The sequence below is a fragment of the Lacerta agilis genome, chromosome 1 (genome assembly GCF_009819535.1).
Source record: "Lacerta agilis isolate rLacAgi1 chromosome 1, rLacAgi1.pri, whole genome shotgun sequence".
In the NCBI taxonomy this organism is placed as follows: domain Eukaryota; kingdom Metazoa; phylum Chordata; class Lepidosauria; order Squamata; family Lacertidae; genus Lacerta; species Lacerta agilis.
In genome coordinates this window covers 81,930,695-82,140,550 of record NC_046312.1, presented here as the reverse complement: position 1 = coordinate 82,140,550, position 209,856 = coordinate 81,930,695, and the positions used below count along the sequence as shown (strand labels likewise).

The 209,856-nt window shown below is 44.3% G+C and overlaps 5 protein-coding genes and 1 non-coding gene across 15 annotated transcripts; 3 read left to right on the top strand and 3 right to left on the bottom strand.

Annotated features, from left to right (window-relative positions):
• The first annotated feature begins 6,330 nt into the window (after positions 1 to 6,330).
• PLEKHG3 (pleckstrin homology and RhoGEF domain containing G3) lies at positions 6,331 to 54,850 on the top strand. 7 transcript variants are annotated; one of them, XM_033159535.1, is made up of 19 exons: positions 6,331 to 6,576; positions 29,029 to 29,393; positions 30,075 to 30,175; positions 31,584 to 31,653; positions 31,917 to 31,963; positions 33,007 to 33,157; positions 34,843 to 34,974; positions 38,516 to 38,698; positions 40,084 to 40,176; positions 40,848 to 40,934; positions 41,580 to 41,613; positions 42,072 to 42,176; positions 44,760 to 44,831; positions 46,720 to 46,758; positions 47,410 to 47,417; positions 47,810 to 48,112; positions 49,007 to 49,108; positions 49,703 to 51,152; positions 52,679 to 54,850. In XM_033159535.1, the coding sequence occupies exons 2-19, from the start codon at positions 29,100 to 29,102 to the stop codon at positions 53,488 to 53,490; spliced, it is 4,083 nt and encodes a 1,360-aa protein (XP_033015426.1). In that variant the 5' UTR covers positions 6,331 to 6,576; positions 29,029 to 29,099; the 3' UTR covers positions 53,491 to 54,850. The 7 variants fall into 7 exon arrangements, with proteins under 7 accessions (XP_033015426.1, XP_033015404.1, XP_033015402.1 ...); XM_033159513.1 differs by lacking the exon at positions 6,331 to 6,576 and adding an exon at positions 27,679 to 27,791 and having other exon boundaries at positions 47,810 to 48,010; XM_033159511.1 differs by lacking the exon at positions 6,331 to 6,576 and adding an exon at positions 27,679 to 27,791.
• A 4,634-nt stretch (positions 54,851 to 59,484) lies between these two features.
• On the bottom strand, positions 59,485 to 153,233 carry SPTB (spectrin beta, erythrocytic). 4 transcript variants are annotated; one of them, XM_033159498.1, is made up of 36 exons: positions 153,040 to 153,233; positions 117,227 to 117,425; positions 112,122 to 112,273; positions 111,167 to 111,340; positions 108,318 to 108,409; positions 106,382 to 106,462; positions 105,638 to 105,753; positions 102,023 to 102,135; positions 100,903 to 101,090; positions 99,914 to 100,031; positions 98,928 to 99,086; positions 98,376 to 98,678; positions 97,858 to 98,008; positions 94,957 to 95,827; positions 94,196 to 94,333; positions 93,323 to 94,079; positions 92,581 to 92,783; positions 90,945 to 91,035; positions 90,135 to 90,281; positions 89,559 to 89,822; positions 88,507 to 88,722; positions 87,935 to 88,024; positions 87,077 to 87,361; positions 86,782 to 86,912; positions 86,348 to 86,552; positions 84,480 to 84,854; positions 83,558 to 83,802; positions 83,046 to 83,184; positions 81,845 to 81,929; positions 81,478 to 81,674; positions 80,550 to 80,659; positions 79,272 to 79,350; positions 67,960 to 68,222; positions 63,685 to 63,858; positions 61,894 to 61,936; positions 59,485 to 60,523 (listed from the first exon to the last, which is right to left on the bottom strand). In XM_033159498.1, exons 2-36 carry the CDS (start codon positions 117,372 to 117,374, stop codon positions 60,356 to 60,358), a joined length of 7,071 nt encoding a protein of 2,356 aa, XP_033015389.1. In that variant the 5' UTR covers positions 117,375 to 117,425; positions 153,040 to 153,233; the 3' UTR covers positions 59,485 to 60,355. The 4 variants fall into 4 exon arrangements, with proteins under 4 accessions (XP_033015389.1, XP_033015399.1, XP_033015398.1 ...); XM_033159508.1 differs by lacking the exon at positions 153,040 to 153,233 and adding an exon at positions 152,565 to 152,669; XM_033159507.1 differs by lacking the exon at positions 153,040 to 153,233 and adding an exon at positions 126,705 to 126,849.
• Positions 153,234 to 171,373: 18,140 nt separating this feature from the next.
• Positions 171,374 to 178,577, top strand: CHURC1 (churchill domain containing 1). Its single transcript, XM_033159487.1, has 4 exons — positions 171,374 to 171,469; positions 172,632 to 172,767; positions 175,258 to 175,328; positions 177,318 to 178,577. The coding sequence occupies exons 1-4, from the start codon at positions 171,431 to 171,433 to the stop codon at positions 177,408 to 177,410; spliced, it is 339 nt and encodes a 112-aa protein (XP_033015378.1). The 5' UTR covers positions 171,374 to 171,430; the 3' UTR covers positions 177,411 to 178,577.
• Positions 178,578 to 181,915: 3,338 nt separating this feature from the next.
• Positions 181,916 to 185,511, bottom strand: GPX2 (glutathione peroxidase 2). The gene is made up of 2 exons (XM_033159473.1): positions 184,940 to 185,511; positions 181,916 to 182,361 (listed from the first exon to the last, which is right to left on the bottom strand). Exons 1-2 carry the CDS (start codon positions 185,159 to 185,161, stop codon positions 182,011 to 182,013), a joined length of 573 nt encoding a protein of 190 aa, XP_033015364.1. The 5' UTR covers positions 185,162 to 185,511; the 3' UTR covers positions 181,916 to 182,010.
• On the top strand, positions 184,704 to 184,775 carry TRNAA-UGC. The gene has a single exon. It is a non-coding gene; the product is annotated as a tRNA-Ala (tRNA).
• Positions 185,512 to 194,109: 8,598 nt separating the features above from the next.
• RAB15 (RAB15, member RAS oncogene family) lies at positions 194,110 to 209,263 on the bottom strand. The gene is made up of 7 exons (XM_033159462.1): positions 209,015 to 209,263; positions 201,778 to 201,838; positions 200,037 to 200,097; positions 198,100 to 198,177; positions 196,789 to 196,878; positions 195,637 to 195,702; positions 194,110 to 194,911 (listed from the first exon to the last, which is right to left on the bottom strand). Exons 1-7 carry the CDS (start codon positions 209,136 to 209,138, stop codon positions 194,753 to 194,755), a joined length of 639 nt encoding a protein of 212 aa, XP_033015353.1. The 5' UTR covers positions 209,139 to 209,263; the 3' UTR covers positions 194,110 to 194,752.
• Between the last annotated feature and the right edge of the window lie 593 nt (positions 209,264 to 209,856).

Sequence of the window (209,856 nt, the reverse complement as noted above, 5' to 3'; positions counted from 1 at the left end):
AGGACCATTCATTTCCTATCTAAAGTTTGCTATAGTTTGTTTAGGTCACAAAATGGTAGGGCACAATCCAGCCAAAGTTAAGCAGTTTTTTATTATTAAAAAATTCAAATATATTTTAGAATTCAAAGAGAGAGTTTTGATTGAGGAAGGGTATCTTTGCAGGGTGGGTAAGAAGCAGTAGGGCTGGACCTGCAGTGGTGCTGCCCACCATAGCCATCTGTGCCAGGCATGGGGCAACACAAAGCTGAGGGCCTGAACAGTTGCCCCTATCCACCCCAACAACCATCCAACCTCTCCATGTTTGCTGTGACTGTGCATTAAGGACAGTGCCTGTTGCTAAATACGGTATGTTCAGCAGGATATATTGGCTTTCTAATACATCTTAGGTGTGACCTCTGTATCCTTGGTAATCCTATGTTTTTAGGTACAGGTAGGTAGCCGTGTTGGTCTGCCATAGTCAAAACAAAATAATAATAATAAATCCTTCCACACCCATCAGCCAATCACCCATTCCCACCACCCTTCTGAGTAATAGCCCTCCTTACTCTCTCACTATATATAAGGGTCTGGTGACTTCTGTTTCAGGGTATCTGAAGAAGTGTGCATGCACACGAAAGCTCATACCAAGAATAAACTTAGTTGGTCTCTAAGGTGCTACTGGAAGGATTTTGACTATGTTTTTAGGGACATTTCTGAGAAATCTACATGGCAGTGGTGTAAATCAGGAAATATTATGATAGAACCAGCCAGTTGGTGTTAGAAAGGCAGAAATTTAGATTCCCATTCATTCTGCTGTTCTACTAGTGTTCTAGAGCACTTCTTCCAATACTGTTTTCTGCCGAAGTTTCTGTCAACCTGCTGTTTGCTCTGTTCACAGGAACAGCAGCCAGCCTGCGATATGTTCATCTGCAACATAGCTCCCATTGGCATGGTTATTGCCAAAAGTTATCCTGCTTAACAGCATGTAATGGGCATGACAGATGGTATTAAGAAGGTGTGGAAGAATTATTTGAGTAGAGTCTGAAGACAGTGAATCAGAGAGTGTGTGGACTAACTCCCCCTCCCAGTTTATACACTATCTTTGTGAGAAGCCAGGAAGCCACCATTTAGGATTCCTCTCAAACTGTCCTACATAGCAAATAATGTGTTACCATCATACAGGTGGGGATGTGCTGAGGGAAGATCACTATTCTACATGTGGTGGAGCTGTCCTTTTGCGAACAAGTTTTCAGAGGGTGCGTTCTTAGAGCTGGTTAAGATTACTAGCAAAAAAACTTCAGTTGGACCAGTGTTGGCACTCTAGTCAATCAATGAGCCAGTGCAATCCCTCAGTCCTGACAAGAAAAATCTCTGGCTGGAACTGGGCACAGAAACAGCAGCTAGCGCTTAGATTATTTCATCCTCCTTCCTTCTGCTGTGTGTTCCATGGCTGAAGGTGCAGCTTTCAGTGGCAAGGTCCAGCCTGCCCTGCCTCCCTAAGTCCTTGTTGTTCTAGGGCCTCACAGCACCAAGAGAGGGCAGGGCCACCAGCAGCTGCTGTGGGATGGAGATGTGGAGGACTCTGAATGGCGCTGTTCTGTCTGCTGGGAGCAGCTCTGCCTCCCTGGTGTTGGGGAGAGGTTGAAGGGCTGGGTCATCTCAAACAATACTTCCTTTCAGGCAGAAGAGCTGCATGAACAGCTCTTAGGCGGCTGTGGCTGTACAATGCACCCTGTCTTCCTATGCAGAATGGCAGCATTATTGTGCCAGTCAGGTGGCTGACGAAGGCCTGCTTCTGGGAACGTAGGCACTAGCTAGAACAGGCCCTGGGCTGGAACAGAGACACAATGGTGGACCAGGACAGCTTCTAAGTGGACCCACCTGTATTTCACATACTGTATCCTCAGGGAGAGGCAAAGGCAACCTTCCCACTGCCTATCTCTGTACCTGACCAACCCTTTATAGTTCCATGCTCCTCAAGGCCTGACTATCCATTGGACTAATGGGATATTTAGGAAATCAGGTCTACAAGGGAAGCTGAGCTGCCAATGGCACACAGAGTTTGCCCTACAGCATTTCAGCCTTATCTCTCAGACAACCGTTCTGCTGGTCCTGATGAATGGGCAGAAGCAGATAGGGTTAGAAACTGAGATATGGAAGCTAGGAGCTAAATGGCACATTAAACTTAGGTTATGGGCGCAACAGTGGAATGTCTAGGCTCACTTTTTTATAACAAGAATACAAATCTGGAAATGAATGAACTGCAGCTAAAATATTACGTTCATTTTTCATATGGCCTAGTCCTTCCCCTGTCCAACCCCCTAAAGTTCTTAAGAGGGTCTCTTCCCCAGTCTTCAGAGTTGCTGGAAGTGGGGAGGCAGAAAAAGGTCCTTGTTTCCTTCCACTCTGCAGTTTTAATCTGAAATCTTAGATGCAGTACTAAGAAATTCCCTGCTGCAAAATGTACCTAGAACAATGGGAGTTTAGAACACTGCATGCATGATGGCTGCAGGAGATACCTTCCAACTGAAAGTTACCTTCAGAGATGCAGAATCTGAAACAGCAGGGGTTTGCATTGCCTCTTTAACTTCAAGTCCTCCCCCCCCAGTCTCTCCCCCCCCCCGCTGTTTCCTTCTGGGTGGTATTGGGTGGATGGGGGAGATTATGGTGTATCTGGGGCTGTCTCCTCCTGCCCCCCCCCTGCCTAGTGAGAGGGGATGCTCGCTTATGAATCAGGGTTCCCACTCTTGAAAGTTCCCTGTCACTGCCCAGTCCTATGCATGTGTATTCAAGGAGGCTTATACTCAGGTAACGGGGTACCCTCGCCTACTAACTTTTTGCTTGTTATGTACCTATTTATGTGAGCTTTTAGCTTTCCTCTAAGGAGCTCATGGTTCTTCCACTCCCCAATTTATCCTCACAACAACTCTGTGAGGGAGGCTAGGCTGAGCAACAGTGACTGGCCTGGGGATCTTCATGGCTGAGTGAAGATTTTAATCTTTTTCTCACAGGTCCTACCTAATATCTTTCCATCTTAGTCCACAACTCCATATTCTCAAAAAGAAGCTGTAGAAATGAACAAGCTAGTGGGGTGGGTGGGGCAGATATACTATTTCCCCCGAGGGGCATATTTCATTTTTTGCTGTGTAATTAGAATCTTATACGCCTGTTAACACATTGTTAAACACCACCCCCAAACTTCACAGCAGTGTGAGATTCCAGGGAGTTCCAGGCACGTTTTACCCTGGGTTTGTGTTTCCTTTTTGGACAATGAGGCACAGAAGAGACTGTGGTGTCTTTATGATATACAACCTGAGCCTATGATGGAAGGGTGCACAGTATTACACCCCCAGAGGTTATTGCTTCTATCCTAGGTGCAGCCCTGGATTCTAAAGGATGCCAGCCATCAGGTTCTCTGTCTCTAATCTCTTGCTTTACTCCTACATTTTATCACTCCTAACCCTGCACTAGGCAGCCGTCTATATAGTGGGGTGGGAGAGCCCCCCTCCATATCATAGAACGGTAGAGTTGGAAGGGACCCCAAGGGTCATATAGGCCACCTCCTGCAAAGTTGACCATAAAAATATACAGTGGTGCCTCGCTAGACGAAAATAATTCGTTCTGCGAGTGCTGTCGTATAGCGAATTTTTCGTCTTGCGAAGCACCAACGAGAGAATAGCGGTTTGACGAAAAAAAGAAAAAAAAATCGGAAATTTTTTCGTCTTGCGAGGCAAGCCCATTGAAAAATTCGTCTTGCGAGACAGCCTTCCGCTAGCGAATGCCTTTCGTCTAGCGAGTTTTTCGTCTAGCGAGGCATTCGTCTAGCGGGGTACCACTGTATTGACATTATTCTCAGCTCTCCCACCCCACTAATATTGCTTCTCTGTTGCATTGCTGTATAAAGATTGTAACGATTTCCCTCCAACTCACATCAAGCAAAAACTGATAATCTGAACTATGCTACTGGCATTTTTTTTCTAGTTAACCCAGAGCTTTGCTTATGGCTTTCTTGATGGGTCATCACCCTGTCTTTGTTTGTTTAATGACTCAGCCATTATCAGACTGGCCTGGACAAGGGAAGATGAGTCCAGCTATTAAGAGTGTGTCTACCAGTTTAACTCTCCAAACACTGATTGCATTCTAACACTTACTAAATCCAGAAATTATGGGTGTCTGACACCCACAATGCTGCAACTTGCACCTGGTTGGTTGTATTTTGGGTCATGTTTTGGGTATCTGGAAGATATATCTGCCATCCTGGCATATTTGCCATTACATTTAGGTAGTTTGCAGCTCTGTAGATTACAGCTTGTTGCATGCGCATGAAAACTCAGTCAAGCTTTAAAAAAGGCATCAAGCATCCTATTTTGGCTCAAATAATTCCACATGCAATCATATAGTGTCATTGTGCATACCCAGGCTTCTTTTTATTTCCTAAAATATTGCACGTATATATTGTACTACATGAATTATTTTCACATTTTTATTCTCCTACTTTTGTATACACATCCTAGCATGCTTGATCAGATCATTGCACATCTAAATAAGCATTATTTGTCCAACAGCAACCAACCAAATGCCTCTGGAAGTCGACCAGCAGGGCATAAAATTGATGGGCATCCCCATGCAGTATGAAGAGATATACTGTCTCTATGCATGGTTCTATTTAGCTATAATGACTAATATCTGTGGATACACAGTTACAGGTGGGTAGCCGTGTTGGTCTGCCATAGTCGAAACAAAATAGAAAATTCTTTCCAGTAGCACCTTACAGACCAACTAAGTTTGTTCTTGGTATGAGCTTTCGTGTGCATTATAAGTCCATTATCCATTATAAGCATTGGTTATAGGTTTAGTTTTCTGTTTCTTCCATAGTTGTGGAGTTCATTGTTTGACAGACATTGCATCTATGAGTTTTGTGCCAAACACAACAAAAGATGGATGTGAATGAGTGAAGTGGCAACTGGCAGCTGTAATTAAAATAAATACAGTACTACAAGATGAAACAAAATTTAAAAAAATCCTTCCAGTAGCACCTTAGAGACCAACTAAGTTTGTTATTGGTATGAGCTTTTGTGAATTTTGTTTCGACTTTTTGAGAATTTTGTTTCGACTACGGCAGACCAACATGGCTACCTACCTGTAACTACTACAAGATGAATAGTCTGGTCTTCTATTGAAGTGGTTAACTCAGCACTCTCAGCTGAAATTGTATAAATGGTCAAATAATAAGTGACAGACTTTCCAAAGCAGTTTCCTTTGTCTATGTGACATTAGTGTGTTGAAACATAATATTTTCCAGCCCAATCCTAAGCATGCTTGGCTGGAAAAAGTCCCACTGATTCTAATGGGATTTACTTTATAATCCTGTTTCCTTTTTATTTTTAAATGAAGAATTATTTAAAAACATACTTTATTCAAGTGAATGTACAGACAGAGTCTATATCCAGCCACAGACCTAGAACATAACATACAGATCAGGCATAAGGTCAAGCACATTATTATCCTTACTCCAAGTCCTGCCCATCTACTGTGTTGCCATTATTGACAGCAACGAATCTTGTAGCACAGTGAAGTCTGACAAATTTCTTTTAGCACCAGCTTTTACAGACAATTGTTCATTGGACGAAGTCTCTTGCAGCAAAAACAAGGATTTTTCTAGCCACCTAAAAGGCTAAGAAATTTATTACAGCATATGCTTTCAAAGACTCCCACCCATTGAACCAGATACAGTACATGAAATGCTATATATGTACAACATGATTTGAAGGGGGGGTAATTATACACCGTGAGTTTAGAGTGAAAGCAAATGCAGAAGAGTGCAATCATGTAATTAGCTGTGGTAACTCACAAAACAATTGTTGACAACACAGGCCTCTTGTAATTGGTAAGCCAATTACCTACCTGTAACTACCTACCTGTAACTCCAATTAACCCATATAATGGTTAAAAATTCGTAGTCTGGATTCAGTCCACAAATTATAACATTTGATATATGGTTCGTTACGGTAGTTCACTACATCCCGGCAGTTTCTGTACTACAGTTATACTAACGGAAGCATGGCCCAATATAAAAACATCACCACTTTGTTCCCCTTTTTTGGTGTGATCTCCAAGTCCGATACCGGCAGGGTCAGACCAGGGGAATGTCTCCCCACCACCACCTTGTCCTAAATCTGGCATGGGGAGGAGGGCAAGGGAAAGGCAGGCGGGAGTTTCGGGGCGGTGCCATTGCCCCGAGCTATAGCTCGGCAACTGCGACTTGCTCCGCCCGGCCTAGTGGCGCGCCCTCCCCGGCAGAGGAGAAACTGCGCGTGGCGGCAGCAGCCCAGGTAGCTCTGGGTTAATAATTACTAGGAAGAGGGAAGAGCCGCTTCGCTTCCTCCGACCGCGGCCCCTCCTTGCGGCTCCGGAGTCTCCACCTACCGGGAGCGTTGGTGACCCGCCCGCTCTTTCTTTCCCCCTTCCCTAAAAGCGTCCTTCGGCGAGGAGCTTCCTGCCTAGCCAGCTCTAATCTCAGCGTAGTCTTTCGTCGCGTGGATCTCGAACTGCTGAGCGCCGGATTCGGAGCGGTTTGCACGGCTTTACGGAACCCAGGTCAGTTAATATATATATATAAAATCGGGTGGCTAAACTATTTGAGGATTTTTTTTGGAGTATGTGTGTGTGTGTGGGGGGGGAGAATCGCTGTCTGCATTAAGTGGTTCTGGATCCAAACCCCTATGAGACGGGGGTTCTCGAGTCTCTCTCTTGCACTGGAGACAGGATTAAGGACCATGTGCATGCTCCGGACTGGGATTTGGCGACTCTCCTTCAGTCCCTTGTCTCTCGCTCCCCGTTTCCCTTGACACAGCCCCGTCCCCGGACGGGTGGGCTCATCCGGGCGCAGGTGCCTCCCTGCCGTCGGGGTTCCCACCTCGCCGGGGATTATTCGGAATCGCTTATCCTCTAAAAAGCTTTGCCCGCCCACGCGGAAATTGTCTTGTGCTGCTACATATAATCGCGCGCTTCCCGAGTTGTTAAGGGAGGCGTGGACCTACATTTGCTGCTCTCGCACGGCCGTCTGTAAATAAGAGTTATTTCTTTCTCTCACACACCCACACCCGGGAATTTTGTAGACGGCTCTTGGGATCCTGCTGAGCCCAGGAAACGCGCGCGCGGGCGCAGTTGCGCCTTTCTTGATGCGCCTTTTGAGTTAGGCAAGTGCGTATCCATCCTCCTCCCTAAAGTACCACTGAAGGAAATCGCGGATGTTTGCTTTTTCCCTTAAGATCCCTTGAGGCACGATAGTTTTCCATCCCATACGTGCCTGGCTCAGAAGTAAGACCTGTTGAGCTCCGACAGTTTACTTACAGGAAAGCAGTTAGGGAAAGATTGCCGTTTAAATCGCTTTTAGTTACTCTTCGGTTGCACAACTGAGGTGAATTTTCCGACCCCTCCAAGCGAATTCTCATGGGTGGAATAGTGAACTGGAAAGGCGGGATTGGAGAATCTGAGGAATTTTGGAGCAATTCGCCAGAAATAATGTGGCCTAATGGTGTGTATGTGTGTGTCCTCAGCCACCGGGAGTGGTGAGTTTTTAACCGCAAATGGGAAATAATTGGGTTTGAGGCTTAAACTGTGTGTGTGCCCCTCTCTAGGGGAAACCTGATGGCCTGTGTGAGCCTGAAGATAGCGGGTAATGGGAATAGCTTGGGAATAGGAGGGAATTCGAGGCTGCCAGTGACCCCAGGGGGCTATTAGAGCGAAAACTGTAGCTCTCCATCTCCTGCTGTTCAGGAATGTTGTTATGTCAGGAGATCAGTGCAGACATGTGCATATAATCGTTTCCCTAAAACACACTGGCCTGTTGTCTCACCCCTCACCTGACTCCCTCCTGCCCCTCCTCTGTGGGGTGTGTGTGTATGTTTGTGTCTGTGTGTCTGCTTGCTTAGGTTGGGCAACTCCCATTGTAAATTATTTAAGTCAGGCTTTTCAGAAATTTTTAAGCATGATTGTGTAGTAGCAGGTGGGGAGCCTGTAGCCCAGCAGCATATATAGGGCCATAACTCTCACCAGTTGTCACCAGCATGGCTTGATGGTGAGGGATGATGGGAGCTGGAGTCCAACAGGATATGGAGGGCTGCAGGTTCCCTACCCCTGTTGTATAATAGAGGTGGGGGGACAGCCTCTCAGTACTGGGAGATTTTTGAGGACCTATACATAGGGAAAGCAGTATCTATCACTGAACCAATAGAGCAGTGTTTTTCAACCACTGTTCCACGGCACACTAGTGTGCCGTGAGATGTTGCCTGGTGTGCTGTGGGAAAAATTGAAAAATTACTTTATATATAGTCAATATAGGCACAGAGTTAAATTTTTTAACATTTTCTAATGGTGGTGCGCCTCGTGATTTTTTTCATTAAACAAGTGTGCCTTTGCCCAAAAAAGGTTGAAAAACACTGCAATAGAGGTCTGTGTGGTTTTTGAGTTCTTCCTTACACATAGTCTAATAAGAGAAGTCCTTTTTGCCTTTATTCTCTGAGACTGACATCTCAAATACTGTGGGGTTTTTTATAGTGTTTCATTGAAATAATTTGGGTGCCTGATTGTGCCCTTGTGGGTAGTAGTACACTGGTACCTCTGGTTACGTACTTAATTCGTTCGGAGGTCCGTTCTTAAGCTGAAACTGTTCTTAACCTGAAGCACCACTTTAGCTAATGGGACCTCCCACTGCCTCTGCGCTGCCAGAGCACAATTTCTGTTCTTATCCTGTCCTGAAGCAAAGTTCTTAACCTGAAGCGTTATTTCTGGGTTGGCGGAGTATGTAACCTGAAGCGTATGTAACCCGAGGTACCACTGTATGCAGATTCTTCCTTTAGGTTCTGTTCATGTGGGCTTCTCTTCCTGCTTTGCCCTTGTTATCATTATCGTTATTGCTCCTTTTATACCCTGCCCTTCCTCCTGAAGCAGCCATGTTGGCTGAGGCAGCAATGATAAAAAAAATTCTAAAAATAGTTTAAAATATTATCTCAATTGGTTGTCTCATTGTTGCAACAAAACATTATTTCAAAATGTGAGAAAGTATTAAGAAAACCCTCCATGTGTTTTTTTTTAACCACTTGTGGTCTACGGGACTGAGAGGTCCTGCTTTTAGGTGCAGTTGTTTTAAAATGTGTTGATTGTCAACCAACCCATTAACATCATGTACTCAATGTGTGAATTTCAACCTTGGAGGTTTTTGAGTTGCGTAAATGCACTGAGAATGCTAAAACTGGGGGGAGGGAAGTAATGCAATGAATGTAAACACATGCATGTGGAAGTAAGTCCTACTTCAAAGGCTCAAAGGAAAACTATGTATTCTGAAATATCACATGGTACATCACTATTTGGGCCATGTCATTTCAGGCTGCAGATAAGGGGATAATTTGTTTAAATGCTCTCCCATTGAAAGCACCTTCCTGTGTGTCTAAAGCTAGCATAATGTGGATTCTCAACTGGCAGGGCATTCTTGGACATTTATAGCTTGGCTCTTAACTTCAAGCTTCCATCCAGTATGTTTAGTCATAGGAATTGGTTATTATTATCCAAATAATAAGAGGCAACCCAAAATTCTTGTTTCACTGGTATTATTGCAACGCTGTGGCCCAGGCCTACTTTACACTTGCCTTTTCACAGATATGCTGTTGTAACAGATAAGGAGCCGGTAAATTCATGTTTAGTAGATGTGTCTCCAGCAGGGAAGGCCTTTCCCAGCTTGTGGTGCTTATTGAAGTGCATATTATTGACATGCACTGTGCAAACTGTCACACAGCCACAGAGGCATTCTGCCACACAGTACAGCTTCAGTCAGGTTTATGTCAAGCACTGAAAATTCAAAGTATCCCAGGCTCCTTTTGCACATTCCTGGAGAGATGTGGTTGCCTTGGTTGTTCACAATAATGATAAAAAACTTCTGCCCACATCATTGGGTTTTCTTGTTGAAACAGGGCAGAACTTGTCCCTGATAACCCAGCCTGAGAAAGGTAATGACAGAGGATGTCATTATGTGCTTGGCCATGTTGACTGATAAACCATAATTTGCCTTTGTTTCGCAACGGCTATATTTGTAATGGTGGTAAATGGCAGTAGGCTGTTTTGATGTAACATGGTGCAGCAGCAAGGGTATTGGGTTCGGATGTGAATAGAAAACATAATATTCAGATCCCGAATGAACTAACCAAGTCACATACCCATAAGAGAGCAATCCAATACACAATAAGCTGCTCTAAAGCATGCTGGTGTAAGTGAAGACAGAGAAAAGTTACCGGTGCATCAGATTGAAACAGTTCAGCACTGCAGTGAGGCAGAGGGGAAACAAGCTTTTAAAATAGTGCTTGAACTACAGCACCCTTTTTAGCTTTACCAGGTACATCACATTACCAAGTCATGTGACTGATCTGAACAGGCTTAGGATCCAGCCTAATTTTCCCCTTTATGGTTCTGCCCATGTTCTGCCCACAGAACACCCCTTTTTCAGAGCATAATGCCAGATTAAATTCCACTGGGCCAGCTGGGCCCTGGCTGAGATGAGATGGGGGAGATATAGCTGAGAATGAGGAAGTTAAGCTGGTGTAGCCTGGCTATGTTCGGAACTTCCTTGCACAGCCGGATATCCACTGGATCCCCACCTGCTCATCTTGCTATGGGATTTCTTCCTAAATGACTAGAATATAATATATGTATATTCAACCTTTTCAGACCCAGAACCCACTTTCAACCCAAATTTTCATTTCTTGATCTTTTACCATATATTTGCAACCCACCTTGGTTCAGGTAGCGACCCACTAATGGGTCCCAACCCATCAGTTGAAGAGCAAGTGATGTGCTATTCATACATATAGCAGCCAATAAACAATAAGAGATGTTGCTGATTCCAAATAGTTGAGGATGGTTAAAGTAAAAAGTTACTGTGAAGAGCTCCAAAGGGATGTCTCCTAAATTAGGGGTTGTCCACACTTTTCTGCTTGTCCCGCTGCTTTCCCCTGGGAAAACCTGCTGTTTACCACTGAATCGGAGCAAATGTCCATCCATTGACGTCGGCAGATGGATGTTTGTTCCAATTCAGTGGTTGTTGTTGTTGTTCCATCGTTTAGTTGTGTCCGACTCTCCATGACCCCATGGACCAGAGCACGCCAGGCACTCCTGTCTTCCACTGCCTCCCGCAGTTTGGTCAGACTCATGTTGGTAGCTTCGAGAACACTGTCCAGCCATCTCGTCCTCTGTCATCCCCTTCTCCTTGTGCCCTCCATCTTTTCCAGGTAGTCTTCTCTTCTCATGAGGTGGCCAAAGTATTGGAGCCTCAGCTTCAGGATCTGTCATTCCAGTGAGCACTCAAATTCAGTGGTAGTAGTGGGTTTTTCTGGGGAAAGCAATTGGATAAATGAAAGGCCGTTTGGACCCATGCCTAGAAAGCATGGGGCAAGTGAAAGTGTGGATGAACCCTTGGTGGAATGGGCAGTAAAATGGCCAATGGAATTTAGTGTAAACAAGTGCAAAATGATGCACACTGGGGCAATAATAATAATAATAATAATAATAATAATAATATATGCTCATGGGGTCTGGACTGGGGGTGACTGATCAGGAATGAGAACTTAGGCAGGTAGTGGACTGCTCAGTGAAGATGTCGATCCCATGTGCGGCAGTTGTGTAAATTATAAATCCCATGGTGGGGATCATTAGAAAAGGAACTGAAAATAAAACTGCCAACATCCTAATGCCATTATACAAATCCATGGTGCATCTGCCTTTGGAATACATTGGTACCTTGGGTTACAGATGCTTCAGGTTATAGACGCTTCAGGTTACAGACTCCGCTAACCCAGAAATAGTACCTTAGGTTAAGAACTTTGCTTCAGGATAAGAACAGAAATTGTGCGGCGGCGGCGCGGCGGCAGCGGGAGGCCCCATTAGCTAAAGTCGTACTTCAGGTTAAGAACAGTTTCAGGTTAGGAACGGACCTCCGGAACGAATTAAGTTCTTAACCCGAGGTACCACTGTATTTGCCTCTTTGCCTCACCTCGGAAAGGATATTATAGAGCTGGAAAAGCGTTCCGAAAGGGGCAACCAAAATGATCAAGGAGACAGAGCAAGTCCCCCATGAGGAAAGGCTACAACATATGGAGCTTTTCAGTTTTGAGGAAAGGCAAGTAAAATTACGCATCTTGTGGAGAATGTGGCCCGAGGAAGCTTTTCTTGCTCTCTCATAATACCGCAACTCATGGACATCCAGTGAAGCCGTATGTTGGAAGATTCAGGACAGCCCCCCCCCCCAAGTACTTCTTCCCACACTCATAGATAACTATGGAATTTGTTCTCACAGGAAGCAATGATGGCTACCAACTTGGATGGCTTTAGAAGAGAGAGAAATTCATGAAGGATAAGGCTACCAGTGGCTACTAGCCACATTGTTTACTGTTGGAGGCAGCATGCCCCTGAATTCCAGTTGCTTGGATTCATGAGGATGCGGTTGTGCTCAGATTCTGCTTTCAGGCTTCCCCTAGGCATCTGGTTGGCCACTGTGATGCTGAACCAGATTGGCCTTTGCCCTGAACTAGCAGGCCCTTGTGCTCTTACATTAATAGCTGTGCTGTATTTCCTTGCAAGGTCCTTCTTGAATACAAAGGAGAACGCCTAGGTTAACAAAGGTGTGTTTGACAATGTAGAATCTCCTAGTTAAATGTATTTTCTCTCTCTCAGTGAGCAGCTCATGAAAGTCCCTGGACTTTTCAAGAGACACAGATCTTCTTTCTCCTTCCCAGGTTGTAGATTCAGCTCTCAACGCAATGCAATTGGCTTTTGTGTACAAATGCAGTACGGAATCCCTTCCATTATATGGTTTATAAACCCTTTTTCTTCTTCCACAGTGTGATTTGCATAGGCAAACACAGTACGAGCACCGAATCTCCAAGAATGAACTGGATTCAGAAATGTTAACTTGGCAAAAACAGTAACTCCCGATGCAGCTAGCTAGTAGGAGTGTGTGTGTGTGCTTGTGCATATGTAAGTGTGTGTGTAGGGGAGCTGGCTCTGGAATTCCAGACAGGCTGGTGGCGGCGGCTGCTACAGCTGCAGGAATGACATTTTGGCCTCTGCTGCCCTTTAATTTCAAACTCTCTGCTCCATCATATTTTTCTATTCAGCTCCTTATCCCCTCCTCACCCCATTCCCTTCCCTCCCTCATTCATGGGTACTGAGGAGTCAGAATGGAAGAATGAGCTCTATGAAACCACCTTAGGCAGTGCTGTTTTTCAGAACTTCTTATGCAATAATGTGATTTGATACTTGGGGGGCCCCTTCCCCCACAACTCTCATTTGGTACAACATGGCCTGAGCTGTGTGCTGTTGCTTATGCCGTGGTAAACTGAGATATAGTGGGCCATGCTATTATTGACCATTATTTTATTTTAGATTTTATTAATTATCTGTTACAGAATTAGTGACAAAGCCTTCACAAACCAATTATTATAATTTGCAAACCTAAATAATAAAACATGACAAGACTAACAAAGAGCAGGTCACGAGTGGGGGGCGGGAATGCAAAACACGAGCCTTCTTTTTATTTTAATTCCTTGGTTCTTTGCAAAGTCACAAAGAAGTAACAGGCAAGAAGTGAAAGGTGTCTGCTGAAGAATGATTGTGGGCAGTGCTAGAAGTTAATGAGCTATCTGGACTTTCATCCATGCCCTGAACAGTGGAAATCAGTTGCAGCCATAAGCACTAGAAATGAACGTACATCTGAAAAGAGAGATCCTGAAAACTGTGTGATATTCTCTCTCTCTGTTGCAACACACAAGCATATAGTATATGTTTAGCCCAGAGATGAGCCAGAACAATGCAAGGAGGAAGAGATGGTTAATGGGCAATGATAATATGATGGATAATGAAGACAATTTCTGAGGTTGGAGGTAATCCCTGGTGTGACTGTTGTAATCCTGCCCTCAAGTGTAGGATGCGGTAGGAGGGGCAGATCCTTAGTCTCTTAGTACTGTATTGATCATACAATTTGCCTTTCTTGCCCAGCTGCGCAGTTATGAATTGGACACTTCCCTTCCTTTATTCCTAGTGTTCATCCACTGCAGATGGGAATGGGCCTCCACTGTGAGACCGCTCTGGGGATCTTCACACAGAGTCTTTGGGTGACTCCTGATGAGCTCATTTGGCTTTTGCAAGCAGCTGCCTCACAAAAATACCAGCTGTGCCATTAAAAGAGCCTAGCAGACAAGCCTCATTGAATCAACAGTCACACCCAGTGCATTACCAGTCTGCAAGCGTGAGCATGCTCCCATTACTACGCTGCTTTGCACAGAAACATCCACAGTCCCCAACACACACACACACTCATACACACATAGACGTAGGTTGTTCGTAACACACTGCGGAGACCTGACAATTGCACAGCTTGTCTCCAACAGTAATAGGTAAAGCGGAAGGTGTGTTGTGTTTGCTTTTAATTAGGGAGGCATTTACCGTGCATGAGAATTTAAGAGCCAAATTATTTCATGATAAAATGGGTGATCTTGAAAGTGAGATCTAGTGTTATTATCTTTCCCTGACAGGTATGGGATGATAGATGTGTTAAACGGACTGACAACCAGATCGCAAACAAGTCAAGCTGGTAGACTTGGATTTAGCACTGCTTAATCCTAATACAGTATTTTGAATATACTTGTTTGTTGATAGAATTGTTCAAGGCATTGCACTCCTTGGGCTAGTCACACTTCTCTGAAGTCTCTCAGCCCCACTCACCTCACAAAGTGTTTGTTGTGGGGGAGGAAGGGAAAGGAGAATGTTAGCCGCTTTGAGACTCCTTCGGGTAGTGAAAAGCGGGATATCAAATCCAAACTCTTTTTCTTCTTCTCTTCTCCCCAACCCAAACTGGGGATCCTAGGCCCAGAAGTGCCCCCGCTATGTAAAAAATGAGGATGTGCAGACTTGCACTGGGCACAGATTGTATAAAACTGCTGACTGCAAGTATGGTGTTGAACAATATACAAATAGCTTAGAACATTCTAACAAAGCCTTTTACAAGTTGTGGCAATGAAGTTCAGTGATGATTAAAATTAAGCTAGACTTGTCCAAGGGTCCAAAAGGGTAGCATCAGAGTTCTGTTGACCTGCTTCTTGAGAACACCTTTGTGCCATTCATAATTTTTTCCATTGTTATGTAACTGAAGAGGTAGATTGGAGATGATGCATTCAAACAGGGCCATCCTTGATTTTGTACATGTGTCACATATACACAGAACTTGTTTCTTGTAGGTCATAGTAGATCACAGTGCACACAGCAGTAAAAGCTGCAATTTGCTAACAGAGCTAAATGGGCAAAGTACCAAAGTGAGATTTTTCAGAGTTGATTTTAAAAAGAGAGATCCCTTTGAATATACTGGATCTAGAGAAGTCCCCCTGAAAAGGTTACATTCCATGTCTGTTGTGCCTTTGAACACATGTTGTTATGGGCTAATGTTCATATACTGGTCTGACAGATGCAACTTTCACCTCAACTAAGAATTTTTCTGCTTTCTAATTTAAGGGTAGTTTCAGCTCTCAGTCTCTGCAAAATAATTATTATGGATCACTTGTTTGAGACAGGATCTTATGGTTAACAGGTACTAGAGCATCTTGCAGTTCACCTTCCTGCCTTAAGGCGGGAATGCTCACCCTTCCACTCCTTGCATAATCCAGACCATAGTGTGCCACAAGCTTAGTGCCAGGGTGACTGAGGCGTCTTATGTAGATGGTGTAAAATTATCCAGATGCTTCAAGTTAGTGAGCCAAAGCACATACTGCAAGGCCTTCTAGTTAAATGTGATGTGGACTAAAATTCCTTCCAAATAAAATGATAAGATGTTCTTTAGTGTTTCAATAGGTTGTACATTTCTGTAAGTTTCCTCAGTATTTTGGTTGCTAAAGAGAAAAATGTAATCCGGGGCTTCTCCATTCTGCTAATATCCTTTAGGGAGGCATAGCAAAAGCTGAAATTGTTCCATGTGAAGCTCATTCTGCAGGGAAATGGAGAAATCTAGCTCCAAAGGCACTGACCATTCAAATCTTCGAGTGAAATCAGCAACAGAAGCAACAACCCCATCAGACTTCTTTTTTTTTTAAGGTTCTTGTTCAGGGATCTTTGGAAATGCAGTTATCATTTCTGCACAAAGATCTCTTCAGTGGTGCCAGTAGCATTTGACAAAAAGAAAAAAGATTTTCATTGTGGTGCTGGTTTGACTTGGTGTAACATACCAAAGGAGAACAGTGATGCCATCTGTCATTCTTGGCTGAGGTGGGAATAGTAAGGGGGGGGGGCTGGACTAGAGTTTCCGCTGCTCCTTGCCAATAACTCTGATCAAGCTGGTTGTGTCCTGGAAAGGTTGCACACTGCTCTTAAGGGTAAAGTTAGATCTAATCTGGCTGGATGCTTCCGAAGTAGCAGAGAGATTGAAATCTGCAGATTTTGACAGCCTGCTGGGAAAGGAGCAATGGCATTCTCTTCTCATGGGATGGATTTAGATGCGAGGGATCAGAGCTAACTAAAAGGAAGGAATGTGCATGAAGTATACAGATGGATAAGTAGAACCGGTATGCTGCGTAACTTTCCAGCAATCAAGCGGTCTCTGCGGGGGTGTAATCCTGGGTGGGTTGCTAATCTGCTCAGTGTATCTCAAAAGGTCAGGAGGAGCTCAGTGGATGTAGTGTCATGTAGTGTCATTAAAGGTGACATGAAAAGGATTCTAAAAATTCCACAAAGGCATTTATTCTTGGTTGGGCAGCAGTGTCTTAGGAACATAATCGAGGTTTAAGCCCCCATGGTCACAGATCACAACCCACTGATAAAAGCATCTGCTTCAAAAAACCTTGTACCAGCAAAGGGTCTCCCTGCGCTTACAATAAGTCCATGAACCCACACCACTTATCAGCCTTTCTCCTCTCCCCTCCACTCCTGCTCCCTCACACTGGCCCAGTGAAGGATCAGTGGAAATATTTGGTTTGAATTCCAGTGCAAATATTTGTTTGAGACTCTAAACAAGCCTCTGGAAAGGTCTGTCTGCTGCTACTGTGCAAGCATGGAAAAGTAAAACTGGCCATAATCATCAAAGAAAAGGGAATTTCAGACGAACATGGCGACCATTTTACAAAGCGGCAACAAGGGGACGTGGATGAGAAACTTGCTGCACATTCTCGCTCTGTGTCAGAGAGCTGGGGAAGCCAGGGAGTGATGCAATTCTCAGCTTCCTTTGGAGGTATGGTATACTGCAACCATCTTCCTTCCTGGTTACATGCACACTGTAGTAATTTACATAGTAACACAATTAGTGAAGTATGAATTCAGGGTGAATTTAGAGTGCAGGAGGTTGATGTCTGAGTGATGGAGGGGGGTGACTGTAGCAGGGCCCTGATTCCTGCCTGCAAAGCGGAGGTTTAGCTAAATGACTATACTGTAGTGAGGTTCTCCTCCCCAGTCTTTCCAAACATGTCTTCAAAAGCAGTGTGCCTCTTGGGACTGGCAGAGAGGCCAACAAAAGGTGAAGGCAAAGTCAGTGGACAGGCAGAAACAGCTAGTTCTGATTTTACCCCCCAGACTCTTTCTAGTTGAGTTCCTCAAAGGTAATGCTGAGATTAAGCAGGAGGGAGCTGGCTAGCAGTGCCACCCCCTGGGCCGGTTGTAAGTACGAAGGCAGGCAGGGAAGGCAGGTGGGATCTGGCCGAGAGCAGTTTCTTTATTTCACAAAATTTATGTATCCCATGAAGAGAACCTCTAAGCGAATTACAAAAGTATAAAACAAAACATGAAAATTATTGATAAACAGGTAAAAACAGGCATTTAAGATACTCAAAAGTTGATTGACATCACCAGTAGCTATAACTAAATAAAACACATGTTGCTTCTGCATGTCTGGAAGTTGGAAGGCTGGTGGGGCAGTGCCCCGTTTGCCCTAGTAGGCCATCCAAAAGCGTTGGGAACGTTTCCTGCCAGCCAGAATGGAGTCTGGAATTGGGAGCTGCAGGCAGAAAAGACAGTTGGCTTTTTTGTTGTTGTTCAGTGAGGGGCTTGGGGGCCCTTGGTTCTTTCTGTCTGGAGAGTAGGCCTACACCATTTCCATTAAGAGGACTGTGGTGGCTGGTTTATAAATATAGTTTAGATTGTGCCCTTAAGAAAATAAAAAGCAAAGAAAAAGATGTGTGAGCCCTGCTGTGTCTTTAAGTAGCTGCAGCAAAGGCCAGACTGAAGGTCCACAACAAACCAGCTTCTCATGCCCTTCATCTGTGGCGTTGGTTCCATCCAGTTCTGGCAGGGATTTGATAAACATTAGCCTGATGTTTGTGGTGAATTTCAGAACTGGTGAAAGCTGCTATACTGGCTCTGGAAATGCTTAGTTTTTAGCAAAAAAACAACAAGTAAAGTCCTTGATGGTTTTTCAATTTTTCCGCCTCATTGCAATAAAGGTCAAGCTGGGAACTGAAACCCTGTAGCCCAAAGAGGTTAGTGTAATCTAGGTTGGAAAAGCAGATATACCTTGTTTATTTGTCCTCTCTGAAGGCTTCTGAAACTGTGTGAGTTTTAAGGGATAGGAGGGGGGAAGTATTAGTTGTGGCCAGTATTGCATAGAGTTTTGAAGCTGCATTTGAACAGGAAGGTATTAAGAGTATATAATTGGAAGGATCAGTAGATGAATTGTTTCTTAATATGTCTTAACTGCCTTACGGTATTCACAATTCAGGCAGGGACTTGTAGAGTGGTTATAAAATTAGCATAGGGTAACTGCATAGGGTGGAAGGCAGGAAAGTAGCAAGGCAAGTGTTGCATCCTTGCAGCCAAATGGAGGTATGGAGCAGTGGGGATGTAGTTACACTTACCGGTAATCCCTCCCATGGCTGTTTATAACCTTTTAAAAAAGAATTAGGAAAAAAAACCCACCTTGGAGATCTCTTGCCATCTCTTCTAGTTTGGCTCTTGGATATGCATCTAGGAATGTAACCTGTGAATGCAACAAGTGTTTCAAAGAGGTACCGGTATATGAAAAGAGAACCTGAGATAGAATGGAATAGACCACATGCTAATATAAATGAAATTAATACAAGAATGAATTAAAAAATGTTAGGTTAATGTTACATGAATAAAATAGTACAGTTATATAGTTAATGATAACTGTACTATTTTATTCATGTAACATTAACCTAACATATTATTATTATTATTATTTATAGTAATTCATTCTTTTTTAAAAATTGTCTACAATGCAAAGCTTATAAACAATTTATAAATATATTTTAAGAAAGAGGTACACCTGCTGGGGATGGGCTGCAGCTACCTGTTGAGTGTCTGCCTGGTTTTGCCCCTGTGACATTCATGAAACAGTCCTCAGGTGGTTGGCAGGCAGTGACTGAACACTTCTGGTCCCATTACAGACTTCTGGTCTCTTTGAACGCGAGTTCCAAAGTTTTTCATTTTGAAAATCTTTGCCTTTATTTGCAAATATTCTGGGGAACATTGAAGCCAAAGGATTCCACTCTTCATCACAATACATATCCCACTGAAGCAAATAACTAAGCCACACAGAATCCTTTGGCTCACTGGCAAATTTTGGTCTTTGATCCTGATCCCATCTTCTTAGCGCTGGAGAAATGTGGAGAATCTGACATGCTGGCAGAACCGGTTTCAAAAGTTTCTTATGAAACACTTCCCCCCCAGTGTCTGCTGCCCTTTATCTTCCAAGTCTACGGCCGCTTTCATGCTAACGAAAATTATGGCTTCACTGCTGATTGGAATTCAGGAGAAGAGTTCCATGTCCACATGTAAAATAAGGTGCGGCAGGTGCAGTTCTAAGAAGAGAGGCCTCCAGGTACATTCCATGTTGTTTCAGTCATTATTAGTTGTTCTTCCTGTGAGTCAATACTGAACCCTGGACAACTGAGCTCTGTACACATCCTGCCCCCCATCCACAATTTTGTGGTTAGTCCCTTTCTTTCATACTGTTTTCCTGAAACCTACCTTCCCATTTCCTGCTTGTTAAAATGCACAGTTAGCCATTGCAGTGCTTTACAATAGGTACTTGATATTATTTGGATTTTACAATACTGTTATCCTTGCTGTAGAGCTTGGATGATCCTAAACCTTACATTTATCCTATTGTATTGGCTAGCTTTATTAGGAATCTTTGGGCACAGAAGTTCTAGCTTCAGTATATGAAATAAGGGTAGATTAGAAATCCCATTTGACTCCATATATTCAGATTCCTGCCTGATTGACAAAAATGAAAGTCATGCGCAGTGATGTGGGTTGAAAAAGAAGTAGACAGTTTTCTGGATAATTTTCAGATGCCCTAAATTGATTGATTTAGAATGTGTATTTGACTTCTTTTAAAAGTTTCGTTTACTAAATGTGTGCTATGTTGATTTACATGCCTACAAACATCTCAGCAGATTTTACCAGTAGCTAAAAGTATTTGAACTGTAATATTTTGATTAGGAAAAATATAACTGAAGGACACTTAGCAGTGCAATCTTATGTACCGTATGTTTGCTCAGAAATAGGTCCCCTAGTATTCAAGGGGGCACATTCCCAGGCTAAGTGTGCATAGGATTGCTGCCAGAAATGAGGTTCAAATGTATTAAAACTAATGCAAGGATGTACTTGGAAATTATTTTTATTAGAATACTTAAAATATTTTGTACTAAACACATATGTTTAAGATACAGCAACTCCATAGTGTATATACTGACATTGTTTAAGTTTTAAGGAAAAAATTAAAGCATTTTGAGAGCTGGTAACATACTACCGGTAATCTTAGTACATTCAAAGAGCTATGCATCTTTAGTTGCTGGGTTGCCCTTCTGTGATAATCCTACAGAGGCTCTTGTGGGGTGGGGAAAGGATTTCCCCCCCAATTCACTCCCTTCCCTGCACAACCCCCAGTGCCATCTCCCAAGCTGGTCTGGAGGGTCCTGGCTTGGAGAAGGGGGAATTAGCAAAATTCTCTCTCCCCCACCCTTCAGCAGAAACATCTTGTGAGCTGAACTCTGCTGGCAGGAAGTCTGGAAACAAAACACACACACATTTTTCCTAGGGGTCGTCACTTGGAAAAGAAAGTTAATTACCCCTTTGAATGTGCCTCATTTGACTGGTACTATATCCATTAACTATATTTGTAATGTTATGAAACAATGCAGCTTTAGAAATGGAAAATGTTTCACTGAAAAAAATATAGGAGTGGGACATTTGCCACAATGGAAACTTTTCTGCCCAGCATCCATGGATAGGTGTAGTATTACAGCAGAGTCTTGCACATTCTTGCAGAAGTCCTAGATCCGACATTTAAGTTTCACATTCTGGTAATGTAGGTGATATCAGTAGCAATGAAAACTAGATAATACAGTTTTACAACCCTATGCAACTTCCTGGATTATTTATCTAGATACTGAAGAAAAAAAAGATATTCCTGGTTGTTGCTGAAATTCCCTCTTTACTCCAAATGAGGATTGTTGGAAGTGTAAGAAAGGGAAGTTTCACACCCTGTGTACCCAATCTGAGGTGTGACCTGGCTTGCTATCTGCTACAATGCTGGCTGTTATAATGAGGTAGACCTATGAACTGAGAGGCATAAAAGGTGCTGTTAAGATTTTTTAATTGATATATTGGACTTTGATACCGCAGTGAGTAAAGGAGCATATCCTGCTTCTTCTAAATAGATGACAATGCTGCAGCTTTCACTGTGGCCACAACTGATATGAGAACATGTACCGGTACTCTGCACATTGTCTGCACACTCTGCTCCTAGCAATACTGCATCAGACGTCATGATCTTTGGGCTCAACAGGTTGGTTGTATGATCAGTGACTACAAAATACTATATAGTGAAGCAACAGAAAGAATTGCTTCCTGCATAATTCCTAGCCACTTGAAAACGGGTTGGACTTCTTGATTCACTAATCGGAAGTTTTGAGTGTGGTTTGGTGGGGGTGACTGCTAATCTCACATAGTGTCCTATCCACTGGGTGGCGCTGTGGCTTTTGTCTGGCTCTGAACTTCCTAACCAAAAGGCAACAGAATTACCGGTAGATGAAAGTGAGACTGGTAAATTTAAGGTCATGGGCACATTCTTGCTTAAAATGTATGTGGACAAAGGATAGATGATTTAGACTAGTGCATCTCCAGTTTGTGGGAACTTGTAAGTTAGATTTGAATGGTGTTCACTAGCTTATCGTGAGGAGTGAACCAGGCCATTATGTACTTAGACTTTCAACAAGTTTTGATAAATTCCCTCACCAAGGACTCCTGAGTAAGCTTGGCTGTCGTGTGATAAAAGGATAGGTCCTCTTATGGATCAGTAATTGGCTAAGGAAAAGGAAGCAGGGGGTAGGAAAAAAAAGAAGTTCACACAGTGGTTTTAAACACTTCAACTTATGCATCTACTGGCAACACCTAATAGCGATCTTACTGCATTTGAAACCTTGGAGTGAAAACTCGGGGTGTTTTATTATCTGCAATATACAGGAAATTGTTAGATCTGTCTACTAGATCCCTTATAGGACTAAGACACTATGGGACATGGATATGGGGATGGTTATATCAGAAACTAAGTGGAAGAAATTATGGACCTATGAACTATATTAGCTTATATGCAGGATTGTTTGTTGAACATCTAAAGATGTTGTCGCATGTTGTTTCATCTTTCATATATAACTTCACAAATGACATCATGTTGTTGGCGTGGCTGTGGAGGCACAAGGGTTGTTGTTTTTCTGTTTACGGTGGGAGTGTCCTCTAGTACAGAACATTTGGTCTGAGGTGTATCTGGGAATTTCTGCTGTTTGTAGGACTCCTGTTCAAATGACTCCGCAACTTTCACTTTTAAATGTATGATGTGATGATCAGACACAACAAGAACAAAACGTGGTTGTTGGCAGCAGCCAGGATATCTGTTTGCATGAAAGTGGAAGACGTTGCAAGGATTACAGATTTCCCTATGGCATAAAAATGTATGGAACGTTGAGATAGTGCGGGAAATAGTGCACAATTAGAATGTTTCCAAGGGACTGGAAACACCAGAACATTTCTATCCTGGATGATGAGAGTTCATTTCTTACACTGCTACAAATAGCCTTCAGGACATTGTAGCTTTACCAGCACCTAAAATATGGCTTATCTAAGGATTTGTGAATGTTTTATATATTATTGTGTCTCTCTATTGTGATTTTGTATCAACTGAGAAAATTTGTTTATAGTCCCCGTCATCCCTGGTTAGGTTGTACTGTATGGGGTGTGTGTGTGTGTGTACATATACAGTGGTACCTCGGGTTAAGAACTTAATTTGTTCTGGAGGTCCGTTCTTAACCTGAAACTGTAATTAACCTGAGGTACCACTTTAGCTAATGGGGCCTCCTGCTGGCGCTGCACCACCGGCATGCAATTTCTTATCCTGAAGTAAAGTTCTTAACCCGCGGTACTATTTCTGGGTTAGCGGAGTCTGTAACCTGAAGCGTCTGTAACCTGAAGTGTCTGTAACCCGAGGTACCACTGTATATAATAACAATGATAAGACAATGGGATTGATATTGGCTCCTGTGCTTTGCAACTTGCTCATAAGTGACTTGGAGTTTGTTGTGAGTAGTGTGGTGGCCAAATCCCTGAGGAAACCAAATTGTTCAGTGTGGTATAACAAGCGATGGTGAGATCCAAGGGTATATCCAAACTAGCTGAATGGGCATTAAAATTGCAACTGCAATTCAGTGTAAGCAAATGTAAAATGATTTGCATTTCGGCAAAAAATCCTAACTTAACATACGGGCTGTGAGCTGGTGGTTCCTCCTGACCAGGAAAGATTTTGGAGTTATGGAGCACAGCTCAACAAAAATGCTCCCAGTGAGTGAAAAAGGTGGATTCAGTGTTGAGGATTGTGAGGAAAGGGTTTCAAGATAAAACTGCTACTATCATATAATTTAAGATAGGAGTATAAATCAGTTGGATGTATTATATGTTCTAAGATTGTTCTTTGAACAATCAGATACCATTTAACTTTAAATATGAGAATTTTGCTCTACTTAGGTGTGGTTAAGTAAGACTAACCTGATATTTCTTTAGGCATATTTCAAATGAGGAATGAGGTATGATTTTACTTTTTCAGTCAGCAGTGTCCAGCCTATTCAGTAATTGTTATTGAGTTACTCTGCAAAGTATCTAGAGAATTCATGGAAACAAGACCTTTGGTCAAAGCAATGTTTACAAACTTCTTTCCTTACCTGGACTTTCCTTTCTAAAAAATCTGTGAGCTTTATCTCAGCAAAAGTGAAAATAAAGATGCAAATGTTTTTGCTAGATAAAGTCAAGGTCTTGCAAGTTCAGCTTTCTGTTTCTATCAGCTCGGTTCATCAAATGCCTCTGACAATTAATAAGGGGGAATTTTGTCTGAAACATCTGGCTTTGGGAGAGTTACTGCCTATGACCATTGAGGTTTAATTTAGCTGCCTTAGCTAATAATGGCTTTTGACCTATTCTTTCTGAATTTCTCCAGTCCTTTAAAAAAGTCACCTGAGGTAAAAGTTCATACCTCAGGGTTCCATAAGTTACTACTTCATACAGTACATACATTGGTCAGTCTTGAACCTACTGCCAATCAACTTCAGGGGTGTTCCAAGTTCTGGCATTACGAGTGTGTGAGAAACATTTATCGTTCCCACTCATATTTTATGGAACTCTTATTATGCCACACTTCCTCCCTCCCCCTTAAGTTTGTTAGTTTAGAAAACTAGACTTTCTTTGTAGGAAGGTGTTCAATGCCTTTGATTTTAGCTCACAATCCGGTGCACACTTCCTTGGAAGTAAATCCCCTAGCAGAAATTGGGACTAACTGAGAAATCCTATCGTTGAGTAATGCTGGCTGAGGGACTTTAGCATCTGGCAGAAGCCCCACTATGTTAGTGGAACTCAATATATACCGGCAGAGCATTTCACTGGCCTATCTGAAGTATTCTGCCTGTGAACATGCTCTCAGAATGGCCAAAATGGGGTGAAGCCAACGGCAGGACAGAGCAGTAGCGAAGGAGCACAATTATGTCATATTATGCAGTCCTCCAGGCCACACCCACACTCCCATCAGCGGTGTAACTTTACACTGGCTCCAGACCTGGTTCAAGAAATTTCCTTCTCATTAGGTTCAGTGGGAGGAGGGGAAATGCCTTTCCCCACATCGACTCCTCCCACCCCAAAACACCATGTGCTACACTTATTCATGGTATCTCAGCTCTCAGTCTCAGCACACCACCACAGATGTATAAATTCCACACAGAGAGACCATAACTCTGGTGATAGGCCATGCAAGGTGGGGCTATATTTGCCTGGTTGTGTACACTTAGAGCTCATAAAGGGGAAGCTTAGGGAGCGGAATTATGGGGAAAGGGCACATTGTGCAAACACCCTTTCTCCAGGACACACATGGGGACTGGAGCACATGACTAACACTTCTCCTATCACCCCAACATGTTCCTCTCCTTTGATATATTAAAAATTGCAGAACAGCGGTGAAAATCAGAATTCTGCAAGATAAATTAAATAATGAAATAATATAGAAACCAGAAAAAATCAGGTCAGCAGTTAAATTGTAAAAAAAGGAAAGGGAGGGGAACCTTGTCTGGCTCTCAGATGAACAATAAATATGGGGCACAATTTGTCACACATCCAAAGGCTGAGCCTTGGCATTTGGAATGGGGTTCTAGAGTGTAGCACTGGCAAAATGGAAGCCCTCCCTTCCAAGAGTATCTGCAGCTCTCTGCCCTAACAAAAACCCGCTTCTTTCTCTCTAGGCTCCCACTTTTGGATTGTCCTGCTCTGAAAAGTAATAGACACTATAGGCGTTGGTCCTTCAGAACGTGGGCTTTCCTATAAAGTTGTGCACATTTTCTGTTTAGTCAGTCATATGAGCTCCTCCAGCTAGTTTGCAAACTGCTGTCAAGTTAAGTGGTTCTTAAATAAACAGCACTTTAGTAGGGATACTCAACCAAGCAGGTTCCCAGACACTTGGCCAGAAACACTTCCTTTTCTTTGGTTTTCCTTGGTCTGCCTTTCAAGGCAGCATCCATCCCTTTTACATCCAGTCTCATGGCTTCAGCCTGCCTGTCAGGGAGCTGCCATCGCCGCAAGGCAAGGAGTTGCCAGGGCTTTATCAGTATCGCGAGCCCCCGCCTCAACTGCTGAGCAATTCGTCTTCCTCCAGTGGGAAAGGCAGTGATCCCTCTAGTGGGGAGGGAGAGATAGGACTGGGAAGTAGGAGTCAGGGCTCTGACAGCGATAGAGAGCCCGCGCACCAAGCAGAGGCTGGAGGGGAGGCACCTCTTCCGTCTCCCCACTTGCGCAGGGGGGAAAGACGCAGATGGGGTAGGCGGGGGTTCCACATCCCGCGGCTTTTATGCTGGGCAAGGAACCAGAAGGGGCCATTCCCGGACTCTGGCGAAGGATGAGCTAGACGTACTTTTGTTGCTACACTGTACATATCTGCACAATAAAGAAACTTAGTTTTAGAAACCCCGGAGTCTGGCTGGTTACTCATGAGCAACCACTGAACCTCCTTACAGTGCCTTTCTTGGATAGAATCTCTGCAGCTGTTAACCACAGGGCCCAGCCTTACCCTATGATATGAGCAAAGGCTCATGTCATAAAAGTAGAGGCCTTGGATTTCTTGTTGAGGAAAGCTTGTTGCTTCTAGTGTGGAATCAAATGAGCACGTCAATATTATGTCACCACATTCCAGTGGGTCCCTCTACACAAGGAACCCTTAATTGAAGGTAGAAGGTGTGTTGCCTGTCAGTGTGTTGGGAGATGATGGGTAATATGTATGTTGGTGCATACAATGGGGTGCCCAGTGTCAGAGGCAAATAGGTCCACCGTGAAATCATGGGAACTCAAGGGTGTGCTAAGAGTTAAGGAATTGTTGAAACTGTTCATGGCAGTGTTGTCGTGGTGTCTGATAGCAGTGTGGACATCCAGCTCTCATGGTTTTTGCAATGAACCCACTTTTTGCAGTTGGACCCCCAGGGTGTTTTTTAAAAAATACTTTTAATTTTGGTTTTATTTTTTAAAAATCCAAAAGAGAAGCCTTTTCAAAAGAATTAGAAACTGAGATTTAAAGGATCGCCCCATTCTTGTGCGTGTGTGACATTTAGTGGCAAACATAACAAGCATACTATGTGTGCCATATATTTGAGTAAATAAGTTTGAGTAGTACACAATACAGAAGTATGCAGTTACCTTTTAGAGGCAATTTTTATTGTTGTCAGTCTTCAGAAAGTCCCTACGAGGTTCCTGATTTCAGAGTCACTCAGTGTCAAATTTGGTGAAATCCCTTGGGATGAATGGCTTTATAACGCCATAATAACCCATGGTTCCTATGACACTTTGAGGGATGGGGAAATCCATGATTAGAGTTGGTGCTATTTTAGCAGCTTGCCAGCACACGAAAGTGTTTCCGGACACTTCCAAGCCAGACCAGCTGTGTCCTCTTTCCTCCCTCTCTTGTTTGTGTGGGAGGAAGTGTGTGTGTCTCAGCCGAAGTCCTCAGTGGGAAATGAGGAGCCAGATTTTGTTCTGGGCGTGGTGCTCATATGCAGGAGTGTTTTTTTGGGGGGGGGAGACGTCATCAGCCTCCACACCTTCAGGGTTCAGAGGCCGTTCCCGGCTTCATTTGGCAGATTTGCCACCTGCAGCAGCGCCGCAGACAGCCTGGCAGACAAACGAGTGTGGGATGTTGATCTGGGAGGAGAAGAGCACCCTGGAATGGCTTCCGTCGCAGATTGTTAAGCTGTTTGGTGAGGAGTTGGGTTTTCCTTAATGAAAAAGTGACACACCCCCCCTCGTTCAGGTACTAGGACTTTGTGAAATGGGTCTAGGAGCAGGGAAAGTTTCATCCTGGCAGCCAGGAGGAATCTGGATAGAGATGGAAGTTACAGTAGCTGACAGAACATGGGCTTGTTGGCACTCGCTTGTCTACCTGCTTGGAGCTAGTGGAGAATGCCAGGCAGAGTTACGCTATACCTTTGAAAGACACTCAAAGTGCATTCCTGCCCCCCTCCAATGAATTCTGGGCAATGTAGTTTGTTCAGAGTTGCTGGGAATTATAACTCTTTGAAGGGTAAATGACAGTGCCCAGAATTCTTTGAGGGAATGAACGTGTTTCAAATAAGCTTTAAAGGTATAATGTGTAGGAAGAGGCTGTGGCAAAGAGCAGGTCAGAGTCAGAAGTGGAGGCTGGAAAGGAGGGAGGCCCAGAGGCAGAGTGGAGGCAGGCTGATGAAGATGCCAGGGGGTCTCCCCTTCCTGATGTGATCAGTTCTCCTCCCTCCTGGTCTTCCAGAACATGCAGAGGAATAAAGAGGGCAGATCAAAGAGAGACAAGACAAAGGACCCTCAGGATAGGAGGAGCCTTAGAGAGCAGTGGAGAAGCAAAGACCCTTCAGTCCTTGCAGCTGCCTCATTGGGGCAAGACGTGCTGGGAATAGTTGCTGTGACCACTAAGCCTGAGATGTTTTGTTTCTTTGAATAAAGAGTTAACCTCACAGACGCTTTGTGAGTTATTGCTGACCTGCTCTCAGCTTCCGCCTTGAGAACACCTCACTTGAGTGTTCTGGGCACTTAGTCTTCAGGAACTTGTTTATCATCCTTTCATATGTATGGTGAAAATCTAGTAGGAATCCTTAATTTCACGATTGCTTCCATAAATGTACATAAAATTTATAGACCAAAAGATACATGAACTGTATGTCTCCTTGGAACATACTCCTAGATAGTACAAAAACTCTGCTGAGTTGCAAATGAATATGTTTTTGCACCAGTTAATAGACATGCTTTATTTAGGAAATAGCTGAATTAGAAAGCTGGAAAATGTTTAAATCAATTATGTACAGCAGCCCTTTCATCTTGGTGGTTTTCACTTTGATTAAAATTGCTGTTCCCAGCAACTCCCTCTAATTTATGTGCCAGGTATAATTTGTGTAAGATGAACCTTAACATTTCAGGATTCCCTGACAAAACTTTCTCTCTGTGCAGACTTCCCCCGGTCCCTGCTTACCCCATCTCCTGGCAGAGATGACGTGGTTCCAATCTCTGCTGCCTCAGGCATGAGCTCTTCAGATCACCCTCTGAACCATCCCCCTGCAGCCCTGACCAATGCTAGCCACATTATGGAGGACTGGAGTGATGTGGCCCAAACACCTTCTGATGCTACCTCACTGAGGGCTGGACTGCTGCACAACGCCAACAACAATGCCTCCTCGGGGCCCTGGCGAGGCCTGAGGAGCCCTTCCCTTTCTTCTGCTGTCTCCCATTCCAAACTAAGCTACCTGGAGCGTGTGGTCTTGGAGATTGTGGAGTCGGAACGCATGTACGTGCGGGATTTGCGAAGTATCATAGAGGTGAGCGCGCCCATAATGCCTGCCTGTAGGCCTTCCATCAGCCTTCAGGCCAAGAAAACCCCTCAGTATGTTACTGTGCAGAGTCCTTGTGCTTTGCCCTCAGTAGCGAACTTCACACACTGTTTCCCTAACGGGGGTGTACTGGTCATTTTTTTTCAGAGGCACAAAACACTGCCTGCCTGCCATGTTGCAGTGTGTGAATGCAGCGCATTGTGTGCATTGCTAGGGACCCTGCTTATTTGCATGCTGTGGCTGAAGGGCCAGGTAGTTTTGGTGCTAATTATTTCCTGGTTTAGAGTACAGAAAGGGGCTTTCTGCCCTGTTGGGACACTGTTTAGGCTGAGTATAGGGAACAGAGAGTGTATGGTGGGAGCTGTGGACTATGGATTATATTGGGGGTGGGGGTGGTCTGAGGCCCTCCTGATGCTGGTGGCCTCCAGTTCCAATTAACCCCAACCAACAAAGTCAACTGCCAGGACTGATGGGAGTTGCAGTCCAACAAGATATGGAGGGCCCCAGGTTCCCCACACCTGGATAATATGGAAATTCCCTAGAACATTGATTAGGTTGCCATCCCCACCACCACCACATGTTTAGGTGGCTGGAGCTTGGGATGGTCTGTCTTATTTGCTTGCTTATTTTGCTACTTGGCAATACTTATGACACAATATGACTTGGCAGAATTACTTGGCGAAGATCATAGATACTCAAGAGCTGCTTCTACGGCCAGAACAAGTCAGTGCGCTCTTTGGGAACATCGAGGATATCTATGAACTGAACAGGTGAGTGCGATGTTTGATCCCCATGGCTTCACTGGCAACTGCCCCTGCACCCACCCCTTATCTCTGTATTTGCCAGAGAGGAGTGAAAATATGTACGCGCAGCAGAAGGTACCCCCTCCCTAAATGGTCACAGTCCTATCATGACAGTGGGACAGGTTGGCGGATGGCAGGAGACTCACTTGCTTTGCTCTCCCTTGCCTTCCTGCTTTCTCCCTGTCTGCATAAGCTCCACTGACACGTCTTAGGCTGCAGTCATAGAATCGTAGAATTGTGGAGTTGGAAGGGACCTTGAGGGTCATATAATCCAACCCCCTGCAATGAAGGACTATACTGGACCCATTATCCCAATATCCCACTTACCTGGGATAATCAGTAGAACTTCTAAGTAGACATCATTTAGGATTGCATTGTTATTAATGAGAAGCCAGCCATGTGTTTTGCACATTGCTGAAGTCTGCCTTGGGACAGGCATTTTCCTGTCACCTCTTTGCCATGAACTTGAAACACTTTACGCATCTTATGGAAGCTGATAGATGCAGATTAATGCCTACTGACTGTGTTATCAAGCTGATGCTGGCTGGAGGGTTGGATGGTGTGGGTGGCAAGCTTCTGATAAGTTCTGTTCCTCCCTTGACCCAGCTCCCCCATTGCTGGAAAGCGGGAGCCAACATTCTTTCACATTTAGCCAGAAGGTTTGTCTCATTCTGAAAGTCTGCAAAATAACAACATAGATGTTTGATCCTTGGGGTTTATTTCAACAGTCCTGGGCAGACATGGCTGTGGAGAGGAAAGTGGAGAGATGGTGTTGGTCTCAGAGCAGGGAAGCAACATCCTTCACTATATGATGAAGCACTGAGGAGAGGAGAGGTCAGAGGGGCAGACTGAGTTCAAATTGCTCCCAGCTTACTGGGCGTTCTTGGTTTTGTTGCTTGTTTGTTCTGTGAACTAGCTTCCCCTCCTGAAATTACAAAGTTCCTTGGGGCAGAAATGAGCTCATAGCTTGTCTCTGCAAGGCACTTTGGGCAGTGGGGAAATGCTGTTTGTAACAAATAGGCTACACAAATAGTTGCTGGAGCAGCTAGTTGGCCATTTTAACCGATGAGTGCCCCTCTTTCTGTGCAACTGCTGCCTTGTGTTTTTGGCTCCCTGGCAACAGTGGAAGGGCTTCCCCTGTGCAGGTGGGTGCTGTGAGTACTGTTCCCAAATCTTTGCATGCCTTGAATTTTGCTTCTATGTTTGGGACTTGGAGGGGAGGGAAATGTTTGCATTTTGCCTCCCGCATGTACCCATCCTGCCCCTTGAGTGCCTATGCTACTGAGATGCTGTGCTTAGAATATGTGACACAAGAGGCTTCACCATGTGTGTCTGTCTGACTCACTTATTCTTCCTCTTCTCAATTTCTGCTCAGTGAGCTTCTGCAGGATCTGGACAGCTGCCACAATGATCCTGTTGCCGTGGCAAGATGTTTTGTGGACAGGGTAAGGAGATGAGCAGATACTGTGTTGTGGTAATCTCTGACTGTATAATGGAGTGTCACAGAATTCTGCTGCACAAGCCCTTTCGACACCCTTATTGGGTGCTTCCATTGAAGGTATGAGGGCTTAAACAAACAGTCCGTAGGGTGAGGTTGGCATTCCTTTTATACAGCTGTACTGGGCATGTTTTGATAGGCAAGCTGAGATTATTGCCAAGTGAATATCCAACCATCTCTTACTGATTGCTCTTTCTCTCCCTACAACAGAGTCAGGATTTTGATATCTACACTCAATACTGTAACAACTACCCTAAGTGAGTATCCTTTGCAATGAAGGGAGAACTGGTTTCATGGGGCCTTGGGTGACCCTTTCCCCCTAATAATGCAATCTTTTTACACAGAAGAAACCTCTGGTCAGCCTCTGTCTCTGCAGAACACAGAATAGTTTGTAGGGTTTTTTTTTTAAGTCTGTGTTCAGTGGCAAGATAACCCAAATCTTGCACTAAAACCAGCTGAATTCTTCAGACTGTACATTTTATTTTGGGAATAGCCACTGTGGTGCCCTCCACATGTTGTGGGATTACAAGTCCCTTCAGCCTCACCCAGTCCGGGCTGATGGGAGCAACATCTGAAGGGCAACATGTTTTTGTTGTTTGTATTAATAAAATTTGTATACTCCCTTCATCCAAAGCTCTCGGGGCACTTCACAGCATAAAAATACAGAATAAAACCACAAATCACCTAACGTTGGCTGCCCTTGATTTATATAGTCTAGCAGAAACAGAACATGTTTATGAAAGCTAAGCAGATTTGCGTGATTTATATAAATCTGTTTATTTAGGGAAGTTTTTAACGTGTGACATCTTAATGTATTTTTAATCTTTGTTGGAAACCACTCAGAGTGGCTGGGGAAACCCAGCCAGATGGGCAGGGTAGAAATAATAAATTATTATTATATTATTATATTTTTCATAAAAGTTTCTGCAAATCATAGCAAGATGCAAAGAACTAGGTAAGGTAATGAAGCCCCACAGCTGTTCTCAAAAGTCTGCTCCAAGGGTCTTCCTCTTCTTTCCCTCTAACAGGCTGACTTTCCAGGTTTTCCCACACTCATCAAAGGAAATTCCCTGTAGGAGGTACAGGATGTGCTATATTGCCAAAGTCTGATTGCTTCTCTCTGTTAGCCAGTCTGGCTGTCACTGGCTTCCAGATCTCATTTTTAGACCCTTGCATTGCAGTCCCTTATTGGGGTGTTTGAGCATGCCTGTCCGTCAACTCATCTTCAAGGGAAGGTGGGAGGTTCTCTGCTTTGATCTTCAGTGCTATTCATTATACCATGATGGGTTTGACCCTCTAGCTCTGTGGCGGCTCTGACCGAATGCATGAGGAACAAACAGCTGGCCAAGTTCTTTCGCGAGCGGCAAGAGCAAATCCGTCACTCATTGCCCCTTGGTTCCTACCTTCTCAAGCCTGTCCAGCGCATCCTCAAATATCACCTGCTCCTTCAGGTAATATAGCAGTAGCCTAGTTGTGTTGTCTAACTTTGCATCTTTGGGACCTGTGTGTTTCACACATCTACCCGTTTTGTCTAAAATTCAACCATAAAATTTGCAGATCTGTGTTCAAGCAAATATCACCTCTCTCTTAGAAAACGTATTGGCCACTAGTCAAGTGGGAACAGTTGAGAACTAATACAGAATTTGAGTATTTGCAATTATACAAATAGCCTCTATGGGTCACACATGAGTAAATATGGATTGTAGGAATTAGCTATACAAGAAAATGGTTTCTCAGAAATCTCTGTATGTATTTCAAAACCAGCCCTATTTCTGTGAAGGAATCAGATTTATATGTTACCAGTGTTTATCCATTTATGCAGAGATAGGAGACTTTCCCCACTTGCTCTACATTATGTTTTTCATAATTCAAATACATAAATAACAAAAAAATAATGTAAGAAGAGCCCTGGTGGATCAGGCCAAAGGCCAATCTGTCCCAGCACCCTGTAATTGGCGATTAGCCTGTCAGAAGCCTGCAGGCAATTCATCATACCGCTAAAGCCTACATCTTCCTATGCTGATTCTTGATACTGTCATATTTTAAGTTTAATAACAATAGACATAACATTTGAGTAACTTAATGGGTGTGCTTTTTTAATATAACTACTGAAATGATGCCACCCCATATCTTTTCTCCAATTAATATGGCTATAATGGCCAAATCCCACACAATCTTTTGTAAATTAAACTTGTTGCAGTAAGTTACGATTTCTTACTCGTATTTATCCAATGGACTGATCCTTTAATATGGTTCAAAGGAAAAAGACCAGGTCTAATTGAATTTGCTAGCCTAGAATCTACCAAGCAATCCCACCATAGATGATAATTGTCACCTTTTTGTATTTCCATAGGTGAGTGACTTTTGTTGTTTTTGCTGCTGCAATCATGGCATCTTGCCACCATGTTGAAAAAGTTTTCTTGCATTGTTATTTTTAAAGAAAGCATGGGACTTTGGTTCCAAAGATTCTCCCCCAAAAACCTATGGAAATTTCACTGATCCAGCAGAAGTTTCCATGAAAGGGTGAAGTGAGCTACTCCTACCTACAGCTCCCATGCTATCTTCCTAACCTGCTCCAGAGGGTTGGGAAACCCTCTGGAGCAGATTTTTGAGGACTCACGGTGTTACATAGGGAAGAGGGATCAACGGACATTGTCTCATACATCCCAACTGTTCACAGAAGCTTCCCCTGGGATCAGGAAGCCTTTTTCATGAATGGAAAGAGCTCCAATGGAGACAACCAGTATTTATGTCATGAGATTTATGCTTCTTAAGGCTTTGGGGAAGGGCCATATTTCAGTGATAAGAGTATCAACTTCAAAAGCAGAAGGTCCCAAGTCCAACCCCTGGCATTTCCAGGTAGGGTTGGAATGTCCTACCTAACTTGTGAGACCTGCTGCCAATCACTATGGATAGTTCTGAACTAGGTTGATTAATGATCTCACTCAGCATAATGGGTTGTTTTTTTTTAATGGCTTTAAGTTATTACTTGGCCTGACCCTTGTGTACTCTCCTGGGCCCCAGAGCTTAGTAAACTGGGCAGTGGTCAAGATACAACAAACTGGTGAAATGGATAGGTGTTGGAGAGCCTTACAACTCTTTGGCTTACCTTCTTGGCTGTGTGGTTTTGTCCTAGGAGATAGCAAAGCACTTCGACATAGAAGAGGATGGCTATGAAGTGGTGGAAGAGGCGATTGACACCATGACCTGTGTGGCTTGGTATATCAATGACATGAAACGGAAGCACGAGCATGCTGTGCGCCTGCAGGTAATTTGAAAGGGGAAACGTGTCCCAGGTGTGCCATTAACCTTAGAGAGCTATGGCAATTCACAAGTAAGTGTTGTGTATTCACACTGGTTGATGCATCAGGCAATGCCACCTTTCACAACCCATAAAGGGAAATTCAAATTCCCTTAAATACCTATATGCAAAATGAATCTGACTTGCAAAACACGATGGCAAACATGTGTGTTATTACTGTCTTTAGTGGTTTGCTCTCTTTCCTGCTGCTTCCTAGCACTACAACATTCCTTACCATGAAGTGTAAGGGGATTTTAAAGATAGATTGATAGATAAAAGGCATTATTGGTGCCGTATTCCCTTTCCCTCATTCCAGTTTGCAATGTCTAATTTCCCCCTTTTTTCAGACCTCAGTACAGACATACACTGTGTTGTTTTTGCTGTGCTGCATCCCCCCCCCCCTTCCCATTATTTCAGTCGCATCACAGCAGCACACTTTTCAACGTTTTGTGCCAGTCATTTAAGACCTTTCATAAAATGCATCTCAAGCCGGAATTAAGATTGCCGGAAGAAATATCAACAACCTCGGATATGCTGATGACAGAACCTTGATGGCAGAAAGTGAGGAGGAATTAAATAACCTTTTAATGAGGGTGAAAGAGGATAGTGCAAAATATGGTCTGAAGCTCAACATAAAAAAACTAATATCATGGCCGCTGGTCCCATCACCTCCTGGCAAATAGAAGGGGAAGAAATGGAGGCAGTGAGAGATTTTACTTTCTTGGGCTCCATGATCACCGCAGATGGTGACAGCAGTCACGAAATTAAAAGACGCCTGCTTCTTGGGAGGAAAGCAATGACAAACCTTGACAGCATCTTAAAAAGCAGAGACATTGCCGACAACGGTCCGTATAGTCAAAGCTATGGTTTTCCCAGTAGTAATATATGGAAGTGAGAGCTGGACTATAAAGAAAACTGACAGTCAAAGAATTGATGCTTTTGAATTATGGTGCTGGAGGAGACTCTTGAGAGTCCCATGGACTGCAAAAAGATCAAACTTATCCATCCTTAAAGAAATCAGCCCTGAGTTCTCACTGGAAGGACAGATCCTGAAGTTGAGGCTCCAGTACTTTGGCCACCTCATGAGAAGAGAAGACTCCCTGGAAAAGACCCTGACGCTAGGAAAGATTGAGGGCACAAGGAGAAGGGGACGACAGGATGAGATGGTTGGACAGTGTTCTTGAAGCAACTGGCATGAGTTTGGCCAAACTGCGGGAGGCAGTGGAGGATAGGGGTGCCTGGCATGCTCTGCTCCATGGGGTCATGAAGAGTCGGACACGACTGAACAGCAACAACAACAAATAAAATATTTAACTTCATGACCCTTCCAACAATACCCATGGAGCTTAACATCAAGGAGATGTGACAAGAGGACTCAAGCCTGGGAATCCCAGATGAGGAAGTGATTATCTGCATTTCTTTCCTGAAGCTTAACATGTTCAGAGACTGACCCCTAGCACGGAAAAAAAAAATTTGGTTTGAGCCTTAACACGATTAGAGTCCTGCAAATAGCCTCAAAATATCAACCCAGCAGATTTTAAGTGCATTCACAGTTTCCTTGCACTTCCTTATCCTCTCATCATTCCAGATTTCATTTACATTATTCAGTCTTGCAAACACCCTTGTGAGGACTCCACCCTTATCAGCATCAGTGTTATGGAAATTTAATGACAAGTTTCCAAACATTGAATTTAAATTTTTCTCTTCTTGAGGTTTTAGAAGTGCACAGGACCAGTGGTCAGGGATGATGGGAGTTGTAGTCCCAAAACAGCTGGAGGGGCAAATTTGGCCATGCCTGCTGTAGGTGGTGTTAGGCCTTACCTTAGTTTTCATCTGTGTTTTCAGCCAATTAATTTATTTCTGCAGGGAATTTGAGCAAGGTGATGATGGCACCCTATGTAAACAATAGGCAAGCTTTAAGATAACTACAAAAGTAATTTGAACTGGGGCAGTCAATTATTTAGTCACCTGCAATGTACAGTGGTACCTTAGTTTAAGAACAGTCCTGTTGACGAGCAATTCGGTTTATGAACTCCGCAAAACTGGAAATAGTGTTCCAGTTTGCAAACTTTACTCGGTCAACAAACAGAAACTGAATTGGTGGCGGGAGGCCTCATTAGGGAAAGTGCGCCTCGGTTTAAGAACGGAATCGGTTTAAGAACGGACTTCAGGAACGGATTAAGTTCGTAAACCAAAGTACCACTGTAATGGCATGAAAACACCCACAGATTGGAAACTACATAAGGATTAGAAAGGAAGAGCGAGTTACTGAAAAAGAAGGGTTGCCACCTGTAGCGATCTGTCCAGAGTGAAGGAAGATGGTGGGAGCAAAATTCTTTCTAAATTACTTTTTTTAATGGATTGGTGGTTTATATTACACAAGCTGTGGATCAGATTCTGATCTGTGGAGGCTGTGTAGCAAATGCTTTTTGACTGGGCTTCAGACAAGATGCAGGAATTGCTGATGGAATGTCCTGTAATAATACCGGAGCTCTGGCTGAATGATTTGTCATTATGCCCCTTCTGGCTTCAACCTGTAACACTAGAATCCTCTGACTCAGGAATGGGGAACCTGTGCCCATGCTAAGATGTTGCTGGACTGTAACTCCCATCATCCCTGAACATTGGCCGTGCTGACTTGGGGCTGATGGGAATTGGAGTCCAGTTTGAAGGTCTACCATGTTCTCATGGAGAGCAGAGGGAACACTGAGGCAGAGAGAGAAGCAGCCTTGAATAGTTCGTAAGAAGACTGGGTATAAATGACAGAAATATATAAAAATAGGGACTTGTGTTCCCTAGCTGCTTTGGTTCAGCCTCACAGAGTGACTTTACACTGGACTAATCTACCTTTCCAGTGTCTCATTTGGAAGATCCTTAGAACCTTTCAAACTAAGTAGAAGAAAGGGACAAATATTTAGAATACTTAAGATTCCCTTCTTTAACTTTTGCAGATGAAAGAGACCCTCTGGGTACGAAACCATTGAGATCATTTTGTTGTTGGTAATGCTAGGCATTTATTTTCAAGACTGCTGACAGATTTTGAAAATATTTTGAATGTTTGTGAAGGTTAAACAGTGGACATGTTGGGGGGAAACTTGAGTTGTGTTGAAATGAAGGCTAAATGTATAGCATTGTATCCAATGCTGTCATTCCTCTTGTACAATGGGACTTCCCCCCTCTCTGCTCTTATCTCCCCTCAAGCCCCTTGCACATACTCAGAATCTGCTCCAGAGGGTAGGGAGACCTCCTGGAGCAACTTTTGGGGACATGTGGGGAGAGGAAGCCCTGTTGCACTAGAGGAACACTGCTTGTGTGGCATTGGGTACTACCCACACGCCATAAGACTTTTTTTCATTCAAAATTATCAAGTGGCTGTAATTCTGTCACAGCACAGACTACAACCAATGCCGGCATCTTCATGACTCTGTTTGGGGTTGCCTTGAAATGGCTCCTAATAGGGATGGAAATATTTCAGCTTTTTCTGACCCCCCCCCTTGCTGTTTTATAGGAGATTCAGTCATTGCTTATAAACTGGAAGGGTCCTGACCTGACCACTTATGGAGAGCTTGTGCTGGAGGGTACTTTCCGTGTCCATCGGGTCAGGAATGAGAGAACTTTCTTCTTGTTTGACAAAATCTTGCTGATAACAAAGAAACGGGGCGATCATTATATATACAAAAGCCACATTCCAGTAAGTAGTCCCAACCTTGCAATTCTGTTCATTCACAGGGATGAGCAAATCTTTTCAGTTTTGGTTTCTGTCAGTTTTCCAATCTTAAGTTCAGTCGTCCACATTTCCACATCAGTTTATTTACAGTCCATGAAAATTCACCAGCATTTTAGTGTGAATTTCTCCTGATACATACACATTTATGCAAAGCAATTCCCCCTAACCTAACATATTTTTTAATGCTATTTACCCTGATGCATGTACTTTTATGCACACTTTGCCCTAATACTTGTATTTTTGTACACATTACTGGGCTGGAGAACTGCACTGCAAAATTCGGAGAAATGCGAATTCCAAAGGCTGGCTGAGTTTTGTTTATTTTGCAAGTGCAAAATAAGTAGATTGGCTATTAAATGTGAACTGAAAAGAAGTTCATCTCCCCCTCCTCCCTATGAGTAGGCAGTGTGATTAATTCTTCCTCCCTGTTTTTGAGGGATCAGGAGGGCATCTTGGGTATCAGGGTAGGAGGGGTGTGTGAGCATGAATCATTCTTTGTCACTTTGGAAGTCATGCCTGACAGCTGAAACAGATGTGAATTTATGATCCACTGTACAAGGCCCCAAGGGAAACTTTTTTCTATCTGACCTGACTCTCCCACTGCTGCTGCCTTCCGTCTTCCAGCACAATCCTAGGCATAACCCAGGAAGGGAGAGGGATAAAGAGGGCATTTCTCAAATGACACATACATGAGAGCAACCCTTAATCTTTCTGTACATCAAACATTTATATATTTATATGTGCCACTCTAGCCCATCACAAAGGTACAGGAACTGACAACAACAACATGTGCATATGCAAGGTGGTAATAGATCTGTTCCAACCCAATACAATTCTGTTTGGCTGTTTTAAGCCTGAGAGGTGTATGCACTGGGTACTTTTTCTTTACTTGAATCTGTGTTCCTACCATAACCAAGTATGAATATGCTTTGGATGTGCTGATGGCATCAAATTCTCTGGGGAAGGAGGGTCAGTGGATGCTGGGGTGGGAGGGGGGCTGATGTTCTTTAGTTCTGAATACACTATGTTTTTCTTCTGTATATTATTTATGCCTGTTCTAAAATTCAGCACACTACATTGTTTTTAAAAAGGAACTGACAACAACACAGGAATTGACAAACACACAGTTATAAATATTATAACAAACCTTATGGTGTGTGCCCCGCCCCCGTCCTTGGCCACCCAAAGTTGGTCAAGTTAAAAGGTCTTTGTCGTCCTTCTGAGGATGCCTCTCTGTTTATCCTGGCAGCCCTCAGATGATTCAGAGAGATGGCAGATATTTGGCGAACTTTAGTTGTTGACGTTGTAATGGGTACGTTGGTTTGACATCTCTCCCTCTGCTCCTGCAGTGCTCCTCCCTGATGCTGATCGAGAGTACACGAGACTCACTGTGCTTCACCGTCACCCACTACAAGCACAGCAAACAGCAGTACAACATCCAGGTGAGATGAGCCACTGTCCTTTCATATAAGGGGTTTCGAAAGTGACTTGGGGGCAAGGTGCGGAGATAGTTGGAAAGGTGTGTTGCCTGATGCAGAACTGGCAGCCTGAATAAGGGCAGGCGCTGAGTGGAAATAAGAGGGCCAGTAACAGGACCTGAGAAAATGGGTCTTGATGGGTTTTAGTGCAGAGAATGCAAGGCCAGGTTGTGTGTTTTGGAAGGAAGAGGGTGCAAATGAAGGGTTAGGGCAGTTTGGTGGTGCGTTGCAGTGTCAAACTTTGTCAGTGTGTGGAGATACAGTGAGAGAAAAAAAGTATTTGATCCCCTGCTAAATTTGCCCGTTTGCCCTCTGACAAAGAAATGACCTGTCCATAATTTTAATGGTAGGTTTATTGTAGCTGTCCCCAAACGGGCAAATTTAGCAGGGGATCAAATACTTGCCCCCCCCCCCTCACTGTACTGGTGATAAAACTAGGAATTATCATAAGAGTGTGAGTTGTTAAGTATCCGCAGAAGGTGGGGCTGGTGGCATGGGTTGGGAAGGAGCCTTGGTGTGTGCATTTGCATGGTAACAGCAGGAAGAGTGGCAGCACTCAAAAAGGGCTAAGGTGTAGCTGAGTCAGGGGAGTAATCCTGGCTTCCAAGCTGCATAAGGTGTACTTTTGTTCCCAGGCCAAATCAGGGGAGGAGAAGCGGGTTTGGACTCACCACATCAAGCGCCTGATTCTGGAAAACCACCATGCCATCATCCCTCAGAAAGTAAGTGGAAGCTCTCCTTCCTTTTCCTTAGCATGTCTGTAGAATGGATGCTGGAGACCCCATGGAGTTCTCTGCATAGCTGTCAACTTTCCCCTTTTTTTAAAGGGAAATTCCCTTATTCCGAATAGGATTCCTCGCAAGAAAAGGGAAAAGTTGACAGCTATGGTTCTCTGCCTTTCTTTAAAGCTTAGTCTGAGCCATGTCTCAAGAAATGTTCTTTTTCTTTTTTGAATCAGAGGGGTGCTGTTGGAGGTGTTCTTTCTTCTATACATCTTTGCCTTTTCTTTACTCTTGAGTATGCTTGATTGCTTCTCTTTACTGAATCATACAAAGCCCAGCCATATCAAGCTAGGCCTAGGCCTAGGAGCTTCCATATTGTGGGCATGAGAGGTTTGGTGTTTGTAATTTTGTCTGCTCCTTTGTCCAACTGAGAAAGGGGCAACAGTTGTGGTGGAATTAGTTCCTAGTGTCCAGGGATGATGGGGCTGAGGGGAACCTCCTTTCTCCTTTCCTATCTCTCTGCTATTCTTTGGGGGAGGGAAGAGAGGTGGGAACTCCCCATTGCCTCAGGTTTCAGGTTTCAGGATTCTGGATTTCCATTTCCTTTTCAGTTTAGTGCTAAGCCCAATACCTTCTTTTCTTCAGGCCAAGGAAGCTATCTTGGAAATGGACTCGTACTGTAAGTTTCCATTATTTTCTAACAACTTTTTTTGTCCCAGTAGTTTGTTTTTAGAAACGCTCCTTCTGCTTACTGTGTCCTCAGCAGGGCAAGACAGCAGATATGTCAGAATTTCCCAACACAAGTCTAAGAATGTACTCTGCCTCATGGGGTTAGGTTCTTTCATCTGGTTGCAGGAAGATTACACAACACAGAAATCAACAATAAGTGGAATGTGATTCTGAGATGCGATGCTGTATTGATGATCCAATTCTCTGTCTCTTGTAATTAATATAATTGTCACCTCCTTGGATTGCGAATTGAGCCTGAGTTTGCTTGCTGGAGCTTCTGCTGCTAGATGTAATATTCAGGGGATTAGAATGGTAAGGTGGTGTTAGCTTGGTTCATGCATGAGGGGGTTGGTCATACCAAGTGGGGGCAGTTAACAGGTTCTCAAACACTCCTGCTGCTTCCTTTAGATCCTTCTCGCTACAAATACAGCCCAGAGAGGCTGAAGAAGTCCTGGTCATACCAACCTACAGAAGACATTTCTCAGTATGGCCGGCAGGGGCGTCGGCAATCAGGTAAACAGGGCAGGGGCAGGGATGTACCCTATCCAAGCAGTGGTGTTGTGTGTGTGTGTGTGTGTGTGTGTGTGTGTAGCTGTTGTTACTGTATCCTGATGGCATATCTTGTGTGTACTGTTGCTGTTGCTGTTGACTATAGGGCAGAAGTTTTTGTTTTCTGTAGTGGCTTGTCCAATAGTCTGTTGATAGAAATTAATATTTGGCCTTGGAGCTTAGTGCAGCTGACAGGTGCTGGAGCATTTACTCTGCCAAGGCCTAATGACCTCTGGCACACCACAAACACACACAGAGAATGTTCAGAGAACATACCTTTGTTTGTTTTGGACAGTTCTATGGGAATTTTTCTTACAGTGTCACTGTGAACTTGTCACCTTCACTTCAGCAATACAGGAAGAACCATGAAGAACCAAAACAGAAAAGAGAACAGGTCCAGTGCTTACTGGTAGAATACTTTTTCATTTTCGTTCTACACATTTTGGAATGAAATACTCCCCCTTCAGATGTTGCTGCATTACAACTTCCATCAGCCTCAGAAAGCATGGCCAACGGCAAGGGATGTTGAGAGTTATAGTTCAGCAACATCTGTTGGACTAAAGATTCCCCATACCTGCTATAAATGGAGTTAATGGACATTGAAATACTGATTCTTAAACATAGGATAATATTCATTTATACCATACACAGTTTTACATACATAAATGCAAAATAAAAACTACAAAACTTTGGCTGTCATAGACCATATTGAACTTTTGTTTTTAAAAAACACACTATTCAACAATACACATAGAGCTAAAAAGAGGTCTTGTTTCAAGTAAGTACTAGAGCCTGTTCTTCTTCCTGTTTTGAACCTCTGCTTCAGAAATAGGTAATTCAGAGTTGGAACATGCCAGTAAACATCTTTGTACTCTCCCCTCACCTAGTCCCTCTTGCATCTGCCACCAGTAGCCTAAACTGTGGCAATGGCAACCTGACTATTTCTTGGCAGCAAGGTGATGAATCGGTTCAGCCTTTTGGTCTGATCCATCAGTGCTGCTGTTAGGACAGTCTTCGCTGGCCTGGGGCTGATGGGAATTGTAGTCAGAAACATCTGGGGGCAAACGTTTGGCAAATGCTATCCTATGCAATTTCCACACTCAATAAGTATTTACCATTCTTTCACAACATTCAGGCCAATCTGCTTCCAAATTCAGGAGGCTGGGATAGGTAGACACGCTGCCTTGAATACACATAGCTGACAGACTTCAGCCGGGCTAGTCCTCCATCCGTAGCCTTGATCTGACTTAGTATCCCAGGGTGTCAGGTAGAGAGGCCTTTCCCATTCTTTCTACCTGAAATCCAGGCTGGGAGCTGAACTGGGAAGTCTACCACTGAACTAGTGACCCCTCTCCCATTGCTCCCTCTTGACTGCTCTTCAGATTGTTGTGTAGAGCAACCACCTTTCACCAATGTGTCAGGCAAGCTTGTGCAAGTCATGGCAGGCAGGTTCCATTTCATCGACTCTCCTGGGTGTTGTACTTTCATACCAAAACATGGAAGCCGTTCCAAATTCCTTTTGTTCCTACTTGACTTCTTATCCTAACAAAGGGTGCTCTTGCTGTCAACAACTCCTTACACGGCATAGGGTTTTTTTTTGGGGGGGGGAGACCACACACATCATGGCCTGCTTTTGCGACTCACAACTCTAGTAGATACCTGTGGGTCTCTGTGTGCTGGGCTGAGTTTGTGGCGTGTAAAAGTGTGCTGAGGTCCTGTGTGCATGGTTTGATTCTTGATTGCTGTGCCAAGAGAGAACTGCTGAGCTCAGGTCTTGGGTGCTGCAAGCCTAGACAGCTTCTAAAGAGAACTCACTAGAGGATCTTCTGAAGGGAACCTGCTTGTTAAAAGCAGATCGTTAAAAGGTTTTATCCAGGAGTGTTGAGAAAACGGGGCCTCTTAAATAGCTATTGGGTGGTATTATGGACCTAATGTAGTCATGTTCATTAATTTCAACAGGTCTGCTCTGAGTAAAACGCAACGTAATATTCATGCTTGAAACAAGAGTGTCAAAATAACATGCTCTTTGTGCCCCTGGAAATAATTTAGAATGGCCCAGAGAGTTGGAAGGAGACCCTACAAATAATCTAGTTCACCCTGCAACTGCCAGCAGTATAGGACCATAGAGCATAGGTTTCTCTTATGCTCCCCCACCCCCCAGCAGCAGGCAGTTCTTCTCTCCTAGCATCACCACCTCCTCCTCCTCTGTTTCCAATGGACATGAGTCGGGCAAGTACGTTTACCAAAGGAGGAAGGCAAAGGCAGTGGTAGCAGCACCTCTCTGGGAACCAAGCAGTTGCCATTGTACTTGCCCCCCAGTGCACTGTTCTGGGGCATTGTGGGCCATTTCAGCATTGTGTTCATCAAAGTGGCAAACAAGGGAATCTTGGGGCAGCAGAGGTGGCAGCGATGGATCCTCAGCAGCTGCCCCACTGCACTGAGTCACAGCATCCCTAGTGTGGTGCAGGACCCAGCAAGGCAGGGTTTTAGTAACGTCCCCAGCAGAATGGTATTGACTCTAACAGGTATCTTATATCCTATCCTTAGAGCCTTTCCGTGGCAAAAACACTGCTGAGAGGCTCCTAGATGGACTCGAGCGTAAAGGCCGCAGGAAATCTGGTGCGGGCTCCACTGATTTAGCATGTGGCACAAAGGGTCTCTGCCTTCTGGTGTTGTGGGGCTGGGAGCAAGCAAGTGGAGCTCTTTGGGTCAAAAACCTTACTGTGGAGTAGCTTATGGGCTTTGCCTCCTGCACAAGATCCTGGCTGAACATGCCTCTCAGTCTCCAGCAAACATAATAGGTGATGCTGACTTTTAAAGCTCTATAGGCAGGGCTGTGTTTATTCCATGCGTTCACAAATCTGGTATCTGACACAGAATTGCGAGGATCCCATTTTTTCCTCCTCTTTTTCTTTTATCAGCTATACTAATTATATAATCTACATAGTTAATTTCATTTAGCAAATTTAGCATAGAAAATAAATCATATTCTATAAGGAGAACAATAATTCGATTAATTTGCATGTGTCAAAAGAATGATATTAATTACAGTATACAGTCAACTCAATATTCAAAAATCTGATCACACCCATATGTTACCCAACATCTTTCCTTCTTTGTAGTTGCTTATTTAGATTCATTCTACATTAGTGCATGTTAAATCGGGGTAAGGAACCCTTTTAGCTCAGGGGCTGCATTCACTTTTGGACAATCTTCCAGGTTCCGCATGTCATTGGTGGGCAGGGCCAGAGGCAAAAGTGGGTGGAGCAATGGCCGGGCGTTACGTTTGTATAGTAGGCCAGTTTTGACACACACCCCAAGCAAGCAAGGGGCATTAGCATAGTTCAAGGACACATTCCAGCCAGGCAAAAACACTCAAGGGAGGTTCAAAGCAAGACTGTTGAAGGATGTGGCCTGGAGAGAGACTGGACGTTCAGATAGGCCTGGAGGGCTGCATCTGGGCCCCTGACCCTGAAGTTCCCTACATCTGTATTGAAATATCAAGCAATAGCACCAGACACAGTAAATGTGAAGTTCTTGTGGCTTCTGAAAAGATGTGGGAAATGTCTCTCGAAATCATAGAAGCCTAAGAAGGGCAAACAGGGCTTCAGGCACCTGGAAAGTGGGACACCCCGTTTCCTGCCCTGGGCTTTCGGCCTCCTTTCATCTTATTTGCTGCCCCCTGCAGTCCAACTTGGATTGCCAAAGTGGAATAAATCCTGCATAATAAGAAACTGCTGAGTTTGCAGGGGGGAGGTGTTTGATTCTGGGCAGCAGAATCTGGATTTTTATTTTTATTTGCTGATGGAGTATACACAGCCCTTCTGTAGAAGAGCGGGTGAGAGACAGGGCTCACTTTTTAAAAATCTGCTGGTTTATTTGGCCTCTTAGTTCATTCAGTCTTGGTGGCTTGCAAGCACAGATTTATTTATTTAAATTTAAACAATTTATATACCGCTTAGCTACAATAATCTTTAAGCAGTGTGCAAGGAACAGGATACAGAAAAGGTAAAACCTGGTTAAAACTAGAAAATCAAACTTCAGTTAAATGCCTGTTGGAATAATAATTTAAAAAGTCGTCTGTAGGCACTGGAAGTCCAACAGGGAGGGGTCGGGTCTGACCTCAACTGGAAGGGCATTCCATAAAATTGGGTCCACAATACTGAACACACTGCTCTTTGTGGATAAGAGCCATACATGTGAGCCATGGAGAACTACTAACCGGGACTCCTCTGAAGGCCTGTGATTGGGCAGGGATGGAGGGATTAGGTGGTACTTGACAGATGAAAGACTGGTGGTGCTGTTCTCTGAGAGGCTTGTTCTGCACTGCACAGAAGAGGCTAGTGCTGTTCTGCACTTCACTCAGATGCTTCAAGGTGTTTCCTTCTGGAGGGGCAGAGGTGGCGGGCTGAGGCTGGTGCTGGGGTTCTCCCCACCTTTTCTGGTATTTCTGGGCTCTGAACCAGCATTTCAAGAACTGATCTTGCAAACTTTCCTTTCATTGCAGAACCAACAAAACAGATTCTCAAGCAACTGAGCAACAGAGGTGAGTGGATGTCCCCCTTTCCCGCATCCCCCCAGCCTAGGTGGAAGAAGCTCTGTACTGACCAGATTTCCCTGTCCCAGGTTTACTTGACCAGTGTGGGTGGGATTTGACAGGTGCCCGTCCTTATGCCAATGGTCACTCCTATCTCAGATTTATTACAGCTAGCAGTTTTGAGCACAGGGCAATTCTTTATTGCTAAACAAGGCACCTTAGATGCTGAAAGCCAGGCATGGGGGAACCTGGAGCCCTCCAGATGTTGTTGGACTACGACTCCCATCAGCCCCAGAGAGCAAGGCTGGCGAAGGGTTGATGTTTCCCCTCCACCGCTCAAAGTGTGTGAGCCTGAATTGTTCCTTTACTCAGTCACTCCTTCAGCAGTGACTTCTTCCTGTTGCCTTGTGGCTGACCCACTGCCTTCTCAGGGGAACCACGGTCTCTGGAAGGGACTGTAATAAGATATAAGTGACCTAAAAATGGCTCTCTGCCAGCATGTTTGTTGTGTCTGCTGCTTATATAGAGTAAGAGTGTGCCTGAAATGGAGATTGGGAAATAGGGAGGAAGACTACCTGGGCAGGGAAATGAGACCCCACCTTTTTCCTAATGGCCTCTTTTTCCCTCCTTCTTCTTCCTGTGCTACAAATCTGGCAATAGGACTAAAGGTAAGAGACAGAAATTCTGGAAGACAAAATAAATGAGGGAAAGGAAGAAGGGTCTTCCCTTTTTAAGGAAATTAAAAGTCTTGGGTGACATGCGATGGGCTTTGGGTCCCTTACCAAAACGCCACCTTAAAGGTAAACTGCTCTGGGGTAAACGTTGGTGCAGGGGCCATTATTCATTTTGATAAGAAAATGACATTTCCCTCTGACCACCGCCACCTCTCATAGGGTGGCCAGCAAGCTTCTCACAGCTCGAAGCTGTGTGCTTCTGCTCACATGTTGAGCAGGCAGCGATCGAGCTCAGGTTGAGGAAAGGGCACCCCAAGCGGTGTCTCTGCTGGTGCCCCAGCACTGGGGCCTTTCTAAAAGCCCCTGCTTGCCCTCACTTCACGTAGCATGCAGGCAGTGACGGAGCCCTTTTGGAGTTTGGGGAGCCCTCGCACCCCACCAACAGCTTGCAGCAGCAGCAGCAGCAGGATCGACAGGCCCTTCCCCAGGAATCTCTGGAAGAGTTGGCTGAAAGCGACGGCAGCGAGAAGGATATGGGGCCGGAGGAAGAAGACGAAGAGGAGGAGGAGGAAGAGGAGGAGAGGCTGGTAGGAACGGAGCAGGTGGCAGACTTTGCAAGCTCCTTGATGGCCGTCCTCCACTGCTGGCACTATCGGGCCAACGCTTTGCTTTTCTCCTGGGGCAGCACGGTGAGGTGCCTGTTCAACCCCTGCTGCATCTCCCTCCTGCATGCTGGCTTGGTGCATGGCTCGCAGCTGCCCTCTGTTCCTTCTGTGCCATCTTCCCATTAATCAGACGTGGGACAGCCCCAGAGGTTCCCGTGTGGTTTCTTTTGCAGCTGTTTTAACCCTTCGGTGATACTACTGACCGACTTGGTGCTTTTGTGCAGTCCTCCACGGGGGCTAACAAGATTTGTGGCTTGATAACAAAAGAGGCTCTTTGGGTCTTACCATCTCTGTATCTGTGGGAGGTCCTTTTCCTGCCATTCCCTGTCCTCTTGCCAGGAAGGTTCTTCCACGTTAGCAGCTTGATAATGAGACAAAGCTAACGTTAAGCAGGATCCTCTTCCAAGTCCTGTTGCCTGTGCTATTGGACCATCCCTGGATCCAGCACTAACTGTGCACCTTCCAGATAGTTTATCAGCCTGCAGTTTTTAACTAGTGCACTCCACCCGCCACACCAAAGTGCTGCAAGACGTGTAGAGAGTCTGCTCGGGAAAGCTTTGTTCCTGGATGAAATTGGGACTGGCTTAAGCAACTGCAAGGCTCCTCTGTGCCAGGGCAGCAAGTGGACCAGAGCCACCAGCACTTGCGTTCACCTGCTGCTTGCGAGGCTGATGGATGCGACATCAGGTGGTTTTGTTGCTGTGTCCAATGGCTACAATATTGGACTTGGACCTGCGTGGGCACTCATGATGCATTTTAGCTATTTGGGACAAGCTACGATCTCTGACTTCCTCTGTAAAGTCATATGGTGTTTCAGAATGACAAATAACAATGGCTAGGGATGTTTGGCTGCTCTTGTCCAATGGCTCCTTCGCAGTAGCATGTACTCAACTCTCTAATGTTTCTGTTTCGGTTCAGGCCAAGAGCCACAAGGCACAGGAAGGGCCCAAGCAATACCAGTCGCCAAGCAGCAGTGGTGAGAAAAACAGGGTCGGGGATAATGTCTCATCTGTCCCAAAGGTGAGTGGTTGGCGGAGGTGCTGTTTGGGGAAGTGCCATTGCTCAGTGGGTTGGGTAGAGCTCCCAGGTTCAGTTGCGGGAATCTCCAGGGAGGGCTGGGAATGTCCCTTCTGAAACCCTCAACCAGTGAGATCACAGGTCTATCCAGGTCAGGACTGTCTGCTCTGTAAGGCAGCTTCTTACATTCCTTGGGGAGAATGGAATTTCTGCTCATGCCAATTTTGAGACAGGGAATCTCTTGGCCCTTAACACTAAAAATAGGATTCAAAGCCAAAGGTTCATGGACATTCCACTTCCCAGACTCAGTTCCCATACTGGGTATTCTATGCCATTGTCCTTTCCAGTGGTCCATGTTGTCCCCAGAAGATACGACATAAAAACGAGCAATATTTCTGTCTGCTGTTGAGTCAACTTAGTGGTTGGTGTGTTCCCTACCTTAGAAGCCAACATATTTGCTGGGTTCAAGAGTTGGTTGCATTTGAGTAGTGACTATTAACTTAGCCCTTAAACTGTTTATCTGCAAGACCACCATTTTTCGGGTTGTGCGTTAAGTGTGCAAAACTTTCCTTCTCTTTTTGGGGGCACATTTCCTAGGCGCGATCAGCCATCGAACTCAGCATGGTCTTAGAAGCTTCTCCCCTTAAGGAAGAGTACCTAGAAGAGGGTCCTTCAGACCCCGAGTCAGTGGGCAACCCGGAGCCAGTCCTGGCAGGCCAGTGGGGGACCCTGAATCAACAGCGTTCAGATGGCCTGGAGTCCACTGAAAATACCGAACTGAAGCCACTTAGTAGTGAGGAGGAAGAAGAGGAGGAAGAAGAGGAGGACAGACGTTCACCCCAGACCAGAAGCATCCTCCCTTTCTCTGTGCTGGATCAGGCCAGTGTCATTGCAGAGCGCTTTGCCAGCAGCCTCTCTCGCCGCAGCAGCCTGGCTCTCGAGGAGGGCAAGGGCCACCTGACTCCAAAGCAGGCTAGCCGCAGTGGCAGCGTCTTGAGCCTGGATGGCAGCGAAAAAGCCGGATGTCGCACGAACAGCACCACGGACTCCCTGCCGCAAGAGCCCCTGGGTGAGCCCAGCAGTGCCTGCAGCGGGGCTACCTCGCCTGGGCTGCTTGAGACGGACCATGCCTCCTGCAAGCGGAAGGAGTCCATGCTCTCCCATCAGGACAGGCTGCTGCTAGACAAGATCAAGAGCTACTACGATTACGCGGAGCACCAGGATGCCGGCTTCAGCGTCAGGCGGCGGGAGAGCCTGTCCTACATCCCCAAAGGGGTGGTGAGGAATTCCGTCTTCAGGATCAACAGCCTTCCCCAGCCAGAGCCTGAGCAGGAGGGGCTGAAGCACAAGAGGCTGGGGCGCCCTGCCAGTGGTGGGGCTGGCACCACGGCAGCCTGGGTGTTGTCAAATAGGCCTGTGGCTGGGCTACAGGCCCCCCGCTCCGAGGCAGCCTCTGCTGGAAGCCCCCTGCCCATCACGGAAGCGGAGTTCAGGCCGCCGGCTGAGATGGTTAAAATCTGGGAGGAGATGGAGAAGCCGAGCGGTGAGGGTTGGAGTAGGAGGCCTGAAGGTGTCACTCGGCCAGGCACGGCGAATGGGCAGGTGGCCGGGGGCTCCTCTCTGCGGCACGTGGAGAGGCTCCGGGGCCAGGAGAACGGCTTTGACCTCCACGAGCCGCTTCTCATCCTGGAGGATGAGGACCTTGGGGCCATCACAGAGGAGTCGGCGGTGCCCTCGCCTGAGAGTAAGTCTCCCGTGGAGCGGGCTGTGCCTTCTAGGAAGCCCTGGAAGCTGGACCATGAGCTAGGGGGCTCTGAGCAAGATCGGTATCTCCCCCGCTTGCACCCCCGGATAATGCAGCTGGCCCACCTGACGGAGGCAGAGCTGGCGGAGAAGGTGAAGAACAAGGTCTACCAGCTGGCCCGCCAGTACAGCCTCCGAATCAAGGGCCAGAAGCCTGCAGCGCATAGGAGGCTTGCTGAGCTGGAGGAGGAGATGAAAGGCAATACCTTGACTGTCCAGCAGGAGGCAGATAAGAAAAGCAAGGGTATGTATTGGCCAGAGGGCACTCTGCTGTCACAGGCAGGACCTCATTGTTCATATTATATGAATTTCAGCAGTGCCTAGAAGTCACAGCTGTGAGCATAAATATAGGAGATTCATTGTGACTTATATTTTAAAGTTTTAGATTAATGACTTGTCCTTTCCTCTTGGGGTCGTAGGAGGTAGAAGCCTTCATTAAAAACACCCCGCCAACAACATCCACTAAAAATAAAGATTCACAAAGTGTCAGATAGATATAAAACAGTTGTAAAATATAATATATTGAATATTTTAAGAGCCACATAAAAAAATTCTGAAATGTGCTTATTACAATAGTAGCAGTGGATTCTGTTTCCAGAGGAGTTTATAGTCTAGAGCAGAACTCTTTGACAGCTGGAGCCAAGTACCACTTGCTGGGCCAGAGCAATATCACCTGGGCAGGGAGGACACAAGAGCCAGTGCACACGCCACATTTTTGTGGCTGCTCAAAACCACGAACCTGTGCTACTTTAATGGCAAAAGCCCAAGTGGGTGGCCTGTTTTTAAGACCTCCCAGCATCCTCAAGACAGCTTTCCATGCTCCTGTTTCTTTCCCTGGGGCAGCTGTGTTTGGTGAGCACCGTCCAACCCCCAAACCGGAGAAAAGCACAATTTGTAAACATCGTGCAAAGAGAGCAGATTTGCAGATCTGTAGATTTGGCAGATCTGCAGATTCTGGAGATAGAAAGAGACATTCTGGGGAGAAAACTTTCCTGGCATCTAGGAGAAAGTTGAAATGGCCTGAACTGAAGGAAGTCTCTCCAGTCTGTTCCTGCATTGGGCTGCACTCACTGCTGAACACTGCCTTTTTCTCAGTGCTGGGGGAACTCTTGCCCCAGTGTATCCAGTCTCCTTAGGGCTCTCTATTCTAGCTACACACACCTTCCTCCTTCCCCTGGCTGCAGCCCTTATCCAGGCCTGCTCCACACCTTCCTCAGGTGCTCTTTCCTGACAGGAATGTGCCCTTGAAGTATGATAATGCCTCTGAAATGTAGTTTACAGTGCAAAGGTAGGAGTCGTTTCTGGCCCTGCGTAGGAATGTTGCCCTTGAGCCGAGAAAGGTTTTCCACCCTGATTTAGCTTAATTCAATTAATTCCATTGCCTCTCCCTCTGTTGGAGAAGCCCTGGGTGCCCCCATCCAGCTACTGTATATCTCTGAGATGGAATTGATGGAGGCCCCAGAGGGGATTGCAGAGGTGAACAGGGAGGGATCTTTCTGGCTTGGATATATCTGAATACAAAAGGTTTCCACCAGGACAAACCCCCGCCTCTAGGATATTTTAACAAGGGTCCTCACCAAAGTGCCCAAGAACTTGGCAATTCTCGACTCCTCAAGCTGAACAGCCTCTGGGAGCTTCCTTCCCTCCTTGCTGTTTTAAATAGAAACAGCATAGCCGACAAAAATGGAGCTGCTGAGATTGGGGAATGAGGGGGACCAAACCCCTTGCCTTATTGCTGCCTCACTTATTCCTTGTTGGTCTTTCTTCTAGGCAAACGTAAGCCAGCCTTGACCCTCCCCAATACTTACGAGCAAGTATTGCTGCAGGAGGCCAGCACACTGACTCTCCCCCCATCATCATCCTCGTCTCTGGAGAAGTCCCCCAAGCGCTTCTCTTTCAGCCCCTCCTCCAGCAGCCCGCGGCTTGCCTCTCCCACCAGCAGCACCCTGTCTTGCAGCCCTCTCAGCCCCGTCGTAGCTGAGAAGTTCAACTGGCCAGACGTGCGGGAGCTCAGGTCCAAATATTCCTGTCCATCAGGGAATCAGAAGTGCAGGCCCCAACCCGTCAACAGGAGCCGCTCAGCCCCTGAAAAAATGGTGGATACAGCTGGTAGAGCTCTGGAGGAGCACCAGTGCTCCAAGAGGATTGTGAAGGCAGCAGACAAACCCCAGCAAGGGGGCATGCCAGGCTGCAAAAGGGAAGCACCACCGGACTCCATCCCCCAGGGCCACACCTGCGACGCACACAAGGAATTGAGCGTTACAGCCGAGACCTCTCTGGAGGAGAACAGTCAGCGAGTGGTTGTCATGGAAAAGCTGCTGGATGTGACTGTCGATCCGGACGAGAGCTATGTGCAGATTCGCTCCCCTACTTCCCGGGAGAAGATCTCTCTCAAGGCCGTGGTGGAGAGGTGCAAGGCCTACCAGGACTCGGAAGAATACCGCAGGCGTGAGGAGGACCTCCAGGAAGCAGCTCCCCACAAAGCACTTCAGCAGGTTTGCCGGGAGAAAACAGACAGCAGCCAGCAGAGCCTGGTAAAGAACCTGAGGGAGAAATTCCAGACCCTCAATTCCAATAGTTGAGCTCCTGTGTCTGTTGTTCCCATGCTGCTAAGCCCTATTTTATGAACTAGGAAGGTTCTGGAGTTGACGTCATTTTCTCCCCCAGCTCCTTGAGAGGAGAAAGGACGAGTGACAGTCTCTTTCTCCTCCTCTTCCAGCCTGGATTGCCACCTGGCTCATTGTGCTCCGACCTTCATGTCCAGCTGCCTCTACCCTCTGGGAAGTTGCTGAGCTCATAGCTGTGCATTCTGAGCCAGGTGGTTGCTGTCCTTTGTTGGCCGTGCTGTTGGGAAGTACTCTTCACACGTTTCCTGGAAGCACTGAGAAGCTTCCCATCAGGACAGGCATACCACAAATCAGAGACTCCTTTGCAGCTACCCATGCAGTCCACTAAGAAAAGGTGTGTCCTTTCCCTTCAGGACCAAATCCTTGCTTTGCCAAGCCAGAGCAGAAATGAATGAGCCTTCTGTTGCTCAGTCTCATAGGATAACCATAAGTTATTGTTCCAAATTATGTTTTGTCTTTACTTTTTTATTTTTAAGAGCGTGATTTTACTGTGGCTGGCAGAGGGTTGATCTGTTATAAGACTCCCAGCTTGATAGTATATAATCTTAATAATATTGGTTGTGTACACATTTCAGTTTGTACACACTGTGCAATAACCACTTTTGACCAGAAAATGTGGCTGTGGTTTCTTCACTTGGTGGGTGGGAATGGGGAAAAAATTGCAGCCCGTGATTTTTTTACTGCAGAGGTAAGATTGAGAAGAGTCTTGAGCATCACAGAGCTCTCTTAAGTTCACCAGTGGCATGGACTAACGCTTGTGTGGTTCTGATCTACTATAGTGCCAGGAGGTCTTAAAAGACCTGCACATCCCTTGGTAGAAGATTTATTCAATTCACTGGTCAGGCTGGAAAGATCACTGCCCCCACTTCAACTACTGGATGTTTTTAGATCAAATCTCTCTAAGATGGGACACTTTGCCAAAGGAAGAAATGCAGCTCCACTAGAGAAGAGCTATGTATGGAGAAATAGGAACAAATCAGGAAGGTGCTGCAGCTGCCCAGTCTTATTATCAAATGTTGTGTTGAAGGGTAGGCAGTGACGGTTGAGAGATGGGGGGCACAAACACATTCTGGATGTCGGGTGCAGGATTCAGGGTGCAATGGTGGGGTTTTCATCAGCTGGGTTGGGGAGTATTTGAGGTTATTTCTCCACCAAACAGCAGAGAAGCAGTGCCCAGCTGCTTAGGGGCAAGTTTAAAACAAAAGAGGGCCTGCTCCATTCCTCTCTCTGCCTGCCAAAGACTAGCCCAGAGGTCCTTAGGCATAATCTCTGGACATGTTCAAGGATACTTTGCATTAAAGGCTATTCAAGATAACTTTTGGGGGTGCTCCCTTTTCTTTTGTAAGCTTGAAACGGTGGGTGTTCCAGGCAGCAAAATGACTGCATAGTGTTTTGTTTTTCCTTAATTTTGACAAAATTTATATATTGCTTGATTGTAAGAACACCTCTGGGGGGTTTACAAAAATATAAACATTTAAATTCTCAATATGGGGATTTTAAAACATTCAGAGCATTATTAAATACAACAGTAGCTGAAGAGAGATAAAACACATGTAACTGCTCCATGTCTGGGTAGGCGACAAAAATAATATAGCAAAGGTTCCTGCCTGATGTCAATAGGGAGTTTCAAAGTGCAGGTGCTGCAATATGAAAAGGTGGATTTCTTAAAAGTGCAGAAAAGGTCTTGTGTTGCACCTGTAACAGCGGCAGTTCCGCAGACCCAAGCCATCAAGAGGGCACATGTGGGGTAAGGTGATCCCGCAAGTAAACTGGTCCCAATCTGGTAAAGGCTTCACATAGCAATAGTAACACTTTGAACTTGGCCTGTTAGCAAATGGACATCTAGTTTTGAGCAGAGGTGTTACACACAGGCCCCCAGGCTCTCACACGTGCCTTTTGTGGGTGAGCCCTTAACAAACAGAAATTGCACACAAAATCCAGGAGCCAAGAAGGGTTTATTTGTTCATTTATTAGAAAAACGTTATTAAATTGCTTCTGAAGCACATTCTGAAGCTTTAGCTCTTTTCTCTGGACAGTGGAAGCACATTGGAGCAGGTGGAACTTGGTGCCTAGCTGTTTTTAAAAGAGTATGAACCCCCAAACCCTATAAACCTGTAGGAGAGGTCCTGGGCTATGTTAGCTGTTCTCCGGATCTCCAAGAAACAGCTCTTGCTCTTCTGAAGCAAACATGTTCTGGGCCTGGTGCATGTGGAGCTCCCTTCTGACAGGTCCTGACCTCTGCGTTAGTAGTGGGGTCTTGGAGGGCTAAGCCTGATGGCGGAGCCACTTGACGGAGGTGAAGTTGCTTTAGATCAAGCTCTAAGAAGGAAGAGCTAGGCGCAGCCAGGCACGGGAAGGCTGCAAGTTGCCAGACAGCAAATGGTTCCTGCTAGGGAAATGCTAACACTCCCTGGGTCTGTAATGGGTAGGAGCACAGTGCAGTGAGACATAGTGGCACACAGACAACGACTGCACTCGAAACGTGCCAAGCTGAAACCAAACAGAGGTCTGGGAGCACAGCTTATGGTGCTGTGCACAAGCAAAGGGTTAAAGAAACGGGGGAGCAGAACAAGTACACATAAGGTCTGAAGCAACCTCCTTATTTAGCACGTAGCCTAGTACAGGGTAGTGGTCATACAGCAGGAATAGTCTCAAACAGCATTTCAGCCTAGCTTTGTGTGTTTTCAGCTTCCTGAAAAGGAGCATTTTACCATACCTGAAACTCAGGAGTTGACAGGTGAAAATATCCTCCAGGAAGGGAAGGGATGGCTGAGCTTGCTAAAGCCAGAATGCTTATGAGGTCCCAAAGGTATATTTGTTGTACAATTGCAGTTGGGTAGCATGTTTAGTAAATATTTCTCTTCTTGGTGGCATTTGCTGGAGAATCGGCTCCTCCTAATTCTCATGTGCTTTGTTGTCTTAAAGAAAACAGTCATCCTAAAGTTGCAGGATCCCTACTATTCCTTGCCTGGTGCTTCTCCTAGACAGAGCTGCCTCACATAAGATTTTCTTTTTTTTAAATCCCACAATGAAGTCAAAACCTCCTGCCTTTTCCACCCTTTTCTTAGTTGAGCCATTCTGTGCTCACTTCAGCAGGCTGATAAAGTATATCTCTCCTCTATAAGCATGGACTGGAAGAGTGGAGAAAATACCACTTTGGGGGCATTCAGATTGTAAGTATGGCAGGCAGTGCTTTCTTTTCTAGAAAAAAAGGTGCCAGTACTGCTCAGCTGCAAGTGGGGAGGCAGGCGGGGGGGGGAGGCTCTCTGCATATGGTCATAGATGCACTGCTCTTTCCCAATGCTGGCATTGTCGTTTGGGCACCAATGAATAGGCTGACGATAAGCGGCCTGCAGGTTTTCGGCACGGCTTTGCAAGGTCACCAGAAGAATGCCGATTCCAGGCAGGCTGGGGGCTCCTGTTCCTAAGAGTGCCCACTGTTGTTGCCAGAGAAGAGTTCCCCCTCCCTTTTGCACCTTTGAGCTCTCCCTAGCAATAACCACCAGTACCCTGCTGGAGAGAATCCTTCCATGTTTTAGCCTTGAAATGGAGCACAAAGGCATTCTGCTTAAATAGGCCTTGTTTCACGTGTGCCTAAGCTAACTGCTTTCAGTGAGCTTAGGCACCCCTTTATCTGCACAGGCTAGGGCTGCATGCCTTGAGGATCAGTGCTGTGGCAAATTATCCACAATATTTACGTCTTTGTTGTAATAGCATGCTGTATCACTGACTAGTGTCCTCTAACTGTGCAGCAACAGAGAAGTATTAGTGGGTTGAATGCTCTGACTGAGGGTCTTTATGGGCACTGCTGGCTCTTCCTCTGGAAGCAAGAAAGGCTTATGGAAGCAGTGGAAGCTTCTCCATTAGAACTAATGGGGCTCTCATGGCTACCTGCCTTCCCACTTAGAACCAGTCAAGAGTGTGGCGCTGCTGCCCAGTCTTGTTATTGCACTTGTAGAACACAGTGGCAAAACCAGATTTAGTTGGCTCTAGCTAAGCCTACTGCAGGTCTCCTTGCCTTTTGCCCTATCAGCCCTCAATTGGCACCAGTTACCAGCATCGCTGTGGGATGCTTAATTAGTAAGGCTGCCTGCTCTACTTTTCAACTTTCTTCTCCACCTCCCCTTGCAGTCATTCCTGCACCTACTGATTAAGTTACAGGTGGGTAGCCGTGTTGGTCTGCCATAGTCAAAACAAAATCGAAAATTCTTTCTAGTAGCACCTTAGAGACCAACTGAGTTTGTTCCTGGTATGAGCTTTCGTGTGCATGCACACTTCTTCAGATACACTGAACTTCCTCTTCTTGGAGTACCTTTGGAATCCATATCTGAATGAGGTTTACACACCTCCACAGACTTTCTGAAGTGTGCATGCACACGAAAGCTCATACCAGGAACAAACTCAGTTGGTCTCTAAGGTGCTACTAGAAAGAATTTCCTACTGATTAATTTCTTATTCAAAAACCCAATTTTGCAATATGTGGGTTGTGGTACAATCTGCTGTTCAGCAGTCACCTAGGTGTGCATCCTACTCTGAACATAAAAGGTGGAAGATCATCCTTTATGGCAGTGATGTTTTATAATGGCAGAAAGAAGGAGAATGCTGGCAGCTGAGCCGCCGTATAACTGCACCGGTAATGCTCAGTGGGGGTTAATGCTGCCAGACTCCACAACCCGGAACGCTATAATTCAAAACCATTTAGATGTATTGGCTTTTCGAATGTAACATTGTGGAAGAATCTGCTCTGCTCATCAGAACAGTGAGGGAGCCTATTGTCATCTACCCATTACAGCCCAGGAGATCTGGAAAAGTTTAGCACTTTTGAGACTTGACAAAAGGTAACATGTGGAAAAACCTCAAGCCTCAACTGTTGGTAACCTGGATTCATGACAGCAAGTGTCAAGCCAAGCCCTGCTTTTTCCCACTGCTGTGGGTGTGAGGCATAGACAGCCAGCCCCCCCCCCCAAGATCACAATCTCTTTTGCTTAAAGAGACAGTTTCATAGCTTCCTTTTCGAGTGAGGAGAATCCAAACCAATCTGTGCATGGTGTTTACAGAGCCTGTGCACTCCTGGAGTGATGATAATGGGATGCCCCTAGGATAAGGCACTTTTTGTATGGTATATGGCACCCACAAAAAAAACATGATTTAGAAATCGCAATGAGCCCTAGGGGTGGGGTGCTCAAAAGACAACTGAAGAATGGGAGCCTGCTGTTTTCAGAATCCTTAGTATTACTATTGCTGCAAAGAGGCCATTGCAGAAAAGGCAATCTCCAGGCTCCACTCAATGTCAAAAGCAATGAGCTCTCCAGCAATATGTTCCAAAAGAGCAATACAGCTGAGCAGCCATCTGTCTTTGGGAGGAGGGATGATGAATTCCTTCCTTGGATAAGGGGCTTGTGAATTTTATCATAAAGTCAGAGCTAGATGTGCCTGTATATATTTTAAACAGCCATTCAGACACCCACACATCACAGGCAGAGGTCTCTGCAGAAGGGAGCAGTTGGGATTAAGACTGCATTTACAGTAACTGAGAAAGCCACACCCCATTCTACAGAAGTGTAAGCAGTGCAGTGGATTACCAAAGGCCATGCTTGGGCACAATGCATCCTCGGAGGGATAAGAGAGGAGCCATTTGCTTCTGGAGAGCTGAGCCAACACAGATGTTTACAGAAAGCTCAGGGGAGGGGAGGGCACCTGGATCCAGCCTAGTCACAAAGTTAACCCCGGCATAAATATAGTGGGGCTGATAAAAACCTCATTAAGTAATGTGGGGCACAATCCAGCAAAAGTTAATGGTGGCTAAAGTCCACTGAAACCAACAGGCTGCTTCTCAGTGGGGCGTAGCTGCAACTAACTTCAGCTTCATTGTACTGTATTCCTAGTGCTTGCAGCGGGTGAGCAAACTTCCTCTCTTTTTCACAAACACACACACATTTCTGACACGTCTCCATTCTAACCAATTTAGTGCAGAAGTCTGAACATAGATCATGCTCTCCTCTTTGGTTGCAACCCTGATTCATTTATAATCGAGCAAGGATTCCGCCACCAACACAGTGGACTCTGGGTGGAACCTTTTGGTGAGAAAGTTCTGTGCTTTGTGACATGGTATTGTGCATGTGTGTGTGCGTACGTCGCAGATGCCCCTGCAAAGAAGAGCATCAGACCTGCTGAAAAGTGAAAACTGACTTCCAGCATGAGGGTTGGATCTTGATGCATGGTGTACCTGTGCTATAGATGACGTTGAAATTCCACGTGACGGTTCTATTCCAACAGACGATTTGGGAAAGCAGCTTCTGGGAACCAGGGCTTTTGGCAATGAGCTGAGGACGTATTTTTCCCAAACTCCGAGATAAGCAGAATTGCTCCAGAGCCATCATGGTTTTCATTCAGTTCCCTTTTGGGATGGGCTAGGTTCCTGCTTCACTCCTTTCTTCCATAAAAAGCCCCTGAAATCGACAGTGTCTTCTCCCCTGAAGCAGTTCTTTGTTCACAGAGAGGTGTGCAAAGCATGATCATGCACAAGGTCAGCCTTGCTGAACTCTGCATTCCCAATGAACCAACCAAGGACACACACCTCACAGCTCTACTTGCAGCAGAGATGTTGCCTTGTTACCTGAAACACTGGTTTGATGCCCTGGGTTGTGTGAGGGAGAGAGATGGGGATGTGGTGGGAAATGAGAAGCAAGGCTGTGTTGTGGAGATGAGAACAGTGTTTTGAGTGGTGCCAGGAGTGCCCAGGGACACTCAGACATGCAGGTTCCCCCCCGTTATGCACATTAGAACATAGGCATCTGGCTGGACCAAGCCACCTGTCTGGCTATTTCTTTTTGGGAAAGAAGCTGAATCTCTTCTCTTTATCTTTCTTGGTCAGACTCACGTCCATGGTAGTGATGGAAGGCAGAGGCAGGCTTTGGGCCTTGGTTTTAATGCTTTGGGATTCGATTATTGCTGTGCTGAAGCCCTGAAGCCAGGTGTGCATCTCATCCTGTCAACAACAAAATCCGGTTTACACACACTTCAGTTACCAATTGCTACCCAAAGCAATGTTGCAAAAAAAAAAAAAAACCATTTCAGCAGTTTTGACTATGTACTTTCTACATTTTTAAATGTTTCTTCAGAAACATCCAAAATATTGGCTGATTGTGGATAGCTGCCCCAGAGAAAAACTGAGGGGCAGGAACACATTGAACTAAGGAAGGGAAAAATGTTAAAGCAGAACAATTCAAAATAGATTAAGAAGTCAATAAATTCAATTACCTAGAGAATGATCAGTTCACACATAAAGATTAATACGTCTGAGTAGACATGTATGTTGTTCAGTCGTTCAGTTGTGTCCGACTCTTCGTGACCCCATGGACCAGAGCACGCCAGGCAGGGATACTGGAGAAGGAACTGGCAAGCCACTCCAGTATCCCTGCCAAGAAAACTCCATGGACAAAGACATGTATACTCAGCTGCAATCCTATATGCAGTGCTTTTTTTCTATTAAAAATGTTTAAGGGTATTCTCATTTTCCTACTCATTGAAATACTGCCCCTCAATGAGGCCAAACCTAGATTCACAAAATGTTTAGGGGTATGCATACCCCTGTGTCCCCCCAGAAAAAAGCACTGCCTATATGTGTCTACTTAGAAGTGAGCCCCATTAAGTTCACTGGTGCTTACTCCCAAGTAAGTGGGCATAGGATTGCAGCCTCAATCTCCTTATTAAAAAAAGGTTGCACATTAATTCTATTCATGGAATCCTACCTAGAGACCCATTTTATTTTGCTTCCCTTTCTATTAGAAATCAATATTAGTTGCTTTCCACATGGCATTTCAAGCATCTAATGCCAGTATTTCTACATAGGGCTACAGCCATTCAGTTGGCTCTGAATACAGAATGTTGAGCTTTCCTGACTTCCCCAAAGTTCCATGAACAGTCATTTAAAGGCCATTTCCCTTATGAGTAGAGAATACAGGAGACTCGAGGAGCTTCCCCTCTAATATCTGGTAATTCAAATATATACATAGGTTGAGATGCAAGGAGACACACAGGTGCTACTTACTAGTCTCAATACACTCAGTCCTCAAAAAGCAACAGCAAGCCCCAAGGTGGCATTTTGCTAAACAGCTCTAGTAACTTAAAATAGTTCTTTGACTAAATACAAACTGTCCTTTTCTACTACCCTATGAAAACTTAAATAGATTCCAGCTCCTTCCCACTCTGTCAAGTGGGTGTGACCCTAGCTGTCCTTGACTGCTGATTTAATGAGCAGTCGTGGTTGGTGGCCCAGCCGTGCCAAAGCTTTGATTAGTAAAACAGCACGATGCAAAGTAGTACCGTTTACTTCACTACATTCATGACAACACCTACCTCATCTTTGCCATGGAAGAGCCATTCACTCCCATTGCTGAGTCTGCAAAGTACAAGAATCATTATATAATACACTTTTTTAAAAAAAGTCACCTGGCTCTAAGGGTGACTCTTAAGAGTTTGTTTTCCTTGTCAGACAGAGTTGGAAGGGAATTCAAAAAGTCATCTAGTGTAACCCGACATTGCAGAAAATCCACTGCTATAGCATCCTTGATAGGTGGCTATGTAGCTTCTGCTTAAAAACATTTAATGAAGGAGAGTCCACACCTTCCAAGCTAGTCCGTGCCATTGTTTCAACAGCTTGTACTGTCTGGAAGTTTCTTCCTAATGTTTAGTCAAAAATTCCTTTAATGAATCATTGGTTCAGATCCTATTCCATTGGAGTTCCACTTGTGAAGAAGAATAGGAGGAGGAGGAGGAGTTTGGATTAGATATCCCGCTTTATCCCTACCTGAAGGAGTCTCAAAGCGGCTAACATTCTCCTTTCCCTTCCTCCCCTACAACAAACACTCTGTGAGGTGAGTGGGGCTGAGAGACGTCAGAGAAGTGTGACTAGCCCAAGGTCACCCAGCAGCTGCATGTGGAGGAGTGCGAGACACGAACCCGGTTCCCCAGATTATGAGTCTACCACTCTTAACCACTACATCACACTGGCTCATACAAACTGCTCAATGAACTAATTCTGCCCTGGGCTCGTTTGGGAGGAAGGGCAGGTTATAAAGGTCATCATAAGCAAACAAACAAACAATTTGAGGTGACTGTGGCAAATAAGTGTTTTAATTAATCTACCAAAGTGCACTAAAAAGATCTGAGGCAACAAGAGAAGCACACAATGAATAAAAGGGGGAAATGCTAGTGTCTGGAGAGCTTTCTTGTGTAACAGGCTGAGATGGATTAACTAAAGAGCATCTTAGTAACTCAAGCTGGGAAAGCTGCAGGAAAGGGGATCCAAAATTATCAAGGGGCTGGAATGACTACCCTAGAAGGAAAGGTTACAACATTTGGGGTCTTGGATGTAGGGGGGGGGCAAGGGGGCAGCTGCCTCACCTTAGATCAAGTAAAACAATAGAAATACTTAACTAACTGACCAATCACATCAGTTCTGCCCCACCAACAAAAATCCTAGCTACGCCCATGTTTGGGATGGTGTATAAAAGACAAAGAGAAGGGTGTCGTCCCCCCTTCATTATACTAGAAACCCAGGATCATTCAGTGAAACTGGATGGTGGTAGATATAGGACAGACAAAAGGAAGCACTTCTTCACACAATGCATAAACTATGGAACTCACAGCTACAAGAGCTGTTGGTGGCTATCAACCTAATTTTTGATGTGAATTAGACAAATGCACAGGGGATAAGGCACACTGGCTGTATGCTGCCTCCAGGATCAGAGGCAGGGATTAGCTATTGTGCTCATGCCTTGTTTGTGGGCTTCCCAGGGGCATCTTGGATTCTTGGTTACATTGTGGGAAACAGGATGTTGGGTTGGATGGGCCTGTGGTTTGATGTAATTGAGAGTTCTCTTATGTGTTCATCACTTTGGACTCAGTAAACATTTTCCAGAAATCATGACCTTAAAATATGCGTTCCACTCTGAGCCACACCTTGAAAGGCACCCTTTCCCCAGATAACCTCTTGGTTGTTCAGACGGAAGATTGCCTATACCCAGAAAGCTTATCTTGCTGAAGGATCTACAGCAATCTTATGGCCAGAGACTGTCTGCCTTAAAGAGTTTGACCCAAACTGGCTCACACTGGAACAAAGTTTTGGAAAGCTGTTTGGGGCCTTACCTCAACTTGAAGACGTGTTTTTTCTTCTTGTAACCAGCAGCTACTTCACAGAAGGCATTCTTCAGCCGGAAAGGCTCCTCTCCATGGTAAGGCACACCCAAGGCCAAACTTTTGGCATCCTTAAAGAAGGTCAGCTCACTGTTTCTGAGCACACAGTATAACGTATTCCAGGACCTGCCAAGAAGAAACACAACTTACAACAGCGGACACAAACTTTTCTGAGGCTGGATGCCACACTCCGAAACACAGCCCATTAAACACAACAGGACTCACTCACTTCTGAGTAAACTTTTATAGGACTTTTTTATCCCCCCCCCCTCATCAGACTCAAAAGATTTGTTTTGTTCATTCCCAGCTCATTTTCTAGAATCAGAAAAACAGGGCTTGATTTTGATCTCTTAGATAAAATTTGCTATTAGTGTCTTTGGTAAAACTAGTTTTTTAAAATATCAGATTTAACTTTTGGCATCGGAAGAACATTATTATTATTGTATTCCCCAGGAGGGACAAATATACCTGAAGATATTTTTTAATGATTTTTTTGTAGTAGGCAAAACAAAACAAAAGATCTTTCAGAGAAAGAAAGCAAAAGAGACGTATTCCTAAAAGGATCTTTGTTCAGGAGTGTCTATTAAGAGAACAAAATGATACAGAACATGCCAAGACCAGCTGGGATACTTCTGTGTCTACTAAAAATATCCTCTAGAGCAGATTGTGAGTTTGGCCATCTTTTTTATCACTGTAAGTGGTCAGAGAATTTAACAAACGAAACTCTATGGTCCTTAAAAAGAATGACTAGGAGTTTTTCTTGAAAGCCTAAAATCCAATGTTTGGTATGCAATGGTTTCAGCGTTTGAGGAAGGCGATACCCTTCAGAGAAGACAAAACAATTTTGGGCCCAGTTTGCAGTTTGAAATAGCCCCACAATTTCTAGAAAATGAGGTGCAGTTTAATGGGAGGGGGCTGCAGAAGTTGCCCCCTGGAAAACTGATGCAGTGTTAGGCGATGTTCTGCTTGCTTCAGAAGGGTCAGTTTGCTTCCAATATGTTCTGCTTTTATATTTGTAAATAAAACAGATATTACAAGTATGCCTATAAGTCTTCAGTGCTCTCTCTTCCAAAGAAAACTAAGCACTCTAGTACTAACCCCTAAGTTTCCACCAGCTGGGGAAGTGAAGAGTGAACTTTTAACAATAGCCACTCCACTTATTTCCAGGGAGGGGAATAAACTGTGGGTACATTTCCAAACCAAAGAAACTTGAGGGCAGAGAGAGCAGCTTATTCTATTGGTTGCAATAGATTGTTTCTTTCAAGCCTAATTTTGATAGACGGAGGGGACCCTGAGGCACATTGACTCATTGGTTCACATTTGGGGCACATTGGCAACCTTGATAGTAAACCATCAGATCTGAGGAGAAAGTACAGAAAGCAGTACCAGAGTACTATTTTTTAAATGCTGTAATTGTAGAAAGAAAAATACACTTATGTATTGTGAACTGTGAGGGGAGGAATAAATTTTAGATCTGAAAGCATGAAAAAAAGTTTCTTCATTCCATGTGGAAGACAAAGCCTTTGTGTAACCTGGCAGGAAGGGATTGCAAAATACATGTGGTAAAAGAAGGGTCAGAGGAGTCTGCAGACAGAGTCAGTGACACCGTGGATTGCTCTTCTCTTCCTTTTTTTTTTTTTTTTTATAAGAATTTATTGGCATTTTTCTATAACAAACATATACCCACACCCACACCTACAATTAAACAAATGCAAAACAGATAAAACAAATACAAACAATGTCAAGCTTTCTTATTGCATCTTTCTAAAAAAAAAAAGGTTCTAATTCCATATCTTGACTTTTGACTTCCCCTGCCTTTTCACCTTCGAGTTTGTAACCTTGATCTATTTTATAACCATTTCTCCTACAAAAAAAAAACATTAACTTCAATTATATAATTACATTCAATTATATCTTCAACATTTACTAAAAATGCATCATCAAAATAATACCTCACCATTTAATCTTCTAAATCCATAAACTTAATCCACTTAAATTCCCTTTGCTTATACTCCACCTCATAGATCTTCGCGAATCATTCGCATCTAATCTATCTCTTCTATCCTTAAGGTTGCTGCTAGTAACGTAAAAACTTGAAATATCTCCTTTCATGTTCAAATAAAAAATATAACAAAGTGTTGTTGACAGTATTCACCCTCCGATTTCAATTTACCATATCAGGCTGCTTACAATTTTACTTAATGCTTCACCCCACACCCCCTCTGTCCATTATTCTTCTCCTGATGGCATCAGCACTGAACTTCCATATCTCTTCCCTCTCCAAGCGTCCACAGATCCAGGCACAGTCCAAACCTCTCCTTGCCGCGAGTTCAGAGGTGTCCCTCTCATCATCTCCCAGCTTCTTCGGTTCTTTGTAACATTCCTTTTCTTCTTGTAAATACCTTAATTCTATGTCCCTGGCCCCCGAGCTCACACCTCGGGGACTGGATATACGAAATCTTAACATCGCCTTGGGGCTGCCACCCCCAAAAGGCGAATTTCTTCTCCGAAGTAGCTCATTCATTTCACTCCATCTTTGCATCCATCCTCTCAGCTCTTTGGCAAGGCTTTCTTCTAAAGTATCAAAAGTTTTGTAAGCCTCCTCTGTGGGCAATTGGTTCCATTTCAGACCCCCACACAAGACTTTGACTTTTCTATAAAGCAGTTCCACCTTCAAGGCAGTGAGTCTCTGTTCGTCCGTTAGTCCAGAGTTCAGTGCCAGTTCAAGGACGAAACCCAGCATACTGGCAGAGGAGGAGGAAGCGGGTGTCATATTTCTACTCCCCTCTTTGTTCATCGCCATTTTCCTGAGCTGGAGCGCAAATACCGCAACTTTAAAAAGAGATATTTTCCTCTAGTTAACTTCCCAAAAGAAAAGTTTGCCAGTCTCCTGTGTCAATTTTAAATACATTGTAACCAGTTCTGTAGCAGCAATCACTCAGATTGGTTAGATTCTTGAGCTCGAAGGGAGGGAGGGCAGGCTGCCATTCTCCTTCCCCCCGGATCGTTCCAAAAGCACGATTTCTAATCAAATTCTTTACTCACGACCACCGGGTTCTTTTAGCTCCATTCTTCACAGGTAGAACTTGGACGCTCACCGCGGGCTCTGTCGCCGCATTTGCATCCCGGTTGGGGCATGTCCCCGAAGCCCGGCTCCGTTTGCCCTTCACCCCCACTCCCCCTTTACAGGGGGGGCAAGGGAAGGGTTCAGAGCCTCCGCGGGCGCAGCCGGGGAGCCCAGGGTGCGGGACGCTCTTCCCGCACCCCAACCGGAGCCGCGCGCTGCGGTAGCGCGGCTCCTAACCCCCGGGATGGACAAGGCGCTTCGGACCCGAAGCAGCCTTCGACCACCCGGCGATGGCGTCGCCGCCGGAAGTCGGATTGCTCTTCTCTTCCAACCTGTTACTCAATATGCTCGTTCGTTGGCTACTCAACACAAAGATGTGATGTACACACCCTGCAGCTTTTTCTGATGATGATGGGGCACAAGTATATTACAGCAGCCACAGCATATCCCAACTATGAGACAGCGGCACAACCAGCCAATAAGTGCCGGATTCCACCTGTTTGGGCTAAAATAGCTCAAGATACATGTAAGGACTTACAGGCACTGTGGACCAACCACACCTTGTTCTTGAATTTAAGGATATGCAGGGCTGACCTGTTCTTGCCTTTCTGAGCTGACCTCACTGGGCTCCTGCAGTGCTGTGCTCCTGCCACAAATGCTGCAGTCATGCTAGGAAAAGTCTCACAACAACCACACAATCTCCTCTGGAGCACAAAGGTTTTGCCAGCATGGGCCTTACACTGCAGGAAAGCTTTTCACTTCTCCTTTCCATAAAGCCCAACGTGCCAAGAACCTTTCACACATGCAGGGGCAGCAATGCTGGTGCCGCCACCTATATAATCTGCATCATTTGCCTCGATCTGTTGTGAACTCATAGGATTTGACTTCATTTCATTTGTCCTGCAGTGGAGAACTACCTGCCTGTGGCCCCCAGTAACAGCGACTCTGTAAAGCAGCCTTTGTCAATGTGGTACCCTCCAGAAATTTTGTACTACAATTCCCATCAGCCCAGCCAATGGTCATGGATCATGGGAGCTGTAGTTCCATCAACCAGAAGGCACCAGGTATGCAATGGCTGCTGCGTATGTTAATTAAGGAAGCTGTTGCCAATTCTTCATACTAGAGACCAGCCCAGAAGCCATGCAAACATTCAACTGTACCTGTTGGAAGCCCTCTTGTTAGGTGCCTCTATATCATGCTTCCGTCCTAGGTAGCCCTCAAGTTGTACGCTGTGAGATCTATCCAGCTGTGCAGGAAGGGTGGCTGTCTCATCGATCTCGCTCACAGGGGTCTGGACCACTTTGAACAGGGATTCCTTTGTGGAAGTTTCCTCACCAACCACTCTGATCTCCATCTCAGGCAGTTTTTCCTCAGGCAGCTCTTCCGAAACCAATTCGTGATGTGGTTTCCCATTTTCTTGCATCTGCACGAGAGGGACAACTTGTTTAACCAAAAACAGGACCATTCAAGATGGTGTGTGTTTCTGGGTTTTGCTCCATTCCACGGAAGGAACTGAGGGCCGTTCTTCACATTATGTAGACTGAGGCAGTTGACTGTAGTGAACAAATGGTGTACCATACCACTTCAGAGGGCAGGAGGGAAGCATATATTGGAATGCCCACCACCCCACAGGTTCCCCTGGCACAGCAGTGCAGATTGTTTTGTACAGCCCTCTCCCTTACTATATGCAGGGAGCTTTTTCAGAGGGGAAGGAATCAAAATATTCCTCACTTGCAAAATTCTATCATGCCTATCACCTCAAGGCTTTTACTCAAATTATGTTTGTAAAAAAAGAGATGCAACTACAGCCAGGTTCCTTCCTGTACTATTTGGGTACATGGAGAAGCCTGTGTGTGTGTGTGTGTGTGTGTGTAGAGGGGGGTGGCAGCCAACACTGCTAATACTATATTATTGCTTTATTTCTAAAACCAACACCTAAAATCTGATTGTAGATGCAGTGATCTCAGTGGATAACCTGAACACTGGACTTTAAATAGCAATGCTAAAGTCACAGAGAATAAGTACGGTAGTTTGAAACTCACCCATCCCATCCCATCCACACACACACACACGCTTTCCCAGTCCATGTCTGAGTGCTTCCCCCAGGAAAACCCACTCTTTGACACCGAATAGGAGCAAATGGCAATTTGTGCTTTCAGCAGATTGCCAGTTTGTTTCAATTCAGTGGGAAAGAGAGGGGTTTGCAGGGAAAGTGTGGGGCAAAAAAACCAAAGAGTTCAGATCTGGATCTGGAAAGCTTGAACCTGTGCCGACAAATTCAAAGCAAAGGTAAGTGTGGACGAGCCCTAAACTCCTGCTGGTACATCCTAAAGCAGCCTTTCCTATCAGCCTGAACCAGCAGGAATGTGCTGCCTGGGGCTAATGGGAGCTCTAGTCCAAAACACATGGAAGGTACAAGGTTGGGGAAAGCCATCTTAGAGCAGTGTTTTTCAACCTTTTTTGGGCAAAGGTACACTTGTTTCATGAAAAAAATCACAAGGCACACCACCATTAGAAAATGTTAAAAAAATTAACTCTGTGCCTATATTGACTATATATAAAGTAATTTTTCAATTTTTCCCACGGCACACCAGGCAACATCTCGCGGCACACTAGTGTGCCGCGGAACAGTGGTTGAAAAACACTGTCTTAGAGGATCTACAACTACTCCTGGGAAATGACCATTATTTCAATGGTTAAGTTTGTAATAGTCTACAGAAAGCAATATATTTTATGCATTGGTTTCTGTAGCTCCATCAGTATGCATGGTACTTTAGAGAATATGAAAGGAAAAGCTGCAGAAGTTAGCAAAGAAGGAATATATGGTTGTTTCAGGAATATATGGTTGTTTTAGGCTTAATTAGCATACAGGCTACATTTTGACATAAAATCATAGAGTTGGAAGGGACCACAAAGGCCATCCAAGTCCACCCCCCTACAATGCTGGAATCTCAACACGCGGTCACCCATCCAACTTGAAAGCATACTAGACCCTGCTGAGCTTTGCAAATGTGCTAGCCATTTTATTGCTGCTCCACTAGGTGGAATACATAGGAAATAATATGTTTGTGCTAAAGACTGTGGGCAGAAAATATTACTTGTGATGAGGGATTTCAAGGAAGAGAGGTGTCATCATGTACGTGTTATGGGAGGCAGTTCTGAGCATACAGGACAGCAAGGCAGAGAGTCTTTGGAAGCAGGAGACCTTTAGATGATAGATTGTTGGGAAGCAATCCCTACTCATGACCAGCAGTCAACCAGAAACCAAAGGACTGAGCCTGAGACAAATCTTAGTGCCCTCTCTTTTCCATTAACAATAACATCAGCCAGGCACATTATCAATTCACAGACAAGTCCTCCAACCATCATCCACCACCAGTACTTTTCAGTAATTTACCCTAGCTAAGTGGGAATCCGTAATGAAAAGGATGAATGGGCACAACTCAAACATTAAACCTTCAGAAACTGGTGGGTTCAGCTCTCCCAAATATCCTATGTCGTTTTTCAGTACCAACCTACATGCCTGGGGAAATGATATAGTGCAGCCTCCCTGGTATCATACGTCAGGGCACCGGTGGAGTTTGCATGTTTAAATATTTCCCTGACATACAAATTCTCTGGTGCATGTCTAGCTAACCAGCATGCCAGACAGCTTTAGATCCTGTCTTCGTAACACGATAGCACTCTTTGTGTAAACAGTGTTTTTGCCACAAGGGAACACTCCATTGTGAAATTTCCACACCAGTATTATAGTGCCTTACAGACTGTGCCATGTGATTTTTCTGAATGTGTAGACTGGCATTTACTTGCAAGGATCAGAAGTGCTATTGCACGTCTTCTGACCCTCATTCCAGATGCACAAGGATGCTTTGGTTTGCAATGGTCCGCACAACTGGTGATCCTGGCCTGGAACCATCATAGGCTGTACAGTGACTGTAGCTGGCTTCACTTTGTCTGGGGTTTTAGATGTTCCACAAGATGTAGTGTTGGCCACCAACTTGGATAACCTTAGAAGAGGATTAGATAAATTCACAGAGGATCAGGCTATCAATGGCCATGTTCTACCTTCTCTGTCAGAGGCAGTGTGTCTCTTGAATACCACTTGCTGGGCATCACAAGTGGGGAGGTTGCTCTTGTGCTCAGGTCCTGCTTGTGGGCTTCCCAAAGGCATCTGGGTGGCCACTGTGAGAGCATCGAGATGGGCCTTTGACCTGATTCAACAGGATCTTCTTAGGTTCTTACGATTCCAAGCTGCCTAAATGGATCAGCTGCTACAGGGCAAGAGGGACAGAGAAGTGCTTTGTGTCGACAGGGGCATATAAAGCCAGCAACATTAGGCACTTCTTGAGGCTTATATTTGAATCTCATACTGCCTCCAATTCAGTGGGTCAGAGGAAGCAAAAGAAACTGAGGTCAATAGTCCACAGCACAGCTAAGAAGAGAGCGCACATTGTAATGTCTCTGTTAGGCATGTGTGATCCCATAGAAGAGCAGTAGCCGGCAGGGAATGCAGAGATAAGCACCCTGCCCAAAGTCACTTTAGAAACCAGTTGACGGCAAATCTGTTCAGCCTGGTACTGCCCTAGAAGTGATAATTCCATGGAGGACATTGTAGACCTACACCACAATGTTAAGGTCCAACTAAATATTACAGGGGACAGGTAGATGTTGCTGACCCATCTCATTCCTGCCTCATCTTCCTGGTAATATTTGGTAAAGAACGTATGAGATGATAGCAATGTGTTCTTCTGCATATCCCTCCTCTCTACAAGTGAAAGTCTAAGTAAGGGCAGGGAAATACTGACATCACTTTTCTTTTACGGAGCTTTTTGACAAGTTTGATCGGCTGAATCCCCGTTAGGGGAACTAAGAAGTTGGAAGTATTTCTTCTTAAAGATGTTGGATTATAATCTTTTCACCCTGATTTAGTGGGAAATGGCGGCTGAAACTTGTGGTTAAAGATGGAAAAGTACTGAAACTTGATATTCCCTGCCTACTTCTACCATGCTTGGTTTCGTTTTTAAACTGGTTTTAGATCCGGGTATGACCCATGGACAAAGGATAATTCTTTTGAAGTTAGAATTGTTAAACCAGAAATTAGAATTGTTGAAGCAGGATGTTGATGAAAAGTTTTTAGCAACGGGAAGGACTTTTGAGAACTTTACTAAACTGGAAGGAAACCTTGCCAGGGAACTTGAGGAAATATTTGAGCAACAATATACAGTGACTACGCAACTCCAAGAAGAGGGAAAATCCTGTTGGTGTGAGAGGCCCAGGGCTGAAAGACATATTATATCCGATTTCCGGGGTGAGAGCCCAGAAATGAAGGGGAAAAAACTTTGGAAATTACAATTAGAAGACGACTGGAAGTTCGAAATGGAGATGCTGGAAGATGACGTTTTGTGTCCCCTGGAGTTCTCTGCAAGGATGTTTGTGGACTGTGTTCTGGCCTTTGGTTATAAAGAAAAAGAGGACATTGGAAGCATAGGAGAGAAAACGGGGGAAGTCCCCCAAGAAGATTTGAAACAAGATTTTTTTTTAATTAGTGAAAGGAATGTTGGTGTTCCAGCGTAGGTTTGTATTTTTGTTATTTCTGTTTTGATTGTTGTATTTGTTGTTGTATTTGTTTTACTGTATTTGTATTTGTTTTTGTGGAAAACCAATAAAATCTTTGTACAAACATTACCGGGAGCTGCATGTTGGCAGGGAGGTGGCCTTGACACCCAGGTATTCTCTGCAATATATACTTGGAAACCTAAAGTGGCTTCAGTTGTTACCCCACCTCTCCACTGAACTGAGGTTTTGTTTGCAGGGTGGGGGTGGGGGTGGGCAGTGGCTAGGGATCTCTTAATAGCTAATTCTCAGCAGCAACCACAATTCCCAGGAATCCTTTGGGGGAAGCCATGACCGTTAAACTGATGTAATACTGCTACAAAAGTGTAGCACAGATATGCTGGCTGAGTCTCGGGGTCATTCCTGCCCAGTAAACTTCCAGCACCACACAAGTCACCAACATAGCTACAATGTTGAAAGCCTGAATAGAGGATGTTGGAAAGGGTCCTTGGTCACATCCAAGGACCAATTTACACAGTTGTTTAATTCCTGTGGAAACTGCAGCTGTCGGTTTCACACTTGTGCGAAACTATTTATCACAAATCTATGGTGGACGCAATCTGAGCTCACGAAGGCAACCTGTAAGCTAGTTTGTAATATATGACTGCAATATTGCTCCCAGTTTTACATAAAATTTAAACCAGATGAGGCAGAGTTCTTATGGTCAGCTGGAAAGCTAACCTGAGAGTGATTACTCAGTTTGCTAGTGCTTGGAGGGGCATGGTTCGGCCATGGCCAGGAGCTTCACTTGGTGTGCCAGCTGCAGTCCCTTCCAGAAAAGGGGGGATCTGGCCACTACCACATATACTTTGGACCACTCTATGTGAGGCTGCCTTTGAAAACTGTTCAGTAACTATAGCTGGCTCAGAATACCAGGCAATTACTAGAGGTCTTTATTTGGAGCATTTGACTGTATTGCTTTTTGCACTGGCTTGCGGTGTGTTTCCAAGCCCAATTCAGCCCTGGCTATAACCTCTAAAGCCACAATTAGTTTAGGTCTGGGAAATCTGAAGAGCTATCTGCTCCCCACTCATGATTCTGCCCTCCTTTTAAGATCCTCTGGGGTGCTCTGCTGTTCACCCTACTATCATCTGAGGTTGTTTGATGAGTACCTTCGTGGTTGTGCTGCCCAGGCTCACAGGCTCCCTTCCCAGCCTTCAGAAGGATAATTAAAACTATTTTGGTTAAGATTTGCTTTTGTTACCACAGAATAGGTTTGTGATGCTGCTGTTGTTTGCAAGTATATAAGCCCCATTGAGGCCTACTGGACTTACCTTTGCATAACTGGTAGAATAATTTCCTTATCAACTGCATTTCTTTTGTGTTTGCAACATTGAGAACTGCAAGTGCATTGTGTGACTGTGGGTCTAAGTGCAGAATGTAATCATAGAACCACAAAGCTGGAACAAACCTCAAGGTAAGCAATGACTCTAAACACGAAACTCAGGAGTGAACAGCACCCTTAAAAAGGTAAAGGACCCCTGACAGTTAAGTCCAGTCACAAACGACTCTGGGGTTGCGGCGCTCATCTCGCTTTACTGGCTGAGGGAGCCAACATTTGTCCGCAGACAGTTTTTCCGGGTCATGTGGCCAACATGACTAAGCCGCTTCTGGCGAAACCAGAGCAGCACACGGAAATGCTGTTTACCTTCCCACCGGAGCGGTACCTATTTAGCTACTTGCACTTTGATGTGCTTTTGAACTGCTAGGTTGGCAGGACCTGGGACCAAGCAACGGGAGCTCACCCCGTCGCGGGGATTCGAACTGCCGACCTTCCGATCGGCAAGCCCTAGGCTCACTGGTTTAGACCACAGCGCCACCCGCATCCCTTAACAGCACCCTTAGGCACCAGGAAAATATTGAAGTTCTATCTTATGCGTGTCTAAGTTCCATTAACTTCAATAGAACATTGCCAGGTGTGGCCAGGAGTGCAGCCTAAGGCACCTGTACTTGGACCACACAGTGTAACTACCCCTCAGCATGCATCCAACATTCAACCAGCTGTGCAGAGTAGTGCAGGTCAGCCTTCACAAACTTGGTGTCCACTGGCTGGGGTTGATCAGAGTTGTAGTCCAAAACATCTGGCGGGTACCAAGTTGGCCAAAGGCTCTTTAGGTTATACTGGCTAATTCTGCATTGGCATCACACATTGAATGTAAAGCACACCGGCAGATCTGTGCTTGCACCAGGTCAGAGAAAAGAGCACAGGTGCCTATTTAACCACATAAGCACACTGTAGGAAACCACTGCTAAATCCAGGCTTCCTGCCATGAGCACAACAACAGTGAAAGCTGCCTTGTCATAACATGGCAAGTTATAGGAATGATACACGCATTTCATCAGTTGTGACGCGGCCTTTATGGCTGTGGTGGAGACCCTGCGGTCCTTCAGATGCTGTAGCCCAGCAACATTTGGATGGCCACAGAACTCCTGGCCCAGCTTTAAGGGGAGGCTAAAAAGTGTTTTGGGGCTGCTTCAGGGACAAATAGGCTACCTGAGGCAACTCCATGTATGACTTGTGAGGAATCTTCTTGCTTCTACAGTTTTGAATGTAATCTCAACAAAACTCCTATTGATTTGTGGCACATGGCAAAATACACCTAGACGCCACAGCTCAACAACTGAGTCTCTGGAAGAGGGGGGTGTTAAAAATCTAAATTAGTGGAATAAATAATTCGCCCAAAGGTAGCCCCTAGCAAAGTGTTCCTCAGTCTTAATCGTCCCTGCCCCAATCTTAGGTCCAATGCCTTGTCCTTTCGTGCTGTCATCTGCTGGCCGGCTGGGATTCCTGAGTGCAGTTATTTTTCAGTGCTGTGACAGGAACACCTGAAAAATCTAAACCGTTTGACTATAAAAACTACAGTGTGCTTCCTTTTCCTGGTACCCTCTGCCCTCCTTATCTCGTTGCAACAGGCCTTCTTGGTGCATCACAGTGAACAAGACAAGGTATGGAACAAGCTGTCTCAACGCCTGCTGGAATCCATAGAAACTCAACTTTGTGAACAGCTCCACAAAGACTTGTTTTCTCAAAAGCAGTCACTCTTTTGCAGGGCACCTTATCCAGACACTTGGCCTTTGCTACTGTGACAGTGATCAGCTATTCCACAGAGAGGAGCAAAGCTCCAAGACCTTAAACACCTGCAGAGAGTGGATGGTCACAATAAACCGGTCCCAGAAGAAAACTGATATTACAGAACAGTCAGTCCCCAGGGGACTTAAGAAAAATGGCTTCTGAATTACCTGAGAAACAAAATGCTTACAAGTGAGGGTTTGTTGCAAGCGTGTGTACTGAGGAAACAGCGGCTTCAAGTTGCTGACTTCTTTTGTGATTAGCCACAACTTACTTTGCAGTGTGCAGCATACATTCCCAATTGCCACAAAGGTCAAGGCCAGTAATTGTCACCAAGTTAGTAGAAAAGGCTGGATGGAAGCAGATAAGAGAGACAAGCAGCAACAGCGGCAGAGATTCCCTTCTCTTTTTTTTGGCAGGATGGCCTCCTTCAAAACTCTGCTCCAGGCCTCCAGGATTTATCCTTAACAGCGAACCTGAGAGGGATTGCTCCAAGGTCCCATTCTATTGCTAGCCTTACATGTGACCAATCATTCATCTGGTCATGCAAAATGGCTTGGCCACTGGAGAGGCTGTTTCAGACAGGCACTTACTGCAGAGGTGGAGCCTTGGCATCAACTGATCTGAACAAAGGTTCAGAGAAGACGTCAGTGCTGCTTGGCACCCCACTCCCAAGTATGGCCCAAAGCCTGCGGGGCAAGAATGGAAGGAGGCTTATGTATTCTGGGAAGAAAGAGAGGCAAGTATGCATGGGAAGAAGCACAAGAGGGGATGACAGGAACAGATTGAGCCAGGGAATAGTAATAATAATAATAATAATAATAATAATAATAATAAACAACTCCCAGGGAGTACTTTGGATGACTTGTCCATTAAAAGCACATTGAGAGTCTGTCCTCAGATATTAAGCTGGCAGCAACAGGACACAAAGAAAAATTTCAAGATATTGTAAGCAAGCTGCTTAAGGGGGGGGGAAAGAGAAGTAAGACTAAGAAGAAGGGGAAAGGTGAAAGAAGGCTGAGAGAAACAATGGCACAGAGAAGCGCAAAGGCTTACAGAAAGCGACAAAAGTGTTGGCAGAGTTGTGGATATTTTACTGGACAGTGCGGGGATGAGTAAGAGTAGTGGGGGGAACAGTTGGCAGCAAGAAGAGCCTGGCTGCAGATTATCTGATGAGCTGTGTGTCTTGCACTGTTAATGAGGAAGCACCTATCAATCACCATGTAGGAAGAAAGACCTGATTAGTGTATGTGGCGAAGACCGATCCTCTCAGAATGATGGCTGGCGCTTCCCAGTGTAGGTACTTGTGGAGTTTTTAGATGTTCAGATACACAACTGCCTTGGATAAATACAAAATGAAAATGGATGTGGATGCACACTTGTGGGTGAGTGTGCAGGACTGAGATTACTGTGCCTTAATAATGTGTCTTCACACTCCAACAAATGAGCCTTTTAAGAACAAAATAGAACATTTATTGGCTGCATTGTGCTTCTGTTGCTTAGGGAAACTTTAACTGCATGTTTTGGGCTTATTTTGTGAAGCCACGGTGCTTCCGGATCATGTCAAGAGGTACATGTGGAAGGAGAGCTACTACCACATCTATCTGCAGTAACAAACCTCCATTTACAGAAGGGATGGGGAACCCGTGGACCTCTAGATGTCGCTGGCCAATGGGTCAGTTAGATAGGAGATGTGGTTTGGCAACATCTGAGGGCCATAAGTTCTTCAGACCTGATTTACAGCAAAAGTGAAAAGCAACCACAGAACTGCTTTTGGTTGGCATGTTATGCTGAGGTACATCGCCACAGGTCTTCCTTTGGACCTGTGTGTCAGGGGGCACCCTGAGTCATAAAGTAAGCCCAACTTTTAAAAAAAAAGAATTAAGAGTTTCCTTGAGTTTGGGTGCCTCTGGTATAGCAGGGATTGTCCTAAGAATTCATTTTGATGTTTCTGGAAGCACCTGTAAGATTAATAGTATCACAGCTACATAGGAAGAAATCTTTAGGTTCTTTCTTAGTTGGTTTTAAGAAATGTCATGATCACAGCACCTTCATCATTGTCCATTCATTGCCCATGATCTTCCATTTTATAAGCACAAAAAGCAGCCCACTTTTCCAGGAAGGCCAAGGTCACTCTATAAATTGCTAACAAAGACAGCAATGCAGACATGAATTCCATCTTGTGATTTCTCTTCACTAACTATAGGGTGTATTTTATGCATTTCTGTAGGCTCAATCACTCCACTCTTCTTCTCACCAGGCCATTGCATTGCACCTACTCATTAGCGTGAAAATGTATTCTGACTTATGCATCAATACACCTGACACATTCTTCCCTTGCAAGTGAATGAAACTTGGATCCTAAGATGATAGAGCAACCTGGGATGTGGGCCTGAGTAGCCCACGCTGGAATTTTGCTCATCACTTTCTTTTCACCATGAGTACAACAATGCCTGTCTTGATTCCTTAAAAGGGCAGAGTGGAATAAAAAAGAAAGCAAATGCTTATTAAAAACAATGTACAAAAAAATATGTTGTTAGAGTGGCCAAGTTGGATACAAAGTCCCCAGACAGATCAGATCTTCTTTTCAAAAGGGTTTCCCAAATGCCTGAAAAATAAAATATATATAGAACAACCCTCTCTTCTGGATACAGTTGGGTTTCGAATAAACATTTGACTCCTTGATCCAGACAGCATTCGGAGCTGTGGGTAGAGAACAGGATATACTCCACAGGAACAGCAGGGAGATCAGGTGGTGAACATCTTTGAAACATTCATTCATTTGATGCGGCTGGACTAATTAAAATCACTTGGAAGCCAGGAGCTTCTTTGGCTTTATAAAGAGATCAGGATCAGGCCTGTAAAGAGGAAAGTGCCTCAGGAATCACTCCAGAGAAGGTGGGCCAATGGTTAAGCTAAGAGTGTTTGTACTCTTCTCTCCACCTGGCTTCACACTTTTTCTACAAGAACTATCAGATACTGTACTTCCATCTAGAGCTCTAAACCCAACATTCTTCTGCACAAATGCCTTACTCTACACCACTATTAAATGACCAGAAATCTTGTCTTCTTTTCCATCTAGCCACACTACTTACGATACCCTGGGTTTAAGGTTTCTGACACCGAAACTATTCCAAAAAGCACACTGCTAGGCTTGTGTGCTGTTGCCAGGATCCTAACTGAGAAATGTGTGTAGCTAACAGACTAATTGTGTACGGTCAAAACTGTGCACCTGCTATAAGCATTAGACACTGTCAGATACAGTAGCTTCTTCAATGAGAATACAGCAGCTCTCCAGTTCAAAACATATATGCAAGTGAGTCTATGAAGGATCTGTTACAGCAAAAATATAATTTAGGGGGAACTGTAGAGCAGCCTTTCCCAACCTTGGGTTCCCAGATGCTGCTGGACTCCAACTACCTATCAGCTCCACCCAGCATGGCCAATGACCAGGGATGATGGGAGCTGTAGTCCAGCAACATTTCAAGAGCACCAGGTTGAGAAAGTACATATTAAAATAGTAACATTAATCTTTATTTAACAGATCCATTTTGTAGTTATAAATATTGGCTCCAAATTTCCCGATATTTACTATATTTATCAAAGAAGAAGACTGTGAAGAGCACTGCAAGTTAAAGTTCTAAATAACTGAACATAAGAGAATTCTTTTTCTCTTTCTTTTGCCAGAAAAATACATTTTGTGTATTTTTACAAAGATGCAAAAAAACTGGATAACTGAATTAAGCTGTGGAGGTTTCCAGGAAGGAGGAACTAAAACTGATAACTGACCAGTGATGAGTCTTCTGCATCAGGAGAAATGGCATCTTCTAAACTTAACTCCTCCTTCTTCTCCCCCACTTCTTCAGGCCTACAGTAAACACAGAAGAACATAGTCCAGTATATAAAATGGAAACAACATGGAGCAGAATAATTCATTCTCCCTGTGTTATTGCTTGAGCAGAGATGTCCACTAATAGAGGAGGAGGGACCTTCCAGAACAGATTGGGGAGGGAGGGGCTGCAGGAAAAATTGCCTACCCTCTTCCACCAGTGCATGCCTCCTGCTGGATCAAAAGCCCCTTTGCCTGTGTGACATCACCAACTAGAAACAGCCTACTGCTGAAGTTTGTTTGTGTGTTTTCAAAGAAGAAAAAACTATATATATATAGTGTCTATACAAAGAAAACCATATACAGTGGTGCCCCGCTAGACGAATGCCTCACTAGACGAAAAACTCGCTAGACGAAAGGCATTCGCTAGCGAAAGGCTGTCTCGCAAGACAAATTTTCCTATGGGCTTGCCTCGCAAGACAAAAAAAAAAATTCTCCCCCCCCCGTCAAACCGCTATTCTCCCGTTGGTGCTTCGCAAGACGAAAAATTCGCTATACGACAGCACTCGCAGAACGAATTATTTTCGTCTTGCGAGGCACCACTGTAATTGCAGTGGTGCAGAGTGTGGAGCTGACGTTTCCAATTGTGTAAATAATGTGCATGCAAAACCCAGAACTCAACCCCATACAACCAAACTCAGTAAGGAACAACAGCAACAAAGACAATAGGAATCTCAGCAGCCCTAGGTTAAGTAGGATAGTTTTCACAACCACAAGAGGGCAGCATCTCAGTCCTTTTTTTTTCCTTTCCAACTCAACAAAGATCAACTCTACATTCACGAGATAGCTGTTGCCTCTGCCAATACACCAGACTCAAAAAATAGTCTCAGGTTGCACTCCAGCATAGGACAGAAATGTTAATCCTAATTGTGGAATTACACCCCTGGGACATCAATTGATATTGTTCATCTTTAGAGCACCATCTTCTTCAGCGTTATGAGAGGAGTTTCACTTATTGTGACCCAAAGATGTGGATAAGGCGGTGTTGAAGAGGTCCAGCAAGCTACATCATCTCTGGATCAGTGTCTGGAGGCAGTAATGGACTGGACAAAATGGAAATGCTGTTGGTTGGGTGGTTCTTGTGTCTGGGAATTGAGGATTTGGCTGTTCTTGATGGAGTTCTGCTGACACTTGTGGAAATAACAGCCCAAAGGGCAACTTACATACATGTAACCTACCCCATCTCAGGTTCTGGCTCTGTCTCAAAGTCAAACTCCAGGTCTGTGGTCCTAGCCACTCTGTGCTGCGAAAGGTCTTCTGGAATCGTTCTATTCCTTAGTAATTCAAGCTGAAAAAGAATATTTTTTTGGGGGGGGGATATTAAAGAACACACAGGATGTTTTGGTTTTTTTGTATAGGTAGATGTGAAAGAGATCACTCCCTATTTCCTGTTGCACCTGTGACCTCATTTTCATCTACCCCAGCCCTTCAGGGGTCAGTTTTACCTTTCCTACACCTACACATTTCCCCCATATTGCACTTCACTGTGCTATTTGCCTTTTATGTTGCCATACCACAGCTCTAGGGTCTAGCACTGGTTTTACTGAGAGAGTTATTAGCAGCTGTTAGGGTGCTATAACAGGCATTGAAACCAATGTTTTGGCCAATAATTCATTTCCTGACAAATATACATATATTCATCTCCAAATTATTATTTTTTCAGCCCAACACTCTGTAGAAATATTCAAGAAAGAGCTTTATGAAAAGCTTCACATGAAAATAAAGTGAAACACAAATTAGGCTTTCTAATAATACAGCGGTACCTCGGTTTTCGAGCATCTCGGAAGCCGAACATTTTGGAACCCGAATGCTAAAAACTAATTGCTTCCATTTTCAAATGCGCCTTGGAAGTCGAACGGCTTCCGCTGTGTTCCCCCCCTTTTTTTCTCCATTGACTTTGCCGACTGCCCTTTGCGCCTCGGTTGTCGAACGTTTGGGAAGTCGAACGGTCTTCCGGAATGGATTACGTTCAACAACCGAGGTACCACTGTAGTAATAAGAAGCAACAGCTAGATCCCCATATTCCCAACCAGCTTGGTTAGTAGGTTTCCATTATTGTTAACCATACAAAGTGCTGGCAGGCTCTTCCTCCTGTGGGCTACTTACTGTGGTCAGACGCTCCAAGGCAGAAAAACGTTCTTCCCACGTGGCTGTGGATTTCTCAAAGGCTTCGTGTCTTTTCAGTAGCTTCTCCACAGCATCCACAGTTTGCCCGTAATCACCGCTGGAGAGATAGGGCTCCTGGGCAATGAGCCACGCCTCAGCCACTGAGGCATCCCTGGAAAACTGGCACACCTCGAGCACTGGTGTGTGAAGAGGAGAAGGGAAACCAGAGAGAGGGTAATGACTACTCAGCATGTAGGATGCACATACATTGATGGCTGGGCCTTGCCCTGCATGGAAAAGGGCCCACCTGTGTGGAAAAGCCTCATTCGAGTCAGCCCACCTAGGAAACACCTCGTGGGATACTTACACAAGCGAAGCCAGTCCCAACGCCTGTCCCACTTCTCCACCATCTCCCTCTTCTTCTCTGCCAGCTGCATCAGTTTTTCTTTTATCTAAAAGAAGAGGGAGGAAAGTTTTATCTCTCCCTCCCTGCCACAGGTTTCATGGCAGTTAGGTTAAGTGCACAGAGTTTCCTGCCATAATTTGCTCTAATTACGTATAATGCTTACATGAATTCTGCTTTTCTTTCTTACAAGAAAAAACCCCAATACAGCACATGCACACAGCAACGATTGCATGGGCAGATGCTCAAAGCTAAGCACACCCAAGTGCTTTAGATTTCCCTCTGTGCTGGGTTGTGGACAGAAGGCATGGAATACCTATTAGATATTCACATATTATAGATGAAGTGTGGGGATTATTCACTCTGTAGTTCCTTGGGACAATTAAAACTATTGTGCATCAGCAAAAAAACACAGGCAAAATAGGGAGCAGCTCAGGCCCACGTCTTATGCCATGTCAGCAGACCCTGTCTTTAAATGATAGTTTGTTCCATGCATGTGGTAGGCACTGAACTGTCCTACCTATTCAAGCTTTTTCCACCTTCCACAGCTCCTCTTCCCCCTCTTGGAGCAATGCATACACCCCCACCATGAGGTTGCAGGCATGCACTGTGCAATGGAGAACTCCTTCCCACAACCAATGCCTGCAAAAAGCCGGCTTCTTTCTCTCCCTTCCGCTCTCCCCATCAGCTGACGGGCAGGAGAAGAAGTGCTTCGCCAGCCTATGCTCATCCCTTTCCAATGTGCCAAGCACAGGGTTGACAATGCCCCGTGTTCTATGGTTCCCAACTGGCTCTCAGGTGCTTGGGAAACTCTCATAACGGATTTTAACAGGTGGATGGGACAAACCACCCGTCACTCATATGATGACTTAATAACTGTCAGGCAGGCTGTCCTGTTCATCTGCCACAAATGTTCATGGGAATTCCCCAGAGTGAAAAAGGCTCCCCATTCAGAATTCTGAATGGGTTGCTGAAAATGTCAGAGGGGGAGAAGGGTTGCTCTGTCATAAATGCCACCTGGACTCAGGGCTGAAGGAGGAAGCACCTTAGTTCCAGAAAGCCACTGCCTCCACCTACATCCGCAGGAACCTTAATGCAATCTTGCATATGTACAGTATGTATTAGTCATCTGTCAACAACAAAACTTGTGCTGGGAAGCCCTCACCTCATCTGCAGCATGGTGCCTGCGCTGCAGCAGGGCTTTGCCAAGATCAAAGCAAGTGGTGAAGCTTTTCTGCCTGGTGTCTATCTCAGACTTTATGCCCTGGTGGTGTTTCATCAGAAGCTCCACAGACGAAACATCCCTTTAAACGGGGAAGATAATGGAAGAAAAAACAAGCAGCAGAACGTTACTAACACCGAGTGATCCTCAGGGGTGCTGAAAAGCCCAAGGGCTGCTTCTCAAGTTGTAGGAGATCTCCTGAAAACCAGTCTCAAAGGCATGCAAAGCCTGAATCGGCAAATGTGATGTGCAACTGGCTTCCAGCCAGGGCTGCTTCCCAGAATGTTACAGCTCACATTGGCTGATAAAAAAAAAAAGATTATGAACTTGGTAAGCAGCTCTTGGGGGTTGCATCAGCATGCCAGGAACTGCAAATGGTTTCTCTAGCATCTGGGTGGGAAAAGACCCCCCCCCAAAATGGGGGGGGGGAGTACGTTCCCATTCCATCTTGTTACCTGGGCTTCTCCTGTGTTTCAATCTGCCGGATCACACTCTGCATCCAAGATATGAGGTCCCGGACCATGCTGAAGAAGCGGAACTTCTCTGCCGTGTCAACCAGCTGAGCCCGCCGCCCCTCACAGGCAGTCAGGAGGGCCTTCCAGGCCTTCACCACCTCCTGCTCTTGCTTCTGAATAGCAACGGCCCTTTCCCCAGCATAGGCTGCCTGCAGGCGAACCGCCACCTCCTGGAAATGCTGAACCTGCCAGAGATGAGGGAACTTTATATTGCAACCCAAGAACGTATACTTCACACCTAAGACTGGAGTCACTTCCAGGAAACCTGCTTAATGGGCATTCAGCCTGATTTGTCTTTGGGGAGATTAGACAATGTTGCATCATTATCCAACACTTTCCTTACTGCAAAAACTCTCTGCTTTTCGGGAAAATTGTTTCGGAGGTCCACATCAAGCATCTGCTGTGCAGCCTGAATTTCTTAGACGCGACAGAAGCCTGCTAAAAAATACTGGCAGTATGGAAGCATGCTGGCTGTGCAAGTCTCTCCCAGACATGGTTTCCTAATTTTAAAATGGAAGCACGAAGGACCAGTTTCATAGGGAAACGAAAACAATGAGAATCTGGTTTGGTCTCCGTAGCGCAATAAATCAAGTATGCCAGTTAAGCCAGAAGAGAGTGTTTTCCTTATGTTCCAAAGTCTTCCAAGGGAGGATGCTAACTTCAACCAGATCTGGAAAACGCCACACAGACCTGTTCAATTTCCCTTTAGCACACACAGATGACAGAAAAACGTGGAAGGTCAAGGTCGAGCATCCCTGGAGTGCTCAAACAGATATATTTCTTATCTATACCAGGGATTATACCAATACAGTTCCCCATGTCATCCAGTAGTGAGCTATAGACCTGTAAGGTATGTGGTTACCTGCTGTCCCAACAAGTGTATGTCTCGCTCAAATGCTGTGTGCATCCTGTGGAAAGACTCTGCTGTGTTGACGTCCCGGCCCAACTCCTCCGGCAGCTCCTTGTGCTTCTCCTCAATGAGAACCAGGATCTCACCACCATCATAGAAGAACTTGTGCCGTTCATAGGAGGCAGCCAGCAGCTGTATCCTGGTATCAATCAACTCTAGCAAGTCAGCCCAGCTCTCATTCAGACTGTCCTTCCACTCCGCAATCGTGGCAGCTTCCGGGTGGCCAGCATCAATCAGCTGCTCAATTATGAGATTGACACCATCCACCCGCTCCTGCCCGACGTTTCCTGTTTCCCGGGTGAAGTCACGGAACCTATCTCGCAGTAGCTAGCCAAGAAACAAACCAGAGAGAACATGAGCATTCTAAGAGGTCTAATCTCATTCAATGATGGATGTAATGTCACTTTCTGTGGATCCAGAACTCACGTTCAGTCCCAAACTACAACATGACTTACTTGAAAAGACACACACACACACACACACACACACAGAGAGAGAGAGAGAGAGAGAGAGAGAGAATCTCCCAATTTTCTCCCTTTTCTCTCTAGGATAACCATATGCAAAGGAGGGTAGGGTCTTTTATTTTACATAGTGATGTAAAAGAGTGTTGTAGTTTTTCAGTTGCAGGCTGTCATCCAAAACTGAAAAAGCCTACCAACATATGAAAGCTTATGCCATAAGACATTTGTTAGCCTTTGAGGTACCACAATGTTCTTTCTTGGTTTTTCTGCAGCACACTAATGTGGCTGCTCTTCTGAAAACAGCTTACAACAGCCATTCTCATCATAACACAAGCTCTCTTCAGACATTAGCCAAGTGCAGGTATGTTGCAGTGACAGCATCATGCGCTCCAGCCTGTCCCTGACTACACATAGCAACACGGTCTGAAGGGGGCTCCTAAGCAAGTTTGCCTCAGCATGCTTACAAGTCCCCCCCTGTGGCTGGGATGCCTGCGTGATCAGGGCTCTCAAGGACAGGGAGGCTTGTAAGCATGTTCAAGGGAACACATTTGCGAGCCCAATTGTGACCTCGCTGCTGAATGTGGTAAAGTCAGGAGTAGAGGTGGCAAGGTAGGCGGACACAGTGCCATGTCTCTAACACACTTTTACTTTCCTAATATTTGAAGAAAACTATAGTGATTTCTGCACTCCAAGCTGCATGCTTTCTGTTATAAAAAAGATAATGCCTAAACATTTAAGTACAAAAAGATATATTAAACACAGGATAATTTTAACAGGTAAAAGGGAAAAGAGAAAAAAAATGAGAATTAATATGAAAATATATATGTAATCAAGAGGACAAAATAAGAAAATTAAATTATCCTTTAAATTACTAAATAGTTTGCAACAGCATATGTGGTTACTTATTTTCTTGTGCCTTATTGCACCAGAACATGGCAAAATTATTCCACTTTTTAAAAAAATTACCTGTTTGTTTGTGCCTTTACTCAATCTCATAACATTAGTTAACTTTGCCATGTGGGCTGATTCCCATACCCTAACAAAACAGTCTTCCAGCATAAGAATAAATGATAACTTCCAATTGTAAACGTGCAGTGGTTAAACCCTGCATACATTGGGGTTTCCCTGTATGTTAAATGCAACTGAATTTTAACACACCCTGTACCACCTAGCAGCAAAGTTTCATCTGGCCACCACAGGGCTGTGTGCGGTCAAATAACACCACTCACCACCCATTGTCCTCATTCACATGGTACTTATACTCCTAAAGTGGAACTGGCATCTCAAGAGAGATGGGAGACTAAGACACCTGGCCACAATGGGCTGTCTAATGCACACATTCTGACAGTGCTTGCTCACAGTGACATGGTCGAGGTCTTGGCCCATCTCTGGGGATGATGCCACTACATCTCTCTCTGCGATCCACTGCTCCAGGTCATCAACTTCTCGCTTCAGCTTGAAGAGGTGGCACATGTGCTCCAGCTTACGCCTGCGCTCCTCAGACTGGTCTATCAAGCCCGCATACTGCTTGTCTACTTGCCCCTGCAGCCGGATTATCTCCTCCCTGAAAAACACCCAAGGAGGACATGCCTGAGCCACATCGCCTGCCAAAGGAAGAAAGACACAATCCAGCAGATATGCAGTGGGCTGCTTTTCCGGAGAGCCAAATGACAAGATATGGGATCTATGATGGGTCAGTTGATACCACGTTTCACAAAAACTTTTTAAAAATCTCCTTGCTGTTCTCTTCCAAAGCTTTGAGAGACTGGGAAACAGCAGCCAAACATACTTACCCTTCAGGGTGTCCAGCAGAGAGCAGCTTCTGAGCCCGGCCGGCCAGCTGCTTGATGTTTTTCCCGTACTCTTCTATGGACCGCTGCTGGCGAAGGTGTCTCTTCAGCATCACAATGCCGCTCTCTTCATCCTGGGAAAAGAAAATCCCTCCAGTTACTGATGGGATCTTATCCTGCTCCAGAGTGGAGCCAACCCAGGAGTGGCATGTCCCATTTCACTGTGCTGCCCCACCACTGCCCCCCCCCACCGACCTGGGGTTGTGGTAGTAGCTTCCAGCAATATTAGCGCCTTTACCGTTGGGTTCTCATCAGTCCCCATATAGAGCTCCTGCTCGCTTATCCAGGCCTCTGCTTCACCAGCATCCAAGTAATACCGCTGAGCCTCACTTGCTTCTTCCAGGCGCTGCAACCTCTTTGACGTTTCCTCTTGCAAAGTGCTCCAGGAATCCTTCAGCTGCTTCAGGCGCTCTTCGGTATCCCGGATGCCTCCATCCCCCTCCGCTCCAGCCACCATGGCCTCCCCTCTGAAAAGGACGTCCTCAATGCGTGGGGCATGGCCAGCAATTTCTTTCTGCAGTGTCTAGCAAGGGACAGAGGCACTTTTAAGGAGGTTTGGATTAGATCAGAAACCTATTTGAAGGGAGCTGTTCCCATTTACTGAGTAGTCATTAATAGGGGCTACTGACAACAACATCTAATGTGATGGCAATATTCAGGTCTTACAGGCTGCTGCAGAGGGAAGCATTTGGGCATCTACCTGCATTCCCACCCACCCCCATGGAACTCCTTTGACTCAGGGCTTGTACACACCAGAGTTTAGTGTGGGCTAGGGTCTGCCTGTGTACCCATTTATGCAGCATCGTCCACACAACATCACTCTCAAATCAAGCTGTATGGGGAGGAGGCTTGGCAAGGGGGTGAGGCATCTGGCAGAGAGTGGTGAGTAGGCAAAGCTAGAGAGCTCCTGGTACATGCATATTTGAGAAATCCTCCCACTCCATTTGCTAACAGCTATTATACAGACACCACTGAACTTTTGGATGTTTGCAGCCACAGCCAAAATCCACTCAGCCAGCCTATGTGTTCATTCCAAAATGCAATTAAATTAAACTGGGGTGGGGAAACAAAACTCAGACGTGGTGGACAGACTCACCTGCATTTTCTTCGTAAGCATCTGTACTGACAGGAGGTTTGTGCCATGGTCAGTGGACTGAGCAAGAGGCAATCGCTCTTGTACCCAAAGCTGGAATACAGAAGAATGACTAAAGTGCAGGTGCAGAAAATTCAGGCTATATATGTGTACACAAGTGGGGTGGGTGGGGGGATGAAGTAACACTCGTATCTTGGATCCCGAACACCCTGGAACTCAGACGTTTTGGCTCCTGAACACCACAACAAGGAAGTGATTGTTCCGGTTTGTGAACTTTCTTCTGGAAACTGAATGTCCAACGGGGCTTCCACAGCTTCTGATTGGCTGCAGGAGCTTCCTGCAGCCAATCAGAAGACTCAATTTGGTTTTTGAGCATTTTGGAAGTCGAACGGACCTTCGGAACGGATTCCGTTCGACTTCCAAGGTACAACTGTATTACTCTGTTTATCTAACACAGACTGCCTATGCGTCTCATGGGGACCAGTTGTACTGTAACAGAGCCCCATGCCCTCTAAATTAAAGTAATAAGGTTGACTTGAAGTCTTTCCTAATGGCACATTCAGATGATAGCTCACCAGTTCATCTTCCAGATCCCGGTCCAACTGGTATCGAGCCTTGGTTGTCTCCAGCTCCTTCCTCCTCTTACCCAATGGCTGCAGAAGATCCTGGAACCTTCTCTCAATGATCTCATGCTTGCCATCTCCTTCATGCAGGTCTCCTCTGGATGGAGGGGCGTGAGACACCAAGTCTTCCATCTCTTTCTTCCTCACACTTACTTGCTCATCTAGTCGCTGAAATTAGAAAGCCTCTATTAACTCAGCCATCTTGTCAAAATTTATCTTTTTTGGCCATAGGCTTTGGGTTTGGTCACATATTTACAAGTTTCCAGCCTGACTTTCCTTTCATTTCCTAGAAAAATAAGGACACCCTTTTTATTCACACCTGAGACTGGAGAGACTTGAAGAGAACCATCATGGAAACAGTAATTGAGGAGGGTTAGGCCTTGTTTTGTGAGGGGTAAGAAAATAGTGGTCTCAGCAAAAAATGGAGAGCCCCTGTTCTGATGGCAAAGGTGAAAGAATACACTGGAATCAGGGTGAAAAGGGATTATTGCAATATCTTAACCACACTTATGTTCTGCCCTGCTCTTTCCAGGCACACGTCCTAAGCTCTGTGTCTAAGTGCTGGTTGGGTTTTTTTTTATGCCCTGGAGATTTCCCCACGAAAACCCACTCTTTAGCACTCAGTTGGAGCAAATGTCAAGTCAGGCTTTTCATGGATTGCTGTTTGCTCCAAATGAACTTTAAAGAGGTGTTTTAACAAGGAAAGTTCTGAAGCAAAAAGGGGGGGGGCAGTTCAAAAGCTGGTGCAAAGCCCTGCCACACCCCCTAGGGGGGCAGGGGGGTTGTTAACAGATAACCACCCCCCACCCCCTGGCAGCAGGGCTTTGCACTGACTTTCCAGATCCCCCTCTCTCCCCCTTGGCAATGGGTATCTGCATCGACTCCTCCCTCCACCCTGGAAGTGGTATTTGACTAAGTTTTTAATCAGACTAGACCCACTGAAAATAACATACCTAAATTAGTCATGTTCGTTAATCAGCGAATGCCACCCCCTTGTGACTTACTTTCAAGTTCTTCAGTAGGATGTTGACACTGGTGAGATCTTTCCCTTGGGCATCAGATTTCAGCTGCTCCTCCATCTCACTAATCCATGCAACAAGGTCAGCACAGCTCTGTGCATAAAGGTCAGAGCGGTTGGCATCAAACAGGTGCTGAGCCTTCTCATCTGTGGTTGCTTGCAGCTTGTCCCAAAGCTGGTGCAGCTCCGCTAGCCTCTGGCAAACAATGTGTTTATACTGGGGCTTCTGCTCTGCTAGCTTCTGCCCTTCCTGGAGAAAAGAGAGAGGGGATGGGCGCGGGGGGGGGGGATGGAAGCACTTGTCAGAGCAAAGGACTGGCTAAGAGGAAGGCCATCTATTTCTCATCAAGAAAATACAGAGTAAGAAATACAGGGTTGGCAGGAGATGGGTCTTTCTAGTCAACTACATGCAGTGCACCAAGATGTTGCAGGCAACACAACATGGTGGCTGGATGAGGACAGGATAATGTTCTGAAATATCAGGAGTCACTAAGGTATAGAGACAATGGGAGAAAAGAGCTGGGAGAGATGTCACACTACTCCAAGTCCTGCAAGAACTTACCTCATCTACATTCTCTAGCCATCCTTGGTTAGAAGCAAGTTCTGCCATGAAAGACTGGTGCTTCAACCATTTGCTGTGCAGGTTCCGGGCTTCGTCGTAGGATATGTCTTGCGCTGTGAGCATCTTCTCATCAATCCAGATAGTAAGCTGCAAACAAAGGAAGTTAACTACTGCAAAGGGAGGTTATAGACTTTTGCCAAACTCCCTTAACATTTTGCTAGTACTCGAAGCTAAGTGATAAATGCGGGTAAAATAATTAGCTAAACAAACTCAAGACTGTTTTGCTCATATTCTTACTTAATTCTCTCCCCAGCCACCCATTTTATTTCAGCCACTTTTTAATGACTGATTGTGCTTTTCTGAAGTACTTGGAATCATAGGGCTGAGATAGGGAATTTATTTTTCCTGCTCCAGAGGCTAGGACCCGAACCAATGGATTCAAGTTACAAGAAAAGAGTTTCTGACTAAACACCAGGAATAACTTTTTGACAGTAAGAGCTGTTTGACAACGGAATGGATTCCCATGAGAGGTGGTGGACTCTCCTTCACTGGATGTTTTCAAGCAGAGGTTGGATAGCCACCTGCCATGTATGATTTAGTTGAGATTCCTAAATTTTGGGGGGCTAAACTAGACGTCCCTCAGGGTCCCTTCCAACGCTACAATTCTATGATTCTAGAAACTGAAAGGTGCAGTGAGAAGTATTTACTGCTGACATAATTCAAAGTTATAACCACCATTTGGAGAAGAAGGATAAATGCAGATGCACCTTAGATTGGTGGAAGCAGGAGTAGTAGGCCTAGCATCCTTACCTCTTGGCAATTCTGTAGGAGGTTCCGCAGCTCATGATTGTCCTTCAGCAACACTAAGGCCTCTTGAGATTTTGCAATGTTTCTATTGTACCTAGAAACAACAATAGTGCCATTGTTAAATGGCTATTATTTATTCAATTTATATCCTGCCCTTCCTCCCAATTGTCCAATAGCTTAGCTCAGAGGTTTTCAACCTTTTTGAGTCCACGGCTCCCTTAACCAACTACATTCTTTCTGCAGCAACCTTGTGGGGCTCAGGAGCCCAGTTATGTCACCACTTGTCTGCAGAGCTGGCAGCCTCTCTCCCTTTTTCGAACACCCTCCCTTGTGGAGTGTTCCCTCAGCCTCCTCTCCTCTCCCCCTCCTTGGAAGTCCTCTGGGCAGCTACTGCTGCCTTCCCTGGTCTCTGAGTTGCCCCCCACCCCACCCCACATGCAGGTGCCTCCCAGAGGCACCATTCACCTGCAGAGCTTATACCCAGGGCTGTTGCAACCATTGGGAGGCAGAGACGTGAGAGGGCATCAGAGGAGGGAGGGAAGGAAAGAGCGACAGAGGCCAATGTTGCCCACGGCATCCCTGACCATCATTCAGGGCACCCCAGTGTGCCACAGTGAAAACCACTGGCTTAGCTGGCATCATAACACATTGGTCCCAACAACCCAGAGAACCCTGCTACATTTGTCTGTATGTGTGTGAAGCAGCTGCACACTGTAGATTTCCAATGACAGCCCTTTAGGGAAGGGCTGTAGCTCAGTGGTAGAACCAGCTACTTTGTATGCAAAAGGTCTCAGGTGTAACCTCGGCATCTCCCCAGGTAGGGCTGGGAGAGACTCCCTGCCTGAAGCCCTGGAGAGCCACTGCCAGTCAACATAGTCGAAACTGAGCTAGATGAGCTGCTTCCTAAACTCCTGAATCATTTCATATCTCAAGCACAGAGGCAGAAAATAAGAATCACACATCAATGGGCCTCAAGCTTTGTATGTGGTCAAAAACAGAATGCTGCTATGTAGGCTAGAAATGGGATAGCTCCGTCAATAGAGCATGAGACACTTAATCTTAGGGTTGTGGGTTCAAGCCCCACATTGGGCAAATGATTCCTGCATTCCTGGGGGTTGGACTAGATGACCTCCAACTCTTCAATTCTATGATTCTATACAGTAATCACTGCAAGGTAAACAGGGCAAGGCACAATAGAGAAACCAGGTGAACTGACTTCTCCATCCCTGCCTTATCTACATTTTTGCTCCTCCTCAAACAGCAGCTTTCAGTTTGGAACTGCAAGTTCAGACTGTTGTCATGCTTGTCTTTTATTATCCTGGTTAAAGATGTATGAATTTTCCTTTTTAATAGGATTTGTGTGGAGGGAAGGGTTTGCAGCTCAGAAAAGGCCTCCCCAGATCTCCTCATAAGCATCTCTTGTTTTGGGCTATTATTGCCTCAGAACAAAAATTTGGGTGATGGTTTTGCTCTGTTTGAAGATATAACCAAATCTCTCCCTTTCTCTCTCCTCCCCCCCCCCCTTACACACACCTTCTCCAGAGTGCTGTTCACTGTGATATCAGAGTACAGTGCAATATCTTGTAATGTAAGCAATGGTCCTGAGCTGCCCCCGTTGAAACTATTCTACGGAAATTACCTCTCTTGAATCAGCTGCACTTTTTCCTTGATTTTATCAGAGTAAATATTTCCTTCAGCCACCAACTTGTTCCCACTGGCCACCAGCCCAGTAATTTTTTCCTCGTTTGCTTCCATAGTAGCAAGGAAATCTTCAAATTTTCGGATAGCAGCCTCTGATGCTTCCAAGGTGTCTGGGGGCTCGATGTGAGCCAGAGTGTATTCCTAAAGCAGATATTGAGGAAGAAAACAAGTCAATTACTTAGGAACACAGCACAGGAAGTTTTTTTTTTTTTTAAACCCTCTCTTCTGCAAGGCCTAAGGCCATTTCTAGTCCGCAACAGTCTGCATGTTAGTTTGGCACACTGCAGCCATCCTATGCATGTCAGCTAAAGAGAAAGCACTTGAAATGCCTACATAAAATAGAGTCCAGCTTTTATAAACTGCTTGTATCAACTTGCCACTAAGCACAGGATTCGGCTTTCAGCATGGATCAGGAAGACTAGTTTCTCCAATATTTCTCAAAATGTGCTGAAATGCAGCTCCTGTACAGGAGAGGGTGCACAGCATGGGCAGGATTTTTCTGTGGATGCCACATGCCAGCTGACAAGCTTTGTAAAACACCCAAGTGCTCAGATGGCAAATTCCACTACTGCTTCTCTGTAGAGCGCAACACTTACAACACTCAAGCACCAGGATGCAATCTTGAGACACCAATGTAACATACATAAAAGTTATAAGATGCATGTTCCCTGCTGCCATACCTGATTAGTAAGAATGATTTCCACTTGCTTTGCATCTTTAAGAAATTCCTGGAAACCAAGACACTTGTTGAGGAATTTCTCCCTGCTATCCCACATTTTACATAAGGCATTCCAGCCTGTATCCATCCCCTGAAGCCGCTGTTCTAGCTGCTGATACTCGACATCTGTCTGTCCTTGGGTCACTCTGTCTCCTATCTGCTTGACACTGTGGTAATCATCCTTGTGTCGATCAATTTCTTCCTTAATGGCAGCATGCTGCTGCAGGAGGTGCTCAGCTTCTACCAGTGAGTTGGGCACCTCTTCTGAAGCAACAGCTTTTTGGGCCTTGAAGAGCCATGCCTGGAAGTCATCTAAGTCCTGCAAGAATTTATGCAGCTTGCTGGCTTCTCCGAGAGAGGCCTCCTGGCTCTGCAACGTATTCTGCAGGTCCAGCCAGACTCCAGTGACAGCTGTCAGTCGACTGTAGATGTCGTCAGCTAGGTCAGGGTGCTCTTCGGCTAGCCGGTGTGCTTCCTGCTGCAGGGATGCAAGCCGGGCTTGGATAGCCGCTAGGTCACGCTCAATGCCATATAACTTCCTCTGCATGGCAATCATGCCTGCCAGGTTTTTGCCAAGGTCCTGCGTAGATTCAATGACTTTGGTTTTTTCCAGGATCCATTTCCTTGTCTCCTCACAATCCACACAGTAATTGTGGAGGCTAAGGGCAAAATCCACAGCTTTCCGCCTCTGAGCTACCATCTCCTGGAAGACTTTCCATCTAAAAGAAGCAAAGCAAAATGAATGAATGAATGATTGCATTGAGTGCAGCAGAGATCTTTTCTTTAGCTCCTTCTTCTTCATGCATCTGTTTTGGTCCTTCTAAGGGGAACTTACCTGGCATTCAGACGCTGCTGACACTGCCTCACATTCACACTGCGTGGGTGCCCACTTTCTATTAGTCCAAAGGCAGCTTGATTGACCCCTTCAATCTGAGAAGCCAGGTTGTTCATTTCTTGCTCCAGAATATCAAACCTGAAATCAAGATCAGTTAATTAATTGAAAACTCAACATTTTCCAAATATGTACAGAGGATAACTTCTAAAGTCCTACTTTGAATGTGTTGTCTTGGTCTTATTCCTCCAAAACCCAATTTGAATTATAAGGTCTCATGCCACATTTAGAAAACACCTAAACTCAGGTATTGGTAGGTCACCAGGGGAATGGAAATCTAGAGCAAAAAGCCTCTCCCCATGCCCTTGTGGCCCTGAGTCTTGCATACATGGTAACTTTGCTTCCAGTCTACCTTCATATAGTACAGTATTACAATACAGGAATACAATGGAGGAGGTTCGTGCTGCTAAGGACTAGGCCTGATAAACTGAACCTTGAATTAAGCCCTTCATCTGCACTTCAGTGCTATATTTTTGAGGTCATTTCATGCATAAGAAATCATGTTTGCCAGGGTAACATGTAGTTCTTTACAAAGTGGACTGTAACCCACCAAAATGTGTTCCACAATTAGATCCTGCAGTTGCTCCTTAATTGTCCCAGTTAATGTATGAAGCACTCCTTCCATACCCTTAACTTGTTAAGTTTGAGACAAATGTTCCAGACATCCAACATACACTGCCCAGGGAACAATCTCAGACATTTACCTGTGTTGCACGACATCCAGGTCCTCCAAGGTATCAGGAATCTCCATTTGTTCCAACCACTTCTCCTTCTCACTCATCCAAAGCTCACATGCATCTGTCTCACTGAAAACTTTGTAGAGATCCAAGGCATCCTGTAGCTTCTGCCTACGCAGATCTGCTAGGGACACAACTTCATTGTACATTGCCTGGATGGCCTTCAGTCTGTTCTCAAATCCTGGATCATCCCGAAACTCCGTGGGGAAGTTCTGTGCTTGCCTGTTCAGGTTGTCCATGACTCTCTTGTTGTCTGCTACATCGTCTAAAAGGTCCCTGTGCTTTTTAACAAGGGCTAGGGTGGAATATTCATCATGCCCTACATCCTCACTCGACACCAGACGATGGGCATCTTGCAACCAGGCCATCAAGTCATCTGCATCAACCTGGAACTGGAAGAAGCTCTCAGCATCCTGCAAGTTTTTCTTGTGGAAAGCTGCCAGTTCCTGCAGCTGGGCCCAGAGGGCTTTCACTTCCTCAACCCTTTTGCGGATTTTAAGTGCACCAAAATGATTCTGAGCAATCATAGCTTCTCCCTCTTTAATAGTGTTCTGCAGGTGGGTTTCCTGAACACGCAGCTCATCCTCGAAAGCCTTGTGTTTCCTCTGCAAGATGAGAACGCTGGTCAGGTCTTTCCCATAATCCAGGGAGGAATAGATTTGATCTTTCTCTTTGATCCAGCTTTCAGCTTCATCCAGTTCCCAAAAGAATTTCCAAAGGCGTTTGGACTGCTCCAGGCGAGCTTTCCTTTCCGCAGCCAAAGCCATCAGCTCTCGATGGCACAGCTGCAGGTGGTTCACCCGATCCTGTATCACCTTTGGGTCACAAGGCCGATAACCTGCACAAGCATGTGTGGACAGAAAGCTACTATCAGCAGAGACGCATTGTGCATTTTCCTTTCAGTCAGAAAGGGAAAAGGCGCAACATCTACAAGGCACTTTCAGGTGGTTTTTTAAAAATGCTGGAAACAGCCCACCTAACAGGTGGTTAAGTAGCTGTAACATGAAGACATGTGACATGGGGGGGGATAACTATAGTTGTGCTTTCCATTTGTTCATTGATTCTAACACAAAAGCAAAAGCAGATATATGTGCTTTGCAGAGCTTCAGAGGGACAATGCACACCATCCCATAAATAAAAAGGAAACAGAAAAAGGAATCGTTGCATGAAATGGTGAAGTACAGGTCTGAGTGAAGAAAGTGGCTCTGATGGAATTTGCTACTGAAATTTATTTTAAAAGGTTACATGAGTTCTTGCAAGTTTTAGATGCACAGTGGACAGACTCTAAATAGTATAAAGTGCACTTTTAAAAAATGGAGCAGGGGTAGGCAACCTAAGACCCATGGGCCACAAGCGGCCCACGGGGGTCATTTAACCGGCCCATGAGCCGCCCCCAAACCCAAGCCGCCCACTCGGCAAGTCCCCGCGTGCTGCACTAAACCAGCGTGGCTGCAGGGACTCGCTTCCACAGTGCCGGAAACTGCGTCTGCACATATGCAGTTGCCGGAAATCGTGGGTGTGAATACTCATGTGCACACACAAGCCGGCCCACAGAGGGATCTCCACTGGAGTGAACTGGCCCAGGTGAGGTAAACCTTGCCGACCCCTGTGGAGTGTAGGAACTATGTCATTCTTCATTAGCGGCACCCAACAGAGGCAGATGAATTTATCAGTTTTGGTTTCTCTCAGTTTTTCATTTTCCCCCCTTCTAAGTTCAGTTCTACAAATTTCCAGGCACTTTGTGGAAAACTCATCAGCTTTTTAGTGTGAATTTCTCCTATCATATAACATATTTGCTTATTGTGCACATATTTACAAAGCCATGTTCCCCAATAAAATGCATTTTTGTATGTTATTTTCACCAATACATGCATTTTTGTGCACGTTTTGCCCTAGTGCATGCATTAACCCCCCTTTTTTGTACAAAGTACTTGACTGAAGAACTGCCTTGCAAAATTGGGAAAAGTTAGAAGGATGGCTATGTTTCAGCTTGCCTATAGCTTCAGAAAGTATGACTTATGTAGGTTCACCTTTAAACATGAACTGAATCAGTTTTCTTCCCCATCCCCAGTCACAAATACTATTTGGTAAGCTACTGGGGTACTGGCACACACCCACATTTCAGTCAGCACTCCAACCCACACCAGTCAACCAGTAGAGGTGAGAATTGCATTTCTGCCACACACAATACATTGACATTCACATCCTGAGTAAATGTAATATTCCCTAAAGAGAAGCACATCTTTTGAGGGAAAACAATGGGAAGCAGTACAACAAATGAGCAACAACTGTGCAATTCTTGCACTGAAAATCATTATCTGGAAAAGCCTCCAATATCATCCAGACTCCACCTCCCAATCCTTCTTTCTACTATCACACCAGCTAGGGCCAAGAGGGCCTGAAACCCCAGGACCCTGCAGTTTTCAAGGCAACAAGTGCTATAGATTCTAGCTGAACTTAAAGGCCCTACTTATGAATTAATTTGTGCAGCTTGGACCCGTTTTACTATGAATTCAGTCAATTTAAGGTGAAACAGGAGATGACTGGGATAGCTCCATTGGCAGAACATGAGACTCAATCTCAGGGTCGCAGGTTCGAGCCCAACATTGGGCAAAAGACTCCTGCATTGCAGGGGCCTGGACACAACAACCCCCAGGGTCCCTTCCAACTCTATGATTCTAAGAGGACAGAGGCATTTTCTTTAAACCATTTTTTAAAAGGAAGAGGCAAGGATACAGATGGTCTCCCCTCACTCCTTCCCCTTTTATACTTAGGGTTTCTCAACTCAGAAATTATCATTCATCACTCACTCACTCACTCACTCACTCACGGAAGTCATAAAATTCTTCTTGGAAAACAAACACCTACCATCTCCGTTGGCAAATCTAAGGGCAGCTGCACTGACATCACGAACCTTCTCAGCCTGGATGACCATGTCCGCCTCCATCAGCTTATGCTTCTGAAGAAGGTATTCCACTTCCAACAGGTGCTTCCCAAATTCAGGAGACAGGAGTTTAGCCTGCAGAAGCACAAAGGAAGAATGTACCCTTTTCTCTGCCTCTGCTAGCGGCAGGCTACAGATTATGTACAACCACATGTAGTGCAGCCTGGTGGCCATTGTTATTTTTTTAAAAAAAGCAGCTTTAGAATGAATTGATTTTGAGCAGAAAAGTAGCTTAATACTTTTACTGCCTGCCATTTCTTCATTCCAAATTACCACACACAACTTGCCTCCCAAGGGTTTATAATGCTGCATTTTGAACCTGGGGGGGGGGGGCAGGGGGGAGTCACTTGGGGAAATGGCAGGCAAGGGGAGCACGGGATGAGCCTCCACCTCAATTTGCTGGCTTCTTTCTATCAACCTGCAGACCCAAGCCCTTCCTTACTTTCATCTCATCTATCCAGTCAATACTGTGCAGCATGTCTTGGAACAGCTGCTGCAGCTTAAGGTTCATCTCCAGCCTCCGCCGCCGGGCCTGCAGCAACTCCAGCAGGTACTCCCAGAGCCGCAGGATGTTGTCCTTGCGAGCATTGATGCGCTTGATGTCGTGGTAATTCTCCATCTCCAGTTCCTTGGCCACCTCCTCTATGGCCTGGACCCGTTCCTTGTAGGCTGCTGTATCGGTTTCAATGGCTTCATGCTTCTTCTTTGCTGCCTCCACAGCTGGCAAGTCATTTCCAAAGTTATCCTGCCCAAATTAAATTCGCTTTTGGTTAGCAACTGTGTGGTGGCATGTTGCCTGTTCTTGTGCATGCTACAGGGCAGAGGGTGCCGGGGCAGGGGGGGGGCATGCAAAATTCCCCAGAAGGGATCTGGGTACCATTTTAAGCTGGTGCCAACAGAGTGCTTGTTTCCCTCGCAACATCCCCTTCTGTTTCTGATACCACCAGGCAGATCAGAGACTGGAGCCAGCACACTCCCTGAAGCCGCACATTACCTGTGCAACAAGGCGCTGATTTTCATTAAGCCACGTCTCCCGCATTGCTGCCTTGCGATCAAAGCGCCGGGCGAGCTGCTCCAGCTTCTCCTGCCTAATAAGCTCATTTCTCAGCGCCAGCTCCCGTTCATGCTCCGCCTTCTCCAGCTTCTCCCAGGCCTGTGCAAATGTGTGCGCACAGGAGAACGAGAATTCAGTATGCAGGTACAGAATATACAATCAAGAGGCCGCAGCAATTCCTATGTAATGCCGCGTGGCACTTTCTACAAAGCATTCCATTCATATACGGGCTGCACTAACCAACCTCACATCAGCAAAATGCTGCTTGGCCAGATAAAGAGCTATTGTTCCTCCTTGTATTTTTCTCTAAGGGATTGTTCTCACAACACTTTTCTCGTATATGCAAGTAGCCCTGTTTGTTTCCAGGCACCTGCTCATGTGAACACACACACACACACACACACACACACAGTGTGGCAAAATGAACAATAACAGATACTAGTTGGTAACAACTCCTATGGTCCCAGCAACACTCCCCCTCCAGAAACCACTACATTCATGGAAAATGCTGCAGACTATATATCTACGTTTTATGATTGTCCATGTGAGCATTTATTCAGTGTTGCTAGAATGAATAGGGAAAGTATTGCACAGAGCAGATCTAAGGTTCTTGATGGGAAACATATTCCGCTTGTGGTGTGGGATCACATCCAGCTGTCCCTGTAGCTTCCTCCTTGGTTTCCACATTAGCTGCTGATCACCTCTCTAATCTTGCTGTATCATTTTTTTTACCGTGCAGTAGTAGGGATTGAACCATGGATGTTACGAGTCCAAATTATGTGCCCTGTTACTAACGTAAGGTCCTTTCCCAACCAGCCAAATTAATTAAACAAGAATTTTAAAAAGTTCTAGAAGAAAAGTCCTAACACTGAAATCCTCAATCTATCACATTTCTGTTAACCATTTTAAGCGACTGCATTAGGTACCCTGTTGATGTCAGACACTAATTTTCCTTCGTGAGGCGTATACACTTTCTGATTGTTGGCTCGCATTCTTGACTGGATGGTAAACAGCAGGACTTCCAGGTTCCCCTTCTCCTGAAACCTGCCCAAGAACACAGCAAAAAATGCGAAAACATGCTTTTAAATGAAGAAGACACAATGAGCAACACAAGCAATTTCTATTAGTGTCACTGAAATACAGTGTGTTCTGAGCTCAGGCCATAGAAGCTTAATGGTAAAAAGCAGTGATATAAACTACCGGTAATCATCTATCCAGAAGTCTAACTTATCAGTGTTTAGGGCAGTTATCGCAATTTGCATGCAGATAAATAATAAATAAAATAAATAAATAAAAAAGAATGATGGTGACAAAAGTTCTTTTAAAAAACTGGAACACAAACACCTTATAGCTATTTGGGGTTGATTCAAACCTGCACATATGTAGATTGGGATTGAAGCCTCTAAAACATAACACCAGCACTACGTGGCATCTTTTTCAAGCTACCACCAAGTTCTCATTTTTATGTTTAGAAACCCTTGGTTAACAGTTATAGAAGGGGAGGCATTTTTCCTTCTCCTCTCTTTGAAACTCAAGGTCAGGGGATCGCTAGGCATTCACAAAGCAACATTTGCCAAATTCCTCCTGTTTGAAAGAAGAAGGAAGGCAGCAGAACTGCACCAAAAGAACCTACTGAAACTGCATTTTATTTTGGCATCGTAACAAAATGTAATTCAGGGCACATCAACTGCCTTGTTCCCCTTCAGCTTGGCTCCTCACTGTTATTCGTTACAGTATCATTATCATCATCATCATCATCACGATGTGCCAATCTGCACAGAAAACCTCGGACCACAACTGAATGAGTCACAATGCAGATGGGCACAGTTTAAGCTACTGGGGGGGGGGATTGTAAACATCAGCAAAAAGTTGGGGGGGGCGGGACACATCCTCCTTCCAGTTGACAGGTGCTTACTTGGGCGGTTTTTCCACTGTGCGGTATGTACTGAAGGACTGGAGCTGCTGCTGCACGCCTGCCAGAGAATTAGCAAACTTGCGGCTGTTGAGAATGGTAATGGTCTGTTCTATCCACGTCAGCAGGTCTGAAGCCAGTCCACTGTACTTATCGATCATTTTCTCAGTCTCCATCACATGGTCCATTACCTGAGGAAAGGAATAAACAAAGTGTTGCTCCCCTGGCACCTGCTGCTCGAGGAAATATGTCAAGTCCATTGTCAATCTACAGATTCTGCACATGGGAATCTTCTGCACTGTCAACAAGCCTGACGTTAGAAATTCTGGGCTGCATGACAGGCTGGAAGTCTCAGGCCTGTCAGGGGAAATTAACAAGAACACCTGTCCAGCTGTAAAAGGAAGTGTGAGAATAGCAAGATGCCACCAAATGTTAAGGCAGAGGAACTAAAGCTGAGTTATCACACACAAACTTCTTTATAACCACACTACTCCCTTATGAAGGCTCCTAGGGTTGGAGGGCGGGGCAAGGAACATGGGAAAAGCCACTCCCTGGTAGTTAACAGAGAGTCTCTCACCCCTCACAGTTATTTTTCTGTCAGAAGTTTCCATGACCTCTGACAGTTAGGGCCTAACTAACAGAACCAAGGTGGGTCTATGATGATGGGGGCTACCTCAGTTCTCAGTGGCTTGAGTAAATCAGCTGCATTCTGGCAATCAAAGAGTAAAGTGGAATGGGGGTATTTTTTATACATTTGTTTTTAAATTGCTGAAATGCTTTTATGTATTTAATGGATTTTTAAGTAGTTTAGAGGCATTTTTGTGGAAAGGGATGACTATGTCAAATAAACAATAATACAATATTGTTCATATTCAGTAATAACAACTTCAAACTAGAATAGCTGCGAAGAAGAGCTATTAAATGGACTAGCCTATATGTGAAGAAAGCCAGCCTAGAAGAAGAGGAGGTTGAGAGGTGGCAGGGCTGCCATTGCAGCAAATTACTGGCCTTTGTTGCTTATCAGTCATCATGGCTTAGTAAGGAAGTAGTAAAGCAACCGTTTTCTGTGGGCGGAAAGGGGACTTGCCTGCTGTACGGTGGTATTATGTGACCATGCCCTTACCTTTCCAACTCTCTTCCCCTCCACAGCAAGCACCTTCATCTTGGAGAAGTAGTGGTAGAAAGCAACTACGTAGGTGATGATGGATTTCTCATCTGGGTTCTCCGTGAAGACATCTGAATAGAGAACAGAATGTCAAGAGAGCTCTGCACTGAGCCCAAGAAATTTGTTTTCCAATTTGTAGCAGAACACCACAATGTAGCAGAACGAGCCACCTCACCGCCCAGCCAACCTCAGATAAGAAAACAATGGAATGCATGGGAGGAAAGATAGAGGCATAAAAACTTGTTTTCCTAAACGAAATAATGCATGTAGCAGCCCTGGCTCTCTAATAAACAAACAAAAGCAAAATAATTACAATCTCAACTGTACTGAATTCTATGGGGAGGATACGCAATACGTCTAAAGGAAAGAGGTATGTGCCTTCTAACAGCACGACAACACTTCCCACAATTTCTAAGGCCAGGTGTGTCATCTAAACTGGGTCATGGGGTTCAGCACTAATGCATTCTGACTCTAGGAAACCCCTGCTTGGTAATTAATTAGCTGACTAACTGCTGGGCACGAACTCTCTCTCACCATGGTGAACTATAGGCCCTGCAAGCAATTTTTAGCACCCTTCCCTACACCCACAAGAAGTTGCTGGTGTCAAAAAAGGAAAAGGAAAAGGAAAAGATTTCATGCACCGCCAGCATTGGGAGAAATCTAGAAAGAAGTGAGAGCAACCTGATCCAGTGCAGGTGGATATTGGACTTTCTGTCAGATCGCCCCCAGAGGGTCCGGTTGGGCCCCTATACCTCCAACATGATCAGTACTAATACAGGAGCACCACAGGGATGCATGCTTACTTAGCCCACTCCTTTACACTCTATACACGTGTGATTGTGTCTCTGCCTACCCTAGTAATAGAATTGTTAAATTTGCAGATGATACGACTGTGATTGGGCTCATCTCTGATAAAGAGGGTGAGATGGATTACAGAGATGAGGTGGAACGGTTGGTAAAGTGGTGCAGAACCAACAATTTGCGTATAAATACAAAGAAAACAAAGGAGCTTGTGATGGACTTCAGGAAGCAGAAATGCGATGATGGAACCTGTGTGGAGAGGGTGACAACATTCAGATTTCTGGTCATTGAGTTACAGGAGGATCTGTCCTGGAGCGTCAACATAGGGGGGGTTGCGAAGAAGGCGCAGCACAGACTGTACTTTTTGAGGATTCTAAGGAAAAACCATCTTCCGCAAAAGCTGCTGCTTGCCTTCTATCACTGTGCCATTGAGAGTGTGCTCACTTATGGTTTATGTGTGTGGTATGGAAGCTGCACTTCTCAGGACAGGATTGTGTTGCAAAGAATTATCAAAACAGCAGAGAGTATTATTGGTTGTTCACTATCTACCCTAGAATGTATCTATGCCATCATATGCCACAGAAAGGCATTAAATATATCAAGAGATCCATCGCACGCAGGTCACCGGTTCTTTGAGCTTCTGCCATCGGGACAGAGATACAGAACAATGAAGGCGAGAACGAGCCGTCTCAAGAACAGTTTCTTTCCTATAGCAATTTTGGCCATAAATGGAAACTCTGGACTCTGAAGTCATCTTATTTTATTTGTTATATTGTCTGCATTGTATTGTGTTTATCAGTATTTTTTAAATTATGTGGAGTGCCTTATTTGAGTTGATACAGCTACCGAGGAATTTCGTTGTTTCCCGCAAGGGGACAATGACAATAAAGATCTATTGTATTGTATTGTATTGTATTGTATTGTATTGTATTGTATTGTATTGTATTGTATTGTATTGTATTGTATTCTATTGTATTGTATTGTATTGTATTCTATTCATTCAGGTGATAACCAATACCTGAGAAACACTGTAGCATCTGCCATGTCATTACAGCCTAGGACACAGCAAGTGGACGGAGCAGAGCTGAGCTGGTGTGTACTGCCACCCCCCACCCCTTGAAAGCAACACAGCACACTCAGATACACACACCTCGCTCTTCACAGCAAGAGAACTCCACAGCCTACTCAGATTGCAACTGAGCTGACACTCACCTTCATTGCTCCCACTCCACTTCTGTCGCTTGATAGACCACCTGGACCAGTCCCAGGAAGATCTTTGCTTCTTCTCCTTCCCACCCACCCACCTACCCATCTCCTGGCTACACAGTGGGGACATTTCCCCCAATTCTTTATTACAAAGTAATTCTTTTTTAACACACACACACACACACACACAAAACAAACAAACACTGCCCATCCTTGTAGGAGAAACTTATTGTAGAAGAATTTTGCATTGCGTGCCCAGCCTCAGAGTCCCCCCCATCCAGCATGCCTAACTGCTAAGGAGGGGAAATGAATGGACACAATAACGGTCTGGAATTTAATATGAATGGAACTTTATTGAATTCAGCCATAGGAAGCCTTGGCATAGGCATTGGGCGTGTATCCTTCCCAGCTCCCACACTGGGGAACTGAGGCATGACAGGGTCTATTTGTGGGTGGATCCATTTCAAAATGCAGGTTTACGTGGATGCCCCCCCCCCAACGCTGAGGGAAGCTCTATGGCCCACTGGCCCAATGCAACTGGCTCTTTGGAAAGAGACTTCCCTCCAGACCCATCTTGGGCAGGTACCCTGTTATCGCCACCGCAGAGAACCACTTCACCACCACCACCACCACCACCCAATTGGATGAAGACTATCGGATTACGCCCAAGGCCTAAACTGCCAAAGTTGTGACTAGTGCTAAGGGGATTCTTTTTAATGCACTACACAGCTGTCAAACCAGGAGCAATCTGTGGTCCTCTCTGCTGTTGGGACTACAACTCCCATCACTCCTAACCATTAGCTATGCTGGCTTTACAGAAAAACATTCATGGAACACAACTGGAGGAATGACTTCCACCAATAGCTTTTTCATACTGCATGACTGATTTGTGTCTATGTGCAGGGCTTAAATTATTTATTTGGACTTTTATAGCTTTCCTTTCTATTATTAAAAAAAATCAGTCTGAATGTGGCTCATAAATAAAAATATAGGAAAGAAGGAAAACAATCTCAACAACAAAACACACATAACACAACATCATAAAACCCATGATCGGGAACAGCAGACTAAAAATATAGCATCAAAGGCTCTGATTAAAAAATGCATCCACCAGAATACAGAAAGATTTAGAATCAAAGAATCACGGAGTTGGGAGGGACCGTGAGGGTGATTTAGTCCACTACTCTGCAAGGCAGGAATCTTTGGCCCAACGTGGGACTTGAACCCACAACACTGAGATGAGGAGTCTCATGCTCTGCGGACTGAGCTATCCCTGTAACTCCCTTTCATTTCAGAGAAATGCATCAACAGAAGAGCTTTCTGGTGGACTGTGCTGTGAGAAGGCTTACAGCTGCAAAAAAAACCTCAGAGCTTTGCATCCACCTTTATGTATACATAACTTCATGATATTCTATAGTCAGACATTCTGCAGCCAATTCAGAGGCTTCCTCAGGTGAACCACCATTTCCTCAGCACTTACAGACACTTCTTCTGTATAATTCTCATCTGCCTCGTCAGCTCAATTCTCAATTTAAAAAGGGCAGGCACAGAGCCAAACAAACTCACCTTCTGGGTCAAGAAGCTGGGTGATGCCAAGTTGCCGTTCTGCCACAATGAAAGCATGCTCCAAGTTGTGCCTGGCGTTCGAGTGCTTCAGCTTTTCAAAGTCAATCAAGTCAGGCCTAACAATTAAGAGGACAGTGGGAAAGTAAACCACGCAGTATGGTAGGCCAACTCGACCATGCAAAAGGAAGTGAAAGCTAAGTTTACCAGTGAGGCCTGCAACAAAATGCTGCATTGTGGTCTGCTCCTCTTCGGTGTCTCTGTCAGTGAGATACTCCATTCTGTTCCTCCTCACACACAATATCCCCCTCCTCCCCAACATTCAGAGTTATATTCAACTAACTTTTATTCAGAATAGACCCATGGGAATTAATGGCCACGAATAACCTAGGACTTTTCATTTCAATGGGTCTACTCAAAAAAGTTGGTTGGATACAAGTCTATTTCAGCATTCCATGACTGCTGGGCATGCTCAGTCCTCGTTGGCCTGGTTCTTTTGTGTTCGTGGATCATGACATTTTGGACACATGAGAAATGGCACTCACCTCTCAAATAGCAGAAATAGCAAGAACGATAACTGACTTATAGCAGACTAGTGGAGGGAACGAGGCAGAGTTCATGGAGGAAAGATGAGGCCAAATGTGTGCACATCATTACTAGGCTAGCTCAGGCACACCAGCAAAACATTCAGGTGTCCATCAACCCACTGTGCTTAAGTTCTCTGAAGGGCTTTCCCCCAGTCCTTACCTGTGCTTGTGAATAAGGGCATTGAATGCCAAGCCATCCTTCCAGCTGGATGTAAAATTGGTGACGTTAACATGGGGATAGCTGCATTGCAAAGGGAAATAGGAGGGAAGACAAAAGGATTTATAATTCAGTCCAAGAGATTACAAAACGGTAATCCAATTACAGACATTATTTTATATGAGGAAAAGCTTTTCTCTAAAAGAGAAAACAACCGATGCACCATTCGATTGGCACAAGTTAGATTTTCAAGCCACATCTTGTACTTTGGAAAACACCAGAATTAACTTTTAATTAAAAGGCAGATGTGGAAACTGCTAACAGGCACAGTTTGCATTTCAAAGTGCAGGTGCTGCTCCATAAAAAGAAGGATGTTTGGCATGGATGGACAAATCTGATCATCCAGGTTTGGGGTAGCCAAGATGGTTACCTCCAGATGTTGTTGGACTCCAGTTCCCATCAGGACCAGTTAGCATGGCCAATGGTCAGGTATGATGGGAGTTGTAGTCCAACAACTTCTGGAAGGCACCATGTTGGCGGCTCCTGAATTCTGCTCTGAGACCAGCCAAGACCAATTAGCTTTCCACGGGATGGACAAGCTCAGCCTTCCTTAACCTGGTGCCTTCTAGTTGCTTTGAACAGTAACTCCCGTTAGCCCTAATGGGGAGTTACTGTGGCCCACAGGCTGTTTCCATCCTTTCTAGCTACTTCCTTCTATACATTCCAAAAATAAACGAAGATATATGCTCCCTTAATCATATTGGAAGCAGATTTCCCATTTTAAAACAATATAATAATGATGAGGATCAGAGGGGCTACTCCTGCAATTGATTCTCCTCACTGTCAAAATGGAAATGTTCTGGCTCCTAGTTTCATCTGCACTGAGACAGTCATGCCAAGGTCAACATATCATGGGATGTTTTGGCTTTTTGCACCCTCCTGAAGTAGATTTTCAAGCATATAAAGTGATAAATAGAAAAGCCCTATAGAGAGTTCTACATGCAATATCAGTCTACCCACAAATGACTCAGTTCATGGCACTTGAAACAAGACGTCAGCATGTGCAGATAGAGCTGGAAGAGATGCCCTGCCTGGGATTCTTGCTCCCTCCACTGCGAGCATTTGTATACCCACCAAAGTGCAATGTTGGAAGACACTTTAAATATTTTCACCTTGACCCAAACATAGGTAAAGGTAAAGGGACCCCTGACCATCAGGTCCAGTCGTGTCCGACTCTGGAGTTGCGGCACTCATCTCGCGTTACTGGCCGAGGGAGCCGGCATACAGCTTCCAGGTCATGTAGCCAGCATGACAAAGCTGCTTCTGGTGAACCAGAGCAGTGCACGGAAACACCGTTTACCTTCCTGCTGGAGCGGTACTTATTTGCACTTATTTGCACTTACTTGCACTTTGACATGCTTTTGAACTGCTAGGTGAGCAGGAGCTGGGACGGAGCAACGGAAGCTCACCCTGTCGCGGTGATTCGAACCGCCAACCTTCTGATCAGCAAGCCCTAAGCTCTGTGGTTTAACCCACAGCACCACCCGCGTCCCTGTCCCAAACATAGGACAATCCAAAAATATAAGGAATCAATGACAAGGTCTAAGCCTTCATGAAAAGCGAAAGGTGCCAGGGTAATGGTGGTAGAGGGGAGAGAGGCTGTGCTTGGATTCTTTACAGAGAAAGGGCACAGAGGAGAATATTATGAGGACAATTATACGCCCCATTTTAAAGCAACCTTATGACACAGCCCTGAAAGATCTCTGTCTTTTGTGGTATACTTTGATGGAGAGAGATTTAGTTATATCATTGGTAAGAACCGAGTAGGAACATGGCCCAACATCATGGACCAATCCAGGTTTCCCTAGCTGATTTTGCATGCTTAAGCCAACTGGTTGCAGTGCATTCACTGCGTTGGAAATATTAGCAGTCATCATACCCAGCAGTTTTCATTTGACACCAGAGTAACAATGCATCCTTCGCGGAACGGGTTTCCCGGCCTTCTTGAGTCTGAACAATGATGTCCTGGATCTAAATTGAAATAAAAAATATTCCACACTAAAAGACCTATCACTACAGATGCTTTGTGTATTAGTATGTGCATCTCAGGTTCTTAGCACACACAACATAGTAAAGGTAACAGTTATCAGCTTTATTTCCTTTCACATCATTACAACATGGGGGAGGGAGAATCTGCTGAATTTGCACAGTGAACGGATTATGATGCCCCTTCTATTGAACAATACTGTATTGCCATTCCAAAGTGTACTTTGCACAGCACCATTTCCACTCCACCTTGAACACTATAATTTTTCCAGGGACTCCCCCCTTATTACCTTTTCTTGATCACCCTGCTTTCCACTTTCAAGATAAATATGCTCCATATCAGGGGTGGAAGGAAAAAAAAGGTTGTACAAAACCAGAGATTTAATGGCTAGAGGGAGACCTATATAAGGAATGTCTTACATGACAAGTTTCAGGGTGTTAAACACTCCTGGTTTAAGTCATTACAGATTAGGACGTTCCTTAAAAGGTTATTCAAGGAAGTGAGTAGTCTGTACTTCACCACGGTTTTTGAACATTCTGCTTCGTACTCGAAGGGTTCTGCTTCTTTTATTTATAAACTGCTGATTGACTGCAAGATGGGAAATGCAGATGGAATGCACTAGGTATGAGAATACAACCTATAGGCACAACACTATATGAAGACCCCTGGAGTAAAATATGGGCAAAGCCTCCTATAAAGAACATTTTGGCCAGAGTCCAGGAGGCAGTGCTGAAGGTAGTGCTCTGCTGGCACTGGACTCTGGTCAAGCTCTCTCGCACCACCTTTGCAACTTCATCCCAATGTTCGTGGGGCCACAGCGAGAGAGGGAGCTTTATACATTTAGGGTGGGAGGTGGGAGTGTGCCGAGCTTCTTGGCAAAACATTTCTGATGTCGTTTCCAAAATTATTAGTCAACCTCTGAATCCAAGCCCAGCTTTGGCCCTTCTGTCACTAAGACACTGATCTAGACCCTACCCTTATTCATAAGGATCTAACCGCCATGCTGTCTACCGCTGCCCATTTAGAGATCACCTCCCACTAAAAAGACTCCAAGGGACCATCTCTGACAGGATGTCAAGGGGAAGTTCAGGATATGGCTGTTTATGCACATCTAACGCATCACATTAGGATGGTTAGATTATCCACCACCGCACACTAAAGTTAAATCCTCAAAATTATTTATAACATAAAGTTGAAAATCCAATATAAATGTTATAATACAATGTAAAACTGCATAGCTGTCAACTTTTCCCTTTTCTTGCGAGGAATCCTATTCGGAATAAGAAAATTTCCCTTTAAAAAAGGGAAAAGTTGACAGCTATGCAAACTGTAAGACAGGCACACTTCAGGGCACCTATTTCTGGTAATACACCTAAAGAAGAAAACCACCCTACCCTCAGTCACTGGTCTCCCAGTGATTCAAGCTGCAATCCTATGCAGCCCCAATGAACACAGTGAGACTTACTTCTGAGTAAACATGCATAGGTTTGCACTGAACAAGTTGCAAACATACCAAACATTTCATTCTTCTCCTGCCATCTTATTTGCAGCGTTAAAAAAAAAAGATGGATTCTCAGCTAGGGTGTTATTAACATTGCTGTTGCAAGAGAACTAAGTATAAACTGCCGCATGTCGTCTTTTGTGCTGGACAGTGCAGAAAGGCACAGTCTTGCTCCAAAAAAGGCTTACACTTGAACTGCTTTGAAAACCACCAGCATCCTTTCATATCACAATGGGTCAGATTAGTACAACCAAAAAGGGATTAGCTGCTGCCCACAGCAGCAGTTGTATGTGTAACTTGTTTGCACAAGCCCCAGAACAAATAGACATGATCCAGCCAAAAATGACACCTGAGAGCAATTCTAGCACACATACTCAGATTACGGGAGAGCCTTATCTCTGGCACAATGGTCAATGCAGCAGAAGTTACAATACTATGGAAGCAACATTTCATACTTGAAGAAATTGTCATTGAGAGTTGCACTGAAACCTTCCAGTGGAGCTTGGGGAAACCATAAACAAGGCTTTTGACAGTGATGGGGCTGCTGCTTTTATAAGAAAAAAAGAAAAAAATCATGCTTTGGGAGCTCAAGAGTTCAGGAGTATGCTTGCTCTTCCTTCTTCCAAGCTTCATAGCAGACTTTTCCATCCCTGGGTGGCAAGATCTCCCTGCTCGTTTCTCTGCTTTCTTTATGTCCTTTAGTGGCATTGAAAAGCCAAAGAGTGCTAATGGCTACAATTCAATGGAGCAACATTTATTAACATATAATAAAAGACATGGCTTCATCCATTCTATAAAAACTCTACACTGGCAACTTGCTCCAGCCTGGAATAATTAATTCTCGGCATATGACAAGCATAGGGTTGGAATATGTCTGTAATTTGCTGGACATTCCTAGAATAAAGTCCGGGGAAATCCGAACGTATGGCAACCAATGTCGGCGGTGTTGTTTTTGCTTATTTCCCTTAAAAATAGCTCAAAAGCATCATTTATTTTATTTTTTTACTGATTTTGCAAAAAAAAGTTAATCAACTTTGGGCAAAACTAAAAAAAACTTTTCTGTCCAGATTTTCACTTTGTGAAATATTGCAACCCTAGACAAGCAAGAGTGTGGATCTGAAAACCCCAAATAGTAATCTGCCAACAGGTATAAACTCTAGTTTATCGCTTCTGTCAGAACATGGTATTCTACTGATAACCTCCTCTTTGTCTTTTTGTGGGGTTCTGGCCTAGCACTCACCTGGAAGCGCAGGATGATTGTCCAGATAAGGCCCAGCACCAGACGGTGATTGCCATCAACAATGTCGTGAGAGCCCATGTTCTCCAGGTGTACCCGTTGCTCCTTGAGAAACTGCAGGGCCTTGTCCACATTCTCCAGGCAGTGGATCCGCATGCGCCCCTTGGTGGGTTTGGGCTATGAAGTGAGGAAAAGGTGGTATTTAGACTTCTAAGAGTGTTCGGCCATCACCCAATTCCCTGAAGGTAGAACACCCACACTGCATCTACTCTCTTTTAAGAAACAAATTCTAATTCTTGCAATAGAAAAGGGGGATCTCCTCAATAGCGCAGACTCTAAACCTTTGCTAAAAGAATGATAAATGGAAGGTTTCCAAATACACAGAACATATTACAAAGTTGCCTACTAATTCTTCTCACCTACTTAAATGTGCAGCCTACTTTTTGTTCTCAAAAGCAAAAAATGCAAAACATAGTACGTGTATATTATATCTGATACCATATAACCATGGAACCAGAACAAAGTTCACTTTTGTGAGACCCAGTCCACAACACCAAAGCACAATCTTCCATTTATCTTGTTCTCCAATGGTCATCTTATCTCATCTAGATTACAATGTGCCAAGTGCTGAAAGGAGGAGAAGATGAAGGACAGCACGCAAGGGATGGCTGTTGAAAAACAGCCTGTATTAGAGTAACTTTACAGGTTAAACTAATTCCAAAATGGGAAACACAAAATGGCTTCCTGGTGCCAGTATATGCTGTGAAAAACTTGTATCCACTATCATTACTCCTGATGCTCTACACACAATTTGCACCTTGTTTTCTATGCTGAAGAAGAATTTTGTAATCTGAGAAGTATACTTAGGAAGAGCATGATTATTTTCCTTAGGGCAAGAATTAATGTATCTTATGCACTGTTAGTTCTATAGAAGAGTGAAAGTAAGAGGGAACTCTACCAGCAGCTCTCCAGAAAGAACCTCCAGCAGTTTGATTAACATCCTTCCATCTCTGAGGTCCATGTAGAGATCAGAAATGCGACAGGTCACACGTGCCAGGTGGGAATTCACCCATTTGGTGAAGGTTTTCTTCTGCACGGCTTCCCGCTCATCTGAAAACAAAAGAAGACTATCTTAATCACTGAACTCAAACACTAATAATAAAAATGCACACCCACATGAATTCTGTAAAGCTGCTGCACAGGTGCAAACTCTAGTATGCGGTGGGAAATTTTGTATTCTGATAATCTCAATGATTTGTTTTTGTTTTAAAACTAGTCAGCTTCTAGGCCTTATAGCATCCAAGGAAAGTTTAAATGTTTGGACAGTATTTGGTAAGATACCCAAAGCCAGACAGGAGCTTTGTAAAGGTCAGAATTTAGTGCCCTGCACAGTTCCTTTTACCTCCCCTATATTATTCTCTAGCACTCAAGTTCCAAAGCCCAACTACCACTACTCTTCAACGTTTCAGCAGGCAGCTACTGGACATGCACTTATTGGAAACAAAGCAGTATGGCTGCCCTGGGGTCTTGCCCATACTGGAGTCTACTCTGTGACTGCAGCTGTTTGCATTTCCATTTACCGGTAAGTTGTGTGGTGCATGTGACCCTCAAGGGCCCTCTCTGTCTCAGGGACATGAAGCCTTGAACATTGGCTGAGGCCGAGCCAATCAAGACTGCATGTGCTGACGAATCAGAACCACCTTAAGGCACAGTAGAGAACAAGGCTCTGAAAAACTGGCAAATGTGACTTTCAGGCAGTATGAAGCTCTGGATTGGCCAGGCCTGATATGAATATTAGGATTTCAGTATTAGGATATTGAACTTTAGTCCTTGCTTGATCAATAGTACAGTATCTTTTGCCTCCTGCCCTTCACACTAATGATCTTTGAAGCTTAAAAAGACACTGCAGTAAGAACAATAGCTGTTTAAGATAAGTTCCTGAACTTGGCTTCTTCACTATTATACCTTTATAGACTTCTTGAAGCTGAGTTACTGAGATCAATTAAAGAGAGAGTCTGAATTTGTTCTGAGAACTTTTTATTAGGTGCAGCATGTCCACAATTTGGCACTTACTCTGATGCTAATTGCATTTCCCGGGACCAGAAAACTAAATGAACAATACACAGCTCATCTAATTGCATCATCACTGTAATTTAATTTAAACTATCCTAGCCTTTCCCCTCACTCTGCCTCCTCCTCCTTTGTGTAAAGCGAGGAATGGAAGGCAAGAAGCAGCCACGAAGGAGAAAGATGCTAAGGTGCACTCCCATTTGAAAACCAGGCAGCTTTTAGAAAGCTAGCTACTGGATACAGGGCTTGTGGTGTGTCAGGCATCCAAGACCAGAATTTCCAAAATGTAATTCTCAAGTCATGTGTCAGAGTGACTAAAATAGCTATGGCAGTTATCAGAATCACTGATAACAGAAGGGTACTGTTTGAACCCATCTGAAGAAGGGACAAACAGTGCTTTGGGGCACAGTAATACGCAGGACTTATCCACAGTTACCTTTTGCCCTGCTCTTTCCTGCTCTTTTTGAACTTTAAAGAGCAGGTTTTTGCAGAGAAAATGCCAGAGAGAAAAAAAGGGGGGCCTTGGACAAAGTATTTTAAATCATGGACCATGCCTAGAAATAGTGGAGGAAAGGTGAGTGTGGATAAGCCTGCAGGCACTTCCTTGGCCTTCAAGCATTCTGACAAATACAAGGCACACCTGCCTGCCACTCGAAGAAAAATCCATCCCTTTTACCACTCTTTCTTCCTCACAGTTATGGTACATCATGGTCACTTCCAGGCTGTCACTATCTTCTGGTTGGATCCAATCACATACTGGCAAATTCAGACTGTGAAATTGCAGTTGATTGGGAGGTCTTCTTGTGCAACAAACTCACTTCCCGAAAAGATGGGGGGTGGGGTGGGGAGGTTGTGCTAAGGAAAGTGATGGGGAAATATACTGGAAAGTGCAGGATAATGGTTTGACAAATCATCTAACCTCCCTGCAAATTGGAATGGCTGTTCATTAGATAGCCAACGTTGTCTAATCTCCATGAGAAGAAATCAGGATAAATCTATATATAAAAAAACGTTCAAGATGGGTCGTTTGATGTAGCCGCAATGCTCCGTAACAGCTTGACCGATTGCCTTCAAATTTGGACACAACATTCTTTGGTCATATGGGAAGGTTCTTGGGTACCTAGATTGCAAAAATATCACACCTTTCCCAGGTAAATTCGTGAATTTGTGCAAAAAACAGCACCCTCCAGTGGACGTCAAAAACCACAGGCTGTGGTATATTTCAGAGCTTACAGGGTTAAAACTGCTCTGATCACATGACATGCTGTTTTTCTGTGAGTCAGCGTTTGGGACACTTTCTCTTTCTGTTCTGCTGCGCCAGGAGTTAGCCATGCCGGGTCGTTTGTGCTGTGTAAATAATAAAACTTCTACATAAGGAAGAAGCCGGCTCCTGAGAGATTTATTGCTGCAGCTCCTTTACACACAGACCATCTTCCTGCTACGTGAGTGGCTCTGAAATAGCTAAAATTGCTCTGCTAACAGCCCAGAAACTGGGAATGGAATGTAGCAAAGCTGAAAGCATGCTGGACACCATTGCTGGTTCTGGAGAACCAATCCAAGTTTGGTAGGCGAAAGTGGGGTCGTGTGCGCAGGGGACGGAGCTAGCATTTTTACCACTGGGGGGGGGGTCAGGCAGCCCAGGAGGAGAGAGGAGAGGGAGGCAGGGGGGTCGTCAGAGGGAAGCCGCGCACAAACTAAAGAGAGAGTGCGCGACGAGAGAGGACAGGGAGGGGGGAACGGGAGAGGAAAAAACAACAGGTGACGGGGAAGTCTCAGGGCAGTTTCCACAAAATGAGCCACAGCAACGCGTGGCCGGGTCTACTAGTGTTCAATAAAAGAGGCCATCCGGAAGCATCAAATGTAGGTTCAGAAATAATTAACCCACATCATTTGAACTTGCTGTGAAGCCACACAGAAGGCATGCTTAAAGAAAACTTGTTTCTTAGGACCCAGGCAACTGGGTTTGCCACATGGTGTATTGTCAACAGGAAGATTGCAGGCAATTCCAAATTCTTGAGGAGCGTACCTGCAGTAAACTATCATTGCTTCATTCTCCCATTTCCCCCAGAATCCTCCAACGCAGAATTCACTTCCCCTATTTCCCAATATATCTCCCAAGTTGTGCTAAGGAAACATTACTGCCTGTTTATTGCACGTTTCCCCTGCAGGGAGAAAGTGCATTTGACTAGAGACCCCTCTAATTGCAGTAGATTCTTCCTCCCACCCACCTGACTTAATTGGATGAGCTCCAGGCTCCCAAGGGCTTAAAATTCTATTTAGCCAAACTGATGGGTTCAAATACAAAAGTGAACTGGGGAGTGAGTAATATTTAGACAATACGATCTCAGTTTATTGTTCTGCTAATTCAGATTTTGTTAAGAGTCGTGACTTGAGGCACATGTCAGATTCAAGCCCTCATTAGAGGACCAAGGCTGCACATAAAGCATTAAAACGCAGGCTGGGAACTATCATCCTGCACCCCAGTTATTAACTGAACAATTCACATGAAGATACAGCAGGTGGTTCATTATAAGGAATTATTGAGCTGTACACTGCAAATGTGAGCTGTTTTGAGGATCATTTGTTAAAGCTTCATTGCCACTTCCAAGATTTACAAACCTTAAAGATCTTAGGCCAGAAGCTGAAATAGCTGAACAAGTCTGAATCTTGTTTAGATTTTTATTGGTTTGAAATTAGCATTTTGTATCAGGCTGCAAAGTGTTTTGTTGGTTTTTTGGTGTTTATTATTATTATTATTATTATTATTATTATTATTATTATTATTATTTGCTAAATATCAGAGATTTCAGGCCAGATATATGAATGACATGGGGAGTTTCTAGCTTTCATCCAGAAGGCTACCAAGTTAGGTGGCCACTCTTCTGCCCTTGCAATCTGGCTTGTAATATACAGCAATATCCCTTTAAATAAAGAACCCATGCAGATTCACAAACAGAATCTGCCACTGTTTCTGCTTCCTCTCTCAGTGAACTGGAAGGCCTTTCCTTGGCCTAAACATAAATTCCTGCCACTTTCATCTGTCTACACTCAGCTTTTCATTCATTCTACAGGGCTGTGTTGTGCCCAAAGTTATGCGGTTCAGTAGGTAATGTATATGCCATCTCTCTTTCTCCCAAGTGCAAAGAAGCCTGTTAAAAATACTTAACAGTCTTGTTCTGCAAGCACTGGCTTTCTAGTTGCAAGACAAAGCTCTTAGTGGGTGGCTGGCTGTCCACCTTTCCCATTGCCACCTGCCTACTCAGACCTCTCTGCACCTGATTATTGGCCACAAAGGAAACGCAATACAGCAATATGTTTGCTGCATACACCTTGTCTCTTGTTTTCCTTCCAAGTGCATGTGTGTATGCAAGTATGTGCTTGCAGGGTCTTGTAGCCGTATTTCCCCAGCTGGGGGGAAACAGCAGCCTGCTATATAGCTACTTATATGTGTGAGCTCTCTCCCCTTCTCTTTGAGAGACTGCCCTTGATATGATGGTAGCAAAAGGGAGTGATGGATGAGAGAGAGGCAGATGGCTCTCACAGCAGGTGATATATGGCCTCAGTACTTATTTGCAAAGCTACATTAAAGCCTCCAAGATGCTCCGACACTAGCCTATGGTGAAGAATCATATAAGCACCACCTAACATAATATTAGGCTCTAAGGCAATACCAGACAGCCTGACCAACCCAAGCCAAATGCAACCTACCAGCCACATACATTAGGCTGCCTGAGTCTTAACAAAGCTCTTGTTTTTTCCCTGCCTGCCTGGGACTACAAAAACAGAGAAGCCATCAATAACTTGGCAGACTGGTGCTTGGTAATTGGGTTGGCGGCCTGCAGGTTGTGCAGAGCTCTTAAGAGGGCTCTTTGAAAAATGAAGGGATAGCAGCAAATAACAGATCCCACCAACGTGTGCTACTACTCGGTAAGGAGAGAAAAGTTAGGGATCAGCATATAAAGAAATGCCTCCATGAGGCAATGCCGTGTGTACCTGCCAGAGCTTTGATCCGAGATCTCTCGAACAGCCTAGCAGAACTGTTGTCATTGTCCAGCTCATCGTCAGATGCATCCCAGCGAGCGTTGATCCGACTGTACTGCTGCTGAATCTCCAAGTGATCGAAATCAGTGGCTGATGTCATAGTTCTGGGCGTTTGGCTGCTGTTCTTGTTTTAGTTAGCATGAAAAGGCCCCTGAAGGGAAGCAAAGCAAAGTGTTACCTCTCCAAGGAAACCATGTTCTCAGTCTCCTACTGCCACCAAAACACAGACAGACACACACATATCTAAAAGCAAAACAAGACACCTCAAGATAATTCAAGGAAGCTGCAAGCCACAATTGCCGTTTACATATTTTTCTAACTCCCGGCTTCTGCACGTTATGAAATATTGCAGCAGCCACCAGCAGGATATTTGAATGCATCAGAGTTAACTGTGCCCAGTAGGTGGGGATATAACTTACAGGAAGACAGCCTGCCTTTGTGTGGAGCTTTCAGAAGGCTGAAAAACATTGTGCTAGTCTCAGGATTTACTTTGATGTGGAATCGATGCATCCCATGTGTGTATATTTTTCACGTTGTCCACATGAAATTTTCTTCATTCAAGTGGCAGCCTGTGCTGGCATTGTTCTCCATCCTGCCAACTTTAATTGAGATTTTCCGGGGGGTGGTGGTGGTGGTGGTCTAACATGTTTTTCATGTTACCCAACTGTAGACATACTGAAGCACACATTGTGTGGGTTCTTTCAATGTGTGTGGGGACTATCCTCCCTACTTCCATTGGTAGACTGTTTGTGCACCTAGGCACAACGCACACACTTTCTTATTTTTTAACCTACTGTTTTGTGCAAGTCTGTTATATTAGAAAACTTACAGCTCGTTTTTTTTAAAATGGCAATGGACAGGTAAACAAATGCCTGTGTGCATGCCTAAAATGGAACTCCTGTTTCTGGAACAGGGTGGGTGGACTACTAGTGGGACAACACTACTAGTGGGACAACACAGAAATTGAGTTGTGTGGACACTATCTTCTCCAAAAGGGGGAAATGAATTCACACTGGGAAGAACACAGGAAGGGGCTTGAAGGACTGGTCCTCTCTCTTTCTGACAATCCACATTTTCTGTCCTTTTTGGGGGAGGAGAGACATAACATGAATCCTGGCTACCTTCTAAAAGACCAGAAAGAAAGACTCAGATGATGCACACAAGCTCAAGCTCTTTTACAATCCTAGGCAAAATTTAAAACTTGATTTTCACCCTATACAATCTGCCATATCTTGTTGTATGCAAGGGTAGGAATTGTTTTCCTGCTGAAGGGATTTTCCTGCTTCAGCCCCCTTTCCCTGCTCCAAGTGAATGGAGAAAACTTTGTTCCGTTCACTATGAAGCAACAGAAAATACCGGTAAGCTACAACCAGCAAACCCAGGAAGGAGGGGTAAGGACACAAAGAAGGATAGCCAAGTACCAAATATTGTCACCCAGAGGAACAGAGCCTGTGTCTTATCTGCACTGAGTCAGTATGTTGCTTATGTTGAAAGGTAGAGCTGCATGTCATTCTCAGTAGTTTCACACAGATATTAAAAAGCAATGGGGAGAAGATAAAATCTTGTGGCACCCTGAATGCCAAAGACTAGAAAGTCTATAGTCTCCCAGCACCACCTTCTAGGATCAATCCTCCACAATGATCAGAACCACTGCAAGACTGTGTTCCCTAATCCCACCACCACAAAGTACCCAGAAACATACCATAGTAAATTGCACTGAAGATTATGTGAGAGGCCCAGGACAATCAACAAGGTCACACTCATTATGTCCATTTACTGATATCGGTTACCCACTAACACAGGGGTAGCCATCCTGATGTTCTCAAGTTGTTGTTGGGCTGCAACACCCATCAGCCCCAGCCAACATGGTCAGGGATAATGGGAGTTGTAGTATAACAACACTTTAAAGGCATTACATTGGCTACTTATGCACTAATGCAATCAATACAGTTTTTATTCCAAAACCTGTCCAGAAAGGATCTTAAAAATCAGTTTAATCCTGAAATACATGGAGTAGAGATGCCACAATATGCTAAAATACGTTGCATAAAAAGGCATGTTCAATAACAGGAAACAGTTACACTCACTCAATTCCAAATTGGATTCCTACCCCTTTTTCTCCAGGAATCAGATCAGCATTTCCTTTCAGGGGGTTGGCACTACATTCCCCCTCCAAAAAAATAAAAACAAAACCACCACCGACAGTCTGAAAGAATGAAACCAAAACACCTGCTCTGGTAGCTCTAATCCGTCAAGGTGGACTAGATGCTTCTGATTATGCATTGCCAAATCAAATTGAAAATTCTGGAGAGGGGATGCAATTTTTATGAGCCTTTAAATCCCTAATTTATAGCTGCTGACATTATAGTGAAAGCAGGGCTGCTCAAGAAATCCCTGCATCCCCAACAGTCTACAGTGTAATAAACTGTCCTTATAGCATTACAATCTATACAAGGCCTTCTACAGGAGAATGGACATACAGTACTCAAAACTTCCTCTTTCCTGAAACATTTGTAAAGACTACAGTCCTGGACCAAACATGCTCTTTTGGGATTTCAAAACAAAACAAAACCAAAACATGCCACCAATGCTAAAATAGCAGCACAGCTAGCTGTTATTGAAGGTTTGCTTCTCTCCCTTGGCATTACTGTTTCTTGTAACACCTGTGATAAACTGAGGGAAGATAGGGCACAGAAACTGCATTATCTACTGTATCAGAATTCATTTTTCCACCTTTTCTGTTCAGTTTCTTTAGGATTTCCTTTGGTCATGGTAAGTGATGGAAAAATTTAAGAAAGCTAAACTAATGTGGCTAATTAATTTCTATCCAAGTTCAATTCATAGTTCTGTACAATCCCAACTAATACAATCCACTGAAATCAGCATGATCTAAGCACAGTGTTATTTTGTTTTTTATTTCAGTGAGACTTAAAGTGTGTTTCACTTTCTCTTAACTGTATCTTTTTTCTGCATGGCGCTTCAAGCCAGGGGCTTTGCAGAACACAAGTAACACACATTTAATTGATCAGATCTTCTTAAGTGGAGAAATTGGCCCAGCAAACCTAAATGTGAAATTATGGCTAAGAGGCTATGTTTAAGCTGCTAATAAGGATTTAATGTCTCACACAATTTAGTAAGTGCTCATGTGATCCATGATTGCTGAGTGTATGGCCAAAAGACTCAAAAATTCTGCAGGTGTGTTAGTGTTCTTCAGACAAAATCCACATTCCCAATGTATCAGACTGAAGGAAAAGTTATCTTTCAGCTAGCCTATGAGAGGATGTTCTCCCCCATTTTATCTGTTTATTAGCCAGATTCCCAGCAAACAGTGGGAACATGTAAGGGTGGGAGACTCCACAAACAATGCTTGTCTTTATTTTCATATTTACCTCTTCCTCTGGGACAATATTTCTCAAAGTCTGCTCACAGCCGCACTGTGGATAACCATCTTGTTCTCTTACATCTACTGCTCTCTTCTCCCACTCTGGTTCGAGCAGCCCATGGTTGCTCTCTACAGCTTCTATTTATCTAGTCTACATATGCACATATTCATGTGTACATGCACAGACATAGCCCATATTCCAGGGGTTGGGGACATTTGGCTCTCAACATCTCTGTGCTGGCTGGGGCATTGGAGCCCAACAATAGATTGAAGGCAATAGGTTCCTCACCCCTGACACACACATTTAGGTTGAAATTGCACTGGCATAATCTAGCACAGGCATATCACAGTGCACTTGGGAATCTTCCTTTGTTTCAGTGAGTGTGCATTATGGGTCTCCTACTTTAAATGTCTAGCTGCTCAAGCAAAAGATGTTCACCTTACTTGCCTCTCTCAGATGCTGGCCCATACTGCCCTATGACCAGACTCCAATATAATCCTATCGCTTATTGTAGTTGCCACAGCCAAACACTGTGTATTGCCCTTTCTTCATTGCCTATCCCCTTCTCCTCCCCGTCTTTCCACCATTTCTTTCACTATTACCCATTCCACAATGCAGTTTCCTTCACCTTTTCTCTGCCCCTCAGGTGTAACTAACAAGACTGAGAGGAAAACAACCGATTTAACCAATGAGAATTCCTACAACTCTCGCCACTCTCTGGTCATCCCTGAAACAAACACAGTGTGGAAAAGCCTTCTTTCTGGGCATTTGCAAATCATCTTGGAGGAAACGAATGCTAGCACAACTGGCAAAGCTTCACCCCAGATTGTCACGTTTCACTGAAGACCAGGCAGAGGGGAGAAATACCAAAGGGGGTGGTATGAAGCAGACAACCCTGGGGAAGGAGAGGGAACTGGGCAAGAGAGCTATGCCTGTTAACTGTGACATAAGGAGGCCCTTCCACAAGGTTAAAATGTGTGTGGGAGGGGGGAATCCCAAATACATATATAGTGGTACCTTGGGTTACAGACGCTTCAGGTTACAGACTCCGCTAACCCAGAATAGTACCTCGGGTTAAGAACTTTGCTTCAGGATGAGAACAGAAATCGCACGGCAGTGACACAGTGGCAGCATGAGGCCCCATTAGCTAAAGTGGTACCTCAGGTTAAGAACAGTTTCAGGTTAAGAACGGACCTCTGGAACAAATTAAGTTCTTAACCAGAGGTACCACTGTAGTGACATGAGGGAAATGATCGGTGGGGTACTAAAAAGCTGATAGAATGTGTCTTTTCACAGGTGACATAAAAATACACAGAAGTTGAAATAAGATTATAAATCCACCTTCCTTCAATAGTCACCACTCAATTAACCCCCCCCCCCAATACAATCACATTTAAAACTGCATTTTTGCATTTCACACATTCACACCAACAGATGGAAAGAAGCTCAAAAGCACTTTTAAGTGGCAGGTATAAAATTTGTCTGACAGTCGCGCTGTGTATTTCCCTCAGCCAGATCTCACAGGCAGCATAATAAAGAATAAACTGCTCTAACCCTATACAGTGGCATATACATTTTAATGCACATACAATTTACTTCAAGCTGTTTGGGAGAAAGGGATGAGAGACTGGACCTGTGATAGCCTGAACCTATTACACTTATAACTATAATTGCTCCTCGGCATTTGTTACACATGACAGGCATTTCCTTTTGACCAGAACTCCTTTGAACACACAGTCTGAGGCGAGAGCCACAACAGTTTGAAATATCTCAGCAGTTCCATGTCACTTGATGGAAGCAGAATGGCAAACATATGAACAGGTGTGCAAAGGAGGAGGAGATGGCTGAGGTTGCCATGAAGACATTCATGCCAGCTTATAAACTATTGTCTCAAGTATTTGCTTTACTGTGGTTTTTCCCACTGCAGCTTTAAAGATGAAGGGTTCGGGGGGGGGACTGTTTCTCCTACAAAATAAGTTGATGACTAAGCTGCTTTTTACATTCTCCATCACTTCCCACGTCAGCAAAGTGAGTGCAGGAGGAAAAGGTGGACAGAGACAGGTGTATAAATATGGGAAATTGTGTAGATAGGTAAGTTATTTTTGCAAGATTCTCTCTGTCTGGTCAGCAGTTATGTGTAGGCAGCTGTTCCCTGCTGTTGAGCTGTGTCTTCCTGTTCAGATGTAAAAACTTTTCTAGGCCATGTCCCCTGAAGTAGAGATTTTTCTGTCTTATAAAACGGACCAAAAATTCCCACCAGATAGATTATTTTTATAGCCACCTTTTCTGCCATCTTAAGTACTTTCTCTCCACCCTCTCTTATCTGTTTGCAGATCTTCAAGCATTTTAATGCCTTTGGCCTGGGCACAAAGCTCTCTAGTAAACACACTCCCTGCTCTGACTTCCTTGCCAAACACTATTCTAATAATACCATCCCAGCTCCAACATTCCTGTCATCAGAGGATACCCGAGTGTTCAGATATTTCTGTGTACTGGAACTGCTTCTATGATCACTGAAACAGGACCCTAGAACAGCCCTGAACAGGAAGTGAGCTAGGATGGAATGTAGGACAAAACAGCCACCTGTGCAGTAAGGAAGAGGAAAGGTTTGCTGTCTCCACAGCAATTTATCAGAGCCCTACGAGGAGTAATTTTCAGGGCCTCAACTTCAGGAAGGAAGGAAAGAAGCCAGGCAAGGGAATTCAATATGCTGCAAGATGCTAGGCACTTAGTACTATCCGGGGATGTTGGGCCAAATAACAATCCTCATGCCAGCATTATAATTCCATATTAAGATGGAGGGCTGGGCTAAGAGATCTACAGTACTTATAAAAGTAAAGTAGGAGTGGGGAACTGGATCTGGCCAGCAAGCCAGATAGTTATTTTCCCCATCCCTTTTGGGCCATGTCTGACAGGTGGGGAGGGTCACCCACCCATCTTTGACCTGATATCACAATGATGTCAGGTGACCTCTTTGGTTTTTTTGCCCACACAGGTATTGTGGAGTACAGTACTTCGCAAAGAATTTCACTAGACCCTTGCAATGCTCTGTGCAATACCCAACCATCAGTTGACAGTTGTGGCTTGTGGAGCACTGTTAACAGGGTTGTGCAGGCACTGCCATTCAGCTGAAGTGCCTGTAAAGTCCCTTTCGGCTAAGCTAGATCATTAATAGTCCCACATCTGCTGTCATCAGGTGTAGGGCAGATGGGCTTGGCTTGGTTTAGCAGAAATGACCTTGTGAGTCAAACGGGCATCCTCTACCTGAAGTAGAGCAAAGGTGCCTCCATATGGTCACTGTTTGGGGGGAATGCATTTAAAGTGGATTAAAGGGCTCTGTCATCCTGGTGCAACTACTGGCAATTCACTTTTTTAAAAAAGAACCTGACTTTTTGCAGTTTGGAAAGCGATGAGAAATGCATTGAAAAGTGCGGAATGAGCAAATGGCAAAAGGAAGACATGTGAACACCCCACCCCCAAAGCAAAAATGAATTATATAATTTCACCTAAGAAAATTGTTCGGAAAATGCACCTGCTGTAGAATTTGGCAGCTAGATTGTTGACCAACGCAAGAAGGTCTGAACATATAACACCAATTCTGGCAGAACTGTACTGGCTTCCAATTATCTCTGGACTCAATTAAAGGTGCTGGTTTAACCTATAAAGCCTTATGTGGCTCAGGGTCCCAATACCTTGAAAACCTCATCTCTTCACATGAATCAGCCCAGACCCTGTATTTTATTCATCATCCCGGGGAGGCGCTTCTTTGTCTGCCCCTTCCGAATGGTTGCTCCCCGCTTATGTGATTATCATGGGAAACCACTGGACAGTGGAAAAATCACTTTCCCATGTAGAGAAAGTTTTGGATTAGTTTTAGAGGATTTAAATGTTTTGTAGGAAGTATAGAACATGTGAGAGGATGAATACATGAACATTGCAATTCTCAAGCTGGAGCCAGGCACACGTACCCTCAAACATTTCTCCGATGAAAATAGAGACATCCCATTCCATAATGACAATTTTACTGTTTATACCCCACATATCTTATTGGTTTACCCCAGCACTCTGGGCAGCTTCCAACATATATAAAAACATAATAAAACATTAAACTTTTTTTTTTTAAAAAAAACTTTCCTATACAGGATTGCCTTCAGATGGCTCGGGGGCTGGATAACTCCATACCCTCCAACATTTCTCCAGTGAAAATAGGGATGTCCTAAAACCAGGACATTCCGGGATCAAATCAGAAACCAGGACAGGGATGTCCCTGGAAAATAGGGACACTTGGAGGGTCTGAGGCAGTAGTTTTGGAGGAAACTGGATGCCTTGAGAGAGGCATTATTTACTTTGTCCCATTGTTACCTATGGTCAATCAGGTTTTTAAAAGAATATAAAACCCTGCAAAACCTGTTACCAGAAGTAAAAATGGGATGAACATTAGTCCCTCTCTTACTTTTGCTTCTTTGAGAAACCTATCCAGTAGAAGGAAAAGATTCTCAAGAGTCCAAAAACTCAGTTGAAGAACTGAACCACACCCGCGTAAGGCATAACCCCTTGAAACTTAACCCTGCAGTGTTATCTGGGTTTTTATGCTAGTTCCAGCCTCTCCTCTAACCCCACCCATGTACATCCATGTGCAGGCATTGATAGTAGCACTTTGTGACTAGCAGTTGTCACAGGCAATGTACAGAAGTATAATTAATGTGCATTGGTAATGCTTCCTGGACTATTAAATTAAACTAATTAACTAGTGCTAATTAAATGGGTTTTTTTAAAAAATATATATATGTTTCACTAAGTACACAGATCTCCATTCAGGATCCAGTGTCTATTGGCTCCTTTTGCTGGGTGAGTAAATGGAGCCAAGAGGCACTAGATCCAGAGTAAATAACTTTGTATTCAAAACTGCCCCCTTTTCCTCCTTGCATTATTGGTGTCTCCAACATCCATATACTTCATTTTATTTTATTTTATTTTAGGGGTGGCAGTGGAATCTTTACTGTTTATCATCATGGAAGGTAGAGGGGTACAAAGGCAGGGGAGCAATGCACCACAGGGCCAGTGGTGGGAAGAATCCAAGAGTGCCCAGGACTATCAAGGGAGGAACTCTTCCTCATCTAGATTTACTAGAATTGAGACATGAGAACACAAAATCACAATACAATCTTAAGAAATGTATTGCATTCTGTCCTTGAACCCAGCAACGTTCTTTATTCCCTGTCAGGTCAGAGCAGAGTTTCATAGCTCTTTAAGTTTAAAAAAAAGGCACACAAATTATTTTCCCATCCAAATTTATGTAATTTCCAATATGTAATTCAGTCTGCTTGGTTCTCACAATCCATTGTTCCCCTTAAGAAAATTCAAATCCAATGATCTTTTGGAGAAAAGCAGCTTCCACCTATTCTTTTTTGGACATCTTTCTCAATATGTTTGGATCATGCACATGTTCCTGGCTTGCCCCAACCCATACTTTCAGTGGAATGCATCTATGTTACATCACTGACATGCAGGGTCTGTGCAAGGCAGCTGTTTCACTCAAAGTACACACTGGACACACAGTGAGGCAGACAGGAACCGGTACTCCTACCCTACGGATTCCAACTATACAATGCTCTACTTTTTTTTACTACCAATCTCCTTTGAAGGCAGCCTGTCTGCAACTTCTCTTTATTCAGAACCATATTTTCATTACCAAACCAGAGGTGAATCATACCAGCCATTTGCCTTCAGAGGCAGTTTTATTGTCAGAAATGAACAATGATATCCACACTCTCCAATGCATTTAAAGAGGAAAACTCTAGCTAAAATCACCTAGTCTATCATGCTCCTGTTCCTTTCAAGCGTGCCAGGACTTTAAGTGTTGGACACTACATTGAAAGCATCAAATACCGCTGCCTGAAGTCAAGTAATTCCAAGGTACATGCAAGGCCGATAATATGATCACGTTTACTGAAGATCAGTGTTAGTTACATCACTCCAATCAGCTGCTGTTGGTGGACTACAGTTGCACAAGCACACAAAATGAACTACACAGAAAGGCTGCTTACCTCAAGCTCTCTTTCAGCCCAGAAGTAGTTAAAGAAGTTTGTGGTATGCCTCTTGCAAACAATTCTCAGCTCTGTATACTTGGGTAAAGGCAGCAACAATGAATGACAACTGTCAAGTCTCTCTCCCCCTCTTTCTCTTTCTCTCCAGGCTGGCACGATAGAGAGGGTGGGGGAAGTATGTGCATGCCAGTGCAGGTCATTTGAAAGATATAGATAGCAAGTGTGTGCATATATATCTAAAATTGTCTGCAAGCAGCTGTTAGTTCAGAACAGCTCTAAGAGGATCAGGTTTTCTCCTGCAGCCCCAGCATGTATCTGTGGAGTATGAGCAGCAACAAAGACACTGTTAGTTTATACAGCATCTTTCAGCATGTGAAGTCTTGTACAACTGCCGTGTCTATCCTGACAATAATCCAGTGAGGTGGGTTAGACTGCAACACAGCAACTTGCCCAAGGCAAGCTTAGTGACTCAGTGGTAATTTGCACTTTGATCTCCTACACTCAAATTCCAACTCTCCACCCACTTCACCAAATTTGAGTTAAGAAGTGTAGGCCATTGTTACTAGCAACAACAGGAAGAATAAGTTGCCAGAAACATCATAATAAGGATGATCTGTCGTTTTGGAGATAAAGCTTGAGATAAATAAAACTGAATTGGTGGGTATTGCTAACATAATGCCTCCATCATCCATAACTATGCTAATATGAGGCTGGTGGAGTCCAACACATCTGGAGGGCTACAGGTTCCTCACTCCTGGGTTCAACTTTTGGAAAGAAAGAACCAGAAATATAGAAGTCAAAGTTGGGAAGAAGGGCAGTGGAGTCTCAGGAGTGTTAGTCCAACATTCTAATTTCTTCTATTCAGCAAGTAAGTTCCCTATTCCCTCCCTTCAGATTATCTATTAAATAGATTCTAATTCACGGGAAATGGAAAATTCTGCAGTGCCTCTTCTGCGTTGTGTTTGTAGCTCCTGCCAAGGGTTCTTGCAATCAGTGGTTACTGTTACCCTAGATATCACTTTACTACTGCTGTATGAAAAAAGTTCAAGGCCATCTTTGTAGCAAATTTTGTTAAAGAAAGCCAGCTATTCACCACCACTCTCAGCTGTCGGGGGGTGGGGACCCAGATGCCAATGTAACACATTTTTTTGTTACCTGTGTCACGAAGAGTCAGGTCACGAAGAGTCGGACATGACTGAACGACTGAACAACAAGTGCCATAATTACAGTACGCAAAATGTCTGCACAATACAGTACTGTAAACTGGGAAAATGCACACCATGCCAACACAGTTAGATGGGCGAGGCAGGCACAGGGGGCTCCAAAATTTGGGCAGAAGTGACTCCCATTGCCCATCCTGAATAGCACGCCCACAGTCTGAATAGGGGCTTCTGGATATACATGTGCAAGTCTCCCTAGCTGAGATTCCTAGAGGCTAAGTGAGGTGGGGGAAAACATGCCTATTTCACAAAATGTGGAAGAAACATATTTCCAGGAAATTAATTGCCTTTTCTGTAGAAGAGACCTGATTTCCTGCCAGGTAATGTAAATCACTCCAACGGATAATACCAGTTATGGCTGCTTGGGGACAGAGCCTAAACCAAATAACTTCCAACTGCCTGCTGAATGGGTAGAAAGCAAGAAGCTCCACATTGCAGAAGACTGGCAAATATAATCCCTCTTATGTACATGCAAATAGCAGCAGCCTTCACATCATTGTTCCATTCATGGCAACATGTCCACGGGTTAATTCCATGTCAAGTACCGCAGGCATCATTTTCTGAACTGCACTGAACAAATTTCCATACAAAATTTAAGCAGCAGCTATGTCAGCTATTTCAGAGCAGTTAATGAGAACAAAAGCCAAGGTTTTCAGCCACTCTGCTTGAAGAAGTGGGAATGCACATCGTTTTCCATTGCAAGCTGACTGGGAGACACTACATCCTATTCGTAAGAATGTGGAAGGCTGCTTTCTCTTCTTGGCCACAATCCTGCACCCAGTTACCAACAAGCTAACCCTACTGATTTCCAATTAAACTTGTGCATCGGTATCAGTTGAACAGCATTATTAATTTGCTCTTATATAATCACATTAATGCCAGGAAAACACCAGGCAAGTACAAACATTTTTGTGCCCTATTTCTGTTTTGACAGCTTTTCAATAAAACTTGTGAACTGCTTTGGGCTCAACATCCCTGGAGCACAGGAGCTCACTGTTGATATTTTAAACAGTTGTCAGCCACTCTTGGACGTTAAACTCCCTCCGCACCTCCTGACAACCCTCAGCACAATCACATTAGCATGAAGGCTTTTCCATGTTGGCACCTGAAGCCTCTCTCCTAGCTCAATGCTTTTCTGAATGCAGACAGATACCATTAAGCACTCTACAATTTGTGCTGGCTCATCTAAAACCCGTGTTCAAATTTATTCCGCTTTCAATAACAATAAAAAAAACATTATTCTGCTAAGCTGCACATTGCAGTTTTACAATTGTCAGCCCTTAATGAAGATTGAGCAAAACAAAACAAACAGCCAAAAATGCTTAAGTCCCTAGAAAGACTGGTATTTATTTTGAAACTTTAAAAAAAGGTAGCTACGTGCACAGTACGATCAGCCTCCCTTGATTTAAATACATATCTGTTGTTGGTTTTCTCTTCCTCCTTCAAAAATGAATATATTTAATGAACCACTGCTAGAACATAATGTGGGGCCAAGGCAGCAGTACATAGCTTCCCGTGGGAGAGACCTAGAACCAGCACTTCCTTCCCAGATCCTGTGCAGCACAGGTGTGGCATTCAAAAGCTGAAGTGCAACAGTGGAAAAGGCAACAATAATATCCCTTTACATGGCACCCTGTGAACTTTTGTGATCCACGAAAGCCATTTCTCAAGTTAATGGAATAATTCAGCCACAAGACCAGCAGTAGCAGCAGCATAAATCACCAACGCTGCTATGCAGTTACATCTTAAGCCAATCCCATAGCATTATCAAGGACAGTAACTGTTTACGAGGCTAATGAAATGTAACAAAGGCTGGAGATAGAGAATAGTTTTATCAGAGAGCTGAAGGCATTCTGAAAGAAGGGTCATTGCTTCTGGTGAAGATGCTAATTCTACTTTTTGCTTCTGGCAAATAGGTTTCGCATTGTTTCGTACGCATTCCAGAAGTTACAGGGAACAAAATAAATGCATTTTGAGCCCCACATTGGGCGAACATTGCAAGGGGATTGGACTAGTTGACCCTTGTGGTTTCTTCCAACTCTACAATTCTGTGAATCTATGTACCAAGGAAAGTGATGTCTCTCTCAACCACTTCCAGCTGTTTAAAAACATTGTATTTTTAAAGTTGGAGATAGCTATAGCTTGTAAGCCACATATTGCTTTGAAACAATTCCAATAAATTTCAAAAATCTATAAATTAGGGGTCAGCAACATTTTTGGACTAGTGGGCACATTTCAAATTTTGAGAGAGGGCTAGGGCGCTATTCACAAGATGGCTGCCATGCAGTGTGTGTGTGTGTGTGTGTGTGTGTGTGTGTGTAGCATAACACAAAATTGCTGCCAAGGGGAACGTGACAGAACACAAAAGTAGAGAGACAACCATATGCTTACCATGGGAAGTCGCTATGTCCCACTGGTCTTTTGGAGACTCTCTCTCTCTCTCTCACACACACACACACACACACAGAGAGAGAGAGAGAGAGAGAGAGATTGTTGCTGTCAAATAATGACAGGGAGCATTCCCAATTCCAGGAAATATATACAAAGTAGCACACCACTCTCATTTTACAGAAATTGTTTAGAAATTATAGCATTATTCAGAAGATACCTGCACATTTTGTCCCACAAGGAGGGCTGGAGACTTCTGCCCCGAGGAAGCTCTATTTTGCACCTTCAGTTCTGCCAGTTTGGAACATGCGAACAGCAAAACCCCTCCCTTACAGGGTTGTTGAAAGTTGGCACAAGAAAAACCCTATAAAGCACTTTTTGCATACTTATATATTAATTAATAAGAATGTGGATGTGAAAATACCATGAGTAGTTTTAGAAGACTGCATTTTTCATTTCTATAATTCCAGGAATTAAGAACCACTGGCTGTCAGCAGGTTAGACAAATTTATTTTCAACATAAAATATTAATTATCAGTAATACAGGTTCATTCAAACAAGGAGATGCTTGCCAGTCATTCTACAGAGGTCAGCCCACCATTTCAAGGGTTGAGCAGTCCAAGCAGGGTTTAAAGATAAGGGGCAGCAGGAGTCTTGAGTAACCCATCAAAAGTGAGCACCTGAATCAGCATATGCACATTTTATGCAAATCTGTCTTCTTTAGTTGTCATTTTCATGAAGTGTAAATGGCTACACCATATAGGATTGCATGGCAAATCATAAACCGATACCTTCCCTTAAAAAAGTTACACACAGCAAAATTCCACAGCCTTGGCATGCTGAAAACTGAGATTAAATGCTTATGATCAGATGAAGACTTTTCATTTCTGTCACAATCTTGTTTGTGGTTATTATTGGTTGTGCTTTATTTTATTTTTTTGTTTCACTGGGCTGCTGCCAAGCAAATTCTAACAGAATCCAAGTACTGTTGGCACTTTGGCTAAGACTTGGCATGGTATGCACTAGCTTTGATTGGATCCCCAAATTAACAGGGCCAATACAAGAACACTGTGGCACCTCAAGATAGACTCCAGGGGTAGGCAACCTAAGGCCTGGGGGCCGGATCCAGCCCAATCGCCTTCTCAATCCAGCCCACGGATGGTCCAGGAATCAGCATGTTTTTACATGAGCAGAGTGTGTCCTTTTATTTAAAATGCATCTCTGGGTTATTTGTGGGGCCTGCCTGGTGTTTTTACATGAGTAGAATGTGTGCTTTTATTTGAAATGCATTTCTGGGTTATTTGTGGGGCATAGGAATTTGTTTGTTTGTTTTTCTTTTCAAAATATAGTCTGGCCCCCCACATTGTCTGAGGGACAGTGGACTGGCCCACGGCTGAAGAAGGTTGATGACCCCTGGACTAAACTCTTACTTCCTCAAATATTTTTGAAGGGGTTTAGTCAATGGCACAGATTAGTAGTAGTGATAGACTACAGTGGTACCTCTGGTAACGTACTTAATTCGTTCCGGAGGTCTGTTCTTAACCTGAAGCACCACTTTAGCTAATGGGGCCTCCCGCTACCGCCGCGCTGATGCTGCACGATTTCTGTTCTCATCCTGAAGCAAAGTTCTTAATGGGTCTCGCTTTGCTACCCCCCATACCCAGCTGAGATCCTGATCTAGCACTGCCTCCCTATGTCTGCTATTTTCATTGGTGGGATCCTCCATTTGCATAATGGAAGCTGTTATTCCTATGCACCCAATGCATGCCCCCTGTGATAAGGACTACAACATAAGGACTATGAGGAGTAAACAACTAAAGCTACCCATATGACAGGGGTTTCCTGTCACTTGTTGTTTATTTTTAAGTCGTTAACTCAGTTGCTAATTGCATGAATGGTGTCTCATTTAGTTTGGCCCTTAAGTAGATCTCTGCTGGAAAACTATGCAAGTCAAACAGGCCTGTTCCTTTCTCCACTTTGCTTTTCAAACCAATACTGTTCAATTAAGGATTCTCTTTGAAAATGTTTTTCCTATTATTAGTATACTTCTCGTAGAGCTTGACAGGGACTGAGAGGAGTTAGTTTCTTTGTACCTGACAGTTCTCTGAGAATGTTCAATGCACCATTTCCATTTAATATAGCTTGGGTTTCCCACAGAGCAAAAAAGGAAAACATTCTTTAGCACAAGAAAAATGGGATGGTCAAACCATAAAATAGACAAAAATTATTGGGACAGGGAGTAAAATTCTTCTAATGCAATTCCTTCAACTCATTGGATTTAATTTATGATCAAAATAAAATTAAAACAGGGATTTTAAATGCAACATTATTATGACAACACACATATTGTAATTTATTAGTTGCTTTCATTATGTATGAAGATTAAAATGCCCAGTTTTTAGTTTATGGAACAGTACAACACTATAAGATAAACTGCAATTTATCTTACTTGTTTTTTGAATTTGAACATGATTTTTAATATGAATTTTTTTAAAAAAATTGCTATTGCATACTCTGTGTTGAGAATGTGAAATGCACACTGTAAATTAAAGGGTAGTTTATGGTAGTTAATGGAAAGTTGCATAAGCTGCTAGTTGAAAGACAGACAAGGTCAGAGACTAATTTGAACAATTTTAATCCACTTGGTTCTTCATATGCATAAATGAATAGCTTTCAGAAGGATATCACACATTTCTCTAAACTTAAATACAATATGAAACTTTCTCACTGTAGTAATGGACCTAAGTATGCAGAAACAGCTCAGCCTTGAAGCCAGAGAAATTCTTCTCACCTGTAAAATATTATATTAGTGCATACAAAGAAAACAATAACCATACTCTGGTATTATGCACAACATATAGCCTAGGAATATAATGAATGTGTAAATGTTAACTAGGTTTGGTTTATATCACCAGTGAAAATTTGCAAATGTACCAAATCTCTGAGAAAGAATATTTTGAAGAAGACTAGATGTTCTAGTTTAGATGAGATGTAACATGTAAATTGTAAGTATGGACTTTTGTATTTGTCTGTTCAGACATTATTTACATACTTTGATACCCTTTGCACTGTATGTTTTAATACTAATAAGGTTTGACTTATCCTACCAGTGTATGTATGAATATACAGTAAATCCTGGGAAAGAATTTACTGAAGAAGCCCAAAATTGTCCATGGGCGAAACAGGGGACAAACGCCGGCACCCTGTCTAATTTGTGTGTGTCACATCTTCAATATTCCATCTGATTGGACTTGCTTCCATCTATCAACATCTGTGCATATCATCTGATTGGACCTATTCTCATCTATATCTACAGGAGCCTGGCTAAAGACATTTAAAGACTGAAATTGTCCTGTTGTACTAACTTGTATGAGTTTTCTGTTTGTGGCTTCTTTGTTTGACTTTTTGCATTGCTCTCTTTTTGATTGGACTACCAATATAGAATTCAATACGTGGAATGGTTTGGTAGATTTGTGTGCGCCGTTTTGTGCTGCTTATTGTATACTGATTTAGGAATCTCATACGGCAAACTCACACAGCAATTCCCGTACCAAAGCCTATCATTTCTCATTGTTTACAGAAGGTGGTGTAGATTTAGAACTCTGGCATCATGCAGTAACCTGACAATATGCTTTAATCTCCACTGCATCCTTTCATCCCAGAGCACTTTACTTGCTAATGCATGTTGCACAAAGGAACCGCTTCATCCAATAAGTATGTCCTCATCTTTAAGACGACAGCATTCTAACTGCAGAGTAATATTTTCTTATAGATCAAAATAGGAAACTATTATTATGATTATTATTTAAAACATTGTCCAGCAGCACCTTAGAGACCAACTAAGTTTGTTCTTGGTATGAGCTTTCGTGTGCATGCACACTTCTTCAGATGATATTATTATTATTATTATTATTATTATTATTATTATTCACCCTGAGGTCCCAAGGCAGGCAAAAAATACTGAAGACTTATTTCACATACAACCATAACTCTCAAATTATGATGGGGAGGAAGATGCAGCACCCTTGCACTGATGGAACGAACACTGCATCAAATGTGTGCTCAGACATGGAAGAAAAGAAACAAACATAGAACATGGAAAATATATCTAAAAATATAAAAATTGCAGACATGTCCACATTGTCAGGTTTGCTCACCAGGGCAAGTCGGTTTGTGCATATCCCAGTGACCCTTGCTTGACTGCACTGGCTGCCAGTCAATTTCCAGGCTCAATTAAAAGTGCTGGTTCTGACCTATAAAGCCTTAAAGGGCTCAGGACCACAATACCTCAAGGACCACCTCTGCTCATATGAACCAACCCAAACCCTGCGATCATCATCTGAAGCCCTTCTTCATGTGTCCTCTCCACTAGAGGTCTAGGGGCTAGCAACACAAGAAGGGGCCTTTTCTGTGTTGGCTCCCTGTTTGTGGAATGCTCCCCAGGGAGGCTTGCCCAATGCCTTAGTTACGTATCTTTAGGCACCAGGCAAATATGTTTTTCTATAACCAAGTCTTTGGCTGATTACACAATCTACTGTATGGCCTTTTAAATATGTATGCAGGCCAGGGGGAGGGTTATTGGTTCAATTTAGTTCCTTTTGTTAAGTATTTTGTGTTCTCTTCAGATGAAAGGTGCTATACAAATTTAATAAATAACAATAACACTATCCATTAATCAGGGCAATGTCTGCATACAACATGGACATGGTGGAAAATCAACTCCAACGGGAGAAAGCTGGAGCATATCCATCACATCACTATATTCTCAGTGTGCAAGATACACAAAAGGCTAAACAGCAGCCAAAATGCAGCCAAGTCCACAGAAGATTTCTTGTTCAAATCTCCCGCTAGCAGAACACATTAGCTGAATTCAACCCATTACCTTTTCCCCAAACCCAAAATAAATCTTATACACTAGTTTTGTACAAAGTGCTCTCTTTGCATACAAAGTGTCCTTTCTTTTCATCCCCCCCCCAAAAAAAACCTCCCTCATGCAAAGCTGAAGTGTACATGACATGGGGCAGACAGACCCTATAATCTGAGTTATGATCTCCACATGTGGGCGCTATATACGGATGGTGCCAGTTGTGCTGTGACAGCCTGAGCTGGGCAGTCATTAAGACAGGAGGGAAATTTGTGCCAGGTTTGGGGTTTCATATCAACGTGGCTCTGAACTGAATGGATATGCAATCTGGCATAAGTGTGCTCCTTGACTGTCAGAGTCACAACTCCACCACATTTTAGCCATTCCACAGGCCTGTTTCCACTGGGAAAACAGCTCCACTGTCAGGATACTCTACCTTTTCACTAGCTTACTTATCATGGCATCAGTTTATCTCAGGCGTCCCCAAACTAAGGCCCGTGGGCCGGATAAGGCCCGAGGGACTTGTTTATCCGGTCCGCGGCGACCCCCCGCCGCCCGCTCTTACCAGCACTGTGCTGCGCGGCTGCCCACTTCCGGGTCAGAGGAGCACCAGAAATAGCTTGTGCGCATGTGCAAGCGTTATTTCTGGTGCACATCTGGGTCGGAGGAAGCCCGTGCACATGTGCACAAGCCATTTCCAGTGCTCCTCCTACCCGGAAGTGCGCCGGAAATAGCGTGTGCGCATGCATATGGGCGCGCGCTTCCCCGCCCTCCGGCCCACTCCGTGATCGGCACTGGAGACACCAGCCTGAGGCACGGTAAGCTTGCTGACCCCTGGCTTATCAAGTGTTTGCCAGTGTAGTGAGGTTTCTGCAGCTGGCAGATATTCAGTATGAGATTGCTCATGAAGCCTCTGAGTCATTTTGTTCATTTTTATGAGTTCTAAATATGGATATGTTTTTACAAAATTTATTAATTGCAGCAAAATCATATTAGCAAAGCACTGAAAACCTGCTGCCCTATCTCCTGTTTCAGGGCAGCCAAGAAAATTATTTGATATAACAGAAGTGCAAAGTATTTTATGGCTCTTGTACATTTGCAACTAATTATTTCACAGATAAGAAGCAAGGCTCCCATTCATAAAAGACTGGAATACGAATTCAAATGAACATTCATTTTTATTTTAAAAAGGAGGGGTGGAACTGAGGAAGAACAGTGTTCTTATACCCATGTCCTGGAAAATAGGTAGCTGTGCAAATAATTCCTCAAACTGTGACCCTTTTATGACATGCATAAAATCGTAGAGTGACAAGCAAGCTCCTGATCAGGAGCAGCCAAAATGGTGCCCTCCAGATGTTGTTGGACTACAACTCCCATCATCCCTGGCTGTAGCTTATGGGAGTTAGAGTCCAACAACTTCTGGAGGGCATCATGCTGGCTCTCTCTGCTCTAGTTCAATCCAACTGGGAATATTCCAAATAACCCCACCTGAATTCTACCTGGTAGACCCATCGTATCTGGCAATGATTCTCTCTTGGAACCCATATGCCAATATATGGAGACTTTGGAATCGACCACAGTATATACTGTATTGGTTTTAAGTACTGAGAAGCAGCTACCTTTTGCCCACAAATGCAAACACTTTCATCTGGCTCCCTTTCCCACATTCTCTGATGCAGAGTTCCTAAGTGTTTCTCATGCAGAATCTTCAGACAGCGTGCAATTCCATAAATAGCAACCAGCCCTGACCCAGGCCTCCACAGCATGCAAGGGAGAGACTAAGTGGTTTGATAACACCAGCGCAAATATAAAACACCAATCTTGGCAAAGCACCAGAAAGTTAAAGCCCATAAAAGTGCCGATTTTTTGGACATTCTCAGAGTTAAAGCCTGAGAGACAGACTCTACAAAAAAACATGCAGTTTTCAAATGTATGTTTAAATTGGCATGTGCAAATGAGCAACCAGAGGCTTTGCTCCTTTTGGAAGAGGTAGCAGTTTTGACATTCAATGTTCTCTTTGATCTCTTCCCCACATACCACACACGCCTGGATACTATGTCTCTGCACCATCTCAAGGTTTCTTTCACAGCTCCAGTTTCTCTTTTGCCACTCTACCATCATGCTACACTGCTATCATTTGATTGCATCAATAATGCTTGATTCAAGGCCAGTCCTGTTACAAAGGGTGCATGTATACAAACTCAGGGGTTTGTTTTTAGGCAGGAGCGGGGAGCAGAGAACTGCTGTAACATCCCCTTGTGGCCTTTAGAATCAACATCTAGAAACATGCCCCTATCTAGTTTCTGAAATACTTCAGATCATTATTCAGGTTAACTTTTGTCAGCAATTCTCTGAGGACTAACAGCAGGTTTGGCCTTGGGAACAATAAATGCATTTTGGCTCAATGACAGCTGGTTCTCTTTATTTTTGGAGGAGGGGAAAAGGTTGGGCTGGCAGCTTCAGCTTGTGTCCTAGACTCTGAGAAAGCCTTAGCCAGCAAATTACCCCTGACAAAGAAGTTAATATTGCCACTTCAGCAAGATGTCCGCACCCTTTCACCTCCCTGAGAAATCTATACATTCCATAATTCTAGAGGCAGAAAGCCTCAACAATAGATATGTGGCAGCGCACAGGAAGGTAACAAGAAATCAAGACGAGTGGATGTGAAAGCTGCCTGGAATAAAGTACTTGCTATGCTCCCTCTGTCTCATCATCTCTCTTGACACACACAGTAGAAAATGGAAAGCAAACTACGGTATCCATCCGATACTGATAATACGAAGCAAGATTAGAAAATTCAATAGTGCAACAGGCTCAGTGGTGGCACCTCAAGGTTAACCACCTGAAAAAATTACATACCTATGTTTCCTCATCTTACATGTAATGAAGTAGGCCCTTGGAAGCTTATCTGTTTTATAATGTATTTGTGAGGATGAGAGACTGTTTGCTACTGCAGGGTGGCAACTTCCACCTGCCATCGTTCCACCCTCCTGCCCATTGGAGCTAGGGAGCTGCAGAGAGGAGTTTCTAGCCTTTGGGGGTCTTGGTATAAATGGGAAATTGCTAGGTAGTAACTTTGGAGATAATACGGAATATTATTTACTGACCTATTGGTGTGCTATATGCTCAATTAATTTTATGTGTGTTTTAAATGAATTGTTAACTGTTCAATTGTTAATTTTATGCTGTAGCAATATTATAGTTTTTATTTTGCATTATTGTCCTTGTACTTATGCACCCTCTAACTTCCACTCTGGCTAGTACAGATGCGGCAGAAGACCCACTGTGCTGTACCCCCCCCCCCAGCCCCTCCTGGGATTCCTCTACCCAACTACGACTATTTGGATTGGAGCTGCAGTTATATTTGGATTAGCATTTTCAGATATGCTGTGATTTGTTTTGTGGCACATGTACCTCAAAAAATAGATTAAAAATACTTTGAATAATGATTCAGTGATGTAATACAATGTGGTCATAGTAAACCCTCAGGGATTTGCCTTGCTTTTGACTCCTGGCCAGGAATATGAATGATGTCCATTCTTTTTCCTTCATGACAACTCAATATTTTTCTGTGGGTGCAGTGGGTGTTGTTATTGTTTCCTGAACTGCGTTAACATACTTACTGTATGTTACAATGCATGTTTCCTCACAGTTCAGTCAAAGCTAGCAGTAATGAGGCACCATAAACCTTCTCCCTGAGCATACCAAAGTCTGCCATCTCTTATTCCATGCATGGAAACTTAGTCTCAATAGGCAAGTATGCTAAGATGCATATCTCAGTGCTTCCCTGTATATTAATAAATACTTTTTTTAAGCGAATCTAATGTGCCCTTAAATCTAATGCGCACCTCAATTTTCAAAACCTTGAAACCAATAAAGCTGCTGGGCAAATGAAAATGAAGCATCAAATCTAATGTTCACCCTAATTTTCACGATGTCATTTGGCCAAAAAAGTGTGCATTACATTTGAGTAAATACGGTATATATTCTTATATACCACAGATACCAATTTGAAGGTATCCTTACAATTAATTAATAAATATGCCCAATAACCAAGATACTAGTTTACCTTTTGATAATGCTTTCCTACTTAATAATTGCTTAAGATTCTTTTAGTATATTTGGGCTAGCATAAACAGCATGGTAACTGGCACAACCCTTGCAGGTGTCAGGCATGCCAATTTGATGTGTGCGAAACTCACAAATCCTTTCATTGTTTAGAGTGCAGACCATGGACTAGAATCCATGCAAAAAACAGACACACAGAGAAGTGTTGGTTTTACCATTTGGCACAACAACAATTCTAGTCCGCACATTCTTGTCCTTGAGAAATGCCTTATGTATAACTTTCTGATACAAGACAGCTGTTTCTTTGAGTAGCCAGCAACATATGAAGCGTCTATTGCTCTCTATGAAGGGCATTCTCTTCCCCACATTTTTACATTATCATATTATGTTTACAGGAACTAGAGATAAGTAGACAGTGTATCTGTACATTCCCAGGCTTTTTATTTATTTAATAGATTTAAATGAGGGTAGATATCTTAGGGACGTGGGTGGCGCTGTGGTCTAAACCACAGAGCCTAGGGCTTGCCGATCAGAAGGTCGGCGGTTCGGATCCCCGCGACAGGGTGAGCTCCCGTTGTTCAGTCCCAGCTCATGCCCACCTAGCAGTTCGAAAGCACGTCAAAGTGCAATTAGATAAATAGGTACCGCTCCAGCAGGAAAGGTAAACAGTGTTTCCGTGCACTGCTCTGATAGAGTGAGATGAGTGCACAACCTCAGAGTCGTCCGCGACTGGACCTAACAGTCAGGGGTGCCTTTACCTTTACCTTTGAGATATCGTAGCAGGTGGAGTCAAAATCTATTAAATAAAAAAATAAAACAAATACAAGAGGTTATGCCAGTCTTGGGGTTCTTTAGAAATCATAACCTAAGAAAGCGGGTTAAAATCCTTTAGGTAAAAATAAAAATAAAGAAATGAAGTCGACTTAAGTGATTATGCAAATCACAAAACTACTTCAAAATCATTTCCAAACAATAACCTGAGTAGAATGTCAAAATCTGAGGACAGAGTAAAATAGAACAAAATGTGCAAGACGCAAGCTTTGTGTCTTTTCTTGTATCACAACAGGCACCTGATTTTCTTAATGCAGTGCTAGTGTTCAACTCTGACCAGAGCTCATACCAAGGTCTCTTCAGCTGGGGAGCAGATCTCTGCAATGCTGATGATCCCGAGGAGCCACTGAATCTGGACATCCCTGACTGGATGTCCTCCCCACAACACTGCCTGGATTCCTACACTGCTCTCACTCACTCGCCCGCCATCTCCCCCAAGGTTCACAGGAACAGAGAAGATGGTGAGCTAGGCAGTAACTTCAGAAATACTGCTGCCAAAGTGCCCATATAATTGCCTGAGACATTACTGTACATGGAAGCACCTGCATGGATCATGGCCTAAGAGCCTGGAAAGGGTGAGCCTTCAGCTCCTACATAAATTTCAAGGCTGAGCTACTTCATTGCTGCAAAAGCAGATCCAGTCTTCCGGATTTGGAGCAACACTTGGCTCGATCTCATTATTCAAACATATGTTTGTTGTTAACACTGAAATACAAAATTATTAATTTCATTATGAAAGCGTAAATCATTTGAGCTGTGCATGTTAAATTGCCCTAGGATGACTAGTGATGGTGCAGAGCATTCATTCTTTCCTTTCCTTTACCACTTAGTGCAAATACTCATTTGTTTTGCAGTGTGGTATAGTGGTTAAGAGCGGTAGACTTGTAATCTGGTGAACCGGGTTCGTGTCTCCGGTCCTCCACATGCAGCTGCTGGGTGACCTTGGGCTAGTCACACACTTCTCTGAAGTCTCTCAGCCCCACTCACCTCACAGAGTGTTTGTTGTGGGGGAGGAAGGGAAAGGAGAATGTTAGCCGCTTTGAGACTCCTTCGGGTAGTGATAAAGCGGGATATCAAATCCAAACCCTTCTTCTACTTAAAACGAATGAATGCTTGTATATTTTAAAATACAATTTATTGAGACTTGGGATTCAATAGATCTCTGCCACCTTCTTAAGAATTGTCTAATAAAATGGTTCATGCTTTAAAAGATATTTGGGCTTATCTGAGCAGCTGATGAGTCCAAGGAGGCTTAAGCCAGAAAGGACTTTGGGTTCTTCATAGGCCCTGGCTTCCAGATGGAGGCCTTATATCACAATTTTTGTTTGTGTGCATTTTAAGATTTGAAACCCAGTGGGTCATTAGAAGAACTTGTAACTAAGAACTTTCACCAGTGTTTGATTATGTCCTCTTCCCTCACAATCCATTTTCACTTTGTGCCATTTTAGGCTCTACACGTAAGGGTATATAGTTTATGGTTTATAGTGATCTGGAAGATGCCCTGGGAATCAGTGGGATTTTTTTTTTTTAAAAAAAATATTTTTAAAGACAAATCTTTAAATAACTGATTGGGCTCAAGAGTTACAAAATGGCTAAACAGGATCTCAACCACACTAACTGATTGCCAATGTGTGCTGGTACAGCCTGTTTGTACCACTAGCAAGAGTAGCTCTCACAATGAAAGAAAAATGGGGTTTGGAAGATTGGTTCATACATGTGTCACACTTTTTCTATTGCATGAAAGCAGTTTATGGACCTGCTTCCTCAAAGAGACATTAAAGTTTTGGTCTTTCTTTCTGAGAGGGAAAACCTGGCTAAATGTAAGTGGTGCCATTTTTAATACATTTGAACTCAAAGGTCTGAAAAACATTTCTTTTGTACAATTTTTTTAAAGCAACTTCAGACAGCCTCAGATGGAAGATGCAACCTGTATACAATGACTTTATTTTATGGGGATTAGTACTGTATATGGACTCATCAAAAGAAAAAGAAAATTGAATTCCAAGCACCTTTTGTGATCACTGTGGCTAAGATGACTCAATTCAGATGTAAAGTGCAACCCTTTTCCAATCTTTGCTACAGTCTTATAATTGTCCAACGATGTTATGTAGCTCTTGCTTCTGCACTTTCCTCGCACAAATGGAAGAGAATAACTAGCTAACTCCAATCATACCAGTCTCGGAAGCAGCCTTTGAATTGTATAACAAGGACACTCCATTTTTAGGTGAGAATACTGAAAATCACTTAAAGATGAACAAAGCAAAGAAGTGTGCCTGAAATCCTACACACACTTATCTGGAAGAAAGTCCCACAGAGTTTCTGAATAGTATAGGATTTGCACGGTATACCTATTTACCTGGGAATATGGCCTGCTTCACTGAATGGAGCTTATTTCTGACTGTATAGGATTGCATTGTGCATTATTGTCATTCACAGAAATTTATACCTTCTGGGATAGTGCTGGGCAGAAAGCTCGTTGTAGCAGAGTTTCTGTGTACATGTATAACAGAATTCCATAGCACCACAGGCTATACTATAGGCACTTACACCCCAAGGGGCACATTTGACTCCTATTTGGCATTAAAAGTTTTATTGAACAAAATTAAGCTGGGAATTAATTAAGACTACATCAAGACTTTCTCGTCCTGCAGAGCTTGTGTCTTTAAATTTGAAAGGCACTGGTCTAGAAGGGTTGTCATGCTGTTTGGTGCTGCCATCTCTCCCTCTTTGCATTTGTGTAGTTTCATATCAAAGCCACATGCTACATTTACTACATCAATATAAATGCACTATTAGACCATCATCTCCTCTGGAGTACAGGGCTCCCTCTCTTTTCAGCCAGAAGGAAGTGCAGAAAAGCAAATAGAGTATTATTCTCATCTCTGCTCAGCTATCAAGCTCCCTAGGTGGCCTTGGGCAAATCTCTTTCAACCAAAATCAGTGGGCATTTCAAAGTTTTAAAAATGCCACTCAGAGCTCCTTGGAGGCAGGAAAGGTTACAAATGAAACAAACAAATTAATTAACAGACACAGAGCTTGGTCAGACAGGGCAAGCAGGAACACAGATAAAGCAATAAATCCATGGTGAAGGGTTGGATGAAACAAAAGTAGTCTCAAAATACCTCTGAACTACCAAGCTCTCCCCTGTCCTATTAAAAATCAGTTAATTTTTCCTGACTATATTAACTCATCTATCACGGCAGTGACACTGCCCTACTGCAAAGTAAAGCCAAGGGGAGCAGTAATTTAGCAAATAATCCCTCTTGAGCTGCAGGAGTAGTGAGCAAAGGAAGCATTGGGCTAAGACCTGTTAATACACAAAACAGTTTCTCAGGAGCAAACAAACTGCAAAGCGGATATTGTAATTCTAACCTACATTCAGTACATTCCAAAAAGGCACACCGACTGGAGTGTCCTGTGTCAATTAATCTGCAACAGCATGGAACAAACACAAATGCTCCGCATACATCTTACACTAAAAATAGATGAGTTACATAAAACAAAACAGCATCTCTCACACACATACACAAAATGCCTTGGAAATTTCCCCTTACACACACAACCGTCTCACAAATTTCAGTGCTGCCATCTCTCATAATTTATATTACATGTCCAAATCTCCTTAGGAGAGGCTAGTAGAATTCCATTCCTGGAGTCAAGTGTGCCTGTCTTCTTTTAATTTAGGGTCCACACGCATCAAGGTCAACAGATTCCATAGCACAAAATGATACGAACAACTGGTGAGACCTAGGCTGGTGTCAGTATGCTCAAAAACTCCACCCCAATGTCTCACTATGGTTTTTTAAATCAGTCAAACACACCTCCTAGGTTTACCACCCGTATACTAAGCTAGAATTGGAAGAGCACATCAAGAGGCATTTTGGATGGCTGCTCTTCAACTTCTTCTGAAAAAGAAAACCCAAGTCTGGTTCTATCAAGAATAGTGTTTTTCTTTCGTTCTTAGTATCAGCTCATTTCAGATAGTCAAGGGTTAGACTAGTCAGCGAAGGTAGCTAGTTGATTTAATTGGATGGTTTTATAAACCTATTTTTACTTTTATACATTGCTACCTGCCGTGAACCTTTGGCATGAGGTGAGCTACAATTTAATAGAAGGATTTTTATTATTTAAAAATCCCTAACTTCACAGCATGTGGTATCACACTTGCTTTGACACAATGTAATTTAACCTCCCATAAACGATTCAGGGTGAATACTCAACATACATAATAATGTATCTCAATTCTGTAAAGGAATTAAACTTCTATGTTCAAAATAAATTATGCAAACTAATATGACTTACACAACTTTTAACTTGCAACTCTGCTGCAGGATTTAATTTGAAACTGGTTATTTCAAAAATTGCTCCTGGATTTGTCTTTGCAAGAAACATATACTTTGGGTCCAAAGAACCATGAGCAGAAGGAGAAAATATTGATAGTGGTGTTCTGAAAACTCTTGAACAGGGGTCAGCAACCTTTTTCAGCCATGGGCCGGTCCATCGTCCCTCAGACCATGTGGTGGGCCGGACTATATTTTGAAGAAAAAAATGAACAAATTCCTATGCCCCACAAATAACCCAGAGATGCATTTTAAATAAAAGGACACATTCTACTCATGTAAAAACACACTGATTCCCAGACCGTCCGCAGGCCGGATTGAGAAGGCGATTGGGCCACATCCGGCCCACGGGCCTTAGGTTGCCTACCCCTGCTCTTGAACAAGTGCTAGCAGACTCCTCACGGTGTAGTGCCGCAATGTATTGAGGGTTGTGTTACAGTACGAGCAACATGGTGAAGAATACAGGATGTAAACTCTACAGTGAGCCGTAACAAGGTCTGAAGAAAGAGCTTGTGCAAAGTCACACAGACTTCTGTGCCATGTTCTTCATTAAGGCTGGAAATAGTGCTTCTGCTTTCAGAAGAGAACTTTAAATTCACATTCATGTGTGGTATCAGAACAGATAGGTAACGCTGATAGAAATGAAGCTTAAAAAATCACTCTATGAGAGGAACCCATAAAGCGAACAGAAGCTCCGTATTGTGAACCCTTTGGGGATATTGCTAAGTAATGCCCAAAACAATCCTTAACCAGAAGAGCTGCATTTAAAAAGAATAAATTTTGATTCCCATGAATCCAAAACCTGTTTCAAGATAGAAAATGCTACACCAAATTCACCTTATGAGGCATGACCTGAAGATTAAGAACTCAAGATTTACCTTTCCATTTGTCTCTTTATTAGGCTAGACATAGCAGTTAAGAGAATGTGTGCGCACAAACGCACAAACAAAAACCTGCAAAACGACATAGTTGTGTTGCAGCAAATCATCAATAAGATCCACAAATATGATTAATTAAGGAAGGGTGGCATCAGGGAATTTACAACACCAGAGGTAATTCTTCAAATGATTTTACAGTGGACAAGCAATTTAATGCAAGTTTCCAGTGCTGTGGTATAGCCAAAGAGACTAATGTGGTCTCTGGTTGTATTAACATCAAGTAATGAGAACATAAAACAATTTACCCCTGTTAATTGTTTACAGCAGTGGCAAGATTCCTTCCAGAATATTGCACAGAGTTCTGTGTTCCACATTTAAAAGAAACTGCAAAACTGGAGAGATGACAGAAGAGGCGCTACAATAGTTAAGTCTGAAAACAGCAAATGAAAAAAACAACAACTTTATTTTGCCTGTCCAGTGCAAAACCACTTTTCTCTCTCATAAATATAGTAAATTGGATTAATCTATGACCCATCAAACCACATACTGACACAGCTCAATATCTATGTACTGTATGCCGTCCCACAAGAAGCAGTAAACCACCTGTTTTGCAGCCTGTCTGGGGATGTGGAAGAGGAGTGTTGTCAATCATTTGCCAGGACACAATTCAAGGCTGGTGGGCTGTGTTTGACCTTATGGAACACAAGTTGTGCTGGGCTCTATTAGGAAGCTCAGCCCATTGATGAGATTAATGTGTGTTTTCTGTACTCAAGTTCTACCAAGGGAAGTGGCATCTAGTGCTTACAGATTAGAAATCTTACACATGATGCTCACGAAAGCTAGCAGTTAAAATATGTATATTATGATACATGAGGGTTCTGTGGCTGGAGTTTCCCTCACCCACCCACATTTCCTAAAAAGTAGTCACAGGGTGTGGTGCAATTTGGATTTGGGATGTGATGGGGGGGAGGAGTCTAACTATTTTAACCTGTATTTATTCTAATCTCTTCCCAAGAATGCTATTGACCATAAAGAGGGAAATATATGAACACTGTGTACTTGTTAAGGCTTCCTTTTTGCACCCAACAGCACTTTCAAAGGGAAATTTGGATTGGGGCTGCAGCACACACACAAACTGAAGTCCTAATCTTGCCACTGGTCACTCTCCCCTCCATTTTCCTCAAGTAAGGCCAGCATGTATACTACCAGCTCCTGAATCCACCAACCTCTTGAAAAGCATGGTCTGGCAAGAAATTTGGAAAAGCTCAGGACAGATTTCCACCAAGAGATAGCCATCTATGCCTACCCCAATGTCTAGCAACACGCGCCTGCCCGCCCCCAAAGATGTCACACTAGGTACCTTCCAAATATCACATGGGTGCTGATTAATCAAAAGGAGCAATGCATGAGGCATCCCTTCCAGATCGGGGTACATTTGATCCCTCAGTGACCCCTGGAAAACCTGCAACTGACTTTCCTTACAGCTTTACTCTTGAGAAGGTGAAAACGCCTTGCTGTGAGCAATTCACATAGAAGCAGACAGGCTTGAGTCACCCAGCTCCATTTGTTTTCATTCTGTTTTGTCCAAATTGCCTTCTTACCTTCTCTTGTTTTTTCTTAATAAAAAGTCTAATATAATTTGGCTGCTGGGGTTTGAAGTGTGGTTTTGCCAAACATGATGATTCTGGTAATTTCCCACATGTGCTAGTAGGGAAGAAGAGTGGGTTTCATGGGGAGGTCGTTGGAGGTGGATGCTAAGAAGAGGGAAGTGGCTTGGAAATACAGGGTGTTTGTCTCAGGACAGCAGGCACCAATACTTCTTTGAGCACCCCAGGTTCCCCTCCCATGTGGATCTGTAAGTCTGAAACACAGCGGTGGGGGCAGCAACTATTGGGATATTAAGAGACAACCGGCCAACCCTATAGGGCTGTTATGCAGCAGTTGTACAAGGAAGGTTGCCAGCAGTTCTTCCTAGCCTTCTCCCCTTTTGTTACAACCACAAAAACTCCTTTTCTTTTCAAGAAAAAAAGGAGAGAGTTCCAGTCACAGGACTTCCATCCATGTTGATGACTCAGGGAAAGTCCCCAGCTCAATATCAGAGAGAACACTTTGCACACAGATGGTCCCATGTTAAATCTCCAGGTAAGGTTTGGAGTGTCTGAAACCTTGGGCAGCCGCTGCCAGTCAGTGTAGACAGTAATGAGCTATGTGGAGTGATAGTCTGACTTGGCATAAGGCAAGCTTCCTATGTTCTGATGGGGGTACTCCAAGTTCGTTGTAGAATATGTTTATTGCTCTGATAATAATCATCTAACTGTATTTTTTATTATTATTAAAGGAGAGAACTCATTACATAGAGTTTGGCCCATGCTGGAAAGGGCTCCCCTGCTTTTAAGATTATTATTTTACATAACACTGAATGCCAAAACAGCTCTACAATGGACAGAGTGCATCAGGTGTGGATTCTCCAGTAAGAAAAGCACACAGCACTTAAAGGAATGGATGTGTTGGCTAGCATCAGATCGGGCAAGTTTGAAAACCATATACTGTACAACAGTGAGCCAATAATGAAGGGCTTCTAGCTTTATCACACTAAATATGTTGGGCTGAGTTCAGACCACTTTTTGATTTACCTTAGTGTAACCTAAGCCTTATCTTTTTTTTTCTATGCCAAATACTTGTATCAACTCACTAAGAATTCAAAATTTCAAACAATATGGCCTCAAAATCCTTTTGTACTATTCTTCTTTGAAAGCAGAAGAAAAGGTAACATTATTTGCCCAGCCATTTCACAGTTTCAGTCAAAGTTCACACTGTAGCATCTGTGAAGGAGTTCCAGCTTAGACAGGAGGCTCCAGCACATGGATCAGTATGGAAACATAAGGTTTTGGGGGCAGTCTCCTGAACCCTAAGATCAGGAGACAAAAGAAAACAACCTGAGCAGACCAAGCCACATCAAGATCCAACTCTTCAACCAGAGTTTGCATATTCTCCAACTCTAATTTCAGTATAAACCATATTGGCTAGAACCTGTGTTTGGTCTGAAAATGCATTTCCTCCTGATTCCCCCCCCCCATCCCCGTCCCCCCTGTTAACAACATTTCACAAGTTGATGCATTCCATATGAAAAGAACACCCACTTACAAGCTGGGGAAACAGTGACATAATCTGTCAAATTCAGGTTCACTTCCTTCATTGCTTTTCAGGGCTAGCTTGGGAATCAAACTGCATAGTAACTTCTGATTATTTAATCTAGATTGTTCACTAATTTATGAAAAACAGTCTTCAGAATATTTCAGTAAAATAATGTATTTATTGAGTACTATTTTAGCAACAAATGTGATCTCCCCACTGCTACCACCACCAATAACACACAAAGTTAAGTCTTAACAAAATCAAAGGAAAGCCATAAACATATCCTTTCATGTCGGGGTTCAGGAAATATTTGCCAAGGTGACATAAAACAGAACAGACACAAATCGCATCTACTTGTATGAAACATACTATTATATTAGCATGCCAGTCATCTCCAACTTTGGGGAAATAGTTCCTTGATCGATGGTTGTATGGCAGCTCAAGGCTAAAGTATGAGACTAGACTACAAACAGGCCTTACAAGAGTTTCAACATGTTCAGTACAAAATAAAAAATAAAAAGCAAGCCGACTCCTCTACTCAAAAAGTTGATACGAGTTGGTATCTAACCAATATGATTTTAGACTGATATGGTAGTAAACTATATGCATTGCACTGAGCTTCTTAAAGGAACGGGAGGAAGCACAACTCAATGGGAAGGACACATGCTTTGCCTGCAGATGATCTCCAGGTACAATCCCTGGCATCTTCTGTTAAGAAACCTCAGGTGGCAGAGTCTGCCTGAAGCCCTGGAGAGCCACTGCAGCCTATGCTGAACCAGATGGACAAATAGTCTGCCCTGATATAAAGCAGCTCCCTCTTATTTGAGAATGTGATGCTGCTGACCAACCCTAACCTACATACCTGAGTACTTTCTTATTTAAGGATACTTTATATGGAACATTTTCTCCTGAATAGAGGATAAGTCACATACGAAATGGACCTTCGTCCCATCTCAGTCTTTTAATACCAATACAGTGGAACCTCTGGTTACGTACTTAATTCGTTCCAGGGGTCCGTTCTTAACCTGAAACTGTTCTTATCCTGAAGCACCACTTAGCTAATGGGACCTCCCTCTGCCCCCATGCCGCCAGAGCACGATTTCTGTTCTTATCCTGAAGCAAAGTTCTTAACCTGAAGCGTTATTTCTGGGTTAGCGGAGTATGTAACCTGAAGCGTATGTAACCCGAGGTACCACTGTAACTCCCTCCAGTCACAACAGCCACCAGTCAGGGAAAAAATGCCACAGAATTTGTCAAAATTGCTCATCCCAGTTACAGCAGCACCACTGGAAGAAGCAAGGCAGTGTTGATTGCTCAACTCCGATGTGCCTGCTGTTTGCAAGGGGCCATGGATAGTGTCAGCAAAGCACCATGTTTGGCACACGGCAGCTGTGGGTCAGTCCTTTAGATTATACACAAACAATGGTGGCACAAATGGAAAAGCAGAAGATATGGATGAAAAAATCCCAGGCTAATTTTGAGGTATCTTATTTGGGCAGTGCCACAAGACAGATGGGATCACAGGCAGATTTGATGCTTACTGTGGAGGGAGCACAAGATGGGTTGGCAAAGGAGGTTGATCTGGGCACTGCAAATGGTTTGTAGAGAGACTGCAGATACAACACAATGAAGAACAAAGCATAAGAACTGAGAATAGGATGTTTTTAGGCACATTATACACAATTGGTTGGTACGAGAGAGAGAGAGAGAGAGAGAGAGAGAGAGAGAATAAGCTAATAATAGCACAGCCTGCAACGGTTAACAGATATTTAGGCTAAGAAAAGCAAGGGTACTTTTTGTAAGTCCCATATCTTTTGTCTCTATATTTCTACCCCTTCTCTAAATTTCTGACACATCGGAGAAGATGCACAATTTGCAGAGATATCAAGGAGTCAAATCGGGTTCTTTTAAGGTATTACCAAACAATAACAGTTGTCTTCTCCACAGACAGATAGTGTAGATTATACACAATCAGGCACTGAATATCACACAAACCTTTTTCTTTATCAAGACAGATAGAAAAATAAATAGCAACAGCCTTGCTACTGGACCTTTCCTCCCTCAACAGAAGAAACATGTTTTTGGAGACTGGGAGAGAAACACATTGCCCTTTTCAGTATAGATAGTTGACTAAGTCCCAGACCAGAGATTTATTTTATAAGTTTTGTGATAACAAGAATTTATTACTCTGACCACAGATAATGAATAAGTATGAAAAATGTGTGTGTGCGTGCATGCTGGAAAAGGATACCTATATAATGCAGCCATAAAACTGAGAGTTAATGCTAACAAGCAGGCAGGCAAAAAGAAAGACTTCGTTCATCCCTGCTTTTAAAAATTATTTTGTATGTGGTTATGAATTGTACACACACCACAAAAATAACAAGCAGAAGCTCAGTTAACACAATGCATTAAATGGTGTATGCCTAAACTCTTCTCCCTAATCACATTTAGATGGGAACAAGTCCTCCTCAATGTCACTGATGATTTCCCCTATGACATCACAGTCCAAGGCTGCCATCCTAAACTTGTTCCCTGGAATTACTTCAAAGTAAACATGCATAGTGAAATCCCTGAGACATCCACAAAGCGTATCACACAATTCTCTCATATTCAAGGTTTCTGCATACATTATTTATAACCAGAGATATACCATTATTTAGATCAATAGTTCTTAATATTTTTTTTCTAATTACCTTTACTTAAAAGAAAGAAGGAAGGCAATCCTAGGGTGGAAGATGACTATATTAGGAAATAGGAATGGCAATACCATACCATTTGCAGATTGAGAACTGCTTGGCATCTAAACTGATACAGCCTTATAGTCTACACTAACTGTATTTGTCACACCAATAAATATGAGCAGACAAAAGTTGCAGCCCAAGGTTCCCCTGCAGGCCAAGCAAGTAAAATACTCTTCGTCCATTATTTGTCATTTTCAAGCCTCTGCTGTTCTGAACACTGAAGGTGCCAAACTGAAGCCTAAAGCCGTTCAGAACAAACAAGCCCACATCTATATACAGATAGGTAGGTACAGCAACCACATTAACCCACATAAACAATGCAGATCACAAGATGGCATTTAAGGCTTCAGCATCATGCATCATCATGCATATTTGTATTTATTTCTCCCATAATATTTATATACCACCTGATGGAGGTTTTTCTACAAAGCAGTGACATAACAAAGTGCATTTTGAAAAAATCTAGAAAAATGGCAAAAACTTTAAAATCAGATTTGGTTCGTGACATCTTTGCTATGCCCTTGTGACAGAATGTATGAATGATATATAGAATGATTTCTGTAGAATGTGGAGGGAGATAACTTGCAAATTCAGTTTGCTTACACATGCTTATTGTGAGGACAAACAAATTCCGGGGCTAAAAAAATGCAGCACATGAAATGCTAGCTCGCTATTTAGGTAAGAAGTTCAATGGAGAGTCCTGCCTTGTGCAAATGAAAAACAGGTTAATCGTTACTGGTTTTATGTAACATCAGCACAGAAGGCTCTGTCCTTACCTTGTCTTTACTCCTGTAAACACAAACACACTTTTCCCAAAATTGAATGACTGAATAAAGCCTTATTTACAACATAAAACAATGTCTTGCCTGCACCCAACAAATGATACAAAGCAACTATAACTTCCTTACATCAACCCATGTGACCCACACATCTCCTCTATCACAGCATCTCCCCAAAACAAGTAAGAGATGCTCCAATGCTGAATCCCATTAACTGAGTATTACCAATGTGTGGGACAATATAATATTGCATCACCTAGTGCTCCTTTCCAGGTTTGGGACATACATTTATACAAAAGGAAGCACGAGCAAGCCATATATCACATGTCTAAAGAGGTTCCAGGGGGCAAGTGTGCAAGAGGCAAATCCGAGGGGGGGGGCGGCTCTTATTCTGCTGTACGCAGCAAAAGCAACGAAGTCTTGTAGCACAAGACATTTATTGTCTCGTAGGCACTACAATTATACACCTTGCAGGGGGGAACGGTAGGAGCACAGTTGAATTCAAGCAGGCATGCTGTCTCCCAAGTCCTGAATCAATCACACATCGACGCCCATAACATAACAGTGTGTGGGAGAAGGAGACATGGTTAGGAGTCTGGGAAAGGTTACCCACCACAAAGGCTCCCTTTCGAGATTCCGCTTCTAGGTGCGCTGCTGGGAATGGGACAGTTCCAAAATCTTGTAAGAGGCAGATTCACACGCACACGCAAACTTTGCCTTCTCCTCAGCCCCATCTCTCCCGCGCCTTTCCCGTCAGCAACCTTGGCTCGGATCTAGGGGGCAGCCGAGAATCTTAACTTCTCTTCTTAGTAGGGGCCAACGCCAACCCCCTGGCTGTCAGCCTCGGAGAAGGTGGGGCCCGTGGGGGCGGCGGCAATAAGGAACTGCAAGCCTTCCCCTCTCTTAATTCCCCCCTCGGTGTTCCTCATCCGTTCGCTCTTATAAAAACCCCGCCTGCTTGGGGTGGCAGATGCCTGCGACATTGCGACCTCCCCCTCCCCACCTCCTCCTTCTCCACCAGCTGCCCGACTCCATCCCTCGCCGTGCGCTCCAGGTGCCAAGCCGCGTCTCTCCCTGGTCAGACTCACCTGCCTAGGGCACCAGCAGCACAGAGCACGGGGCGGCGGCGAGACAGAGACCCGTGGGGGCCCGGGTGGTCCTGGGAGCGCTGAGCGGAGCCGCCCTGCCAGCCGGCGATATAAATAACATTATCTGGGTGAGCAGGGACATTCCTGCCCAGGGACAGCTCTGCTGCCCGGCCCAGATAGCCCTGCTCCCTCCGGGGGAGGGAACAGAGGGGAAGGGGGGGAGGCAGGCAGGCGGGCAGGCGGGCGGGCGGGGGAGGAGGCGCCTGCCCTGCAATGCAGCACAGCGGCCCCCCCAGGCCAGCGCCAGCAGCGGCACCTGGCAATGCCCAGCACAGCAGCAGCCGCCTCTGGTACCTGCCCCTTGCTGCTGTTGCCCAGAGGCTGAGAGGGAGTCCCTCTCCGTTACTCCCCTCGCCCAAAAAACCCCACCCTCACCCGCTCCCCTAAGCCGGGCGGCGCCCGGTGCAAGGAGAGTGTGTGTGAGGTCGCTTTCTCCTCAGAAGCCCTTGCACGAGGCGCTCCAGGGAGAAGGAGCAGGGAAAGCGCCGCGCGCGCTCCAGACCGCAGGTGCCACAAGCAAAGGCAGAAAGGGGCGGGGGGGGGGTACAAGTGGGAAAAGGCGCCAGAATCTCTCCTCTCTCTCGAGGCGCGAGCGTGAACGCCAAGCTGTAAAGGAGATCTGCCACAGGCAGACTAGCAGCGTGCTGCTCCGGCGAGGCGGGAGTCGCCTGGGATGCCCCGGGCAAATGACTGGAAGGGAGGAAGGGAATCCTCCCGCCTCTCGCAAAAACGCGCGCCGCTCCGTTAGGCAACTGGCGGGAAAACGTCGTGGTGTGTTGGCTCCCCCCTTCGCCTGCCCCACCACGCGGCTAAAAGGCCAGCTAGGGCGCTGGCTGGGGCTGCGTTCACGGCTGCTGGCCGTATGCCAGAAAAACAGCCTCACTGTTTAAAAATAATTGGCAGCTTTCCTTACGCAGACGCGCCCCGCCCGCCGGGCTGTATCTCTGCTTCCCGCTTTTTTTCTCAGCGAGTGGAAAATGGGAAGTTTACAGGTTCCAAGCCGCGCGCGCGCCCCCGTGGGCTTTTGTGTGCGTTTTCGTGCTGCCCACTGTTATAAGAATTTACGAGGGGGGGGCGATGCCAGGGCATGTCTAGTTTTACTATTTTAGCCATGAACAGAGAGGGGTAACTGGACTGGAGATGAGGCCCAATTCACCAGTTCCCAGAATCCTCCTCTTCGACGCCATGATCCACTGGCACGGCTTTCAAACATCTTCCTCTTCATTCCATTTGCAAATCACCCCTCAGGAATTTATCACCTACCACCCCTCAGATCACCTATCACCTTCCACAGCCCAGCAGGGCTGTCAATCTGCTCCTTTGATGAGCTAGCAGCTATTGTCTCACATAGGAAGGAGGGGAGAGAAACTCATCTCAATGACAGCTGTCAGACTCAAAAACCATAATATTATTGTAAATATCCCTTGCCCTGCTGAGTGATACTGGAGTTATATTTTGTTCTCTTAATTGCTTTATTGATACACTGATGCTCTCTATTTGAAACAATGTATAACGCTACAAAATTTCCCCTTCCGAGTGTAACCAATGTTTGTCAGACCTCCCTTTCTGAATCTTTTCTATTTAGCTGATACTGTAACCTTAATGCTATAACCCCAATACGTTAGAATTGTTTTGCTATATTTGACAGATGTTTTAAGAGTGTAATTTTTATAACCATGTTAGATTTCTCTTCTGTAATAAGGGAATTATATTGTTTGAAACCTACCACTCCCATACCACTGTGACACCTAGTGTGTCTGCTTAGATAGGACACAATTACACATGGACAGTAATGTTATTCATTAATGAAGAAAAAACATCCTGAACATGAATTTCACACCCACCCATATTGTAAGCCATTGCCGGGAAAGGTGTGAGAATTCCAGACAGTCGCTAATCGCTCCACCATCTCAAAGGTCCACTTCAGAAAAGAAGATAAGGGGGAAAATATTTGACATCCCTCCACATCAAAAGAACACCCATATAGCACCTATTATTTCCATGAACTATCCAATTTCCGGGTGAGACCCTTGTTTTTCACGCCTTCCAGCCACCATTGGACTGTATGGGATTAGGAGGGTATAAATATTAGGGTCTCCCATTCATCGGGGCCCTTTCCTTTTTCTTAGAAGGCAGGGACCCTACAGCTGTAGTTTTTTCTGTGTCTCAATAAAGGATCAGTATTGTTTTGCCTGATCAACATTGTTGGTCTCTGTCATTTTTTCCCGACCGGAGCTTTGAACCTAGAATCAACTATTGAGTCTCCGTATCGCCACAGACTTCCATATGAAGCAGTGGCATTTCAGGTAATTCTTATAACAATTTGGCTCTGCCAGCCAGGAGGCTCGGTTAGCCGGGGTTTTCAGGGCACCGAGGTTGGAGAGCCCAAGCGCACCCAGCCTCTTGCAGGGGGGTTCTCCTTCCCGGACTGTCTCTGGAGTCCTGGCCCTAACTGGGATCCTTAGCGGGACCAACCAGGGAAAACAATCGTGATCCGGACGGCCGTCTTGGGGAATTTTTGGTAGTCTTCTTTTTCTCCTTTGAGCTCTTTGTTCCTACATCGGAGGAAACAAGAAAAGGAAGACAGCGCGCTGCGAAGTGAGTAGAGAGGGAAACTGATTGCGTGGGTGGGAATTTCTGTCACAGCAACCACACTTCTATCCTTTCCTTCTTCCACCTGCAAGCTTGAAATCCGTCGGAGTCTGCCCAGATAGAGAGCTTGCAGGGTCCTTTCTCTTAAACTTTCCCCTGTGTGTCCCCAAGGCTCAAATTCCGTCGGAGTCTGCCCAGAAAGAGAGCCTTGTGGGAACCCTCTTCCCAAAAATCTGCTTCGGGTGCAGCCGCCCTCCTTCTCATGGAGACCTTAATTGGGCATGACCCATGAGAACGGAAACGCAAGGGCACCCGTTCCTTTCCTACTTTTAAAATTCTCTCATCTCGAGCTGGCATTGCAGCACTGCAAGCGTTCAGTAGAGACTGAGCTTAGATTGTAAGAGGCAGGGAGGTTGCTGTGACATTGTGAATGAGGGGAGGGTAAAGAAAGGTCCTCATCGGAGTGTGTCCACTTTCCTTGTCGGAGTCAGTCCACTTTCCCTAAAGGCTATCCAGAACCCATTTTCCCAGTAGCAGAAACTTGTAGAAAATCTTTCCTAGACCCACTTTCCTATCGGAGTCAGTCCACTTTCCTTGTCGGAGTCAGTCCACTTCCCTTAAGGTCTTGTCCCAGGTACCCCGGAAACCCCAGAGAACCCCGGAAACCCCAGTTCCCCAGAGTTGAGAGTACTGTACAGGTTCCCCTTGTGAATTAAGATGGGTGCACCCTTGCCTAAGGAGACAAACCTTCAGGCTTCAGGAGAGAAAGAAGCACCACAGGAGCTTATTTCTCTTCTGAACTCTGACAGTCCGCTAAAATATGTCCTCAAAAATTGGGACGTTTTATCGGAAGGAAAAGAAATCCAAAAGCCTAAACTAGTGAAGCTCTGCACGAAAGGATGGGTGAAAATCACCACCCGGTATTCTGATGAATTGAAATGGGTCAGAGGAGGTTATGTGTGCATGTTTGCTGTTTTTAAAGAGGCTGCAGAAGGCCAATTTTTCTCCACAGAGGAAAAGGTGTGTGTGTGTGTGTGTGTGTGTGTGTGTAAGCTTACCCCTTCTCCTGCAGTAAAGGAGCAGGAAGAGAAGGGAGATTTGTAACTTTGAATTTTTATATAAAACTTTGAACTTGTGAACTCAGTGTTCAATACACAATTTTTCCTGCTGCAGAAGTCTTAAATTTTACAAGATAAATTGCAGTGTCTGATTTTCATCAGCCTTAAGCCTTAAAAAAGGTTCTCTTTGTTCTGTCTGAGCTTTTTCCTTCCCCATCTTCTCCTGTGCTCAAACAGGTAAATCTACTCCTGAGTAAGCTTCCTTTAACAAGGAGACTGCAAAAGGGGGGGGGTTTGCCGAAGGTACCCCCCATCTCACTTTCCTATGTATGGTTATTTTAATCCTTAATTTGCTGCAAAAGACTCTCCCTATCAAATCTTAGGAAAACAGTCTGTTGTATCTTAAAAAATTTCTCTTAAGAACTTGCAATCTCTAGTCTAAGGAAAAAACCCTCACTCAAACTATCTTAGTACACGTGTGCTTGCATGATAGTTGTGTCTGTACATAAGAATGTGTCTCTCTCTGGTAGTACAAATCTTGTGAACCCTGTATTTTAGGGGGTTGGACTAGATGACCTCAGGGTCCATTTCAACTCCCACTTTATAACAGTGGAAGGCCATGTGTCTGCAAGCATTCGAGAGTAATTTTTAAATTCGGATGTGGTGATGGGTTGAAATTCAGCCCAGCTCTGCTTTCTGGCAAGGAAAGCTGGAAATATTGGTTTTCAGTGTTCAGGATATTGTTGTTGTTGTTGTTTTTTGTTTGTTCACCATTTTGTCTTACTATTTAAAGTTTAAGCACATACAACATTGACCATCCCTGTAAATGAAAAGCCATTTCCCCATACATGAGGGGGCAGAGAATTTAGTCTGCCTTGGCTAAAATCACTGAGAATATTTGAATTTTATTCATTCTGACTCTGGCCATTTTTACTCATATATAAGGGAGCAGGTATTCTGCTAAATGACCAGAGGGGGCGCACACAAAATAATGATAGCCCGCATACTCAAGTAGACTAATCAATGAACCTTGACCATTTTCTCCTGTAAATAAAGGGCAGAATAATTTTGTCTGCAAATGGTACAATTGAGAATAGAAACCTGCACCCCAATTTCCTGTAGATAAAGGAGGCATAGCTCCCAATTTATTTTGCCTGGGGTATGAGATGTTTATTTGGTACAGTAAACATGATTAGTGCTGAGACTTCATTAGGAATTTAATTTGACCAAACTTAACTAGGTTTGTCTGAATGCTGAAGTTCAAAATATTTAAGGTTTAAGATTTATAAGCCCATTCCCTAAGCAGCGAGAAACAGGAAATTTGTAAGAAAATGTCTTACAACAAAACCCTAGAAAAATGGATTTGAACTGACAAAACCAAAATTTAATTTGACCAATTTCATTGCTGGGTTTGGTTAGGGGTGTGAATTGCTGGGTTTCGGTTTAAAATCCAACCCTGTTCTTTAAAAAAATCTACTCACGCTTTCCTTCCTGTATTCAAGGTAATTTAGCCAATGGATGCAACTCCTTCAAAAGGTACAATAGATTTCTAAATCATGAATTCTGTACATGCACAGAGGCTACTGACAAAGCTTAGCCCTGTAGAGAGATTGCTCCAGGGGCCACCTGAAGAACAAGAACAGAATTAAGTATTGGGCTTTAAAATCCTAACATGCCAAATTCTTTCCACAGGTAAAAATGAGTGCTCTCTCAGGAGCTTATTTTTCTTTTCTTTTCTTTTCTTTTTTTTTTGAGAAAAGGGGGGAATTTAAGTGAATTCTATAACAGTTTTATTAATGCATTTTAGGAATGGGGGGCACCTCTTCTCTTCAGTCTACCACTGATTTGCACCTTTGGTCAAAATGCTTCCTATGTAATACTTATCTCTTTGCATTTCACCCTAAGCATTCTCTCTATGTTAATCCGGTATAACCCTTTTCTTTGTCCCTCTTTTCTTCCACAGCAAAAAAAAATAAAATAAAAAAATAAGGAGAAGTTTGAATCCCTGCTATATAGTTTGAATCCCTGCGGTATATAGTTGACTTCCCTCTATTTTTTTGTGACTGTGAAGCATAACTTTCTTTATTTTCATTTGAGATACTCATTGTTAGAAATTGTGCATTTTAGCATTTATTTATTTTTGGTTCCTCATAGGTCATGTTTTTTCTATATATATTTTGATTCCTCCATAACATGTGGAATAAGGTTCCTTCATTTATTGCATCTCCAAAATTTATTGCTGATATTTATTTATTCTGACTGATTTGAACAGGGTCAGGTACCATCTGTGAGTGTAAGTTCCCTCTTATCAGATAGCAGATGACGAATTTTAAGCTTTTTCCATTATTTTACCATTTTCCATCTTAATCTACTTCACCTTTGAATCCTTAACTATAGTAATCTGTATGGTCTTTATAATGTCTTTCTATTATTTAATAATAACTCTTTTTTCTAAATCTGATGTCTCTGTGTCAAGTCCGTTTTCATCTGAAAAATTGTTTAAGTGGTAATCTAATTTTTATTTTTGTTCCCTTTTAGATTTTATCTTTTTGCATTTCTACCCTTTTGTTTTGAACATGTGGAGTAATTTTTTACAAATAATAGTAATAATAATAATAAACTTAAGTGGAAAAAAAACCAAACAAACTTAGCAGATAATAACAGTAGTAATTATATAGAAATGTGATGATAATATTGAAATGAATAAAATGCTTAATGTGTTAAGATTTCATTGGTTGCAGCTTCCCAAGAAGATTCAAGGAGATTTCCCTTTCTTTTTTGACTTTTACCCCTTCCTTTTCTAACTGTGTCTTTACGTCCTAAAAAATCCCTGCCCACTTACAGGATATCCTTTATACAGACCCAATGGTGACAAGAAAGAAACAACCCCTCAGTCCAATTCCTTGGGACCACAAGACTATTACCTGCAACAACAAAACACTTCAGAGTTTTCAGAATGGCAACAGCTATCTACCTACAAATGACTGAAGGGGGGGGGAGTTGAATTGTAAGGACATTTTCTCTCTGAATGGTCTCAAGATCACGATTGCACAAGATATGCATCTGATATATAATTATTATGTTTTATGTTGTGTAATGTTATGCAGAAACATTGAATTATGTCTGACAGTATATGTAAATTCCACAAAGGGGGGAACCCAATTTTTGTGTGTAATTGTTGTCATGTTTACTGTATGGTGTCTTTGTATATATTGCTTACACCCCAATGGAGGATTCTCATGCATTTTATGTTTTCTAATAGATCAGGCTATTGCGTAGTCCAATATTTACGTTAAGACCAATTTATGACCACATTTCCTTGTCCCACCTGGTATTCCAACCTTCCCTACACATTTTAGATTGTTTTAGGTCATTTTGTCAAGAAGAAACTTCAAGATCAAAACAAAACCCCAGATACATGAAGGTGTTTATGCTTTGATTTAGCAGGAATGGTTCCTTATATGCTAAATTATTAATTTGGACCACTGCCTTTTTAGAATGGTTTTTCACAGATTGGTTTGGAAAGTGAGAACCATGGGCATATGTAAATTCTAATTGGACTCAGCTTGCAATTGGACTTTCTGGTTCCAGGCTGCAATTAGCTTTCTGGTTCCATTGCAACAACTGAGCAACTCTCCTAGAGTGCAAGACCAACGCCAAATAATAATAATGCATCCCATAGAAAGGTCAAGGCAAGGACATGTCCCTCACGACATGTTCAAACCTGTCCAAACCTATGGCAAGGCGAAAATGGTCAAAGGGAAGCCCTAAGGGGATCCCCCAGGAATTGTTGCTGGTGTGGAATGCTGAAGGTAAAAGGAGACCAGTTAGCTATGACACCTGGGAACACACAAAAAGGCAAAACAAAACAACTTCATTTGTCAGTCACTGAATGAACCCTCCTACTAAATGTAAAGCATAAGACCACTATTGAGAATATATTTATCCCAAAGTGCTAGAATACCACAGAGTAATTTAGTAACAAAATACGTGTTTGTTTGTTTGTTTTACGTAATATCCAGTGTCTGCTATGCTTGCAAATAGCATTAATAGTCATTCCATGACAGCGCTCCGCAACCCCGTCTCTCGCACTCCTTTCCTTGCGCCCCTCCAGGCAGCTCCCGCCCTTCCCGAAGTTGTTCCAATGTACCACCTAGGAGAAGAATACGTGACCATGGATTGTGTGAGGCAATGATTGGTTGTTACACAACAATCTTGCCTCAGAGAGGGGACTGTTATAAGAATTTACGAGGGGGGGGCGATGCCAGGGCATGTCTAGTTTTACTATTTTAGCCATGAACAGAGAGGGGTAACTGGACTGGAGATGAGGCCCAATTCACCAGTTCCCAGAATCCTCCTCTTCGACGCCATGATCCACTGGCACGGCTTTCAAACATCTTCCTCTTCATTCCATTTGCAAATCACCCCTCAGGAATTTATCACCTACCACCCCTCAGATCACCTATCACCTTCCACAGCCCAGCAGGGCTGTCAATCTGCTCCTTTGATGAGCTAGCAGCTATTGTCTCACATAGGAAGGAGGGGAGAGAAACTCATCTCAATGACAGCTGTCAGACTCAAAAACCATAATATTATTGTAAATATCCCTTGCCCTGCTGAGTGATACTGGAGTTATATTTTGTTCTCTTAATTGCTTTATTGATACACTGATGCTCTCTATTTGAAACAATGTATAACGCTACAAAATTTCCCCTTCCGAGTGTAACCAATGTTTGTCAGACCTCCCTTTCTGAATCTTTTCTATTTAGCTGATACTGTAACCTTAATGCTATAACCCCAATACGTTAGAATTGTTTTGCTATATTTGACAGATGTTTTAAGAGTGTAATTTTTATAACCATGTTAGATTTCTCTTCTGTAATAAGGGAATTATATTGTTTGAAACCTACCACTCCCATACCACTGTGACACCTAGTGTGTCTGCTTAGATAGGACACAATTACACATGGACAGTAATGTTATTCATTAATGAAGAAAAAACATCCTGAACATGAATTTCACACCCACCCATATTGTAAGCCATTGCCGGGAAAGGTGTGAGAATTCCAGACAGTCGCTAATCGCTCCACCATCTCAAAGGTCCACTTCAGAAAAGAAGATAAGGGGGAAAATATTTGACATCCCTCCACATCAAAAGAACACCCATATAGCACCTATTATTTCCATGAACTATCCAATTTCCGGGTGAGACCCTTGTTTTTCACGCCTTCCAGCCACCATTGGACTGTATGGGATTAGGAGGGTATAAATATTAGGGTCTCCCATTCATCGGGGCCCTTTCCTTTTTCTTAGAAGGCAGGGACCCTACAGCTGTAGTTTTTTCTGTGTCTCAATAAAGGATCAGTATTGTTTTGCCTGATCAACATTGTTGGTCTCTGTCATTTTTTCCCGACCGGAGCTTTGAACCTAGAATCAACTATTGAGTCTCCGTATCGCCACAGACTTCCATATGAAGCAGTGGCATTTCAGGTAATTCTTATAACACCACCGAGCAAGTTGTCTCGAGAGGATCTTCTTCCTTCCTTCACTTGCAGCAGAAATCCCAAGTCACGGCGATCGATCAAGCTGCGCTTCAGATTGCTAGGTCTGCTGCCCTCAACAATCTGCTCCGCATAAGAACCAGAACGCGGCAGGCAGCAGAGGCAGCAGTAGCTGGATACCCAACGGCCCCTTCTGTACCACGGGCGCAGCAGCATTTTTCTGCGCGGCGAAACTAGGGAAAGGCACACCGAGGACTGAAACGCTCCTTACAGACTCAACGCGCGAGGCAAGAATATAAGCAAGCGGAAGGGCGGAGGGAGGCGATTGACTCACACCTCGTAAGAGCTGCAGAGACGCTCGCGGGGATCGGACGAAGACTAAATCCGCTTTTCAGGTCCCGGCTGCAGCAGAATTGTTGCAATGCAAACTCCTGCTCTCCCAAGTCAACAAATCCCGTTCGCCAAAAGAAAGTTGTTTGTGTGGCAGACGATCACCATTGACACACATGGTTTGGTCCCATTAATGTCCTGTCGCTAAGACATGCTAGAGGAGGTTGTGCATGCAGGAATTAACGTTCTTTATACCTTTAGGTGCTTTTAAAAAGCATCTAAACAAAAATGAAGGTATTTATGTGCATAACAGAAATACTGGAATATTTTAAATGGAAACCACTGGAGACTCTTGACACCTATTCAGGACCAACAAGGAGAGGAAAGAAGGAGTGGGCAGAAGATAGACGGGGATCTGCCAAAACTCGAGTGATTCGTAGAGGATCAGCAATGTTTAAGAAGAAATAACACAAGCAAAAAAAAAAAATCTCCCTTGCTCTCATCTAAATTAGGCTACTAATATGAAGAAAGCTTTAAGATGGGGTACAAGAACTAGGTTTTTACAGGGGTTTTAGAATTTACTCAGATGTGCCTTCAATCCTAAGGGTATGTTGTCCCACACTCAATACTATTTTGCACTTGGCTCCAGTGCAAATATATTGTCAAGGCTGAAGTCTGCCTGCTAGTGGTCTAGAACACATCTTCTTAAGAACATAAGAAAAGCCCTCCTGGATCAGGCTAAAGTCCCATTTTTTTCACAGCTGCTTTTCTGGTGCTTATGGGAAGCCTGGAAACAGGCCATGCGTACAACAGCATCCCCCCCCCTCCCCCATTTGCAATTCCCAGAAATTGGTAATCAAAAGAATACAACCTCAGATCCTGGAAGCAATACACAGCAAATAATAATAATAATAATAATAATAATAATAATAATAATAATAATTGTATTTATAGCCTACCTTTTCCCCAGGCAGAACTCAAGATGTCTTACAGAAAAACAAAACAAAAATATAAACAATTAAATATTAACAGAATTAAAAGTATATACATAAAATCTGTTCAAAACATACAAATAATTATGACAAAAACAGCACAACACCAGCCCTTTCATTAAAAGCAGTCAATTTCCTAAATCTTGTTGGAGCAAGGAGGTCTTCACTTGCCAGTGGAAGGACAACAAGGAGGGAACCAGTCAGTTTTTTTAAGGGAAGGGGTTCCACAATCTGGGAGCAGCCACCAAGAAGGCCCTTCCCTGTGTCCCCACAAAAAAATGCCCAGTAACCATTTATGGTCATGTCCACCATTAATTTGTCTAAACTCCTTTTAAAGGGAAGGGGTTGGTGATGTCTCCTCTGGACAAAAATTCATAGGAGTCACTGCACTGCCTCTTGGTCGCTCCCAATGTAAGGTGTTATTATACTCCTGGGTCTTGAGCAGGGTGCAAATCCAACAGAAGCACTGTTTTAGACCTCAAAACATTCTCAGAATTCCCTCTGCATTTTGTAGGTGAATTAAACCAATTTTAGGGTGTAATAATAATAGCTATTTTAAAATTATTACTTGCTAATTTGAAAATCAAAGGAAGAAAAAATTAATGTCCCAGCCTGATAACATTTAGTCAAACATTCTATTTCTGACTGAAAGAGTTGCCCAGGAGCAAGACAAATCTGAATCAGTTTGTAATTTATTGTGAATAAGCTGCTATGGGGGCTTTGGAATTAGGTCACTGGCAACTTACAGGCATTTGCAAATATACAATATAGTCTGAGCATAGGTTGAGATTGACATCTTAAGAACACAGCATGTGCTCCAAAAACTTATGCAGCTCCAGTCTAGCTCTTTAACCCTCTGTCCCTCCAAATCTCTTGTCCACCCTGCCTCTTGCTTGCACCAATCACACCCCATCCTCATGGGTGAGGTGGAAAAGAGGCTTCCTTCTTTCCAGACTCAGAACAGGCTAGGGTTATTGACCAGCCATCTTTATAACAAAGGAGTTACTTGCCTGGGTCATTAACACAATCTCCAGCAGTCTTACTGGTTTAATCAGTTTAAAAGACCTCAGTCTTACAATGATAGAACCATGAAGTTGAAAAGGAAACCCCAGGAGATCATTTAGCTCAAGCTTCAATCCATTAACGCTATTTGTAATCACTCCATAATTTCCTCATTCAATCCTTTGCAGCATTTTCTTTGCTTTAGTCATTTAGGTCATCAAAAAGAAAAAGTGTACAGTGCTCATATTGCCCCAATTCAGATTCAAACTTGTCTCATTTCTACTAATGTCTCATTTTTGTTTGTTACATTGTCTATTTGTTCTATCTTAATGCAGAATTATCTCATAGCATCCTTCCATTATTAGTTTTCTAGGAACTTACCGGTAAATAAACTTCCCAAGTCCGCCACCACTGGTCAAGATCATATAGGCAGCATCTTAGTATCCTGCAGCCAAAGTAGTCCCATCTGTGCTCCTATCTACACCAGTGTGCAGGGCATGAGCTTGTGGACTGTGTGAGTACCTTGCCCCACAAGATCAATCAAGAGGAGACACATCTTTATATAGCAACCAGCAATCTCATAATAATAATAATAATACATTTCTTTCAGATTAGTACAACAGTGTGATTGAGGCAAAAAAGTCATACACTATATATTTGCAATAAGTAGACAATAAATCTCAGTAAGGAACTATGAATAGATTCAGGTAGGTAGCCGTGTTGGTCTGACACAGTCAAAATAAATAAAAAAATTGTCCAGTAGCACCTTACACCCAGAACAAACTTAGTTGGTCTCTAAGGTGCTACTGGGCAATTTTTTTATTTGAACTATGATTAGATACTCCTCTTCAGAATATTGGTAGTTGTGGTCTATAGGCACTGATCCTAAACCCAGTGCTACCTTTAGTAGCATTCTAGAATTGAAAATATACAAAATCATGGACAAATAAGCTTGTGGATAGGATAAATCAGGGCGGTTCAATGCATGCACCCCACAAGAACTTTTTTTGGCAGTACTCTGGCAACACTTGATGCCCTTGGGCTACCTTCCGAAAGCTGGTTAAGTGAGGCTCTGGGCTTTGGGAAGGAGGTGTGAGGCCTCTGACAGGGTCCCAGAGTCCTCCCTCCTCCTTCCCAAAGCCTATTTGGTTCTTTTTCAGCTTTGGGCTCTAGGACCCTGCCAGAGCCTTGTGCCTCCTTCCCCAAACCTGGTGCCTGGCTGGCTTAGCTGACTTCTGGGAAGGCAGTGCTATGGCTGATGTTGGGGTGTCCATTTTTAGTCTCACCATGTGACATTGTGACAAGGCAGTGAGTGGCCTGCTGGTTTCCTTGTCAAAGTACTCTTGCAGCCCACTTAGTATGAAAAGTTGGATAAATTGCCCTGGGATAAATAGTGGCAAGAGCTTTAATTAGCTAGCTAGTTATTTCAGACCTGTAGAACTGTGTGAGCTATTTGGTGAATGCGGCCCACTCCAGTATAGCAAGGACCTTCATAATGGGACAGCCATTTACACTTGGTGTTTAATGGGGGGGGGGTGTTCCTGTTTATTAGGAGAAGCAAGATCTATGGTTGTTTTGTTTGTTATTAGAGGCATATCCTCCCCTTCAAGCAAATTCCTAGGGCAGTTGATCCACTTGTTGGAAGACAGTTTGAGCCATTGGGTGCAATCCTGCACTCCATTAACTGGAAGTAAACCCCACTAAACTTAGTAGGACTTAATTCTGAGTAGACACTATAGGCTTGCACTACTAGACTCACATTTTTCCTTCAGAGTAAAAGCAAACAAACACAAAGCCGTTGCATAGCTGCACTTGCTCTCAGGTAGAACTTATTTTTGTTAATAGGCAGAGCAGATGGTTGAAGATAACAAAATATGGTAAGGCTGGAGATAGTTTGTAACATTTACTTAAGTTATAATATTTGTACTCTGCCCTTACTTTGTCAAAGGAGCTGATTATATTGTACTTCTGGCTGCTCTGTAAACTGAAGGTGCTATGGGAGCTGTAGTGAGCTGAGAGGTTGTTCCAGATGTTTTTAATCAACTTAAAAATATACAGTAACTTGTATGACTTATGATTTGCTGCTGCACAGTAACAAGGGGTGGAAACAGGCTATTTGCTAATATTGATGTCCCTGTCCTCTTCTATATAGCCTGGAGTCAAAAGCACAAAATGTCAGAAATGCTTCAAATATGACATTTAGTATAGCTTTTCTCTTGAAGATATATTTCAGAACAGCACTGCAGAATGACTCAAAAACAATTTGCCTAGCCCTAAGGAAGCACAGGCATTTTCAATTAAATAATGGACAGAATGGGAAGGGTATACTTTGTCAAAACTTCTTTCACTTTTATAATGAAAAGAGGGCTTCAGTTCTGTGCACTCGTCCTTTGAGATAAGTCTCATTAAACAATAGCTGCACTCTGAATCATATCTCTTTAGAAGAAGTAAGTAGGACTTAATTCAATTGGGTTTACTTCCAGGTAAATGGGATTAAGACTGCAGCCTTAGTTCTTAGTAAACATGCATAGAATTGGATTGTGCCTAAGCTTGATAGCCCTCAAAGTTGCCCTCTTAGTACAGTAGTTTCTGATACATACTCAAAGTAAGTACCTAAAGCTCAATGCACAATGAAGTTAAACGAAACAATGTTGATTTAAACAGATTTATATGGCAATATTAAAGTCAGTCAATATGCTATCCTCAAACATTTTCTTCAGCAACAGTCCCACTGACTTAAATTGGTTTATTCCAGGGCTGCATATGCACCATACTTTTAAAGCACTTTCTCTTTTTTCCCCCTCCTCCAAATACCAGTAATCTTGGGACCTGTAGTTGCTGGGAAGTGTAGCTCTGTGAAAGGTAAACTACAGTTCCAAGGATTCTGGGTGTGGGTATGTACTTGGGAAATAGTTGTTTTGATCTCCTGTAATTAATTTTTTTGTACTTCTAGCTGTGATCCTGCTCTTTAATTTCTGATGCTTTTATTTATTGTAATATTAATAAATAGCTTACCTTGAACCTTTGAGTTTGAAGAAACAGGCCTGCTGTCATGGCATGTCATTCCAACCATATCTGTGTTAATTTAAATCGAACAAGATCACATTGTTGTTGTTTAGTCGTTTAGTCATGTCCGACTCTTCGTGACCCCATGGACCAGAGCACGCCAGGCACTCCCGTCTTCCATATTAAATCCATATATTTTGATTTAACTTGAATGTGATCAGGAATCCATGCATTAAAGATCTAACTGCAGGAATCTAGAGTGTCATCATCTCCCCACTCCTCCTCACAATTTTGAGACCAGTTCACAACTTGAAATGGATTGGCATTAGTCCATAATTTCCTTCCATTTTAAGAGGTGTGGATGTGGAAGATAAAAGTCTCAAAATTTAGGTAACATGCAGAGAGCCTATGTCCACCAGATTAGTCCACAATATGTTGCACATCTGACAACTGGGCCCCAGTGCTAATGGGAATGTTAGACTGCCTTGTTCTGTTCTATCATGTCACTTTCTGCATTATTCACTCATAGATAGCAAATCCTTCAGGAAAACTAATGTGCTACTACATAATTATCAAAATAATTTAATGTGAGCTCCAGGATAGAATTGCCCCTAAGAAATAACTACTCTGACCAACCATCCTCAAACCCAAGCATTTGGAAGCCTAAAATCTCAGCATTTTTATTTGCTTGACTTGTTTTTGCTTAATTAACATCTGGCAGTGAATGTCTATTAGCCAAACTCTGTGAAACTCATCAGCAGACAACAGCTCTGGCTGAAGCACTGCAATTGCTCCAGGAAACTCCACTTAAACTAACACTCAAACAATGTGTGGGAGAAAGGTAATTAAAAGCAGGGGTGGGGGAAACTGGGAATAAGTAGGTCTTCAGAAGAAAAGCACAAAGTTAACCACCTTCATTTTTTTTCAGTATTGGTATTTATGAAACAGACATTTTGTAATACAAACCTTGAGCAGAATGCACCATAAGGCCCTTTGACTTCCTATGAAAAGCTAACAGAGGCAGGTGTTAAATTTTATTCCTGGATTATGTTTCCCTGGAAGTAAGACGTGTGTAGTAGGTCAACCACAGGGGTGGAGAACCTCCAGCCCAGAGCTAGACATGGCCCACCATAAGTCCCAATTTGGCTCATGAGTTAATTTTCTGTGGGATAACATTTGCTTGATGCAACCTCATATTAAGTTCCCATAAATAAATTGGAATGATTTCTCAATAAATCTACCCCTAAATAAGTCCGGATGAATGCTCAATAAATAAATAAATAAATAAATAAATAATATCCAAATGATAAGGTATATCATTTGGTAGCGACTTTAGTTTGTAAGCCTGATGACAGGGACATCCTCTAACTCTCTCTTTTAAATTAATAAAAGCCAACTTGAGAGAAAATAATTGTCTAAAAGTTGAGATAAAAATTTGATAAATAGAAAGTATGTAAAAGATAAGCAGGCTACCAGACCATGGCTTCTCCTGAATCTCCTCTGAGCCTGGTAATTTTGCTTGGGTATTGGGAGTGCGCATGGAGACAAGTGCCTCATAATGTGTCTGATTACAGTGGTTGGAGAGTTAGGGAGCTTGCCTTTTATGCTTGCAGTATGATGAATCGGAGTGCTGGGAGTGCCCTTTCTTTTGCCTTGACATTACATTAAGAGGCTGTGGAAGAGGGTAATGGGAGCATGTTGTTGTTGTTGTTCAGTCGTTCAGTCGTGTCCGACTCTTCGTGACCCCATGGACCAGAGCACGCCAGGCACGCCTATCCTTCACTGCCTCTCGCAGTTTGGCCAAACTCATGCTAGTAGCTTCGAGAACACTGTCCAACCATCTCATCCTCTGTCGTCCCCTTCTCCTTGTGCCCTCCATCTTTCCCAACATCAGGGTCTTTTCAAGGGAGTCTTCTCTTCTCATGAGGTGGCCAAAGTACTGGAGCCTCAACTTCAGGATCTGTCCTTCTAGTGAGCACTCAGGGCTGATTTCTTTGAGAATGGATAGGTTTGATCTTCTTGCAGTCCATGGGACTCTCAAGAGTCTCCTCCAGCACCATAATTCAAAAGCATCAATTCTTCGGCGATCAGCCTTCTTTATGGTCCAGCTCTCACTTCCGTACATTACTACTGGGAAAACCATAGCTTTAACTATACGGACCTTTGTCGGCAAGGTGATGTCTTTGCTTTCAATGGGAGCATGTTACCTGTTGTGTATTGATTTCCCACGCTACAACATTACCCATATTCTTCTGGTCGGGATTAAACTTTTATATCCTGCTTCCCAGATCTGTGCTTTATCCTTTTCTGAGCTAGGGCCACATTGACCCAGTTATAAATTTATGGTGTACATAGTTGGGGTTTTTTGTGGGGTGTGTGTGACAGATACAGCTTGTGGACCATAGGTTAGTCACTCCTGGTCTATCCTATAGAGCAAAACCCCACAGCTGCAGCTGCCATTGTGTATCCTGCCCTGGCCTCTCCCGTTGGCTGCTTGTCAAAGAGTGCTTTGCTTCCTGTGTGGGACTTGAATCTTTGTCCCAGGGAGGTCTCTTTGCAGGCATCCCATCCAGGAATCTCTGTGGATGCTGTTTTGTGCACCTTCTTCTATATCCTCTGTGGTTTGCTTGTAAAACAGTGGCCATGTTAAGGGGATTTGAACCCGAGTGTAGGAATGTCTGGGGACTGGCAGTTGTAGGGCCATTGAAGGTTGTGCACCAGGGTTGATAAAGTGGGGTACTGTGGCATCGCACCATCTTGTGTGTTGTGATGCTGTGGTGTGTGCTGGGGGCATGTCTCCACCACCCCTGTGAATGAATAGGCTATGTGTAGTGTCACTGGCACTGTCCCAAAGTATTATTATCCATTTGTCCTGTTTTTATGTGCTTGTTATTTGAAGTATGTACATTGGAAGTATATTTACATGTTTTGTGGGTCTTATTGCTGGTAGTGTATATTAGGGACCACTCTGCATATGGTACTGCAGTGTTAGCCAACATGGTACACACCAGATTATGTTGGACTCCCATTCTCACTAGCCCTGACCAGCACAGCCAGTGGTCAGGGACGATGAGAACTGTAGTCTCAACATCATCTGAAGCGCACTATGTTGGCTACCCCTGTTGTACTGTATCCTTGGAGGGGGGAATCACAAAACTACCCTCTTCTATTCATCATAGAGTTCAGGGGGACTTTTTCTGAGGTAAATGCATAGGATTGCTGTCCCAGCAGTCCGTGTTAAGTCTGAACTGGATAGAATGAATGAACTGATACATTCTCGTTCAGCTGTTTAGTGCTGGACTGGAGTCAACTTTCTGAAGACTTTATTTTTTTTAAAGACATGGTGACTTAAACGAATCAGCAACAGACCCGCCATGCGATGTTAGTTACCTAGATGTTGCCATTTGTTGATTTCAGGTTTGTGACTGAAAGCCTCCTCCAGTTCCCGAGTGAGTTATTTCATCTGCAGCAGCACATATAGGTCCCATTTAAGCTCCATTATATATATTTTTCTCGAGTTACCAGCGGGTAGTAAAGAAAACATAGTTCGCAAAGGGCTGCGCGGCGCAAGTGGGGGGGGGGGGGAAATATCAGGGTCTGTTGTTAAGACGCCACCTTCGCACCGCCGCTAGCCTAGCACCGCAGAACGTTCCGCGCCCAAAAGATGACCTCATCTCCTCAGCTCCGCGTACCTGCAAACCCCGCCTCCCACAGCCCAGACTCCTCCTTCCAAGGCAGAGATGAACGCTCGGAGTCGGGTCGAGGAAGTCTCGTTTGTTTCCTTCTTGTCTCTCGCGTGGAGTGTGACGTCGGGGGACGCGCAGAACCAGGAAGCAGCTACAGAGGCAATATGTGCGGGGGCTGTGTGAAGACCGAGTACCCGTCGCGGGTAAGGGGCGGGCGGAGGCAGGGGCCCTCTCCTTAATGGCGCCTCTCTCCACAGGTTCACGGGAATGTCCCGCCTCTACCTTGCTCTAGATCAGCTTGGCACCTGCCACTCTATAGGCTGCCATGAAGCCAGCGTGTGTCCTGTTTCTTCCTTTATTGAATATAAGGCGGGCCTCGCCTCTGGGCTCGTCGGAAGTGCTGCTCCGTTAGATCTGGGCAGCTACAGCCCACTCTCGCGCACGGGGGTTTAGCGGGGGCTTCCAGGTCAAAAGGTGTGACTTGCAGCCGACATTCCTAACCTCTACGCACGTCTTACAAAGTAAGGCCTGTTCCGCGCGCCACTCCCTGGTGCTGCACTGTTCCCACCCAGTGTCTTCACCTTGGTAATGATTTGTTCGCTTTTAATTGGGACATCCGATGCCCCAGGCAGCTGCAGGAAGTCAGATTCAGAGTTGTTGTTATTTAGTCGTGGAATTTTAGTCGTGTTATTTAGGGTGGAATTGCGTTGAGAACGACTAATCATATTCGTGCAGAATACTGAATGACGGTATTTTGGGTGGTGGCTGCACCCCAGTTTCCTGCAGGAAGGGTACAACCCTAGGTTAGCCTTTCCAGCCGTGTGCCATCACGCCAGCCACAGGGCTAGTGGTCATGGATGATGGAAATTGTAGTCCAAAATGTCTGGAGAGTGCCAGTTTGAGAGAGCCTGCTTTAGAACATTTGAAATTCCAGAATAGCCTCATATGGTCTATCTGTGTGGATAGCTGGAGGGAAACAGACAGGCATTGACACTGAAAGACAGTGGCTTGCCTAAGACCACTAAATGTTTGTGGTTAGCCTAAAACTAGAACTGGAGAGGCCCAGTCATGCTATTAACAACTTTTACATCCTCTGTTAGAGCAAAACTAGATTTTACACCTAGTATATAAATTGTGTCTGTTAAGTTTCCACCTTCATTGCTAATAGCAATGAAGGGATTTATACATGGAAATCTGTGTAGCCCTGAATCAAATCACCCCACTGCTGATTTTTTAAAAAGAAAAAAGCATTTTGTTCTAGTTGCAGAACTCCCATGTAGTGCATAATTTGACAATTAAATGAAGCTGTTATAAGAAGAGAGCATTGGTTTCACAATAATAATTTTGTTCTTCTGAATGCCTTAGGGTAACACCTGCTTGGAGAACGGGTCCTATTTGATGAACTACGTGGGTTGCATTGAATGTAAAAAAAAGGATTTCGTGTTGATAACAAACAAAGTAGCAGAAGATGATGATGGAGAGGAAATTATCACTTATGATCGTAAGGAGGCTGAACTTTTACCAACTGTACAGACGTGCTCAGGGCTTAAGAGGCTCATTCCAGAAGCCTGTGTGTTGAAAGCTGAATATGTTCAGAAGAAGTACTTTTTATAATGGTTAAATTTTCAAATAGGTGGTAGTGATCCACTGTGACATGGTGCTCTCCAGGATACTTTTTGCAGCTGATGGAGGTAGTCATTCTCAGTTGTAAGCATAACTACATGACCAGATTCTCTTGGAATTGTGGCTGCTGCTGAAAGAAAACCTATGTTCCCATATCTGGCTCTTGGGGAAAACTTGCAGTGCCATTCTGTCTACCAGCCCTCCTCTTATTTATTTATTTATTTATTTATTTATTTTTAAAAAAATATTTATTAACTTTTTCAAAACATCAACAAAATACAAACAACAAACAAATACACTACAATACTAATACAAACAAACTACAATAAAAAACTAAAACTTATTCCCTTAAACTGCTACTTTCCTTAACATTGTAAATTGACTTCCTCACGTCCGCCCTTCCTGCATTCATTCACATCTTTAGTAATTTCTTTACATTATATAAACCTTATTTTACAAAAAAATTCTATCCAATTTTTAAACTATTATCTTAATTCATTATCTCTAAATTCCTTAACACTTAACATAATTCTAAATCTGCAGTCTAACTTATCTTCCAAGTTACATCTACATTTCTATCTTACTATAATTCTTTAAATGCAATTTAAATTTCTTCCATTCTTCTCCCACCGCGTCGTCCCTCTGGTCACGGAGCTTCCCGGTCATTTCAGCAAGTTCCATAGAGTCCATCATTTTCATCTGCCATTCTTCAATCGTTGGTAACTCTCCTGTCTTCCAGTTTTTAGCTATCAAAATTCTAGCTGCTGTTGTGGCATACATAAACACAGTTCTATCACATTTTGGGATTTCCTGGCCTAGGATGCCCAGCAAAAAGGCTTCTGGTTTCTTTTTAAAAGTGTTTTTCAACACCTTTTTCATTTCATTATAAATCTTTTCCCAGAAGTCTTTTACCTTTGGGCACGTCTACCACATATGGAAAAAGGTTCCTTCTACCTGTTTACATTTCCAGCATTTGTTACTTTGTCCATGATATATTTTTGCCAATTTAACCGGTGTCAAATACCACCTGTACATCATCTTCATAATATTCTCTATATTACATGCTGAAAATGTTGTACCAGTTTTCCACAATTTTTCCCAATCTTCCAACATGATATTGTGCCCCACATCCTTCACCCAATCTGTCATTGTTGATTTAACCATTTCATCTTCTGTATGCCACTCAAGCAATAAGTTATACATTCTGGATAGGTTTTTTTGTCCTTGGCTCTAACAGTTCCGTCTCCAACTTAGATTTTTCAGACTGAAAACCAATTTTTAAATCTAACTTAAATAACTCATTAATCTGGTAATATTGTAACCAATCCGTTACATTTCCTTTCAATTGCTCATATGATTTTAATTTTAACTGTTCTCCTTCTTGTATCAGCCCTCCTCTTATTTATTTCCTATCGCTTCCAAGAATAGTTTCGATCCCCATCTCTTTCACCATGTTTGAAAGCTGCTTATTTAATTTATTTCTTTATTGAATTTATATACTGCCCTATGCTCACATGTCTTGGGATGATTCACAGAATAAAATCAAAATATAAAACCACAAAATGCATTATCAAAATAAAAACAACAACCCAATAACCCCCCCCCCCCTTCAGTGAAATTGCTTGGAAATGTAATGCATGCAACTTTTGGTGATGATTGAATGAATGAACCGTATTTCTCTTGTGTTATCTGGCTAGTGCCACTCTTTAGAAACCAAATTAGCCATCTTCGAGTCATGTAGAGATGTAAAATTTTCTAAATAAATTTGTCATAAAATTGTGATGGCAGTGAAAGATTTAAGTTGGGATTGGATTAATTACCTAACTGCAAAGGCTATAAAAAGCAACCGTGTTCAGCAGCTGTGGCAGTGAAAAGAAACTTGTTCTTTTGGAACATCATTCTAAGATTGGATGTATCTTCCTGGATTTTGCCACTTGGCTATTCAAACAATTTTAAATGAGCATCCAAGTGCCAAACTGCACTGCTTCCCCCTCCAACTTCTCTGTACACCTCTGCTGTTCCTACTCCCCTTTTTCGTAGCTACTGCTGCTACAATGGCTGTTTCTAGCTGGATGGGCGTTGTTATAGTAGCTACATATGTGCAGCTTCTCTCTTGTCGGTTTGGACAGTGGTAGTGATAGAAAAAGCAAAGTGAACATAGTATGATAAAGCATAAATAATGGTTGTGCACTCCCAAATCCTTATGTGTGTGGCTGCCTAACAAATGTCTTCCTTTGGATTCCTGTCTAACTGGGCGAATATATTTTTGAAACAAGGGATTGATTCAGAGCATGAGCATGATTGGGGCCTAAGTGGTCCTACTATCCAAGCTAATGATCTTTTCTAAATCTATTGATTTTCCTTTCAGATGTATGTAAGAACTGTCAACATGTGATAGCCAGGCACGAATATACTTTCAGTGTAGTGGACGATTACCAGGTAAAATGCTTGTTGCATTCATTAGTCTCCTGTAACTTGTTTGCTTGTTTTTGTTTTAAGCTTCTGTGTCACTAAGATGCAAGAAGTATTGGGATCCAAGGTTGCAGTCCTGTGCGTACATGTCTGGGAGTAGGCCTCATTGAACATACCAGGATGTATTTTGAATACATAAGCACAGAATTGTGTTGTGTATAGTTGTAATATAAAATTTCCATCTCTTGCGGGGGGGGGGGATCTAAACACCATGTGTGCTTTGCTTGACATGCTTCTGGGTTGTACTAGCTGCAGAATATGTTGCAGCTGCTACACTGCTTACAGCTATTCATTCTCTCTGTGTGTGTTTTAACAGTCTTTCATTTGATAATATCAAATGACAGACTATCCAACAGATACTACCAAACTTCTTTGTCAGTTATGTTTTGCATGGGGGTGGGTGTTGCTTTGCTGATAGCCTCTAATATAAAGATAGCTCTTAATGTTTTACATCATGTTCAGTGGTGATAAGTGCTATTGCTGTCGCTGTCCACATCCCCTCTTATAGCTGTATTTTTTCCCTTTTTGTCTTTTGTTTGCTTATGTAAGCAATGTGTTTTCAAAATGTGTGCCGATGGCAGGTGGCATAATTGTTTACATTCTGCACGATGTGCATAGCAGTACTGTATTTAGCATTGAATACAGACTGTTGCTTTTTAGAACCTCTGCTTTCATTATATACGCAGACATGCAAGTTTCTAGCCCTCAACCAGTTGAAAGAAAAGCAAGGGGGTAAAGTAGAAGGGTTTTTTCCTGTGCTGGCCCTGGCCCACTCCGCACCCACTCACCCACACTGAAAGCCAGGCTTTAGAAGAGTTGGTCAGCTTCTGAGCTGCAAGTTCTTGAGTGGAACTTCCCAGACCGAACACAATGTTGTATCTCTGTCTCCCTCTGCTGGGTGGATATAGGATCTTTGTTAACATTCTCTCAGATAATTCATTAGTCCTTATGACTCATGCACAACTGGTAGTGCTTATTAAATTTTCAACTGGATGGTTACACAACCCACTACTACTCCTGGGTCGCTACCCGTACATGCTGCTCCCAGTGACAGCCACCACAGTTTCCTTTATAATAAAATCCTCTCACGTAGGCATATTTCTCTCTTAAATGCAGTCACCAAAAGCAGATGATAAAAAGATATGATCAGAAGTGGTAAGGGTGGGCATAGTGGGGAGGATGCAGATTAAAGAGCACTGATTGTAAAGAGTCTTGGAAGGTCTGGCGTGACCCATAAGGAGCTTCCCTTGTGGCTTCTTGCTTTAAGTGAAAGGTCTTGTGTTCAGTTTCTGCAGTTATTCTGCATTGCCATGTCTATGTGTTCTCCATGATTAAAAAACAGATAATAGAACTGTGGGTCAAGAACTGTTGAATTCTGCACTCTAGTTCTTGCAACAGTTAAGCAAATATGCATATACTTACTTCTGTGTATACTTGTGTCTCTGTTATAATTCTGAGAAGGTACAGGGAAATATGGAAGCCTGCTTTTTTTGTCTGCTCTCCCCCTATTCTGGCATTGCCTGCAAATTTTAAAGATTGTATTTGTGACCATAAGGAGAAGAAACTCAACAGGTTTTTGAAAAATGAGATCTGAGGTTTTTTGGATGCTAAAATCTACACTCAGTACTTCATTTCATTTTCATAGTGTTGTACCGGTTCTGAATGGTTCTGGAATGGTACAGCCATGTCTTCACAATAAAAAAGAAAAAGAAGTATTGTCTCATGTGGAAGCAAGTTCTAACAAACGTGGCTTCAGTATGATGTGACATGGGCAAACTGCACATTAAAGGTCTTGGTTTGTAAAACAGCAGCATTCTTTGATGACCTGGAGACTTTCCATTGTAGTTTTCAACTAGGTAGATGCCAAATTAGCCTGATGTGGCCTGGCCCGTGTTATGGGCAGCAAGTGTTTTCTCTCACTCTCCCAACATAAGTATGTTTTGTCTCTTGTTCTAGGAATACACCATGCTGTGCATGCTCTGTGGCAGGGCAGAAGATTCTATCAGTGTCTTGCCAGACGATCCTCATCTGATGACTCCATTGTTCTGAGCCTCTTGTTTTTAGCCAATTGTAGCATGTTAATTTTGTAACAGCAAGTCATGAAACATGAATTTGGGGGGGGGGTCCTGTTCAGTCCATGCAGAGTCAAGTGATATAACCCTCCTCCATGTTTTTAAGTTACAGGCTGCTTACCTGTCCTCCTCTCCACAATAGGTACATACTGGTTCCTAAACTTGTAGGTGATAAAGAAGCTGATTTCCTCTGTGCTGGCTTTAGGGCCTAATTTTTAGGACCCACTGTCAGCTGGCTTTGGTAGGAGAAACAAAAATAATAATTCTGAGAGGGGGTATTCTGCAGTTGGCTTCATGCAGAAATGGCAGCATCTGAGAGATACAGTAATAGAAATTAATCCTCAGCAGGAAAGAAAGTTGGTGGGCAAGAATTGCCCAGATTATTTCCTTTTCAGTGTCAGGAAAAGTCTCTTATCAGTGTTACATGTTTAGTGAATTGGCTCAAGTATGGCAGATGTTGGGTTCCTTTGGCCCTTCTGATGCTGCTGTATTACAACTCCCATTATCTCTGGCCATTGGCCATGCTAGATGGGGCTGATGGGAGTTGTAGCTCAGCGGGCCAAAGGTTCCCCACACTTAACACCTGAAGCATGTTAGTGTTTTAGTTTAATAATTACAGTTCTGTCCTAAGTCAGTACCAGCCTGTAGTCCTTGGCTAGTTCTACCTGGCTTTGGTTGGGTTGTGAAATTAGGCGGGGGGTGGGGAGGATCTGGTGTGAGGCTGAGTAAAATGTGAAGTTGCCCTTCAGGAACAAAGTCTAGTGCTGTAAATTTTCAGCCACTGCTTCTGATAACTCTTGAGTATCAGCCTCTGGATCGCCCATTTTAGAAGTGTAATGTACTATATATTTTGGAAAGTTGTTTTGTTCGCTATGCATTTTGACATCGAAGATACCAAAACCAAATTTTGCATGGTGGTTTCTGAGATCAAGGAGCAGGTTTTTGTCTATGTTTGAAAACTATTGGATGCGACTTTGAATCACGATAGTGGACTGAGCCTTTCAAAACTCTGCTGATTTTAACTACTGATTTCAAAGCAAGCAACTCGGGGGGACAAAGGCTGCTAGTGCTTGATGAGATGGGTCTTTGGTGTGATCCAGCAAGACAGTCCTTGCATTCGGAATTAAAGCTTTCTTTAAACCCATGGTGTTGGAACTATTTCTTTCCTAAATGGCTAACCGGACCCACTAGAAAATCGCAAGGGTACACTGACAAGCTTCATGGCAAAAATAAAGCATATTTTAGCCATATTGTTGGACAGCCTAGTAGGTGCAATACAGATTATGCTTCTGTCCTGTTGAAATAAATGAGGCAAATGAGCCTGGGCTGCACCCATTGCGTGGGATTCAACCGTGTGCTATTAGGATTATCCCACCAGCACAATCATTTTTTGCTTGCCAGATCGAACAATCCCCTCTCTTCTTTCCCTGTGTACTGTTCTGGTGGTTCTCCCAACCCCACAGTGCTGATCTTGGGGAAGGGAGGTGTAGAAGCCTTGTTGTGCTAGCTGGACTTCTTGTGCTGGCTCCTGCAAGAGCAACTTTTTTTAAAAAAAAAAAATCTGCCCCATTTTTAAATAAAGTGTTACACTAGCCAGCACTTCCTTTAGCAGAATTGCACATTGCTCTCCCTGCTCTGAAGGAAACCCTCTGTTCTTGCCACTTAGTGTTAGTTTCTTGGACCTGTATTGATTTTAATTCCTGGAAGGCCTGACTAAATGGAGTCTGTAATGAGCTTCATGGATTTATTTATATTTTAGACTAAAAGGGGGGGGGGGGTCTAACAGGACCTGACTCATTAGATGTCTGTGTTTCTTTCCTCTTGCACTTTAAGCACTTCAGGGGAAAGTCTTTGTATTGCAGCCTGTCAAAAATGTAGCGGCAGGTCCCAGTCTCCACATTCCTGCTGAAGGACTTGGCATGAAATATGTTGCTGTAAGTGCAGTAAACAGGCCTTGATATTCTGAAGTGCACGAAGAAAACTACAGCAGCCACTTCATTCAACAAACAGCGCAAGGGATGCATTGGAAATAATGACCCTGCAAAGAACAGGGGCTGTGTTGATGTGCAAAATGCCCGTCCTTTCTTTGTGGTCTGCAGTATGCTTTTATTATTGCTTTTTATGGTTCTGCAATACCTGAAGAGCGTAGACTCTCCCAGGGTCATACAGGTGGACAGTGGCAGGACATGGTGAGCATTGAATCTCCCTCCTCATCTGGCAATGTGACTCCTGTTAAGAGCAGGCCTTGCTTTGAATGGAAGTCATGTCGCATTGTACAGCTGACCCAGTTTGCAAAAGCTGGCCTTGTTCCATACAGCATATTAAGATACCTGCAGAAAGCTGTATCGTGATCGGGGGGGGGGGGAATCTCTACTTTGTTCTGTTGTTCCTTCTGCTCTTTCCAGTCAAAACTTTGCTAATATGTCTCTTCGTGAGGGTGAGCTGCATTAGGCACCCTATGATCTTTAATAGGAGCTTACTGAATAAGCAGGGCATGCATATAGAGACTGGGATTATAGTTTGTGATGTGGCAAGCCCAGGTGCAGGGAAGCAGGGCTTATCGTTTAAAATGATCATAATGAATCTCAGCAATTAAATCTCCTGTGCAGCTCTGGCATCCATCAGACTAGCCTCCTTAAGCAAAAGACATTTTGTCAAGACATACTCAGGTTTACCATTTCCTAACTCGGACATCTCCTTTTGCACCTGCTTCATGCCCTCTCATTTACCTTGACAGTTTTTGGAGTGATTCTGCACTCCAAAATTCTGCTTTACCTGTGTGGCCAGCTCTCCCTGGCTGGTTGGACAGAGTGCCAGCGATGGGGAGTGCTGCAGTCTGCCACTGTCAGATGAAAGCAAGTGGTGGTGGTAGTGGAGGAATGATAAACAGAACTGCAGACATTTCCTCCGCCTGCAGAATTCCATGAGACCAGGTCAGCTTTTCTGCAGTGGGTGCCAGGTACATGCCCCTCAAACCCAAACCCTAGATTGGGACAGTTTGCATTTTATTTGCCCTAGGTTAAACATAGAGTAAACTATGATATAATGTTTTTATGAGATGGCAGAGGCTTCTGGATGTTTCCTGAGATGTGCATAAGAGTATGGTAAAGAGCAGAGCAGGTTCCAATGAGTTGGATGTGAACAGGAAAGGCATATAAAGAAAAATAGCAGCGACATAAATGGCTCACCTGAGTTCAGCTGGCAGGACAGAAGCAGGAGGTTTGGTACCGCTGAAAGCGATATACCGGTAATCAGAAGTGGAGGTGGTAGATTCCATAAAATTAGAATCTTAATTGCCTGATTGCCCCCTGGATTAGGAAGAATTTCTGCCACTTGCATTGAGTGATTATCAGAACATAAGAAGAGCTTTCTGGATCGAGTCTAGCCGCCTGATCTCACAGTGCCAACCAGATGCTTATGGAAAGGCCGTAAGCAGGAGCTGAGCATCAGAGCGCACTCCTCTCCTGTGGTTTCCAGCAACTGTTATTATGATTTACTTTGGTTAGTAGCGAAACCCAATTTATTTGTGCTGCACTAGCAATATGTGTTAACAAAGCTGGGCATTTTAATACTTCCTGCATGGAGCTGGGGCAGCATGTAAATTTTCTAAGTAGGTATAGTCCCAATATCTTAAGACAAAGGGGCCTGATAGAATACTGCAAGTCATATTTGTTAAGTCTATACTCTCACGGGGGGGAATCATGAATTGTAGCTGGGAATGCTTTTACCTAGCAGAGTTTAGGGTCATTTTTCAAGCCTCGTTGAATTGTTGGAGCCTTTGGGGGATGTGAAAGGACAGAAATATGAAGCTAATAAATGGCCCCCGGTGATTCTGCCTGGTCTTGTACCCATACTGCTTTGTTTAATGCCACAATTTATGGGAAATGGGAATAAAAAGGACGTCAAAGGCCAGAAATGGGAAAGAGACGAGGTTTTTGGCTTTTTTCAGCCTAGGAAGCAAAAGCAAACATTTTAAAGGTGTGTCATAAGAAAACAAGGCATTCCTCAACTCATTTATTGGACTCATGAAACAAGGAGTGCCCAGCAAGGAAGGGCCAGGGGATCAGCACCTTTACACCTTTCGGGCCCCCTCCCTTGAGCTTTAGGAGGGCACCGTCACTCAGTAAAAGTCTGATGCTGGCTCTGTCAGGAGCTAGGAGGAAGCACCTGATATACTCAGAAAGAAGATGAGGGAGTTGGGGTGTGGGGGTGTTTCTACAGGTGGGCAGGGAGGACTCACCCATGATCACAGCGCAGTGAACATCAAGCCATTCTTATGAGCCCCCCTTCCTCTATCAATACTATTAGAATAATCCATTGGGGCTGGTGGGGCCGAACATGGGGAGATCTACAGTAAGTGGGGCCAGGGCCAATGACAGACAGAGCCCACTAACTCTAGTTATGCCTCCATCCTCCTCCCTTCTGGGTTCTACAAGAGCAAAACAGAAGGAAGAGGAGGAAGCTGATGGGCCGTGTCACCTCCCGGGGCATTTGTAAGAAATAAGGTGAGGGCAGGCTGAGGTTGCCCTAATGAACCAGTCTCCACTGGAATAATCTTAGGGATGCTTGTTCTCCTCTTATTTGGCAAGCTTCAGGAGGCGCTGGATGTCGGGCTCAATGTTGGTGGTGAGGAATCGGGGGCTGTAGCGCTTGAAAGGCTCGCCTTCGGGCCCCACCAGGAACTTCTCAAAGTTCCAGGAGATGTCATGGCGATGCACCGGGCTCCAAATGATGAACTTAGGTTCCATCATGAAACAGGAAGGGTTGTCATCTGGGTAAGGAAGTTTGTCCTTCAAGTAGGCAAAGACGGAGTGGGTGTTCTTGCCGTTCACCTCGCATTTCTGGCAAAGGGTAAAGTTGGGTTCGAATCCGGACCCAGGCCGCACATACTTCAGGCTGTTGAGGATCTCTTCATTCGTGCAGTTCTCCTGATGGAGAGAAGCGGGAAGCACAATGAGCATTGGGATGCCCTGTACAGATCAAGCTCAGTCTGTTCCCTGCTGCGCTTCGCGGAACCAGCAGAGCACTTTGGACGCAATCTTGCTTTGGTTCCTGCTATGCTCAAATGCATGGCTGGTTTGACTTATGTGAAAGTGTCTTCCTTGCAGGGGCTGAAGCTCATACAAGATGATATTGCACAACATTCTGGGGCGGGCTGCCTAGAACAGATGTGAGAAACAAGGACTCCCGTTGCTTTCAAGGCAAGAGTTTCATATATGTGTTTATAAGCAATAATTGGTTTTGAATCATCTTCATTTTGACCAGTGAGATGATTTTCCTGTTCTTTTAGCATATTGCAGTATCCCCCTCCCACAGATGCTACTAGACTCTAGAAGTCTTTCTGGAATTGTAGAATACTGACTCTAAAATTGGCTGGATTCTGTCAAGTGCTACATGCGGTGAACCTTAAAAAAAAAGTCTTAGGAACACATCTTTTTTTTCAAACCTTCTTATATAGATCCTATCTGGGGTGGCGAGGAATGTGGGTTGCATGTGTGAGAGAGGAGTGGCTTGCCCCTCTGCAGCATGAGGCCACCAGATGATTGGCCAAGAGTCACTGTGGCTCGGGGGGGGGGACGACGACGACGACGACGACTTGTTATCTCTATTCTAGGGTGTTAGGTTTCCATAACTGGAAATAAGTGTGGTGCATTTGTGGTTCAGTGCCAAGAATATTTTCTCCTTGGGTAGGCTGGCCAATGGCATTTGTTTTATATTCAGGTCCTTTGTGTTCAATGTTTGGCACTGAGGAAGGAGACAGCACAGAGACAGTTTGCAAGTGTGGATTGGCAACGACCCTAGGTCTTTCTCAGTTCTGTCATTCTAATCAGGGCTACCTATTTTAGGTTTGCCTGCCGCTTTACAATTTATAGAGCAATCCTGTGCCTGTTTACTCAGCAGGAACTCCTTGTTCAGGGGGATTTACACTCAAGTAGCAGCAGCCGTGGTGAGACAAACAGTCCTGTTGCAAATTGCTCCCATGTCTGCAAACATCCTTACAAAATCCTCATAGCTGGCTCCTAGACTTATGAAAGCTACTTCTACCATCTCCTCTGCTGCCTGCAGTGAAAGGGACAAAGTCATGTGCTTAATGTGCTAGCGCAAAGCCCATGCATTATTGCTAGCAAAGCAAAGTTTCTCTCAGTACAAACAAGTGGCGATGAGTAATTTCCTTCCTGGGCACCTGGCATGATGGGCGACAGAAATCTTCATATGGATTAAGGGCAAGCTCAGGAACTGATGCAAGTAGTGTCAGGATCACAAACGGTGACTGAATTAAACTCCTGACTGATCCCTAGTGAAAAAATAGATGCCTACAATGAAGCAGCTCAAAAAAACTGAAAAGCTAAAGTAAAAAAACAAACAAACCAAGAGTCTTCTGTTGATAGCAGAAGAAAGTATAAGTCAATCTTCGGATGGTATACACCTTGAATCAAGCATCTCCCCCCCCCCCCACCTTTTATTTTTAAGAAAATGGCCTTTAATATTTATAATGCAGAAAATTTGGAAATCCAAATATAACATAAGCAATTGTATGAGCTTTTGCTACTTTTTATTAGTTTTTATGATTGCATTTTTGCAATAGGAAGTTTAAACTGTTTTTAACACCACCCTGAGACTGTAGGGTGAGTGGAGTGTCATAAATGAAATAATAGAAATAGTGAAAACAATGTAACCGGCATAGATAATAATGGCTTTCTCTGGAATCATGGAGTGACCCAAAGTTCCCTCTAGCAGAGCTACACTTCCCCAAACCCTTAACAAACTACAGTTCCCAGGATTCTTTGGGAGAAGTCATGTGCTTTAAATGTATGATGTGTACACAGACATTCTCTTATAAATTTCTACATTTTTGCTCCAAATGGAGCCTTTGTGATGCCTTTAAAAGTGGCAACATTATAGGGTCGTAAATATGCTAAATTACATGTGCATCTCTTAACAGAAGAGCCAGAATAAGTGTCAATTGATAGCAATTGAATTGTTTCTGAACAATGTATTTGAATTTTATTCACCTGGCACTTTGCTTCTCTCTTCTCCTGAGAATCCTGCAGGATTGAACAGTTATTCAGAAGTCACAGTCCAGGAATCTTTCAGATAAGTAAAATTACCCCCCCCCTACACAATACACATACAGCTTGTCCCTCGTGTGGGGGAGCAAAGCCTCATTCAGTTAATAAGGGCTGCAATCCATCACTTCTCAAACAAGTGCGTGTAGGATCCACAAAGGAATGATGATAGTATTTTGAAGAGAATGGGCTTACTTGATGGGGGAGCTGTAGCTCAGCGGAAGAGCATTTGCTTTGCATGCAAAAGGTCCCAGGTTCAATCCCCGGCAGCTCCAGGTAGGGCTGGGAAACCCCTGTCTAAAGATTTGGGCTGCCGCCATGCCACCAGTCAGTGTCAACAATACTGAGCCAGATAGTCTGAATTTGCATAAGGCTGAGAGATGGAGCCATCTTTTGCCAATCAAGGCTGGCGAAAGAGAGAATGAAGCAGGTCACTTACCTGGTAGCCAAACTGGTTGCAAGGGAAACCCAGCACAACCAACCGTCGAGGGTATTTGCTCTGCAGCTGGTTCATCTGGGTGTAATCCCTCACCGTTGTGCCTCAGAGGGAGGCCACGTTTTCTATCAAGACCACCCTCCCTCTGAAGTTGTTGAAATCCACCTTCTCCCCTTGGAGGTCGGTGGCGTTGAGATCGTAGAAAGATTTGGCTATGGGAGTCATGGCTGCAAGGACCACGGACAGCAGCAACAGGACAGCAGTGAGCCCCTTGCAGGTACAGTGACTTGCTTAAAATGCTCCTCTGTGGGTTCACGCGATTGGCTGCACCCGGGTCCTGCTGGGACGGGCGGAAAGCGGAGCCATTGCCTGTTATCGATCCAGCTCTTTACTGATTCGGAACAAAAGGCACAGGTCAGGCCACGGTGTGTTCCATTGCAAGCATGTAGCTCAGGAAGGATATCCAAGCCACGGTGATACTTAGGCCAGCTCTCAATAATTCATGTTGCTTAAGACAAAGGAGCTTGACTCGGAGAATGCCATTGTGATCCTCGGGAGTAAGTCCCAATGTGCTCACTAGAGCTTATTCCCTCGGAAACGCACTTAGCATTGCAGCCTGGGCTGGGAGGCCAAGAATTGAAAATGCAGCGGCTTGTTGCTTTTGTAGTAGCACTTTGGGATCATTAACAGAGGTCAGGACATAGTTAGGCCGGGCAAAACTATATAGGCTTGGTACTGCATAAGTTCATTATGCAAAGTTCTCTGTGGAGCCCAGTGAAGGCACATTTGCAGTACGATATCAGAGCCAGAATTGGTGTGAAAAATTGGTGTGCTGTAAGAAATTGCTGCTGTTTTGAACCATTTATAGCAGGGCCTGAGAATTGTTTCCTGTTGAATCTGCAACAAAGTGTTGCTGCATGGAGTGCTTCTGTTCTGGGTTCCAGACACTCCATTTCTCCCGCAGTTCTCTATCCCCGCCAACAGCCTATGAGCATTTCATGTCCACTGAGGTATACTGTGTGTGTATGTTGAGTAGTGTCTGCGTTTAGAGCAGTGGTTCCCAATTAGCTAATTACTGAGGACCTCCTATTTTTCAAAAGCCAAGCCACGGACCCTTTGGAAAATTCTGATAACTAGTGTAGCTAGGGGGCAGGGGGGGCGCGGGAATCCCGGGTGGCACTTACATTGGGGGTGGCATGCCAGTTCCTAAGGTGAAGCGCAAGTCCAGGCACCCCAGAGCCTGGTGCGCTGCTCCCAAAAGCAGCACGGGCTGGGCTCTTAGTGCACTGAGCTGCTGCGCCTCCCCCCACCCAGCCTCTGAATGGCAGCTGAGAAGGATGCAACTGGCATGCACTGGCACCAGGAGCAGGGCTGTGCCTGCAGTGTGCCCAAGCCATGGCGTCTCTCCTGGGAGTGAAAAAGCAGCGTCGGGCTGGCATCCGCCTGCCACCTCCCCCTCAGCTGCCCTCCAGGAGGGCGACTGTGAGTGACTACAGGGCATCAGGGCTGCCTATTTTCGCAGGCAGTGGTGGGCTGGCGCATGCACACTGCATCCCATTCAGCGGCGCTCCAGGTGGAGAGTGCTGGGAGGGACACAGTTCTGGCAGCTTGCCCCACCCACCCCAGAGGCTTGCTACGCTGCTGACTCTTATCTGCAAAGCAATTTTCTGAACAAAATGTGGGGTGGTAGCCCCTAGTAAGCAGAGGATTTTTTTGTTGTTGTTTAGTCATGTCCGACTCTTCGTGACCCAATGGACCAGAGCACGCCAGGCACTCCTGTCTTCCACTGCCTCCTGCAGAGGATTTTAGGTATACAGTGCTAAAAAACAAACTAGGGCTGAGCAATATCTCGTTTTCAACATTGTAATATATCAGCAGCTAAACACGGTGATATTCTGAAATATCACAAGGTCTGAAATTGGAGATCAGGCGTGGGGATGAGGGAAAGAGCATTCATGGAGTTCGGGCAGATTGGGTGGGTGCAGATCAGGCGTGGGGATGAGGGGAAGAACAGCTGCAGAGATCGGGTGGGTGGGTGGGGGGGATCAAGCTGCCACTGTGGCTGCTGCTGCTTTCCCGCTGACTGAGAAAAGCTGTTCCGCCTCAGTGCCAGGGGAAGGTAGTGCCATGGTGCCTTGAAGCAAGGGCAATCAGCTACCCTGTTTTCCCTCAGCATGAGGGAAGGCAGCTCAAATCAGCAGCAATATCATGCTAGGAGCGATATATTGCTGTGAATTGCCAGGTCAAAATCGTTATCATGGTGTGATTTCAAAACCGATGTAACTGATTTGTAAGAAAGACTGTACAACCTGAAAAGAGAGACATGGCATGTACTTTTGTAAACCAAGAAAATCTTTAATAAAAATATTTTTTAATAAAAAAAAAACAATTTTGGCCAATATATTGAAAAATCTCACAGCGCTAAAACAGACCATAAAATTTGTGATATTACCATGCAAAAATAACAAAAAAAAATGGTGGGGGGGGGGGTCAAGGGATGGGGCCATGGACCCCCTGGGTGCATTCTGCAGACCCCTGATTGGGAACCACTGGTTTAAAGAACGAAAATCAACCAGTCTTTTTGGAATAATAAGCTGCACCCAAACATAAGTATTATAAGACTTTGTTGGTGGAGGGAGCACCATGTGGAGTGTCTGAAGCAAGCAGGAATGAGCATCCCTCTTGGAAGCCATGTGTCATGTCTTTTTTCTTTCTGAACCACCTCTCTGAGGTGTACTATTGAGATAGTCCATTTGATACAGTCTGCTGAAGATGTCTATGAAAGGGCCCCAGATAACAGTGACATTTGTCAGCCTTCCTGCAGCTGATGATACAGTTAATCACCACTCTCTCCCTATTCAGACGCTAATGATGATGAAGAACCTGCGTTTTACAGATAGAACAAATACTAGGGGAGGAAGCAGCAGGTTCTTTCTGAGCCTTTATGGCAAAAAGGAGCCATTGAGGTTGACAGCAAATTGGTCTCCCGCAAGGCAACAGACTGGCAACTGGGCTAGTGAATTGACCCAACTCGGTAAGGACTACTAGCCTTTTCCTTGATGCTTATAATTACCACTCAGGATAACTATCAAAAGTAATAACTCTGCATTTGAAAGGGTGTGCAAACTGCCCCTTTGGACATACTGAGGGCACACACAGGTCTCTGTATGTAGCAGTGTATGGTATATCAATCGGCTAAGCATAAAGGATAAAAATATATATTGTCAAGAAACTAGCTTTGCTATCTTGTTATGCGAGCAAAGAACATTTCCCCACATATATTCCTTATGCAATTTGTATTGCTACAGGATTGAATAAATGAGCTGGGCTTGGGGAGGTTTCCAATTCTTTGATTGTAAAGAGAGGCTAATTGGGTGCTTCAGACCTGGCAGAGTAGATACAGCTTAGCAGATCCCCATAGTTAGTGAATTGCAGGCCAATGGCTCTTAATGGCTGTCTGCATTAATGGATGGCAGAGATCAAAATGGGTTGCTCTTTTCCATTCCTTTCCCTAGCTTTCTCTATGCATGCAGGAACAAATAAGACACAGAGCTTGGGAGAGTCTGAGAGCTCAGCCTGGACTCTGCAAGTAGCATCCCTGCCTGCTACAGGCTCTCTGCAGGTACCATGTTGGTGCAGCATTAATATTGAGTGGAGCATGGCTTGACACTGGTGTCACTGTTGCTTACCTGGATAGGGAAGGAACAAGAAGTTTGGGGCCATGCAGTTGCACTGCTGGGAACATCAGATTGGCTGGTGGTCCTGGCCTCACCATTGTCCCCACCCCAGCCCCCAAGCAGCAGCGACATAGGTGTCAGAAAGGGGCAGTTTCACCCACCACAAACACGGCTCGGGTACAATGAACTTTGGTATTTGTTGGAGTGGTTTGGCGCTGTATCTCCACCTATGCTCAACATGTATATTTGCAAATAAGAACAAGTATTATTACAAAACAATGGCATTCCTCTAGTGCCTTCATCCCAAAATGAGACCCAGGCCAGTTAAGGACAACTCCCCTGAAATGTCTCATGGTTCAATGAAGTAGGGGTGTGCATAACAATATTTATCATATCTTGTGTCAACCTAGAATAGATGCAAACCTTTCCCATAATAGTTTTTTTATTGACTGCTGAGGTCTGTTCTGAGAATTATAGCAGTGTTTTGAAAGGAAAAAAGAAAAATTACTTCCACTGCTGCAATGCACGTCCCCTTTCCAAAAACAGCGTGATAATGAAAACCTCTAATGAGAATCCTGCTTCTCCTGCCACGAGGAGCAGCAGGCTGAATTATTAACAGCTGGATCAGATTCCCTGTAAGCTCAAGTAGAGGAAGCTGGGGCATGTAACCAAAGTACAGAGATCAGATCATTTTCTTTAGCAGAGGGAAGGGATACAGGGCCACTCCACTAGCACAGCTCAGACACCAGCAACTCTTTGCTCCTTCCAGTAAAGTGTATCTATCCTAGCTGGCCCTTAGAAGAACGGGTACTTGAGCTTGCTTATTTCCTTCTCCCTCCCAATCAATTTTCATTTTGTGTTGTGCCTTTTAGAGTTTAAGTCTGAGGGCAGGGGTTGTCTTGTTTTTATGGATCTGTAAGATGCGCTCTGGGAACTTATTACTATTTTGCTGATGAGCAGAATAATAAAAAAGAATATAGGATGGAGAACTTATCTTAATGTAAGTTGCCTCAGCAAAGCAGTCTTAAGAACATTAAAAGCACAAAGAGCTGTTTTGTCTGACTCCAAACAGCTAATCAGTCATGTGAAATCTCTGTCTATACTACAAAACTAGATTCACACACACCCTGCCTGAATTGAGTGCATCAAATAGGGCAAACAGCAATACAGGCTTAGGGCCAGCTCAACATTCTTGTCTACACCTAGCTAAAACATAGCCTAAGAGCCTTGCTGGGTGAGGCCAAAGGCCCATCCTGTTCTTACACTAGCCAACCAGATGCCTATAGGAAGCCCATACACAGGTCCCGAGTGTGATGGGACTCTTTCCCACTCGTGATTCCCTGCAGCTGGTATTGAGAGGCACACTGCCTCCACCAGAGGAGGTAGAACATCCAATGTCCAGCAGCAGATGTAGCTACTGTAGGAGAACCTACAACATGCTTTCACTCTATTGAGAGAGTATGGGGTGTGGAGGAAGCTCTGGATGGCTTGTTTGCTCTTTCTTCCTCTAAATTTGTAGTGTTGCAGGACTTAAAGGGAAATGGGGTTTAACAACATGCCACTATCCTGCGGCATCTGTTCGAAAGCATCTAAGCTGTGGTCCTCCTGTTGACCCACAACTTCCATCACCCCTGGAGACTGACTATGCAGACTAGGGCCCAAAAGGTGTTCAGAAACATCTGGCAGACTACAGATTCCCCACCCAAGTAAATTGATGCAGAGAGTAGCAGGCAGCTTGAGCTCTTGCAGTCTCCTTTTGAAGGAGGGATTTTATATTCCTCGCTACAGAACAAAAACAGCTGCAAATACATATAATGTTAACTCCAGGACTCTGCCAATTCCAGGTGGTCCCATGTGGGCAGAACTAATCCTTGCTTGTTGCAATATTTCTGGACAAAAGCTGGTTGCACTGATGCATGTGCCAAGCTACATCCGTTCCACCCGGTTTGCTTCTTTCTTGTGCAACTGAGTCTGTTTGCAGCATGAATTAAACATAGCTCTATTCTGAATGTGTTCTCTACACAGGGAAGCGTTTGCTGTTTGACCTCCTGGATTTCACTTCAAGTGAGATTCTTAGCAGCAACACAGCTTCTTTATTGCAGAGGACCGGGTTAGCCACCCAGTGAGGAACTAAAGCAGCCACCAACCACTTTTGAGAATCTTTATTTTTGTAAAGATCTTTCTCGTTTAAAACCATGAATTACAATGACAGGCCATACAAGGAAACCCAGTCAGAGTGCAAAGTCCACAAATTACAGACACAGCAGAGGATTCAGAAAGTTCTAAGTTTGGCTGGATCCCATGACAAGTTTATATGCAACGGTTTCCGCTACAGACAGAATGATCCGTGACTCAACAGGACGGAGGGAGCCTCAGAATACTGGAGTACTAGATTCCCAGACTCATCCTCCCTTTCCCAAGCACTGGCCTGAAACCAAGAAGCACTTTGTGGCCTCCTGAGACCACCACTCCAATCTGCACAGAGGAAAATCAGCATTAGGGAGCTTTTCTCACACTGAAAGAGTTGTCTTAATGACCCAGAATGCACACTATTAGTGTGGTGGCTCGTTTTGCTCAGTGAGCCAGAGGCTTCGTCAACCACTTGTGAGTTCAACCCAGTAAGAGGCCATTGCTGGCTCTACACAATGAGGACTCCAGCTCATGCCATAAGCAAGGCAAAGAGCTTCTCACCTGTTCCCCTTTCTGGTCTTGTGTGTGGTGAAGATTACATTGGAGTCTAGTTTGTGCGTTATAGTTAACAGCATCAGCAGCCCAGCTTCTATTATATTGGTGGGATATGGTCTTAGATCCTAGGTGGAGCAAGCGGCGCCGATGTGATGCTGAATTGCAGCAGGCAAGGAAGAGCTACAGTGGGGACATCTCTTTGGGCCCTCCTAGCTTGCAGAGCCAGAGATACTGGGAAGCCTCCTGTGCTCATTTCAGGGACAGAATGACATCCCTCTCTTCAATCCTTTCAGACAGACCACCCTGAGGGCAGCTCTACCAACAGAACTTTAAAGAACAGGGTGCAAAAGACAGCCAGGTACCAGCTGAGACAACCACTCTCTACAGGCAGCTAGCTAGCCACTGTTTTTTGTTTGTTTGTTTCCCAGTTGCACTGAGAACATGCTGAGTGAGTTACAGTGGTAACTTGAGTAACAAATGCTAACCTGGAAGTTACCTCGAGTTGAGAACTTTGCCCCAGCATGAGAAAGGAAATTGTGTGCTGGTGGCGCAGCGGCAGCAAGAGGCCCCATTAGCGAAAGCACACCTCTAGTTAAGAACAGTTTCAGGTTTAAGAACGGACCTCCGGAATGAATTAAGTTTGTAACTAGAGGTACCACTGTATTCCACGTTTCTCATCACACATATGCCTTAGCATGGCAGTTCTGCATGCTGCCACAGGCCTTCCACGCTGTAGGTTTAAGTGGTCGTGCGAACCTGCTTTCTACACTCACAGCATGCCCATTCACCTTGGGTGCAGTGTAATCCAGTCAGAAAACAGGAGCGGGGGTTGGGGGTGGGGAAAGAAGACAACACAGGCCACATAGATTCTCTGTGCAAGAATTGGCCCTCAGTCTTCATTCCAAACTCCTAACAAGCTAGGCAGACCAAAGCCAGCAAGGCCTCAACCAATCAGCCCAACAGTGTTTGGGCTTACAAAAGAGGCAAAAAAGCTCTTCCTTTGCTGTGGCCCATCCATTTCCCTCAGTCTCTACATGCCTCCTCTCTCAGGGCAAAGATGCCTAGTTCCCCACCTGCACAAGTCTTCATTTCTTTGCATTTTCACCTGTTCTTACAGAATTTGGATCTATATCATGGCTGGGAGGAAGCTTTGGTCCTCCAGGTGTTGTTTGATTCCAGCTCCCCTCACACCGTCACAGCCAGCACGGCCCTATGGTCAGGCATGTTGGGAGTTGTAGTTAAAAAACTAAACAGGCTACCAGCTACGTGTGTCTCTAATTAGTGTCTATAATATCTCCAGCTTCACACTAGGTCTTGCAGGAAGCGGTCCCTTGCGGTCAAGCCGTTTCGTGCCTCTTTCCTCCCAGACCCTGGGACTGGGGTCTTCCCAGGGGACTGTGGCTACAGGAGTGCTGCTCCTGCCAACAGCAGGCACTGTATGTAGAACTTCACTGTTTCCCCCTTACATTTCCAGTGGCTTGATACCTGTTCAAACCCACCCAGCACAAAGAAAGAGGTAAAACTGGTGGTTTTGAGAGTGGAGCCTTTTTTGGAAATGCAAGGCACCCTTGCTTTCAGGACAAGCACCACAGTGCATCCAACTACATGCTACTCCCCTTCCTCTCCTTCACTTTTTAAAAATATAACCCATCTGCTCTAAGAGAGTAAGTCAACAACCAACTGGAGGAGGAAGAGGAAAAACGAGCAGGGAAATGTAGATCAGTCTGCTCTCTGGTATGACCGGGCTAGGGAAGGGCAGATCATCACATGGAGGTAAGAACCATTTTCTATCGCTCAAATGGATTGTGCCTAAGCCCCACCCCCTCCATCAAAGGCAGCCTCTCTAGGCAGCAGGAGGACTTATGCACCGCCATCCCACCCAGAAAGCCTCTGGATCCTTTCTAGATCCGCAAATGTAGCCCATTGCTGGCATGTACGTAGGAAGGGAAAGGAGTCCTAGGCTCCCCAAGGTGTTGGGACACAGGGAGCAGCTACTCTGGAGCAGGCAGGCGCATATAGATTAGAATTACCATGGCATGCTGCCAAGTGTCTTTAGGCCTCCCCCGCCAAGCATGTCAAGGTGAGAGGGGGATTGCTGGTACAACATGCAGGCAGGCAGGCTGGTTTCAGTTTGCTCGGATCAAGCCATGTTAAGCAGCACATGGCAAAAGAACCAAATAAATTGGATACCCTGGAATCTACCAGGCTGAACTCCCAAGGAAATTCCTTCTGTGGAGGAGCTTCTAAAAAGAGCCCACGAAAGGGTCTTGAGCAACTTCTTACAGGTTGGACCTCAAGAGTGAGAAGAAACAAATGAGGGAAGGCTCTATGCAGAGATTACAGTGTGGTTCCATATCAGCGCTTTGGTGAATAGTTGGCAAAGTCATTCCAAGGGGGCTCTCAAAGCCAGTTCCACACAGGTGACACACAGATAGGGTGGTCTCTCTGCCTCCATTGGTGCAGGGATATAGGCTAAGCGGGTGCCTGATGTACCTGCACCACCAAAGATACCCAAGGGGAGCCAAGCAAAGATGCCCTACAAAATTTTCGAGTAAATATAGTAGGCAAGGATTTTGCTTGGTGTGCAAAGGAGTTAAAAATAGGAGCCTAGTTTGGCCTAGGAAGAAGCAAACATTCTTTGCAACTGGTAAGGCGAGTCTGAATTTAAAGCCCCAAATTTCCATCATCCTACCCCTTCCCCAGCAGGGCTAGACTCTTGCTGCTCCCAGCAGCTTACACTTAGCAGGGCAAGAGATGCCACTGCGCACTTTGGAACAATTTGGCGAGGTGCCATGATGAGAGGTTTATTTTAACAACAACCTCCAGGCAGCCAGGTATGTACAAGACACTTTATCCAATACAGCCGCAAAGCCCCAACCCTGCACAAAGCTGTACAGGCATTAGGGCAGATGCTGAAATGGCAAGGCAATGTATGGGGGCGGGGAGCAGATACAAACGGACAAGCCTTCAGCAGGCCTGCTATTGAGGGTGTGCAAGCAAACGGTCTGTCTGGAGGAGAGTGAATGAAGCGGGACATTCCTCCCTCCTTGAGCGCCCTGTTCTCAGAGGACAGGCCTAGCTGCACCCAGGCACAGAACCCAACCGGCTCAGCTGCCCCCTGGAAAAGGGCAAGGCTGCAGAGCACCTGGAGGTTGAGAGGCTTCTGAATAGGCCTCGGCTGCTGCGATCCCCAACCACAGCTCTTCCGCAAAGGTGGCGGGGTGATGTTCTGCATATTGTGAGCCCCCCTGAAGAGAGATTTGGATCCAGGGAGTTTGGGGGAACAACAGAAATCACCAATCAAGGAGAAACACCAGGAAATCCAAAGAGGATCCAGCAGGGCAGAGAGTGGGCAGGCAGGCAACCAGAGACCAAAGAGATGGAGCCCTCTCTAGGTGGGAGCCTCTCTGCCTGCACTGGGGGACAGAAGAAAAGGAAGAGCACTGGGAGGCTTTCAGCACCAGCAGGTCTTGGGGGAGTGCTCTGTGCCCTCTGGCTTGTTTGCCTCTTCCTCCAGCTCAACCAGGTTCAGTTCATCAGCCGCATACGTGCGGAGTCCGTCCAGCTCCTTCTTATGGGCCTGCAGGACCAGCTCTGTCAGACGAGTGAAAGACTGAAAGAGATTAGGGTTTTTTTGTTTTTGTTTTTTAAAGTGAGGTTTAGTACATAGCTTTAGATCAGCAAACAAGTCTACACAAGTTACTAGCCCACAATGTACTTACTAGTGTGCTTGGGTGCACATCTCTAAATGTTTTAGACATTTGAGGTAGATTTTTTTTTTTTAAAGACTACTTCTCAAACTTTCAGTTTGGTTTCCCACTTGGTGGCAATTTTTATTTGCTACATGCAAGAATCAATTTACAATCCAGTTTTACGCAGGAGAGTTACGTGCATGCTTAAATATGTCTATGTATGAGTTTTGACACTGCTAATATTATCACATATAGGGGCGTATCCAACAGACCCCAATTTTGCTGCCCACTGTAGCCCACTGCAAAGCCACTCCTGAGGGTATAGAGACCATCCAGAACAGGTATGGGATATGGCACGAAAGGCTACAGTAGATGGGTGTGTGTGAATCCAGATACACCACCGTATGTAAGTGTAAGTACTTCTGAGATTAAATATATATGTTACATTTGCAACAATATATAGTGCAACTTTGCTTTCTCTCCCAAAAGTGAGGTGCCTACTGGCTGCTATGGTCAAAAACTACAGGTGAGCCCAAGGATTCTCCACCATGATCTCTTTTGTTCTGTATCTCCACTTGCTCTGCAAAGGTGATACACTGGCTGCAAAGCACCAAACACCTGGAAGTTCCATATGCAGAGTTCTTACCTCTTTGATGTTTAAGTTGGTGCAGGCACTTGTTTCATAGAAATCCATGCCATACTCCTTGGCCAGCTGGAAGACAGAAGTTCCGACAGCTTTACATACAGATGTAATAGTGACTGTCAGATAGATCTGAAGAAACTAGAACATTCTTACATCACCACCTCCAAGACTGAGAAGGTAACTTGTATTATTATTATTATTATTATTATTATTATTATTATTATTATTATTATTATTTAAAAAAACAGGCTAGGTAACATTTGAAGTTTCTGAATGGGGGGAAAGAGCACTGTTACAGGCATAGCGTGTCTCTGATTTACCAGAGCTGGAAAAATTAGTAGAATGAAGTCCAGCTCCAGACCCCAGTGCCACCTATAATATAAACAGTGACCCAGGAACACGGTAAAACAGAGCTTGTCTATGCCAGAAGGAAACCAGCTTCCAGAACTCATTTCCACAAGTTCCTGGACCTTGACAAAATTTAACTGCTCCTACCATCTAATTTTCTAGATCAGACTCTGCCCTAGTTCATACCCACAGCAGATGAGGCAATCAACCTGCTCCTGACAATACCAGACTATGTGGGGGGCTCACACAACTGCATGTGCTTCTGAACAACAACAACAACAACAACAGAACCTATCATATAGGAAGAAGGGTTCCTGACAATGCCATTGTCTTATATAGAGGAATTTGGTTGGGGAGGTGTATGGGGCAAGATCCAAACATATGAGGCCCCATTTGCAGTTTGAAGTGGTACAGTGTGGAACAAGTTGGCCTCATTTATTTATGACACTTGTATGCCATCCCATAACAAGGTTCTCCGGTCATCTCACATTTAATAATTAAGAAAACAATTAAAAACATAAAACCATTTAAATAAAAAGCAACGTAAACACAACGAAAGCAGAACTCACTGCACCGCCAGTGTTAAAACAGATTTAAAAAACAGAGAGGCCCATGTAAATAACATCGATGTAAATAACATTGTTATTTACAAGGCCTGAGTGAACAGAATCAGCTCAGTGGCAGAGCATCTGCTTTGTAGATGGTCTGACCCACCTGGCACTGTCAGTTTTACTATATCATCTGCTATGAGTCAGGTTTAGGTCTCAAAGGAGAACAACTACGGTAGCAGCTACCCAAGAAGTTTACCTGGAGGCCTTGCTCTTTGCCTACTTGCCTCTTCTCCTCCTCGTCTGCTTTATTCCCAATGAGGATCTTCTGGACGCCATCTGGGGCATACTGGAGAGAAGGGAGAGACTTTAGGCCATCCCAACCAGCATAGATTAGAAGCAGCATAGTTAAAAGCTGAGCTGTACAGCACTGTTCAGACTTGGGATTGTCAAATGCACCATTCCTGTTGCCTTTTAACTGTTGCACAGGGCAGAGAATTTTCATAGCAACTGGCTTCTTCCACTACTGCAACACAAACATCTGGAAAATGGCTCTGCCCAACACATTTCTGATCTTAACAAAGCAATTAAAAGAATCGCAGGATGGTCTTACAGAAAATAGGGGTTCCACAGACCAAAGCCAATCAAAGAAACAGGGCAGCTAGAAAATCCCCCCAAACCCAGGGGCCAACAGAGTTGATCGCACATGCCCAACAGCATCTCCTTCAGTCCAGACCTGTTCATCTCCCCATTAAGTTGACTGCAAAAGCAGAAGATTACTTCAGTGCCAGTTGTGGCAGAGTGTTAAGAGTCACCATGTAAAAATGTACACCACCTTCACCAGCCCAGTGCCTCCAGGTGTTCTGGACCACAACTCTCATCAGCCCCAGGACTGGCTGAGGCTGATAGGAGTTGTAGTCTCAACACATTTGGAGGGCACCAACCTGGCAAAGGCTAATCTATAAAAATTCCCTAACAGTGTAAAGGCAGAATGTATGTGCACAAGGACACAAAGTTAGCACCCTGGCAGTATCCAAGATGCCTCCATCAGTTATTCAACAGCAGTGTATTTTATTTATTATTACATTTATATAGCCACCTATCAATAAATATTCACTGGATGGTTTACATGCAAAACAATATAATAGTTATTGTCGCAGCAGAGATGGCATAATACAGCTCAGATTTATATTAGATGTTCCTTTAGTCCCTGCATAATCTTCTAGTTAGCACTTGCTAAATACTGAGGAGCTAACACAAGGTATAAGCCCTTTTACAGGAAATAAGAACACCCCAAAAGTGTTATGCCTTTTTTCAAGGACATCCGGACTGTCTGTTGAATTCCCAAGGCTATTTTAATCCTACAATCTCTAGATAAACCAAACACCTAAGCCAAACGTGCTATTTCTCTGTTTGAACAAGGCTTCTCAAGACAAGAGAGTGCATGTATATACACACACAGGCCTTGAGCAGGAGTAGTTCATCCGATTTTGCCATGGCAACTTCTCCCACACTGGGGCCAACAGTCCCCAACAATAGGGGGAAGAAGCAGCGAGACCTCCTTGCTTACCTCATCTACATCACTGGCCCATTTCATGATGTGCTGGTATGAGCGCTCACTGCTGATGTCGTATACCAAGAATATCCCCTGGGGAGAGAACCAGGTCAAGAAAACAGAATGGAGTACAACATGCAACATAAACCCAAAGGTGAAATGACTTCTACTTAAAGGGAAGGGGTGTGTGTGTGTGTGTGTGTGTGTGTGTGTGTTTGTGTGTGTAATTGTTAATTTAACAGGACATTTCCTATGCACCTCTGCCCAGGAATTATGCTGGAGGGTTGAAGAGGAGGAACTAGACATTTGGGGATTATCCTTTCTTCTGTCTTCTTCTTAAGATTCTGCATCCATCTGCATGTAGGCCAAGCTCACTGTGAAACCTTCATGGCAGATGTGGCCTTTAACTACTACCGATAAACCAAAAGCATTTGTGTTTTGACAGTTGTTCCTACAAGATGGTTACAGAGCAGGCTGCCACCATGCTAGATAACAGACAACTGTTTAATGAATATGTCAGTCTTTCCCTCTGGGGACCTGGCTAATCAGTCTGCATTCCCTGCAGAAATACAGCAGGCTTCTTTGGCTGCAGTTTTACTAAACGCTCCTTATACGCTAGGCTTCATGTTTCAGAGATCTAGCACCACTATGGCTCAGGGCATCAAGCGGCCAGCAACAGGTGACCTACAGGCAGCAGTCAGGGGGCACAACATTTACCATATTTTTCCATCTATAAGACGAGGTTTTTTTTACCCAATTTTTTAGGTCTAAAAACGTGGGTCGTCTTATCCATGGAATACAGCAATTAAATATATAAATACAGAACTTGCTCTAGCAGTCGCAGCTCCTGGCTCTGCTTGCCTCCTCCCACTCTGCCCACCCTACAGCAGGGAGGGAGGCTGTAGGCACTCTGTTTTGCCGTGCGGTGTCTTCACGCAGCTCCATTTGTGCGCGGGCGGTGCAACGTTACACAGGAGTGGTGCGGCAATTGAAGCAGTATCCCCTCCCTGCGCCTTTAACATCAGCGAAACATTGCGCCTTGCGCTCCCCCTGTGTAACGTTGCGCCGCCCGCACACAAATGGAGCCACGCTGCACAGAAAAAACAGATCGCACACAGCTTCCCCCACGCAGCCTCTGCCTGTAGGGTGGGCAGAGTGGCAGGAGGCAAGCAGACTGAGAATGCCCCGCGGGAAAGGCGCTGCTTCTCCAGTTGGCCGTGGCGATCGAATATATCTCTCCCCTCAGCGCCTTTCCCGTGGGTTTTTGGATTGCTTTCTCATGGGCCAACATCACTGCATTTTATGCACCAAGACAGCACCAGTAACACTAAATTCCTAAAGTATGCAGCTTGTCTTCAGCCCTTGAGGCCAGCTGACATCCCCAACACTGGACTGCTGGCTTGCTGCCTTTCAATTTAGCTGAGGTTTAATGTTGGGACCTTTTCTGTGTTCCGGTGCTAACCTTTGTCAGCACTGGCCCCAAAGTTGTGTGTGTCTCTGTGTCTGTCTCCAAGTAGGAACTTATGGCCTGGATTCAAGTAAGTTGTTTCACTTGCAGAAGCTACTGCAACAAGATCCACTGGTGCAACAATACTACTGCTCCTCTCCCTGTGCCCTCCTCCAATTCTGCTTCAGAGGGTAGGGAAAACCCCCAGAATAGTGCATGGGTGAAAGGGAGGCGGGATTCAATTCAGCAGGACGATCTCCTTAACACGATGTTTAATTCCACTCAATATCAAAAAATGGAGAAAATTCCAGAGCTGTCCACCTCTGTCAGGTCATCTCCATGAATTCTGGTTACACTCTGCTTGCATCTCTGGCAACAAATGAAGATGTCAGAGAAATAGCACCGAGGTCAATGCTGGGGAAATTCCTGCAAAAGCCAGCTAGTCATCCCTAGGTCTCTCCACGCTTTTCGCACTACTTCTAGTCTAGGAGAAAACAAGTTTTACCTGGGCTCGCCTGTAGTACTGCTTCGTGATGGTCTGGTATCGCTCCTGACCTGCAGTGTCCCTGGAACAAAAGCAGACGTCATTTGCTCCAAGTTACACACAGACTGAGGGCCATGCACTGCAATTTTTATCCCCAGGATGCATCTGGACTGCAGCAGAGTTGCCGCTCACATGGACAAGGGAATTATTACCATCAGCTATTGGGTTGTATCCAGCGCTGCCCGTGAGTGAGTGGAACAGACTTCTGCTTATGAAACAGGACTTCACCATTCTCTCCTCCCTGCTGCAGTCCCTCAAAATCAGCACTGGAGGGTTGGGATAAGCTCCAGAGCAGATTTTGGCATGGGGCAGGGGGGAAGGGGCTGCAAGAGGAGGAGAGGAAGGTGAAGTCCTGTTGTGCAAGCTAAGGTCTCCTTGTGCAGTGTTGGGATTCTGCTAATCGTTTACAAAGTGCTTAGAATTTACTAAAGCACTGTCCAGAGATTAAAGAACAAAAGAGCCACTGCCCACAGGCTTACAAACTAAGATACACGATACAAGAGGAAAATAAGAAAAGTTGGGCATCAGTTCTTTAAGAGTTACATGGTAGTTCTTAAGAGTGACCAGCTGGAACAGAAATAGTTCAGGGAGAAGAGGAGCCAAATGGTAACTGGCCTCAGCTGATGTAATGGACTGGGCCCCCGTTATCCCAGATCGCCCTCTGCATTATGCAAAGTGAGCGGTGGATAGTCAGGAATAGTTCTCATCATTACACAAATTCCTCCTCCTCACCCCTGCTAAAGTAACTGCCAAACACACTTCCTAACATGCAGCCGTGACTTTCTACCACGTCAGAAGACGAGCCCAAACAGCAGATTTGTGCTAAACTGCAGTCAAGTCGTCATAAAGCATGACTAATTGTTGCTCTGCAGTATCATCTTATGACCGACTTGCTCTTTGATCCACAAATGGCCATCGTCACTAATATTGTCACAAGGCAATTTCCTTGCAGTACAAGCACCCAAGAACACACAGGATCACTTCAGCTATGGAGGTTTATGCAATTTGACTGCTCCCTGCTGGGCTGTTTTAAATCTACTCCTGTGAAGGCAATCACATCTAGGGTCTTCCCAGAAAAGATTATCACATTATAAACCAACTCCATAAAGTGGAAAACTTCCTGGGTCAAAACCAGTCCCTTTCTATTGCATGAAAACAGGATAAAGCACCAGTGGTGCTGGGTAGCTACCTAAAAGAGAGAAGTATGTTTTTCTAAATAACAACAATAGTTTGAAATGGCCTCAATTGCAGTTTAGGCATGGAGCTTTAATCCACACCCCAAAAAACAGCCCCAGTCCCCATTCAGGCAACCACAGGAAGGCTACATTACACACATGGTATATAACAACCTGTTACATTACTGCCCAGGAACCCAAATGGCCTCTCCCTCTCAGTCCTACTAGACCTCTCTTTGCAGATGGTGTTCAATAACCACTTATTGATTCCCTGCTACTTTTGATAATTTACCAAGCACTTCATTTGGAGAACTTTACAGTCTCTCTGCATGTTCACTTTATGACAATCTTGCTGGGTGAGTTACTTGCCATTCCCATTTTACAGATAAAAGAACTGAGGCTGAGAATGGGCAACTCGCCAAAGTTCTCACAATGTATTCACAGCAAGAAACTCTTATCTGGTCTCCCAGATCCAGGGTTCAGCTCTCTGTCCGAAGACCTACACTGCAATAGCTAAAATCACTTACCAGATCTGTATTCGGACCTTAATGCCGTCTACTTCTATAGTCTTCATTTTAAAATCGACTCCTGTGAATAACAAAAGCAAAAAGGTAAGTTACAAGGGCAACTCCATCCCTATCCAGTAGATTCTGCTGAGTGTAATTAGGTTATGTGATGGAAACCCACAAATATCCATGTACGTGTTTCTCATGTGCAGCATCTTCCTTGGGCTTGATTCAACGGAGTCCCGCTAGCAGAAGATTGTGCAAGTCCTTCCACTAGCGCAACACTGCTTCCCCCCATCCAAAAATTGGCTCTTAGGGGGCTTGATAGATTTCCCCAGAACAGTGCTTGGGAGAAGGGGGGGGGGGGAATCATTCCATCTGGCAAGCTGAAATGCTTGCACTGACGGAACCAATGCCATGGTGCTACATTGAATTTCTTCCCCTCTATCTATCTTCTCTTCAGTCTACTGCACAACCACCCCACTATGTTAATATGCAAACAACATTCACACACACACACACACACAATCTAAGAGTAGATCACCATTGTTAAGGAGCTGGATCCTCCCTTCTCACCAGTAGCCCAACCTGTCTCTGGCCTTGCCATACAGCGCTGACAGTTCTTTTAAACTTCTGAGCAGTTGACATATTCATACAAACTCCATGACACTACAGCAGCTGAGTCAGTAGCTAGGAAGAGCTCATTTTAATCAACTCAAACTAGTGCTCTCACTCTGATGGTCTCCAATCTCACAGAACTACGGGGTGAACACACCAAGCAGGCCTCTGGTTGAGGTCTCAGTGTGTGGGCAAGATGTCACAGGTGCTGCCAGACAGCTCATAGCCTAAACCTTTTAGGGCTTCAAAGTTTAAAAACAGCCCTTTAAAATGGGTCTACAAAGCCAGTATACTTGCTATAATATAGAGGATGTTGACACTGACAACAGTATACCCATCAGGACTATGGCGACTGCCTTTTGGACCAGTTGAAGTTTCTAGACACTATTTAAAGGCAGCCCCACGCAGAGTGCCTTATCTGTGTCTAGCCTGGAAATAGATCACTGTGGCTAATTTTGTCCTCTGCAGAAATGGCCACCATTGGCATACCAGCTGAAACGGATGAAACACACCCCTAGCTACCGACACTACTTGGGCTTCACTATTCAGCACCCAAGCCAGCAGCATTTGCAATGTGGGCTTGGGTCTTTATGGGGAAGTGGAACCTCATCTGGGGGATATCCAGCCCACAGCACCTCCGCCTTGCCTGGATTTAACCTCTGCTTGTTCGCCCTCATCCATCTCAGAATTGCTTCCAGGCACCAGTTTAGAGTTTCGAAAACCTGATATCAGAAGATGGAAAAGAAAGACACAGTTCCATGTCATCAACCTTTGGATGACTCCCCCCAGTAGCTTCATGCAGCTCTTAAAACACACGGAAGACAAAACAGAGCCCTGGGGCACCCTGAAAGCCATAGGGCACAGGGCAAGATTTACCCAACATTATCACCCGAGAACTTCCATCATGGAACAACAAGAACAAATGTAAAATAGTGTCAACTAAGTCCAATACCCAATAGTTGACCCAGAAGGATACTATGGTTGAGAGCTTTCCTGGACTTCTCAGTGGCTTTCGATACTAACAGGGTAGCACTCCTTCCATCCTTCCTCCAGAGCACATCATCCACCAGGGTGACCAAGGCTATTTCCATCCCAGAGCTGGGCCTGGCCATTGGTGGGGTTGATGATAGTTGGAGTCCAACAACATATGGAGGGGCGCTGGCTGTCCACCTCTGGTCTAGGCCAATGTGGGTAATAAAGGAATAGTTTACTATACAATCTAACATACATTGCCTTTGCATACTCAGCCATGGTGTGTGTGTGTGTGTGTGTGTGTAAATAGTATAAAAACAGGACAAGAAAATCTTACTGGAGTAGGGAACATACCCATGAAAGGAACCATGGGAAAGTACCGTACTAGCGAATTCACCTTCATTTTGCCAGAGGTTGGAGATCTAACCTTGGTAGGCTGTGGAGCGTCAACTTATCTGTGATCCGGTCTAGATTCTTTTGAAGCCTTTTCTCCTCGTATAAGAACAACTCCCCAGTTCTCTGCAGGAGAGCCAGCGAAAGCAGAAAGCACCAAAGACTCAGTGTGTTTCTTTGAAGTTTCTACTGCAGCTGCTTGCCCACACTGCTGAAGAAGCAGGTACCTTTCAGCAGCACGGGGGACTGCAAGATAAATGCCACCAAAGCGGCACACAGCTTCTTACGCAACCCGTCTTTCCAAGGTGGTGTGCCACAGCGCGATAAAGCTTGGCTGACAAAACACCTCAATAGTAACGCATATGCCCAAACCAAGCAGCACCTACCTGCTGCCTTGCAATATTTCTCTTCTGAGTTTGTCCCTCTTCTGGTTGCAGGGCAGGGCAGAGCTGCTTGAGAGTACCAGCTTTATAAGCCTTGCATGAGGCCTTCCTCATGTCAGCCATAGCTTAAGAAACTGTGGCAATCAAACCCAGAAGTGAATCCATAAGACAACAGCTTTTAGATCCATGATTGGGCACGTTAGTGGCTACAAAACAGGCAGTGGCCCAATGGGAGAGCAGGTACTTTGCATGGAAAAGGCCCCAGGTCCAATCACTGGCATCTTCAGACATGGCTGAGGGAAGTGCCCCATCTGAAAGCCTGGAAAGGTGCTGCCTATCAGGGTAGAGAAGGCAAGACCACGGTAGGTGGACCAGTGGTCTGCCTTGGTGTGAGGCAGGTTCTTACATCTACCAGTGGTTGTTAACTATGAGAAATAAATGTTAAGAGGCAGTATAGTTCCAATTATCAGAAACTGATTGCAAACCAAAAGAGACGGTGACCCTCATGCCTTGCTTATGAATTTCCTCCAGGAACCCAGCTAGCTTCTGTTGGGAGACAGATTGCTGAACTAGATGGACACTTGGCCTGATCCAGCAAAACAAAGCCTTGCATTCTGCACAAAAAGCTCCCTGATCCAAGATTAAGTTTATTTTCTCCTCAGAAAATTGTGTAGCTTTCTGAGGTTGACTCACATATCGTGCACGATTCACCAAGCAGGAACAAGTTGAGAGTGATCTTTTGTACTCCGCAAGGCATTTTCTACTCGCTCTGTGGTCACAATGAGAACTTCATTAACTTAACGCAGATGAGGACTGTGCGCTTGCGTCACTGTGTGGGAGAACAGGACTGTTTTGGAAATGGTCCACTGCTGGAGAAAATATAAACTCAAGGAGGAACATATCCCATTACATAGCTTATTCATACATACAAGCTACCTGGCTAAAACCGGCAATGGTCAACCTGAGTGGGTTTAAGTTCAAGCAGATCTAAGCAGCAAGTCACACAAAGAACAAGCTTTTCAAGAGAGGTGGCACTTCTCTTAACTCCACTCTTCCGCAACCCTCCTAATTTCCCATCTCAGGAGAATAGGGAAGTGGGGGCTGAAAACCCAACATAGTGATAGTCTTCAGTGCCTACTCACCTGAATGAAGACCATTTAATACTTGATTTCCCCCCTATAAAGCAGAGTGGGGGACCTGTGGCCCTCCAGATGTTGATGGACTACAACTCCTATCATTCCTTACAATTGGCCATGTTGGCTGGGACTAATGGGAGTTGGAGTCCTGCAAATATCTGGTGGCTCCACCCCTGCTAAAAGGAGGTAATCTACCTGTGTGAACACCATTGTGAGTAGTATATTTTGCTAGAAGCCTACAAAGGGGGTAGTTAGGGCACACCCTGGAAGTGGAAGTGGCTCGGCCATTCTGTTTACTACCATTGTTCTCTTGGTACATTGGATAGCAGCAGCATTAGGCAGAAGGTAGGCCATGATCTACTTGGTACTCAGTGTTTCTCAATTGTTTGACGATAGCAACAACTAAAAGGCTTCCCTCGCTAAATTTGAGGGCTTGAACAAAGAAACCTTGTGGGGAAACCAAGAATGGATTTTTGCCCTGGACCGAATATTTGCTTGATTCTTAATGAGTGTCTGCTTTCATGAAGCACTATTTTATGCTTGGCTTCAGTTGATGACCCTCAGGATTCTACAAATTGTAATACAGCTTAAAGCCTGTTCACTGGCCAGATAAGTTACTGGAAGAATCAGAGACTTATTGGAGGATATTAAACAACTGGGGAGGGGCAGAAGAGAGGACAGACTCTGTAGCATATGGATGCAAATACATATCACGAGTGAGGAATCGGGTGAAATTTGGAAAAGCATGATTTACAAGAAATCATGGGGCTAAGCAGAAAACCTTGTTTTCTTAGCACCAGAAGTTCCAAGAAAGCTTTTGAAAATCAGAGCTTTATTTCTGTATGGACAGTTTTCCTTTTCATAAGTTTGCTAGTAACAATGGGTGCCAACTGCAAACAAATACCGGTATTATGCAAGCTTGGCAGTGTCAATGATTTTAGGTTGGTTTACTAAATACAAGTAATATAAACTTGCTAAATTAGACCACTCTCTAGAGGAAATGAACGCATTCCAATGCAAACTGGAAATTTTCTGGTGCAAATTTCTGTAATTACTCTTTAAAAAAATCCCAGTTCAATTTTTTTCTTGACTACTGACTACAAAAGTATTTAAACAGGAAGCAAAGGGAATTTCACCCCATTTCCTAAAACAGACCATGATAGGAAAGTACTCAAATCTGAAATTAATAGCTTCAATACACTCCTCTAGTAGCACTAATGCTCAACCCCCCCACATGTGTGTTGGCCTTACCTACAAGTCCTATGTCTGATTAGGGCTACAGAGCTCTTTCAGATGGAGCCATGTCAATATGGACATGCCCCAAAGCAGCTTTCTTCTTAAACTGCCAGCCTCTGAATGCAAGCCCGAGGAATTGAGCCATAGCTGGGGAGCTTCAGGCCCAGAGGGCAAATGCAGCCAATCACACCTCTCTATATGGCACCTACTCTCCCCAGGCCACACCCCTAACCCTCCCGGCTTCATAGTTATCTTGAATACTTTTGACTGCCTGGAATGTGTCCTTGAAAACCTGCATTGCCTTTTGCTTGCCTGGATGCAGGATAGAGAAGTGTGTGCATGAGTGTGTGTACAAACTAACTTATTGTACAGATGTAAAATTTGCATTTGTTGCTCCACCCACCTTGGCCTCTGGCCCCACCTACTGGCATGTGGCCCCATGACAGTTGCCCAGAAGGGAATGTGGCCCTTGGACTGAAAAAAAAAATGTTCCCCACCCCTGCTATAGGTTATGCATGCCTAGCACAATGGTAGAAACAAATGGTTTCTACAGGAAAACATCAACATGTTGCCCTCAGCAGGCAAAGTCAGAGGCAAGTGGGGAAGCTCAGCCACAGCCTTCTTTTACCACATTTCAAGCAATGCTTCATTATCTCACCACCACCCAAAAAATCCTGCATGATCTACATGTTATTTTTGGACGTTTGCTACATTTCTGCAAATGAAAGGCAAGCTAGGAGTCACACCTTCTGAGATGAAAGCTTTGTGCCTAATTTCAGAACTCTGGGGCCTAACTGAGGTCATTCTCTGGGAACCTCCATTCATGTTTTAAAAGGTGTTTCATGACCAACAGAGCTAACAGAAGAGGAGCCCTGCTGGATCAGGCCAAGGCCCATTTAGTCCAGCACTCTTGTTTTCACAGTGGACAACCAGATCACCACAGGAAGCCAACAAACAGGACCCAGGGGCAACATCATTCTCCACACCTGCAGTTTCTGGCCACTGGTATCCAGAGGCACACTGTGTCCAACAGTGAAGGCAAACCATTGGAGCTAGTGTGGTGCAGCTGTCGTAGCAGGGGTCCCAAACCTTTTGGGATGCAAGAGCATATTCCGATATCTAAGAAACTGTCAAACGCACCATAAAGTACCCATTTCACAGAAGAAAAACTGGTGATGCTCAGAACTGCCCCTCAACTGGCCAAACACCTACACTCCCAATAAATAAAATTGGGGGGGGGGGGAAGCAGGCAATGTTTTTCCCAACCAACTAAACCCCCTTGCAAAAGCAAAAAGAAACCACCCAAAAATCTCTACTTCCTTGAGCTCATTGGAGAAAAGGTGGAATATAAATGCAAAATATAAAAGCCTAGTGCTACAAACAGCTAAAACCCCAGTTTATCCTTATATTCTGCTATTGGCCACGTCAGATATGCCCTGCACATCACTCAGAAAAACGGGGCACATCCAATGTTTAGTCTCTTAAGGATGCTTTGCGTGTTATGTTCTGAGCTCACCAGCATGCTCGCACAAGTCACTCCTGTGTCTAAAAATAGAATGTGCTCATACAGTAGCTGCTTCCAGATTCTCAGCACACATATGTGCCTGCTAACACCCACAAAAAAAGCAGATATTCCAAAGAAGCAGGCATATTCCAAGTAATGGGTTTAGGCTCAGGTCGGACTTATCAGAGGGCTGTTTTTTTAAGAGCCCATGAGGAGCTGACTTTATTCCCTGGGACCAGCATAGCCACCACTGGGGATTTCAGAAAGCAAAGCAGGTCTGCCTTCCCTCTGTCTTTCTCTCTTCCATCCGCTCCCCACCTCCATATGACTCATGGTGTTATGCCTACCTCATATTTTCGAACAATGACGTCGCATTTATTTTCACCTTTGAGGTGAGCTGGCATTACTGCATTTAGCAGCAGCAGCAGCAACATGTACAGTGACCGGAGAGCCGGGCGGTTATTGAACAAAAACTGGCTCCCAACACAGGCAACGCAGGAGCCAAGGCCCGGTATTGGTGCAGCATCTAACAACAGGTAACTGGAAGCTTAGGCACTGAAGGGGGGGGGGAATTCGGGGAGAAGGGGGCGCTTTCCACGACCCCTGCCTTAGTAAGGGGTGTCAGCTTTGCTTCAGGGAGCCTGCTCCCCCGGTTCCCTCTCGGGGCTTGCTATGGGCAACTGTGCAGGTACACTCTCATCTTAATCGGTGCCAAAGACGCAGTGTCTTTACCCGCGATGCAACCCAGCCACCCCTCCCCTCCCCCCCCCCCCAGTCCAGCAGCCAAGCCCCCAAGGCCGCAAGTGTGGCCCACGAAGTCTCCCTCCCTCGAGCCCGGCCCCAGATGATGCCCAACGAAGGAGTCGCCGCGGCTCCCTCTTGTTCGAGGGCGAATCTCGTCGGCCCTCCTCAGCCTTTGTCCCCGCTCCCGGTGGAGACGGTGGAAGAGGCCGGGCTGGCAGATCTCCCCCTCCCCCGACTTCTCTTCCTTCCCCGCCCCACCAGCCCCGGCGTACCGATGGTGGAGATGTGCGAAGGGTGGAACTCGTTGTCGGTGAAGCGGCACAGCAAGCAGGTCTTGCCCACGCCCGAGTCCCCGATGAGCAGCAGGCGAAAGAGCACGTCGTACTGCTTGGCCATGGCGGGCGCCGCTCCGGCTTCAGCCCCGCGCGGCACCCGCTGCCATCCCAGCTAAGCGCGCTCTCCTCCGCCCGCGGCGTCCGTGCGCGTCTGGGGAGAGGGAGAGGCAGCCCCAGCCGCAAGACCCGGCGGGCGAAGCGAGGTGGAATGAAGGAAGGAGGGGACGGTGGGAAGCAGGGAGAACGGACGCCGACGCCTCGGCTGCTGAGATTCGCCGGGGGTGGATCTCCAGAAGAGCGGGAGAAATTGAAGGCTGCCGAGGCGCTGGGGAGAGAATTACATCCCTCTCGGAGCGCCAAGCAGGGAGGTCTGCAAAGGTGCTCCTACTGCTCCCTATTGGAGAGCGCAGGGGGAAACAGGGGCGCGCAAGGCGGGCGCCTCGGATGCGCAGAGTCGGGACGCAGCAGCACCCGGCGCTTTTCGGGCTAAATTGCGCTCGCCAGCCAGCCGGCGTGCTCGCTTTGCACCACGTGCCTAACAACCAACAGAAGGGGCGGAGAAGAAGGGAAGGCGGCCCGCTCAAATCAAGGCGAGCGGGCCAAGCTGCGGCGCCTGTTGCCAAAGCCGGGGCGTGGCCCTGGAACATAGGCCGAGTAAGAGGGGATGAGAACCTCGGGAGCGGGCCCAGGCCCCAGAATCACAAGTTTCCATCGCCATCAGTGCCGGATTTACGTTGAAGCTGAACAAGTTATATCTTAGGGTCCCACTCTCTTGGCCC

What these genes read in the sequence shown, in the direction of transcription:
- PLEKHG3 (XM_033159511.1), top strand. Translation starts at nt 27,728, where the DNA reads ATGTTGATCTGGGAGGAGAAGAGCACCCTGGAATGGCTTCCGTCGCAG. An exon ending in CAAGATGTTTTGTGGACAGG is followed by an intron (nt 31,654 to 31,916) that starts GTAAGGAGATGA and finishes TCCCTACAACAG; the next exon opens with AGTCAGGATTTTGATATCTA. An exon ending in TATACAAAAGCCACATTCCA is followed by an intron (nt 38,699 to 40,083) that starts GTAAGTAGTCCC and finishes CTGCTCCTGCAG; the next exon opens with TGCTCCTCCCTGATGCTGAT.
- SPTB (XM_033159498.1), bottom strand. Translation starts at nt 117,374, where the DNA reads ATGACATCAGCCACTGATTTCGATCACTTGGAGATTCAGCAGCAGTAC. An exon ending in GGGATCTGGAAGATGAACTG is followed by an intron (nt 88,025 to 88,506) that starts GTGAGCTATCAT and finishes TCTGTATTCCAG; the next exon opens with CTTTGGGTACAAGAGCGATT. An exon ending in GAAACACAGGAGAAGCCCAG is followed by an intron (nt 83,185 to 83,557) that starts GTAACAAGATGG and finishes CCCCGTTTAAAG; the next exon opens with GGATGTTTCGTCTGTGGAGC.
- CHURC1 (XM_033159487.1), top strand. Translation starts at nt 171,431, where the DNA reads ATGTGCGGGGGCTGTGTGAAGACCGAGTACCCGTCGCGG. An exon ending in AGACCGAGTACCCGTCGCGG is followed by an intron (nt 171,470 to 172,631) that starts GTAAGGGGCGGG and finishes TGAATGCCTTAG; the next exon opens with GGTAACACCTGCTTGGAGAA. An exon ending in GGAAATTATCACTTATGATC is followed by an intron (nt 172,768 to 175,257) that starts GTAAGGAGGCTG and finishes TTTTCCTTTCAG; the next exon opens with ATGTATGTAAGAACTGTCAA.
- RAB15 (XM_033159462.1), bottom strand. Translation starts at nt 209,138, where the DNA reads ATGGCCAAGCAGTACGACGTGCTCTTTCGCCTGCTGCTCATCGGGGAC. An exon ending in TTCGCACATCTCCACCATCG is followed by an intron (nt 201,839 to 209,014) that starts GTACGCCGGGGC and finishes TGTTATTCACAG; the next exon opens with GAGTCGATTTTAAAATGAAG. An exon ending in GCAAAGAGCAAGGCCTCCAG is followed by an intron (nt 195,703 to 196,788) that starts GTAAACTTCTTG and finishes TCTGTCTTCCAG; the next exon opens with CTGGCCAAGGAGTATGGCAT.